The sequence below is a fragment of the Haemorhous mexicanus genome, chromosome 19, assembly GCF_027477595.1.
Source record: "Haemorhous mexicanus isolate bHaeMex1 chromosome 19, bHaeMex1.pri, whole genome shotgun sequence".
Classification (NCBI taxonomy): domain Eukaryota; kingdom Metazoa; phylum Chordata; class Aves; order Passeriformes; family Fringillidae; genus Haemorhous; species Haemorhous mexicanus.
The window spans coordinates 11,341,932-11,595,713 of NC_082359.1; the positions used below are offsets into that span (position 1 = coordinate 11,341,932).

The 253,782-nt window shown below is 44.9% G+C and overlaps 12 protein-coding genes and 2 long non-coding RNA genes across 25 annotated transcripts; 7 read left to right on the forward strand and 7 right to left on the reverse strand.

Annotated features, from left to right (window-relative positions):
* Positions 1–634: 634 nt before the first annotated feature.
* On the reverse strand, positions 635–4,375 carry LOC132336327 (uncharacterized). 2 transcript variants are annotated; one of them, XR_009488851.1, is made up of 4 exons: positions 4,081–4,375; positions 3,437–3,477; positions 3,264–3,340; positions 635–786 (listed from the first exon to the last, which is right to left on the reverse strand). It is a non-coding gene; the product is annotated as an uncharacterized LOC132336327 (long non-coding RNA). The 2 variants fall into 2 exon arrangements; XR_009488850.1 differs by lacking the exon at positions 635–786 and adding an exon at positions 2,435–2,518.
* Positions 4,376–4,397: 22 nt separating this feature from the next.
* ANAPC5 (anaphase promoting complex subunit 5) lies at positions 4,398–17,016 on the forward strand. Its single transcript, XM_059863724.1, has 17 exons — positions 4,398–4,647; positions 4,740–4,819; positions 5,524–5,633; positions 6,035–6,230; positions 7,227–7,293; positions 8,061–8,162; positions 8,929–9,119; positions 9,962–10,043; positions 10,712–10,801; positions 11,677–11,858; positions 12,328–12,463; positions 12,684–12,758; positions 13,551–13,672; positions 14,794–14,901; positions 15,404–15,551; positions 16,149–16,311; positions 16,659–17,016. Exons 1-17 carry the CDS (start codon positions 4,444–4,446, stop codon positions 16,871–16,873), a joined length of 2,271 nt encoding a protein of 756 aa, XP_059719707.1. The 5' UTR covers positions 4,398–4,443; the 3' UTR covers positions 16,874–17,016.
* A 1,234-nt stretch (positions 17,017–18,250) lies between these two features.
* On the forward strand, positions 18,251–36,256 carry CAMKK2 (calcium/calmodulin dependent protein kinase kinase 2). Of its 4 annotated transcripts, none has more exons than XM_059863576.1 (18): positions 18,255–18,422; positions 23,583–23,699; positions 24,125–24,596; positions 25,329–25,376; positions 25,788–25,841; positions 25,982–26,033; positions 26,122–26,255; positions 26,861–26,897; positions 27,669–27,690; positions 27,994–28,082; positions 28,315–28,514; positions 28,603–28,656; positions 29,112–29,185; positions 29,553–29,640; positions 29,887–29,982; positions 30,518–30,646; positions 32,532–32,632; positions 32,993–36,256. In XM_059863576.1, the coding sequence occupies exons 1-18, from the start codon at positions 18,397–18,399 to the stop codon at positions 33,063–33,065; spliced, it is 1,866 nt and encodes a 621-aa protein (XP_059719559.1). In that variant the 5' UTR covers positions 18,255–18,396; the 3' UTR covers positions 33,066–36,256. The 4 variants fall into 4 exon arrangements, 3 of the variants coding, with proteins under 3 accessions (XP_059719559.1, XP_059719560.1, XP_059719561.1); XM_059863578.1 differs by lacking the exon at positions 18,255–18,422 and adding an exon at positions 19,283–19,425; XM_059863577.1 differs by lacking the exon at positions 29,887–29,982.
* An 816-nt stretch (positions 36,257–37,072) lies between these two features.
* P2RX4 (purinergic receptor P2X 4) lies at positions 37,073–44,458 on the reverse strand. Of its 3 annotated transcripts, XM_059863581.1 has the most exons (13): positions 43,824–43,877; positions 43,661–43,731; positions 43,425–43,572; positions 41,924–41,995; positions 41,757–41,829; positions 41,189–41,285; positions 40,949–41,029; positions 40,721–40,862; positions 40,256–40,392; positions 38,811–38,904; positions 38,656–38,721; positions 38,470–38,565; positions 37,073–37,757 (listed from the first exon to the last, which is right to left on the reverse strand). In XM_059863581.1, exons 1-13 carry the CDS (start codon positions 43,860–43,862, stop codon positions 37,725–37,727), a joined length of 1,149 nt encoding a protein of 382 aa, XP_059719564.1. In that variant the 5' UTR covers positions 43,863–43,877; the 3' UTR covers positions 37,073–37,724. The 3 variants fall into 3 exon arrangements, with proteins under 3 accessions (XP_059719564.1, XP_059719563.1, XP_059719562.1); XM_059863580.1 differs by lacking the exons at positions 43,661–43,731; positions 43,824–43,877 and adding an exon at positions 44,128–44,455; XM_059863579.1 differs by lacking the exons at positions 37,073–37,757; positions 43,661–43,731; positions 43,824–43,877 and adding an exon at positions 44,128–44,458 and having other exon boundaries at positions 37,829–38,565.
* A 12,617-nt stretch (positions 44,459–57,075) lies between these two features.
* IFT81 (intraflagellar transport 81) lies at positions 57,076–94,449 on the forward strand. The gene is made up of 18 exons (XM_059863575.1): positions 57,076–57,509; positions 58,381–58,484; positions 59,854–60,034; positions 62,905–62,994; positions 64,051–64,116; positions 64,435–64,545; positions 65,799–65,883; positions 71,922–72,085; positions 74,338–74,433; positions 76,199–76,345; positions 83,534–83,683; positions 84,712–84,840; positions 85,965–86,054; positions 86,974–87,060; positions 88,376–88,447; positions 88,536–88,621; positions 92,139–92,184; positions 93,090–94,449. The coding sequence occupies exons 1-18, from the start codon at positions 57,366–57,368 to the stop codon at positions 93,270–93,272; spliced, it is 2,031 nt and encodes a 676-aa protein (XP_059719558.1). The 5' UTR covers positions 57,076–57,365; the 3' UTR covers positions 93,273–94,449.
* Positions 76,339–124,368, reverse strand: LOC132336263 (uncharacterized). Of its 3 annotated transcripts, none has more exons than XR_009488836.1 (8): positions 124,053–124,368; positions 119,043–119,173; positions 104,430–104,561; positions 95,837–96,040; positions 88,502–88,694; positions 84,618–84,778; positions 80,450–82,911; positions 76,339–79,039 (listed from the first exon to the last, which is right to left on the reverse strand). It is a non-coding gene; the product is annotated as an uncharacterized LOC132336263 (long non-coding RNA). The 3 variants fall into 3 exon arrangements; XR_009488834.1 differs by lacking the exons at positions 119,043–119,173; positions 124,053–124,368 and adding exons at positions 109,487–109,595; positions 111,344–111,551; XR_009488835.1 differs by lacking the exons at positions 119,043–119,173; positions 124,053–124,368 and adding exons at positions 109,487–109,595; positions 111,344–111,551 and having other exon boundaries at positions 88,502–88,712.
* Positions 124,369–124,959: 591 nt separating this feature from the next.
* Positions 124,960–168,567, forward strand: ATP2A2 (ATPase sarcoplasmic/endoplasmic reticulum Ca2+ transporting 2). Of its 2 annotated transcripts, XM_059863180.1 has the most exons (21): positions 124,960–125,340; positions 126,413–126,430; positions 126,522–126,604; positions 133,482–133,586; positions 136,926–137,064; positions 147,425–147,505; positions 148,926–149,011; positions 149,953–150,417; positions 152,732–152,820; positions 156,016–156,118; positions 156,633–156,764; positions 156,853–156,975; positions 157,195–157,413; positions 158,159–158,494; positions 158,719–158,939; positions 159,930–160,132; positions 160,301–160,386; positions 160,784–160,917; positions 161,903–162,020; positions 162,122–162,242; positions 167,463–168,567. In XM_059863180.1, the coding sequence occupies exons 1-21, from the start codon at positions 125,223–125,225 to the stop codon at positions 167,474–167,476; spliced, it is 2,994 nt and encodes a 997-aa protein (XP_059719163.1). In that variant the 5' UTR covers positions 124,960–125,222; the 3' UTR covers positions 167,477–168,567. The 2 variants fall into 2 exon arrangements, with proteins under 2 accessions (XP_059719163.1, XP_059719162.1); XM_059863179.1 differs by having other exon boundaries at positions 124,961–125,340; positions 162,122–168,567.
* Positions 168,568–173,357: 4,790 nt separating this feature from the next.
* On the reverse strand, positions 173,358–181,319 carry ANAPC7 (anaphase promoting complex subunit 7). Its single transcript, XM_059863181.1, has 11 exons — positions 181,115–181,319; positions 179,823–180,009; positions 179,224–179,343; positions 178,041–178,152; positions 177,668–177,821; positions 177,419–177,561; positions 177,074–177,191; positions 176,506–176,702; positions 175,626–175,850; positions 175,066–175,216; positions 173,358–174,204 (listed from the first exon to the last, which is right to left on the reverse strand). Exons 1-11 carry the CDS (start codon positions 181,213–181,215, stop codon positions 174,015–174,017), a joined length of 1,698 nt encoding a protein of 565 aa, XP_059719164.1. The 5' UTR covers positions 181,216–181,319; the 3' UTR covers positions 173,358–174,014.
* A 559-nt stretch (positions 181,320–181,878) lies between these two features.
* ARPC3 (actin related protein 2/3 complex subunit 3) lies at positions 181,879–187,292 on the reverse strand. The gene is given in 9 exon segments (XM_059863867.1): positions 181,879–182,392; positions 183,142–183,236; positions 183,551–183,677; positions 183,951–184,019; positions 184,285–184,361; positions 185,324–185,423; positions 186,430–186,646; positions 186,648–186,856; positions 187,281–187,292. Coding segments are annotated over 9 exon segments (969 nt in total). The 3' UTR covers positions 181,879–182,329.
* Positions 187,292–191,360, reverse strand: GPN3 (GPN-loop GTPase 3). The gene is made up of 8 exons (XM_059863747.1): positions 191,215–191,360; positions 191,031–191,139; positions 190,131–190,298; positions 189,585–189,709; positions 188,823–188,938; positions 188,422–188,518; positions 187,926–188,054; positions 187,292–187,534 (listed from the first exon to the last, which is right to left on the reverse strand). Exons 1-8 carry the CDS (start codon positions 191,335–191,337, stop codon positions 187,472–187,474), a joined length of 930 nt encoding a protein of 309 aa, XP_059719730.1. The 5' UTR covers positions 191,338–191,360; the 3' UTR covers positions 187,292–187,471.
* Positions 191,361–191,499: 139 nt separating this feature from the next.
* Positions 191,500–198,000, forward strand: DENR (density regulated re-initiation and release factor). The gene is made up of 8 exons (XM_059863748.1): positions 191,500–191,684; positions 192,624–192,738; positions 193,460–193,479; positions 193,595–193,679; positions 194,291–194,380; positions 196,358–196,474; positions 196,918–197,057; positions 197,708–198,000. Exons 2-8 carry the CDS (start codon positions 192,633–192,635, stop codon positions 197,750–197,752), a joined length of 603 nt encoding a protein of 200 aa, XP_059719731.1. The 5' UTR covers positions 191,500–191,684; positions 192,624–192,632; the 3' UTR covers positions 197,753–198,000.
* Positions 198,001–198,154: 154 nt separating this feature from the next.
* On the forward strand, positions 198,155–212,766 carry CCDC62 (coiled-coil domain containing 62). Of its 3 annotated transcripts, XM_059863745.1 has the most exons (12): positions 198,155–199,044; positions 199,269–199,411; positions 199,695–199,887; positions 200,464–200,630; positions 200,909–201,010; positions 201,339–201,510; positions 201,596–201,697; positions 202,676–202,764; positions 203,550–203,650; positions 208,018–208,186; positions 208,829–208,948; positions 212,629–212,766. In XM_059863745.1, the coding sequence occupies exons 2-12, from the start codon at positions 199,376–199,378 to the stop codon at positions 212,656–212,658; spliced, it is 1,281 nt and encodes a 426-aa protein (XP_059719728.1). In that variant the 5' UTR covers positions 198,155–199,044; positions 199,269–199,375; the 3' UTR covers positions 212,659–212,766. The 3 variants fall into 3 exon arrangements, with proteins under 3 accessions (XP_059719728.1, XP_059719726.1, XP_059719727.1); XM_059863743.1 differs by lacking the exons at positions 208,018–208,186; positions 208,829–208,948; positions 212,629–212,766 and adding an exon at positions 204,241–205,244; XM_059863744.1 differs by lacking the exons at positions 198,155–199,044; positions 208,018–208,186; positions 208,829–208,948; positions 212,629–212,766 and adding an exon at positions 204,241–205,244 and having other exon boundaries at positions 199,096–199,411.
* A 2,020-nt stretch (positions 212,767–214,786) lies between these two features.
* HIP1R (huntingtin interacting protein 1 related) lies at positions 214,787–232,828 on the forward strand. Its single transcript, XM_059863742.1, has 32 exons — positions 214,787–214,995; positions 219,783–219,846; positions 220,251–220,393; positions 220,697–220,753; positions 220,979–221,059; positions 221,148–221,224; positions 221,530–221,591; positions 222,641–222,781; positions 223,243–223,300; positions 223,387–223,462; positions 223,629–223,766; positions 223,841–223,899; positions 223,965–224,037; positions 224,366–224,549; positions 224,633–224,721; positions 225,328–225,444; positions 225,857–225,958; positions 226,207–226,401; positions 226,598–226,745; positions 227,030–227,116; positions 227,394–227,501; positions 227,808–227,944; positions 228,493–228,603; positions 228,721–228,779; positions 228,923–228,953; positions 229,072–229,134; positions 229,605–229,705; positions 230,351–230,456; positions 231,152–231,275; positions 231,407–231,468; positions 231,572–231,763; positions 231,857–232,828. Exons 1-32 carry the CDS (start codon positions 214,903–214,905, stop codon positions 231,860–231,862), a joined length of 3,144 nt encoding a protein of 1,047 aa, XP_059719725.1. The 5' UTR covers positions 214,787–214,902; the 3' UTR covers positions 231,863–232,828.
* Positions 232,829–236,942: 4,114 nt separating this feature from the next.
* VPS37B (VPS37B subunit of ESCRT-I) lies at positions 236,943–250,066 on the reverse strand. The gene is made up of 4 exons (XM_059863178.1): positions 249,910–250,066; positions 242,973–243,144; positions 242,293–242,375; positions 236,943–241,162 (listed from the first exon to the last, which is right to left on the reverse strand). Exons 1-4 carry the CDS (start codon positions 250,012–250,014, stop codon positions 240,662–240,664), a joined length of 861 nt encoding a protein of 286 aa, XP_059719161.1. The 5' UTR covers positions 250,015–250,066; the 3' UTR covers positions 236,943–240,661.
* Positions 250,067–253,782: the final 3,716 nt, after the last annotated feature.

Sequence of the window (253,782 nt, forward strand, 5' to 3'; positions counted from 1 at the left end):
TGTGGGAGCTGTGTGCAGGAGAGGAGACTGAGAGGGGATCTCATCAGTACATGCCAACACCTCCAAGGGGTGCCAGCGGGATGGTGCCAGGCTCTTTTTGGTGGTGCCCAGTGACAGGATGAAGAGGAATGGCCATAAATGAAAACACAAGAAGTTCCATCTCAGCATGAGGAAGAGCTGCTTTCCATGGAGGGTGGCAGAGCACTGGAGCTGCCCAGAGAGGCCGTGGATTCTCACTCTGTGGAGCCCTCCAGTGCCACCCCTGCCATGGCAGGGACACCTCCCACTGTCCCAGGCTGTCCCAAGCCCTGTCCTGCCCTTGGGCACCGCCAGGGATCCAGGGACAGCCACAGCTTCACTGGGTACCCTGTGCCTACTTTCTGAGTAAAGACTTTCCCCCTAACACCGAATCCAAATCCACCCTCTTTCAGTTTTATTCTACCAAACCCTTTGGCGAGAACCATTAAACTTGAGAAAAGATTTATTATTTAAAAATCCACTTCCAGCGAGCTCCTAGATGCCATTATTATTTTCTCTAGGCTGTGAGTGGGATATATATATATATATATATATATATATATATATATATATATATATATATATATATATATATATATATATAAAAAATCACAGAATGCAAGAACTGAAAGCTTTTAACCAGAAGATTACATTAAAGAAAACCCAGCAGTACAAACCTGACCAAGGCTTCAGGAAAGCTTTATGTAAGAGCACACAGGGCCAAGAACCAGGCAGGGCTTTGCCAAAAAGAGGAACAGACAAAAGTGGCTGAAAATAAACACAGAGCACAAATCAAATTTACCCCTACAAAGGGTTGGATGAAATCTGCTAATTTCTGCAGGAAGGATCTATTTTTGGAGAAAATGAGATACAAGAAGTGGGTAAAAAAGAGAAAAATATTGTTTGTAATTGCCATGTGAATGGCACAGTCCTGGCAGCTTCAGGAGTAAGAGCAGATAGTGCACAATGCCCAAATTCTGGATTTGCCCTGACACTCTATTTTAATTCAAAACCAGGTCACCTTTTTTCAGAAATGCTTATGCTCCTTGACAAGCTTTAGATATGCTCTGAACTTGTACACATGACTTAACAAAAAATGTCATTTCCCCCCCCAGTAATAGCTTGCCATTTTAGTCAAAGTGACAGAAAAAATAGAAAAGCCTTGTGAATACAACATTGGAGCTTGCAATGGCACATTCCTCACATTTCTCATGCAAGGGACTGCTTTAAGACACCTTAAAAATATCAGTACAGTTTGGTTTTTAAGAAGTTCTATGTCATTTAAACTCAGTCAACTCAGTGTCACTCTTGAAGCACCAAGTTATACACATATTTTTGTTAATGATATTACATTAAAACATGAGAAATCCCCATGCAGTCACTGTAATGGGGTAAAAGCTGTCCCAAACCAAGCAAAACCCAACATTTTCCCTTTTTCTCTGTTAAGGATTTGCTAACAAGAAATCCTCCCAAACACAGATGTTTTAGGAGTAACGTGGGCCTGACAGAGCTGAGATCTGGTGACAGTGCTGGCAGCTGCACTTGCCACTCCTGCCTTAATTTGGGCAGATCTGGATGAATCATGTCCTTAACATGTGATTGGAGATGACTTTTCCTGCATCAGTGTGCCCAGACTGTAACCACGCTGAGGGTTTGAAAGGAGCCTCTTGAACTGTGCCAGCTACTCCGTGGGCGAAAAGGAGCATTGCAAGAGGTTCTATTAATAAAAGCCTTGCCCTCGCTGAGCCTCCAGGACTGTGCCAAAGCAGCATTAAAAGATTTAAATCTATTACTGAGAGATGTCCCATTTCCTTCTGCCACCAAATAACAAGTGACAACGACTGGCTGCAGCTCTGTAATCCCCCAAGGTTTTACGCAGCACCAGAGCCAGAGGGAGGGAAGGGATTCTTCCCAGGAATATTAATTTGGTTTTAATTTAACAATTTGCAAAATTTAATTGTAAAGTTAAAAAAGCACAAATTTAATCGCTGGGCTTTATCTGGGGATTCCAGGTTGGATATTAATGGCTGTGGGAAGGATCAGGGAATCACAGAATTGGAATGGTTTGGGCTGGAAGGGACCCTAAAAATCATTTATGTCCAATCCCCTGCCACTGCCAGGGACAATTTCCCCTATCCCAGATTACTCCAAGCCCTGTCCAGCCTGGCCTTGGACACTTCCAGGTGCCACAGCTGCTCTGGGCACCGTGTGCCAGGGCCTCACCTCCCTCACAGGGAAGAATTTCTTACCAAAATCCCATCCAACCCTGCCCTCTGCCAGTGGAAGCCATTCCCAGTGTCCTGTCACTCCAGGCCCTCGTGAACAGTCTCTCTCCATCCTTCTTGTTGGCCCCTTCAGGCACTGGAAGGCCACAATGAGGTCACCCCAAAACTTCTCTTTTCCAGGCTGCACCACCCCAGTTCTCTCAGCCCTTCCTCATGGGATGCTCCATCCCCCAGATCATCCTGCTGCCCCCTTTGGCCTCACTGCTGGGCACAGCCTATTGCAGGGGAGATAAAAGATGACTTTTTCAACTGGGTTACCTAATCTTGGATTTAATACAATCAAAGCTCTCACTGCTGGGTTTCAGGCATGAGAGCTGATTTAAATATCCTTTACAAGTGCATTCTAAATGTTCTCTCTGCACCACGCACTGAAGAATTGTCAGCAGAGCTCGCACTCTGGCTCCAGAGTTGCACAGAAACATCAGAACCAGCTGTTTGTCATTTCCTCTTCCCTCCCAGCCCTTGCACAGCCCGGCCTTTATCTCGACCCCTCCCCTCCCTGCCCTGCCACGCCACCAGCTCCTGTTTCCGCCCAGGCCACCAGGCTTTATTTTCAGGAAATGTCAGCAAATTGACCTTTAAAACATAATAGCTGCTGTCACTGCCTGGGATCTGCCTTCAGACACAGCTCAATGAGTTCATTGAAGGCGAGGAAACGATCATTAATTACGCCAGCAGCAGCAGCAAGCTACAATGTTAAGTTTCTTAAATGCAAATGTATCCTAGAAAATTACCCCCCCACTTGATTTGCCTCCTCCTCCTCCTCTCACCACCCCCAGGCATGAATCAGGAGCAGCGCAATGGAAACCCCCAGGGACATGCAGATGTATAATAATATTGAGTTTTGTTTTGCTCTCACTTACAAAAATGAGAACTATTATAATAATTGGAGTATTTTCTTTGGGAATATGATGCCTTAATGAAGTACTTTAACGAGTTATTGAGAAAATAAAAACTTACACGTGGAAACACCTTTATGCCATCACAATTAACTTGCAGGAAATCCAGAGGGAAGTGAATTCACTCTGTGGTGGTCTCTGTAACATGGAAATGCTTGTGTCAGAGCACAGAGAAAATGTATTAGATAGGTGGATTCAACTAAATTTTACAGTATAAAAGATGAAACTTCTTACCCCTTGGGCTGCTTGACTTGTGGAAACCTCCACCTTGCAGCCTGTGCAGAATAAACAACATCTCCTTTTAAAAACAGACTCTATGTCTGTTTAGAGAGCTCCCAAAATCAGTAACCCCACCAAGCCACTGCCCCTGGCCACCTGTACCTCACCTGGTACAAGTGTGGCCAGCTCTGTTAGTCACAGAATCATTAAAATTAGAAAAGACTTCCAAGATCATCAAGTCCAACCTGTGACCAGTCACCAAACCCCATTGCAAAGAGCCACGTCTACTTGTTTTTTGGACACTTCCAGGCATGATGACTCCACCACTTCCCTGGTCAGCCCCTTCCAATGCTTCACCACTCTTTCAGTGAAGAGATTTGTCCTGATGTCAGCCCTGCCCTTGTCCTGGCCCAGCCTGTGGCCGTTCCCCCTCCTGTCCCTGTTCCCTGGAGCAGAGCCCGATCCCCCCGGCTGTCCCCTCCTGGCAGGAGTTGTGCAGAGCCAAAGGCCCCCCTGATCTTCCTTTTCTCCAGGCTCAGCCCCTTTCCAGCTCCCTCAGCCCCTCCTGGGGCTCCAGGCCCTTCCCCAGCTCCGTTCCCTGCCCTGGACCCGCTCCAGCCCCTCAGGTTCTTGCTCGGCATGAGGGGCCCAGAACTGACCCCAGGGTTTGCGGTGCCTCAGCAGTGTCAGCACAGAGAGAAAATGTCTGTTCCCTTATCTAGCAGATAACTCCTCCGGGCTGCAGCGGCCCAAGCCCAGACCATCCCCTCGCTGTCTGCAGCCGCGGCCTGGCTGCCCTGCAGGACAGCTCGGGGGAGTAGCCCCGCCACAGCGCGGACCCTTCTCTCCCCGGAACGTCTCTCTCGCGCCCGTCTCGTCGCGGCGGCCCGGCCGTGGCGGCGCACATCCCCTCCTCCGATTGGCTACGGCGCGGCGCGCGCGCCGGCGGCGGGGACGGCGATTGGCCGGCGGGGCGGGGGCGCGCGCGGTTTCCCGGGCGACGGGCGGACCCCGGCGCCGCCATGGCGAGCGTGCACGAGAGCCTGTACTTCAACCCGATGCTGACGAACGGCGTCGTGCACGCGAACGTGTTCGGCGTCCGCGACTGGGTCACCCCGCACAAGATGGCCCTGCTCGTGCTGCTCAGCGAGCTGGGCCGCGCCGGCGCGCAGCTCGGCCTGCTGGAGCGGCGCCGGCTCAACCGGCTGCTGCTGCCGCTGCTGCAGGTCGGGGCCCGGGCTGGGGCTCGGGTTGGGCCGGGGGGAAGGGCGGCCCCGTTGTGTCGCGGCCTGTCGCGACATGTCGCTGTCCTCCGCAGGGTCCGGATATGGCGCTGTCGCGGCTGCGCAAGGCCATCGAGGAGTGCTGCCCGCACCTGGCCGGCTCCGTCCACATCAGGTGCGGGGACCGTGCGGGCGGGGCGGGGGAGGAGCCGCCGAGGGATCCCCTGCGCTGTTCGTGTCCGCTCCAGAGCGGGAAAGTGCCCTGAAAGCTGCAAATGTCAGGCTCTAAAAGCCACGTTTGGGCCAAAACTCTACTTGGACGGGTTTCATACTTGTTCTAAAAGGCACCAACACCGAAGTCATCAGATTGAAAGTTTCTGTGGGACAGAAGATCTGTTGTCATATCAAATAACTCACTACACAGCAAACTCCCAATTCCAAAAATGTGAGCAGTACAAAAATTTTAAATTTTTGAAAACATTTTTACAATAGTAAAATTTTTAAACTTCCAAAATAAAAAGAAAGAAAAGAGTTCTTATTTGTTTTAAGAATAAACATCTCATCCAATTATTGTCTTAATGAAGACCTATTTAAAAAGAAATAAAGCCCAAACCTGATTATGATGATGATGATGATGATTATTATTATTATTAATATTATTATTATTAGGGTTACCACTATTTAATATGATCTTATTTATCTCAGTATGAAACCTCCTGGGGTCCAAGAAATTAGTTATCACTTGTTTGTGTTTACTCATTTATACAGGAAGCAGGGGAATATTTTATTTGATGTCTGTATTAATACCCTAAATCATGTCATTTTTCACTTGTTGTCTGTATTAATACCCTAAAAAAGACATTTTCTTCTCCTGTTTAGGCTAAAACTTATGGCAGAAGGAGAACTGAAAGACATGGAACAATTTTTTGATGACCTTTCAGATTCATTCTCAGGGACAGAGCCAGAAGTTCATAAAACAAGTGTAGTAGGTAAATAATTGTTATCCACAAGCTGGTTTTGTTGTGATATCTGTCATTGATGTCATTCCCTCAGGACACAGCTTTGTCTTTCTGGGGAGGTTTCAAATTGCAGAATGTCATTCCTCTTGCTCAGATGTTGCATTTTAACTGATAGTTTTGCACATTGTGAGGCTGTTACTGATTTTAACAATTTATCACTTATCTTTAGTGAGACTTGCAGGGTGATTTACACCCTGCAACGCTGAGTTGTATCATCGAGATGAGACTCAGTAATTTCTATTTAATTTCTCATTGGTTTCTGTTTCATGAGGAACTAAATGATGCCGTGGAAGCTGCTGGCCATGGTTTTGGTCTCCTGTCTGCAGCAGCATCTGCCAGCCCCTGCTCACTGCAGGCCTTTCCCTCTCCAGGTCTGTTCCTGCGCCACATGATCCTGGCATACAACAAACTTTCCTTCAGCCAGGTCTACAAACTTTACACAGCACTCCAGCAGTACTTCCAGAAGGATGAGAAAAAGGATGGAGCTGATGAGAATGAGATGGAGCTGACAAATCCAGAGGAGCTGGATGGGAAAATGGAGAAAGAAGAACTTGCTGGGCCTTTAAGGTGATAAATTCCTGTTAAAGCCTTTCCCACCTCTTAAGAAAATTAATCTTTGATTTGTTTAAAGTCTCCCACAGCCGGGCTGAGCTTTGTGGCCGCTCGTTTCCTTGGTGCCACCGTGTGGTGACATTTGTCAGTGGCTCGGGAAGGTGGCACTGCCCCATCCTCATCCTCCCTTGGGGAACCACAGCCCAAAGGCATCTGCTGCCCACAATTTCCCACTGCTGTGTGACTCCTCTGGTTGTCACATGCTAAGATTGTTGGAGAGGTCACTTCTGCTGCCAGCAAGGAAAAATTGCTCAATTAGGAGAAGTGAAGTTCAATGGTTTTGTTTTACTTTTCACCATTCTCCAAATAAATGAACTCGTGTCTGTTTACCTCAAAAAGGAGAAGCAAACACTGAGAAGTTTTCACCTGCTGAAGAAATGCTCCATTGTAAGAATAATCCTGAAAGAATTTGATGTGTCCATATATTTAAAATGTACTTTGCAAACTGGATTTGTATAAACTTGTGCAGGAATTGGTGAGTCAGACAGCAGCTTTTGGGGTCTGGCTGTGTGCTGGGCTTGCTGGCTTCCCACAGAGTAAATGTCTTGCAGAACAGCTGTTTCCAGCTGTGATGGACGTGGCCAAAGTGCCAATTAATCTCCTTGGGATTCTCTTCAGAAGACAGAAAAACCAGAGCAGAGTAATTTGAATATGTCAGCCCCAAATCTTCTCTCTGCTGTATTTCTTTAGGGGTTTTTAGGGTGTATTTAGGGTGATGTTGCTCTCAACTGTAGACTCTGCAGGTTGAAGCTAAACTGTGTGAAATCATTTGGATTGCTGACTTTGATGGAGTAGATTTGTTCTTTATTAAGTTTTCTCAGTGTTCTTTCATGCTTTGAGCTGTAATGTCTCACAAAACTTTATGAAGCCAAAGTGGGGGGGTGTCTGATGAAATGTGTTCCTGTGTTTCCTTTCCTTGCCCCTGTTTCTAACCTGAGTGTTTCTTACCAGGGAAGAAGAGATTGCCTGCAGTGGGCCTCTTTCCCAGAAACAAGCAGAGTATTTTCTTTCTCAGCAGGTAAGTTAATTCTCATTAAAGTGGAGGAAATGTTCCATAACATGAATTTCACCTTGAATTTTACCCACAGTGTCAGCTGAGATGTTTGCTCTGCTCTGGTAGAGGCTTGTTGATAATCTTGCTTGTTGTTGCTCAGTGTGAGCACTTGGGGCTCTGAGTGTTTTATCCAGACATGTCACCATATGCTGATATTTGGTTCTCAGAAGGTCCTTCTGCTCTGCTTGCCTCACATTTCTGTGAAATGTGCAGTTTTGTTGGTTATTCCAGCTGGTAAATAAAAAAGAGAACAGGAATTCACATGGACACAAATGTCAGTAATTCAATAGTCAGTAATGCTAATTTTAGTAGCTACATTTTTGTGATTTTTTAGATTAATTGAACTGCTTGCCAAAGCAAACTGGATTTATTAATTTGTTTTCCTGAGTTTTTTTTTTTTTTTTTTTTTTTTTTTTTTTTGTATGAGAAGATACATGCAATTCCAGTGAGCAATAGTTCTTCAGAGAGAAACTTAACCAGAATTCTTTAAATGCCTTTAAAAAGTCCTTTGAATAAGGTTTTATTTGACTTGGTCTCTGTGATCTCTGGAAATTGAACACTATAATGTAGTCTAGAACTGCCGCTGTCATAATAGACAGAGCTGCTACAAAATCTTCTTTAATGTCCTCTCCAAGCAGATAACAACCTGACAATCCTGCACCACAATTTATTTTTATAACCCTCCTTATGGAGTATCATTTCTTACTTGTACTGTTCAAATTTTATTCCAGGCTTCTTTGCTAAAGAATGATGAGACAAAGGCTCTTGCTCCAGCATCTTTACAAAAGGAATTGAACAACTTGTTAAAATTTAATCCAGACTTTGCTGAAGCAGTAAGTATTTTTTCTTCATCCAGAATGATTGTAAAAGGATTTCTTATCTCAAGGATAGGATTATTTGGAAGTAATTTATTCTCTATTGAAATATAAGTAGATGATAAAACTGTGAGCAAGTGGCATGTAAATGTTTAGTAATTCAGATTAAAACTCCTGAAGGTACAGGAACCTTAATTAAGCAAAGTACTTCCCTTTCATGCACAGATATAAACCTCTTAATTTTGGTGAGACTGAGTGCATTCTTGTTCAACTAAATCTAAAACTTATATCATTTGCCCACATTTTCCTAAGTAATTTCAGGCCTCATACTCCTGTAGTTTAAAAATCATTACTAAGTGCAATATCTTGTTAATTTTGCTGGTGGTTGTTCACTTTGCAATTTATACTGAAAGCCACAGACAGTTTGTGCTGAGGGGCCAGACCTGTGGTGTGAGCTCCTGCTTTGTCCCTCAACAGCTTCTTCTTGAGCAACTTCCAGAGTTCAACTCCTTCCTGCCTCGCTTTCTACCTCTTCCTCCCAGCAGCCCTGGGCTGAGCAGACAGGATTTTCCTTGCTGCTGTTTGGAAGGGCTGCCATTGTCCCTGGCTGGACTTCCCAACATGAAAGATTATCCTGCCCAGGTCTCAATGCCAAAGAGAAAATACATAATTTTAGCATCTCCTTTCTATCTACATGTTTTGGACAGAAACACCTAGTAATTATAAACAAAAACTCTGGTTTAGTGTCTGTACAACTAAAGCTGATTTTGTTCCCCTTTTCCAGCATTATTTAAGCTACTTAAACAGCCTCAGGGTGCAAGATGTCTTCAGTTCCACACACAGCCTCCTGCACTACTTCGACCGGCTGATCCTCACGGGGGCAGAGAGCAAAAGCAACGGGGACGAGGGCTACGGGCGGAGCCTGCGCTACGCCGCGCTCAACCTGGCGGCCCTGCACTGCCGCTTCGGCCACTAGTAGGGACCTCACTCACCCCGGGGCATCTCAGGGTGCTGACAGAGACCTCCCCTAACTAAGGAAAATCCCCTCAGGGGCTTTCTGTCACTTGACAGCAGCTGTGGTTGGGTTGGGATCCTCTTGCGATCTTGGTTTGTTTGGGTTCGGTTTTGTTTTGATGTTTCTTTGGTTTCCATAATCACTGGGCCATCTAAGAGTTGACATCTGTCTGTGTTCTGGGTATTTTAAGTATTCAATTACATTTCCATGACCTCAGGAGGGTCAGTGGGCATGAATGCCTATTTTCATCCATATTTTCAAGAAAGTGTGGTTGGTTTTCTGCAAGTCAACATAGACCTGATGATCTGGCAAAAGAATAATTAAACCAAAAAAGCCATCCAAGCTTTTAAAATTTAAAATGTCACATGGGTTGGGATTTATTTTGTTGATAAAGCTGGCCTACCCATCTTCATTTATGGTTTGCATTTATTGATTGCTGCCTGGAGGCATGATGTGAAAGGACTGGAGAGGGGAAGGACACTGTGAAGTTGAGAGTAACAATTTCTACACAGGCAGATTCTAAATGTTGCCCCTGTTCAAACAATAACTTAGCACCATGGCCTGTACAGGGTTTGAAAGCCCATGTAGGGGTTACAGCTGCATTTTGGTTTGCAGATGCTGTCAGACTTACTGTCCTGAAAACCAGAATGCACTGCTGATGCTAGGAGGAAAACACAGGCTGTTAAATCAGAGATCTGAGTGCATTATGCATAATTCAGATCAATATTCCTCTGGATCAGGATGCTGTATCTTAAGCACTGCAGGAATAGTAATTGTTCTCTCTCTGTCTGTCTGCTCATAGCCAGCAGGCTGAACTGGCACTTCAGGAAGCCATCAGGATTGCCCAGGAGTCCAACGACCACGTGTGCCTGCAGCACTGCCTGGTAAGAGCTCTGTTCAAATGGGCCTTGAGTCGTCCTGCTCAGGGAACTGCTGCAGAGCTCCTCTCACAGCAGCATCTCCCCCAGAGCATTTGGCTGCCCAGCAGTGGGGTGGCATCACTCCTGGCACACAGGGCAACAAACTGCAGGATCATGGGATGGTTTGTTGCAGCTCAGGGTTAGTATCTTAAGCAGGAATTGTTCCAGAGATCTCAGTAGTGAGCTCAAAGTTGAGTCTTAGATGATGTAAAAAGAAGAAGTATTTCAGAAGCTTCTTCCTTCCTTTCTGTTGAATTCTCAGAGCCACCTTTAGAGCGAGCAAAGTGGGAGGGAAGGACTTGGATTTCTCTCTGCTTTTTTTTCCTGTAATTAACATTATAATGAGTTGACATCAATGGTATCAAACCCTTGAGGTGCTGCATTCCACAGTTCCATGTATTTTTGTGCATCATTGAACCTACAGTATAGGCTGGTGCCACACCAGCATCCCAGCCTAGATGCACTTCTGATACGTTTTGCTGTGCAGCATTTAGTAGTAATTTCCTAAGAATCAATCCTCAAGTGGTTTGCATTTCCAGTGACTTTTTGTGCATTCTGTAACAGCAAGCCAAGTTAGAAGTGCTGCAGCCATCAGTTATTTGCAATGAGATTTTGATCTTTTTCCTTGCTAGAGTTGGTTGTACATCCTGGAGCAGAAGATATTTGATAGCTGTGTTCTGCTGGAGCACTCTGTGAACAAATCCTTACATTTTGGATTGCCAGTGAGTCCATTTCATCAATCCTTATTTTATTCTGGGACAAACCCATGTGGCGATGGGCGTGTGTGTGATCAGAGTTTGGGGTTTTGTGCCTTGTCTGTTCAAAATATGTGACTGGATTTAAACAAACATGTTTTATCACTCCAAAATCTAGCTGTTTCTATGACTTTTATCCTTCATATTAACAAGCCAGAGTTCAGTTGCTTTAATGCCAGAGCATTATTGCAAGGCTCACTGGTTTTCCTTCTAACTTGCTTGATTTTCAGGCAGAAAATTTCTCCGTGGCTCCTGGCCCAGGCACATTTTGTTACAATCTGGTGCTCAAGGGAGGTTCCTAGGCCTCCACCTTCCCTGAAGCCCAGTGCTGATGCCTCTGGCAGGGCTTTGAACACATGTTTACTTGTACAGCTCTGTGAAATCTTGCAGGGCAGCCCTCCCCTTTGGTAGATCTGTTGTCCGTTAATGTTTAGTTCCGTCTTCCCCAAATCTGCAATTCCTTTGTTAAGAGAATTTTTCTAAAATGGACTGAACTGCTGGAAGATAGGAGCAGACATGGCCTCTGTGGGGAAGGGAAGGAAAGCAAAGGCTCTGTTTTCACAGCAGTTCTGCAGAAATCCAGGTGCTGCTCCTGTCCTCCTCCAGAAGATTTCTGTGTGGGGGAGTGGAAATTACCTTTCACATCCAACAAAATGACATTCACATATGTGTGGGTGTGCATGAGTATTTAAAGAAATGCCTGGAGCAGTGTTCCTTTGTCTGTGCTGTCTTTTTGGGATTCTTTTTTAGTAGTTTAGAACTCTGCTCCAGTGTAATTTGCAACCCTGGGGTACTCTGTTGTCTTCCAACACTGGAGGTATGTTTTTTTTCCTTCTTCCCAGTATCTCGCTTCCTTGGGAATACAGTCCTTGGTTCAGCAAAGAGCTTTTGCAGGAAAGGCTGCCAACAAACTAATGGATGCCTTAAAAGATTCTGATCTGTTGCATTGGAAGCACAGCCTGTCAGAGCTCATAGACATCAGCATAGCACAGAAAACAGCCATTTGGAGATTATATGGCCGCAGGTATTTGCTTTGTTTGGAACTCCTGGATTAGCTGCTGCACTTGTTAGCACATAATGCATTTATATAGGTGTAACAAGTGACTGTGTCTCTCCAGTGCACTAAAATAAAGCAATCAGACTGTGATTCAGTACAGGCTGAGTGCAGTTATTTCCATTCTCTTGTGTTCCTTTAAAACTCATACTGAAGAAGAGATAGAGTTTCCATTTAGTAGTGGCAAATAGATCATAAATTGTTCCTCTGCCCCCACTTTCAGTGTCTCTGTGCTTTGGCTGTGTGCAGCTTTCAGTCTGTAGTACTTGCTGTGCCTGCACAGTGCAGAGTCTCTGGACAGCAGTCATTTTACAAGTTTTCCTTCTCCCCAGGACCCTGGCTTAACCAGAAAATGTAGACTATTGTCATAACAAGACCATAGATTAAAAGTGGTTGTTGTTTGCTGCTTGAAAACTAAAAGGTATTTCTCTTGCACAAGCACCATGGCACTTCAGCAAGCCCAGACCTTGCTGAGCATGAACAGTCTGGAGGCTGTGAACGTGGGCGTTCAGCAGAACAACACCGAGTCCTTCGCCGTGGTGTTGTGTCACCTGGCAGAGCTGCACGCCGAGCAGGTGAGCTCCAGGGCTGCCTGCACCAAGTGCCATTTGCTGAGAGGACCTGTGGGTGGTGCTGACAGAGGGTGCAAGACTTGACTTGTGGTTTTTTCTGCCCTTAACCCCCGCTCTGGGGGCAGAGACAATGCAGGGTGTTTGCTTGGCAAGTCCCTTCCCTGAGGGTTGTGCTGAAAGGGAGGGGAGCAGGGTGCATTAATCAGTGTCCTTCTGTTTCCAGGGGTACTTTGCAGCTGCTTCTGAAATACTGAAACACCTAAAGGAGAGATTCCCTCCCAACAGTCAGCATGCACAGGTAGAATACTTAGCATTCAGCCTGTAAGTTATGTAACTATTGTACAATAGGATCTGAATCCCACTGCTCCTGAGTTTTCCCCTGGATGCCTTGGGCTATACATTTTCTCATTTCCCTTGGCTTGTCCTCATGGGAAGCTGTGCTTTTTTACAAAAGCATGGAAAAGCTGCCTGTGTTGTTTTCAGACTGGTGGGACATTTCTCTCACCACAACCTCCTAAGATGAAGCTGTTCAAGTAGAAATTTCATTAAGAGAGGGATATACATCTGCTTCATGAGCACATAGAGCAGTTAAATGCTCTGCATTGATTTGAAGCTTCAAAGTTCTGTTTAATTAGTGCTGCTTATTTTGATATATTGCAATCCAGAAATAACTGAGATAATAGGCTAATAACCTGATTTTTGTGTGACTCTGGGAAACATTGCCACAGGAGTCTATAAGATAATATTTACATTGAAGTGTTCAAGATCCCATTAGATGTAGTGTGAGCTTTCTCTTTTCACTACAGAACAAGTCTGCTTGTCTGCAAGTCTCAAATCATTAGTAATGATTCAAATGAGCCTTTTCACATAAAATGCAGTCAAGTAGGTGAGCTTTGATATTGAAACATTAATCCAGACCTGAGCATTTCTGTTGAGGGCAGTAATTCAGTAAATCCAATAATTGGACAGTGGAGTTAGTGTGTCTAGAGAAAAAAACCCCTGGGGGAAAATAAAAAGTAAATTCTAATTTGGGATTAGAAAATGAGCAGGCACAACTTCTTAAACTTGTTTCTGGATGTTCTTTGTTTAGCTTTGGATGCTGTTTGATCAGAAAATACAGTTTGAGCGAGCCATGAACGATGGCAGATACCATGTAGCAGATTCTCTTGTTGCAGGAATTACAGCACTTAATAGCATTGAAGGTGTATACAGGTAAGAAATCGTGGGTCTTCATGCACGTGCAGGTGTGTTCCATGCAGATAACGAAAAATTTAGCAAAATGGCAGTCACATGTGCTTACATTTTTTTCCCTTTCCAGGACTAGTTAAGGTCATGTTATCTAACCTATAGGGCTATTCCCTTAGAGCATGTCCTGCAATAATAATTTGTAGTTGTTTCTCTGGGCATTTTAAGAACTGGAATAGCTGAAGTTGGTGTTATTCTAGGGCTGTGAATCTGTCGTGGTAAGGTCTTCAAAACCTGCTATACTCAAACCTGAGCACAAAGCAGATTTTTATGTCAAATAGCTGGGGAGGGAGCTCAGGCCTTGAGTGAATTCCTCTGTGGCCTGGTTTCTACATCTCCAAAATGGAACAATGTGATTTTTTTTTTCACTCACCTTAATGGGGTCTTGTTCCTAAATGAGAATGACATGTTAAAAATAGTTACAGTTAAAACTTGGTATTTGGTGAATATGAAAACCAACATAGTGTTCAAAGAATTTCTTGTCGATTTTCAAAGGCAAAACACCTAAAAGCAGCCAGTGCCAGTCAGCCAGAAGAGCAGTATTCAAGCTGTGGGACCTGATGCTTGTCCTTCTGGAATTGGACTGATCATGAAATCCCTGATCTTTAAATACTCTGCTCAGTGTCTGGTTCAGGGCATTTGTACCCATCCCCTGCTGCTGTGCTTTTGGTCCTGACTTCCCTGCTCTCCATTTTCCTGTTGCTCCATATCCTTGTTAGCTCAGGCCAATTTTAGCTGCTTTACCTCATACCTGTTTTTCTCACAGATAATTACTTATGCTGTCTAGCTTGCATGTCCTCCCCCTTCTGCTGCCTGTTTGGCCTTAGGTTTTGGCAATCCCTGGTTTCTATCTAAAGCTGTTTTATGAGTTTGATCCTTTCTGCCTGGGAGTTGTCCAGTTGGCACCAGGGAGATCTGTTTTTCCTCCTGTCTGTGTGTGCAGCATGTGTACACTTTGTCAGGGTGCCAGTCTGCAGTTATAAGAAACACAGGTCACAAAATAGAGACCTGTTTCACTGTGTTTGAAGAGCAGAATTCTATACAAAGTACAAAAATACAGTAGAGATGTTTTCTTTCTACCACGACAGAAAAGCCATTGTATTGAAAGCCCAAAATCAAATGTCGGAGGCACACAAACTTCTGCAGAAATTGTTGATCCACTGCCAGAAAATCAAGAACACCGAGATGGTGATTAGGTAAGAATGTTTCATTTTCAGAGTATTAAAGCCATTTTGCAGTGATTAGAATCAGCCATTTCAATTTGTCTGTGTTCAGACTTCACTTGTCTTCAGATTACCTGCTGTGATTCTGAGATTACAGAGTAATTTCAATTATTAATCGCAGTATGGAGGAATCCTCAAAATATTGTGCCATTTAAACCTAGTTATTTTTAAAATGTAAACTAAAAGGTGGTAAAGTTCCATGAAGGTTCATGGAAGAAGGAAACACTGCACCTAAAATAAATAGGAAATGTGTGTGTGTGTGGTTTTTCCTTGGTGTAAATCTGGAGAGAGCTATTTAATCTTTTGCATGCCTGTGGCATCTCCTCTTAAGGGTCTAATTTAAATGTATTGTATATGCAGCAGTGTAATCAGTAATAAAACCAATACCATTGTGGATGGAATAATTCCCTGGGAAACAAGGGGACATTTTTCATCCAGACTGAAGGTTTGTAACTGCTGCTCCCTGTTTGGCCAGGGTGCTGCTGTGCATAGCAGAGCTGTACTGGAGATCCTCGTGCCACACCATCGCGCTGCCGGTGCTGCTGCAGGCTCTGGCCCTCGCTCGGGAGTACAGCCTGCAGTACTTGGCCTCTGAAACCGTGCTCAACTTGGCTTTCTCCCAGGTAGGTCTGATTGTGTTTTCACAGGGCTGCAGGGCAACATTTATTCTGGGGATCTGGATGCTGTTTTTACTCCTGTGAGATTTAAGAACACAACCTTGCTGGAATTAAATTATTGATTGTGAAGAAGCAAACTCTGAATGTAAAAGCTTTCGAGGAAGTTAATAAAAGTTGAGTTTCATGTGTATCACTAAAATGTATAGTTATTGTATATAATTAAGCAGCATAAATTTCCCCTGTCTTAATGTCTTCAGGTTTTTTGGTTTTTTTTTTATGCTGGTATTTTAGCTTTCTAGCAGCATAGGTTGGCTTGTATATTAAAAATAATGCTGGTAATGAGTTCAGTTATATTCTTTATTCTGAGAGGTGTGGCTGTCAGCACTGACTGAGTGGAGAAGCCTTTCCCAATCATTTCAGGGAGCAGCTCATTTCTACTCACAAGTTTTGATTTAAAAGAAGATAGTGGGGAAAAAGTTGAAAAAAAATTGTGTGTGTTACATCATGTTATTAGAAACAGACGTGGCTTTTGTTGGTGTTCCCTGAAGAAGCTGCTCCTATCAGTGGATTCCAGTGTGAGACCAACAGGTATTTCTCTTTCAGCTGATCCTTGGCATTCCTGAACAAGCCCTGAATATCCTGCACATGGCAATAGAACCTGTCTTGGCCCACGGAGCTGTCCTGGACAAAGGCTGTGCCATGTTCTTGGTGGCCAAATGTCAGGTGGCTTCTGCAGCTTCCTACACTCCACAAAAGAAGATTGAAGGTAATGTGAAGAGTAATTCTCTCTGAAACTGCCCAGAAGTGCAAACCAGTGTCTGTACTGGAGTCCTGCTACACCAGAGTATGTTACCTGGTTATTATATACAAAATTCATTTGGAAATAGTTGTTGCACAGATGTTTATAATGAAACATTGTTTATCTGCATACTTTCACACACATATTTTGCAGCAAAGGCTGAATAATAGAAACTAGCTGAGAGACCACGTTGCTAAGACACAAATGGTTTTGAAAAGCTGAGGAATTTGGAATTGGCCTCCTTAGACTTGAGCTGCCTTGGAGTTGTTACTGTGATATTTTCTTAAATATGAACGTCTCCCTTTTTCCCACAGCTTTGGAATCTGCTATCTTGAATCTAAATGAAGCCAAGACTTACTTTGCCAAAGTGGACTGCAAAGAGCAGCTCAGAGACGTTCTCTACTTCCAAGCCCGGCTGTTCCACACCCTCGGCAGGACCCAGGAAAGGAACAAATGTGCCATGTTGTTCCGTCAGCTGCACCAGGAGCTGCCAGCACACGGTGTCCCTTTGATCAATGCCTTCAAGTGATGCATTTAAAGATGAGATTTGCTTGATTTCCTGTTTTGGTTTTGTTTGTTTGTTTTCTTTTTTTTACGAACATCTTTTTATTGTATTCACTCATCCGCGTTTCAGAATAACTGCCAATAAATCATGGTCTGCTCTTGAACAAATTTGTGTTTTGTAGCACAAATGTCGTTTTCCACCCATTTCACTTTTATTCTCTACTTGAAACTAAGAAATTAGCGGGGAAAAAAGAGAAAAGACCCTCTTGACTGTGTTATAAACACACTGAGGGGAGCAGTGCAGTCACGAAGTAGTGTTCTGTTCTTAGTAGTGACATTTCCCAAATCAATGCAGGCTTTATGAACACAGGGGTACAAAAAATAGTGGAAAATGTAGGCAAAGCTCCTTTGTGCTCTTTTTAAGTGGTATGGAAGGGGGAGTCTCATTTAAAAAGTGTCCTTGCTTTTAACCTGTCTGCAGTAGCTGTTTACGCGGCAGAAACAGATGGTGCTGGCAGAAAGGGAAAAATCAGGGTTCAGTCAGAAAGGTGTAACAGAGCTAAGTCCTGGCACTGTTGTTTCATGTGTCCTTGTGCAGAGGGGGGATGAGGAGGGTGAAGAGTGGGAAACAAACAGCCCCAGCTCAGCTGAAATGTTTTATTGTGTGTGTTCTCCCCTCAGCACTGTGTGTCATTTACCTGCTCTGCTTTTATGGGTGAATAGATGGGGATCACAACTGACTGAAGTAATCTGGAGGGGCCAAGAAATCTCCAAGAAATCTGGAGAGGAACTTTGGACAAGGGCCTGGAGGACACAGGGAATGGCTTCCCACTGGCAGAGGGCAGGGTTGGATGGGATAGTGGGGAGAAATTCTCCCCTGTGAGGGTGGGGAGGGAGGCCCTGGCACAGAGTGCAAAGAGCAGCTCTGTCTGTCTCAGCCCTGGAAGTGTCCAAGGCCAGGTTAGACAGGGCTCAGAGCAACCTGGGATAGTGGAAGGTGTCCCTACTCATCCATGGGTGGATTTTGAGATCCCTTCTATCCCAAACCATTCTATAACTGAGTATGTGATGTGCTGGCATTGACTGCCAGCAATGAGATCCTCATTTTGGAAGAAAATTTCATTTTGACTGTAGTGTGCAATTTGAGGGCAGACGGGATTGCACTCATGTGAGTGTAAACCTTTGGTGGGTGCCAGTCACCTGGTGACTGTAGAAAAGCTGAGCATCATTTAAAGCCCCGGAGCTACCCTGCTTGGAAACAGCAGACTTGACCGTGGCATTGCCACACCAGACCTAAACCTGGTTCTGCTGGAGCTGGGCCATGTAAGGAGGAAGAGAGAAGCACTAGGGTGTGGTTGAGACGAGGATAGTCCGGTGTTAGTTTACACATTCCATTAATTAGTGCTGCATCGGGGCTGTTGGCAGATCATCAGGGCCTTGATTTTAAAACGAGGTTTCCAACGGCAAAGGGGAACCCAGCTTTGTGGAAGGTTGGCTCATTCCCTCTCTGCTGTGTTTTAACCAACATCGAGGAGTTTAATCCTTGAAATGTTCGGAGCACCTACTGCGTTCCGGTAAGTGCATAAACCTGATTTTTAGAGTGGCTTTCAGGATTCTGGTCAGAAATACAGTGTTTATTGACAAAGCTGGCATGGAGGCCTGGCTCTGCTCTGGGGAGCTCCACAGTCTCAAAGTGGTGCCACTAAACGAGTCTTGAAGCAAAATGAGGAAGAGGGTTTGGCCAGCTGTGGCATTTGCATCTACGCACGGCTGAAGCTGTTGCTTCATGTAAAGAAAATCGGGGTGAGTTTGGTGCAGAAATGGTGCTGGATGTAAATAAAACCAAACCCCAAATACTGGACAGAGCAAGGGGTGTGTTTGCCGAGGGCTGGTGTCAGCTGGGGTGTTAAAGGCCGTGCCCGTGAGCTCTGTCTCAGCGCTACAGAGCTGCAACTTGAGTGGGAACTCTTTGGTGGTGGCCTCTGAGACACTTCCAAACAACTGTTTTCCAAACCCCTCCTTTAGGTGATGATTTGGGCAATCGCTCAGTGCGGGGGAACTGGCGCAGGTAACCCGGTTTGCCCCCAGCCGACCTGACGCTGGTAGCCCAGGGTTCGCACGGGGGCAGGGGGAGGAAGCGACGCCGGGGTACGCCGGGGTTTGGGTCTCTCCGAGGGGGACGCGGGCAGCCCGCAGCGGGGTCGGCGGCGGCGGGACCGGCCGGGGCTCCGCGCTGCATCCCGCCGGGAGGTGACGCGGGGCCAGCGGGGGAATAAAACACTGGGGGGAAATTTATAAATAAACAAAAGAACAAAACACACCGCAACAGCGGCTTACGGGGGCGGGCGGGCAGGATGCGGCTGCCCGGGGGGAAACCTGCCCTTCCCCGGGGCGGAGCGGGGCCTCCCTTTCTCCCTCCCTCCCTCCTTCCATCGCTCCCTCCCTCCTTCCCTCCCTCCTTCCCGCTGCCGCCGCCGGAGCGGAACCGAAAGCGAAGGCGGCGCCGGGCAGCGGCGCTCCGGCCCAGCGCGGCGGGGGCTGCGGGGGCTGCGGGGTCCAGGGGTCGCTCCCCGCCAGGTCGGTGCTGCGGGAACGGGCGGGGAGGCCGGGCGGGCCCGGCCGGGGGATGCGCCCGCGGTGGCGGAGACAAAGCCGCGCCCGGAGGGACCGGGCGGGCGGGGGCGGCCGAGCCGGGGATGGAGCGGGGATGGAGCCGGGGCTGGGGCCGCTCTGCGGGCGGCGAACGGCGTCGCCCCCGGACGGGGCTCTCCCGCGGGCGGCCTGTGCGGACACCCCCGCGGTGCGGGCTCGGTGCTGTCATTTCCCCATCCCGCGCCGTGGCCGCCGGGCCCCGCGGACATCCCGCTGCCGCCGGCCCCGACACGTGCCGCGGTACCGGCGGGCGGCGGCACCCCGGGCGCGGCGATGGGACCGGGTGGGCACACCGCGTGTCCCACCGACCCCACGGGGCTCCTGTCCAGGGGTTGAGGGCCGGGATCGGGGGTGCCGGGGAAAGACAGGCCACGGGGTTGGGGAAAGGAGGGGTTTTTAAGGTCAAGGGACAAGTGAGAGGGGATGGAGCTGGCGGAGCGACTGTGTACAGGGCACGGGTCTCATTAGAAGCCACAGGTTGGGTTGCTGCGAGTGACAGAGCGTGGTTAGGAGGTGGATGCAGCCCTGCAGCCACGTGCACGGCACAGAGCATCAGGAGCATGAAGGTAACAGTCGAGACCAAGAGCAAAAGTGAGATGACCACGGGAAGCTGGTGTGATGGAGCTGTGGGCTGACTGCAATGCTGCCGGGGCAGAAACCACCCCTGGGGACAGGACCAGGTTGTTCTCAGGGCCAGGGGAACCTGCTGGGGAGAGGATGTGTGGCAGCTGTGGGCACCAGAGCTACCTTCATGGCCCACAGCCACAGAGACAGCCCCTCCCCTGAGGCAGAGACAAACCCCAAAAGCCCATACCTGAGTGTGCTGTGAGGGGTGTCTGTTCCGGGGAGGTAATTTGGAGGAGCCTTTGCTTTCAACTCTGCCTTAATGTCTTTTAAGTGGTGTTCACAAAGTGGAGAGCTGCTCTAGTTTCCTCTCTCGTGGGCATTGTGGGCTGGAGCTGATGTTACCAGGAAAGCTGGGAATTGCTTGGCAGTGCTGGACAAGGTGATGGAGGTGCCTTGAGCTTATCCTGGTCCATGCTCAACACCATCTCTGGAGCTTAGGCTCTTTTGGGATGCTCATTATATATTGCTTCAGCAGTATTAGGCAGTATTTTTTTATAATTATAAAAAAACCTTGGTAAAGATGTTTTTGTGATTCCTATTGAAACTTGCTTCTGGGTGTTGTGACACTACAATGCTACCAGCCTGGCTTTGCTTTTTTTTTCCCCCCAATTCTTTCCACTCTGTGTTGGCTGGGTGAGGCAGTGCAGGAGGCTCTTCCGTTCACCCTGGATGATGAAAAACTTTGCTGCTTGGGCACAGGTACCTGTCCTAGATGGGGCATGGGCGCCTGTTTCCAGTATCTCATAAATTTGGGTGTCCTCTGACTTCTAGAAAAGCTGCTGGGAGATTTTTCTTCCATTAAAAGTCAGGTAGGGCATGCATATGGTCTTTGTATACTACAGTGACTAATATATTTCTGGCAAGGTCTGGGCTCACCCGTAGGAAGGGAAACTGTGATCGATGCCCCCGTTGCTGCAGATGACACCACTCTTGGCACGGGCACTTCCACCACTGACCGTGACCGGGGAAAGCAAAATAGCCACTGGACTGTGCCCAGGGAGACCAATAACTGCCCCAGGCTGGCCCTGCCTGGCTTATAACCAACCTCCAGCAGTAGCAGGGGAGGATGTCTGCAAGTAAAATCAGCCCTGGTTTTGGTGTTTTGAGTTCAGTTTTGTTATAAACGGCTGAAGTTGTGATTTGTGAGCTGACCTCCAAGGAAGGATGGATAGAGGAGTCACTGCTGAGCTGCCACCAAGTCTTACTCCCCGGGAAGGGTCTGATCCTGACACTGTGTCTGGCCTTGCCACAGTGACACAGATGTGGGGAAGGCGAGTGTGCAGCCCCTGCATCTGGGTAGAGAAGCAGCTCCGGGAAGGGAAGGGCAGGCAGATGCATCCCTATGCTCTGACTGAAATCCCTGCAGCCAGTGCTGGCTGCAAGGTGTCACCCTCTGCACTCACCTGGAATCAGTCAGCGTGTTCCCCTCCAAAGGTGGCCTCATCCAGCAGGGCCCAGGCAGGGCCCACACGCTCTCGGCAGAGCTGGGGCTGCCGAGGGGCTGTGAAAATCCCTCACCCTCACGGGGGCTGATTCCACTCCCATTCGCTTCCGCTCAAGCCACGTGGATGCAGAGGGAGAGCTGCTGCCAGGGTTTCACAGACCTCTTTTCATTTTAATATCCCTCTCCTTGCTGAATTAGATGCGAGACCGATTGCTTCGATAATCCTGCTGCAGCCGCTATGGGTTATATATGGATTGCAGCCAAAAGCTGTGCTGATAAATCATTCCTATACACCAGGCTGTTATATTTCCTGAGGATTTTGTGGGCATGTGCTGCTCCCTTTTACATAAGAATCTGCTGGAGTTCATAACAGAATGTGCTGCTTTTCCCCAGGCAAGGGCCCGGATGGACTGGTGAAGCCAAAGCCCCCAGGCTGTATTTTCTCTCTTTGGGATTACTGCCCTCGTTTCAGCTATTTTACTTTCTCTCTGGCTGGGAATACAGCTATTCTCCACCTCCTCCTCCTCATGTGCTTATTAAGGATAACAGGGCTGTGTTCAACAGTGTGACCCCACTTTTGGGTTTCTCTCAGGCGAGGCATCATCTCAGCAATTTCTTAAAACCCCCATCCTCTGATCCTTTGCACACATGCAGAGGGAAACCCCCTCTGATTTCCCACTTCAGATGATGTTACGATGGAGCTTGGATGACTTTTAGTTTATAGAGCCTGGGGAAGCCTGCTTGAATTAATCAGACTTGATATGTTTATCCTGGTCAAGCCAATTAACTCCCGCCAGCCAGGACAGCTCAGCTCTCAAGTGTGACTGAGGCTTCATAACTCAATTTTGCTCAAGTCTGGCAAAGTTTGTCAGGAACCCTTGGAAATCAGGATACAGGTGATGCTCTGGGGGCAGGATGGGATGTCCAGCCGTGCTGTGGCACTGCTGGGGATTGGTGTTGCTACCAGTGATGTTCCTGGGGTGGTTTCAACTGTTCCAACAGAGATGTTCCTGGGGTGGTTTCATCCCAAGGCTGCCCTGATGAGCTGCCTTTTTTGGTGCGGCCGCAGAGCACGGTGAGGGTAGAGGGCACAGCATTCCGGATCAGCTCCGGCTTCAGGGCAGCTATTTATATGTGCCCACTGGAGGGGTGCCCAAAGCAGGCAAATGGCCTCGAGATGCATCCCTGTAAATTCAGGATGAATGGGGGGGCTGCCTGTTTGTTTTAATCCATTTGGGAGTGCATTAAAACATGCTGCTGAGGGCTGCCAGCAGCACTGCGGGGGGAATTTGACTTGGCTGGTGGCTCCTGGCTCTCTCATCCAGCAAAGCCCCATCCAGGAGTGGATTCAGCCCCACAAATCTCAGTGTTTCTGGAATAGCTTGTCCTTGTTGCTGTTCGTTGGCTTATTTATAGCCTCCCCATCCCTGTGCTTCTCCGTGCCTCGGAGCAGCAAGCGGTGCTGCGTTGGCTTCAGCTCCAGGCCGATCCCACTTGGGCACAAAAGCTCTGGTTTATAGATCAGTGTTGAAAACAGCAATTAGGCCATTGTGAAGCCGAGGACGGGGGAGACGATTTGATTTCTGTACTTGACCCATAATTTCTGCTGGGCTGATTCAGAGTGGTTGTGCTGCGGGTGCAGCACGGAAACTTCAATGGAGATGAGTGGAGCTAATTTTAACCGGCCGCCTCGTCGAGGTGTGGGAACCAGGCAGAAAAATGCCTCAAACCCTGTTCCTGCTCCTGGGCTGGTTGTTTCAGGATATTTTTTTTCACTTCCTTCTGTGGCAACTTGTTAACCTAGAAATTAAAAACAGCACCAGTGTTGGGGTAGGGAAGAGCAATGGTTTACAGCCAACCAACCACTGAACAGCCTCAGGTGCTCTGGAGTGCCTGGCATGTGTGAATTAACATAATTTTCTCCTCTTTTTAAATTATCACTTAATTATTTGATTTTTAATTTTTTGTTGTTGTTGTTGTTGTTGCTAACAGTTTTCTCATTTATCTCAAGGTTTGGATACCTGAGTTTTGCACAAAAGGCCACAGGGCGAGGAACAGAAATCATCAGCAATGATGGGCTGTGGGAGGAAGCAGTGAGCCAGGGGGCTGGTCCTGCACCCCATGCTTGGTAAGTGGGTCTTTGTGCCCCTGAACTGCTTTGTCTGGGGCAACTTGGTAGAGATGTGCCCACTTTGAGCAGTAAGGTAGGGAACTCAGTGGTATTTATGCTGGTATAGTGAAATTCTTTATCCTGCCCCTTTAAAATAACCCCTTTGGAGTATTTCCATAGTGGAGACGATGAAGTTGTTATTCCCTGGAGGTGTTTAGATAAAAAGGGTGGAAGGAGCAGTGGTGGGAGCCCTGGGGTTGAGGCTGGCTCTGGCCTGGGGTCTGTCCCATGGCAGGGTGATTGTGCATCCTGGTGCAATCCTGCACTGCTGCCCTTGGCTTCACCATTCCCTATGGAATGAATAAATCAATCTGTAGCACAGTGACCAGCAGGAAATGCCGCTTTCCGGAGAATCTGGCTGACTCTCTATCCTGTGTTTGCAGGCACATCTCCCCACCACAGCATGGCCAGGATGAGGCCATCGGTCCCTCCACGCCACCACGTGTCCCCAGCAGCTCACCCACCCCACAGCCCCTCTGCAGCGCCGGAGGCTGCGGCCGCCGAGCCCCCGCGGCCCTGTGGGACCCCCCGGCGCTGAGCCCCGGCCACGGCAGCATGGCCTCGCTCATCGTGGTGACCGAGCACGAGGCCGCGGGGAGCGCGAGCGAGGAGGAGATGGACGTGCCCGGCACCGAGGGCTTTGGGGAGGGCCGGAAGCTGCACCTCTCCGGCCGCAAGCTGTCCCTGCAGGAGCGGCCGCAGCCTGCCCGCTCGCCCGGGCACGGTGACGGTGCCAAGGAACGCTTCATCTACCCCTCCCTCCCCTACTCCCCGGTGACGTCCCCGCACTCCTCCCCACGGCTGCCGCGGCGGCCGACAGTGGAGTCCAACCGTGTGTCCATCACAGGATTGCAGGTGAGGGGGATGAGAGTTACAAGTGAGGGGGATGAATGCTGCTCCTGCAGTTCTCCTGCCCCCATCTGCCTGGATTTTCCCACAGTGGCATTTCTTCTTGCTTGTTTTTTTGGGATAAACCTTCACGACACGTCTGCAGGTGTGTGGCAGGGGGCCCTGGGATATCCTGGGCCATGGGGACAGCCCTCAGGGAGGTGAGACCCCCAACTCACTGGTTTTCATACCTCTCGCTGATGCCGCAGCTCTCATGGCTGTGTTTGATGGACACCAGGAGTGTAGCACAATTTTCTTTCTTTACTCCTAAAAAATAAAAAATCCAGAGAAGTTCACTGAGATCTAAAGAAAAAACAGGCCTGCCTCCCCCCAGCCTGACAGAAAACAGGCAGCGAGTGGCTGCTTTGCCTAGAAGAAATAAAATTACTCGGCGCCAGGTCGCCAGCATTAAACCCCTCAGGGCTCTCCGTGTCCCTCCTTTCCACATGAGTGGACAGGACAGGATCCCTGCCCAGCCATTAATGTTTGCAATTAGCCCTCTATAAACACACCAATGTGTGGCTTGGTGGGTGGTTTTGTGGCTCATGAATCAAAGCTGCCCAGCCCCACGAGGGTGCTTGGGCAGAGCAGGATGGGGTGTGAGTTTGCAGAGAAAGTTTTGCCGGAGATGTAAAAGGAGAAGAGCAAATGTGAGCCGTTTTGTGGCTCACGCCAAACTTGCCCACTCTCTCCCCACAGGACTGTGTGCAGCTCAACCAATACAAGCTGAAGGATGAGATTGGGAAGGTGAATATTGGGTTTGGCGTGGGATGAGGGGTTTTGGGTTGGGAGGGTGTTGGGCTTGCTTTCACTTTCCAGTCATGGGAATGCTCCAGAAGAGGAGCAAGTCCAGCCCTCGCCACGGCAGCTCTTTGTTGCTCGCTGTTCTGTTCTGAGTGGTGCCAATTGAATTGTATATTTTTTAAATTATTACTAATTTTCCCCCTTCCCCCTCCCTCCCACACAACGGGGCATTTGAAGCTTTTCTTTGCTCTCAGTGTGATGTCAGCCTGTACACCCCCCTGCTCATCCCAGCATCGCCCACCAGCTCTGTGATCCCTGTGTGGTGGGTTTGTGGAGGAGCCCAGAGCCTGGTTTGGTGATGTGGGTTTTCTGGATTGTCCCTAACTTGTGCCCCATGGCTGTCCTCCTCTCCAGGGCTCCTATGGGGTGGTGAAGCTGGCCTACAACGAGGATGATAACACCTACTATGTGAGTAGCACACAGCCCTGGAGCCTGCAGCGGGGCAGGTGGGAGGGGGATGGATCCCTCTGCTGACTCCCTGCCCCATCCCACCAGCCACATTTTATCCTTGACTTGCCCCGAATTCCATATTTGTTCTCCTTTTGCAGGCAATGAAGGTTCTCTCAAAAAAGAAGTTGATGAGACAGGCGGGCTTCCCCCGTAAGTGGCAGAAAGCCTTCTGGCTTGGGGATGTTTTGGGGATCCTGGGGGATTGTTCCCAACTGGACACATCTTTGCCTTTCCTCAGGCCGCCCGCCGCCCCGCGGGGCCAAAGCTGCTTCCGAGGGCTGCCTGCAGCCCAGAGGGCCCATCGAGCAGGTCTACCAGGAGATTGCCATCCTGAAGAAGCTGGACCACCCCAACGTGGTGAAACTGGTGGAGGTGAGAGCTGGCCCCTTTCCAAAACTCATCCTTGAGCATGACGGAGCCTGAATGCTGCAGGGATGGGCTGGGTGAAGGGGAGTGACCCCAGAAGGGAGCAAGGGCAGGTCCTGCCTTTGGAAGAATTTTGTGTTTTCCTTAGTTAGGTTTTTTATTCTCACCTCCAAAAAGATTTTTTTCTTTCCTGCTCAGAAAGGGAAATGCAGAAAAATGTTTCTTCTGTGGAGGAAACAAGTGCTGATAGAGGTTTTGGGGAAGAACTGGTGTTTCTGTGAGTTCAACAGTGCAGCTGCCTTGCCTTCCACCCACTGCCTGTATGAAACAGTCCAAAAATCAAGAATTAAGGATATGCAGGCTGGAGTTTATTTGGCTCATGAGTCAGATGATGCTTCCTGTGTGTTTTAAATATTTGCTTCCTTGAAGTACAGCTACATCTCTGTCCTCTTTTTTCCCCTACTCTTGTGGGTAGAAGCTCAGAGATGAGCAGACCGTGCTGATGGTGCAGATGGTGAAGAACGGAGATGGCTGCTAAATAAAATATCACAATGCTTAATTTGCAAGGCTTTCTTGGCACTGTTTAATTGCCTTTTTTCTTCTTTTGGCAGGTCCTGGATGACCCCAGTGAGGATCACCTGTACATGGGTAACTGCCCACTGCCCTGGGGTGTCAGAGGGATGGGGCAAAAGGTTTCCACTGTGTTTTGGAGTAGCTCTGTGTGCAGGGCTGGGTCTCTCCTCCACTGTGGGTATAGCCTGATGTGCTGGAGGAGGAAATGAGATGCAGTCTGGGTTGTGAACAGAGATAAGAGTGCTTTATAGCACTTTATTGGCATTAATTCGACACCAGGGCATGCTTTGCCGTGAGAGGCACCAGCATTGATGTTCTCAGCTTTGAAGCTGGAATGATAGAAAGAAGTTCTATTTCTCTGGCTTTGGGAAAAGGCACAAGTTAATTATCCAAGGTGCAAATGAGCCACATCCCAACCTGCCTGGCAGACTGCAGTTGTTGCTTCAGGTAATACACAACTTTTGAAGAAGGCATTTTTTTTCTATCATTTATGTTCAGTCTGTACTAGTGGAGGAGCATGTGATGCCTTCATGACCAAGCACTGAGGTTTGCCCAGGGTGCGTGTTCAGCCTTTTTTGGTGGCAAATTGAGGGGTTTTGTGTGCCACGGAGGGCACTTCATGATGCTGAAGCTGCAACACTGAGAAGATAGTTGGCAGCATCCACTTAACTGAAAAGGGAGCAACCCAAATGCACATGCCTTGCATAAGACAGCATCTCCTTTTCAAAAATAACATATTATTTTTAGAATTTTTGTCATTAAAATAATTGCTTTTGTGCTGAGGCTGTGCTTGCAGGAGCCATACCCTGTAAACCATCTGTAATCACCTTCTCTTTTGTGTTGCAGTGTTTGAGCTGGTGAAGCAGGGGTGAGTACTGAATTCCAGATTTCCAAATTTAATCCTACTAACACTTGAACATCAGATGGGTTTGTGGGTGGCAGAGCTTGGCCACCCAAGGTGGGAATGGGGTGCAGAGGTGATGGGGAGGTTCATGGCTGGGGCTTGAGCTTTGAGTAGCATTTCCCCGGCCTGGTTACAGCTGAGTACACCCTGTGTACTGTGTGCCTGTGTTTGAGGTTGTGTGCTCTCACCAGCCAGTGACAAAGCCTTCAGGCCCTGTTTCAGCACATCCAGGTGGGGAATGAACTCCATTCTCTGTTGCCTTCACAGCCCTGTGATGGAAATCCCAACCTTGAAACCTCTCAGTGAGGACCAGGCTCGGTTCTACTTCCAGGATCTGATCAAGGGCATTGAATACTGTAAGTGTCTCTGCAAAAAAGATGAGATTTCTTATTTTGGGTTTTTTTCTGAACACCTGGAGCTGGCCTTTCTGCTGGTATACGGTGCCATTTCTGGTGGCTCATGCTGCACAGGGACTTTTAAAGCTGGGGCTGGTGGTGGTGTTAGCAGAAAGAGCCACATGGAGTCCTCGTGGCTCCTTTGCTGCAAACCAGTGCTGCTGCTGCACCACTCATTGTCCCTCTGCTGCAGTGCACTATCAGAAGATAATCCATCGGGATATTAAACCTTCCAACCTCCTCGTGGGGGAAGATGGGCACGTCAAGATCGCCGACTTCGGAGTGAGCAACGAGTTCAAGGGAGCTGATGCCCTCTTAACCAACACAGTGGGCACTCCTGCCTTCATGGCCCCAGAAACCCTCTCAGAAACCAGGAAAATCTTCTCTGGAAAGGTATTTAATAGCAATTTGAATGGTCTTGGGCTAACCTTGCACAAACAGAAATCTTGTTGTAGATTTAACTGCTTTCTTCACTCTGCAGGCTTTGGATGTCTGGGCCATGGGGATCACGCTGTACTGCTTTGTGTTTGGGCAGGTAATGAGATGGATTTTTCAGTGCTGTTGGTGTTTGGGGGGTTGGTTTGTGCCTCCCATGTTCCAGGAAAGCAGTGGGACTGGCACCTTGTGTCCCTGTTGAGCTGAGTGGAGATGAGGATGTGTGGATGGAAATGAGAAGCCTTTGTCTGTCCCTGGGATGGGTGCAACCAAAAGGGTTGGGCATCTCTTCTTCCCCAGTGGAAAAAATTCTGGGTTTGGGCAGATTTTTTAGGAAAGGAATTACTTTAGTAATTGGTAATTTTTGGTTAAATTTTTTTTTCATGGAGTTTAAAAGTAGACACTGATATAATTGGAAGTCTTTTGGAATTTACCTGTAACTGGATCTTTGCTTTCCTTCAAACCCTATGAGATTCTGATGTTCCTCTGGCTGCCCCATGGATGCCTCTTAACAGAAGTTGTTGCTTTCCTCATTGTTCTTTTTCTTTGTGGTAGTGCCCTTTTATGGATGAAAGGATCTTGAGTTTACACAATAAAATCAAGACCCAAACGTTGGAGTTCCCAGACCAGTAAGTACTCAAAACCAAAAACAACCCATCCATCCTTATTTTACAGCTCATTTGAGTTGTTTCTCAAGCACTGCCTGGGTAGGGCTGGCCCTGCTCTTCTGTGGTTTTGCAAAATTCAGGCTTTGAGTTGGTCTCTCCCTGCCCTGTAAATGTGGGATCACACTTCATATTGCCTCAAAAGGGAATATTTTGCTTTTTCTGGGGGTTTGGAGAGGAGGGGGTGTACAAGAACCCAGAGCTGCCTCCCTGTTGGGGCTGGAGTCCAGCCCCTCTGCCCAGAAGGCTCATAGTAGCTGGCACTGGGGTGGAGAACAGAGGCAGCACCCATCCCTTTCCCCATCTCATCTCTCCCTTCTTCCTTCCACAGGCCAGAAATTACGGACTTCTTGAAGGATTTGATTACACGGATGTTGGATAAAAATCCTGAATCTAGGATTTCAGTCCCAGAAATCAAGGTACTGACCCAGCTTCCTGGTGCTGGCTGTGCCTTCACTTCTCTTGGGTTCTCCTTGCTCTGCTTTTTTTGGGAGTCAGTTTGATTGCACCAGGCTAGGTCCTCCCCCTGTGCCCAGGGCCCCTGGGCAGGTAAGTCCCAGCTCCTTCCCTCGCTCCGGGACCTGCTCAGCTTTGGGACCTTTGGTGCCTATAGAAGTGGCAGGCAAAAGGAAATCCCCTGAGTACAGTATTTCCTCTGCTACCAGGAAAGTACTGTGCAACACCCTTTCGCAGGAGATTTCTGGTCCTTCGCCCCTGCGGGAGCCTGGAAGGGGCGAGAAGCTGAGAGAATGGAGACCAAGGTAGGGGGAAAGGATTGCGGGGGAATTGCGGAACCTTTTGCGCTCCTCCTGCAGCCGACCAAGTCACCAGGTGTGTGGGCCAGGAGATACAGGGGTTCTGCCTTCAGGCATGGATTAAACCAGCTCCAGGACAAGGGCTCAGTGGGTCTCCCCATCACTGCTGCTCGTATGTGTGGACTGGAACAAATCTCTCCTGCCTCCTGCTGCTGTCTCATCCATAAGATGAGAGTGAAGATAGGTCTGCTTCCCTAAAGCCCAGAGATGCCCAGTGCTGTAGGTCACTCAGGCTATGGCTTGGTTGTGTAGCTGGGGCCAGCGCTGGCTCTGGACGAGCCACGCCATGGCATTTTGTGCTCCAGGCTGTGCAGTGCCTGCTGGCACCCAGGTGAGCTGGCTCACCAGTGACATGGCACAGCCCTGCCCTGCTCCCTGCCATTTCAGGAGCTTGGACAAGGAGATGCGTTTGCCAGGCTTGTGTTGTTTGAGTTATGAAAAAAGGGAAATCGTTCCTGACAGGCTGTGTTATTCATTGAAGTTGCACCCTTGGGTCACCAAGAACGGAGCGGAGCTGCTGCCCACGGAGGATGAGAACTGCACCCTCGTCGAGGTGACGGAGGAGGAAGTGGAGAATTCAGTCAAGCACATCCCCAGCCTGGCCACCGTGGTGAGTACAAAGGAGCTGATGGTCTGTGGATGCACAGTGGAGTCCATGCTGCCTGCTGGGGTGGCCCTGAGCAGCTGCAGTTCACTGCTGAAGGGCAAAAGCACTGGGCAGGATTAGAGCAAAGACCTTCCCTCTCTTGGAAACAAGTGCTGCAAGACACTTGGGTGTCTCAGGGTCTCAGCAGCTCACTGGACATGGCCATACCCCACAGTGCAGGGGAATATTTTAGAGCAGTTTCAAAGGTAACTGTCAGTGGGTTGATGGTCTTCATGCTTGAGCTGGCTGCCTAAATATTACTGTATTCACTCAGGGCAAAAGAGCATCTGGTCCAGAACCTGCCTGTGGCTGGGAGCAGGTGTTTTGGCCAGGCACAAGGAGCTCCTGCCCTATTCTGCCTGTCCAGCCAGAGGGGCTGTGGGAGGTTCCTGGGATGGAGATTTTATCTGGGCCACGATGTGCATCAGCCCCCGCCTGGAGCTATTCTTGGTGACTTCATCTCATCTCTTTTCAAGCTCATATTTTTATTCTCTGCAACCCACTGTCGTGGTGAGAACCACATTGTAACCCTGTCCTATGTAGAAAGTTAAATCCTTTGTGATTTTGAACCAAATGATTTCTTTGGGTGCCGCCAGCCCTTGTGTTAAGAGAAACAGCGAGCGACCATTCACAGTTCCTGGCCTGGTGTTATCTGCCTGTAGGCACCCAGGGTGTGATTTTTTTGAAGAACAGGTTTCCCTTTGAAGCCCCTTTTCCATCTCCTAGCTGTGCCCACATCTGGCCTCATTTCTGGAGCTCTCTCCCTTTTGGATGCCCTGCAGAAATCTCAATGACCACAGCTGTGTGAACATGCAAATGTACCTCGTGCTGCTGAGGCTGAAAAAGCAGATGTTGTCTAAAGAGATCACCATTGATGAGGGGTTTACCCCCTTTTTCCTGTTCAGAGGGGAATTGATCAGTAGGCTTTATGTTCCCAGCCCTGTTGAAATCCAGGTGTGTTCAGCACAGCTCAAGGCAAGTCAGATTTTACTGCACCTCTTTGACTCTTAGATAACAAACTGCCTCCAGGCAAATGTGGTATTTTCAAATTTGCATTTGATCTTCAGAATTACCCTCTGGTGCCTGATCTTTGTGCAGCCAAGTGCAGGCGTTGACGCTCCAGTATGAGATTCACTCACGTGGCCTTGACTCTTAGAACACCCTTGCCTTCAGAGACAGAGCAGCTCTCTGTGTGCCCTAGTGAGCAGATAAACGAGGCACAGAGGGATGAGAAGCAACATCAAATGAAATCAGGGGCTCTCAGGGATGTTCCTGCTGAGGCAGGGTCCAGTGCTGCTCACCTTGATGTCTGCTCCCACCAACAAAACAAGCTGGGGGATGCCAGGGAAGAATCCTGACACATCTCTGTTCCCACCAGTCTCTGATTGGTAACTTTGTGTTTTGCAGCCAAAGCTGGACAAATGGCCAGCTTTCAGTTTGGTTTCAGATGAGCATTAAGGTAAAATTGTGCCAGTTCTTTCCCCTCTCCCTTTCCAGTGAATTATTTTGCCAGGTAATCATGGAGGACTGGAAATTTACAGGTACTGGATGCAGCAATCAGTAAAATCTACTTCTGGAAAGGAAAGAAACCTCCCAGACTTGTCTTTGCTCTCCTTTTCAGCCTCTTACACCTGGTGTGGCTCTCACCTGCAAGGGTTTCAGATGAGGATACAGCCCCTGTATTAAGCAGCTGGAAACTTGCAAAGATGCTTCTTTCTGATTTCTATTTATAGAGAACTTTGACTTGTTTTCACTAGTTTTTTTAAGTACTTGGGCATGCAAGTTGGATGTTCCTGTTGCTCTTGAATGAAGGGAAGGCACCCCAGTGAACTGCATTCTGGTTTTGCAGATCTTGGTTAAAACGATGATCCGGAAGCGATCCTTTGGGAACCCATTTGAGGGGAGCAAGAGGGAGGAGAGGTCATTGTCTTCCTCTGGGAACCTGCTGCCGTAAGTGTCATCACCTCACCTTGGCCCCAAAAGACATTTGCAGCTTTTTCTGATACTCTGGGGGAGAAATTAAATAGCTGGGTGTTGAAACTTTCATGGGGGCCGTGACTGCGACATTCACACCCCACCTGTCTGATCTGTAACTGCTTTATGAGATTTTTGTGACATGGAATATCCTGCTGTTCTGATGGGATTAAAAACATTTTTTATGGCACTTTCAGCCCGTTACATGGGGAGAGATGACACATGCTCATCATCCTAAAGTTCCCATGGCAGGGAAGGGGCAGAAACTGGTGTCTCATGGTCTCCTTTCCCTTTTTCTGAGTTGCACAGCAGCTGTTTTATTTCCTTTGAAAACAGGAAACAAGGCAGTGAAGATAACCTGAAATGCAACGACTTGCCCAACGTGGGAGAGGAGGAACTTCTTTCCTGAACATGGACTTTCCGGTTCTGCTGAGCAGCTCAATCCAGGGCACGTCACCAAGCGTGTGCTGGGGACGAGGTGACCAGAGCCCAGAGCAAACACAGCATGACATGGCGCTATCTCAGTACAATGCTGGATGTAGAGCTCACATAGCAGCATGTTATCACACCTTATCAGACATCTGATTATTTGCCGTAAACGTGGAGCATCTCCAAGCACTTGGACTGCTGACTTCTGGTGGGAGAGGCGCTGGCGGACAGTGGAGAGGTGAGCGGTGGTGGTGAGCAGCAAGAGGGCTTTGCAAAACAAAACCCACAGCAGCCAAAGGAAAATGCATTTGGAACTGCTTTTAGCTGGTTTTAATGCCAAATAATTTGCAGGGACTGATGCCAGCGTCCCAGGGGCATGATGCCCATGGCGTGGCCGTGGGCACGTGCAGAAGGGTGAAGCTTTTGCCAAGTGGCATACACAGCAGTAAAACCAACCACACGTGTGCACTTTGAGAGTTCACGACCTACCAGGAATGTTGTTGCATCTATTTCTTGTAGTTCTGGTTTGTTTTTAATTGACACCTTTTTAACTGCATGGGAACAAAGCAAAAACCCACCTGTTCAGCTTTTCAAAGAATGCCTACCTTTGTGAGCCAAGTTGTATGAAACAGCATCTTCAGGACGTTCAAAAAGTGAGGTTAATTACCTCCTCAGGTAATTAACACCTTCCCAGAGGCCTTGGTGTGACCAGGACTTGGTAAGTTAGGTATTCAGTGTATGAAAGGAAAAGGTATTTAAGGGCTTAAGTTCAGTTTGAACTATTTTTGCTGCAGACATATGAGTGAAAGGTGGTGTTTAGAATGTTTTAAACAACAGAAGAAGCACTAACAGTTTGTTTCTAAATATTTTACTTGATCTAGGTAGATATACTATAAAATATAAAATTCAGGGTAAAATCTTTCACTTCCATGTACATTACATGGTTTACTACAATTTAAAATAATACAACTTCTGCTGGTTTTTAAGTATAGACTTAGGGCTTGCTTAGAATTTAGGATCTTAATGATTAGCTAGTAATTTTCAAAGAAACATTTGTTTTCCAAACTCTTAATCTGGATTCTGGGGCCAATGCTATGTATTTTTTGCAAGTTTGTTACCAGTAATTTGTGAATGCCTGTGGATCAGAGGCTTGTTAGTAAATTAAGTGTATATCTAGTTAATGGATTGTTTCTTACTAAGAGCTCTTTCACCTTCAGTCAGATTACTCTGATTATTTGTGGTGCTTGTACAAAATAATAATCTGCCATGTGGTGGGAGAGACTCTGGCATCCAGACTCATTTTCCCAAATTCTCTGTGCTTGGATAAAGCTGGAGAATGAGGAGCCAGGGTTTGCCTGAGGAAAGGGGTCACGGTAAGTACAGTTGTTTTGTGGCTGGAGCATGAGACTAGGGGGGAAAAGGTCTGATTTTTTTCCTTTCTCAGTCTGATGTGGTTGTGTGACCTTGAATGAGGCATTTGATGTACCTGACAGAGAAGGAGGATTTGAGTCTCCCAAGGTTGTGAGGGGCTGATAAGGTGTAATTCTTTGCCCTCAGGAAGAAGGCACTAGGAGACTGCCAAGTGTCTTGATTAATGGTAAGGTCTCTGCCTGTTAACCCTGGCCATGGATGCCCTGCCTTTAGAAAGTGACCATTCCCTTGTCTTCCTTTATTTTATCCTGGACAGCACAAGTAGCAGCGTGCCAAGGTCCTTGGCCCCGCTGCAGTCAGACTTGGCCTGGTAATTCCTGGTTAAGACTGGCTTTTGTTAAAGCCAGGACAGCATTAGCAAGGGTGCAGATGCCTACCCAAACTGTCCCTTACACCTTTTGATCACCTGAAGCGATGTTCCCCCTAAATTGCAATTTATTATGGAAGCATTGTGCTGCTGGCCTCTTTCCAAAGCCAGTGAGGACAGTTGGTGGTTTAGGAGCAATACTATGGAGTTTGGAGCCATAAGACATGCACTGTTTTCCTCCCATTTTAGTCCGAGGCTATGCCAAAGCCCTGCAGCTTCAGCTATGGGAAAACCAAACAGGTAACTTGGGGGCCAGCACTATTACAGCTGCCTGCTCCCCCTACACAGGACTTTTCATTGTGGAAATGTGTGTGAGTGGGCAGCCTGGTTCTCTAACCCTGCAAATGGACTTATCTGCCAAAAAAGATGTAAAAAGCTAGGGGATCCAATTTTTTGTAGGTAGTGCATAGTAGTGTGTGTGGTGTGTTTGCTAGAGGTGTGTTGTAGAGATCTCTGTGCTGCCCATCCCTGGTTGTGATTTGTCAGGTGAGACAGTTTACATTGACCCAACAGGTCTGCCAGGTTTAACGCAGCTTCTCAATAGCTGTACCAGCTCCCAGTGCCCAGCCAGTCTCTGGGCCTCAGATACTCCCACTGATCAGTGTCTGACTGCCTGCGTGGGCTTGGTTCTAAAGGATGCTACACTCAGCACTTCCCCAAGGTGCTCTTCAAACCGAGTGTCCCTCAGTGCAGGCTCTGCTGGGGCTGCAGCCGAATGCACATTTCGGAAAGAAATGCAATGTGGATTTTTCTGGTTGGTCAGCTCTGTTGAAAGTGTAAAGCATGGCCTTGTGAGGGAGATCTCTCTAAATGCATGACCTGTTAGAGAAGCTGTACTGTGTATATAAACCTGCTCAGTTCCCCAGCTGCTGTTCCTTAGTAGTAATGCTGGCTTTCTCCTTATAGTGAAGTGAATATTTTGCTTGTGCCTTGGAACTGGGCGATAGCTTGATTTCCCCAACTCCCTTCCTTCCAAGCAAGCCCGGTGCTGACTGTGGGCTTATTGCTGGGTACTAAGCCTTTTTGGCTCTGAAAGCACACAGGAAAGTGCTAAGGGGAAACCAGGCCTCTTACCTGAGTAGTTTTCCATGGTGGTCCCCTCTTACCTATCAGGCAATTGATCTGTTTCTTTTCTAAGGTCCTGAACTATTCCTGATTTTTATACTGTTTGTTTAATGACCAAGGCTTGTGTTTCACTCCTACCCCTTTATTATGCATTTAACTTTATCAGGTGTATAAAGTTTAAATACTGTGTATTTACCACTTTTAAATTATATTACCTAAGAAGAAAGAATAAACTAACAAGTAAGTGTTTTTCCACACAGGTGTTCAAGCTTCACTGTACAAGTTGAAATAAATTACATGCAACCAAACCTAGAGTTAGTTGATCAAGTGGAACCATTATTCTGTTTGAGTGGTCTTTATCAAGCTGTGAGAGTTTGTTGGAAGAGGAATCTGAAAGCACTCTCCTGTGTTAGTGAAGTCTGGTGCTCTACCATTACTGGGGACCTTGGGCTAGGATGGGAGCACAGGAGCTCGAGCACTGTATAATCCAAACTGAGCATTCACATGCACAGACTGGAGTGCCCTTGGAAGGGCACTCTGAGCTCGGACACAACTTAGTGCTCAACAGCAGCAGGCACATGAGGAGTAAAACAAAATGGTAATGCTGTGGTTTATCCATTGTGCTGCTGGAGAAAGGCAGCCAGGATGCTGGGAATATGGAATAGATCCTAGGGCTCAGTAACACCAGAAAAGACTCAGAGAAAGGAAGACCTGGACTTGGTGAGTCAATGTGATTACTAGAGGTGCTCAAAGCCATGTGAATATAAAAGCCAACAAATCCACTTCAATCAAATTGTGTAAACTGCATTAAATGCAGCAGCCCAGACACAGGGTTGGTGTGGTGGTGAAAAGCACGGGAGGTGTGCCAGGGACTAAGAGATCTGTTCTTCCAAGCAGTTGGTACCAGCACTCAGATAAAGACCCAAAGATCTTGGCCTCTGACTTACAAGTCTTTTCCCTTGGAGGTGTCAGGAGAATCAAGGCAGAGCAGCTGTAGTTGCAGCAGCATTTCTGCTGAGAGAATGAAGAGGCAAAACCCACAGAGCCGTGGCTTTGATCGCCCTCAACAAGAGTTGGTATGTGGGGAGAAATGAACAATCAAAACCCAGCTTGCACAACTTCAAGAGGGTTGAAGGAAGGTAGTATTTTATTAAAGTAAATTTTAAAGTAATAGCATAAAAATTAGACTAAATAGAAGAAAAGTTCTGTAACCAGTAAGCCATTCATCACAGCACAATGGAGCCAGACTCTGCTTTATCTTGGCCTGTGGCCACTGGAGCTTGAAGACCCCAATGAAATAGTAGGTACCAGCTCAGCTAATGTTCACAATCCTTCAGGGAAAGAAAAGTGACAACAGCAAGGAGCTGCTGTCCCAAGGTTAGGCACCTCCTGGCAGTGGCCATGGTCAATCTAAGGAAAAACTGAGCCTATTGTCCTGTGCCCTCTGGTGTCAGTGAGCTCAGGGACAGAAGGACTGGCAAAATGATGATGTCAGAGCTGTCTCTGTCCCAGGCTCAGCCAGTGTAGAGGTCTGGCATAAAGTACAATTTTCCCTCTGTGTTTAGTGCAAATAACCTGGAAAGACAGCAGACAAAGAGCAGACCCAGTTCTTCTCCCTGGGACTGACTCCCAAGTAGTAAAGAGTAGTTAAGATTGTCCCTTTCTCAGTTTGGTTCCCCACTTCCTTCCAGCAAGGAGGGGGTGGTCTCATGGCAGGGTCAAGAAATGTTCCCAGCAGCAGTTTAGAGCAGCAATTGGTCCTGCAGCACCAGGAGCTCAGGAGTCTGTTCCGTATGTCTCACCAACTCCCTGCAAGAATCAGAGATTACAGTTCTCTGCCAGAAACTCTTCTTTTTTCCCCTTCCAATCACATAAAATCCTTTGCCCAGGCAAGCTACTCCCTTTTATTCAGACTTTTCCTTTTACTCTTCCAGTGGCACGAGGTGTTTTGATTGAGAAATCTGCCCTCTGCAGCTACATTGCCCACCAAGCACAGGGCTGTAGGGCTGAGCTCTGTCCTCAGCACCAGTCAAGCAACCAACAAAATCCTACTGACCAAACAGATCATTTGATCCCTGGAGGGAGCTGTAACTGTGGCTGTCAGCACACTGGTATCAGAAAATACCAACCCGCTGAATGATTTTTCTCACAACTGCAGGAACCCCGAAAGCCAAGAAGGAAGGATTTGATGGGAACAGGGCTGTTCCCTACAGCTCTTAGAAGGCAAAAGCTAATGACTGCAACCCAAAAAGGAGGTGCAGTAGGAGCATGACAAGTTCTTGAACATATATTTTCCTCTCCAAGACTGGTTACCCAGGAAACATGACAATATTTGTTTCTAGTGCTCTTCCCTGCAGCAGCTTTGAGGTAAAAATTAGCTTCTCTGAGGAAGACAAAGTTTCCTTAGAACTGTGGTTCCAAATCCCCATTTGATGTGAACTTTCTACATCCTGTTTCAGAATCTCTGTGGAGTCAGAGGAGGAAGCAATTCTGCCTTTACCCTGCCTTCACTGATGCTTACCAGTTCATAATCCTCCACATATTTGTACTTCTTCTCCCGATAGAAGTATCTCTTCTTCATGCAATACAGAACAACAATGTCACACAGCACTGTTGCCTAGTGGAGATTGAAAGAGTTTAAGACAGGGATCCTCAGAACGGAGGCACTAATCCAGAATTGAGTCCAGGTGCAGACAATGTCACTTACCACACCAAACAGCGCTAAGCCAGAGCCGATGTTAATCATGGTAGGAATTACATCAAATTTTCCTGCCTAGAAGACAGTTACAAGCCTGAGCATGCTTTTCAGCATCTCTGAAAGTTTTCAATTCATTACAAGACCTCCAGGAACTGTCATCCTACCTTTCCAAACACTATGATATCAAAGCGGATGCCATAAGCTTTGACAAGCGTCCGTGATTCAGTGCCATCACTATTCTTGTAGTATTTTGCAAACCTGCAGAAAAGATAGGTCAGAGCTTAACTGGAAATTTTGAGGTTGCTTATGTGATCATGCAACATCCAGGTGTGTTCCCCATCCCAAGAGGATGGGCTGAACATTGTTACTTTCAGACACAAACCCCGAGTGATGGAGATTTCATGCTGGCAAGCTCATTACAGGAGAAAAACCCAAAGCAGGTGAATTTAAGACAACAGTGAGCACTATAAAATGAGGAAACCTGCAAGGCATAGGAAGGGGAGAAAGTAGCTTTAGCAAGGGTGCATAAGGACTAACAGGAAGAAAGTCAGCTCCACGAGAGAGGCAGGCAGGGGCTGCAGGGGATCAGGCAGCCACGAGAGGGCAGGGCCGGGAGCGCCCGCGCGGCTCGGCCCGGCACACAAAGGCTGCTCCGTGTCCCGCACTGCGTGATAGCAGGCAAACGACAGGGAAAGGGATGAGAACAAATAAGTGAGATCAGACTTACTCCGCCACGTGGTTGACTAAGCCAGGAGGAAGCAGAGAAGAGTGTGGAAGAGAAAAGGAAGGAATGGTAAGGGGCTGTACTAGAGTCTGAAATCAGCAAGAGCGTTTCAGATCCTGCTGTGATATCCTCCAGACAGTCCAGACACACTGATACCTGCCGGCCTGGCACCTCCCAAACACAAATTTGTGCTCTGCACAGCTCCTCAGCAAATTCATCCACGTTCCACCCAAAGATCCTCTGTCCTAAGCGAGATTTTGTGATTCTAGAAATAACAGCCCTGAGCTGTGTTTCCTCACAAGCAGGAATCTTGCAAGGACCTTGGCAAGGTGGCTAATCTGTATTTAATATTATAGTGTGAGTTTGGATGCAACCAGCTGCCAGTTCTGTGCTGGTGTTTTACTGTAAGAGCTGGACTTAGCTGTACTGGCCAGAACGTGTATGTGGTGGTGTATGCCAGGATACTCGGGCTGCAGATATGGTCTTCAACTGACAGACACTTTTACAGGTGAGTTTTTTCCCCCAAGCAGAGTGAGGACATGCTTCAGTCTCCCAACCCCACCTCAGTCCCCTCAAATTCTGCCCTATCAGCACACCCTGAGACAGTCAGTTGTCCCATTGCCACCCCATTGATCTAACAGCCACCAAAAAGCTGATAGAGACATGTCTCAGGCACTCTGATGCAATCAGTGGAGCTTCACTGACCTCCCCCCTCTGCTGTGGTTTGCACACGGTGAGGATCCCATGTGCTCTGTCTTACAGCATCTAAAAAGCTCTCCAGGTTTTCTTCTGTTGCTCTCCAAGCACCATTGAAAGCCCCAAACTACCACAAGTGCCAGTGGCAGATGGAGCTGAGGCACCAGGTGCCCTCCACAGCCACATTACCTGAAGTTGTAGCCAGGTGAGACGGTGTGGGCAGAGTCCTTGTTGTCAAGGCGCCGGAAGGAATATTTTGGCACACAGTGGGAAGCGGCTCTGTCCAGGTTGCAGTCCCAGTTGATCTGCAGTGCCATGACTCCACCCTGCCAAGTGGAGGACAGGAGGTGATGGGCAGTCCAAAGTGCACAGCCAGCCCAGCACTAGGCTCTCTGCTGACCAGGACCTGATTTACTGGCTCTAACCCCAGGCTCAGTCCAACAATTTTCTGCTGCTACAGAACCTTGCACATAACCCCACCCAAAGCAAGGCCAATTATTTGTTAAGTAGAATTCACTCCAGTCCCACTGGCCAGAGCATTATCCATCCTGCAGCTCATCTGTGTTCTGTGGCTCATGCCATGTGGCAGAGACAATCCCCTATCACTCCTTTTCTAAAAACAGCTGAAGCTCAAGAGAAGGGTCTGCCAAATACCTCCACAGCCATTTCCTGGAAGTCCTGCCCTGCAGCTTCAACTATTTTCCCTAAACGAAAGATAGGGCAGAAGGGATCAGTCTGGGCATCATAGATGCAGTTCTTGAGGTAGGTGGAGTTGATAGTGGGGAGGATGTTTCGCCTACAGGAGAACAGAAAGAGAAGAGTTGTTGCATCCCCTTTACTGCCCAGGAGACCAGACAGTGTGATCACCCTCTCACTATTTACTTGCTGAAGTTGAACTTGCGGTACCAAATGTTGTTCTTCACCAGAAGGGTGAAGTTCTCAGCTTCTCGCAGGAATGCTGGCCTACAAAACAAAAGGGAAACATAAACAGGGCTCTGCAGAGTCCTTGGTGCTCATCTCTTCAGCTTTTCCCAAGAGCATGTCAGTGGGAGAAGCATCAGCTGTGTACCACGAGCCTGCTCTCAGGAGGGGCACTGTGGATTAGGAAGACAGAGCACTCACTTGGGTATGTGATAGTCATCCTCCACGGGACACCATGCAAAGACTTCACAGGTCTTAATGCTGTTGTTGTATGGAACACACTCCCCAGTCTGGATGCCTGGAAAGACGTGCATGGAGGTACTACTGAGCAAAACCAGGCAGTATTTGGCCTGTGACACTCCATATGGTGAAAGCCATTTTCCCAGAGGTGAAGTGCCACTACCAAAACCCACATTATCTTCCATTGCAAGTGTAATTTCAGAGAAAGAAGCATCAAGTGCTTTTCCTGAGTCAAATCTTCATTCATGTGAAATACTGCTTCAGGGACTGAAGGCCATGACAAAGCTTCACACTGCTTGCTAACTTAACCAAAGCCCACATCTACCCAACATCCACACAACACAGTCTAAGTTCATTTGGTCTAAGTCCACCAGAAGAAAAATCTGAGCTTCTGCTTCAGTTATCTTACATGTGAGAGAAAGAGAAGAAGGAGACTGAAGTGAAATGCTGCTTCCTTCACAGCAGGGAAGGCACAGCACAGAGGAACCACAAGCCAGACTGAAAGGAGCTTTTGCAGCAGGTTTCTTACCACTGCTGTGGGTGCTGACATATCCTGGAACACAGATGTTCTTCACCTCGCACTTTGTTTGATCATCTGGGAGCTGGAGAGGAACAATAGTTACATAAAACTCTGAGAACCCTCTCCCCCGCACTCCCACTCACACAAGGCAGGATTAAAGCAGATTCTGCACCTACCTCTGGGCAGCGGCCTTGGCTCTGGTTCAGTGTGAGGATCACATTGGTCATGACAAACACAGTATTCTCACCCTGAGCATGCAAAACAAGAAGGAAACTTAGGAGTGACAGTCTGCAAAGAGCATCCAAGGCACTGTACCAAATATCTCTGCTGACAGAGCCCAGGTGGCCCAGCAGAGGGGACTTGCCCTGGACACTGCTGGTGCAGCACTAAAGGAGCAAATTCCTACGTGTATCGCCTGGTGCTGCTGTGTTTAGCCACAGGAAGGACTGTGGGACTGGCAGCTCCTTCTGTCCTCCCACTCGGCCCCAAGTTCCTCATTCACATTATGAAAACAGAGCTCACACAGCTCCTCAGGGGAGTTGTAAGGCAGGTGCAGAAATAGACCTCCAGCTGCAAGTCCAAGCCAACTCCCACTCTTTCTTTTCGCAATCTATCAGTCAGGAATTTGCCCAGTCCTGTTCCTTCAGGGAACACTATTTTCATTACTTTACTTTCACTACTTTCAGATCTGTATGACTCCAGATCTGTCATCTGCTTCCGCTTCCCTGATACACAAATATGACCACTCAGCCAAAATCTGGCTAATCTGTCTTTTTTTCTGCACCACATGTCATGCAGACAGAGGGACCCACGAGCAGCAGCCTGGCTGTGCCTGCCCAGCCCAAAGGCCACCACATATGGCCCACACAGCACAGACTCCCACAGATACAGGCAATCAGTAACTACAGCAATGCTTCCTGTTCAGTTCTGCATCAGGTGACTTGCAGGCTGTTCCTGCGGCTTCTGCCAACAGCTTAACTTGGGGTTGTTTGCTTTAGAAAGCAGTAAGAAAGATGACAGGTCGTTATTGTTGCAGCTTCTTCCTGATGCCTGCAAAGTCCTCCTCTGGCAGGACCCGTGCTGTTCCAAGTCTTTGTGGGCACCATGAACAGTGGGATCAGTGAACCCTCAGAGAAGGAAAGGCTCAAGAAGAACTTAGAGCCCATGTGAGTGCCCAAAGGGGGCTTATAAAAAGGAGGGAAGGAGCTTTTTACACAGGCAGATAGTGATAGGGTAAAGGGGAACACTTTTTAAACTAAAAGAGATTTGGATTAGATTACCCTCTTCACTCTGAGGGTAGAGAGGCCCTGGCACAGGCTGCCCAGAGAAGCTGTGGCTACCCCTGGATCCCTGGAAGTGTTCAAGGCTAGGTTGGGCAGGGCTTGGAGTAATGTGGGATAGTGGCCCTGCCCACAGAAGAGTGGAACAAGATTATTTTGGTTGCTTTCAAACCTAAACCATTCTATGATTCTACACAAGCACACACACCAACACACTTTTCTTGGAACAAGTTGCCCCAGGGTAGGGGCTCAGAATGATCAGCAACAAAGCAAAGCTGCTTCATTCTCTCATATTATGGCCAGACTGGAGCCAAAGCTGCTCCAGCTCTCAGTGGACTTTTGCAAAGCAGTACCTGCTTGTTAGAAAACCTTCTTTCTGTGTGAAAGTGATTAATACCTGAGGAGGGATGACATAATCAGCTACATCCCAGATCCTGGCCCCCAAGGTGGATGTGTTTGTCAGTGTTACACCCTTGACCTTCATGGTTACAGAACTGACCACAGAGTCTGTTTCCTGGTAACCCTTTTCCCACAGAAAAACCCACCTGAAAGAGAAGGATTGCAAGAAACAATAAATAAACACTGTAAATAAGTTCAGGTTGGAATTTCTCCTTTTCCATATTACCATATTACCTGAAAGGGCCATTCCAGACAGTTTCACAGCTTTTCCTTAGAAGAGGGTCACAAGATTGGCAATCTCCTGTCTGATTTTTGGGGTGATATTTTTTATTTTCAGATTGATTTGCAGGGTCTAATTTGCTTTTATGCCCAGCCCTGCTGGGGGAACGACAATCACCTCCTGAGACGTCCCGCTCCTGAGGGGCCCTTGGGCCATTCGCTTAAAAGTTGGACCTGATCCTTGTGGGGACCTTTCCAACTCAGAAAATCTGTGATTCTGTCCACAATCCCAGTTAAGGTCGTTCGGTGACCTCCGGGCACCCCTCAGCCCGCGCTGCCCTCACAGGATGGGTCCCGCGGCGCCTGAGGGCCCCTGAGGGAGGGGCGGCTCCCGCCCTCAGCCCCGGGGGCTCCCGGCGCGGAGCCGCCCGCTGCCTCTCAGGACGGCCGGCCCGGACCCCCGCGCCCCTCCGCCCGCTCACCCGATCACATAGGCGAGGATGCCGAGCTGCACCGCGCGGTTGATGAGCCCCACTTTGCGGCTCCGGATCAGCACGATGCGCGGGGTGTCGTACTCGAAGAGGAAGCTGTGGAAAGCCCCGCACAGCGCCATGGCGGCGGCCGGGACGGGAAGGCGGCCGGGACAGAGGCGTCCCGGGCCGGGCCGCAGCCGCACAGCGCCCCGAGCCGCCCGCCGGGCGCTCCCGCAGCCCCGGGGCTCGGAGCAAACTGCCCGAGGCTGGGGAGGCAGAGGCACCGGCAGCCGCGGACTTTTCACGGCTGTTTTCACAGAATCACAGAACCCATTAGGTTGGAAAACACCTCTGAGATCATCGAGGCCAACCTGTGACGGAACACCACGTTGTCAAATAGACCAGAGCACCGAGCGCCACGCCAGTCCTAATTTAACACTTCCAGGCTCGGTGACTCCAACACCTCCCTGGGCAGCCCGCTGCAATATTTAATCACACTTTCTGGGAATAAAATCTTCCTAATTCTTCCTAATGTCCAACCTAAACCTACCCTGGCACAGCTTAAATCAGTGCAAGGACCAAGCAACTGCCGGCAAAAGAGAGCCGAGCATATTGAAGACTGTCCTCTTTCCATCCACAGTGACCAAATTCTTTATTTATCCTCTTGCAGAATTAATCTTTGCTATAAAAGCAAAGTTAATGTACCCTCTACCTTGTTCTGAGATACCCAACGCAGTCCTTATTGTAGAAACATCACTATAACCCTCAAAAGAGCAGGTAAAACATCAGGAAGAGATGAAGTGAACTGACAATGTAGCAGCGGGAATTTTAGGCACTACAAAACTATTAAGACCCTTTAGTTCAGCTATATATGAGTAAAATGCTTAATTTTTTACAAAACCAGCCAAAACAGAAAGGACCAAAAGAAATGGGGAAATGATAGGAATATGAGTGAATATTCAGTGTAAGTTTCAAAAGGAGAATTGATTCATATGCTAGAATAGAAATGCATAAATGCCCACAGCAGTGTTTTCCTACTCTAGATATATAAGTTGTTGCCATATGGATATTAACACAATTAATGCATTTTTCAATTGGAGATATAAATACAAGTGGCATAATCTGCCAGCAATATATCTTAAAATGTATGTGGGAAATGGAAATGGCAAACTGCTGGGTTAGCTCAGAAAGAACAAAGCTTCGTTGAAAGGAGTGCAGAACACACCTGTTACAATCCTTCTCACCTTGCTTCTACAAAAATAGAACATGTCTAAATAGAACATGTCTAAATAGAATAGAAAAGGTGCTGGAGCACAGATTAATTTACTCTGAATTTGCTGCTTCTTGGATGTACTCTGGCCTTACACATCACGGCGCAAAGCTACTCACACAAGTTCAGGGGGAGGAGGTACAGGAGGCAAGGACTGCTTGAAGCTAAGAGCAAACAGGAGGGCAAAGCCCCACATTTTAATTCCAATAAGTGTGAAAGAAATGCCTGAAAATATTACACAAAAATGGTAAAAGTACTTTTCATTGTAATTCCTTGGTTCAAGCTAAAAAGAGCAATTCAAAGAGAACCCACTGGGCTTTTCAGAAAATGCTTTGTGTCACTGGAATGGTCTAAAATGAGCATGTTTGATCTGGCTGGACCATGAGGCCATCAATGGTGAGTTATGAAACTCAGTGGCCTCTTTCTAGAGCCTCGCAATCCAGGGCTGCAGAAAGCTGACAAGGCTGGGGCAGAAAAATGCTCAGCACATTTTTTAGATGATATATCTTTAGGGCTTCCTCCCTTCAGGGTCACGCTTTGAGGTGACTTCTGGCTTTCTTCAGGGTGCAATCAGACAGCACCAGGTGCTGAAACCAATTCAGGTTGTGATGTGCTGCCCTTTTTTCCTTCAGCAAGAGCTGCTCATGGTGCTTCTGAGTTGGTTGGCATTTGCCACCACTTGGTCTAAGGGTTAGCCCCAGCTCATATTCTTCATTCTGATGGTGCTCACGGGACTCACCAGTACACATTAGCTCAGATTTTTCATTTTCATGGTTCTCATTGGACTGGCTGGTGCAGCAGCTTGCCAGCATCACAAAATTTCACAGGGTGGCTCTGCAACAATTCCCAACATAAATCAAAGAAAACAGCATTTGCTGCTTCATCCAACCACCGAGAGAATTTTCAGCAGGGATCCTCACCATTGGGTTCTGCACTTGACACAGCACAATAGGGATAATGATGATGGATCAGCAGGTCTGGAGGAGGATTGTTTTTGTGTGTTGCCATCACCCACCCCAGCGAAGCCAAATTGACACCTCACGAGTTGTTTCAACACCGACGCACTCCCGCGGGCATGTCCCCACCACAGCAAAGCAGCAATTTTTAGTTGACTCAAGAAAATACATCCTCTGGTCACAGAGTGCCCGGGCTCTGAGAGCTTTAAAACCATGTTATTCTAGACCAGCTCTGAACTCCTGAGCACACTTCAGCATTCTGGACATCAGCATCTTCCATTCTCCGATCAGTACGGAGTGGCAAGAACCATGGGAGCCTGATCCAACTTCCAGTTTCTTATTCTATCAAAACCCTGACTTGCCTGGTGCACAGCTCACATCAACTTATGGATCAATAGGCAATCATGGAGCATGGAGCAAAGAGAGCCTTTAAATGTGACAATGAAAAACTAGCAGTGCAGACAAAAATCATTGTATCAAACTGAAAGACCTACTACACCACACAATGACACCAATATCCAAGCTCTGATAACAACACCCATATGCCTTCTGTCTCAGACATGCTGGCAGGACTCAAAGTGCTGTATTGGTCTTTGACTCTGACTGGTATACTTGACTGATCTCTAAGCCCTGTTCACCTTCATTTAAATAAATAATTTGAATAGGCATTTGCTTAGCTGAAGGGTCAGTTCCAGGAGTGGCAGATACTCACAGATCCTCTGTCATTGCTATTCAAAATTTGTTGTACAGTTGGTTGCCTGTTCAAGTATCAAAAGAGGAAACTCTTAGAGAGGATATGTCTGGTGTAAAAGCCAGCAGCTCAGCCTTCTGCTTGCTACCATCTCCAGGTATTCCAAAGATAGAGACGCCTAAAGAAAAATTAATTTTCCTCCTTTCTTTTTGGGTTCAGTCCCTGCTGCTCTGCTTTGCCATCTTGATGCCAACAAACCAGTGCAGAGTGAGCTTTTAATTGATTCCACTCTCTACTGCACATCCTACTGCAAGCTAAGTTTGGGAGACTCTGAGTGGTTTAATCAGAGTTCCTGAGATCACACGAGCATTTGCTTCCCATTCACCAGTATATGATTTGTATTCTCTGAAGGCAGTGACTCACTCCATACACCACATTGTGACATGTTCTTCTATCTTCTTGCTTGCACAGACATGAAATGCCCTTTTCTCTGTGTTGAATCGTTCCAGAGATATTTTTATGGGCTAGCTTTTAGCCTGCAGGTCAGTCAGGTTTTATTTGAGAGTTTTCCTAACTCTTTCCAGGATCAGAGGTTTCTTCCAGCCCTCAGGGTAGAGGTTGTTTCCCATCTGCTCTTGGTGGTATAGAAAGAAGCCTCCTCTGTAGCAGCTTTGTGCTCAGAGCTGACCTGTTCAGAGCTGTCTTATCTCTGTCTAGAACCTGTGTTACATCTGCTCACTTTGTAAACATAAGAAATTTTTGTTTGTACCTTCCAGAAATATGTGCCCCTAACTGGGATCTGGGAATTAAGATGAATTCTTTACTCTTTGGATATTGCCACCAGCAAAATTTTACCTGTGTAAATAAAACCTTTTCACCTTATTTGAATCACACATCTGTTGTGCTATAGTGATTTTACCCTAATATAAACCAGTATAGCTGAATAAGCAATTCTGTTGACCAGTGCATGGGAGAAATAGTTATGCTGAGAGGCTGTGTTCCCAAGCTCTCCTTATTTCCCTTGGTTCCTGGAGGACTGAAAAGACTAAAAGAATACAGAAACTTTCCATTTGTCACTCAGGCAGATACAGTCCCAAATGCATAGACTTTTTGAGTAAATAATGCCAATTTACACCATTTTTTCAGAGCACTACTTTTTTCAGAGCAATTTTTACTAGAGCACTACTTACTCTCCAGAAGGTATTGAGGAATGTTTGCACTTACATGGTGTAATTAAATTTTGGGAAGTAAATGTTGTGCTTATTGGCACAGTGAAATCTTCAGAACTCCTCAGAACCGCAGGCCAAAAAAGAAACATCAAATTAACTAACTTCTTTTACTTAAATACATCAATTAATGTTATGCCACTATACTATTACCTGGGAAGCTGTCAGTGGGAGGAATATGTTGCTAAGAATAACAGGGAGTTAGGTGGCTCAGGAGAGCAAGAAAGATATGGGTGGTTTTCTTAGTTTTGGGTATCAATGTTCTCTCTTTATTGCACTTGTTTGTGTGGGCCAAGCCTAAACCAAGTCTCTAATTACAGCTGAAATATGAACAGGAGGCTTCTGATATAAATCTTGCTATAGAATAGTAGTGAGAATTTACACCATTTGACAGCTGCTGATCTCTGCCCCATGAACTGGCAGTTTCACTGCTGGTCCCCACAGCCACGTGGTCACTTACACCAGAGCTGCACAGCTACTAAAGGGCTAAGGATCAGGAGGATTTCAATTTCCATCAAGACAGCCATTCCAAGGGGGAAACCCAATCTTCCAAGCAGTCATCCTTGTAAAGAACAGTGCTCCTAAGCAGGAAATATTTTTCCTATCACTGCATTTTGAGCAATGCCTTGCACCAGAGATGTGGGATGACAAACAGCACATTAGCTGGATGATGTGTAGCTTCCATTATGGACTTCTCATGTCTTCTAAACCAAGTTAATGAATGAGATTTAATTACAAACCAAATCAACCTTTGTGGATGCTACCTGTGCAGGAAAGTCACTGAACAGTTTCACTGTATGACACTCAAGACATTAATTATGTGTGTTAATTTTGAAAGAACTAAAAATTATTGAACCTATAATGGGAAACTGTTGGTCATCATCCACTGGGGAGCATGTAGAACCTGATCCAAAGCTGTTCTGAAAAGGTGTTACAAAAACCAGTCCTTCAGCCAGCTAATCCAGCAACAGTGCCCTGCCTCAGGCAGAAATGAACAATCCAAAATGAAAGAACCTTCTTGCCAACGTCCAATTGTTCAGCTCCTGCCATAACTAACAGGAAGGAAAAGGAGGCCTCCTGTGTAGTTCATGAGATTTACCTTCCAAAGGAATTTGGTCCATGAAGACAATCAAGGGTGTAACCAAAGCCCCACATTGCTACCTCAGGATCTCAACCACACAGCAGAGCTTCCTGGGCTCTGACCTTGGTATTGTTCTGGTAGAAAATAAACCCTCAGATTTGCTTTTTAGTGATTCCTCCATTTTTTCTTCTCGCCAATGGAATTTGTGAAGGAACTTTATACATCAGAGGTTCAGACCAAACCTCTCATCCATTATTTTTGTTGCCTGTAGTGACCAACTCCTGGCATGTTAGAGGAAGGTTAGGGAACAAGGCAGAATGTGTCAACTGTGCAATGTAATTGAAAGCAAAACTCCCTCAGTACCATCCTAGCAGGAGCCTACAGAGGGTGACATTTCAAAATGACTGGCAGTCACTGAAACTTTATAACAAAGCCTTAGGATTTCATTAACTCAGGAAGCTCATGCATATCTTTCCCGGATACTGTATGAACAATTACAGCCTTCCTGTTGTTGGACAAAGCCTTTTTCAGACCATAACTCTGTCCACATGAGAAAGGAATGGAATTTGCTCTCAAGTGCTGCAAAACCTCAGCAGAAGGAGCTGTAGGAGGCATTGTGGGCACTAGGGGGGACCTTGCAGTGGAAAAACTGCTCTGTTTCTGCAGAAAACCCCAAATTAGGGAGAAGATGAGATATAAATGTAGAAACTTATATGTATCTTATATTTTATACATATGGGCTTGTAAATGAGCTAATGGGAGTGCTAATTGACCTAGTTTCTTATGCATATATTTCAAAGCTGGCTGAGAGGAACTAAAATTCATTACAATTCACTTCTTTAGAGTATCAATTCCATAATTTCAGTTGAAATAAAATAGTTTCTAATTTTTTTTTCATTCTTTGGCTGCTACAGACTGGAAATAGAACATTTTTATCTTGGATATTGTACAGTCATGGGGTTACAACAAAAGATGGCTACCAGGCCCTTCCATCCATCCTACTCTAGGTCACAGCAGCATTGTCCCATGGAGTCTTTCTCCTAGAGTTTTGTTATCTCACTGAGACTGACAGCATTGAGGTTTTCATGATCTGTGTAGGGAGGAGGAAGAGATTGCTCTTTGGTCTGAGGAGGATCCCCAAGCACCAGCCTGCAGCACAAAGCACAGAAAACCAATCTACCCCACAGGAAAGTGAAATGAACCTCAATGTGATAAATGAACCCACAGAGAACTTCCACATTTTCTTTGCAGAAGAAAACCCCACATTAGGAAACTTTTTTTTATTATTATTATTATTTCAGTCCCTGATTAAAGCTCTCTTACATGGATGCATTTTTCCTTGACATTTGAATTAATGAGCCAAATGTCTCCAGTGAATTCAAGATGAGCCTGCGACACCTAAAGCAGTTTCTATGGCAGCTGCATGGAGGCTGTGACTTCACTGCAGGATCATACAGCAGGGCAGCTGGGTAGAAGTCAATTACTTGGGAATTCTAATGAGTGTTAACAGTATGGCTGTGAAGGAAAGAGCTGATTTACATACATGAGGTCTATAGGTGCCTAAGCAGAGGGAGTACCTTAAAATTTCACGACGTTGTCAATGTATCTTTCTTTCAACACACACACACAAAAGTAGATATGTCTTTCACTCACTTAGGGAGGTTTTCCATGGATTCCACAGGGAACCCCTGACCTCACAGCTTTTTAACAGTTGCATTATAATTCACACATTGTCCTGTTCGAGTTCTTGTAAAGAAACAAGCTCTTACTCAAGGGTTTTTTGCCACTTAAAGACAGTTTCAACCTGTCCTCCTCAAATGTAAGATAGGGAGCTTGACATTTCAGATTGTTGCAGCTTTCTATAGGAGGAAGCTGCAGAAGGAACTACCCAAACCATGGTCCTGCCACACCTCATCAATCCTTATTTAGCCCTTTGCTTGGGTCAACAGTGCTTGGTATTGTTTGGGCTGAGGGTGAAGTAATTTCCTTCAAAATTTAATATGAAGTTTCATATCTGGGTCTGGTGATAGATTGAGAAATCAAGTGTTTCAGCTGGAAGTTTAGTTCAACAACATGAGCCAATTAAACAAGGATGTAAAAGTGGGCAGAAATCTGACTTCTGAATATTGAACTGACATTAACTGAAGACTTGCCAGCATTGGTACAGTGTATTCTGCTGTAACCCAGATCCTGTTGCTTTTGTGAGCCACTTCCTTCACACTGGTACTTACTGAGCTGTTAACATCATCCTCTCCTGTCAGAGTCTGTGAGAGGTGGCTAGGCAACTGTCTGGAAAAAACAGAAAAGACAAATAAGCCCATAAGAATAAAACATGTCAGCTTCTTTGTACCATTCTTGAACAAAAGGCACTCCAAGATGAATGTCAGATGGACATTTTCAAGTAGGTGAGAGAATTTTTGAATGAGACACATCAGCTGGATCAAACTCTGCCTTGGTTTCACTTTCACAGCTTTTGGCTTTGAATTGATGTACACAAGAAGAGAATTTCTATTTTCCCATTCTAAATAACACAGACAACATGAGGTTACATCCTGACCCTTCAGATGCCATTTGGGAAACAGCATTTATCTGCAACAGGCCTTGATGTCATCCAAAAACTTTCCCCCATGCTGTGTTGCTGTGCACCTACACTCCGACTTTTTCTGTCACAAATGGTAGTGTCCCGTCCATGTTGTTTTTCTTTAAAAGAGATTAAAAACCATAGACTTTAATTTTTCTGAGTGACTATTTTTGTGCCTCATGCTGATTGCTTCAAAAACCTTGGCCTAACATTTTTACTTTCTCATGAATTGAATGTGTTAAGGAGGAAGGACACCTCTGTTCCAAAGCTGACAGGAATGTCACCCAGCTCATCTAACTCATAAAAGCACTGTCAAGTTTGAAAAAACTATTGTATGTTCAGAAGATACTTTCTACATTACATAAAAGTGATATAAAAGGCTTGCTTTGAAAAACAAGCCACAAGCACTTGCATCAATTCAGGTTAACAACAGACTTTTCTGGGTGGAGATAAAATAGAATCTGAAGAACAAAAATACAAAGCAACTGATCAATGTTCCTTTATTTATATCCTCTATTTTGACAGCATTTCAGCCTTTTCCTCCTGGAGAACAGTGCTTTGGGATAACAATGTTGTTGGAAAGTGGCAGTGGGAACCCAGCTCTGAGCAGCAGAAGGTGGGCACAGAACCTTCATAAGGCCACTTGGATTTCCTGCAGACTTGATCCTTGGTGTGATTGGGATCAGTGTGCGCAATGTCCTGGCCTGCTGCCCTCCCAGGAGAATGAAACCAACTCCACCAACCTCAGCAGACTTTGTTCAGCAGACTTATCACTGAGAACAGCTCTTGCTTGGCAGCACTGAGCAAAATTTGCCCTTTAGAGGCAATCAAATATGGCACATTCCTTAAACATCTTGTTGTTCTTGGAATCTGCTGCAAGGGGTGACTGACCATTTCATCTGACCTTGAGCAGGAGGCTCTAAAGAGCAGGCTCTAGTCTCAGAAACACTGGTGTAAACCTCAGATCAATCAGTGGAGATATTTTGGATTTTTCAGACAAGAAACAAGACCAAACAGCATGGCAAGAAACAAAACTGTGAGCGTTTTCCAGAGAAAGCTGAGTTAACTCTGCCCAACCAACCCCTCCTCATTAAATAACATCCTATGCCACACTCCCACCTCGGAGGATCCACAGCCACATCCACCTTCCAAGGTGGTCTAACATCACATCAATGCTCTTGTTGCTGCTATGGCATCATCTCCCCTCAGTGCTACCAGACTTTGCCAGTCTGAAGTTATGCTGGGACAAGTGGGGCTAAATGGATGGAAGCCAGCATCAGGCCAGCCTCCTTCTGGGCCTGGCTCTCCACCCCCTGCACTTCACACCAGTGCAGAGAAGGTGTAACACTCTTCTGGGCTGGGCAGAACACACAGCACCCACCCCACAGGGCTAGCAATGCCAGGCAAGGCACAGGGCAATGGGGTGCTGGGGTCATCAATGGCCACAGAGATCTCCAACTTCTTATCTCATATTGCTTGGGACACCATTCCACCTGGTCTTAGACTGGTTTTACAACAAGTGCTGGGACCAAAAAGGAGTGATGAAGTCACTGCTCCTCTCAGCAGAGCCAGTTGGTGGCACATACCTTGGCTGTGCCTCTCCTGCTGCAGTCACACCAAGCTGCAGCTGCTCAGTGTGTTCTGAGCCAGCTGTGTGCATCTGGTCCAGGGGCAGGAGAGGGCTGAGGCTACCACGGACACTGTACACACAGGAGGTGGGCTGGAAACGTGCAGAGCTCTCAGGGTCCGACCTCCAAATCCCAGGCTCAGAGTCTGAAAGACACAAGTTTGCATAAGAATCCATTAGAGCAAGATTTAAATTACCAGGATCCTCTCTCATGCAACACAATACTCTCATAAAGGCACAAAATATACAAACCCTACAACACAGATCTAATGTTTTTCTTCCAATCCTTTAGTACTTTAAATCACTTACAACTGTAGACATGACAAAACATTCAGAACCAGACAGACTTCTTGGCTGTTGGTATTGTCCTAAATGCCTCAGCTCACAGGAACAGGCCACGTTCTGCACAAACAGGCCTAATTTTTAAAGACATCTGTGATCACTCCTTACGCTTTAGCTGACCACAGTACAGCTGCAAGTGGGAACCAGAAACAGGCTGGGGATGCATTTAGGTACTAGAATAGCCATAAGGAAATTAATTTTTAATATAACACAGTCAGACCTATGTGTACATACAGCACAATATTTTTAATAACAGAAACAAACAAAGAGGAGGGGTCAGATTGCTCGAGCACAGCAGAATTATTGTCTCTTCTTCCTAAAATCTCTTGTTTTCACACTAACATCTTCCATCTGGTTGGGATCTGACCTCAGCAGCCCGGCTGCACCCGTTCATGCTCTTGTCCGTGGTGTTCCCATATAAGGTGATCTCTCTTCGGGGAGCAGGATTCTCATTCGCTCAGGTTTCTTCCCACTCGGATTTGCTGCTCTCTGCGGTCGAGCTCTGTCACAACTTTGCTCGGCAGCATCTGCACAGCAGTGGCTGCAAAGGGAGGAGAAAGTCGGGGGGAGCAGTGAAGCTGTGCCTGCAGATCCAGAGAGCTCTGGGTTGTTTATTACCGTTCTCTTTCCTCCACAAGTCACCTCTGCAGGATGTCTTTGCAATAAGCAGCTTCCACAAGCCTTTCCCAAGCTAAATATTGATCCAGAGAACTGGATGGAACTGTAGAGCTGAACTCTTATAACAACTCTCATGTCAAACTTTCCTTCAAAATCTGTATCACTCTCCATGCAAACTAATTTGGGACTATGGAAATGCCCCTAGAATTATACAACAAATAAACTGGAACACTGGCCCTCGAGTCTGTAAGACTTGACTCAGACAGCACATCACCCAAACTGAGATAACTTAAGACAAGTTAAGCATAAACAAATCTCAGCTGCTTCCTGTAGTATTCACCCAAGGCTGCACTGAGAGTTTATATCTCTACCATATCTGTGAAGATTCTCTTCTGATAAAGAGGTCAAGGCACTGAGCTAAGCCTTGATTGTTTTCTTTCAGGCAGTAATTTTGAATATTCAGACACTACTGTAAATACCAAGCAGCAGGGGGGCAGCCAATGGGGCTGCATGCATGGAGAGCACAAACCTGGTGGAAGAAAGGATCATGATAACATAAAACTTTAAGGATGACACAGGATCTCTCTCACTTTCCCCAGGTTGGGAAGTCCCACAAAACTGGGCTCCAATGTGTGAGTTTGCTCCTGCCTCCAATCACTTGAGCTTTCAAACATGACAAGCTCAGCCAGTCCAGTTCTAACAAGGCCTGGTCATGGAGTCTCCTTTCCCAGAGCCAGAACAATCAGACTTCATGGGTTTCCATCTCACCATCTCTTTTTTTTCGTATCTTGGCATTATCTAAAGTTTCCATCCTTTCTCTTCTTTAACGTTACAGAGACATGAGAAGAGGGGGATGTTCCTCTCCTTCTGGGAAGGTGAGAGGACTGGAATAGTCTCAATAGAAAGCAAAATCTCAGAGCAGCAGCCTCCCAGTGCACCCAGCCCATATCCCTCTCCACCCTCACCACAACTGCCTTTCCCTCAGCGCTGAGGAAGAAAGGATGAGTATCCGTGTTTACAGAAACAGTGTTTCTCCAGGATTAAGTGATGGGGACCTCACAGACACCTCCACCAGAAATACCGTTCTGATCTGCTCTCTCTGTGTTCTACATGCTCAAAATACTCATCGGAGAAAACAGTAACTGATACCAGGAAAGCATGACAAAGGAAAGGAGATCTCTTCTGGGAACTTGTAGGTAAATACGATTCCTAAAGGTCAGTATATGGACTGAAAGCACAAAGGAAACATGATCTGGTTTTAAAGTTCAAATCCAGGAGTCAGGAGACTTGGATTACGTTCCTGGCTCTACCACAGCTCTCATGTCCAACCACAAGGCACCCGTCCATCCCTTCTGTCACTTCATTTAACCAGTTAAGAGCTCAGACACCAATCAGTGTCACTTCCCAGCCTTCCCGTGAAGACCAGAAAATTTTATGAAATTATTGTATGAAGCATTTTCTGTTTCTCAGAAGGAAAAGAGGAGCTAATCTAACTTAGTCGCAGTGCTTAGAATTGCAAAGTATTACATTTATGGTTGCTACTTACTGAGTCAAATTCTGCAGTGATTTACAACCTGTGCATTTCAATTGGCACCAATTTAACATGACTCACTGCATATTTTAATCCATCATCTGGGGACTCACATGGGATTCTAAGACTATCCAAGAACCTAATTGAAATAGCAGAGAGGCTCCAAAATCCAACTATTTCAGGCCTAAGCATGGCTTTTGAAGGATCTGCGAGAACAAACTTACAGACTGAGAGATTCCATGCGTGAGTTTGACGTTAATTTATAGTCTGGTTCGGATTGTTTGGTGTTTTTGAAGTTGCTGTCCTTGTTTCAGATTTATGCACTACGTATTTATTGCTGCTTTGAGGCACGCTGACAACTGATGTTCAGCCTCGAGGACATAAATTTGCCATTTTTCCCAGATGAAGCCTGGGCCCAGGACTGGCTGTTCCTGTTCCACACGGATCCTCTGCACACCTTTCCATTTCCAAGGAATTAAGTAACCATTCACCTGACACGTACATCAGCCACACTTGACATCCCTTTGTGCTGTCAAAGGCTGCCAGAAATCTTAATTGGGTAACTGCAGCAATGTGTTTGTACATCTCCTACACATGCGACAACAACCTCCCTCAGAAGGAGCCGCAGAGCCAAGTTTATCCTCCAGAGGCTGAATCTCGGACCTATTTCTGCCACTCCTCGCACTCGTTCCGTGAAGGAGCCCCACGAGAGACTTGCCCTGTGCCGTGTCCGCCCCAGCGCCCCTCAGCCGCAATTCCCGGGCTGCTCGCGGCGGGAAGGGGACGGGACGGGGCTGCGGGGCGCAGCGGGAAGGACTGACCGGGGCATGCTGTGGGGACACCGGGAGGGCTCCCAGCCGGCTGTGAGGGCAGCGATCCACGATCCGCCAGAGGGGCCCGGTGCCGCTCGCTGTCCCGGTTTCGGTGCCGGTGCCCTCACAGTTCGGCCGCGCCCCCTCACGGCCAGACCACGCCCCCTCACAGCTCGGCACCGCCCCGCCACCCTTGGTCACGCCCCTCCAAGCCAGACCACGCCCCCTCACATCGCGGCCCCGGCCCGGTCCGCGCCGCTCGCCGGTAACGCCGGAAGTGACGCCGCGCCCGTGTCCTGGCAACCGTCCCCGCGGTAACGGCGCGCGCGAGGCTCCGGTCGAGGCCTCCTCTCCGGACCCGGCCCGGACCCCGATCCCGCAGCCCTGCCAGGGCCCGGCCCGGGCCCCGATCCCGCAGCCCCCATCCCGGCTCCGAGGGGCGGCCGGACCCGGTCACCGCCCCCCCGGCATCTGCTGTGTGTTCTCTGCAGAGGCTTTCCCGAGACACAGTTATGGGTGACCAAATGCAGTTCATTGTTGAGAAGCTCAATCAGGAGCCCTTCAGGAAGAACTACAATTTGATCTCGTTTGACTCCCTGGAGCCGCTGCAGCTGCTGCAGCTGCTCAGTGATGTTCTGGGGGAGATTGACCCGAAGGTAAGGAGGGCGCTCAGGGTGCTCACACCTCCTGAGGTGGCCTGACACTGGAATTCGCTTTCATTTAAGCCTGGCTCAGTATAATCCTGCAGCGTGTTTGTCTCACCAAAAGAAGCTTGTATGAATCTTCCAGGAAATAAATGTGCCTGGCAAGAATCCTTCCTGCCTGTACGTCTGAGTGCTCTTGGCAAAGCAGCAAATGCTCCTTGGGGCAGGGCAGCAGCATCCCTGCTCCCCAGAGGCTGCTGACGATGTTTTTCCTGTGAAATTAAAGATCTTGGTTCATACTGACAATCGTGTTTAGTCAAAGTCAGGCTGTGTCCTGCACGCACCCAGGGCAAGAGCTGATCAAGAACTGAACCTCATGACTGTGCTGTTGCAATGGAAATTATATCCCAGTCCTTGAAGGCTGCCAAAAGTGTGTGTGAGATCAAAAGGGACCATTCACGCACCTGGGGAGTAGATCCCTGGGCCAGGATATCCAACTTCCAGGGTGGATTTGGTCAGTGTGACTGCACAGATGAGATCCCACGAGCAGGGAGAAGAGATTCCTGGAGTAAATTGACAGGAAAATCCATTAGAAGAGAATTGAAGTTTGGTGATTTAAGGGATGTTCTGTACAGTGCATCTCACTATTATCTGTTAAATTAATAAAGTCAATTCTTTCAGTGTTGCCAGATAACTAACATTACTTGGACAAACAAATTTATAAAAATAATAATAATATATTTGATGGTAGGAAATAATATAGTGTTATCCTAAAAATTAGTAATTAATTATTAAATTTATTGTTGTCTAATAGTAACAATACTTTTTACTATATGAATAATAATAAAGAATAATGACTTGTTTAATTTTAAAACCTGTTCAGCATGCTGTGGACATCAGAGAGGAGCTGCCAGAACAAACAGCTAAAAGAATGCTGAATCTGCTTGGAATCCTCAAATACAAACCTCCAGGGACTGTGTCAGACCTGTGAGTACCTTACTGCCTACAAATCACGTTCAAACATCTTCTTGGGGTTATATGATACTGACCTTTAGTTCAGGTGAGCACTGCTCCAATGTCCCCATGGATGTTGGGATCCCAGGTGTGGCTCCAGGTGGGCGCTGTTCCCGTGTCCCCGGGGATGTTTTGGGGTCCCAGGTGGGCGCTGTTCCCGTGTCCCTGGGGATGTTCTGGGCTCCCAGGTGGGCGCTGTTCCCGTGTCCCCGGGGATATTTTGGGGTCCCAGGTGGGCGCTGTTCCCGTGTCCCCGGGGATGTTTTGGGGTCCCAGGTGGGCGCTGTTCCCGTGTCCCCGGGGATGTTTTGGGGTCCCAGGTGAGCGCTGTTCCCGTGTCCCCGGGGATGTTTTGGGGTCCCAGGTGGGCGCTGTTCCCGTGTCCCCGGGGATGTTCTGGGGTCCCAGGTGGGCGCTGTTCCCGTGTCCCCGGGGATGTTCTGGGGTCCCAGGTGGGCGCTGTTCCCGTGTCCCCGGGGATGTTCTGGGGTCCCAGGTGGGCGCTGTTCCCGTGTCCCCGGGGATGTTCTGGGGTCCCAGGTGGGCGCTGTTCCCGTGTCCCCGGGGATGTTTTGGGGTCGCAGGTGTGGCTCCAGGTGGGCGCTGCCTGCAGTGGCGGTTCCGGCCGGCAGAGGGCGCCTCCCGGCCCTGCCCAGCCCCGGTTCCGGTCCCGGTCCCGTCTCACCTGTGCCAGGTGATCCCAAATCCCGCGCTCCCCCCGCTCTGCCGGCACCCCCAAGGCTGTCACAAGAAATGAGGAGCTGTCACTGCTGGGTTTATCCTTGTAGTGTGTTTCGGGGTTTTTGTCTGACTCAAGGTAGAAGAATCAGGAGCCTGAACTGCAGACTTCCAGCTCAGAATGGGTTGGGTCGGAAGGGACTTTAAAGATCACTTGTGTTCCAACCCCCTGCCATGGGCAAGGACACCTTTCACTATCCCAGGTTGCTCAGAGCTCCATCCAGCCTGGCCTTGAATACTTCCAGGGATGGGACAGCCACAGCTTCTCTGGGCACCCTGTGCCAGGGCCTCAGCACCCTCACAGGGAAGAATTGCTTCCTAATTCAAAGCCCTCTGTCACTGTGAGGCCATTCCCATTGTCCTGGTAAAAAGTTCCTCTCCATCTCTATTCCTTCAGGTTCTGGAATGTGCAAATTCCTCAGCCTTCTCTTTTCCAGGCTAATCAAACCCAAGCCTCATCATGAGCATTTTCTCTTCTAACAGCCTTACGAAAATCATTAGGCAAGTGGAGAAGGAATGTCAAAACATTGCAGATTTTTTGTTCCAAGCCAGCATTCTTTTGTTTGAGATTTATTGGCATTTTCTCCTGGTTGGTTCCATACAGGAGTGCTTTTCGCCAAGGGCTGGTTACTGGAAGCAAAGCTGTAATTCATCCTGTCTTGCATTGGCTTCTTCAGAGGACCAATGAACTCAGGACCAGAGCTTACTTGGCACGTTTCTTGGTGAAGCTGGAGGTGCCAGCAGAGTTCCTACAGGATGATACTGTGGCTGACTTCAACAAACAGGTACCATTCCTCATGAATGCCAACGTTTCACCTTAATTAAAGTGCCAGTGGGAGGAGGGAAAAATGAATCAGGGAGTTCATGCTGGCATACATGTCCAAGTGAGTTATGTTAAAAGCTTGTTGGAATCAAGGATAAGCAAAGATTCATAATAAAAAGTTTATGTCTTGACCACTTTACTTCCAATAACCCTGAAATTATGTATTAATAAATAGCATTGAATTAAAAGGCCTTAAGCCCATTAAGCACCGGGTGCCAAATAATGTTCAGAGCCATTTTGGCTTAGGTAGACTTTAAGTTCTTAATTTTTGAGCAGGTTTGAGGGTTTTTTCCTATGAAATATCACCTGGATATTTTTAACTTTATAAAATTACCACTTCAGACAAGTCCAGAAAATGTTATGACCAAAAGTCGATGTCTCCTAATTGTCCATTGATTGTACTTTTAGTCAGGATAGTCCTGTGATGGTATTTGATGCCTAATATTTGTATGAGCCTTACTCCACTTTTTGCTTTAACCAGTTATTTTTTTGTGAATAAAGAGAAGATTTCTTTTTCTCTGTGCTGACATTCCTACTTATTATGTTCCCACTTCTTTTGTGAGCATTAAATGTTGATTTTAGATAGTCAGACTGGGTGGGTTTGAAATGTAAAGCTTGAAGTGAACCAAAGTTTTGGGTTTATTATCTGAGGTACATATTTACTTATTTTTTTCCCGTTTTCTGTGCCTTTTGTTCTGCTAAACCACAGTGGGTTTGAGTGTTTGTTAGAGGTAACTTGATCTGTTAACTCTGCACCAGCAAAGCTGAACAGTCTGACTTAGACTTGACTAAGCCTTTTATTTTTTTGTTACCTCTAACAATATTGGATTTATACCTTGAAATAACTCAGCAGAAGTAGCAGGGAGAGAAAGGAATGCAGATTGTATGTTTTGTTCAGAATGTCACAGTCTTAATGTGTATAAATATCCACCTCCATCATTTCCATTACGTAAGATGTGTTCCTTTTTGGGATTACAGTAATAGAACCATCTCATTAAGCTAATACTCTGCTGATTATTTCAAAACAGAAGCTGGGGTAATAGAATGCCTTACTGCACTATAACATGACAATGCAAATATTTAGATACTAATGAATTAAACAATTAGACTGAATTATTTAGATACAGCCATGCAATGGTGTCTTTTAAGGGAAATTTCAAAAATGAGAGTTCAGACACCTTTTAACACAGTTAAGTTTTGTGGGTGTGTAGAATCAAGCTAAAATGAACTTCTGTAAATTACTTATAGAAGATATTCAGCAAACCTGCCACCTTCCCAGCTGTGTTGTGATTTAGACATTGGATTGCCTGCAATATATAATTTAAGAAATAAGCAACTTCAGCATTAATCTTGTTGTTCAGGCTTCAGTGATTTGCTCCCAGGTGCCAGAGATCTCTTTCCATGTAGGAACCTGGGTGGTTTTTTGGTCATTTGAGTGTGTCCCTTATTTCAGGTGCATGTGGAGCACCCAAAGGGAAAAGTGAGAACCTTATTTTTGTTGTGATCCGTCAAACTCTGCCCTGCCTTGTTTGAATCCTGTCATTGGCCTTGAAATTTCATGTTCCAGTGGGGAAAAAGTCTTATGGAACTCCTCTTTTGACAGAGGTAGAGACACACAAAGGAAAACTCTTGGACACCAGCAGTGGGAATGCAGTTGCTCAGAGACCACCTGCTCATTTTCATTCTTGTTAAAGGATTTCCAGAGTGCATAAGGGGCATCATGGAAGCCAGTTGGGTTTTACTCCTGCATTTTGTGACTTGTTCCTCCTCATCCAGCCTGTGCATTCCTTGCCACACCATTATTTGCCACTTAATCCAGCTCTTTGTGATTTTATCTTCTCCTTAGCCATTTTATTGCTATTTTTTTGAATTCCTTCCAGCTCGTCAGTGTGTGCTTGCTACTGAAACAACCAGAACTGAGCAGAGTGCTCTGGATGCTGCTTCCCCAGGGTTTTATAGAACGGAGGTGCTGCTTCACTGCTCAGGGCTCTGATGCCTTTGTTTGAACTGGCCTTTGCTGTTGCCATTTGGTATTCACCTTTCATATCAACTGCTCTTTCCAGGAAGTAAAAAATGACTTGATACTCTCCTTTTAGATTTTCCCATCTCATTGAAGGCTGTTTCTGTGGAGATAATCTTTCCTTCTACCACAGCTCGCGTTTCTCCGAGTTGAATCTAAATTTATTTCCTCTCCATATTTCTAAACTCTTGCTGTCCCCTGTTATTTCTCTACCCACACAGACTTTCACACTGCCTCTCAGTTTAAGATTCCTGGTGGGCAAAGTACTGGTGTGGAAGTAGCACACTGTCTCCTTGTCTCTGAGTGCTGAGCTGCATCTATCAATCTCTGGGATGTTGTGAGGGTTATGCAACGTGGCACAGCCATTTCTCACGTGTTCACTCAGCTCTGCTCTTGGGCCTCTCTGCAAGCTCAAGCCCCATTGCTTCCTTCAGAAGAGCTGTTAAAGCAAACACTTCCTTTTGGGGGGGATTTATATATGTGGGACACATAGATGTATAGTAAGAGAGTGTAATTTATTAATTTGTCCCTCTTGGGTGACATCTTCCTGTTTTGCAAATACACTGTGTACTACAAAAGGTGAAAATACTGAGGAAATTGTGAAGTTCTGATTGTCTCTTCAAATGGAAGATAATGCACTGTGATTTATTTCTGCTTTATAAGTTGACAGGCTTTTGCAATGAGAAAATGCTTTTTTATCTTGTTTTCACCATATTCCTATGTCTACATTTGCTGTTTTAGTAGTAAAACTGTTGATCTGAAAATCCTTAGACACAGAGCTCATTCTGCACAATTTCCATTTCATTTCACAGTATGAAGAACTCATGGAAGCATTTAAAAACCTACATAAGGAGCATGAGCAGCTCAAAATATCTGGTTTATCAACTGCAGAAATAAGAAGGGTAAACAAACTCCACAATTTTTTTCTTTAGTTGGTGTTTTGCATGTCAGTTCCATGTTTGTTGGCTTTGTGGACAGTGTGAAAGCTGTAGAGGCCAGAGCTGGTGGGCACTGCAGCTGCCTCTTGAGCTGCTCTCTGTTGGCAAACACAAAGTCCTTGCTCATGTTTAGAGCTGAGATTTCTGGAGCAGATTGGGGAACGAGGCTGCCAAGACTCTGTGCAGCATGATTTCCAAATATTGGAACTCCATTTCCTCTGAATGCAGACTGATACAAAGCCCTTTGCTTTCCTGATAGCAGCTAATAATTCCAGAGGGTGTTGAATGAATTATGAACTTAAATCAACAGAAATTATGAACCCACGTGGCTCAAGTGTTAAGTAGAGATATTTGCTCTGCTTCAGCAAAATAATTAAGCTTGTATAAACTTTCCAGTGGACACACAGAGAAGCCAAGCCAATGTTGAGATAAGGTCTACATTTGGAGAATTCATTTTCCTTTCTCTCATAACTATCAATCTGCAGAGTCCTGCTGTTGTAAAATAGGACTAAAGGAGAATAATAATAATAATCAGATACATGTTTCAGCACTAGAAAATTTTTCTTTTAAGACAGTTTTAATGCAAAAAGTGGCAGCAGACATCTCTCATAAGCAACTTCATGCAAATTGATCTGTCAGGAAGTGGGTAATGCTGATGACATTAAGAACATATGTCAGACTGCATCAGATGTTGAATTCATACTGATTCGTTCCTTGGTGGTTTCTGTTTGTTTGTTTTTATTTTAGAGAAATCCACCTGCTTTTATTTTAAATGTTCACTGTAATACTCAAGGATGCAGATGAAGAATGTTAGCATAAAGAGAGTGGGAACTGTGGGGGAAGTAAGAGAAGAGAGATTGGAATCCTGGATGTTTGATCATAGATCAATAAAATTACAGCCGCCTCCGTGTATTCAGGGAAGAATTCTGATTTTCATATTAATTTGAAGAGAACTTAGTCCAGTCCAATATACATGGGGAATAAATTAATATTTCTTTATCTGTTTTTCCTGCTTTTTAGGACATCAGTGCAATGGAAGAGGAGAAAGATCAACTGGCCAAAAGAGTAGAGCGTCTTAAGAAGAGGGTAATAAGAGAAGTTACACTCCTACATTTCAGTGTCATAATCCTTGGCCTGCAACTCCCGTGTTGGAATGCAAACAAGGATTAAGATAAACACACTGTATGTCTAGGAAGGAATCAAGTAACTAATTGACCTACAGGGAATCTCCCCAGGCGTTGATCCAGAGCTTTTAAGAATCTCGAGTCCAGTACTTTGCTGTCATTTCTGAGTAGTAACGTGTATGGAAGGGAAGTGCTAAGTGGGCTTGTGAGACATATGATCTCTTTAATGTATTTCTCAGCTATCTGACAGCAACATGCACTATTTATCCACTTGCTGTAGGTGGAGACAGTACAAAATCATCAACGGATGCTTGAAATAGCAAGACAGCTTCGCTTAGAGAAAGAGAGAGAAGAATCTCTGGCTCAACAGAAACAAGAACAGAAAAGTCAGGTACTGGCATAACAACACACCTGTTAAAGAGTTGTTGATGTTTGTTTGGGAATTGTGCATTTTAAAAATACATCAGGAACAGCAGTAGATGGGAGAGTTTCTCCCAACCCCAGAAAATTAAATTCCATTTTCAAGATCTCTGTACATTTTAAGGGAAGAGGCTTGACCCTGCAAGTTTTGAACACCACACTGAAGGTACTTGGCTGCCTCAGCTCCCACTGACATCATCCTTTAGCATTCCCAGGAAATGTTCCATGACTTACTGCTGGAGCACCCAAAGGGAACTCTTCACATTTATGGTAGTGAGCAAATGTTTCCTTGGTTTGATTTCTATCTCTGCGATCTGCAGAGAAGGTTCTGAAGGTTCCAGGGGCTGAGCAACACAGCAAGTACCTTGTATTTTTCCTGGGTGGGGGCAGTTTGTATTCAGGAGCAACCTTGGGATTTAGACCCCTGCATTTGGGAAAAATGATGTCCTGAGAAGCCCTGGGAGCAGTTGACATCCAAGTGTAAGGGTGGGTTTTATTCTGTCCAGTGTTGTCAAAACAAGACACTTCAATAGAATCCAGTGCCATTTCGTTACACTGTCTCACCAAATTCTGTAGCCTGAATTTCAACAGTATTAAAATGGGAAAAGCTCTCAGATTTCTGATATTGCAGCCTTTGTCTGGATGTGGGATCAGTGGGAATCAGTGGCCTCTCAAGCTGTTGGGTCTTTGCTGGAGCCTGAGTAAGATCATGACTAAAATGAATGTGATGTCCAGTTAATTCCAGTTCTTACTACACGTCTCTCTAAGTCACAGAAATGTAAATCAGCTGGTGCTTGTTTGGCAGGAAGCTTTCCAGACTGCTCTTGGGATGGACAGTGGATTGCTGTGAGAACTCAGCTGCACTGCAGGATAAGGAGAGTTATCTGCTGCAATCCTGATTCCTGCTGCCTTTTGTTGTTGTTGTAATGCTCAAGCCACTCATATTTTTGGTTGAAAATTGTTGGATGAATTTCTGCCATCAGAGAAAATATCACTTGGGAGAACAAGAACACTCTTCTCAATTAACAGGAGGGAATATCAAGTAAACCCAGGCCAAGTGTTGAAAATTTGGTCTGGCACATTTCCCTTGTAAAACAGAAAATCACCAGGCATTCAAGCTGCCATGTTTTGTGTTTGGGGCTCTTTTGGGGCTCTGTGGGTTGAGTTGTTTGCACGTGGATTTCCAAGCAATGACCCTGTGTGTGTCCAATTGTCTCTCCAAAGTTGTTCCACACGGAGCAGAGGCTGCAGAGAGCCCAGGTCCAGCTGAAGGAGATGCAGCACATGGTGGCAGATTCCAAACCAGAAAGTGAGTAGGGCTTTTCCTCTTGCATTCTAGGTTAGTGTGGTGCAAAACATGCCATAGAATGGTGTATAAATGACTTCCAAAATGATAGAATCTGACTACTTCTCAATTTAAATTTAGTCAACCAAGTCATTGTCCTGCTCTTTCAAGAACATTTACTATTTCAGTTGCATCACACAACTGCTTTGGCAGCTCTTCTGAGTTAAAGGATTTTTCTCAGTCACCACCTCGTAGCAATGTTATTACTTTATAATTTTACTTTGATTTTTTTAATGATTCTCATCTGCCACTGAACCACAAGTGGAACTAAAGGAGTATCTGAACCATCTCACAGGGACTTGCAGTGGATTTTATAACTGTTCCTTTTTTGCAGTAGCTATCAGAGAGTTTCTACAGCAAAGCTGTGTCAACAATTCTATTTCAGTTCCTGGGTTTTTTTAAGGGCAATGGAAACTCGATGGGTTCAGTTCACAGAAGCAAAGGTAACATAATAAAAAGCCAGTAAATATGTCATTTAATCCTTGAGATGAAAATAAAGTTAACATATTTAATTTCCTTATCTCAAGTCCTGCTTGCAGGGGAAAAAACAAAAAGTATTTAGATGTTCCCAATCAAAGCTTGGAGTCATTACTTAAGAAAACTTGTGTTGAAATTTTGCCCAAACAAAGACCTCAGGACTCAGCTTTGTAATTGCTTTCCCCAGTAACAAAGGCACTGCCTGTAGCAGCAATTGCAGAATGCCAACTGTGGGGTTTTTTTAATAATTGAAATTAGGTGGCCACAGTGCACTGAATGGATTCCATTTATTTTAAAAGCTTTGTTGGTCTACAAGGCAGCACAACTGATTTCATTTTGAAGATTCCCTTTGGCTGCAGTTTGGTACCTCAGCTGCCTGCTGGTATCAGCCCTGTCTGCTGACAGTGCAACAGCTGGATTTTCACTGGAAGTCAGATCCTTCCCTTTAGAGGGAACTTCCTGCATTTTTAATGCTTCAGGTGTCTTTACTTCCTAAACAAGATAAAATGTTCAGAATTGTTGCTAATGAGCAGAAGCAACAATTCTGAAGCTTTGTTATTTGTCTTAGGGATTTGATTACTTCACTTTATAATTAATTTTATATTTAAAGAAATGTAAAGGAACTCTGTAAGGAAATGCAACTAACACATATTCATGAGTGCTATTGAGCTGTGCCAGGAGAATTTGCCTTGTGGTTGGTGGGATTTTAACTCTTAGAAACATCATCTTTAGAAGACTTTGTATTGTATCATTAATTGTTATGAGCTGCTACAAAACAGCTGGAAGTGCTGCTGCTGGTTCACAGAACACTCCTGCCCTGCTTATTCATTTCAGTCCTTCCCTGTTTATTAACTGCAGCCTTTCTCCCTGAAGTTTAATAACTTCAGTACTACTCAGGATATTGTTTAAAGAAGGATTTGCTGCTGGTAGCACTAAGTAACATCAGTTTTCATATTCTGGGGGGGTTTTTTGTGGTGTTTGTTGGGTTGAATATGAGCAGTATTTCTGTTAACACTGAGCTCTGGTCTGAATAACCACAACCCAGCTCACATTTACTCTGCAAGATTGACATAATTTTGCTCTGCTGCACAAACAGAAATTGATAACATGAAGAAACAAAGCAAATCACTGCATTCTTGGTCCCTGTCCATTTTACAGGACATTTCTGGTTACTTTATTGGCAGATATAGGAAGAAGTGAATGAGTAGCTTGAAAATATTGATTAAAAGAATGTGTTAAGATGATCTGTTGGTGAACAGTAAAATGTGTAATTTATAAAGTTAATCAAGTTAATATGTAGAAATAGATTTAGAACACTGAGAACTTCAAAGATACTTGTCAAAGAGGAATTGCTTTGTACAGATGTCTACTTTATTTCATTCTTGATGAAAACCAGAAATTTAGGAACCTATTACTTAAATATTCCATTTGGTATAAAAAATTAATATTTTTCTCTTCCACACAATGATCTTTTCCTAAAATTCCAAGTTTAAATGATCTCCTCCAATACTGCAGACATTACAATTAAAGTTGTAGAAGTATTTGGTAAAGGAGACTGGCTTAGGTGGAACTTTATTTCATCTTCAAATGATTTTATTTATTATAAAGTCACTGCCAATCAATGCAAGGTCATGGTAAAGCACTTTTAAGATAATTTGATATCTGTGATGAGAATACAAGTCTGGTTGGTGAGATTGATGGTGTTGCTGTAGTTGATTTTTTTAAGGCCATTAACTCTTCTACCCCATTTTGAACAAACAAGGCAGCAAAAATTCAATGTGGTCTCTGTTAAAAGGATTAAAAGGAGTTTAGTGGAAGGTTTAGAGAAATTGAATGGATGTTTGGCTTTTTTTTTTGTTTGGTATTTACACCAGATTCCTGAAAGAAATGATCACTGGTGGAATAAAAAGAAGGAAATGGCTGAATAATGAGGAGACCCTTGATTCCAAGTGACCACAGTGACTTGGGAAGCCAAGCTTGTGCCAACAGTATTTATTTTAAGGACTAACCAAATTCCAGGCTATTCCTCCAGGAATAATGTATATGCAATGTATTTCTGGCATGTGGGGCTCTTTGCTAAGAAGTGTCTGAGAAGAATTTGTGGGTCAGGAATGGGAGAGCTGGAGCTCCCACTGCCATGGATGAGGTCCCTTCCCTGCTTTCGTTTCTGGGAGAAAATGCCACAGGAGAGTTTCTTTGGCTCTGGCTCTGGCACATCCAGCCCTGCAGCCCCAGGCCAATTCGACAGTCAAGAAGAGCACTGAAAGGTCAGAGAGGTTTCAAAGAGCTCTAATAATAATTATAAACATGAAAAGTAGAACTTAGAATCACAAATTCAGGAAGAGTTTGGTTTTTCAAGGAAATATGGAAGGGGTGATTGATCTGCCAGTGTTTGCATGTCCCAGGCCCCTGTTCAAGAGAGGGAAAGTGGAAGTGGTGTTCTTGGAACCTGTGGAGGAAATCATTTCAGCCCTGTAATTGTGGCTGCAGAAAGGGAAGGGAAGGATTTGATGCTGGAAGTTTGTTCTAGACTTTGTCATGGCCTTCCCATGTGATAATAAACCAAGTGTTGGCAGAGAGTCTATGAAATGGTGTCTCTCTCTCTCTCTCTTTTTCCCACCTTTTAAAAACTGAATTCCTGTTGCAAATGTTCTGGTCCAGGATGCCCAGTTGGCAGCCTGTAGTGGGATTCTGAGCACAAAGTTAATCAAGATTTAGCTCCATTTACAGAATTGTGCAGAGAAAATTGCCTCTCTTCTACATGACTGAGCAAGCACGAATAAACTCTTTCTCCCATCCCTCTCTTTATAATAATAATAATAAAAAAATTTGAATGGAAAACATGAGGAGTGCTCTGAATAGCTCTCCACATGTAAATATGTGGTTGGCAGAAGTTTGCTAAAATAACCTGAGGGCACAGAGCCAGATTTCTGTGCTGCTTACGTGTGTAGATTTTGTAACCATAAGTCAATGTTGAAACATTAAAAACAGAATTTATATGTGTAATGGAAAGATCTGAAGTATGCTGGCCTTTTTTCCTCTCTAGCCTGGGAATTTCAAAAGAATGCTTTTCACTGAAAAAAACCCCAAACCTGGAGCTGTCCTGTGTTTTGGTTTTTAAGGTTCTGTTAAGCAGCAAAAGTAGCTCTTAGGTAGTTTTTTTGCTCCATGTGTTGAGTTGTACAGGAGGAAAAATATATCCAGTGCATTCAGGAAAGAAATGATATTACTCATGAGGGATGTTGACATCATGTCTTTCCCCATCAAGAAATCAAGTTTTAACTGGCTTTGTTGCTCCATGAGGACTCAGCACAACACAGAACCACTCAGGAGGCAGCAGGACTTGGTAGCAGCTCCGAGGTTATTTGAGAAATAAATCAGATTGTGATCAAGGTTATAGCCCATGAACTCAAAAGGTCTCTGCTCTTATCAAAGCTCTTGGGGTTCTTTGCTAAGTTTCTTGTCATATCTACAACAAATGATTTAAGCATGTACCTTTTTATCAGAAAACTGGAGCAGCACAAGAAGTGAAGTGTTGGGTATATATGCAGGTTTCTTTGCTGCTAAAAGCCTCAAGAAATTGATTTAATTAAAATATTAATATTTCATATCAGAATAATGTAATTGATTGCACATTGATTTCCACACCACAGATCTTGGTGATAAATATCAGACTGGGAGGGGTGCTCCAGTCAGTTCTGAGGTGATAATTCAGCTCACAGGCTATGTGGGAAGCAGCTTTGCTGCTTTTGCAGAGGTGGGAGATTTCTAGTGAGACATTAAGATGTGGTTCCTCCTGCCCAGCTCTGTCATGGGCTGAGGAAGATTGGAATTGAGTTCTTCTGGAGGAAAGGAGTGGGAAATCTCTCCCAGTGAGTCCCAGTGTGTTTCCCAGGGTGCAGCTGCAGTGCCAAGTGCACGATGGCAGAGGAGCTCCACTCTCCCGCTCCAGAACCAGTCTGGGGGCTCTTTGTTTTGATAAATGGCCCCTCCACGAAGGGGAAAAGGTCCTGTGGATGTGTTGCTTTCCATAAACACAGAAATCAACAAACTGGGAAAGAGGAACTCCCACTCATTTTTAGTTTGTGTTGACTTTGTTGGCAGTGCTGCTTTCCCCAGGGCCTGTTTTTTCTCCCAGTTCTTGAGGTTTTCTCAAGAGCTGATGGCTTATTTCCCTTCTGGCAGCTCTCCTGTCAGAGTGGGCTGGGAGCAGGGCTCAGGAGGATCTCTCAGGACACTGATTTAGAGGTAAATAGCAGCAGAAAAACAGGGGCCCCTTTTCCTGGGCTCTTTCACTTTGTTCTGACCTTTCCCTTTGGCAGTCAGGCCTCTTAGCCTGAGAACCAAAAGTTGTTCTCATCTCCATCCTTTCCCATCTCTGTCTCAGCAGCATCAGCTGCACTTTTGTATCTCTGTGCTCAACTTCTCTCTGCTTGTGCAGTAAATGAAAGAGATGGAGATTGTGAACTTCTTGTTTTCCTTGGCATTTCATCCTAATTCCATCTTCTCCCTAATAAGGACAGAACTAAAATCCCAACCATAACAAGTTGTTTGAAAACCAAAAAGGACTCTGGATCACCTGGATCATGAAAAATACTCTGAAATACCCATTCCCACTCTCATCTGACATGCAGCTACTGAATCTTGTGGTCCTTGGCACAGTTGTGTCTGAGGAATTATTCACTAACTGCCTGTTGTCAGTGGAGACTGTGCAGTGTCATTTAAATAGATGTTTCCTTTTATTCTCTTGCATTTTTCTATCTGTGAATTGTTCTTATCTTGAGTTTATTTATAAATGATCTTTTAAGAAGCCTGAATTACTCTGCCTAGAAAGAGCCAAGTCCTCCTAAGCCTGGTAAGGTGTAGGTGCATCAGGCTGGTGTCCAGCAAAGCTTATACATGGGGTTGCTTTTTTCTGTTGGATTGTTATTTTCTGCATTCTCAGTCTATAAACTGTCCTGAGATTAAATGTTTGTTCTTTCAAGAAGAAATCTTTACAGGGAGGCAATCTTTGTTCCAGCAATGTAAAGGACTCTTAAAGTAGGAATACATTAAACTTTGCTCATTTTAAGGCCTTTTTAAATGTCAGACAAAAAAAAAGTTTTATTTTAAGCATGAATCTCCAAGGATATAATAAATCTATCAATGAGCTAGGCAAATTAAGATTTTTCTACAGATAAAGGTTCAATGGCTGTTTATATCAGCAGTGTGTGTTGAATTCTGTATCTGACTCAGCTGGAGTTTCCTGTGAGGTGGGGTTTACTTGTTATTAATGAGAAGAATCTCTCAAGGAGCTGATAGTTACATGTTCAAGATAGAGGTGCATAATAAATCCTCTTATATTGTTTAAGATCCAGATTAAAAATTTAAATCAAGTAACTCCCCCTTTCTCTGAGCACTGAGGACTCAAATGTTCTGCTGTTATTGTAATCAGCTGCTAAATACTTTAATGTGTTGGGGAAATCAAACTTAATTATCTGCTACATTGCTTTTATAGACACTCACTGATTTAATTTGTTTTTAAGGTTTAATGAAGAAACTAGAAGAGGAGACAAATTTCAATTCCTACCTGGTAAATGAAAAAATACCCAGAGAGATGGAAAGTAAAAAGACTTCAGTGTATTTCTTACAAAAGTTGGTTGCAGAGCCAGCCATGACTCAAGCTGATCTCACTGCCCTGGAAAGTGAGGTGAGGGCCCAAGGTCACCCTGCATTTGTGTTCTGTAGCATGCTCTGAGCTGCCTGGACTCTGAAATGTTCTTATCCCTGCTTCATATCCCAGAGAAAAGGTTTCATTCCCAAAGCAGCCTCCCCTCAGTTGTAAAACCAGAGGTGCCTCAATCCCTAATTGCAAACTCTCTGATAAGGTGTTTTTAAATACCCACAAAAGAGACAGGAATAAACCAACCCCAAACCAAACCCCAAACCCAAACATATCCTCAGGTGCTATTGAGGAAATTGTGGTAATTCAGCACTACAGGGCTGATTTTTCTTCTCTTCAGATTTCACTTGTTTGAAACTCTCCCTGCCATCGAGGGGGTTTATCCCAGCACATCCAGAGCTTCTGGAGGGAACAGCATTCCCTAAGGGATGTGTCCTCACAAGATGATGCCATAATCCCTGTGCAATGGCTCAGAACTCCTCAGTGTTAGGAAGAGCCCTGCATAGTTTGGTTTTGTTTTTAAGAACAAAGAAAATTTAGGCATCAAATACTTGATTTACCTTTCCAGGCTTTTTCATAAGTTAAAAGCAAATAGTCTTAGAAAAACCCTTATTTGTCAGATATATCCAGAACCTGCAGAGGGGTTGCCACACACCCACTTTATGTGTAATATAAAGTACATTTATATATTAACTCAATGAAGTTTTCCTATTTGCATAATCCTAAATAAAAGATTAAATGGAAAATACAATGTCCTAGAAGAATTTAGAGGAATGCTAATTATTAGTATTTCTATTGATGATAATGATGAAGATTTACACCACTGTTAGAGGGAAGAAGAGCAGTTTCTTACCAGCTGGTGTTTAAAACCCCTGGGATTTCCAACACAGGCTTTGCCATGAAATGGAGATAATGAGGAAACAGAGTATCCATCTTAAGGGATGACAGCATTAATAAATGGCAGATTAGGACTGAAATAATAAACCAGCTCTCTGATTCAGCCTCTGCTTTCCTAGATTAGTTCCTCTAATCAAAACAATATTTGTGGCTGCAGTTATGTCTTTCAGGCATGCTTGAAACCCTGTTTTTTTCACATTTCTTTTCCAAGAGTGTTGTTGGGTTTATTGTAATACTTTAAAAAGCTTCAAGTTTTTCCCTCTTTCTCCATGATGTAACCTTTGATTTGTTATATTTTGGAAGTATCTTCTTCTTGAAAGATAATAAAAACATGTCATACACTTGGCTGTAGTCACAGCATGGCCTTAGGCAGCTTTTTTTTTTTTTTTTCTTAAGTAGGCTTTTTATTATCTCAGTGCCTTAAAAAGGAGCTGAAGTGCACCAAGCATGTTTCCACCGTGCATTATAAATCCCAGGAATTTATTCACAGAAGGGAATTCTTATGCCATTTTCAAATTCAAGCCTGTTCTACCACTAATGGAATGGAATTCACAGGAGAGTTTGGTTTATTTCCTCCAGGTGTTGGAGTATTTTTAGTCTTATTGAGCAATTTATTTGAGATTCTCAGGTTTCCAAGCACATGGATGTTGCTCCCAGAACTTCCAGGGTGATGCCCAGCACTGTCCCTGTGTTCTGGTCTGACTCCCTGGGATTGCAGCACATCTTCACACTGCTCCCTGAGCAGCAGCAGAGAATTAAAGGAAGGTTGCTGTGGCTGTATTCCATGGCTGGTGGGAGTCCCAATGCCCTGGGAAGGCTGGAATCTGCACTCTGGTGTGGCTGAGAGCTCCAGAAACTTTGGCTGGGGTGAAGATCAGCAGTTTGTGACTCAGGACAACCAAGTGCATCTTGTGACAGGAGAAAGAAGCACCACAGACCTGGAATATGATGGTCTATGGCTCTACAAAGTGTTGATGAAATCTTTATCACTTAACCTTTATTTGCTTCCCTTTGAACTTCTGTTAAATGGTTGAATGAAAGGGAATTTTAGTTCCTGTCAATACAATTACATTTTTCACTCAGTATATGGCAATTTCTTTTTTCTGTACCAACTCACTGCATTTTCTCTCCACATGCACCAGTTTACTTCATTTTCAGGGCCAACATCATGGTTCTGCCTTATCATAAAGGCACAGAACTGGAATCCAAAAACAGCCTCTTCCTGGCCAACACTTAATGACTCACAGAGCTTTTTGGGTCTGTTTCTCTCTTTTCAAAAAAGGAGCTGGCTGGATTGTAAATCTGGGTTGCAAAGCATTTAATTCTTGGAGAAGACAAAGACACCAAGCTCTGTTTCCTTAGTTTTCCACTGTGTCTTGCAGATAGAGGAAGTCACTGCACAAATGAATCAGCTGATTGAGAAAAGGATCATCACCTATGAGCCAACTGATAGTAAATTCTCCATGTATCGCCAGCAGGTAAGGAGGAACAAAATGTGTTTTAAGCAGAAGCAAGAGGAAAAAATCAGTCTCTGATTGGTTTCCATGCTGATTTTTTCCTTTAGTTTATCTAGCATCATCAGTAGAAATACATAATAATGGAGGTCAGAAGGAAAGCAAAGAGCTGGTGAACATATGTAGGGCTGAGTCAAAGATTGCTTTTAGTCATGTCAGTAAATCTTCTGACTGCTGTCCTTGCAGCACAGCAGTTCTGGAAGGGGCATTTTGGAGGAGCTACTTTGGTAAAGTTCCAGCTGTGGATGGATTCTTACAAGGCAGCTTGGGACAGCCTGCTGCAGCTCTGTCCCTTCCTTAGGTCTGACCAAATGCCATTTTTCTCCTTTGCATCTCTTAAGAAGGAATTCTTTGATTCCTCATCCTGAGGCTGTAAAATAATCTTGCTATAGAATAGGCTGTCTGCTCCAGTCTTAGTAAATTCTCAAGTTATAAAAAGGATTGATGGACTCAGAGATTTTTCAGAGCTTACACAGGAACCTGAGTGATTCCTTCTCCAGGCTACCTGCACCACTGCTAATTTTATGGAGGATCTTCAGTGTTATGCTTATGGCCATGGCTTGAAAACTCAAAAGGTTTAAGTAAAATGTACCAGTGGGAGGGAAAAAATGTGGGTAAGATATGTACTGCAGTTCAGTCACAAATGCAAAGTGAAACTCTCTTTTATTTTGGAAGAGATGCTCTTCCTGAGAGAGAATCCTGCTCTGGAATGTGCTGGACCAAGGAGGGTCCAACTCAGGAGCTGAGATTGCTGCTGGGAGCTCAGAGTCTGGGGAGCTTTTTGCTTTCTTCTGCCAGGGTCTGGCTTCTGTTTCACAAAATAATCAGCTCTGCTGTCCCCTGGTTTGTTACCACAGACACCTCGTGCAGCAGAGAGCTGAGCTCCCACCCCAGCACAATTCTGTTGGAGATTTATTTAGGGAGAAAGCTGGTCCTCACAGCTGAGTGTGAGAAAACTGCTGTGTTTTGGCTTCATTTTTTTGGAAGTTTTCCCTTTCACATGAAGAAACCAGCCATGCCTCAAATTCCTGTACCTGCCTCTAAATGAATGTGTTGTGTTATTTTAAAATATTTTTCAACAGGATACGGAAAAATGTTTTTTTTAAAAATTCTTGAACCAATGTATACTTATGTTGCCAAATCTGTTCTGGTCAAAACTCAGGTACTATTAAATATTCAGTCTTGTATAAAATATTATTTTTAAGTGTTTTATCTTCTAGACTAAGAAAAAAAATCTGTAATCTACACTATTTCTGTACTTTATTGCTTTATTCATCATCTTTTAGCTATTTGCCAAGATTTAGTGGCTCAGTTCTGCTTTAGTGTAACATATTTCTGTAGGTTGGAGTAGGTTGGAGTTATAAAAATCTGTATTATGACATTTGTGAAATCTTGGATAACTTTCCAGTTAAGCCATGTTGGTGTATCTTACATATGCACCAAGAGGGACTAAGCAGAAGAAATGGAGCAGCTAAAATGCCTGTCTTTTTCCTCAATGAAAATGAAAAAATGAGGTGAAGAAATGTAAATCTAAAATGTAAAATACATCAGCTTGAGTCTGGGCAAAAAGGCTGTGCTGGAAACCTCATCCATTCTGGAGAAAGTTGAGATGCTGCAGCCAACTTCAATGAGGTTGTGGTTTAACCTGCTGTATGTAATTTATACATTTTATCTGAAAATCATTTTTCTCCTGATTAAACAAGGCAATTTTACGTTAATGATCTTGCAGGCTTCTATCATTTCCCGGAAAAAAGAAGCCAAGGCAGAAGAGCTTCAGGCTGCCAAGGAGGAGATGTCCAGCCTGGAGAAGCAGGTGGAGCAGAAGAACAGTCAGGCCCATGAGCTGGGAGGCTCTGAAGTCCTGACTGAGGATGAGGTAGGGATTTGTAGCTATTTTCAAATGATTAATTTCTCTTACTCACATTGCCTAATCCATTGCAAGGTGTGCAAGGACACAGTGTTGGGCTGGATTAATATTCCAAATAATGGCAATATTATCACAGTGGTGTGATGGTGAATAACTAACCAGAAAGGTCAGTAGGGTTAGAAATAATATAAAAAAGTCTGTATGATTATAAAGCATAATACCAGTGATTATCAGAGATGCAATTAGTCCTGTGGTATTTATTACCCACAAAAGTTTTTACTTAAAACCCAAATTTCTCAGACCCTCCTGAGGTTCAGCTGTGACACCACTTTGGCTGGCACAGACAGTGTGGCCCAGGCACAGTGAGATTGGCAGCTGTACTTCTCAAAGCAGCTTTTTCTGCTTCAGAAGTTTGCAAAGAATAAGGGATTAGCAGTTTGGTACTGGCTTGCCAGCAAAACAAATTGACTTTTTTTCAGCCAGTAATTTTTTCCCAGTTAGGAAGAATCCTGCTAAGGGAACTTACAGGTAGAGTCACTAAACTAAAGAGAATTTTATCTGCATCATTCTCTGAGTTAATATCATTCTCCCATGTCTTTGCACTGCCATCATTTAGCCAGAAGCACACACTCTTTGCTTGCCTGTTCTCTGTTTTTGTGCTTTATTACATACTACTAAATACAGGGAACTCCCTTTTTAGAAGGAACTCCCTTCCTAATCCCATAGGACGTGGCTGCTCCACAAAATCAGCTACTTTTAAAGGAGTCTGAAAGTGTGGATGAGGAGTTCAGGTGGGAGGAATGGCACAGAGATGTGGAAATTGGTTTGAAGATGAAGATATTGGTTTCTCTTCCCAGCATACACTGTTCCCTTTCCTTTGGTAGCAATAATTGGGAACCCACTGCATTGCATTTTTCTCCCCTCCAAGGTTTTCAGCTCCAGTGGGCACATTGCTGGAGTCTTTGACAAGTTTTTAAGCAAAAATTAAAGCAGAAAGCTGACAATTTGTGTTTTGTGACATGTGATGGAAAGAAGTGTTTAATTAATCAACAAGAATGTATTACCAAGACAGCAGCATATGTTTTACATTATCTGCACAGGCACTGTAAGGTAAGAAATAATTGTGCTTATTCTTCAGGAGACAAGAAACTGATCCATAGAAATTTGAGGAGAACTGGGTAGGAAGGAAACCTCACAACATTGTGAAAGGCTTAGTAATGAAAAACTCAAGTTAACTGTCTGACACAAGGAAGTGGCTCGAGACAGAAAAAGGACAAGATCTGTTTTGGACATAGCCTGCATTCCTTTTGTTCAAATATGTTCTGCTTTTGACTTTTAAAATATTTTCAAGTCTTCATTTTGCAGAGACAAGGATAAAGGAGCAATTTGGAAAAAAAACACTGGCTTAAAATCAGAAGTGTTTGTCTTTTCATAAGAGGCATTTCCTGATTTTTAAAATATTTTCTGCAAGGAAATGTGTACTGGCAAGGAAGTCAATATATAAATCCATGTCCTGTTCATGTTTATTACTTCCTTAGGTGAAGTGCAGTGGTACTCACAGGCATCAGTGCAAAGCAGTAAAAAGGGTGTTTCGTGTGCCTAAAGACTAGGAAAAGGTTTGAATTCTTGATGGTTTTTGGTCACTTCTGTTTCAAAGGTCATGGTTTCCTCATCTGGAAAGTGGAGACAGTGATGTTTAATTCTTTGTAAATGTCTGCTGCCAGAATTGCTGCCCAGGGCCTTGGTGCTGTAGATTCTGCATCTCCTCCAAGTCCATGGCAGATGCACGGAGCCAGTCCTGCCTCAGAGGGGGTGTGAGGAGCCAGGGCTGAGATGAGCCAGGGCTGGCAGGAAAGAGGTGATGAAGCAAAAGTGGCATGAGCAGGTTCTTCCTCCCCAGTGAAAATCTGGGTTTCTCACTCCCAGCCAAACTCCTGCTGCAGGTTTGTTTCTGGTATGTTCTGCTTCAGGATTTGTATTTTCTGGTTCAGTGCTCCAGCTTTGAGGCAAGAGCAGAGGAAATGTTGATTAATGTGGTGGTGAGTCAGTGCTGCAGTTCATGGGGACAGGAGGAGTTTGTCCATTCAACCTTCACTTCACACTCTGACAGCCAAGAGCTTCCTTGCACTTTCCTCTTCCAGTGACATGTTTGACATTTAGTTCCTCCATTTTTAAAAAGGCAGAAAGAGGGAGTTTTAACAAATAGCATTGCTGTCTTAAATTTAAATGGATTTTTTAATCCTATCAAAGTGTTATAGTTAAATGAAAGCATTATTTTTCTCCTATACCCAGCATTTCTGATCTTTGCTTTGTCTCACTTTGCTCTGTTCTGTTACATCCCATGGCACTCTCAAGACTTGGCAGTGGAGGAATCAGCACCTTCCTAGCTCGTGCTCCCAAAGCAGCATTTGGATCTCCAGCTGAGGTGCTATTAGCCTTTCCTTCACCAAAAGGTCAGGCCTGGCTTAGATTTTTAGGTGCTGGTGTTTTCCTTCTTCCACAGTCATGAAAAGCATTCCACTGGCTGTGAGAGGTTGTACACCTGGATAGAACTCAGCAGAAACAGCAGGAATTCACTTACATCAAACACAAAAAAGTAGGAATAAATTGTCTTTGTGGATGATGAAGTCTTTTTAAGTACTTCAATCAAAGTGCAGTGAGCAGGGGGCACAGTTGGCAGCTCCTCACTGCAGCTGTCAGATCCTGAAAATTAGGGAATCACATGTTGACACTTGGAATGCTGGATGGTTCAATTACAAGTGATCCTAGGTAAAGCTGGGCTATTTTTAGCCCTTTACACAACCCATTGTACTTTCCAGAGTTCAGCACAGGGCCCCAAGAATGCTGAGTTCCCCAAGGATTCAGAGTTGTCTCAGAGCTGTGCTGAGCTGCAGGAGTGGGAATTAGACTGGTTTTGAGAACAGGACATGGGAGCTCCTCTCTCTTGGTTCACAGCTGTGTGAGGTTTGCACGTGCATTTACTTAAGGAGTTTGATCTTTTTTCCATACAAATGCTCATCCATGCCTACTTGCCCCTGGGAAAACAAGACTAATGTTTCTATTTGCAAATAGAGAAAGCAGCCTCAGACCAAAGATCTTGCCACTTTTCTTCAAGAGCTGTTGATCCACCTGAATCTACCAGATGTTTTTGCTGTGGAAGTTCCCTGTCACCTGAACCAAACACGTGCAGAGATTTCAGGGAAATCTCCCAGAGCTGAGCACTCCCTCAGCACCCCCTGCCATGGATAAATCCTGGATCTCACTGACCCGTGAATCTTCCTGAGCACTGAAAATGGGTTTTCATTATAAATATTTAGATTGATTCAATGTATTAGCAATGGCTGCTTTAATACTTCTTGCCTGACCAGAAGCAAGCATTCCTGGAAAATGCTAAGGAAGAGTTTTCCTGGCTGAGCTGTGCCAGGAGCAGCCTGTAGGATACTTTCATTTTATTAGACTGAGCTTCTACTGCTCTTATCTTTTAGAAGCTCATCTTTGTATGTCTGAGTTATTAACTCTGTCCAACACTGGCTGTACTAGCTTGAATTTAGGGCCTCTTAGTAAAAAAAAATGGAAAACCTGTCATGTTCAGGAACTTTTCCTAACTGAATTTTAATACTTTGGACAGTCTGTATCCCATTAATTAGTCTAGTTAGAAATTAAAACATCTGTTCCTCACTTATTAATGAAAATAGATATAGTCAGCTAAGATTTTCTGCTGCATGAATCCAGAAATACTATTTTAAAAGACTTGACTCCAAAGTGAGCGATTTACCTGGGATTTGTTCTTTGGAGAAAACAAGCTTTATCCATTTTCTCCTTTAATGATAATCTTGGAATAAGAACCTTGTGAAAACTTCTCCTGGGGCAAATGTGAGGTTAAAGGAGATGAGGTGAGGAGCTTGTAGTGAAAAGCCAAGGCTGCAAAGGGGAGCTGGGCTCTGGTCCTGACCTCAGAGGGCACCAGGCTGATGTCCTTTCCTGCAGGGGGATAACCTGTCAGGCTCTGGATGCCCCTGGAGAAGCCATTTCTACATCCCTGACTGGATTTTTCTTTAGAATTTTTATGGTAATTCCTTCACTAAGTGTGGAGAGACTGAATCTGGTACCAACCTCTTCCAGATTCCAATAAATGGAGAAGCATAAAGGAGGTGTATTGCTGGACTCTTCGAGTAAAAATGGAGCATAATCCAGGAAATCTGCCCAGGGATGGTGCATGCCTGTGTTAATATGAGAAATCAAAGTCCTGTTTTCATTCACTGTGTTCCATAATCTGCATTCCAGGCTTGTTATGTTACAGTCACCCATAAAAATAGCCAAGTGAAAAGGCAGAATCTTTGCTTGCTTTCCCTTGGATGGTTTTTGTGTCTCCAGGGGCTCTGACTGGGCTGACACAGGCTCCAGGCTGGTTTGCTTCCACTGCTCCCTTAGTGCCAGCACTTGGTTCTCATCCAGTCATTTCATCTCAGAAGCTGAAATAACTGCTTGTGTTCAATTGCCTGAGAAAGAAAAGCTACTGGTGGCCATGGCCTTGACTGGAACATCACTGCATGGGCAGATCCCTGGGAATTCCAGGATGAGCCTGCTGAGTTTGGACACAGGGAGCAGCTGCCTTGGTCTGTGGGAAAATGCTGCTGCTCAGGAGTGGATTCCTTTGGTTACTTCACTTGAAAGTGATGTGGCCAATGAATGTTATTTCTCTGTGAACTATTCCATTTATTGAAAAGATCTTTCACCACAGTAAAATGCAGTGTTTGGTGGCATTGATTTTTCGTGTACACAAGAGGTGTATAAAGCCTCAGAAGCAGTGCTCACACAGATGAAAACATTGGTATTTTATATGTTTTTTTAATTTTTGGAAACCTATGGAATGACTCTCAGCTTTAGGCTGAATAAGCCTAATTTTGCTGTAAGATCCCTACAAGCTGTTGATTTAAGTGGAGTCAAATCTAAGAGCTCCAGCTCAGAACTTGGCCCTGGATCTAAAGGAGCCTTCAGTCAGTGAGATTTTGATGAGCTAATCTGTGCTGCCCTTGGAGTAAATTAGGTCCTTTGAACATTTTGCCAAATTATTGGTTGATTTTCTACACAGATGATCACTTTCCTACTGTTGTTTATATCTGTTTTACCTTGTTTGCTGCAATAAAAGCTGTGTGAAAGGTGAAGTTTGCTTTAAAAATCCAGAGGTTGTGCTGACATGCACCTCCTGAAAGGAACAGATTTCAGTTGTCACTGTGAGCAACTTGTAGTTCATTTGGGATGAAATTTGTATTATATAGTTCTAAGTTAATCAACTAATAATAGAACAGTGGTGGAATTGGTTCGTTAATCAACAAGATCCTTTGACTTCCATTGTAAAATACATTATGCTTTGAATATTGAATATGCAAATACCCTACCTCCCACTCGAGCTATTTTCAAGACCTTTAAAGTGAAGAGAATTACAGTTTGCTTTTCATCCTGGGATGCACTGACAGAAGATCATTCAGATTTGATAGCTCTGTGTGGTCACATATTAAGTTTAATCCTTTACCTCATTCTTTATTATATTCCACTGGTCAAATGAAATGTCCCAAGGATCAAGACAGATGGCTGTGCTTTCCCTTTTTTCCTCAGCTGGTTGGAGAGATTGTATTTATACTTTTGTAATCCCTTGGAAATCACAGAAATCTTGGTATTGTCTAAGCAATTAAAGGAAAAAAAAAAAAGTCTTTTGTATTAACAAAGAGGATGTGATTGAATTTGCTAAGAAAAGGAATGAATTTGGTGCTACTGTATTAAATGTGCCAGTAATGTAGCAGAGAGTGTGACAGGGGCTCAGGTGACCTTGTGTATCCTTGTCCTGGGTAGTAGCAGGATGTAGGATGCTATCCCAAAGCCTCTCAGAGGCCAATCTGCATAGAGCACATTGAGTAATTTGTGGGTTTGTTCTTTCACCAAAAACGTTTATAGCTTTTGGCTTTAAAAATAGTTCTGGAGCGTAGCAAGAGAGAGGCAGCTTTGGCCTAGATATTGCACAGGATGGCAGATGAACAGGGTTGATTTCATTGTGGGCAGTTTGCCCAGGACACTTTTTATAGAACATACAGTTACTCTGGGGGTTCTTAGCCTTTGGTCACATTGGGGGTTTGGGTTTATTCTGTAGAAGGGGGAGGGATAATTTCACAAAAAGAAAAATTAATGTAAATTTTGAAATTTAAGTTATTTTATGTTTGAATTTCAAACCTGTATCAGTGGGAGTGGGATTAATTTTCCTCCTGGGGCTGCCTGGTCTGTGCTCCCTGCACACACTGAACACCTCCTCATCCAGGAGCATTCTGAAGCCTGTTCTTACATCATTTACTCTTATAAATTTTATTTGCTTTGCATCTCTGGATCTGAATGCATTTTTTGAGCTGTGATTGGCATTTACCTTGTAGCTCTCATGTAAAATCCAACAACAAGAGCTGAGACTGCAGAACAGATGGAAAACATTAAAGCACAGAAAAAGCTTACCTGTTTGTTGCAGCCCCTGGTGCTTGTGTTCCCAGTTGAACACACACAGGTCCAGGTGTGAATTAGCTAAGGCTGTTGGACTGTAAGGATTTTTATTATTTTACTCAATTTTTAGTAAAAATATAAATTCTCCATTGTTTTAGATTTTGAGTGAAATAGATACTGCATTTCTCTGTTTCTGTGTTTTTATTTTCCTGGGTTTGAAAACTTAGCCAGCAATATCATCCAGGACTGCAGGAGTCAAGGAAAGAGAACAACAAGTTTTAACTACTGAGAACATTTAAAAAAAAAAAAATCTTTTCCCATGTCCTCTTTCCTTCCAATTTGGCTGCTGGCTATTACCATGTTTTGGTCTGCAGGGCTGGGGCTCTGTTACAAGTGCAAATTACTGTTGCATTAAGTTTTTATTATCCATGACTCCCATAACGTTTAGCAAGGAGTATTTACTTTTCCAGCTGTCAAATGGTGGTGAGCAGAAGGGAGTGATCTCAGGCCTGCAAATGAGTGAGCTGGGACAGAAAGCAGAGGAGCTGCTTTCCTTGATCTCCCTCAGTGACCGAACGCAGAGCTGAAAATAAATAGACCCTGGGCATCCTGAATTCCAGCCCTCTGTTCCAACCAGTGCATTTTGGATGTGCAGAACACGGAGCATTATTACATTTTATACTGTGCTGAGGCCCTGTTGCTGCTCTCTCCCCCCAGTTCAAGCAGTATGTGAGCAAGCTCCGGAGCAAGAACACGCTTTACAAGAAGAAGCGGCAGGAGGTGGCAGAAATCACGGCCGAGTTCGGGATCCTGCAGAGGACCGAGGAGCTCCTGCGGCAGCGCCACGAGGCCACTCAGCAGCAGCTGGTACCCTCAGCTGGGGCTGCTCGCCTCAGCTGGGGCTGCTCCCCTCAGCTGGGGCTGCTCCCCTCAGCTAGGGCTGCTCCCCACCCTCCCTGCCCTGGGAGCAGCCTGAGCATCCCAGGATGCTGCTGGGATTATTCCATTGTGTGTCACCTTGTGCTGCTCCCCCAGCCTGCTGGGTATCGAGTGTCACCCCCAACTCCTGCTGCCCTCACTGAAGGAGCCTTTGGGGTAGAAAAGGTGGTTTTGGCTGTTAACTCTGAGGCTGCTGTACTTTGTGTCCATCAGGACTGGTCTGCAGCTTCTTTTTAGACTGAGGGGCCTGACCCTGCTTTTTAAAGTGGATGGTAAATCTGTACAAATGCTGCTTAGGGCAAGGCTGGATGCTTAAAGTACTTTTTGGTATCCATAGATGTAGTGAGGGCTTAGAGAATGACCAGCAGCAAATAGCATCCAAGTTACTGCTGTAAAATATATAGGAATAGTATTTAAAGAAAGAGCAGGCAAGAAGGAAACATTCTAACCCCACAATATTTAGAAGAAAATGTGTTTAAATTTAGGACTGGATGAATCTCCCCTAAGCCAGAAGGATTTCTGCTCTGGATAACTGTAAAGCACCCCAAATTCAGGAACACTCTGTGGTATTTTCTTTCAATCCCTGTATTCTTATTACCAAAATACTTTACAAAATAATTTGCTGTATCTTCTGATCAAGCAGACAGATTTTATACATTGAACTTCTTCAGAGCCTGACTTCCAGCCCACTTTGCTCTGTGGAAACTCTCTGTTCACTTCACTGAGCATTGGATAACCAAATATTGTATTTACAGAGGGGTTTTTTTGTCCTGCTGTTCATGCATAAAATCTACTTTTCTGGAAGCTAGATTAATATATTATAATAATTTGATTAATAGAATTAATTAATTACAGTACTTACCTTTTCACTTCTTCACAATATTTGGCTCCACAAAGGAATTTGCTGTTTCTTGGTTAATGGACTCACATCCAGCATTTACTGTTTGTGTCTGCAGCAAGCAATTGAGGAGAAGAAAGGAATCTCTGGATACAGCTACACCCAGGAGGAGCTGGAAAGAGTCTCTGCAGTGAAGAGTGAAATAGATGAAGTGAAAGGCCAGACATTAGATAACATGTCTGAAATGGTGATTTTTGTCTTAAACTATTGCATTTCCTCAGTTTGAGTATCTGGTTCCTCAGCATATAAAACTCAATTTAATGTTTTTGGGTTTATAGTTTTCCTTTAATCTGTGTTTATATATATATATATATATATATATATATATATATATATATATATATTTCTAACAAATACATCTGCAAAGATAATCTTGACAAAGTTTAATAAAATGTGCATTTATTTTCTTTAAAATCCTGCAAATAAATCTTTCTTTTCTGCCCTCCAGAAACTTTAGGGATATCAAATCTTCTTGTCTTTGATTTTTTTACTTTTTTTTTGTAATTTCAGAAGTGGTTTCATATTTGTTCTTATTTGACACATTATTTGAAAGAGACGAATGGTTTGAATCTGTAATGGAGGCTTTTTCTAAAATGTTTGTAAATCACTGGATTTAAGCATTTGTTGAAAAGATACTTACTATGCTTAAAGGGCTAAATAACTTGTCTTTTTCTTTATATCCTGATTTTCAATTGCCCTTAGAACTGTCATGTTTTAATTTACCTGCCCACATAGCCACAGAAGCAAGAAATAACTTGAATTTCTAATATAAGAGAGCAAAAAGCAAAATAGCAACTTTTTAACTCATTAGGGCACTTCTAAAATACAATGGTGTAACTAAAATAGAATTGCTCTCAAACAGAAAGGTGGGTGCAGTTTGAATTTTCAGTCTAAATATATCAAAGTGACTCAGTTTTAGCATTTTCAAGCTTGATTTAACTTATGCAAGTGTATTTGTTTTCTTAAGGATTTCCTCCTTTCTCTGAGCCCCCTCTGTGCATCCCTTTCATCTCCTCTGCTCCTTCAGCTCTTTGGTGTCTGCCACAAGGGCAGTGCCCTGGACTTCTTTGGGATGTCCTCAGTTGGAACAATGGGAGCAGAATTTGCCTCATTTTTGGGAATGACCCCACTGCCAGATGGGCTTTTCCCCTTTCTTAATTAGGCCTGAACTTCACTTGGATAATTAAGGCTTCATCACACATTTTTTCTCTCTGGATTTTGGTTTACTTCCCTTTCTTTTCACATTCCTAATTGCATAAATGCACAATTAGGGTTATAGAGTTAATGAATATTATTTTGTCCCTTTCTCAGGTGAAGAAACTGAATGCCATGGTGGCAGAGAAGAAGGCAAGCCTTGCTCCTGTCATCAAAGAGCTGAGGCAGCTGCGTCAGAACTGCCAGGTTTGTAGAAACACTCCTCTCTTTCCGTGTAAATAAATCCAATTTCCAGATCTCTGAAGGGCTCTACAAGGACATGATCAACTCTGAGGGAAAGCTGGAAATAGCAGAATGTGTCAACAGCGTTTGCAGCAAGCAACGTGCTAAAGGTTGGGATTTGTAAAAGCTGACAGTGCAGGCACAGAATTCAGTCCTTTATAGCAATTTAAAAAATTACTACATCAGGGAAAAATGTGAAAAGTCATAGTTCAAACCCAAAGCAAAGCTAGTTTCAGATTAGTTGCAAAGCTATTTCTGTATTTCAGCGCTGGTGATCCCAGCTAACACTGTTTTTCTGAGTGGATTGCAGATAACTTCTCATCCAATGTTGGCTGCATTGATCTAATTCCTGCTTTAGTCTGTGGCTTTGACAAATTTGTCCATTTGTTCTCCACATTTTATAGAGAGCTGGGGAAAAAAAGTCTTTTGGGTGTCCAGCTGCCATAAGTTGGCTTATTACCATGGAACTAAATAAACTGATGCATTTATCTATCAGTGAAATTTCCAAAAATCCTACTTCTAATGGTTCCATTCAAAGTGTCAGCAGATGAAATCCAACAAAGAGGCTGATTGTGTACAAGTGGAAATCTGGCTTTTCATAGGGAACACTTATAGTGATCCTTTCTTAATGTCTATTTTTATAATTATTTGTTCTTTCTTCTTGCAAACACAGCCTTGTTTCCCTGGCAGGGAACAGAGGGAATTTCCTTCTCTCTGATCCCCAGAATGGGCAGGGGGGGTTGGCGGCTTCCCCGTGTAACCACAGCCATGTGCCAGCGAGGGTCACACTCCAGGAGCTGGGCCTGGTGTGTGAGGGGCCTGAGTGTCACATGCCAGCCAAAGGAAGATTTCACTGATGTGCCCTTTTGCCCTTTTCACCCAGGAATTAACTCAGGAATGTGATGAGAAGAAGATCCAGTATGACAGTTGTGCAGCCGGGCTGGAGACCAATCGCTCGGCGCTGGAGCAGGTGAGGTGGGGCTGGCTCCTGCACGGGACTGATGCTGGCCTGAGTGCTCCCCTGCCTCCCTCAGCAGGAGGAAAGTACAAATCAGTGAGTCACTGTGAGCCCAGGCCATGCTTGGAGCTGCTCTGGGGGGTGGCTGCAGTCACACAGGTCCTGAGCAGCAGCACATGGGCTCAGGGTGCTTCATGCAGCTCTGATCAGCAGGGATGTGAGTCTGCCAGAAATGCTGCTGCCCTGGACAGTGTCTGTTAGGGAGGAGTTTGACCATAAAATAAAGATTAATTGATCAAGACAAATCTTTATATGTCGTTAGCAGTTTCACTGCATTAGCAACAACTTCAGTGGATAATTAATGACTGAAACTGGTGGTGAGGAGACTTCATTAAGTGGGACTGTCTTGTATTCTTGCTTTGTCTCACTCCATCACTCTTATGAATTTTGACTGGGCTTGGTTTCTCAAGGCCTCACCCTCAGAAGAATATACTGCAAGGTAAACAGGGAGTTGAAAGTGTGGGTGGATATACAGACAGTTATTTTCCTGCTCTAAAAGTTCTTTCGTACCAGGTGGACCTGGTATGAAATGGACCTTCCAAATGAACTATTTTACAACAGCAATCAAGGCTTTTCTTCTTGGCAAACAACTCCAAGTCATTTTCTACCATGTGGTGACAATCACATCCACTGACTGACCTGGACATGAGTTGAACTGTAGAATTCAGTTTTCCAGCTGATGGTCTGGAAATCACACAGTGACAGAGCTCTGGAATTGCAAATGTTGTGCAGCCTGGAATGTGTACAGGAATTCCATTGGGATCATGAGGTTTTTTGGGAATGGGAGACGTAGAGATGGGAGCAACCCACTCTGTCCAGACTCCTCCATATAATTATTGATTGGTGATTAACACACTATTGGCATGTCTGTAGCTTCTATCATGCACTTTGCAGATGTGTTCCAGGAAATGCTTGTTCACAGCTCTGCCTGGCACTTCAGATGTGCTGAGGAACAGGAGTCTTGGCAGCACTGCTGAAGTGTCTTGTTACAAGTCAAGCATTAATAAAAACCTGTTAACAGCCATTTTGCATCTCTGACTGTGACTGAAACTGCAAATCTAAAAACACTCAGTTGTCCGTCACTCTAAAAGAGACTTGTGAGAAGCCCAAATTTTATAAACATTTGAGAAATTATCAATTCAGGATTATTACTTTTGTTCTTCTTATTATTAATATTATAAACTCTCATGGTTTATATGGCAACACAGGGCATCTCCTGGGAGCTGGCAGTCACCATGTGCTTTGGAATCTTTCTCTTTTCCCACAGGAAGTGAAAGGGCTTCTTGAGGAGTGTGCCCAGGAAGAGAGTAACTACCGTTACATTAACTGCATGAAAAGGGTGAGAGCACAAACTGTTCACTGTGAAATGACATGGCAATTACCATATACACACCCATATATGTATTGGATGGTGTGTTTCTTCACAGAGCCTGGAGATCCAGCTGCAGCGTGCCAAGGAGGAGATGAAGGCCTACGTGTCCCCAGACCCGCAGGAGCGGCGCAGGGCGGTTCGGTGAGCGGGGCAGGGCTCTCTCCCCTTGGCAGGATTCTCTCCCCTTGGCAGGATTCTCTCCCCTCAGGGTGACCTGAAGGAGATTCACAAACTGAGGCTGAAGTCAGGAATTTTCTCATTGGCATTTGGGCTGGAGGAGTTCACCTGATAAATTTAGAAAACTATAATAATCTAAAAATAAGCATCTCGGATTCCAGCCTATACTGCTGTGAACGCACAAGTTCTGTCAGACATACCAGGAGATGTGCCCCTCCCACTGGAGATTCTCAGCCCAGGACAGGCTTTAACTGGCAGCCCCACACCCTGAGGATGGTTCTGCACCACCCCATGAACCTCCATCTTTACCCTCAGTTTCACTGACTCCAGTAAAAAGCCACTTCCTTCATCCCATGACTCTTTTCAGGACCCCTCGCCTTTGACTGGCAGTAAGAGAAACAGGAAATACTATAAATTGAGCTGCTGATTATTTTTGGTGTAGTTTTCTATTTTAAATAGAAATTTTTCCTGCCAAAGATGGAAATGTTTTCTGAGAATAAGATATTTCGGATTCATTATCTGTGCTAAGAAGTCTAAATGTTACCATGTCATAGAGATGTTTTACACTTAACTAAGTGTAACTAAACTAAATATTTTTGTGAAAGTATCCTGTTGAAAATTTTGTGTATGTTCAATCTTCTAATACAACGTAAAAGCTGAAACAAAATTCAGGCAACAGTCAACAAACTGTTTCAAAATTAAGCATCAGGAAAATCCAAAACATTTATCATTTCCAGTTGGTAAAAGTTTCAAAATAGCCAGGGCTTATTCTTCATAATTAGCTTTTCAAAGTTTCAGAATATTGCATGTAACAGAAATTCTGTTTTCCAGAAAAGTAAATCTTAGATCCTTGTTATCAACAAAATAATCCAGTTGGTGTCAGTAGTTTTACAAGGTGGTCTTTGCTTTCCCACCACAGTATTTCCCAGTCATGAAAACATTTATCAAAACAGTTTTAAAATTCATGTTTACTCAGTTTTATGGCCATTGATAGGGAAATGTGTCAGACAGTGAGAAAAGTCCAGGGATTCTCTCAGGAGAATCCATCAGACCCTTTCCTGAAGCCCCTTGCACTGGTACCAGTGGAGCTGCATCTCCATGGTCTAGAAGAGGAGGCAGAGATCTCCAGGAAGGGAATGACCAGAGTAAGAGACCTTCTGCAAGGATGTGAGGCATGGGAGTGCTCAAACACTGGGTAGTAAAGAGTGTAGCAAAGTAAGAGTAAGCAAAGAATCCAAACTTCAAACGTTGGGAAGGGACAAGAGAAGGATGAGGAGAGAAAAAGTGATGGAGGCTGAGAGGGCTCTTGCTCCATCTCACAAAATAATGAAAGGCTGTAAGAAATAAACATTTATCTAATGAAGGAAAGATGAATCAGCACAATTAAGCAGAAGGCTGAACAGATAAAACCTTAATGATGATGTGAATATTCATGAGGATGAGGACCTGAGGCAGCAGGGTCAGACAGTGGGGAGTGGGAGCTCAGGTTGGTTCCCTCCAACTCAAATCCTTGGGAATTGAACATCCAGGATGTGGGGATTCACACGGAGCAGCCATCAGAGCCCAGTGCTGGGGTAGAGCACGAGCCCAGGCATGCAATCCCAGGTATGGGGAGGGAATGTGAGCAGGCTCTTACCCCTCTGTGCTGTCCCCGTTTCACTTCCCCACTGTGGAAATGATCCTCCCACAGGGACCAGCCAGTCCTGACCTTGCTAAGAGGTCACAGAGCTGTCTCATTTCAATGAGTTACAGCAAGGTTCAGTAGAGAGATCTTAGCAAAATATAAAATGAGACAATGAGATTTTTCTCTAGACATCCCTTTAGAACCTGAATGTATTTTTCAGCAAGTGCTGGAATGTAAACGGAGTAAAAATGAACCATAAATAGAATTGCACTTTCCTAACAACGTATTGAACAAAAAATGTCTTAATTCAGACCCTCTTTATTGAATATAAACTCTCTGTTCCGTGGAGTCACTTGTCAGGAATGTGAAAAGTTAATTTTCTTTTCTAAAAATAAAAAGTTGTGGAGTTTTAACAAAGTTATTAAGTTACATTCTTTCCAGTCATCATTATAAATAGTAAAGAAAAACTTACTAGGAAAGACATAAAATTTTCTGATGATTACTTTGAAAACTCTACTTAAAAAAAAAAAAAAAAAAAAAAAAAAAAAAAAAAGAGGGTGTTCTGGAGGCCAAATGTGTGAGAACATGTGCTGTGTGCCAGGGCAAAGAAGCAGCTTCAGCCAGGATTGCTGGGATCAGTGGGACAGCACAGCACCTGGAGCAGCCTCAGCACAGCTCTGATCTGTTCTGGCTGAAATTGTCCAAGAGCAAGAGATCCTAAAGTGATCCAGCTCCGTTCCTGTGGAGGCAGGACCAGCTGCCCCAGGCCCGAGTGCTCCAGTCAAAGTCCTGCAGTACTTGGGAGAAAGGGAAGGAATAAGGGAACACAGAGCTTTGGGTCCACACAGCTGCTCTCACACTCCAGGAAACCCTCAGCTTCTGGCATCGTGAAGGGGGACATTTCTTTCTGGAAATGATGATTTCTCTACTCAGAGGTCATCTACCCTGAGCACTTTAGAAAACTGTTTAAATGAGCTGGGTTATTTGGAATTCCATGAGCTGATTCTCACACCAGAAAAATATAATAATTACACACAAAATAGAATTGATTTTTTTTTTCCAAATGGCTCAGTGCACAGGGTTTTTTTTCTATTGTCACATTTCAGAAAAGCTAAAGATAAGTCCCTGTGCTGTCTGTGGACGGTGCTGTTGTGGTTTGCATATTTTACTGTCAGGGGTCATGTGTCAGCTCTGGGTATGGCAGAGAGATGAGGCCACCTGGTACACACAGAGGTGGCCAGCCAGGGCTTTCCATGCTACAAGGCAGCATTAACACTTCTCAGCCTGTACTCAGGCCCAAAATGTGAGGGCTGTTTTCTGGGAGAGGAACGTGCAGCATTGCCACTGCACTCAGTGGCCTTCTCAGGCCTGGGCTGAAATGCCATTTCCCCTCATTCCTGGACTTTTCCCCTCATTCCTGGACTTTCCCCCTCATCCCAATGCTGCATTCACAGCAGTTAAGGGCTGTGGGTCTGGAAATTCTGACACCTGTACGAGTGAGGCTGTGGCTCCCCTTGGGATGTCACCAGGATAAATTAATTACAAAAAGGATCAGGATCTCATCTGCATGGCCTCACTGTTGCCCTCAGGCTGGAAGGAACAGTGATCATGCCTGCTTCAAAAATGTTAGAGACCTTAGCCAGTATCACTTTTCCCAGCTGCACAGCTGAGACAAGGGGATCTGATCCTTCATATCAAGGATTCATTTTGTCCAATGACAAAAAGGTTTCTTTGTGTTTCCTCTTCTGTCTCATTTATGAACCTCCCAATACTTCCATCATTTTCCATGTTTGCATCTTTATTCTGCCCTGTTATATAGAGCCAAATCATGATAAAATCATTTTATGTTTCCTTTAGAGAACAGTATACACGAATAATCCTTGAACAAGAAAACCTTGGGAAGGTAAGGATGAGGCTTTTACCTTGTACAGCCATTGTACAGTTTGTATTTTTGTGGGGCTGTGGTCAGTCTTTTATAAAAAGCATTGTGCAGCCTACAAAGAAAATTCCATCACTGCTGGCATTGGTAATTAATACCCTGGAAAAGGATCCTGCTCCCTCCTCAGGGCTTGATTTCCTGCAGGGAATAGCATGAGCTGCTGTAAGGGATAGGCTAACAGCTCAATGTGACAGCACATTCCCTGAAAACCATTTGGATAAGACCCTGAACAGGGGCATAACGAACTGTGCCAGCTCAGATTTTCTGCTGTATATAAAGCAACCTGTTGAAGACAATAAATTCTGAGCCTGTCACCCTTATCACTGCTGCTAAAGGCCAGGGGATCAGCAGTGTCAGACAAAAGCAGTTGTCCAGTTTTAATCTTGTCTGAAGCTCAGATCAGCAGGGACGAGGCTGGGCTTAGCAAGTCACACCAAACAGCTTTTATTAATTTCCTTTTCTTACTCAGTCTGAGTGATTTTTACAGGTCTGGGCTGCCTCTCTTAATAATCAGGAGGAGGTTTAATTGTAAAACATTGATTTCGTGTTAGAGTATCTTGGTATGAATCCATTGCAGGTTGTACCTTGTTACTGCAAGGGCTCTGCATGGAAATGATGTCAGATTTTTAGCATAAGTTCTCAAATAGATAAGACTAGACAGTTAAAAACCATGGAAATAGTTGTCAATCCATACAAAGATCTAAGTCCCAGGTGTTAATGCCTTTAGCACTTGCAGGGAGTGTTATCAGTGTGAACTAAACGATATTTCCATAGCATATAAAAATCTCTGTCACTCCAAGCTGCTTATGTGAGCAACTTTTGTGGTGTAGAGCTGTTGCAGAAACCTGGTATTTTTGTATTTTTAACAGAAACTACGAGAGAAACAGAAAGTTGTCCGGGAAAGTCACGGGCCGAATATGAAGCAAATGAAAATGTGGCAGGACTTTGAGAAATTAATGGAATGTAAGAGAGAATGTTTTCTGAAACAACAAAATCAAGCAGCCATTGGTCAGATCATTCAGGAAGGAGGTAAAGATAGGCTTGTATTATGAATTCTTCCTCCTGATACCTACATGAAGTAAGAGGACTCTTGTTAAATACTGTTGCTTTCATCAATTCTACAATTTTTGTACATGGTTTGGTTTTGGTGCATAAACAGAGAGAGCAAAGAACCCCTCTGGAAGCTTTTGCTCCAGTGTCTCAGTGCCCATGTGCCATGGCTAGAAGCTGTTGGGAGGGCTGCACTGGGGTGAACCTGCTCGTAAATCCGTGTTTTAGGAGGCCAGGAATGGCATCTGCAGGGAGATCAAAGGGAAACAAATCCTCTGCAGGGTCACAGAAAACTCACGTAATTGCTCTGCCTCTCATTCTCTATTGATAAGGTTACATTTTTGCAAGGCCTGAGAGTCTTGATGTTGTATAATTGTGGCCCTCCTGGCTTGGCCCTGTTGTCCCCATTGTCCTTACCCACCCAGTGTGGCAGCAGGAGCTCTTGGCCTGGCCCCAGCACTCCTGGCCATTCTTTCCTTGCACGGTTGAGCTCAGCTGATTGCCTGGAGAACAATCACTTGGATTCTGAGCTTTTTCCATTATCTTTTGCTGTTGTTGTTTTTAACAGAAGTTTTTTCCTTGCACATTTACCCCCTTTATATTTTCTGAGAGTGAAAATGTAAAGGGAGCTCAGCTGAAGCTTTCCCCAGGGAAGAGTTTTGAGCTGTTTTGTCTGCACAGTGCAATTCCAAAGGGATTACACACACAGAGAGGGTCAGCCCAGGGCTTGGGGTTATCCATGGATGCAGATATGGCCCAGGGGTTCTTGCATCTGGCCTGGAGTGCAGCCCTGAGCAGCTGTCCCTGCTCTCAGAGGTGGGATGGAGGTGAGGACTGAGAGTGTCCCTCACACGCCACCATTCCAGATCAGCAGCTCCTGGCCCCCATCACAGATCAGCAGCACAGAGATAATTCTGTGGGACCACAACTCCTGCTGTTCTCCTATGGCTTACTGGATTTCTAGATAGGTTGGTGGGGTTTTTTATAGTTTTTCCTGCCTGAAGTAGTGTCTTTTTTCAGGATATGAAAAAAGTAATTTTGCTTTCTTTGATACCTAACTATGAGATCTTTTTCTGGTTTCTATATCCAGAGAGTATGGTAATTATATATAGAGTTCTTGGTTTGCCTTTGCATTAAATATATTTGTTAACAGGACTAAAATAAAAGCTGGCAAAACTACATTTTGACTGTATGGTATTCTTCTTTTTCACATTTTTTAGGTGAAAGAAGGAAATTGTTGGTGGCTGGGCCACAGGAAAAATGGGTTATTTAATTACATTTATTTGAGAAGCTTCCAAAGGGATCGCAGTGAGGAGTGGGTCTCAGATCTGCAGATCTCAGGACATCCTCATGCCAGCCCTCCCACACTGCCAAATAGCTGGAGATAGTTTTTCCCAACAGCTGCACCCTGACCCCACTGTCCCAGGCCAGGGAGAGCAGGGTGCTCCTGGCACAGGTGGAAGGAAGGCACAGGCACAGGTGGAGCTGTGCCACCACCCCCTGCCTCCAGGAGCTGATTGCTGCAGGATGCAGTGAGGCAGGGAAGGAATCTCTGGCAGGGAGAAGCTCAGGAAAAGCCAGGCTGTGTGGGGTGGGCACAGCCATCTCCAGAGACACCTGGGTGCTTTGTGCCATCATTCCCACACAGCACCTGCCCAGGGTGCAGAGCTGCAGGAGCCATGGCAAAGCCATTCCTGGACTTCCAACGGAGGCGTTCGCTGAAGGCTTGACAGCAACAGGAAAATAGCAGAGACAAGGAGATGTGAGACACGCTGAAAACGTGGGATAATCACCAAAAATGGACATTTGGGTTACTTAGGAATCAGCCTGTGGTTCAGAGTCACTAGACAGGGCAGGGAGAAAGGGGATTTCATAGACTGGAAGTCAAAACTTTTAACCAAACCTTAGAAATCTTATTTGACTGGACCCTTTAACAAAGATGTATGACAGGGATTAGCCTGCTGCCCAGGAAAAAGCAATGCCTTGGAAATTCACAGCAGTGATGTGGAGTAAGACTGAGTACAATCATTTTCTGATTTTCTGTTCAGTTACCCTAAAAATAGTTCATCTTTCTTCCTTATAAAAACAGTTTATTGCTAGTTACTCAAAGATGACGTGATTGTTGTACTGATCTGATTAGTGCTCTGTCATTTGGGCTGCACCAGGAAAGGGCACACATTATACACTGCAGCAGCAGCAGCAAAATGACTTTCTGAGATGAAGCAAAAAGTCATAATAACTGTTATCAAAGGAAAATTGGAAAAACTGAAACACTATTTTTAGCTTTTTATCCAAGTGGACATTTAATGAATGCAGCTTTAATGGATTCTGTTCACTGGCTTTTCCACCTAGTTCAGGATGTGGTAGGAACAGTCAAAAATCTTGGAATTTCACAGTTTTCCTATCTTGCAACAGAAAGCTAACTTAGCAGTTTTTTACTTTGTTAGTATTAATAGCCTGACTGGTTAATAAGATTAAACATTCTAAATGGAAAAATACTTGCATTTCTATTGGGAAGGTCCAAATAAATCAAAAATTTAGGTAAATTTGGGGCAGTAGCACTTACCAAATTTGTCCCAGCTGGAACACCAATCTGAGCAGTCACACGAGCAGCAGCTCACTTTCTTTCCAAAGGCTTCTCCTTATCCCTATCCAGAACTGGAGGAGGAGGCATCCCAGCTATAAAGCTACTGTAATATTCTGCAGATTTGGGGGATTTAGTGATGTTGATTTCAGCTGTCCTTGGAGCTACAGCAAGATCCACATGGACCTGAGAGATGAAATAGTTCCAGACATCAGAAACAGGCATGAGAAAGCAGCACATCCACTGTTTTGTGGGAGCAGCCATTCACCATCTGGGTATCAGATAATTTGGTTTATATTAGAGGTACCATCTTACTTCCATTTGAACTATAATAACTAAAATGGATGTTCTAAAACTTCCTTTGCTACCCAAATCTAGGATTGCTTATTTTCCTCTCTTTACTCTCATGGAGATTACTACTGAGGATGTCACATGCATATAGGTGCCCACAGCCATGAAGGTTTTTTTGTTGAAATATTCCAGTTTGCAGAGGTTCCTAGACAAGACTTCCCTGCAGTGTGATGCTGCTCTCAGTTGCAGAGCAGGCTGCAGCAGAGGTGGCAGCAGTGCCTGGAGATGCCCATGGCTGATGGAATCAATATGGGATCTTGCTCAGGAGCTGGAGGTGCAGCTCAGAGCTGCACCTTGGTTCACTGTTCTGTGTCTGGCCCAGAGGCAGCTGGTGCTCACTCCCTGGTGACTGTCCCCAGAGAGCCACGCATGCAGAGCCCATGCATCCCTCTCTGGCAGTGCTTGGCCAGCCTGGAGCCAGCTCCCCCAGGGAGGCAGATGGTGACTGACTGAAGACAGGGGACTGGAGCTCTGTCACCTGAAGTGTCCCCTTGGGGTAAGGCTGTGACACAGTGTGGGACACTCCTCCATCACCCCGGCTGGGACAAGGGCAGCTCTGGGTTCTCTCCGGCCCTGTTTGCTCAGAGTTCATTTAAAAGGCAAATCCCAGTGCCCGGGGTTATCACTCCCGGCAGGAGGTTCCTGCCCAGGGAATGCCGTTAACCCTTCAGCTGCCTCGCTCCAGTGCGCTGTAACGGGACTGACATCCCACGGCCGTGCCAGCGTTCCAGTAAGGAAGTGTTACACGAATCAACAACTTTATCACAAGGTCCCACCTGTCTGGCAACACCCCCATGGGGAGTTGTTTTCTAACAATCAGAATCTGACCTATTTCCAGCTCGTTTAAAGAGTTCTTTAAATTCTCTCTGTATTACAAGCGGGCTCTCCAAACTCCCGAGGCAATCCGTGTTATTCCAAGGGCACTGGGTGAAAAGGGCATTTTTCACACTGATTCCCTGATTCCAGGTGGTGTCATCCTGGGTGAGCAGCTCTGGGGACATGGAGAAGGAACAAACATGTCCCAAATAATCAGCAGGAACTGGGAGACAAACCTGACTTTCACAAGCCCTGACTTCAGTGGGAGTTTTGCCAAAACAAGGTCTGCTGGATTTAGCTCTGTTCTTCATCCTGACAGAACAAGCAGGAATTAAAGGGCCCATCATCAGATTTATAGCACACTGAAAATAAAAAAAACAGTAATTATCTAAAATAACGCCTTTCAGCCAACACAAATCAATGTTCCATTGGACATGTTCTAATTTATAACAAAAATTAAATGTTTGTGGAAGATTTTCTCAGCACAAACAATCGAAATAACAAGTCTTGAGCAAAGTGGTTTGATTTTTTTGTAGACATTTATGAGAGGCTGTTGCACAAATCCAGTGCTGAAATATTGAGTGTTTATCATTTGATGAAAACTGTATTCTTTACCTTGTATTTAAAGGCATTGTTTATATTTATTATTTTAAAGTGTATTTTTGCCTTTAGTTTTGCCATTCCATTCTGCATAGTAATGAAAAAACTCCATTTTTGCTAATTAGGATACACATCCAGCATTTGTGGAAAGCCAGGAGCTGGAGTTTTTTTCCTGCAAATGGATCTACTCAAGCCAATGTCTATTTTCCTGCTTCAGTTCAGTCCCTTAATACACAGTAAGATGTCATTTTTAACCTTCTAAGTTTTATTGCAATTGCTCAAGTTCTAAACCCACTCATTTATACAATAAGCACTTAATTAAATCTACTCTTGAAATAGGCTAAAGCCCAAACCTGCACTTTTTGCTAATACCAGGAAAAGTGCAGTTGACAGGAATATGGGAAATGGGATCTTACCAGCTATCAAAGAGAGATTCCTTTCTCTCTCCCTACTCATTTTTCCTGGAATGGAATAGGAAATATGCTTTGCTCTTTGGGAGCAACAACAACAACAACCATAAAGATTTACATCACATACAAATAATGATCAAGTAAGGGAAGTATTGAAGGAAAATTTCTTTATACATTTTGCAACTGGTTCATACTGAAAAAACCCCTAAAAACCATTAATATTCTCTGCAGTTAAAATTTGGGGGGTGGGGGGGAAATGTTTGGATTTTTGAAACTGGATTATTCTTTATTAAACAGCAGTTGAAACTCTAAGGTTATAAAGAATTAATAATTCAGCAGTTTACTTGGTTTACACTACCACAGCATTTTCTGGTGAGTAAACCAGGGTTTAGGCATTTCTTTGCAGTTATTATAGAAGTTTTAGAGCCATTAGTGAAGAATTACCAAGAGCAAAAAGGGCTGATTAATTTCTTTGGGATTCTAAAAATGGAAACATTTTAAATTAAAATCACATTAAAATTGTACATTTTGCTTATCAACTGCTATTTAAATGATGCAGTGCCCTAAAGCAGCTTTCTGTGGACTGTAGCATTAAAACCTTGGAGATTTTATAAAGTATTTATAAAACACTGTCCCCATCTCCCTCGTTGTGTGCTTGGAGCCTGCCGTGTTTTTATAGCGCGTTAAAAAGCAAACAGAACTCTCAGAGCACTCAAAGTCACCCACAGACAACCTGTTCCACAAATACTTTACACTGATCTTACATCTTCTGGCCCAAAGGGTTTCTCTCCTTGGTTTTCCCTTCCTGTGGGCTCAGGGAGCAGTGAGGGAGGCAGTTCATGTTCCTGGGGCAGTGAGGGGAATTTGGGCAGTGCCAGGAACTGGGCAGTGCCAGCATCATCCTGACATTAAATCTCCTCCAGCAAACGTCTCCCACAGCTCTGACCAGGCTCTAACAGCGAGGGGCAGCGTGCCTCGCTCACAGTGGGCTCTTGCTGTGCTGTTACTGCTCCTTTTGTGCTTTTTATTTACTATGCTGCACTTCAATATTTCTATGGGAAATGCACCACTTTTAACTCTCACACCATGAAGGTTCTTTTCTGCTTCTTGGTTAAACTGAAGGGTGATCATAAAACACAAGGAGAGGGAAAGAGGGAACTCATCTACTGGAAAAAGCACTATAAATATTTTCCCGGGGTCATGGACACCACCTTGTATCACTTCACCCTGTGTTGTGGAAAGAATTAGACAACCCTTGCATGAAATATCTAAAAGGTGTTTACAATTCAATCCCAAATTAACGTGGCTTTTTCTTTAAAGAAAACATCCCCTAATTCTTAATTCTGTAATCAAATTTATTTTCAGCCTTTGAGGGGATTCACTTGCCGGTGACTTGGCAGTGTCAGACAAATGTTTGACTTTTATTCTGACACTTGTTGAAGAATTTGATTGAAACTATATATGTCTAGATAACACCCAACAAAGTGCCCCTCTTGCGTTTGTTTCGAGATATTTTTGGAAACAACAGAGGCGACCTTGGACAGAGCTGCTTTTCCAATTTAGGAATTCATTTGATCTAAGAGAGTAAAATTATACTCTTTAATCCTTTCGTGTACCCACAAACCAGACAGTTTAATTTTATGCTACTACAGAATTGTTTTTTCTGTACCTTCTTGGCAGTGTTGATCTGTTTAGGATAAGAATTAGTTTGGGTAATCAACAGCTACTTTCAAATGTACACATAAATAGTTTCTGATGTATCACATGCCCCTTAAAAATATTGTGTAATCCAGAATCTCAGCAGCTCTTTATGTAACACCTTTGCTCCTCTAGAACCAGTGCCAATAAAAGGTGTTTGCCTTTGTCTTTGCTTAGAAAAATGGGATTTCAAGGCAGAGCTCACAGAGACTTGATGTAAAATCTAAATGGGGAGTGGAAGGGGCTGACACTTGTCCCCTCCAGCACAAAGGCTGTTTGTCAGGCTCCCAGTGGAAAAGCCAAGGTCTGGAGCCAGGTCCTCTCTCCCCCAATTGTTCTCTCCTGACTTGGGTTGCCAGCTGTGCAATTGTCTCTGCAAGGTTTTATTGCATCTAATCACTTAGGATGTGTTAAATAGTTTGCACTTAATTTTCTATACAATCAATATATTTTAATTCATTTGTATTGCTCTGCTACAGACCTCCTGCACTCAGGGACAAAATGGGATTAGTTTGTGGCAATGATAATGCAGTTTCCCTGCTGGAAACAAAAGGAGAACTGACAGAGTAAATGTTCTTGTCATTTATCCTGTACAAGATTTGCTCCCTTCAATATTAATGTTGTCCAGTGTTACCTAATGATCAAATCCAAGGAATAACACAGAAACTAAATCTGCACATGCCAGTGGGATTTATCTGGGATAAGTGGCATATGCTTGGGAGTATATTGTTTATATTAATTTGATCACACTCCGTGTCAGTGCACACTTTTATAGCTCTGTTACACTCTGACTCTGACTGATGGCTCAAGTTCTAACTCCAGAATATCCAGTTCCCTGATTTTATGGCATTGTCATGTAAAGTATTTGTGGACAGCTTAAGAGAAGCGACTCTGATCCTGTGAATCCATGTGACTACATTGGCACACCCACAAATCAGGTTAAAATGAACTATTTGGTACAGCAGCTCCATCACAGAATCTCAAAATAATTGACAAACAAGTCATAGTGAATTCTGTTGGCCATGTAGCCAGATCAATAAGTTGCTGCATTAATGTTTTTTTCTGGATGAACAAACCCCACTCTGGAACTGAACAGAAGCAAAGTAGGAATCCAGTCCCTGTCTCTGGGCTGTGGTCTCAGGGCATGCCCAGGATTCCCAACCTGATGTCCCTGTGAACCCTCCTGAGGCTGATCCTGAATATTGTTATTCAGGCCCCCAAGCCCCCATCCAGCCCGAGGTTTGGGCTGCTGGAACACAAAGGAATTTGTGTTCTCAAACGTCACCGAATTTCCCAGCGCACGAGTCAGTGTCCTCACTTGGAGTATCCTCAGCTGACCCTGCCACTGCCTGAAAAGCAATTCAGGAGAGAAATCTCTGGACATTTGAGATGTGAGAATTCATTGAAAAGTGTAATGGAAAGGTCAGAACAGATAAAAACTAAACAAACATGATACAGACAGAGATAAAGGCAATTCCTGAAGGAGCTTTTAATTATATTGCAAAGAGGAATTTCAAACATAAAAAGCATCACAACTCCTTCATGGAGCTAATGGAGTCAACAAAATGAAATGTGAGATTTTTCTCCTACCCTGAGATTTTTTTGGAATGCCAGAGAGATAAGATCAGGAGAAGCCCTGTGTGCAAGTGTGCACACAAGGTTGGGTCTCACTTAGAAATCAGAATACAACCTGGAATTTGTGGGCTCATTCTTTGTACATTTCAGTTGTTAACAAGTGTCTACTTTGTCCTGTAGCTGAAATATTGATTATATAACCTGACACTGAAATAACTGGGAATTCTATTTTTTCTTAGAGGAAATGAAGCTATTTTTAGTATTGTATTATATTATTGGAATATTGTTCAATGTTGTCTTCAAAAATTGCAAAGATGAATAAATGTGAAAGAGCTGCCAGAGAAAAACTGGCTGGCTTGGAGCATGGTAAGGGATGGGAGAGTGTGGGTTTCTGGTTTATTGCCCCAGGCAGCTCTGGACAAAGCTGCTGCTTCTGCTTGTCTGTCTCCTCCTCAGTGTGCTGGAATTGGCTGGATTAGCCCTCAAATAGAAGAGCAGCAGATTTATCTCTAAGCACTAAATCTTGCTTTTACATATGAGAACAACTCCAGGGTGACCTCAGTTAATGAATAACCCAGTCAATGGTGAAGGCTCCTATTTAGTCTGATAAATTTGGCCTTAAAAACTTTTGTTGATACAAGCATACACAACAGGGGAATAAAAACATTTTCCGCCATGAGAAATTCAGTGTCGAGAGAAAGAAAGATAATTAAATAGTCCTATAATTTCATTTTTAAAAAGTTATGTTTAAAAAACCCCCACAACTTTAGAATACAAAGTCAAAATTTTCATGAGAAAATTTAGACTTTTGGGAAGTCTAAATTTTCTCATGAAAAGCCCAGGTTCTTTAGTCAATACAAAAAATTAAAACCAAATCAAAATGCTTTGATGGAGAAGTTCTCCTTACACCATGTACAGCCTGTTACCGAGTAGTTCATTTGGAATCAGATGAACTCCTCATCACAGGCTCAGCAATGTTTCCAGTATTATATCCCACAAGGAGAGACATGAATACTGGAGTTTCATAATAAAGGAAATTTCTTTGATACAACAGCTGCATCAGAGCCAATTTCACCTGCAAACAAACAGTGCTAATGCAATTTATCTTTATTTGAAACAATCCATATGGGTACATCCAGTTTTTATAAAAGGGCATTCAACAGAGAGGTTTGTAATGTTGTGGCTTCCCTGGTGCATAAATATTGAATCCCCAAACACAACATTAGCTAATTAAGTTGGGGGTGATTATTGGCTGGAGGAAAAGAACACATTAAGTGAGCATGGGTTAGGCCTGCCCTCTCACTGCACACACTGTGGTTGCTCCCTGAATGCAAGGAGGATGTGGGTTTCCAGGAGATTAACCCCAGCAATAATTTGCACCTGGAATCTAAAAGGAAGCCAAAATAAAAATTGGATGGAGCTTCTTAAGTTGCAGGGTGCTGCATAGAAGTGTGGAACTTCAGCCAAAGCTTGCTCAAAACAAGAATCCCTCCAGTAAAATGGTGGTGAGAACTCTGCTTTCAGCTGAAGTTGTTCCTTGGCACACACCAACACATTCCATGAACAGTCAGGAGGAAAACCCAAGAGAAGAGGTGGGATTGTCCTGCTCTGTGGCACAACAGAGCCTAACCAGCTGGAATTATGGTGACAATATTTTTTTCAGAGGTGCTGGCACAACTCTGTGGGACTGGGACTGCACAGTCAGGCTTATCACAATCTCTTGGTGAAAGACGATTATTAACTCAGTTGTTCAGTTTATGGCCACAAAACAACTGAGAGCACAACTGAAGGGGTGGAGAGCTGCAGGTGAGGAGCTGGGGGAAAGGAACATGAAGAACAAGGGCTGGAGCTTCTTAAACTATCCTCTCACTCAAAAAAACCCCCAATTTCTGCAGAGCTGCACCTCTGGCTGCAGTCCCTGTTGTCCTCAATGTGCTTCAGGGACAGTATGAAGACAAATTAGAAAAATAACAACTGTTTTATTAAAAAGCTCCCAAGCCAAGGTGAAATTTTCCCTTCATCAAAACCTGCTCCCCTAATGGATGTTGAGTGATCACAAAGTTAAACAGCAGAAAACAAGACAGAGTTTTATCACTTAAGAAATGCCTACCAGGCAATCAGTGCTGGGAAGGCAGGAAATTAATACTCATAACTTCTGGTTACTCTGGCAGCAGGGTCGTGCTCCTCTCCTTCGTGTGAGTCTCAGAAAATGAAATACCAAGATACAGAATGATCACCTGGGCTTTTGATTTTCCAGGGAATGCTTTTCCCTGCATCACCTCATTGTCCTCCCCTCTGAGAACGTATGCATCTGTTAAAGTGGAACATATAGTTCTGGAAATGTGTCGCCTACACGATGGATAAATCAGACTGAGCCTCTTTCCTGATGTAATGTCTTGGACAGATCCCTCCTGAGCTCCTCCACAGGAATTTGGAACAAACAAAGGGAAATCAGACTGCCCTAATTAGTGCACCCCATCATTTACACTGACTTCATGACTTTTATTTAATGCCACAATAACTCCCAGACACACTGAACATGTTCTGTGTATTGATCGGTAATATGAGGTAAAATACAAGAACGGGGAGATTTTAAAAATGCTTATGCAAGAAACTGTGGAAAACATCAAAATACTGCAATCCAGTTGTGGGCTATTATGTAATTCAAGTAGACAATATTTTTCAATCTCTTAAGCAATGAAAATTTAAAATATGCAATAAACTCTACATTGCCATGTGTCTTGTTTATGGTCAGTTTAAGGATTGCAGACTGTGTCAGTCTGGTTTGGGCTTTGCCTTTGCCAAAGTGAGAGAGAAGTTGTAAAGGAAACATTCCTAACAGTATTTTTCTGAGTAAATGCTTTCATCCTGAGCTTTATTAAAAACACACATAACTAATGCAAATGTAATAATAACACACCTCATTGCCAGCAGTTTCTGCAATATCATTAAGATATGCATAAAAACGCCATATAAAATCAAGATGTCTGCTTACAGGAATGGTTAGACTCTCCTTAAGATCAACAGGATGACAATTTCTAGGGGAATAATTCCCTCCTGCTCTCAGTATAACCCCTGTGCACGGGATGAACTAACCTCTTTTGAGTCAATCAAGTCACACCTACCTGGGATAAAAGAGTGCGACCCAAATAATCCATAATTAGATCCTCAGCTGCCAGCACTATCAATCTCCTGGGGCCTGGGGTGGCCTGAGCTGCCCTCGTTCTCCAGCTGCATTTCAGGGAACAGGATTCATTCTTGAAAGAAAACATAAATTTTTCAGGCACGTGGAATACTAAAATAATGTTGTTGGACATTCATTGTCTTGAAGTATCTTAATTTGTTGCCATTAGCATATAATCAGGAACCAGGTGATGACCTTGCCAAGCAGAACAGCAATTATGATATTGCTCATGCAATTGGGGGCTGCTTGATGCCTTTTAATGCACCTTGAAGGGAAATTCAGATGCTGTTCAAACAGATTTAAGATCTTCATATTGGGTTCAATCTGCCAAAATCACTACCCAAAAGTTCAGCTGCACACGCCCTGTACACAAATTCATTTTTAGAAAGCCAAAAAACTGGATCAATACTGAAAGTATAAAATAATTTATTTCCTTATTATTCTCATATATTGGGTGTTTAATATCTCTCACCTTTCAAAAACATGATATTATTGGGATGATTCAAATTGATGCTCTCAGTTTCTAGCACTACTTTTTCAGTGGTCCTTATATAAATGTAGTGGTTACATGTGGCTTTGAAATTCCACAATGATATCACTTAAAACAAAAATAAATATTTCCATTTTAGCAGCTTATGATGTAATTAATTGAAAAATGTTGCATGCAAAGATTTTAATTTTATATAGAATCCCTTATTCACAGCACAGCCCTTATGACACTTAAATCTGTTTGAAAAAGAAAATCTTATTGGTATCAGGTACAAATAAAACTCATTTCTTTCCAAAACCATCTGGATTAAATCCTTTCAAGCACTAACACACTGAGGCACACAGAATCCTTCCAAAGGATCAGAAGGCCCTCACACAAACTGCAGGGATTTTTTCCTCATTTCTATGGCATATGTTGTATCAGAAAATCACAGTTAAAAGAAATTTCATGCTCAAAATGGAAATCTTTTCTCACATGTACCGCAGCCAGAAATTCCTGTGATGGCAGAATTAAATTTGGCGTTGTTCTCAAATGGTAAGGAAGCTACAATATGGAACAATTACCTTTTTTTTTATTCCTAACTACAGAAATTGTTACTTTCTCTGAACATTTATAATCATCTTAAAGACTCATCAGTAGCTGTCAAAGAAGTCCATTGTCTCTGCCCAGAATTTCTTTTGAATTTTTTAGAGGAATTTGCATATGTGCTGATCTAGAAGAAATAATTAATCCCTTTTTTATGTAAAATGCAGTGAGTGCAGCAGATGGGAAGTGATATTCACTTACAAACACATGTAAGCAGCATCTTAACCTCAGCTGAGATTGTTTTTGCCACAACACAGAAAGGTGGACTGCTACCAGGGGGCCACAACAAGCACATAAATTAAATTCCAGACTGGTCAGACTGGAGAGAGAACAATTTTGATGATTTCAGTGTCTATCTTCTGCCAATATTTTTATTTTCTTTCTCTAAAAATACCCCTAGAGGAAAAAATCTCACTGCATGTAACTTCTTTCTGTTGAGTCATTTGGTTTGTTTATGAATCTATGTAGGTGCAGTTTTCCAAAACGCCTCCTGCATGCAGAATAACTCCCCTCTGAACAGACTCTCTACCTGAGCATCAGGGAAACAAATAAACCTGTAGCTGAGGACATTTCAAGGACAAGGAAAATTACTGTTGAGAGGAGAATTATCTGATTTGCTTCATGTTTATTTTTACTTATCTCCAGCAATCTGCTCTCCAACAGAAGATGCTTATTTGCAGAGGAGAAAACTGTCTCCTTCTTGGACTGATGCCCAACTGGAGCAATGGTGCCACTAAGGACAAGAAGTACACTTTGAGCATGGATTAACTCGTGTAACAGTGACCAGTGTTAGAGAAACAATGGTTTGGCATATATGTCAACTAGTTGAGGATAAATGCTTCATTTTTTCCCATCACAGTTCTTCCCCACTAGGCTAAGTCTGCCCTCCACCCTGGAGGTGCATATTCCCAAGTAAAATATTCTACATGTAAAATTTTAGAATTAATTATTCCCAAAGAACTCATGTAGGGAAGCTCTAGGGTACAGCTCTGTTAATTTATTTTACACATGCTTGCTGCCAAGTTAGGGGGTTTTACAATTTCACAAGAAGTCTTTCTTTGAGGAACTTCTTAGAAAAACTTGTTCAGTCCTGGTGTCCTGTGACAAAGGAACAATTCCAGGTTACCAGCTGAAGTAAACCTGACTGCAGCAGCCTGGTGGGTGCACAGGTTAAGAAGCAGAGAAGACCTGTGAAATTTTTTGCTGCAACTGAATCACTAAGAAAAGTGAAAAAGGGAAAAAAAATAAGGCTCAGCCTTTCCATCTGCTTAAGGCTCAACCCTTATTTTTAGTTTATTTCTCATGCAGTGACTTTGTCTTGCAAACTCTTTCATGCAAGGCATTAACTAAGGCTGAGTTACTGGTGTGCCAGTGATGGTATCCAGTAGTTACTGAATATAAACCTGGGTGTTTGTGTGCTCTGAGTCTTTGCCTCAGTAATATCTTTAAATATAATAGTCTCTGCCTGTTGGCTTGTTTTCTCATAGGGAGGGTGACAGAACATTTTGTGTTCTCTTATCTTCAATAGCAATGAAACAGGAGGAGCTCCACAATGCGAAACCAAATCTACTGCTATTAATACAACATCCCAGCCACAGAGAAGAGATTTGTTTATTTACCAAAGCTAGAGATGCCTCTCTCTGACCTTTCTTGTGCTTGTGTGCTTTAGCTGGGAATAGATTCCTCAGAACTGGGTGCTCTTTTAAAAATATACAGTAAAAAACATACATACAACACCCCCGAAACAGAGCTCAGGCTGCAGCCCAAATTGCATGGAGTGACACACAGCTTTGGGGAGTTAGAACAAGCCTAACTAGGGCACAGTCCATATTCAGTTTTGATTCCTCTGCTAGAGCTCAGAGATCAGTCAGCTCTCCAAAGCCCACTTGCCTTCCTCGCTGCCACTCAGCGACACTTTCTGACTATAACCATACATGGGCCCATTTCTGTCTGAGGCCCAGCAGCTCCCTGCAGCCCAAGAAACCTGCCAGGATGGATCTTCTCCTTCTCTGCATAATTAAAAAGTGCTTCACACTGGAAGGTATTTGGTTTAAAAAGCCCCAAACAAACAGAGATTCTTTTCCTGGAATTCGCCCTGCTTTACCTGGGCTTTAAACCAGTGAGAACCATCACATACACAAACCAAACATTTTTTGACTGTCTTTTTCACAGTTGGTTGTGTTTAGTGACTGCCTGGACAACTTAAAATAGTATCTGGAAGAGTTAAATCTTGCATTAGCATTAGGGATTCAACCTGGTTTAACCCCACAGACTCGGGATTTTTTTTGTTAAGCTGGTGCATCTCTGGTATAGCAAGAGCTATAGCTGGAGTTCTCCACAGCTCCCTTTGGTGATCCTTGCTGGACAGCCTTGCACTGAAGTTCCTCAGCTTTCTGCTCCTCAGAGCAGCAGCCCTGCACCACAGCTGGCAAAAAGGAGTGTGGGTTGGCTCCTCAGCCCCTGAGCTCCCCAACTCATTTGCACATTAATTTAACTTACCCCTAATTTTGGTAACTGCTCCATGACTGGTATTTTCGTCTAAGCAGACTAATAATGACTTACAGAAGCAGATCTGGGAGTAGGAACAGGAAACAAGGGAAGGAACTGGCCCTGTGTGTCCTGATTCTACAGTAATAACCATTACACCATTTATAAAAGGGAAACAACAGTTATGCCATGTCCTCCACCAAGAGTTATGACAGAAAGCAGCACCCAGGCCCTTGGTTTGACAATGTCAATCACCTGTAGAATTAGAAATAGGAGGCAAGAGTCCAAAACATGGACTGTCTTTTCTCGATAACCACTGGCCAAAATGATCTATAAATAAAACCTTCAAATATTATTCTCAACCATACATCAGTCTAGAAGGCCAAAAACCTGTCTTTCATTACTCCAGAAACTACTTCACACTTCTGAAGGAACTGGTTTAGGAGTGATGCATCCCCTCATGCTCTGACCAACTTCACACTTCATTTTTTATTCAAATCTAAGTAACAGGCTTTGGGGACCTTGTCTGTATTCCTTCCTACTCAAGTCTGTTCCATCTGCCTGATCCCCTCAGTGACTTTATTATACTTCTTTTGTGTCACCACAACTCCTGCTGCCTCCCAGTCAAGCTTCCCACACCGATCCGCACTCCCTGCTTTTGCATCTTCACTGTCTGCATCTGCAAGCACATGAACAAGGGCTTGTTTGTGTGCACCAACTTTACTATGACCACTTTCACAATTCAGGTTCAGGCAGAGAACTCTGCACACAGAGCAAAGCTCTTCTTCATGGAAAAAATGTCAAAAAGCAGGAATTAGGGGAAAGTTCTGTGAGGAACTTGTGGAAAGGGGTCCCTCACCCTGCCTGATTCACAGCTGGGGCTTCTCCCTGGCAGCTGAGACTGGTGATGTGAGAGGTTAGGCAAGAGTGGGAGCAGATTCCTGTGGGGCTTCACCAGCCAAATTCCTATCTAGCAAAAGGTTGCTACAGCAACTCTGAGCCTCCTGAGATACAGAAATTATTGTAATGGTGCTGAAATGCCTCCCCACTGCTCTGAGACAGGATAAGGATAATCCTTCCCTTTGATACAGAATGGTTGCCCACTGCCACAGTTCAGCTCTGTACAAGCACCAGCTTTCCTGAACTTGCCAGGAGCTCAAGGCTACTTTTCCCTTTCCCTCATTTACATGCAAACACAGAAATAATAAACCTAAACATCAGACAACAAGAACTACAGTTCCAACACCTTTTTTTTTCCCATGGAGACCGTAAGAGAAAAACCAAATCATGTGGCAGAAGTTAATATACTGCTGAGTGGGCTGAACAGAATTTAGCAACCTGTACAAAGCCAAAATATGTATTTTCCAGAGTAGAGTTTGTGGTTTTCAAAAAACACAGATAGAAAAAAGCATAAATAAAGCAAAGCAGGACCATACCCCTCAGAGCTTCTCAATGACTCAATGTCAGCAGGTTTTTGGCTGCCCCCAGCCTGTGCTTGTTTTCCTCTGGCATCTGTCCCGCTCACAGGTCGTTCAGTCCACTGGACTATGTAATAAATACCAGACAGAGATGATGCTTTAGACAGAACAGGAACACTTGTGACTGAAACAGGTCCTGAATCTAGAATGGGGTGGCCTGAGGACAATGGGGACGTAGAAACAGCAAGTGGTTATGCTGTAAGTGGAAAAAATTTCACAGAACTTCTCCCATTTCCCTCCTTTTCACTTTTCAGCAACCCAGTTTGGTCTAGGAGCCAAAAATGAAAGCAGCAGAATCACTGATCTGAAGTAGTACCTGTGCTTACCTGAAATAACTGGATGACATTTTAAATTATTTCTTTAAAAACAGGAGTCATAACTTTTGTATAGACGCCCAGCTTTAACCTGAGCATTACATTTTGGCCACAACAAAAAAGACTAAATTTCTCTTTAAAAAAGAGTGATTTATACTGGGTATGAATCCAGTCAAATCCATGCAGTTACCTCCTGGCTGAATTTGGCCAAACATGCCTAAGAACCCCTTGGGATGGTTCAATTCCAAGCATTGCACTAATCCAATCTCCTGCAGGTGCTGAATGCTGTGATATTTGGTGTCAGCACACGGCATCTGAGACTTTTTGACACAAGCTTGGTGCCATTAATAGAGTATTTCATTGCTTTTTCACTTCTCACCAGGTCTGTGAGCTTTTGGATTAGCACTGAAAAGCTTCAGAACAAACCCTTCTTTCAGTGTCACAAAATATCTTGCTTAAGTCAGAGAAAATTTTTCTTTTTTATTTCTCTCAGTTTAGTGTCTACTGTGAAGATAATTTTCAGAGATTAAGAAAAGCATATAATGTTTAAAACAAAACATTTGTTAACTTAGGATTTCTTGGATATTTCTGCTTTCTTATTTATACTACGTCCTGGACCTTGTGAAATCACTGTTTAACTTTCAGTATTATTTATGGAAGCAAGCCTGTTGCTGTTTCCAGATCTCACAGAGAACTTTCAGTTTGCAGTTTCAGTACCAGGTGTATAGTCCTGGTTTAAATTAATCAAGTAAAAAAGCAATATAAAATAGATATTTAACCCTCTCCCACCCTGGCTGAGTCTTCATAGGTAGGTTGTTTTTCTACCTCTAAGCTCTCTCATTGGAGTCAGGCTCCTGAGTCCTCAACCCTCCTCTTCTGTGACAATTTGGAATTTGGGAATGCACAGCCTTTTCAGGGCAGCAGAGGTAAGCACTAGTTTTGGGGCTTTTCTGTATTGCACAGAGAGAGATTTGAAATATTGCCCCCTTGGTTATACACATAAAATACTAAAGCATGGAAAGAGATGCGAGGAAATGAACAAATCTTATGAGACTTTGCATGCTGTCACTATTGATCAAAACTCTTCAATCCACAGCAGAAAGAGGCAGACAAGGCATAATGATTCAGTGCACTGGATGTGTGATAAATCATTATCAACTTCTGTGCTGTCATTGTGACTACTCTGACTTAACAGCACAAGGGGAAAAAATCAGCTTCAAGTGGGACCCTCCTGAGCACATGGCCCTGGATTTGCAGGCTGTAGCTCTATGTGCTGTCCCTCACGGCTGCAGAAAACTGAGTGCAAAGAGATTTAAAATGTGAGCAAATCAGAAATCAACATTCTGCATTCATTTGCTTGGGCAGAAGTGACCGTGCACACAGGAAATTCACGGGGCTGCTCCAAGGAGGCTGGAAATGGTTGCACAATAATGACTATAATGAAAATTATGACAGCAATAATAAGTAACTAATTTAAAACTCTGCTGAGGTGCTGCCTCACCTTGCAGTTCTCTTGCTGACACCTGTAGCTTTGTGTCACATGGCAAAAGACACATGGGACCATTGCTCAGGCTCCAGCACCACACCAGCATTGGGGAAATCCACTCAGGAGGCTCCTGGGATCACACACAGAGATTGCAGTCTGATGCTGGTACAAGGATGGAATATGTTGTTTTCCAAATCTGCTGTTTTCTTTTAAACCTGGGGAAATGCATCCCTAAGTCTTTATTTAAAAGAGAAAATATTAGGACTTCAAAATCAAGCACGCAGTGAAATTAGAAAATTTCAGTGTTAGAAAAAGAAGCCAGGAATCTTGTAATTAAAGATATGCATGGAAAGGCAACCTTTATTCTGGCATTTTCTAACTTCAGTGTACTTGCAAATTATGCATATTTTGGCAAAGATTTTGTATCTGTAAAATGTAGATATTATATATAGAACTGAATTAATCTCTGATATATTTTTGCCTCATAAATACAGTTTCCTGTTTCCATGCTAGAATCTACAGCATTAACATATTCACATGCCAGTTGCTGGATTTCTTCTTGATAATCCAAAGGCTAATACTGGATGTGCTCAGCCTCTCCAAATTTCAGCCTTATCTAGAATTTTTTCTGAGTCAGCCAGATAAATTATCTCAATGTCCTGTTAAAGTGACTTCTCTTGTCCAGGGGCTCTGGAGAGCTCCAATTTTTTTTTCCACATCTGACACACAATTATGAGTTCAAATGCTAAGACTGATGAACAGAATTTTTCTTCTATTTCACTGATTTAATTTTTGAGACTGTGTAATGTTGTACCAAGAATTTATAAATAAAAGTAGTTTTAAAAACACTATGTTAGCAAGAGCGTGGCAAATTTATTTCAGTGTGCAACAAGACACATAAAGAAAAAGCAACACAATGAATCTGAAAATAATCTTCCTGTAGAATTGAAAAAGTGGAAGAAAGGCTGGAGAAGGAGAGACACACTAATTCACCTTCTTGCAAATCATGTAACAATGTGACATATTCATTTGTACTTGAACAGAGTATTTCATTCTCCAGGAAAAAAAAATCTGTAATTTTTTTCTCATAAATTAAATAAATGAGCTAACAAATTATAAAAGAAAAAAATAACATATTTAACTTCTATTCCACTCAAACATTGAATTATACACATGGTTCATTTTCATTCATGTCCTCTTTCTGTAATATAAATGTTCTGCCAAAGCAGCAAAACTGCTCTTTGCTGCTGCCTTCAAGTGGAAGTTTCTCTGTGTATTATGCAAACATTTCAGTCCCATTTATTCAGTGAAAAGTGAGGCACTCAGAGCCAGGCACTGAGGCCTCTGTTGGACCCACGAGCCGAGCACAGAGCCTTCAGTACTGCACCTGCACACCCATCCTGTGGCCCTCCTCCCTCTTGCTGCCTGGGAACACTTTCAGGCACAAGAAGCACCAAGCACCCTCTGACAGGCTCAGAGATCTGGGGTGCCCACTGGAACCACCCCAGATGCCAAGACCACAAACCACGTTGGGATCAGGAAATCCTGACTGCCTCCAGGGAGGGGTTAATGAAGGATAAGTGTGTACATTTGCTGTTTGGTGCTCAAATAGCACTTCCTTGTGACAGTATGCATTACTTAATCTGCAAAGGTCAATGGATTGCTCTTTAGTTCCTTCCAAATGCCTGTGCAATGAACTTTGTCATTTTTCATACACATTTCTCAGCAAAGAACTGGTGGTACAGGTTTGAGGCTTAAAATGCCTCTTCAGCAGCAAACAGCTCTCACTGCACTGTATTTCCACACTCTCCACACAGCTTCAGAACTGTCAGAGTCACTAAGAAGAGACTCTCCTGTAGCCTCATTCTCAGTTTGCACAGAACCTTGCACAAGCTAAACATGAAGAAGTACAATTATTAATTTCCTTTTAATCCTCTTGTAATATAAATGATCAGCCAAAGTATTGAATGTGCAACACAAGTGCAAAGAGATGTAGGAAAACTGAGATAATGTTATCAACCTGCAGTGTGGCCGTGGTTAACAGCAGCTTGGAGGAGCAACTTACTCTGCACTGGATCACTTTAAAAAAGAGGTGGAAATATTGCAGGTCAACAGCTTGTCCAAACTGCAGAGAATGGTATGAATGAGCACAGCCCTAATCCTGGGAGCTAAAGCACACAGCTGCCTCTCCCCTTTCCCCATGTGGTGCTCCACTGGAAGCAGGCATGCTGCTGTGGACACCCAGACCCCAGGTTTGGGATATATTCTGACCCAGTGTGGATGGTTGGAATAGCACTGGAAATCTCCATGCAGCACCAGGACAGCAGGGTTTAACTTAGCAGGTAGTGGAATGCACAAGCACAGCACAGAGACAAGACTGGGGAATTAAGCTGCTGGCAAGTAGCAGCTGAAAGCTGATTGAACACAACAGATTGGGCTTTCAGAGTGGACAGATAGGCAGCAGCTATTTAAATGGAGTATTAACAGTTTTGCTCTTAATTATTTCCAAACCTTCCAGCTAATGCAAACTCAGCATGGCATGTATTTTGGCCTCAATTAATTGTTTGTTGTTTCTGTGTGAATCTAGCTAAAAGAAGGCTGAGTGGTTTGTTGAGAATGTCTGCCTCTTTAAAATCATTCTCTTAAGTGCTTGGCTTACTTCTGCAAGCAGCTGTCATGTAAGTAACTGAATCTATGCCTCACAAAAATGGCCACTTTCTCCATTTCAAGTGGAATTTCTTTCTGAAATGACACTGCCCTGCAAGCCAACAAATGGCTCACCAGTGGCAGGTGGAAGGCCATGAAACTCCAGAGCTAAATGTGGAAACTCTACGCCTTCAGAAAAGGGAGATTCCTGTCTTGCCTATCTTGCATCTTACTTTTTAGTCTGGGAGGAGCTGACATTGAGGCATTTCTATGTCTGGAACAGCTTTTTCTAGAATTTTCTGGAAGTATTTATTAGGAAATTTTCCCTCAGATTCTTGCATAGTTAGTCATGTGAAAGCCACAACAGCTGGTTTACACATCAAAAAATAAACAATTACTAATAAAAATGTCAAACCTCTCCTAAACATCTCTGGAATAAGAAAATGATCTTCCTAAATATGTTTGAACAGACTTCTTTAAAGCAGCTATTTCCAAAAGAGGTCTCTTTTCATATCTGTACTTTCTATCCATCCTCCTAAATACACATTTTGTATAAAGTACCTGAGATCTCTCATCAATACTAATCCAATATGGATCCAGACACACAATAGCACTTGTGACAGATGGGACAGAATGTCCTACATGACATTTATTCAGCTTGTGAGAGGACAGACATATAAAGCTTATGGCAGCATAAAGTAAAAAAGGTTCACGGAGCCAACACATGGTCCAGCGTACGGAGTGTGACTGACACAAAGCCAACCCATCCCAAAATCTGACACATATTATCACTGTCACGGTGAATTTATAGCCTGAGATTTTTAAAATCTCTTCCTCAAAAAAAAAAAAAAAAAAAAAAAACAACCCAAAACCCCCTTCAATTTCTGCTTTTTATCTCATTGCCCTTAGAAGGAGAACGTCCTCTCATGGAATTGATGTGAGAATGAGTTTAACTGAGCCTCTTTCCCAATCAGAGTAATTGAATTGATGCTTCTTTGAGCCAAAACAGTAAAAAAAAATAAACTACTGGTACTGCTTTGGTGTATAATGGCCTTCAGGCCTCTGGTTTGGATGATTCAGAAGAAATCAAGATGTACAGAAAGAGTAACAAAACCCAGTCTTGTGTCAGCCAGGATCAAACAAAAGGATCAATTGGCAAGTCATGGTTTCCAATGGCAACCACAGTTTTTCAAGCAAAAATTGTTAATGGATAGGAGATTAAAAAAAAATTGGACATCACATTTAGTAGGAGTTGAGATGAGCTGCATGCATCCCATGCCACATGGAAAGACATCTCTTTCTCATCAGCCAAATGTCTGTACAGAAAGAAACATAAAAGCAACAGAAGCTGTTCATGGCTGCAGCACATCACAGCCAGCATAAAATGGCTATAAAATGCCCCCAGTTCCAGTATTTTGAGGCCTTAACAGGTATCACAAAACCACTCAAAAATGTTCTCAACATATCAGAATACTGAATGCTCCAGTTTTCTTATAGAAGATGAGCATCCCTAGGCTTTGAAAGAATACCTGCCAGATTCCCACAGCTTGGTGATTGGACATTTTTTTTTCAAAGTGGTGCTTGCCTTTAAAAGTCAGTTTAATCAGAGGAGATCTCCCAGTTTTGCAGAGCACCATGGAATTCTGCACAGCAAATATGAATTAGTAAATCCACTTATCCCTCCCCACAGTTGTCATAAACAGGTGCTGTGTGAACACAGGCCAGAAACAATTCATGTCTTCACCATTCTCAATGAGATTTTCATTTGTCTTTCTTCTTAGCTTTTTTCTGTGACATTTGAAATGAGCAGACTCTTGTACCTGCAGAGTAATCAAGATCCACACTTGGGAATGGTACATGAACTCTACACACTGCCCCGAGGCTCAAGCCTGAAGGAATTCCAAGTGTGCAGAGATGAAATATGCAAAGACAGGAATAGGAGGTGGTTTAAGCCAGCAGGCAGCCAAACACCACACAGCCCCTCAGTCACACCTATCTACAGGAGACACTGGCAGGAAAATTAAATTAACTCTGTCCCAGGTAACCCCAGGACAGAGCAGCACAGTGACATTGTTTGCTGTGAGAAGGAAAGTGCATTTTTGGACTGGGGAGGCAGAGGGGCAGGAAAATGATGTGATTTGGAACAACAAATGCCTCTCCCTCCCTTTGCATGGGTACAAAGAGCTCCACAAGTGTTGTTCCAGTTCAGTGCTGCCACAACTCCCCATGTGAAGGCAGCAGCAGCCAGGAGTGGAGTAGCAAGAATGCTGGTTGTGTTCTTTCAGTGCTGCAGAATTTCTGGCTGCCACACCTAAATTATTCCTGGAGTACCTGGTGCTCCTCCTCCCCCTCCTGCATGGCTGACTGAAGCTACAACGTGGCCCTAATTTTGCAGCAAGTCTCAACAAGAACAGTAAACAGTGTGCAGCATTCCTGGCACCCGGAGCAGACAGGAGCAGAAATTGTCTTTTAGCAGTTACCATCCACAAGAGACAGAATGTGTTTTCCAGTTAGGAATTCTGGATAAAAGCTATGAACCCCAGATGGACAATTTGTACTGCACCTTCCATTTCAGCTATAGATTCTTGAATTTGCAGTCAGATATGGCAGGACAATGTCTGATAATGCTTTTGCTTTCTCTTTCAATGCAAGCTTCTTTTCACTACTCCGTTGAAGGCAACATTATACAAATGTGTCCAAAAAGCACAGTGTGGTACTGCACGTTCTTCATATTTCCAGCAAGAAAATTAGATTATTTAAATTTTCATTTTATTTAATCATCCTCTGATATATTGGTCACTACAAATTTATATGCATTTATTTATCACTATATAGTAACTGAATTTTTTTACTAAATGCCATTAGTAGGGCAGAAACACAAAGTGCTTACCCACACAAACCAGCGTTAGAATTAGAACTGTATTTCTTAAAATTTTAATCCTTTGTTGGTTAAGAAAAAAGTCAGAATCTTCATCTACTATGCACTTGGATTCTAAACATTATCTTGCCCAGTTCAAAGATCCTGTATTATGTCTCCAGCTGGCTTTGTCTTAGAGCTGTACAGCTGGAGCACAGAAGGGTTCTGAAATGTCCCAACTGAATTTCAAATGAATATCAGAAATAGGCAAGGATATACATGATACATGCAGAATATGTGTCTAGGGAAATCACAGAAGATCTAGTTTCCACTAGTTGGTTATACATAAATTATTTAGGCAGTAAGCCTGTTGATTAGCTGGAGGCAAAGATAGCTATTTTAGGTGTACTTATGGTCAGGATTAACTCATGAAACTTGGATGGCATCTCCCATAAAATGGCTAAAATCGTTTCAGCAACCTCCTGCCAAAATTAGACAGTCTCTTTTTTATCACTTTTATATTTTTTAAAATTATTTTTTACTTTTCCTTAACAAATAGGACACGATTTTTGAAAATCATGTGACAAATGTCTTACAAAAGCACACTAGAAACTATTTAGGGTGACAGGAGAAGAAAGAGGACTGGGAGCCAGGAGACCATTTCTATTTCTAGTTCTGCCATAGACTGTGTGACTGTGACTTTGAACCTCAGCTCCCGTTTTTGTGAAATGGGGATGACAATCCTGTTCTCTCAGGGATATTTTATAACATAATTTTCATTTCTTTAAGGTTTATGAAATGCTCGAGACCCTTGATTAGAAGCTGCAAAGGCAAATAATTTATCAAGTAACAGTAAACACAGTATCAGCACTATTATTATTGCTAATAATAATAATGTTTGTTAATGTTATTAATATCAAATTATAAGCTCACTAGCATTGTTCTGACAAAAAGCCCAACCTGCACAGAGCAGGAAAATCACTGTAGCTCACTTCTAGGAACAAGAATGCTGCCAGCAGAGTTTCAATATGGGACTAGAAAAGAATTCTTTAAGTTCTCCATCTGAGCAATTGTAGGTGGTAAAAATGAATATATTTTCAATAATGCTTTGTGACATGGGAGTAGAAGCAGCTTTAAGAGCTTAACAGTATTTTTAAAATATGACTCAGGGGAGGTTTTCTTTTTCTAACAGAACTGGGGGGAAAAAAAACCACGCAGGAGTTAAACAATCTTTTAGAAACCCAAAACCTTGAAATAGAACAAGAATTGTAGGTCAGGATAATTTGAGTTCACATGCAACATCATTGACATATAATAAATCTATGCATAAAAAAGCAGAAAAAAGCAGATGTCTTCTATTGGAAGCATTGAGTTCTGACAGATAAACTGTAAGAATTTCTGTTCTGTGAGTGACCAAAACCTACCAGAGGTAATTTGGGAGCTTAAACCCCTTCGAAAACCTGTCATTTCTGTGAAATACCCAGACAGATTGTATTAAGTGGTAGAAATGAGGTGAGGAAATGGAAGCATAGGAGATCAATATAACATTTATTCCACTAAAGAAAAACATGTTCAGGTTTGGTTAGAGTTACATTAATAGAGGATGAAGGCAGTCCAGCAGGTTTTTTTCCTCCTGAATAGCCCATGTTAGGAAGCATTTGTGAAAACCTTAGAAAGGTAGGGAAAGGTGACAGACTGTAATTGTACCCACTAACCTTACCACAAAAATATTGCCTTTTAAAAAACAAAACCCATGTGGATTGTGGGTTACACAGATTTCTGAGGGTTCAGACTGGAAGACTTTAACTGGTAAACCAAAGAGAGCATTTGGTTTCAATCCCTCTTTTTGTCTTATTTCATGACAGAGAGAAAAAAAAAATCACCTCAAAATAATTTTATATTAAACAGAATTTTGGAAATTCTATTTAATATACCCCATAACCAATAGAGGAGCTGGTTTAATGGCATACAAGAATTTTATCAGTGTCTGAAAACTGAAGTGTGCTACTTCACTGTATTACTAATAACTACCTATGAGTTTGGAGGAAATCCTCCACCAGAAACACAGAAACTTCAGCTTGTCTCATACCACAAAGTGTCAGAAGTCTAAGAAAAGTGGAGTCATGTGCCATGAGTCTCAAACAATGCCTGAAAATGGAGTCAGCTCCATGAGTAAGAAAAGCTGTTCAGTGTTACATCATTGCTACTCACCTACATGGAGTGCACCTACATGTCTTCCTTTCAATCTTGAAAAGTCAGAGTGTGACTTCTCCCTGTGATTCAGCAAATACTTGGAATGGCAGAAGCCATGGTGGAACTGTCCATGGCACCGTGCAAGAACTCTGGAAAAAGGGAAATATTAATTGTTGTACAAACACCTTGATTAATGCCTCTGAAAGGGTCAAGAGATTAAAAAATGGAAGAAGTTTTAAAACCAAGTAATTCAGATTCACTTAAACCAGAGTCTTACTGCACCCAGCCTGAGTAACTGCTTTGCTCAGGAATTGGTGGCCCATGACCACCAGTAAAGGAATTCAACTTTCTATTGCACTATTGAGTGCACTCTCAGTTTGAAGTTCTGCAGGTACTACCCAACATGGTCACAGCCATGACACCCTCACCTTGTTACAGACAGAAACCACGGGGCAGTTCTGTAACACCCTACAAACAACAATCCACCATTTTCTAAATGCTCTGCTTGGCCATGCAGCCCCCTAGAAGCTCCCAGCCTCATCCACAGAGAGCAATACTGAGATCCAGGAGACTACAAGGAATATTTACAAAAGATAAAAAATGGCAGCAAGCTACCAAATTAATCAGAATTAGACCATAATTATATGGAAAAATCAGGTCAGGATGAGATAAGAATTCAAATCATGTGGGCACCAACCAGTGCTTTATTTCTAAAGTTGCTGTGCATTTTTTAAAATAACAGTCCAGCTGATTTCTTTTCCAGGGAACTGACTCACCATCAAAATAAGGAGAAATTATTTTTTCAGATATGTATGATGGACGTTGGTTCTGATAAAATGTTTCTCCCTCCCATACACCTAAATCTCCTACTGACACCAGTATGGGATGCACAGATTTTTCCAAGCAGGGAAATGGAGATTTTTTTTTGTGGCAAATCCTCGAATGGAGTCTTCGGAGAGGAACCAAATGACTCTGAATAAGATATAGAAATAAAATAAGATATCTAGCAAGCCAAAGTGTGATCTCTCATAGTTACTGTCACCGAGACCAGACTCTGTCTCGCTGCCTCTTTACACTTCCAAGGCAGCAAGGAGCTGCTTTGTGCAGGAGCAGAGATCCAGTTCTAGAAATCTCCCAGCAGCAACACCACCTTTGTGTTCACAGTCTCTCAGTCTCTGTGGAAGTCAAATTCTACCTGCTGCTGATACAGGAGCACACACTGTCTAGGACTAAAAATTATTCAGAATAAACTCAGATTATCTTAATTATCAACATTCAAACTCATATTTTATCACTTATTCCTCTGCTGGGTTTGTATAGCTGTTTCATCTCAATATTTTTTGCATTTTGCTGTTTAAGCTATAAGCTTCTTAAAGGGGGAGAGAGGTAAAAAAAACCCCCTTGACATAATACCATGAATTCAAAGAGCAAGCTGACTGGAAAAAATAGTTACTATATTTAAACTGCATTATCCTATAACAGAACTGCAGATTTAAAACCTTTCCACTTTGATACAGCACTTTTGCAGCATTTTAATATGCCTTAGTAGATTTCAATTGGCTGAAACATTTTAATAACTGTAATTTCAGAGGAATAAAATAGTACTGTGGGAGGAAGAAACAATGCCCCCATTTGTCACTCATGAAGACTTGGGTTTGAAATCAGCCAGGGTGATGAAGGCAGTGAGTTTGGTGGTCTCAACATAAGCCCCATTAGGCAATTAGCCAGTCTGCAAAAATCATGACATAATTTGGCACAATTAAGCAGAATATTCTCACTTGGTCTACGTTCTCTGAAAGAGATCCTATTGCGGGTCAGCATTCATGTGTTTTGGCTCAACAACTGGCATTTTATGTTGTGCTCTTCCATGCTGATTTAGCTCCACTCAAAACTATTAATCTTGTTTGAAAATTGAGCTACAAAACGTATGTGTTTGTGTACAGCAAAAGACAATTCACATTATGACCAGTAACTCTGCTGTGAATCTGCTTTGCAGCAGTAGGGATGACTTAATGTTATTGCAATTTGAAGGAAAGCATCCTGCAGTCCTCTCTCAGGCCAAATTCCCATTTACTTCAATTAGTAAGCATTACAGGAACTGTTTTAATGCTGCTGCCTGATGTGTTGGCTGCTTCTTCTTAATATATTACAGAGAAAAAAGATAGTAGGCCAAATGTACAAATATACACTTCCATTACGTGCATGGAATCTCAGCAAGGCCAAAACTGCCCCATTTTGTTGTGGTTCTTTCCCAGGTACCACTCTAAGGGGTTCCACTCTAATGACAAACTGCAACTTTGCAGCAGCAAAATGAATTGATTTCCTTCCTTAAAAATGTAGAATGCAAATCTCTCTGCACCTGCTGGAAGCCTGGAAGCTTTCATGAGCTTGTTTGCTTCAGGTGCTGTCATATTGATTTGGGTCAAAATAGCCATCTTTAGCTAAGCATGTCCTTTAGATAACCATCCTCTTTAAGAGACAAGACAAATGTCATGGAAAGCTTTATGAATCCTTGCAGAGCGATGGGAAACAACACTGATTTCAACTCACAATTCTAAATTTGTATGATCTCAAGTGATGCCAAATTTAGCAGGTACTGCTTCTGCTGCAGTGTCTACACGGGTATTTGTAGCTCCTTCTGCACTGTGCTGTCTAGACCATGAATTGTATCTGCAAATGTTTCTCAAATGTGTGGCTGTCAGAGGATTTGGAAGGCATCACCTGCAAAGGAACTCTCAGCAGTGGTCCTGCACTTCTAGGGAAGGACAGGGAAAGGACTGTGAAGGAAATGCAGAGGTTATTCTGCCCTGGAAGATAAAGAACTGTAGAACAGCATTTAATTCAGTAATTCTTCTCTCAAAATTCACTGAGCCATAACAGAACACGTGACAGAAATAAACACAGGCAGAGGACTGTGCTTCCAGGTTCTTTCCAGATTTTATCTAGGGTGGAAAAAAGGGGGAAGAATCAAGTTCTCTGTACTGAATGGATGAGAGAGAAACAACGAATGGGAGCTGTCAAACTGCAGCTGAACTAGTGAACCCCAGAGAATGCCAAGAGTTCTCCAGGATTTGCTAGAATTCAGACTCTGCCTTCCTAGCACCATTTCCTTCTGTTAACAAGTTAGATAGAAAGAACACAGTAACTACTTTATTCTACCCTCTGCCAAGATCTAATTGCATGTGCCATGCCTCTGGTATGCTTAAAATAATTTTCCATAAGGCCTTTAGGAAACAGGCACAAAAAGGAAACCAAGAATGACATAGGAAATACAACACAGAAATACAAATAATATGAAATGTGACCTGGGTTTGTTTCTAGTGTCATTTTGTTTTGAGAATAGTTACAGATGCCTAATTGTAATACTTTATAATAGTGAGAAAATGAAAGGCAGGACTTTCAAGTCCATTACATGTGCACTTGTATATGAAGGCTAGAAAATATATATGTGTGTAAAAATAATGCTTGGTAAATGTATTTTTACCAAAAAACTTATATACAATCCACGTTTTATTAATGTGGTAGAAGGTAAGAAACTAGTCATAGTGATATATTGAGCTGTTAGTGAAATACATTAATTCAAGTAGCTGGCATTATTCCATATGGAATTATTGTGGAAATCGTGTATTTTTAATGTTGCATATGCATACGTACATGTTTTGGAATGGTGGCATCACAGGTCCATGCCATATCAAGAAAATTACTAAAAATGGTTTAAAAATTACAGTAAATTGTATAGATTTTATGCACCTGTCATGTTGACATTCTTCACCCCTGTAACAGGCTAAGTCTATTTAGGTGCAGTGTGATGTAAGAAAAGCAACAGAACTGTACTGATGCAACATTTGATTTGGCCATTCTGATTAATCCTGCTGATAAGCAAGATGAAATTAATATGGGCATGGCATGGAATAAGTGCCTTACCTGAACTAGGTCATCAGATCTAGCTCAGGAATTTTCATTCAGAACTGCCCTGTGAAGTGTAGGCTGTCAAGTTATCCTTCCTTGGACCTTGGCCATTCACAGAGGAGACTTTTCGAGCAGTTCAACTTTTGTTAGAAAGGATATAGGGCCAGACATACCCTAGAACACCAGAACTTTACATGGGTTGTCCCCTCTCCATCCCTTTTCTAGCACAGAGGTAAGACTGAGATATTTCATTCCAGATCAGACATGCAGTTTCTTATAGCGTGGTGCTGTGGGTGGTTTGTAAGTGGTGGAAATGCAGATTGTAGGTAGGATCTGCATTTATGTAAGCTGGCACACATGTAGGGATCAGCTCTGGTATTTGCACAGGCATATGTACACAGGAACATCGCTTGGAACCAAGTTTTCAAGGTGTTTATGCTGATCTGCTCGCTGTGTTGTGCGTGTGTGTTGCAGGTGTATTAATGTCAGTTGGCGCTGATTTCTCTTTGGTTTGTGTTACTGAAGTTCCCATAAATTACCGGGTGGGACTGGGGGGATCAGTCAGTTTTCTGTGCTCTCTACCGGTTCCTGTGCCTGTGCCAGAGCCGAGACACGGTGCTGAGGAAAGCGGTACGGTACCTCACCCCACACCGGCGCTGAAATCACAGCGTGCAAGTTCATTCCCCCTCACGTTATCGCCGGGGCTGAGTGTGCTGTCAGCGGGATGTGTGCGACGGCAGCTGGGGACACGGCTCAGTGCCAGCGCAGGGCACGACCTCTGGGGAGTGACCCTCGCCACAGCACCGAGGCACACGGCCCTCACCTCTGCACACTCGTGATGCATGAGGCTCCTGTCGCGACAGAGGCCGGTGCAGCCCCACAGAATCAGTCTTTAGGGTGGAAGGGACCCCTGAGATCACCCAGTCCAACCTTCTGCCAAGGTAGGGTGACACAGGAACGCGGCCAGGTGGGCTTGAAATGTCTCCAGAGAGGGAGAATCCACGGCCTTCCCCTCACACTTTGACCGGATGATGCTCCTGTCGCGACAGAGCGCGCCAGCCTCACAGTCACCCTTAGACCGGATGATGTTCCTGAGGCGGGGGCCAACCCCACACTCACCCCTGGACTGAATGAGGCTCCTATCACGACAGGGTGAGGGCAGCGCTCACAGGACGGCTAGCGCTCCTGTCGCGACACGCCGGTGCAGCTCCGCGCCACCCCGCGCGCCAAGACCCCAAAGGCGGGCGGCTCCCCTCAGGCGGGCAGCTCCCCTCAGGCCGCCCCGCTCCCCCTCACCGCGGGCTGAGGCCGGGACAGGGGCGGTTCTCGCCGGGATAGCACCGGCGAGAAAGCGGCCACCGCACCTGCGGGGCTGTCCCCGTGCGCAGCGGAAGCGGCTCCACCGCGGCGTGAGGCGCAGCCGCCGCCGGGCCCCGGGCGGAGGCACGGGCGACAACGGGACCGCGCTGCGCAGGGGCCGCGCCGCAGACGTCGCCTCCGCCCCACGGGCGGGGCCGCCAGCATGCCCGCCCCGCGCCCCGGCCCCGCCAATGAGCGGCGTCCACATGCCGCGGCGGCGAGAGGGCGCCGGGCGGCCCCCGAGTTACATTAGAGCCGCCGCCGCCGCTGTGCGACCGGAGCGAGCGGAGGCAGCGGCGGGCGCGGGGGAGCCCGAGCCGTGACGGCGACAGCGGCCTGGGCCGGCCGGGGGGGATCGAGCTGCTAGTGAAGGAAGAAAGGGGGGCGATCCTCACCTTTCGCGAGCAGCGGGGCAACTGCGGTTTTTTCTCCCCCGCGCCGTTATCGCCTTCCGTTACCGGGGGCGGCTCGGAGTCGCTGAGGCGAGCGGAGAGGCCGCTCGGCCAGCTGGACGCGGCCCATCCCTGCAGGGACCCGCTGCGGCCCCGAGGCGACCGCGGCTCCGGGGGCCCGCGCACTCCCCGCCCCAAGTCCCTCGTCCCCGCCGGAGAGGCGGCTCGGCTCCCTCGGAGGCGTGAGGGGTGGGAGGGGGGTGGGGGCTTTATTTTTTTTAATTTTTTTTTTTTTTTAAGGGCGGCTTTCCCTATTTTTTTTTTTTAATTTTTAATTTTTTTCCTGCCCCTCCCGGCCTCCTCCGCGAAGAGAGAGGTGTGCTCGGGCTCCTCTGCTGCGGGAGAGGTCTATGGTGATAGCACGGGGGTGGTGAGGGCTGAGGAGGGGTCTCGCCGCCGCCCCCGCCGCCGCTGAGGAGGAGGAGAGGGAGGAGGAAGAGGCGAGGCACGGCACCATTTGCTGCTCCCTGCCCCAGCCATGGAGAACGCGCACACAAAGACTGTGGAGGAAGTTTTGGCTTATTTCGGCGTCAACGAGAGCACCGGGCTCAGCCTCGAGCAAGTGAAGAAGCTGAAGGAGAAATGGGGCTCCAACGGTAGGTGAGGCGGCCCCGCCGCGGGGATGCTGCCGCCGGCGCTCGCCCTCTTCCCCCTCTGCTCCCTTCCCCAGCCCTCTCGCCTCTCCCTCATCCTTGCCGTGGCCCTGTGCGAGGCCTAACGCGTGTGCACTGGCAAAGCCGGCATCTCTTCCAGGACCCGGAATAGGAGCGAGGGAGAGAAGATGGCTGACTTGAACTCCACCTCGTGGGTTTCTTTCAATCCCGAGCTCGCAGGGCTGCTCTGGGGAGGAGGGTGTCACCTCCGTTCCCTTTCACCGTAACGGTGGGAAACCTTCTTCCATTCTGAAATGAAGCGCTTTGGGGTTTAGGATTTACCTTTTTTTTTTTTTTTTCCCCTGTCTTGACCTTCATTTTCCCCAGCTTTTCAGCGCCTTTCAGCCCCTTACTTTGTATTCTTCTCTCCAGTCGGGACATGAAATTCTGTCGATTTTTTTTAATCCTCACTGCTTGGGTGTCCTAGTCCCTTCTGAGCTCGCTTTCCGTTGTGTAAAAATGAAAATCTATGAGAAGATTACACGGTGGAGGTGGTTTTTTTAGCTTTAACACTGCTTTTATACCTCTTGGGTTACTAAATCTAGTTGCAGGAACATAAAGGGGAGAGCAGAAATAAGGACATAACCTTAAAATGGAGGAAAGAATCTGAAATATTTTTAACCAAGTTTTATGGTTTGTATTTTTTTAGAAGTGAATGTGGAGGAAAAGCTTTGTCAGAAAGCATTTGAAAAGCGTTTTGAGCCTTTGACCCTTTGTTGCTGCACACAGCAGAAGTCCCACATCTGGCTGGAGTGATGACTTGGCTGAATTATAACCCTTGGCACATTCCCGCGCACCTTTACGTGTCTTAAAATGCAAAACTCTCAAGCCCATTCACATACTCTGGTGAAAAGAGCAGCCTTAGTGGGGCTTCCAGTGTGTCTGTCAAATCCAACCCAGCTGAGTGTGCAGTCCAGGAAAAATATCTGGTGTGGATGTCTGATAATGCTCTAATGTGTTTCTTCGATGATTTCTTTTCTTTCACATGCTTCCTGGAAAAATCTTCCACTGACAGAGCTGCCGGCTGAGGAAGGTGAGCATGGTTATGAAATCTTCTGCTAATTCTTGTTGATAATTCATTTTTGTAAATGTGCATGACTCAATGGCTTTGTCACATATTGCAGGAAAAACCTTACTCGAGCTTGTGATTGAACAATTTGAAGACTTACTAGTTAGAATTTTGTTGCTGGCCGCTTGCATATCTTTTGTAAGTATGATTTTTTATTTTTTTATTTCCTAGGGTTCTGTATGACAGAGTGACATATTCCAATGTATATGACCTGTACATACTGAAATTATTCTTTCTTGCTGGAAAGATGAATGATTGCTGTCTCTTAAATTAGTTCCTTGTGACAAGGTTTCTGCGTGCTAGCCAACAAAAATTTTGGGGAGTCTTTCATTGCATGAGTCATAAGTACATAACTACACCAGGCAGGTATTTTAAAAAGTGCTTCTCATTCAACCCAGTTTGCTTATTTGAGGTGGGATTTCCCAATGCTGCTGTTGGCTTTGAAAGCTAACCTTGAGTAAGTAAGCGTTTAACTGGACATTCTTCCTGCCTTCGGGTTAATCTTTATCGAGCTCGATGTATAATCATTGGAAGACATTTTTGGATGCAATGCAGACTGTAAATAGAATCTGCATGGCGAATATTCCAGTTGCCTTCCCTTCCTGATAATAGCAAGGTGACAGTTGTTGCTTTTGACAGTGACAAGAATGTTGACGGCTGTGATGGCACCATTGTTGACCAAATTTGGTAACTGACCTTTGGATAGTCAAGTCATTAGATGGACATCTTGCTTTGCATACAGGACTAAAAGAACAAGAACTCTTAACTTTTTTTTTTTCCTAAAAAAAGCATAATTAGGCAATCTTCGTACATTATGTGTAAATGGTATGTGCTTGCTGAAATACTGGAAAATGGAGTGAAGACTCAGAGGAGGAAGGTGAAGGCTGTATTTCTTGGGGAGCTGGACAACAGAAACAAAAGCTTGCAGAATATTAAATCGTTTAGGTAGGGAGTAAAAGTTTACAGTAGACTTTGCCCTGGAGTTGTAATTAACTGCTTGAAAAAAAATAAATGCTGCAGCTCTTGGGGGGAGTGGAAATTGTGGTGACTCTTTAGCTAAGGGCAAGCTAATTAGGATGGGCAGAGGAGAATGTGCTCTGGAGCTGTTGTGTGCTGGGGGAAGGGTTGCCCTGGTGCTGCAGTTTGTGCTGTGCTGGGGATCTGCTTTCCCCACACCAACACCTTCCAGAGGGCTCTGGCTTTGGGTCTGTAATTCACCAGTACCAGCTGAGCAGTGCCTGGTGACATCAGTCCTGACCATGGAGACAGATGTGCTTCACTCACTCCTCTGTTTCCTGGAGAGGAAATCAGGCTGGCTATTGAAAATTGAATAAACAGTCATTCAAAAGCCTTTTTTTTTTTTTTTTCCCCTCCTCTTTCCCCTTTTCCTCACAGAGGGTGAGAAGGGGATGTCTTTTTGTTCCTGAAAAGTCAGGAGTGTTTCTGCCATCTCATGAGACAAATGACAGCACAGAAGTTTGTTAGCCTTCCATGCCAAAGTAAATTAGTTGTTTTTATTATAAACAAGTAAGTGAAAAATCAGATTTCCCAAACTAAAGCTTTGATTACAGAGTCTGAGGAAGTATGAGACCAGACTGACAGAGGTCATAGAACATACACTGCTGAGTCCTCTTGGAAAACTTGATTAGTAGCTGAATTCAGTTGCTTTTTTCAGTATGGTTAATTTTCCTATCTAATTAAGAGGAGACTGTAGTCTAATAGAGTGTGGGATAGATCTGGGTTCTCTGCTTCTGTTCAGCTGATATGGTACATGACCTTGGGCTACTGCTCTGCCTTTTCTGCCTTCTATTTTGGATTTAGAGGCACACTAAATTGATGTTAGAAGTAAAGATTTTTCTCTGGTGAAAAATAAAAACCCCTCTAGATACATTATAATTTTGGTACTTTAAAAGTACTTTTTCTTCCCCTTTGTGTTTGGTTCCAGTGTTTTCTTTGCTCTGAAGGCAATCATCTTGTCTGTTTTTCTTAGGTTTTAGCACTTTTTCATGATGAAAACATAATACAGACTTTTGTAGCAGCTGTAAAGCACCCTTGGATATGTTGATACAAGGATTGCATTACTGCAAAAATAGGATGTAATTACATCACCTAAGTTCTGGTGTTCTTGACCAGCTGTTCATTGTCAGTTAAAAAAAATTAGGATTGAGGTATGAGAGAGGATCTTGAAGTGTATGGATAACTCTTTTTTTTTTTTGTGTTGAAGGAGTTTTTATGGTGGTTGTATTGCAATCATAAATCATATTAGTTTATTGCTGTTAGAACTGCACAGTAACACACATCTGTAACACTGAGACCCGCACTGGGTTTTGTGCAGAAACATCCCTTCTTAGGCAGAGCATAAACTTGTGTTCAGAGTGCCTTCTGTGCCCTCTGCTCCCACACTGCCTGTCAGGTACGTGTCAGTAAAATAACTCAGAGCAGCAGCTCAGTCTGTGCCAGCCAGGCTGATTGCCGGGGTCAGATGCCGCGTGTTTGTGGGCTGTGGATCCTGTGTCCTACATTCCAGGTCAGAACTGCTCTTAGGGATGTGCCTAGTTAGTGAAAGCCTTAAGTATGGCTTTGGAGGAGAAACAGTATGAATAATATCTGATGGTGAGTAAATGGATCTGTGAATAGACTTGTCTCAGTCTTCTGTTGGATCTGTGAAGCCTCTGCAGAAATAAACCTGTGGAGTGTATTCATGGCTTTTCATTCTTGATACTGGTGTAGCATGTGCTCAGATCTGCAGTGTTTACTGAAAAGAACAGCTTGCTTTGCTGTATAAATGATTTTGACAGGTTGCAAAATGTTAACTGCAGCTGATGTAGAATAATTCCTTGGTGAAGTGTGGCTGCTTTAAGCAGTGGTGTGTGCTGAACTCTGCAGTCTTAGCTCTGCATCACACAGTGGATTTGCTCTTACAAGGTGCAGTGTAGGCTATAAACTCTACCAAACCTTGAAGTATTTGTACAGCATCCTGAGAGCATTCCCTCCCCTCAATTATTCCTTTGATTCCTAAGCTGACTTAGAAGTGAATGTCCTGAGAATGTTTTCTAATAGTGGATATCTGTGTTTAGATTAAAACAATGCACTGTGCTTTAGCCCAGAGAGAATAATAGCCTGTAAATTAGCATGAGTAAAACCTAGCTTGTGTTAAAAGGTGAGCAAAGGTCCTCTTGGAAAAGTAGGATGTGTCAGTAGCAGTGTTGCAGGCTTTGCCCTGAAATCACCCAAAAGCTACCTGTTAAGGTCAGCAGCAGTGAGTGTATGGCACAAGATAAGGGTTGCTGTGGAACGTGACACTGACATGTTTTTAGCTAAACTTAGATTGCTCATTAGCATGAGGGTAGGGGGTGATAAAAATGTGAGAAGTCATTGTGATTCTATTTTATGTTGGAAAAATTAAACTGTGGGTGACAGGTATCTTTTTTCCTCCTCTTATTGTTGTAATAATATATTTATTTTCAGAAATACAGCATAACATTGATGGGTGCTTACAGTCTGTGAACTCAGTAAAATTCATAATTTTGTGCTTATACACGTGGCCAAGATGTGTTGATTTGTGTTTGAGATTTTTTTTTTCCCCCTGACCTCCTTGCATAGCAGACAAAAATTTCTACTGAAATAATGGAACTAAAATTGGGAGGTTTTTCTTTCATGTTACCTAGTGTCCAGTATAACTGACATGGATGGAACAGGACCACTGAAATAGTTTGCATCTGCTTATTTTTATGCTAATTTGTATTAAAAGGAGAAATCACTGAAAGAGGGGTTTCTGAGCAGTAGTTGATACTCTGTCCAAAATATATTAAAACTAAAATCACATTATCCTGTGAGAAGAAAACTCTTAAAAGCAGTCCACACATTTTCTGTGACCTGCTTTAATTAATCTGGGACTTCTTTTTATCGGGATGAGATCTTACCTCTCCCAGCTTGCTTCTAAGTTTCCCTTGTCGGAATGAAAACCAAACAAAAATCCCTGTTTGGTTGCTGACGACAAAGTATTTGCTTTTCCTCTGTTAGTGGTGAGCTGGTACAGCCTGCTGGGCAACACAATTCTGTCTCCACACTCCCCTTCTCCAATTCAATTGTTGTTACTTAATGGTACATAGTCATCTGAGGTAACTTGCCTCCATGACTTCCCTGACAATAGAGATCCTTCACTTGTAGAAATGGAAAAAGCTGCGAGGGCACTTGTGCTGTTTCAGCTGCTTCCATCAGCGCTCACCTCATCGCTGGCTGACTTTGGCATTGTACCTCTGTCTCCTTATTGCAAATAACCAAGTGCTGTTTGCCTGTCATTGTGTATCTTTTGCCTCAGAGTCCTGCAGGTCCACCCCATTAGGCTTTGTTTAAAATAGGCTCTGCAAGCCATAGCTCTGGCAGCCCTAAAGCAGGATATGCTGAATGAAAGTTGTCCTTTAAGCTACTTGTGTTGACTGTTGGTATGGGGCTTTCATGTCTTGCTGTTATTTCCCTTATATTTTTAGGCTTGCATTTCCCTTGGGCAATTACCTTATTCTTTTCTTATTCTTCCTACTCTTTCCTAAATACATGGTGATTTTACCTATTGACAGTAGTGCCTGACCAGAGCATTGGAGATCAGTGACCTGGAAATGAAGCTGTTCTCCATGTGAGTTTTAAGTGATTAGGGCTGAAACATGGTGGAGCCCTTCTGAGTAGAAATTGAGGGAAAAAAAATGAGATCTCTCACTGTAAGCCTCTCCAGGGTCTTAAAAGTGTGCTAGTGGAAACTTCCTGACAAGGACTCAGTGACTTGGACAAGAATTGTCTAGTCTTTACCAGGCCTTGGCATATGGTCTGTTTTTACTAAAAATGTAAAGTTAAATATTTGTTATTGCATGTGCTACTTCCTCTTTATTTTCATTGCCTTTGTTTTGTTTTTTTACTTCAGGCTGTAATCAAATAATAAACCTGATTTGTTACAGAATGTGTTTTATGTCACAAATATCCTAAGTGAAGTGTTAGCTGTAGTCTGCTATAGCAAAATCAAGAACTTGCAATGTATTGGATTATTTTATGTCTTATGTTTACTAAACTGTTCTAGAACTAGAGCTTGGATAGTTCCAGTCATAGTAATTGTGTAGAAATTTCTGGAGAGAGAAATGTGTATTGCTGGCTTCCAGGGTTAACTAGTTACTTCACTTTAGTCTTGTCACAGGTTGATAATTTCACCAGAAAACCAGCAGTGATGATTTAAACCTTCAGGCTCTATACTCTCAGGATCTCTAATTTGAGTTCATCTACTCTTTTTGAAATAATGACTTATTGAAAGAAAAGATCCCTTGAAAACTTAATTTTGGCTCTCCTTGACATACTTGGATCCTGCTGTCCTTGTAGCTCCTTTCCTTACCTCTGGAAGTTGTGGCCTTTCTCCATGTTATTTTACAGCACACGTCTTAAATCGGAAAAGATTCTGGTTTAACGTCGTGTAAGGCAGATGTTTTATTCCAGTTAACTTTGTAGGTGCCTGCTCAGATAAGCACATCACAACATAATTGAATTTATTTGCTTTTGTTTGGAAGCAAAGTGGGCTCTACAGAATTCCATTAAAGAAAGGGAGGGAAGAAACAGATTCTGCTGGCAGCGTGTGACCTTGTGTACACTGAGAGATCTGGAAATGCCCCATTGGCCTCTCCTGTAGCTCCAGCAGCTCTGGTGCAGAGGGGAGGCTGCCCATGGCACAGGGATGTGTGTGGGGTGAGCAGGGACAGCAGGGCCTGTCCCACTGCCCCCCCAGGGCAAATGGCAGGAGCTGTTCCAGGGATTGGAGAGCACCGAGGTGTGGCGAGATCCCAACTAAATCTGTTCTGCAGGGGGATTACACAGCCCCTCAGAGTGTTGTGTTACCAGTTGGAATGTTGCAGTTGTATTTATCACAACCTGGATCTTACAAGTTTATCCCTTTGTAATAAAAATTTCTTGTTGCCTTGGATTTGCTTGACAGTCTGTTTTCTGCTTGAGGCTTTCATGCTGCTGCTCCTTCCTTTTGACATCCTGGAGTGTCTCACAATTGAGCAATAGCTCGGAGCAGCATGTTGGTGGAATCATGGGCTTGCTTTAGTAACAGTTTGCTCGCTGCAGTCTTCTAGTGATTCAGAGTGCTGTTGCCTGACTACCAGCCCTAATTATCTCAACACGTTGTTCCTATTTACTGTCACTTTTCAGGCTTCCTGTTGCTCAACATGTTGATGAAAAGGCTCTTCCTCTCTGGTCATGTTAACTTGACTTTTCATCAGTGACTCCAGCACTCTGCAGAGGCTCTGACACATTCAAGTCAAATCAATGATAGATACCTAACACTGGAGTGCACTTTTAAAACAAATGAATTAAAATAAAATCTATGTGGAGCCATTTATGCAAGTCCTCAAGTTTGATTTACCTTTTAAAATCCAAATTTTGAGTTTTATCAGTTACTTGGTTTACAATCCAGCTTCAGCTATGACTATGCCATTCACTTAGATGCTTCAAGATGTCACTATTTGTGTTTAAATGAGTAGATGATTGGTTTTTGTATCTACTCACTGAAAACTTGTAAAACTGTTTCCATTTGTGTGGCTAAGTTACTGGTACAGGGCAATTAACTTGCTTAAAATTCAGATTCTGGCAAGGTTTTACTGTTTTAAGTAGTCAAACTAATCTGACTGTCCTGTTTTATACAGTAATTAAATAATATTTTTTCATTGTCATAACTGTTGTCACAACTTCTCCTTTCACTTCTGAAGCAACAGTAGCAATTGTTTCCCAGATAAATAGCTTACTCCTATAAAAGAATAGTGGCCTCTAAAATGAACTTTGTACTGCTTTAGTAAAGATTCTTTTTCTCCTTTTCCATTGGTTTTGCCAACTCATTCATGAATTACAAAGCTACAAACTTGGTAGATTCAGGGGTTTCCAAAACTGCTGAAGTCTGAGCAGTTGAAACTTAGCAGGCATAAAGTTTGCAAGGTGTCTGTGTAAATCAGGAATTGAAATCACTCTGTTTCTCTTGCAGGTCCTGGCCTGGTTTGAAGAAGGTGAAGAAACAATCACAGCATTTGTAGAGCCTTTTGTAATCTTACTTATATTAGTGGCCAATGCAATTGTGGGAGTGTGGCAGGTATGCAGAGACTTTTACAAATCACAGATGTTTTGGGGTTTTATGGTTTAAGAGGAAACACTCTACCCTGTAGTGTTGGGTGTTCCTACAAAGCAAGTAGGATGTGTTGCTAACTTGGGATTCCTGAGAGTCAGCAAACCATAAAGCTTCTCAACAGAAAGTGTTGACTTAAAGGTAAAATGAAAGCTTCAGAAGTGTTGCCAGAAAGGCAAAATGCCCATCAGTGTGTTTGGCCACACGCTGCTGAACCCATGAACGAGACAGGCCAGAATAAAGCCCTGAATTCAGGCAATAAATCAGGCCTTGCAAAGCTAGGAACAATTGGAGTGGTTTGCTTCCTGACTAAGGAACAAAGGATGGAACACTTGTAATCTTGTTTCTTTTCTGTTTCCTCTTGAGACAGCTGTTGTGTTTTAGTAAATTATTAATACAGTATTAATTCTCCCTGTTCAATCACTGGGTGTACATCCAAAGACTGCATGTCTGTCAAAAGGCACAAGTTTCTGATGAAAACATCTAAATACCATGAAACTTGCTGCACTGTCAGCTGTGACATTAATTTGATGCCTTTTTATAAATCATATAGACAGTAGTATCATAACATAAAATCACACTTTGTGAGATGCCAAAACAAAAAATGTTCATTTCACTTCACTTTGCTAATTTGATCACTTTAGGCAGTGGATGTTTTGTTAGAGAGTTTTTTTTCTGCAGATAAAAAATGTTCTAGGATTTTTATGGTAAGTTCTTTGTAAGATTGGTTGGTTTTGTTGGGTTTTTTCCTAAGTGAGGGTGCTAGCATGACATAATTACTTGCTCTCTTAGTGCATGAGGCTTCATGCTTTAAAAAATATCAAACTGGCCAAAAATCAAGAGAGCGAGTCATGTTAGTAGGTTACAACAGATTAGAGAGGACCCTGCCTGCTTTAAGAAGTGGCCTTGAGTGGCATTGCTGCCCATTCCTGTGCTCTGCTTTGTGCTATCCCAAGTGAGCTGGCTGAAGAGTGTTCCTCAAAATTCAGTTTTTAGCAGTACCCAGCTTGCTGCCCATCCTGCTGGGGAGAGATAAAGTTGGTCAAGGGGTGACAGCACTGCCCCTTAAATGACATTTTATATTCAAGTCTTCATAAATAAATTGTGCAAGAGTTAAACATTAACTTGAAACTCGTGACTTGCAGTTCTGCAGGTACTAATTTTAAGCATGAAATGGAAGCTAATGTCTGTATAGTTTGAGGATTTTTCCTGTTGTAGGAAATAATCAGGGTTTTTTTTTTTCTGATGTCATAGTATGCAAAGGATATCTCTATGTATATTTCTACATGCATGGAAATTCATTGTGAAAGAGTTGCTGCCCAGATGAAGTGACTCATTCCCTTGTTCTAATGGGCATGGAAAATCAGCCACAGTACACAGTCTCCACCCATGAATGTATCTGTTCCTACAGGTACCAGATGTGGGCACTGAGTCACAGCTCTGCTGCCCTCAGCCTTTCCTCTCACGTGCACCTTTCCCCAGGAGCACCTGCACTGCTCCAGGGCCTGCAGGGTAGTCTGGCTACCATAACTCCAGGCAAACTGCAGCAAAAAGACCCAGTCTAGCACTATGAGCTGGCTGCATGAGCTGAATCGTGGAATTGTTGAGGGTGGAAAAGATCTTTGAGATCATCAAGTCACACTTATTAACCCAGCACTGCCAAGGCCGTCACGAAACCATGTCCCTGAGGGCCACATGTACATTTTAGATACCTGCAGGCAAGGTGATTCATCCACTTTCCTGAGCAGCCTGTTTGGATGCTTGACAACCATTTCTGTGAAGAAATTGCTGCTGATACCCATTCTAAATTTCTTCTGGTGCAACTTGGATGTTTATTCTTGTTCTGTTCCTTTTCTAGAGAGTGACAAGGTCCCCTCTGAGCCTCCTTTTCTCCAGGCTGAGCCCCACTCCCAGCTCCTTCAGGTGCTCCTGGTGCTTCAGACCCTTGCCCAGCTCTGTTTCCTTCCTTGGTCATGCTCCAGCCCCCCCATGTCCTTCTTGTCAAGAGGGGCCCAAAACTGCCCCCAAAACTGGAGATGCCTCAGCAGTGCCCATCCCTTGTGCTCTGATCTCAGTGGCTGCACTATTTCTGCTCCAAGCCATGTGCCATTGGCCTTCTTGGCCACCTGGCCAAAATTCATGTTGAATTTTTATTTCTCTGTTTTGAAGAAAAAGTTCTGTTGAAGTAACCTTCCTTTTGTGGGACTTGAAGGTTTTGCCTCACAGTGGCTCATAATTCACAGAAGAGCAGTGTTGGTGTTGTAGTGCTGAGGAGCAGAATTAATTCACCTGGTGGAATATGGGGCTGGTATTACTTGCAGTTTTATGGCTCTGTGCTGGTATCTGCCCTGCCAGACCCTGAGCTGTGCCATGTAAATGTTAGTTCCTTTAGGTAGTTTTGGTAACAGTCATTTTCAGCTGCACTGTTACAAGGAACTAGTGAGTTCCTCAGCTTTTGAATTTTTGATGGTTTTGTTTCTGCTTTGACATGCAAGGAGGAATTTTTTATTCTCTGAAAAGGCTGATGTATATTTGAAGGGCAGATGTTCTAAAAACTCTGTGCACTCTACCATTATCTATAATTATCAGGGCTAAATGACGTTTGTTCTTGTCAATAGGCAGGGAAATGGAAAATAAGTTCTTTCTCCAAGAGCTGGAGAAGGAGCACTGATAAGCTGCTGGTTTCTGCAGTTGTTCTTTATCCAGGTGGCATCACAATACTGATACCAATCTCTGCCAGAGCTCAGTGAGAGGGCTGCAGCTGAGATAGGAAAGCTGATCTGTTGATGGAAATCAAAAGGTTTTCCTGCGTGGGGATTCATCTGAGTTTGTAAATTGTTTGGAGTTCTGGGGAAGTTTCTAGTGTATACTTTAATTTCACTTCAGCATGACTTGATTTGCTGAAATAAAGTTGATAATAAGTTGGCTTCATCATAACTTGATCCTTGATTTGTGTTACTAAATTAAACTCTCAGCTGAGTGTAAGCTCCTCCAGCCAAGGTACAACCAACACCTACATCCACAAATCTCAGTTCTGATTAGTGCTTTTCTTAATGTCAAAAAGCATCCATATGTGACATGGAACAACAATTTCTGTGTTCTAAAGGCCCACAAACACTGAATTACACTCTAATGATTCCCAGTCAGCAACCTCATAAGGGGAGGGGACACAAAATGTTCTGTATGAAGAAATATAGCTGAGCTGAGTTGGCAGCATTCATATGATAATGCTTTTGGAAAATCGGATATGACAGGCTTATGTTCCTTGAGGGCTTTCAAAAATTACACATTTTTGCTGTCTTTTAGGAAAGAAATGCTGAAAATGCTATTGAAGCTCTTAAAGAATATGAACCAGAGATGGGCAAAGTGTATAGACAGGACCGAAAAAGTGTCCAGAGGATTAAAGCAAGAGACATTGTCCCAGGTGACATCGTGGAAGTGGCAGGTAAGACCCACTTATGTGGTGCATGCAGGCATTAGCATATTAATGTGAAATTGTTGTGGGGCTTTGTTTTAATGATTTGAGGTCCTGCAGGGAGTTTTCAAACACTCCAAAGTATATGCTTCACTTAAGAACAGTCTTAATCCTGTTCATCTGTAATTATATTAAATGTGCATGTGTACAGAGGGGATTGTTTTTCAAATTGCCACTTAGCTTAATTGGTAGGTCAGAAAGTAAAGCATCTTAATTGGAGTTGTGGTTTTAACACTTGTCACAAATTTAAAATTTTGTTTTCTAGTGTTCGGTTTCAGAGTGTCCTAAAGCTTCTTTTCTATCACAAAATAGGTTTTGTTCCTGGTGTTAAAATGTCTGCAGTTTCCTTAGGTTTGGGAGTGCAGAGATTTTTTTTTGGTCATAGTCTTTTATTTCATCTGAATGTGTTTCTCCAGCTCTTAGCCTTGTAGTAGCAGTGCCTTTGAACTTCTCTTCACAAATGTCTTCTGTCCTCTCAGCAAGAGTGACTGGCACGTGACTTCACTGTTTTCTCATCTTTCACAATTCTTTATTGCTCCTTCTGACAATTTGCTTATAGATCTCAAATACATGAGCTATGCAGAGTAGAGCTCCCTATTTCTCTTGGGGAAGCTTTTGAAGTGCCAGTCTTAAAAGCCTGGACTTTTGCCTAGAGCTTTGTAATACCTTAGTTTTGCTCTAAAAGCTGTGTCTTTGTCTGGAAGGAGTGCAAAAATAGATGGGTTATATACTTCTAGCTAAAATTCCATCATTTTGGTGATAATGCCATAGTAATAAATTTTCCTCTGAATTGGGCTTGACTGTTCCTTCCCAGATAAAACTAGGTGGCTCTTGCTGAGTGTCAGGAGTGTTGCATGTTCAGATTTTGTAGGTCATTATCCACTGTTAACTGAGTGATTTTTCCTTTGGGAACGATGCAGGGTGTACATCAAACTTACTTTGCACTCGTGTCACTTTGATTTTAGAGGTGGTGTGGCTGTCTCAAGAGGAGATAAATATATACCCTTAAACTTGACTATCCTCCTGTTTTAATTATCAGGCAAAGAGAGTGTGCACTCAGAATGAAGTTGCTGCTGGCTGCCTGCCCAGCTTTCATTCCTTGAGAAACTTTAACGTTGGCTGAGCCCTGTCTCAAGCCCCTGCTTTGTGCACAGGGTGATTCAGCTACAGCTCCAAATCCAAAGTGGTGATAGTGAAGTTGAGGGTGCAGTGTGATGCCTTGTCAGTGACTGTGCTGTGCCTCACTGCTCCTGCTCTCCAGGGCCAGGGCTGCGTGCTCTGCAAGGGGGGCTGTTTCTGCTGTGCCTGGTGTGTCCTTTTGAGGCAAACAGAACTGTATCAATTACAGACTCTGCAGTGGATGGCTGGGCCAAATCCTTATCCTGTTTTTAAATGTCAGCAATGGAATGGTGGTTTTGGAAGGAGTTTTCATCATGGGAATACACTCGGGTTGTGTTTTTTGGTACTTTAAAGCAGAGTTGGTAGAACTGGGAGTTGATGACTGTGTGTTTTGCACTGGTTTGGGGTATCACTGAGGAGAAATGCTATATTTTGATGCTGTGGCATGTATACAGAGCATAGAACACTTTCTCCTTGATTCATTGCTGTTTCAGAAGAGGTACAGATTGTGTATTCATCTTCAATTTTAGCTTTACCTTTATTCTGTATGAGAACACCTGGGGGATGTGTGGGCTTTTACTTACCTGCTGTATATTGTCAGCACCAATAAAATCAATTACTCTGTTTAAAAGGCCTGTGTCTGAGGGAGAAAAACGAACTGGGAATAACCAGCGTGCCTGGAACACCAGGCTGCCTTTAACCAGCATAGTGTCTTCTTTACCATAGGGTTGCTATTGCAATATTGAAATCTGCTTGTAGAACAATGACTGATAGCCCAGCATATGTACAATTATTTTTTTTTTAAAGGTAAGACAAGCTTAAGCCAGTATGCTCATGTAGAAACCCAAAAAATATCCAAGTTTTATGACTGCCCTTTGAGATAGGTGGTCTGGCTTGTTGATGGATTGTAGAAGCTTTTCTGGGTAAAATACTCACTTAAATTAGTGGATCAAACAATACATTTAAATTACCTTCACTTGAAGCTGCAGTTAATTATAAGTCATGTGGATGGTTAATAGAGAAATCAGTGCTTCAGTATAACACAACTTCTGACACTGAAACAATAAATTCTTGTAGCTAGACAATGATGAGTTTTAATTGCAAGGAAACTGAGAAAAGCCACAGAGCAAACAAAGAAGAGCCACTAAATGCATCGTGTCCCAGTGTTGGTGTCAAGACCTGGAGGTGAGAGAGACTCTGTGCATGCCTGTGCCTCAAGTGCAGGAGGACTGTGATGGCCTTTGACATGTGGTTTGCACAAAGATGGCCATGTAGGGAAGTGACAGAGCCCTTCATGCTGGGATACATATCTGGCTCTGGAATTCCTGGCCAAGTGCCAACGACATTTGTGTGTCCAGGCAAATCTCTTTCAACCCTGTGGCATAAACAGCCAGGTGATTGGCTTCTCCCCTGTGCTGATAACTAATAGTGAGCAAATTCCTACAAGTCATCCCTTGCAAAATAGTTGTATTTCATGCTGTAGCAGCTTTGCTAATTTGAAATAGCTGTGTGTGGGTCTGACACAGAACTCAATTGCTGGAATTGTTAGGTTGCTATTGATACATGCAAATATTAATTTCTTAAATGCATGTTGTGAGAAGGACTTTCCTCCTTGTCCACTTCAGCAGAGATGGTGGAAAAGGTACTGTACAATGAACAGGAGCTCTTAGGGATGTTGGGGTGACAGATTTGGGAAGTGTGCCCTGAATCTGCTTGCAGACCTGTGGTGAGGATGGTTCTCGGAGCTGCAGTGTGTGATGGTTACTAAGCTACAGAGTCTTTCTTAGAATTGATGAAGTGACAGACATCCAGATGCTGTCCTCACATGGCTTTTCAGTTTGCCTGCCTTTAAATGGATTATCCTGTTGTTGCAGAACTGGAGTTAATTGCAGGGTACACTCTAAATCTGTAACCAGAGGCTATCTGAATAGATTAGATACACTTTGATTTAGTTAAGTTTTTTGTTTGCTGGGTTAAAGTGACATTTTAAAGAGAAATTTGGAATAGAATGGTCCTACTTCTTACAAGTTTTATATGGAGTTAGCCTGAATAATTGGGATAAACTGGTTGTAAATCATGTGTTCTTTTAATAGAAGCACATTTGGGAGCAGAAATGACCTTTGTTCACTTCCACTATATTTGCCTGTCTAAATTTTCTGGAGCAGATACAGTGTATCTGAGTTTCTGTAATTTAATAAATGAAAGTTCAATAGTTGCAGTCAGTGAATGACCAAAGCGCAGCCACAGTAGTTCCTCTTTTCCCTGAATTTCTGAAGGATGGTTCTTGTCATCTCTTACTGTATCTGTAAGTACTCAACATGTTCAAAATATACACACAATTGCCAGAAGCTGTTGCTTATTAAATTAGTGTATATTCCAGAAAACTTAGTTTTATACCTGGCACAGAGTAGGCAAGAACTACTTTGAGGCTTTTCATTCCAACTGCAGAGCACTTCAAGACTCTTGGGTGCCTTATAATAAAAAAAAAGATTAATTTTGGGATGAAGAAGGTCAGGAAGGAAGAATCTTGATGTGAATTATGTCACTCCCATGTGGTTGTGAAGAGCTCCAGGTTCTCCCTGGTGGTACAGCTGAAACGTGAATGTTGCAGGTCTTATTCCAAAACATCTGGGTCCTTGTGCCTGTGTTACTTTTCTAACAACCAGGATTGATTTTCAGATTCAGTGCTAGAGATGCAGGTTTACTTTTTCTGGGAAAGTATTGAGATTGGAAAAGATAAGGAAAGGAAAAGGATTGAGGAAGGCTTAAGCCCAGAACAGAGACCTGCTGGAGGCTGTCCTAAAGCAAACTGCTGAGAGCTTCTCTTGGTGGGGAAAAAGAATTACTGTTGTGGATGTTTCCTTACCAGGTGCAAACTGTTGGGGCTGGGTTTTAAAGCATTTATTTTGCTCTTTTTCCTGAAGTACTGCTTTTGAACCAGAAAAGAGAGGAAAATAAGATCAGTGGTTAATAAATACATGTACAAGAAGTGCATAAATCCGTGAGCTTCAGTGAACATTTTGGCCAGCACATCAGAGGCAGCTTGGGGATAACCAGACACAGTCCAAACTCCATTCCATACTTCACTGGAGTTATGTGAGGTTCAGCTCAGGGCACGGCCTAAACTTGTGTCACTTTTAACACACATTGGAAATATTGCAAAACACATTTCCAATTTTTACCCCAGTTCTTGTAGCATTTTCCTTCAAAGTTACCAAACTGTTTGGTAAAAATAGCAAAATAATTCTGGTTTAGTTGCTTGAAAATTGAGAACATGCCTGATACTCTGTACTCTGACAGAGCTGATACTGAGTGGGTTTTTTTATAAGGACAAATAGTAATGAACAAAAGCTTGGACATCAAGATAATGTTCAGTTACTACTGTATTACCCTGGCAAAGGAAGCTCTTTTTTTTGTGGGTTGTTTTTGTTTGTTTGTTGTTTTATTTTGTTTTTTTAAGTCTAAAGTAAACTTGCACTTGAAACTTTGCTGCACTTCCAGAATTCTGACTTTTGGTTCTGTTACCCAAATGCAGCATTACTGGGAAACAGGACTGGAGTTTGGTGTGCAGAGATTGTTGTTCTCTACCTGACCTGGCTTAAGTTGAAGCTTAACTTACCAGTCTGTTCTCTCTGCTGTTAGATATTTTTGTAGGCTGATCACAAGAGTTTTCCATCTAGTAGGCAGTGGTATAAATAGATCCACTAATTAAAAGCTAAAACTAGACAAATGTGGTTGAGAAATGAGTGCAGACTTAGAAGCAGGGTCCCTGTCCATCAGCACGTCTTATCTAATGTTCTGGTGCCCTCTTCAGAGAGAATGACAAGTCTGTTTTTAGAGAATGAAAAGAAACAAGTTTAAGAAAAATTTGAGTCCTTTGTACTGTTTACCACAGTATCTCCATTTTTCTCAGCCCTCAGTTTTGACCTGGAAATACTTTACTCCCAGAAAGCAAAGGTTTTTCTGTCCTTTTGGCTTTTCTTTATAAGAAAACAATAGATATGTGTTGTTTAAATTTATCTTAACCTCTGCCTTGAACAGTTCCTGGGTTAGGATGCTCACACCTTGCATACACTGCACAGTAAGCCCTGGGGATATTTTCTGTCTGCTCAGAATGCAGAAAGTGGATGATAGGGGCTGTTTCATGCACGTTGTCTAATGCAAAGGATGAATTCAAATGTATTGTTCTGTCACCTTGTTAGTGAAGGCAAGTGCTGTTTTACTGCTATGGTTACAACTCTTGGACCTTTGCTGGTGTAATCTGTCTCGATGGAAAATAAATTTTACCTTCCTGGTTTGGAGTGGAAACTCAAACTTAAAATTTGATTCATAATCTCTCTTCTAATTTTGACACTTTGACATTCTTGGCCTTGTATGAAAGTGTAGCTGGACTCAATTATGTTCCTGTTTTGAATAGCTTCTGATTTTTGGTACCATTTTATTGTGCCCTATTCAGGAAGTGTTAAATACTTAAAAGCTGTTACTATGGAAGAAAAATTGTGTTTCTGATGGTCTAAGGAAATCAAGCTCAATGGGAAGATGAGATTGTCTGTGTACAGGGGGGGAAGAGCAGCTAAGCTGAGCTTGTGTTAAGGAAGTTTAATACAAAAACCAGTTCTGCTGGAGCAGCTCTACCTCTAAATAAAAGCAAAATCCTCAGAAAATCCTCAGCTCTGTTGATTGAAGTGTGTAGGGTCCCTTATCTGTTATTTTAAATGTATTCATTTCCTTTCTTAAAATTTGGTGGGTTTTGGCAGTTCATTTGGGGATGCTTTTACACAGTTTCAGGAACTGTTTGTGTTCAAAAACTGTTCAACTATGGAATGATTGAAGCTGTACTGATAATCTTTATTACAATAAAGTCCAGTTCCAACCCCCAACGTGCTGATAGCAGATCCAGGGTGACGCTGGCTTTGGTTAATGATAAACATAAATAAAGTGTGAGGTACATGTTATATATGAGCAGCTCCTGATATCTGCAGGAAGAATTCCTTTCATTTGCTGTGATCACAAAGAGGGACTTGCTGCAAACAGATCACTTTCTTAGCTAAGAAGAGGAATTGTTCTTGTAACACATTAACATAAAAAAGAAGCAAAACTTTTTATAAAGTCCCTGCCTGTAAACCTGAGCAGGTCTCCAGGGGTGTGTGAGGGTCAGAGTTAACAGAGCTGATATTGGTGTTCAAAGTACACATTTCAAGTGACAGTTTTGCTCTGAGGACTGTTCTATAGCATAGTGGCTTTTGGGGTACAGTTAATGTTGCTTCCTGAGCCCACTGCCACCAGCAGTTTTGATCAGAAAATCTGGAATATGGATCTCAATAGACTGTATTGAGGGATGGTCTAATAATTTGAGACCTGAAAGATGAGTATGGTCCTCTTGTAGTCTGGGGTTCTTTGTTGGTACCCAGAAGTAACTAAAAATACAAGGGACTGAAATCCACTCAGCTTTAATAGTTATTTTCCCCCCACCTTCATTGTTCATGGAATGTGTCCCATCACTTCTGCCCATCTTCCTGGGCTGCTTAAAGCACAGTCTGCCATAGCCTGCAAAATTGATATTGTATTTTAGCTGTAGAGGTTTCCCAGGGAGTGTCTCAAGCCATTGTCTGACAGAATTCTGAAATGAAATATTTAATTTTATTGCTATGCTGGAAACTGGTAAAGTATTGAAAGGGATATCAGTGCTCAAATGAAACACCCAGGTAATGAGTTATCATTTCACTGTAGGACTTGGTCAGTGCCAAGGATAAAATTGGGACTCAGGTTGCTTAATAATACATTCTGTACTTGAAGTCAATTTGGGACAAGTCTGTGGAGAAGCAGGGTTGGACTGTGTAAAAATCAAATATCTGTCAGTGATTGTTCATATGGGGGGAACTTGACCCATAGCACTGCCACAGCCCTGGGAGCAGGAAGGTAAGGGCTCTGAACCTGAGGAGAGAGGCTGCAGTGGTGGGTGCAATCAGTGGGAATTTTGGATGGAGCATTGCTGGTTGGGTGGCTGAAGAACCCAGTATTTGAAAGTACGAAATTTTCCCTGTTTACAGTGAAAAAGCAACTGACATAAATTTTAAATTTATGTTGCAACAAAATACTGCTCCATTTTTTCTGCCAAGGAGTAGAAATTGTAAATTGTCTGTTTCAGTAGACTCATGCACAGTTAAATAAAATGGATATTTATCTTTTTTAACCCCCTGTCACAACCAGGTTGTTTTTAAACAGACTCATTTATTGTGTGCTAAGGCTCAGTATTAAAATTCTAAAATTCTGTGCATGAATTAAGGGATTCTGTGGGTAAAGCTGTAATGGTTCAAACCAAACCCTTCTCCCTCCTCCAGACAGCAGCCAGTGCTGTACCTGGTGGGGCTGTTTTAATCAGTAATTTTGTATTTGCCTACATTATGTTTCAGAGCGTGTACCTGGGCAATTTTGAAAGCAGCTTATTTTATTTCTTCAGAGCTGTTGTGGAAATCAAGGGACTATTTAGGATTAAAAACATGGGTTGAAATAATGGATGAAAATATTTCTGCAACTGACTTTTTATTTTAGATGTCAGACTATGGAATTATATCATTTACTGTAGCAGCTCTGTGCTGAGCAATACAAATACAATAATCACTTCCTCATTTCTTTCAAGACTTGGGTATTACTTCCATTGGTTCTGTGGATTGAATTATATGAATTTTGGAAAGCCTTCCAAAAAACAATAACATTTTTCCCCTTTTTTAAAGTATGTGTTAAAAAAGCCTTCTCTTTGTAGATGAGATCTGTGGTACACTGCTCACTGAAAATTTCCTGTGGTTCCTCTGTCACAGGATGGCTTCCTATTTATATTCCATTTCAGTTGTGCTCTTGAAAGTATATTCAAAACTAGAAATGCCTTAGTCTCATAGTTGTTATTTTGCAAAGAGCTGTTTAAAATGTCTCTGTAATTGACCCTGACATACAGCTTTCCTGCCTATTGGAAATGCCTTGAATATTTTACTACAGCCTTCCCAGTCAGAGAGGATGAGTGAATCATGTGTCTTATCTTAAATTGTTGAGATAAATTTATAAAGCTGCACTGCCATAATAAATTTACCACTTCAGTTCTGGAGATTCAGGCAATTGATAACAGCAGTAGTAGTTTTCATGGAAATACTGATGTTGAATAACAACAGTGTGTTAGAGGGGTCTCTCCAAGTATTTTAAGTCTTGTGAATATTGAGTTTGAACAACTTGGAGCAGTTCAAAAGGAGGTTAGAAAATCACTTGTGAACTTTACCATATGTTCTGTCCAATTGCTTGAAAGTTTTAAGATTGTTTTTTTAACAGCTTCTTTCTTGTATTCTGCATCTCCAGCAGTGCTGCCAGCTGTGGTGGCTGTGGGCTGCCTGCAGTTCTGCAGTGCTCTGAGGATGTTTGTGCAGGTTGCCAGACCTCCGAGCACATTGCTCTGAGGGCTTGGCCTGGCCAGCCCTATCTACAAAGCAGCTGCTACTGTGTCTGCAAATAACCCTGCTCAGGACACCAGGAGAGCAATTGAATAGTTTTGCCTTTTTTGGCCTAGGTCACCATTTGTCTAAGGCTATTTTCTCTTGCTGCTCAAGGGCGTTGTGGCTTAAATTAGTATTCACATGGTATAGTGATACATTTGTGGCTGGATTTTTGTCCCTTCATATACACACACTCACAAAAACACACATCTCACTCTACAGACAAAACTCTACAAACTTTTGCTGGTTTTAGTGGTTGGAGTTACTCTGAATTTACAGGAAGTCACATGGGGCAAGTTTTCCTAACGTTTGAAGCAGCACTTTGTTCTCCTCTTCAGGGTTGTGTTCCACAGTTTTGCACTCCAGGGTGTGAGGGATTGGATGAGCTAAGGCTGTGACACCACTGTAGAGCTTTCCATGATATTATTTCTTAATGTGCATTATTGCTGCTGATTGCATAAGCAGTTCCTGCAGGAATTGCAGCTTATTTTAATTTCACTGCAGGGACACAGATTCCACCTACTGAAAAGATCAGCTGTCTTTAGTTAGTTATTCACCCTTCTTTATTTCCTTGCATTATTTTATAATAATATAGCTGACACTTGAATGCTTGCAGTGTTAAATTACATTAGGAGTGTTCAATCATGTGTTAATTAGCAATATTGACATGCAGAATGTAGAACCCCTCCATGTGAATCAGAAATGTGCCTCATTAATATGCTTTAGCAAGTTAATTTGCATGAAGCCATTTATTTGCAGTAGGCACAAAATGGTAGAGCTTTAGTTTTTTTCTTAAAAATAAGGAAAAGCTGAGTAAGAGGAAGTAGGAAGGGAGAAGATAATGTTGAGATGTTAGGGATGCTGGAGCTCAACTGACAACTAGATTTATCACTGCCATTTTTAGGAGTGTGGTGTTAACTTTTATCATCTGCTGCCTTGGTGTCTCAAGTACTTGTTAGTGGATGTTTTGTTGTTTGTGGGTTGTTTATTTTTTTTCCCTTCAGTATTCTCTTTTGCAAAGTAGAAATGTGCATGACAAGATAAACACAACAGAGATCTGTGAAAATTGTAACTGGGATATGGATTGTGGTTATTTAATAGAGCAGCATTACTGGAAAATAAAGCTACTGTGTGATCTGAGGTTAACTTCCAACTCTGAAACATCTGGCAGCATTCAAAGTGTAACATTACAAGAGCATATTTGCAGAAGCACGTTATTCTCACAATTAGTGCCAAAGAAAAGGAAAATACAACTTCTTTTAGTTTTCTAAATAAATAGATGTGGATAATGTGATTTTTGGAGAGCAGAGGACTCACTTTGGGCATAGAGGAAACAACTAAAAGATTCTGCAGGACCAATTGTTCTGAAAAGGGAACTTGGTTCACCTTAGCTGCGGTTCTTGATTGTTTATATGTCTTTTGAAATTGATATCTTGCTCTTGAGAATGTTTTCCCTTTTCTTTCAAGTGGCTATATGGTCAGAAAAACAATCCAGTGATTTACAGCTTCTTTCTTGGAGGTTAGGTAGGGGCAAGCCTAAATTGCAAAGGTGTATTGGATACTCAGAAAACGAGAGTAGTGCAAGTCACAAAAGCAGCAATAAGCTGCTGGTGATCTCAGTCACCTGTGCAGTTACTGGAAATTCATTTTTCTGGCTGGTGGAGGGAAGGGACATTTGGTTAGTCATCTCTCAAACAGCAAAATTCTGACTTTGTCTTGTCATTTCTTTGTAGTTGGAGACAAGGTTCCTGCTGATATAAGAATTACTTCTATCAAATCTACAACTCTAAGGGTAGACCAGTCAATTCTCACAGGTACAGTTTCTGTGACTTTTATGTAATTATGTGCATAATTGAAAGTGCCTTTTCACCATTTATTTGCAATGATCCATTAGAAACAAGCCTGCAGCTATTGAAGTTCTCTGCATTCAAATGCAGTAAATTTCTCATCTGGTAACTTCTAGAGTGACTGAATGTGTTGCTTCATCATTGGCTTTGTTTTCCCTTTAGTGGGATGAACATTCTTACTGAGTCTTGTAATGCTTTTTTGGCCTTCCCCTTTCCTCAGCAGACACAAGCAATTTGTGGAAAATTAGAATTAAAAAAAAAAAAAAAAAGGGATTTCTCATCTAGTTCACGGAGTCTTCTAGGTTTGAACATCTTGTCACCACTCTGATCTGAAAGTATGTAAATCTTACTAAATGTCTTCTGCAACAGCAGAGAACAATTTTTGCAATGCTGGCAGCTTTTAAGCTGCTGCCACTAAAGACTCAGTGCACTCAAGCCTTATTTGCTCAAATTCTGTGCACACACATTTGTGTGTTTTCTGGTACCAGCCCTCAAATGCAGGAACTATTTTTAGAGTCCTTTTCAGATTTGTTGAAAACAAAACAAAGTAGCAGCACTTCTGAATATAGGAAAGAAGCTGGGAATCAACCAAGCATGCTACAACAGTTTTCTTTCAGCTGGAACATGGAGATCTGTCTGCCTGTTTTGGTAGCATAAATTATTGTTAACTAGCTCTGAATTTTAAAACAGTAACGTATTCATAGGAAGCCTGTTTTTCATCCTTGAATCTGTCTTGAAACAGGCTCCAGAGTTTCTCACCACAGATCCTGAATAGCACAAGGCTGATCAAGCTTTTCTTATGTTTAGCATAGGAAAGTGGATGCACTCCATGCCTGTAAAGCTGCTGGAATGAGTAGAAATAGCCCATCAGAATTCTGTAAAAAGGGACTGTTCCTTGCCTTGATTTAAGGAACAGAATTCTTGTTTTAAAGGAAGCCTTTGCTGTTTGCAGCCAAGTTGATGCTTAAGTCTCCTGTTGGATAAAACAGGACTGAGGTCTGAGATGCTGCTCAACAAAATCCTTTTAAAGGGAGGAAGCTTTGGCTCTCTGAGCTTACACAAAGTACTGTAACTCAGTGCTGAAGCTGAGAGCACCACCTTGTGAAATCTGGCGTAGCAGTGAACATCTGCTTTTAAAGGAAAGGAACCTTTCTGTACCTGTGTGACATGCTTGTAGAAACTGGTACAGAATTTTTGCTAAAAGCCAGACATTCAGCTTTCTTGGCCAACTGAAATGTTTCCTGTTTCACTTAAGCAATTAAATTAAGATCATTTGAAGAAAGAATTTTGACATCCTAAAAATTTCAGTGCTGAAGATTATAACTTTTTGATTCCCTCAGGACTCCAGTTAGAAAATCTCTTCTTAAGACTATCATCTTTATTTTAGGTGAATCTGTGTCTGTTATTAAGCACACGGACCCTGTGCCTGATCCTCGTGCTGTGAACCAGGACAAGAAGAACATGCTCTTTTCTGTAAGTAATTTACTTTGAGGTTTTCAAAACGTTTATAAAATAACACTGAAGCTGATAAAAAATGTGCAGAACTTTAGGTCTTCCCCCCAAAACTGCATGACTTTGCTGTGTTCTCTGTACATATCTCTGTGTGTCTCCATACACATTGAACTAAATTAACTTTTAATAAAAGCTGTCCTCGGGGGAAGATGCTGGATGAAACCAGTCTATATGAGGAAAATTATTTTTGTCCTTCACAAGGAAGTCTTGGAGGGTGGAGCATACAGACTTTTAGTCTTTCTGCAGTAGTTTTCTAATGTAATAGTTCTTCAGTGTGATAAGAGCCCACACAAACTGTGGTGTTGTGTAGCTAAAGTTGAGAACTGACTTTCTGTATAGGAATGAAATAGTTTGTTCAATTTATTTGAAGGAAAGATTAAATGCCTTTCAGATAAGAGAAACTTTTTGCTGGTAGGCAGCTTAATTTTACTGTTCCTTTCCATGTTAAATACAGGGAGCCCCAGAGAACACATCTATTACTCATAGCAAATAACATTAAATCTGACAAAATAGAGCCCTAATTAAAAAAAAGAGAGGTAAAATGCATTCAATATTCCAGTTGAAACATATCCTGCTTGCTCAGCAGCTGGGTTTGCCTGTGGTGCTTGTGAGAGATCAATACTGACTCGTTTTGAGCCTGTTCTGGGAGCAGAAATTCCACCCTGGAGTGTTCCCTTAGAGACACAGGCAGTGTCATCCTCTTCCTCTTTACCCTTTTCCATACCCTGGCTGAAGCACAGTCTGAACTTGAATGTGGTGGTTTGGTTCGAGGGGGTTTTTGCGGTGTTTTTTTGTTTTGTTTTAGGTTTTTTTTGTTAAATTAAAACCAAACAAAAGAAACTCACCCACAGAACCTGTTTGTACATTGACTCCAAGTTTTCCCTGCTCTTCCTTTACCTCAGGGTACAAACATTGCTGCCGGGAAGGCCATGGGGGTGGTAATTGCAACAGGGGTAAACACTGAAATCGGGAAAATCCGCGACGAGATGGTGGCGACCGAGCAGGAGAGAACCCCCCTGCAGCAGAAGCTGGACGAGTTCGGGGAGCAGCTGTCCAAGGTCATCTCCCTGATCTGCATCGCCGTGTGGATCATCAACATCGGCCACTTCAACGACCCCGTGCACGGCGGCTCCTGGATCCGCGGCGCCATCTACTACTTCAAAATCGCCGTGGCCCTGGCCGTGGCCGCCATCCCCGAGGGCCTGCCCGCCGTCATCACCACCTGCCTGGCGCTGGGCACGCGCAGGATGGCCAAGAAGAACGCCATCGTCAGGAGCCTCCCCTCCGTGGAGACCCTGGGCTGCACCTCGGTGATCTGCTCCGACAAGACGGGGACTCTGACCACCAACCAGATGTCTGTGTGCAGGGTACGTCCCACGGCTGCTCCTGTTCTCCTCAGCCACTCCCAGCGCTGCTCAGATTCTCCTGATCGCAGCTCTTTAGGTTCTCATGTCACCAAAATCCTGCTCTCTTTTCCTGAGATAAGCCTCCACTTTGAATTCAGTTTTCCACTGTGTAGTTTTGAAGGCTTTTGTCTCTTTCCTTATTTAGTCATGGCCAAAAATAGCTGTACCCACACTCATGGAGGAGAAAGTTGTTTGTAAGCAGCTTTCCATTGACTTGCCTGTGAGCCTTTCAGGTTCCTGGGAATTCTTTGGTGTGATTTATGCCTTTTTTTAGAAAGTTACACTGTAGAACAGGCTGTGTGTCAGTGTCAAACACTTGCCTCTTCAATTGAGAAAGACAACAATAGTGGAGAAACTTACTGTGAGAAAAGGAGATTTACTGCAGTAACTTTGGTAGTCAAAGGTGTTTTCACTCCTGGGTGGTTCCACCTTTATTTGGTTATCTTACCTTCAGTGGCTTTGCTGGTCTGCTGGGGATCACTGCAGTGTTTTCAGTGTGCAACACTGACTAATCTGGCAGCTTGAGGTGCAGTTGACCCTGTCACCAGCACTGCCAGGGTCATCTTCAATGTTGCTGTATTTTTAGGTAAGCATGAGTTCTGTGCCTCTCCTCCCTTCCCCCCAGTAGTCTGGCTCATGTTGGCTAATTTGGGACTTTCATTGCTGGGCACTTAACATAATGCATGTTCAGTTGCCAGTTTGCCCTTCTGTGTAGGGATTTAATGGAGAAAACTCTGAATTCTTCTCTGTAATAACTTTAGATGTTCAGTGGCACAGCAACTCCAGCATGCAGTGTCCAGAGGCTCATTACGTTGGGTTAGAATTCCAAACGTGTGCGTGTTGGGCTCTGCACACCAGTGGTGAAAGTTTGTAAGCCCTGAGCACTTTGTTCTCATGTGATTGATGGCTTTTTCTTCCTAATTGGTGGTTGACTTGTTCTACTTCCTTAAGTATCGTAGTATTTATACCTAAGAGACACAAAGCAGCTGCTCATCAGTATTCCAGAGGAGGTTACTTGCAGTAGAGTTGCATAACTGCCCTAGTCTTTGCAGGGATTTTTTCATCCTGCAGATGCCAAAAACAGGAGGCTTCCCTGGTTAACTCATCATTTAAGTTGTGTTTATTTAAAAGCTCAAAATGCTCTGCTCCTTATTTAGAGGGCTAAATGTTTTAGATCTTGTCTAGCACAACTTGGTTCCTTGTTAACCTCTGAGGGCTGCAAAAGAACATGAATTGAAGTTTGCAAAAATGTTTCAAAATTCTAATACCTGTAACAATGAGTTTATTTTATCGGGCTGTGTTTTGTGAGGATGCTTGTCTAAAACAGAGGGCACACAGTGAGGGGAGAGGGGGACATTGCTAAAATGTGATGTGACAAAATGGCCTGTGCTAACCAGTGGATCAGAAGTTCCATTAGGATACACCGTTAATTAGTGAGAAATTATCTTCTCCAGTGCTACTCCAACAAGTCATGAGAGTAAGACAGCTTCAGGCACTGTGGTTTTTATCTCCATCCTCTCAGATGTGATTCTGCCTGCAGCTCTCCTAGAAAGGAATGACTGAGTTGCAGATCTCTTAGAGGTACAACTGCATCCTCCAGATTGGTGTCTGAATTTGAAAATATCATTTCACCAGTGCTAGAAGAGCACTGGAGTTGGCTGATTGGTTTAAACTCCCAGTGTCCCATGTGGTAAAGTGACTTGTAACTGGAAACCAGGACAGGAAAGGTTTTCATTTAAGGCTGGTATTAAGAGAAACTGGCCATAGTCTGGCTCTTGCTGAAACCTCACCTCTTAGATCTCAGCTTCTCCTATTTGTAGATGCTTTTATTTTGATTTTGGGAGAAATTGTCAGTGTCCAAGCTGACAGTGTCCAGTGAACTGTGTTTGACTATTCCAAAGCAGAGCATTAATTCATGATTTGTGTTACATGAGAATTAATTTACAGGTGGGAAGCTTAGGAAGAGCTTGGTTCTAGTGAGGATTGTCAGGTGGTGTGTGAATGGTTTTCCCAGCTGAAGTGGACACAGTTCTGTGGTTTTCAGCTCTGTTTTCCAAAAAGCTCTATAGGCAGAAGGGCTGTTCCTTGTACTTTGTGCTTCAGTTTATGGAGCTGTTCAAACATATGTGGGATACAAGTGCACAGAATCAGGTCTTGTCTGGTTTGTTTATTCAGACTGAACTTGCCTCTTGTACCTGCTTGCCTAAGGCCTGTTTAAATCTCTTGCTTTAATTATTGTTCAAAGGTAGTAACACTTCTAACTCTCTAATTTCAGATGTTTATCCTGGACAGAGTAGAAGGAGACAGCTGCTCTCTGAATGAGTTTACTGTAACTGGTTCAACATATGCTCCCATGGGAGAAGTGTAAGTGTCCTGTTCAAGTTAATCATTTGTCTGTTCATGTACCCACTGTTACTTTAGTCTAGAAAAGGGATGGATGCAATATTCAATAGTGATTGATAGTCAGTGAAAGGTCAGCCAGTGAGAGTGCACACTGAAGGGCTGGGGAGGAAATAATAAACAGGAAAACAAAGATAAATTGTAGAAAAGTAAACCTTCATAAAACATAAAGTCTCCAGTATTGCAGTGTTCCCTTGATAATCTAAAAATTAGTAAGGGGTAGAGAGGATTTACTTTGTTGAAATCTTCCTGGACTGAGATGAGCTATCTCAGTGCTTTTAAGTGAGGTTTACTTTTCTTATTTAAAAACTGGGTAAATCTGAAGAGGTGAGCATTTGCTAATCTGTGAGCTCAGTGTTTCCAATTTCTCTGCCTCAGAGAATGGGGAAGTTGTTTTTTCTGAGGCATCTTCTGAATGTGTTGGAGTTACCTCTTAAATTGACTGTAAATTCCTGTCCCTGGCCCTCAGTAGTTTATTGGTGCATCTGTTGGTGTGTGTTTGTCCCAGCCTTTGCTATTTGAGCTGCTGTTAAACCCAGTCCTTTAGGAAAGGAATGAGGTTTGGTTTACTTTATCAGCTGCAAGTCTCTCCTAGTGAGGTAAGTGGCTCATCCTGGAATCATCCTGGAAACTTCAGGAATTTTTAGGACTCTGCTTCTTGAAAAAAAGCCTCTTTTTACTGAGTTGCTGCAGCTCCTTTTACTTGATCAGTCCTCCATGTGTTCTTTAACCTTATCAATTCAGTTTTACTTGCAGAGTAGGACTCTGCTGTGGATGATGTAGAATTTAATTTCAGTTATTGTAAACATCTCAGCCTTGTGCAGTTTCACTTGTGTGCCTCTGACTCCTGCAGTCTTGCCCATCTCAATAATGATTATCTCTGTTTAATTTCCATAGCAGTTAAGACCCTGGTGTTCCCAGCAGCTGGAAATCTTAATTCCCCAGTTCTCTTTTTTCTTTCAAAGCTAATTGCTGTCAAAAGCTTATGCTTTTATTTCAGGAGGCAGCATTTGCTTAGACAAGGTGACTCCAGACCTTGCAAAACTCCCAGCTATTGCACTTTAGCTGGGCTCAGAAGAGCTCCAGATAAACAAAATAATAAAATAGAGTGTGGTGACAGATGTGGGGGATAATGAGACAGACAGCAATGTTTGTTAATGTGCTGTTTTCACTTGCTGAAGTTGAGGGAATGTGAACAAGCGTGTTAAACTCACTTCATTTGGGGACACAAAGGATTCTGAGAGGGAAATTGCCTGAGAAAGGCTCTTACTGGAGCACAGGGAAACTCAGCTCTGCTCCAACCCTGAGGGCTGCTTTATTTCTGCATTTATGGACAGCTTTTAAAGCAGTGGCTTTGGAGGGATTTGAAGTAAGGTGACTGACTTCACCTTGGATTGCAAACTGTCACTGAAAATGGAGTCTGGGGGGGGATAAGAAGCAGTTAATCCATTGCACTGCCCCAGAGCAGGACCTGCTCCAGATATGAACCATTTCTGACAGCTCTTCCTTGGTGCTTCAGACACTGTTGGCTTCCACAGCCTGTTCCATTTCATAACCATTAAGTGTTCTTGCACAAAATCAGTAATTCTTCACTTACTGTTAAAATACAGCATACCTAACTTTCCCCTATTCATTCAGAATATAAAATCACAAATACTTCTTACTAAAAACCTCCCAGATTTCATACTGATTAGTTTTCCAGGGATATTGGGAGATTGTCAAAGTTTGGAGTAGTTTTGCCATGTCTCAGCACACTCAGTCTTACTGCAAACTGAGAGCACAAACCCAAAAATAATTAAGAACTGCAGCAAAAGCTGGCAGATTGCATCTGACCTTCAGATGAGTTCATCTTGAAAAACCTGAAGCTGTAAGGAAAAAAATTCCTTTATCCAGAACTGATCCCAGCACCTTAGGCTCTGCATTTGTTCTTCAGAAACTGTTGATAAGGAACACAAAAACAGGGGCTGTAAAAAGCACACTCTGGTGTAACAAGTTAGGAATATTCCAATAATCTGGTGTTCTTTGAGTTCAGAACAGGTGAAAACAGGAAGTTTTGGGTGGGATGGATGAGGTGACAGCCTGAGAGCTGGACTTTAAAGCCACAGGCTATAGGATTATATGCCAGATGAACCATTAAAAACATACTTGTTTCCTTAAGATTCTTTTTGTTCTGGTGCTGTGTTACACAATGCTGGAATTTGTTTGCAGTACCACAAGTGAACAAAAACTTACATAATGGGACATGTCTAGTCTGTGTTGTGAATTCTTAGAGTAGTGATCCACATCTTTCCACCATCAGACCTTTTTCCCACTCCTTCAGAGCTTTAATAAAAGATGTTCTCTATTAGCTCTGGCATGGTAATTTTGCTAGGGGAAGATAACAGTATTGAGCACTGTCTTCATTCTCTTGTGCTTGCTGTAGAAGTCTGGGAATGTTCCAGAAAATGAATCAATTCACTGTTTCCAAGTGTGAAAGCAGAGAAGTTGCTTCTTTCTTGTGATGTCAAAACGGTGCTTTACTTCAGGAAAATGTACCTTCCCTCTCTCTGAAGCCTTGAGATATTGGTTATTAAGTGTGTTTCGCTACTAGAAAAGAGATTTTTTTTTTTTTCTCATGGAGTTAGTCTTGTGAAATGACCTCACTTTTCATGGCTTTAGGAGGCTCATATATAATACAAATCAATTGTTAGGAAATTAAAGAAGAAAATCTGCTTTAATGCCTGCCCAGCGCATGCACTTCATGCATTGCAGTAAAGCTGCAGAATGTGCAGCAGGAAGGAAGCTGAACTCCTCAGGTATCCTGCAATATCCCTCTCCTGCTTGGAGCTCCCTTCCCAGCCCTGCACAAGGTCAAACAGGGCCTTCCTGTGCTCATCACTGAGCCCTTCTCCAGGCTGCTGTGACACTGGCACTGCAGCAGGTGAAGTTTTGTCACTCAGGGAGTGATGTCATCAGTGATCTTCTCATTCCATTCATGATTCTGATCCAAACTTCAGAACTCCTCTTTATCAATCCTGCTCTTCCCAACAACTGCTGTAGTTCCAGGTCCATAAATAATGAGCATTGTACTAAATGGAAATGCAGTAAAGAGGATGAAGAAAATGAGATGCTAATGCTGAATAACTAACTTCAGTCTCTCCCTTTTCTTCCTCTGGAAAGGCATAAAGATGACAAACTCATTAAATGTAGCCAGTATGATGGTCTTGTGGAACTTGCAACAATCTGTGCACTCTGCAATGATTCCTCTTTGGATTACAATGAAGTAAGTTCATATCCTGGAACAGAGGAGAGTGTGGGAATGAGGATAAGTGTTCTCATCTGTCTGTGTAATACCTTTCAGTGCTAAATCCCCTTCTAGTCAGGGGGGGAGAGTATTTAGGCCCTCTCAAGTATTAATTCTGAGAATTACTTGTTTGTTGAACAGTGAGAACTAAATCCAGTAGCAAGTGTAATCTGTAATTTGGAGATCTCCTGATGCTGCTTTCTGCTTTGCCTTGCTGCCTTATGGTTGCTACGAAGCCTCAAAATGTCTTAAATGCTTAATGATAAAATACTGACATCTCTCTCTGCTGCTCTTGAGAGTAAAGGCCTCAAATTCCTACAAATCAAACTCCTCAAAGCTGCTTTTTTAAAATAGCTTTACTCGTTTCATGAGCCACATGAAATCTTGTAAAGCTTTTTTTTTCCCCCCGTTGTGACACTTGAGCTTTTGTCTCTGGTAGGTTCCAGGTGAGGTTTAAACTCCTGTGCTTTTGTTTGCTTTGTGTTAACTCAAGGCTAAGGGAGTTTATGAAAAGGTTGGTGAAGCCACGGAGACGGCGCTTACGTGTCTGGTTGAGAAGATGAACGTGTTTGACACAGACCTGAAGGGACTCTCCAGAATCGAACGCGCAAACGCCTGCAACTCGGTGAGCCCTCCTTCGCTGCCACTGCCTGGGCACACAGCTCTGTACTGTGCATCACCTAAATGCAGCTGATGCTTTTTGTTTTAAAAAGGTGATAAAACAACTGATGAAGAAAGAATTCACTCTGGAATTCTCCAGAGACAGGAAGTCCATGTCTGTCTATTGTACTCCGAACAAACCGAGCCGCACGTCCATGAGCAAAATGTTTGTTAAGGTCAGTCCCTGACTGGAGAGAGAGGTGATGGAATGGCTGCAAAGGATTTTAAAAACGAAAAATTACAGTGTAACTGTAATTTAAAAATTACCTTAACTTAAAAATGACAGTGCAACTAACTGCAGCTTGGAGTGGGAGGATGGACTTGGTAATTTAAGCAAAAGTTGTAATGGAAAGGGATTTATTAAGCTAAATTACTTCTTTTTTTTGCCTTTGCAGGGTGCTCCTGAAGGTGTGATTGACAGATGTACACATGTCCGTGTTGGAAATGCTAAAATACCTTTGACCTCAGGAATTAAGCAGAAAATAATGTCTGTCATTAGAGAATGGGGGACTGGCAGAGACACGTTGCGTTGCTTGGCTCTGGCAACCCATGACAATCCTCCCAAAAAAGAGGAAATGAATCTGGAGGACTCCTCAAATTTCATTAACTATGAGGTAAGATCAGTAGCACTTTTTCCTCTGCCAAAGTGGAGAATGGTGGCTTCTTCTGTTTGATTATTCCTCGAGGAAGGCACATCTGAGAATTTTCTTTCTGGGTATTTTTGATGTCAGACACAAGTTCCCCACTTGTAGGGAGGGAATGCTCAGTCTAAGAAGAGACTTCGTGTTTTAGAAGAAATTGTTGACAGCAGGTTGCTTTTTTTGGCTAAAAGCACAAGAAGAAATCAGTTAAACAGTCCAAAAATTGCATTGTGGTTTCAGCTTTCATGGTTTTTCAGTTTGGCATTGCTCAACTACAAGACCTTTTTGGGAATTTGTGATGGAACATACCTCTCTGAGAGTCAGGTTCACTTCCCTGCCTCTGTGCTGTCAGCTGCAAGGGCTCAGTCCATGATTATCATCTTGGCTGCTCTGTAATTTTCCAATGAAATCTGTATCTGGTATTTAGGAGAAAAGTAATAACAGTTGCATGAGTTTTTGGCTTGTGTTCTCTCTGCTCCTGGCACTGATGATAAAAATGAAAGACCCAATGCTTGCAGGTTGAACTTGCAAGGCTGGCAAGTAGAACATGTTTTAACTTCAAATTCATGCATTTGAAGCAAAATTTGCTAAGGCAGGACAAGGAGTGATCCCAAATGTCAGGACACAGGTGTAACATGCAGGGAAAACAATTCTTTCTCTGCTGCCAGAGGAGAAATCTGCAGGATCTTGCACTAAAACTCGCTGGATCTTGTTTCAGACCAACCTGACATTTGTGGGCTGCGTGGGAATGCTGGATCCCCCGAGGATTGAGGTGGCTTCCTCCATAAAGCTGTGCAGACAGGCTGGCATCAGGGTTATTATGATCACTGGGGACAACAAGGGCACGGCTGTGGCCATTTGCCGCCGCATCGGGATCTTCGTGGAGGACGAGGACGTGTCCACCAAAGCCTTCACGGGCAGGGAGTTTGATGAGCTGTCCCTGGCTGCCCAGAGGGATGCCTGTCACCATGCCCGCTGCTTTGCCCGGGTGGAGCCTTCCCACAAATCCAAAATCGTGGAGTTCCTTCAGTCTTTTGATGAGATCACGGCCATGGTATGTGATGGTTCCTTGGTTTGAAAGGCAAATGATGTTTAAACCCTAATTAGGCCTTCTCTGAGTAATTCCCCATTCTGGAAAACACTTGCTTCCATGTTTCCCTGCATTTAGTGAGTTTTAAGGATCCAAAACCACACCCAGTGTAAAATTCCTTTCTGGATCTGTATGTTAGTGCCCACCTTATTTACTGATTCATTTCCAACCCTGAATTCTCATTTTAGACTGGTGATGGTGTCAATGATGCCCCTGCACTGAAGAAAGCAGAAATTGGAATTGCCATGGGTTCTGGTACTGCAGTGGCCAAAACTGCTTCTGAAATGGTTTTAGCAGATGACAATTTCTCCACAATTGTGGCTGCTGTGGAAGAAGGACGTGCAATTTATAACAACATGAAACAGTTCATCCGATACCTGATCTCCTCCAATGTTGGGGAAGTTGTTTGGTAGGTTTAAATTGATTTTTTTCTTTGAGCTAGAGTAGTGATGATGGAGTCTTCCAGTATTTCTCACTAAAACCAGAGGAGGAGGAGGCTCTCCAGGTAATGGATCTCTGTGGAAGTTGCATGTTTCTGGCCTGTCTTTAGTGAAGAATTGTAGCTTGCCACAAAAGTTGTACAGTTGTATTTAGAATATTCTAGCTCAGCAGGTAATGCTTTCCAGTTATTTCTATGATTGGAATTATTCTCTAAAGAAGGAAAACCAAAACCTTAATCAAACAGTACGAGATGTGGAATTTCAGATAACTTAGTCCCAGGCATAGCTTAGATGTTTGTTTAACCTCAGGTTCCATGAACATGGCTTGTGTTCCTCTGGGAGGAGCAGTGGTGACCCAGCACCACAGAATGCATTGCTGGTGTCAAAATGTAAATATGGATCTCCTCACAGTCCTTCCATCAAAGCAGACCTTTCCCAGAGTGGGATAAAACACAGCAGTTGTGTTGCCTTGTTTCTTGTCAGCTTTAAGGCTGCCCTTCATGTGGCTCTTGCTGCAGCCCCTATTTCTGTTTTATTTATTCACACAGGCTTGGAGCCATGAAAGTTACAGGCTCAATAAACTTCTGCAGGGAATAGCAATAATCTAGGGAAATGAAGGTTAGTTATTTGAGCCAAAATGTGTCTTTTTAAAAGTGGTTTGCAAGCCTTTACCCATGTGTATGTAGATATTTAGCTGTAGAGACAAGTAGAGTGGAGAAAAAACAACCCTAAAGTCAAAAGTCTTCAATTTTTGAAGTTATCAGAAGAAGGCAATGCTTCAAAGCTTACATGCCAGTGGTTAGTCTTTGCTCTTGGATATGTGTTTAGTTTTCTGATTGTGAATATTCAGCTTGTGATCCTCAGTGGGTAAGAGAGAACAGAAGTGCTGCTGCAGGTTTAGGCTTAAACGTTCCTGACATGCACAAGAATAAGCTTGTAACTGGTGGGTTTCTTTGTAGTATCTTCTTGACTGCTGCCCTGGGTTTTCCTGAGGCTCTGATCCCTGTTCAGCTGCTGTGGGTAAACCTTGTGACTGATGGTCTGCCTGCCACTGCCCTGGGCTTTAACCCTCCTGACCTCGACATCATGAATAAGCCCCCGCGCAACCCCAAAGAGCCCCTCATCAGTGGGTGGCTCTTCTTCCGTTACCTGGCTATTGGATGTGAGTACTGATGGCTTTTTTTTCCTTCAATAAACTAAGACATGAATTACAAGGTTTTTTTTTTCAGTATTGGAAGTCTTGAGGCCTTGAGAAGTTTAAGTGTGACGAGTGAGGTCTTGTCTTGCATACAGTTCAGAGTGCTGAGAAAAGCTCTTTGTTTCCTTGCAGGTTATGTTGGTGCTGCCACAGTGGGTGCTGCTGCTTGGTGGTTTATTGCTGCTGATGGTGGTCCAAAAGTTTCCTTTTACCAGCTGGTATTTGCTCAGTTTAATATCTTTGGGGGGAGAGGGGAGGTTGCTGCTGCTTTCATACTTGAAATGACTGTCCAAACCCGGTAGGTTATGGGAATTTATATAATTAAACATTTTCAGACTTACCCTGTAAAACTTGATCATGATTAATTAGTCTTGATAGGAAAGCTCAGAGGTGGGATACCTGAGCTTTTAACAATTTGAAGGACAAATTGTTGTCTTGCAAGTAAAAGCCTAAAGAGGATTTTTCTAAAACAAGCAAAAGTTTGTAAGCACTGGTTTTAGGAGTCAGAGTAGAAACTTCCCTTTCTATAATACTCCCTGCTTTTTTCCTGGTTGCCTGTTTTACATTTTAAAAGTTAACAAGCTGTGGAAGTGAGTTGTGTCTGTTCTATTCTAGAGCCATTTTCTGCAGTGCAAGGAGGACAATCCAGACTTCTATGGGGTGGACTGTGTGGTGTTTGAGTCCCCGTACCCCATGACAATGGCTCTCTCTGTGCTTGTCACCATAGAGATGTGCAATGCTCTCAACAGGTTCGTATGTCCCCACAGGAAAGCCAAGCCCCTGCATAGCTTATCCAAAATCCTGCTTTTTGTGCAATTTGATCCTTGGTGAACAGCTCAGCTAATGAAGAGTGAGTCACATTTCCCTTCTGAGTTCTGGTAGTGCAAACAAACTGACTCTTAGATAACATTTGAGATCTCTTATCATAAGGTGTATTTTTAAGTCTGCCAATTCATTCTGGTATTTTACTAAGCACAAGCAACTGAAATATTTTCCATTATTTTTAATCTAAGCTTAATCAATCAGATTATCCCTACTATGTTTGTATAAAGTGATATCAAGGAGAACTAAAATAAGAATGCTGAAGATATGGAAAATAGTTTTTCCTGCCCTAAGGGAGTGTGGGTTTAGCCAATTAATATTAGATTATAAATGGAAACCACTAAATAGCACAATGTCAAGGGTATTTTTCTTCAAATAGCTTAGAGGTCAGTTAATTTAAAAACAAATAAACTTGAAATACAAGTGCACTGGGGTAGTCCTACATAAAGATACTGCTCCACATCTGCTGCTCTGGATCTCAGCCCCTTCTCCAGCACAGCCTAAATGCAGATGGAATCAAGAGCCAGCATTAAGAAGGTGAAAGTGTTTGACCCCATGTCAGTCTTTCAGTGAACTCCAGCAGAAGTGGGTGCACCTGGGGCCCTGGTAGACTCAGCTCTCTTAGGCTGCCATGTCCACACCTCCCTTTCCCTCCCATGGAGAAGACTTTGGGGTCATAGTGAGAAGAATAGACTAGGTCAGGACAGAACACTCGAGACTTTGAAGAACAGACCTGAGGCTGATGGTGGCTGCTGTGCTAAGCTGACTTTCAGGCCAGTTGAAGCTGCAGCATCCAAACTGTGTCCTGAGCCGTTTCCTGCCTGGGGTCCCCGTGCTGTGCCAGGCTGCTTTGTGGTTCTCAGAGCTTCCTGTTGGTGTCAGAGTCACACATGAGCTGTGTTTCTGTTGCAGCCTGTCAGAAAACCAGTCCCTGATGAGGATGCCCCCGTGGGAGAACATCTGGCTGGTGGGGGCCATTTGCTTGTCCATGTCCCTCCACTTCCTTATCCTTTATGTGGAACCACTGCCTGTAAGTGCCCATGCCTTACCCCCACCCCTCAACTTCTAGACAGAGCAAAACCTTGGCTGGGGCTGGAGGGGGAGCTTGGTAACCCCTGGCTTTTCTTTCAGATTATCTTCCAGATCACACCTCTGAACGTGACGCAGTGGCTGATGGTATTGAAAATCTCCCTCCCTGTCATTCTGCTGGATGAGACACTTAAATATGTGGCCCGTAACTACCTGGAACCTGGTAAAGATGATAGTGTGCGGCCTGCCACCAAACCCTGTGCTCTGTCAGCATGCACCGAAGGAGTTTCCTGGCCGTTTGTGTTCATTACTATGCCCCTGGTTATCTGGCTTTACAGCACAGACACTAACTTTAGTGATATGTTCTGGTCTTGACTGACATGGTGACGAGTTTTACATTCAAAGGAGAAAAAAAAAAAGTTTAACTTAATTTTTTTATTGTTTAGAGCAACTGTCTATTTCTGCTGAATTTTCACATGAACATATTTGCCGGTGATGGAGGTTTCATAATCTAGATTTTGGTTTTTTGCTTTTTCTGACTTCAGTGGGGGCAATATATTCCTCTTTTATACACAGTTAAAGTGTCCATTGACATGTACAGAGAACTAACACTATTTTATGCAAATATTTTTTTGTAGATGAAAAGCATGTACAGTGTTCTGTTCAATAGTCTATTCATCATGTAAAAAAAAGTAAATTTTTTTTGAGCCAGCGGACACTATCAAACTAAATTGGCAGCAGATTTTAGGGAATGAATGTGTGTTGTCTAAAACTAAAAAAGCATGTAACTGTTTGTCTTCTGCATGATCATCCAAACTTAATTTGTCATAAAGTCAGGTTTTGTTCACAAGCAGAACTTTCTGCACTGGGTAGAGAGTCCTGCTCCCTGGGTCAGGATTTCTTCTCGGTCCCCTCTTCCCTCACTCTCGGTTCTTGACTGTCCTTGTTTACACCACTTTCTGTATGAGGTATGCCTGATCTCGCTCGTGCAGAAAATGCCATTCCAGGTGCAGCCTGCTGGGGTTCTTCCATACTCTCCACACACATAGGGTTGTTTTTTTTTAAGGATTATTTATTTGTCTATTGTATTTTATTGTAACAGACCTTACTTTGCCAGTGTTGCCCATTATGCAGGGATAGGGAGGGCTACTTCTGTCTCCTTAAATCTAAAGCCTTTTTAACACACACAATCTGTTTCAATTCAAAAAAGGGTTTAAGTTGGGATTTAATACCTTTTTTACACATGTCAGAGCTTTTATTTTTCTTTCTTTTTTTTTCCCCCCTTTAAGATCAAAATTTGCAATGAGACCTGAAAAAATAACTTGCACTGCATAGCTAGAAATTGGATTTCCTACACTTAGGGCACTAATGCTCAGTTGTATACATGGAGTTACTCTGCTGGCCTGTTGTTAGCCTGACTTGAAGTAACAAGCTCGTGTGTGTTTTTTGTAAAATCTGTAAATAGCACATGACCAAATTGAACATATTGTATAGAACTATTTTTATTTTAATGTGGCACTAACCACCTTCATTATTACGGTAAATGTTAAAGCATGTTTTCAAATTCAGTCCTGTATCAACAATGTGTAAGTCATTAACAGTCCTAACTGTGGTGTTTTTCTCCAATGCCTTCCAACTTTCATCGACTAAAGTGAGTATTTTTCTCCCATTTCACCCTGCCAGTGGTGACTTGCTGTAAAATAGCATATGCTGTATACATGTTGAAGAATAAATAGTAATTTCCTTCATTCCCATGCTGTGTTTTGTCAAACTCTGCTGTGCTACATTATTATCACCACTTTAGACTCTCGTTTTGTGGTCTGAAGCTCAAATTACTGATTCCAAAGGCAAAGCACTTGCTTTTGGTTTAGTGTATTTTAGGGTCTTGTTTTATAGCACCTGGGAGCCTTAGTGCCCCAAGGTCTTACAGCTTTTGGTCTTAAGTTTGAGATAAAATCAGACAAATCTGTAACTTAAGATCCTGACAGCTGTTACCATGAATGTTTAGTGTCCAAAACTCTCTGGTACTCGTGGTCAGGTGCTGGTTTACTCCAAAGCTTTTCCCTGCTCTGAATCAGGGGCTGTCCCTCAGAGCTGAGCACCCTTCCCTGGTCCCTGCAGTGCTCGAAGGGCAGGTGCTGCTCCTGGCAAAACCAGCTCATTATTTGTTATTTGCCATCTGAGAAGGCAAAAGAACAGTCTCAGCTTAACAGGGCAGTCTTTGAAACCTGCCCTGGGGTCACTGTGTCTGTAGAGCAGCAGGTGCTGTTATCTTGTGCTGGCTCAGTCTGCTTTAGAAACCAAATTCAATCAGCTTTGTGATCCCTCTTGGAGGGGAAGGATAGTTCCAGGCTATGTTGTCTTGCTGCCAGCTGGAATCCAGCGAGCACACATAATTCTCTAGGTTTAAGCTCTCAAGTGGAGAGGTGCTCCCTCAGAACACAGAGGCTCTATCAGAAATTCCACTGCATTGTGATACTTTGTTCATAGAGACTTTGACTTGAGTTGATGCTGGAGTGGCTTAGAGGAGCTGGCCTGATGATGTAGCAGGTGTGTTGCCAAACTGTGAGCATTCAAATGCCCTTTTTTGGTGTGGAAGAGCCAAACTAAGGTTTTGCATTCCACAAAACCACTGGCCTTAACTGGCCTTTAGCTGTATCAATAACAAATCAGCAGCATGAGACCTGTCCCTGCTCCTTGAAACAAAAAATAATAGTTCCTGTGATGTGGGATTCCTTGAGATCAAAGTGTGTACCAATGTGTTATTTGCTGGAAACAAATCAGCAGTTTAGTTCTGTGTGCTCCCACTGCTATTGACAGACATTTCCAGGGCAGGAGTGCCACTGAATCCTTGAACACAGGTTCTGTTGAGCCTCAGAGCACCATGTGGTGGCCTTTTTAAAGCCACGTGTGTGGCTGCCACCATGAATAATTCTGCTTCTTGTACAATCCTGTTCCTGTCTTTTATCCCAAATAATTCTGCCATACACCCCCTTTTTGCCTCTCTTAAGAAGCTGAAGGGGAAAATGACTGTCAGTAAGTAGAATTCAGAATATTCAGAATTCAGCACCTTCTCTGTTGGATCTGTCAGTGTTGAAGATGAATCTTGCTGCTTGTCATGGATTTCCATAGAGATCTGAGAGCTCATTTGTGCCACTGTCTCAGAGGCATCTGGGGTAGGGCCTTGTGTTCTTTGGACTTTGCCTTCAAATCTGGATGAGTGGTGGGCAAATGGAGATGTTGGGATCCATCCCTGCAGGCTCCTGAGCTTACAGGACAGTCAGGTTTTACAATGTGCTCCTACAGAGCCCAAGCAATCTTCATCTGTCCTGGTTTTCCTCTGTTTCTCCCAGTCTTGTCCAAGTTTCCCTGCAGAAATGGAGCCATAGGGTTCCCCAGGATCAGCAGCTCAGGTTGGATGGCAGCTGTGCTGTGCTTTCAGCATTCTGTTCTCCAAGTGCTGTAAATCCCACCCCTGGCTGGTTGGGATTGGCCAAATGTTCAGACCTACCTGAGCTTCCCCCTGGGCAGTGAAGCATCCTGCCCTGGAATCACATCCTTGTGGTCCTGGAGCTGGAGTGCTGGGTCTGGGCTTCAGCCCTGGAGCTGAGCAGGCTGGGGGAGGCTGCAGCAGGAGCTGAAGAAGCTGAGGGCTTTTCTGTCATAGAAAGTACAGAACTGCAGTGCAAAGTTTGTAATTTCTGCAGGAAATGTCTGAACTAAAGTGTTTATCCTTAGCTGTATAGATCCTGTCATCTTTCAGCCTCAGTCTTTTCAGCTGGAGAAACCAGGAAGGGAGGACTTTGCAGGACAGACTCGTTTGTTTGGTCCCAAGTGTTTCCTCTCCAACCTCCCCAGTGCTGAGGTTGAGGAAGGTAACTCCTGTTGAGCCAGGTTAGCCCACAGACAGCAGTCCTTGTTCAAGCAGGACTAACTCAGAATTCCCCAGGCTTGATCTCCCACTCCATTCTTAAAAAATAACTTCATTTTTTTTTGTTTCTCTTTGCTCCCATCTCACCGAGCTTTTTCATCTCTGCTGTTTTCTGGATTCCTTGGTGCCCTCACACATCACTGCTTATTCTCTGCTGTGAGAGGGGTGTGTAAGACCAGGATCAATCGTGTGATTGATGCTGCCTTATGCTGGGAACACCAGGAAGGATATTGGCTTGTGCTGGGAACCCACTGGGGTTTGGAATGAGAGCAGCTCCTCCTGAATCCTGTGTTCTGTAGCAAGGAGGATGCTCAGGCAGCTGCAGTCATGCATTGAATTTTTAGCCAGGAGCTTTTGTCTTTGCAGTGCCTTGGGCTCTCTCTGCTTTCACGTGTGAGCAATCCAAAGTGCTGAGCTACACAACGAGCTGCTCCTTCTTGCTGGCATCTGAGCAATAAAAATAGTTCATACTTGGTTTCCCAAAACGTTACTGCAAATAAATGAGGCTGTACAAAATGTACAAAAGAGGCTGCAGAAAACCATTTCTACTGGTCTGTCAAAGTGCTCCGAGGCGTGTGTTGGTAGAGAGGCTGCTGGGGAGGTTCCTGGTACGAAACTGAGTTTTTAATCTGCTGATAGAATGCAGTACAGCAGTGCCAGCCCGACACAGCTCGAGCCCAGAGCTGATGGTACACAGCCCACGGGGGCTGAGTGTGCTGAGATGAAGGGAGGTAAAACCAATGGAGTCGTCTGTCTCTTGCACCTGTCTTGTTTACTTTTTTGCACTTCTAACCATTAACTGTTTCCCTAATCTCTGCTAATTACATCCTTAATTGCATTAATATGCATTTTCAAATCTTAGCAGGAGAGCCCAAATTTTAGTGTTGAAGCAGTGTTTGGAAGAGCTTCCCTGGAGCTGTAGGGACTCAGAGCAGTCTCTCCAGACACAAGGCTGACCTTATGCTGTGGTAGGGGTGAAGTACAGCAGGAGCTTTAGGACCTTGTACTCTACCCTTTGCCTACACATTAATCTGTGTAGTTTAATGACTTCTTCAAGGCTTTCCTACTGCTTCCCAGAACAAGCTGCCTGGCTTGGAAAAGGGACATTGTTAGGTCACTTTGGGGCCAAGCCTGCCCTAATGCCTCGACTGAAAAAACAAGTGCGTAGTACGGAACTTGAAAGTAAAAATTCCAAAGCAGTGAGAATTGTCTGTTGCCACTGGTCAGGCAGAGAAAGGCAAAAGCTAATTAAATGTGTCTTAATTGTTTTTCACTGCAGTCTCGAGTAGGAAGTGCTGGCTCTGCTGATAATCAAGGGAGCTGAGCCTTAATCCAGAGGATTCTGAGATTCAAGAACAAAGTAACCTGAGAGTGTCCCTTCAACGACAGAGCAGCCAGTTACCAAACTTAACATTCTTTCTTCTGTCACTGTTGATCTTAGTCTTGCTTGTATAATGATACTTAGCATTCATCCTTTCATTAACTGATGCCTTTTCTTTCTTTCCTTTTCAGCAATACTGGAGTAATCGCTTCCTAAACAATTTTGCAGAAATGTAAGGTTGTTTTGTTGCGTGCATGTGTTTTTAGCAACACATCTACCAAAACTTCTGCATGTATCGTGTAAAGATTCTTTGCTTTCCCTTAAAAACAAAACTCATTGTGTTCTCTGTGGAAGAAATGTGTGGTACCATTAGGACTTCATGATACAGATGTACAAACGTGCAATATAGCTTACCAAGTCGGAACTCTCTCCAGAGAAGTTGGGTTTCTGTGCTGCATGGAGAAGAGTTTGGTTATCCTTGAACAAGAATTGCGGAGCTGTCAGCCGATTTCCATATTCCTGTATGTAAAATGTCAGTTTCTACAATGTACAATATCAGATAATGCATGCCTTGGGGTGTAGACGGATCTCTCTCTGTATTGTATCATCTAAACATCCTACTCCAACAGCTTCTGTACAATGCTCTCCTATTTATAAATCCATGGAAACGATTACAGATGAATGTTAAACCGTAAGCCTCCACTTCATAACGTTGGATTTTTTTATCATCTGTGCAAATCAACCTCTTTTGCACTGTAATGTAACTTATTTAAATCTAAGGCAGTAAGACAGATGTTGGTGCAATACAAAATATCGTGATGCATTTATCTAAAAAGCAACAACGACGTAGCCAGTTCCCACAGCTGCATGTGTGACCTTTAGAAGTTGTAAATAAGATCAATTGTCTATTGACATGCTGACAGTAAAGGAGCATCACACCTAGTTTCATTTGTATCAGGTAAATAAATTTATTCTACAATACGTGCTCGGCGTGTTATTTGATGCACTTTGTTTCCTGCAGGTCCCTGCGTGGGCTCTGCAGCGCGCTCTTATTTTAATGCCAGGATGACACCTTTAGCACCAACACCATTGCAATCTTTCCTCCTAGAACTATGCAGATGCAGCTGCTCCTCGGCAGTATTGACCTCCTCGCTGGCGTGATTTCCTCTGTCCAGGGGCTTGTGTGTGTGTTTAAGGGACACTGTCAAGTACTTTGATCACTCAGTTTTTTTAAAATGCTCCATTGTTTGTAAAATCCCTCTGAGAAACGTAAAATAAACAATTCTTTCCCAACTACATCTTTTTTTTTTTTTTTTTGTCCTTTTCTATTTTCCAAATTGCCCCAGCCTAAAGTAGCTCCTGGTCTCTTCCCTTTCTGTAGACAAAAGGAAGATGAGCCAAACGTGTTTGCTACACCACGAGCATCCTGCTGGGAGTGCTTGGCTGTTTGGGCTACTCCCTTCCCCAGACCAGGGGCTGCTCTGCCACGAGCTCACAAGGCTGCTGCTGGGCAAGGCTAAAGCACTCTCAGGGTAAGAGCTGGAATTTCCAAGTCTCCTGTAATGCTCTGCTCCAAAGCTCAAACACCAGATTTTGTTTGGAATAAGAGACAACTTAGGAATGTGTTTTACATTAAATGTAATGCCTCTTAGCCTCCAGCCCCTGATAGCAGCACCCTGCTGGCAAACAGCGTTATCCAAATGAGGTGACACGTCTGAGACCCTTCAAACGCAGCAGTGTGAGGTTTAAAAATACAGGGGTCGAATTCCGTGGTCCAGCAGCTCTATAGGATGGTGCAGGGTGAGCTAACGCATCGGGCTGAGCTGCTGGCAGCTGCTTCCTACTATGGTAGTGCTGTGCCGGGCAGGCTGAGCTCTGCTGCTCGCCCCGGGGCTGTCAGAGCCTCCCTTATCTCCCCCGCGGCTCTTCCCGCAGCCGGAATTAGAGCCGGGCCCTGGCACACACGGCCAGCGCTGTCAGCACGGCCCCTCCCCTGCAGGGCGGCCCCAGCGCCCCCCAGGGACACCTGAGCCCGGGGCAGGTGGGGGAAGAGCCCCACGAGCATCTCTGGAGTTTCACAGCCTCAGCCTGCCTGGGAAAAGGAGGTTTCTCAGAGCCTGCTCCAGCCCGGCTGCTCTCCTCGCCCTTTTTTCTGCGTGTGGAACTTGGCCCCAGCCCTGGTGCCAAAAGGAAAGCTCAGCCCTGATGGGAAGTCGTTATTCAGCACCGAGCTGCATTCCTCTGCTGGTGAGCAGCTCCTGAGCCAACTCACACCAACTCACACCTTAAACATTGCTTTAAATGATGATCTGCAAGTTGAAGCAGAATGAGTCCCCCAGCTGGAGTTCAGCCATGTGAGGAGAACGTGATGCTCAGTGGGTTGCCAAGGTGCTCAGTGCAAGAATATGTGGTAAGAGATGCTGAAATAAACAGCTTCATCTTCCCCCTCCTCCTCCTCCTCCTCCCTGCAAACCCCCAGCTCTAAAGCACCACATGGATGAGCCCACTGACAGCACAGAGCAAAGAAACCACTCCCCATAGCTCAAGTTATGAGGCATTATGGACATATTACATTAAACTCTAAATACAGAGGGCAGGCAATATCCCTATTTTTACCTCGAGGTGAATTTGAGTATGATTAGAGCCCACATCCACCCCCAGGAGAGTGGGTGAGAAATGAGAGAAGCTCTGAGCACCTGAAGAGGTTTTCTAAAAGATCTCATCCCAACAGTTTACCCACATGGAGGTGCAGAGAAGACTTTGGGCATCAATTTATCAGGCTCCAGGATTTACCTCATACCCCAAACCATCACCCTATTTGCCACTCTGCTGTTTTGATGGGATGATAGGTGAGGAAAAGGAATCTGATCTCCAAACTCACAAAGTCCTTGGCCCCTCTGGAAGCTCTTGGAAAGAGAGAGGCTTGTACAGAGTAAACATCTACTGGGGACCCACTCCCACACCCCAGACTTTGCAAAGGCCAGGGTCAAGCCAGTAAATGAAAAGAGAGATTATTCTTTCTATGTTGTTCCATCAAGTGATAGGGACTGGCCAAAGGGCTTTCCTTAATACATAAATTGTTACACTAAAGTTGCCCAGGTGAACATTTTATTTTTTCCCTCTTTGCACCAAAAAAACTGTATTTTATTATCAATTTCCTCCCCAAACACCTAGTCTTATATACATCCTTGCCTCCTCCTGGCCAGCTTCCAAAGGACATTTTAACCAAGACTATTTAGCTTGAGACCATAGGTTTATACTGAGTTTAAGCCCTCCTAAGGTCACTAAATTTAAGACAGATCTGGGTTTTTAAAATATATTTGGTTGTGGTATGTTTGTGTAACTTGAAATAATAATGGCAGACACAGCCTTTGAGATTTCCTTACCACTGAGGTCTAAATGAGGGAATAAGGTTTGCTGAGTCAGAAATCCTGCTTCTGCCCTGCATGGATCAGTTTCCACATCACTGAGCTCCTGAAAAGCAAGAAAGGAAGAATCACCACACAAAGAGGCTTAATGAGGAAGACAGTTACTGAAAGGGGGGGAAAAAAGTCCTAGTTAATCAAGAATTTCTCTGTAATCAGCAGCAGCAGCAAAAGAAGCACCTCAGTTCAACAGAGAACACTGATACTGGCCAGCAGTCCTCAGTCCCTCCTTTATTTCTGCTTCACAATTCCTGAATTCCCATGATCTAGAAATCTTCAGAATTAGAAACACTGCCAGTATTGCAGGTGATATCAGCCCATGAGAGGAGTAAATGCATTATTTAGGCAATTTCTAACCACAGCAGGAATGTGTGCTGCTTTCAGACCCTGGCAAATTCAGCCTTTTAGCCTTAGCCAAGTCTGTGTACAGTTTGAAGAAATTCTGTCCCTTTCCCATCACTTCCTGTCAAAGCAGGAAAGAGTTAAAAGTTAGTGATGGAATATGTGGTTTAAATTCAAGGATTTCAGGCAAACAGGGGCACTCTGCCCTTACCCAGCACCTCAGACACACCTACACTTCACAGTACAACTGGATGGCAACAGATTTCTTGCCTCATGTCCAAACTGTTCCACTTCCATCACTGATCTAACACAGCCTGAACTTCAGTTCTTGGCTTTGTGATCTTTTCTTCTTGGGTGCAGAGCATGTGACTGAGGCAGGGAATGAGGTCAGCTGCTTATTAAGGGCTAATTGTTATATTCCCTGAACTAAATGCCTGTAACTGCATTGGAGAGTACCAGACCCCTGCAGAACCAGAGATCACATTCTAAAATTAAAGCAGTAATGAAGGCTCATTAATAGGCAAGCAGAATCCCTCTAGAATTCTGAAGTGAGGGCCAAATATATCTCTCTATACAATCTCAACATGTATGGCACCTCAGAGTTCCACAGCCACAGTGCAACTCTTAGCAAAGATCACACTCAGCCCAACACATCAGGTACTCACCAGGCCTCACCTGCAGACTCACAACTTCCCATTTCCAGTAAGGAACCAAGTTCTCAGAAAACCAAAGCTGTGAGGGTACAAATCCCTTTTGACAGCCATCTCTAGGTGTTCTGAGCTGTGCCTGGACTTGTTTGCTCAAGCTGCACCCAAGGACTCAGCTTGAAGCAGTTTTAGTTTCCTGCCTGTTCTAAAAGCAGAGATGATCAGATTATCTACACACTGCAGAATGGTTTCAACAGAACTGTGGCTCTCCTGTTTGCTCTTCTATGTAAATACTTCAGAGAAATGTGCAAAGCCAGTGGACTCCACCTGAAATGAATGACCTATTCAAAGGAACCATTAGAAAGAAATGGCTGAAAAATACAGCACATACCTCATATACTCCTCATCAATTAAATGTACCCTGTCTTTAGTTTAGTAACACAAACAACTCAGTTTTCATTCTCAGCAGAGGTCTGGAATACAACTAGAAAGCAAATGCAGCTACCCAGCTTTCAGCTGGTGAATGCTGAGTGTGAGGAGAAATCAAAGCTTTTTTATATAAAAATAGATGCTTTGAATATCTTGCACGTTTTCTCTGTTAGGAGCCACGTGATGAGCTGAAATCCATTCACTGCATCCCACAGCAACAGCAAAGAGATGAACAGGACAAGGCCTCTCATCTGCCAGGAAGTCATTAATGAAATATTTGCTCTCCCTGAGATGTGACACGTTTGGTGAATCTGCTCACTGCAAGAGCAGGAGCAGCTCATGCCAACCCAACTGCCACGACAGCTTTGCTTTGCTGCTCTTCCCCTACCACCTTCAGGGAACCATCACTCACTCTGGTATTTTGGAAACTCTAAAGCCCACAGAATTCCAGAGAGAACAGACAAGCAGCTGTTTTCTTTTCTTAAATGGATGAACTATTGGACTCCTGCTCTGTAAGCCATGACACACCAGAACATTTCCAAAACAGACAATAATCTGCCTCTTTTGTTGTGCATTTTTGATACAACATCACAGAGGGATATTTTACCCTTATCTGCCTTTCAGGGAGAAGCTTCTTTTCCATGTCATGTGTTTGTAACAAACAGACATTTTTCCTCCAACTGATACTCAAAATTAATTTTTTAGCTGTCTAAAAAGTCTGTGTGCTCCAGCACACCTGTGGTAACAAAATAAATACAAAAGGAATTAAACTCTTGATATAAAGATCATAAAACCACATTTTGTTAAAGACTAAGGAAATCAGAACTGTAAGAAAAATAAGTAATTCCTCTTCCCACACATCAAGCCCACAGAACTGAAACAGTTTCTAGATTACCCAAAGCAGTTCACCCTTGAAATGCTGAGGCTGGAAATTTGTACATGAAGCAAATTGTTTCAAAAGGTGAGGGAAAAAGACATGAATTTGAAATTATCTGACAAAGCCAGGAAGTATATAAACATGGAAAAAGCAGGACAATATGTGTATTTGCAAAATTTAACATTTCTCCAGCAGTGCAAGGGAAGAGGGATTAATTCTTTTTATAGCATTTTAAATGTCAGTGCTGTACACAGAATGTAAAGTGCTTTGAGTCACTGCTGCAAAACCTTCCAGGAACATACTGAAATAAAACTAAACTGCATTTTAAAATAAATGCTCATGTACAGACTTAAAGTGACTGCAGGGTTTAGTAAGGGTTGAAGAAATGACTTTAATTCTCCACCACTGGCTCAATCCTGTACACAGAGAAATCAGCTATAAAAAGTGTCCAGCAAGTCCAAGTTGCCTATTGTCCCAAATTTGTCCTGGACAGCACAGGTAATGCCCTAGAAAAAGACAAATTAATTCAACAAACACAGCAGAAGAAAAGTGCTGCTTTCAGCCACACTCAAGCAGCTCCCCCAGACTCCACTGGGAGCAGCTCCCCCAGACTCAAATGGCTGCACACAAAGGAGCAAGGACTTTCCCACAAAGGAGTACAAACCACTGTATTTACAATTTGCCCAAGCACTCAGCCCTGGACAGAACTCAGACATTGTCTTCATCACAAACAAAAGGCTCATTACACACCTCAGATTCTGATGGTTTTGGTTTTAGCAGGAATTTTTCAAAATGAAAGTTGCAAATAACCTTGGATGCAGTTAGTCCCTTACACTTAATAAATAAGAAGCATCAAAAATCTCCACAATATTGAGATGCACAGAACTATTAATTGGTTTCAGAGTCTATTAAAACAAAAAAAGAAGTCCTTTGTTACTGAAAAAAAAAATCATAATTTCTGTTCTTCTAAGAAGAGTGGCCCTAGTGGTGTGTTCAAGTGCCAAAACAAGGAGCAGGAGGCTTTTACTGCATCCCAAACCACTGTTCTTGATCTGCCCACTGAGCTGCTTCACTGTCACTGCCTTCCAAGTCCCCCTCTTCTCCACTTCCCTCCATGTCATCCACATCTTCTTCCTGGGTGGCATCTGTTGGACTTTCCTCTTTTTCCATTTTCTGCAATCCTTCCAGCGACTTCTGATCATTGGGATCCAAACTGAAGAAAGGAAGAAAAAGAAAGCATTGCCTTGAAACTTTTTTCTCTTTGTGGCCTCAGTGTAAAGAGTAACAATAAATTCTCATCCTGTTGTCTGCACTTCCTGTTTAACATCATCAGGAAGCTTATTTTAGATGATGATGCAACTTCCCCTTGAGCTGCTGTAACACTGAGTCTTAAATCTCTTTATAAAACAGTTCTGATCCCCAAGAATGCATTTATCTAAACATCCCACTCTTCCAGAAAACTTAGTCACCTCTCCCAGCAATACTAATTATAAAGTAACATGAAAGCAGTAAAAATTTAAATGACTCTGACTAAATATAATCTAAGCAGGCGAAAACCAGCTGACCCATTTAAGCTATGCAAGTTTGCAGGGGACATAAAGTGCTGGGTTTAAGGCAAATTGAAGATGTTGCAATCAAAATATGGGAATATTTTAAAAAGTAACACCCTAAAATAGCATTTAGATTATGTTGAGTCATACTATTTAAATTTACAGAACAGCTCATTTTTATATACACCTGCTAGTGTAAAGGAATGGATCCTAAGGTCTGACTATAAAATAATTAATAACTATAAAAAATTCCATGCCTTAATCCTTTTGTTAGTCAAGGAACCACAAGCCTAGTGACATATTTAGCATTAATACAGTCCCTCCATTTTGCACTTCTCAGTTTGAAATCTTAAGACCAACCAATTCATGAACAGGGTGTCATTTGTGTGGTTTTGTTTGTTTTAAGGGAGAATGATACGAAGCCACCTCTGATTCTCATCCTCATCAATCAGCAGCTCATCTTTTTACTCAGAGAAACTGATTAGTGGTTCTTATAAAGCCCCTGCTGCCAGGCTGTGCCTTACCTCAGGGCTATGCTGTACTGGTCCATGGCCTCCTGGTACTCGTTGACAGCCACCAGGAAGTCCCCCAGGATGCGGTGCAGGACACAATCACTCTGGTTGGCCAGGGCATTCCTCAGCAAGGCAATCCCATCTTCATACTTCTGCTCTCTGCCTGTTCACAGGCAAAACTACTGCTTTAATCAACAGCTGAGACAAATCTATAAAAAGTCACAGTGCTCACAGTCTTCCCAACACAAGGCTATTTGTCCCTCTAGAGCTGTCAGTAGAGCAGGGCTCTACTTCTTGCAAGATTAACTCTACACAATGACTTTTTGTTGCACTAGCTGTTACATTCACAATTACATCTACTTTGAAGTCAAAACATTTTGTTTGCAGCTGATTTAAGTGTAATGTCAGCTGCTGGATGTGATTAATTCCTGTGATTTTTCCTTCAGGACAGAACTGATAAACCCTGGACTGTATCATCACTGTCACATCTTCACATGGATGTGGCTCCAGAACACCCTTCCATGTACAAGGGTACCTTTAAACAAACCAACACGGGGGAAAAAGGAACTTACTGAGAAGTTCTGCTTTCTTTACCACAGCTTTAATGTAGTCAGGTCTTTGTGTGAGAGCTTTGTCCAGCAATGTTTTTGCCTTCTCCTGTGTGACTGGGTCCTCCAGGCAGACTGTGGCCAGCAGGGTGAGGGTCTGTGCATTTGCCCCCAGGGTTTTGTACACGTTGTTTGCCATCACCATGGCTTCACGGATGCTGTTGGATGCCAGGTAACACTCGATGAGACCTGGTGGTGTGAGATGGAAACACTTCAGGGTTTGAGTCAGCACCACAGGCACTCAGCCCTCCACTTTTATTTGCACTTAGTAGCACTCAGGTGCTGAACAGCTGACACTCCAATAAGCAAATACAAATTGCAATTGAGAAAGTGAATCTGTGCTTGTCAACATACTCATTCTACAGATAACTGACTTGATGTTTATTAATGGTCAGCCTCTGAAAAAAACCTCCAGCCCTAAGTACACCTCGTCTAATGTTTCTGTCCAATTCCAATACTGAGAGAATTAATACTTCACCTGGACTCTTCAGTACTTGAAGCTGCTGTTGAGATCAGCCAGATTTAAATATTTAAACAAATACGACAAAACAAAGCTCCCAGCAGAGCTAACCATCAGCTAACATCATCATCCCAAAGTGAGCTCCTCAAAACACCCAAGTTTGTTTACCTCCACATTGAACAACACAAAAACCAAGAAAACCCCTTTCTGAACATCATTCTTACATACCCACACGCTCTCTCACACCCCCCCCCGATCCCACCGTGGGTTTTGGGGTAACAATTATTTACAGGAGGAAAGAACTGCTGTCCACTCCCTTGCCTCACCATCAGCAGGGCACCAGCCCTCCCAGAGAGCAGCTGGCAGCAGCTGCCCAGGGCTCACCCTCGTAGCAGTCCAGGCGGCAGGGGGCCAGCCTGATGGCCTCCCTGAAGTGGATGATGGCCTCCTGCACGCGGCCCATGTTGCGCAGGGCAGCTCCCTTCAGCAGCAGGGCCTGGACACTGTTGCTGTTCAGCTGGATGGCTTTGGCTCCCAAGTATAAGGCACGGGAGTAGCGTTTGCTGTAGAAACTGTGACACCTACAGAAAAAGGAGAGGGATTGTAAACTTGTGCTGCCTGCAGTGCCTGTGCACAGTCACGAGGATTGAACTTCTTGTATTCGAAGTTAAGAAAAAAACTTCTTCAGAAATTAAAAAAACCTTAAAATAGATATTAAACCTGTTACTATTTAATATATTGTTGGCATTGCATGGATGTGTAACTCTAAATTTAACGTACTGAAAAAAAACACAATAGATATTTACAGAGAGCTAATATAAGTTACCCAAGAGCAGAACAGACAGGACAGAAAAGCACCTTCTGAACAAAACAAGCTGGACCCACTGTGTCAGCTGCAACCCACCACATTCAGCAAATGGAGAGCTGAGGTGAGAAAGGAAAGAAAACTCACCCAGACACCACCCAGGGCTCTGCATGTTGGTCAGAAATGTTGAAGAGCCGGCAGCCCAAGTTCTCCACATCCTCCAGCCGACCCTCACGTGCCAATAAATAACCATAAACATCCATTCCTAAAGAGACACGTTGGAGGATCAATCCTCAGGAAACAGAAAGTTCATTCACAAGGAAAAAAAGCCACAAAAACCACAAACACCCACTTTAAACTGTGCAACTACCTAGAAGGGATCAAGACATGCAGCTTCTGAATGTCAATTCTGAACTGAAAGCTAGGGAAACAATGAACAATATTCCACTGCATGTTATTCCTCAGGTCAACCTTCTCTCAGGATTTACTCACCTTTTATAAGGTAAGGATCCAGCATTTGTGCCTGTTCAAATTTTAGGATAGAGTTTTTATTATCTCCAGCTCTGAAGTACAGGTCTGCTAAGCTCCCCAGCAAGTCCACATTATCCCTCAGCAATGACTTCTTCTCCAAAGAGCTTAAAGGGAAAATAAATGCCTGTTATTTATAAATGACATTTTGAATATCATTAGAGACAAGAATTTATATATGATTTGACTGCACCACGCTCTTCCACCTCTTACCAAATGGTGTTTATTGCTCTGGTGTTGTCTCCAGTATGCACAAAGGCATAAGCCTTGATCCACACCGAGAGCCAATCCAAGTTGGGAATGCTCTGGATGATGTTGATGGTCATGGAGGCCACTTCTGCTCCCTTCACAGACAGCGAGAGCAAGCCTGTTTAGAGGGGTTCAGACATCAGTCTCAGCCACCCAAAAATGCTTCTGACACAAACTGTCTGAGGAGCAGAAACTCCATCCCCTGACAAGCACAAGCAGCTGATTACGGGGCTTGCTACAATTTCTATAATGTGGGTATGACATGCAAAAGCTAGACAGCTACAGAAATGTAATTAAAATTTTAACAGGGCTGAACACTGAGAGTGCAGACACCCACCTAGGATGGCATCCAGGGCCAAGGGACACTGCCTCAGCACCTCTTTGTAGCTCGTCACCGAGGAGCGCTCCTGGCCTGCCTTCTTGTAGAGGTTTGCCAGCATCATATTGATCTGCAGGCAACAGAAATGTGGGGACAGCTGAGTGTGAGGAGGAGAAAGAACCACTAAGAAAGGTCACAACTCTGTCTTCAAGCCTGCCTGCCTCTGTTCTGGGCAGAAGACAACACAACCTGCATTTCTGAGAACACTCCAAGGTACCACATGAAAACTGAGGCTTCCTTCTGAGCACAGAAATAAAATCTACCTTCTTTTGTACATGCACAGTGCACCTTGAAATCTGGGTTTGCAGCAAAGAAGTCAAAAGACGGGCAAGTACACAATGCCAAGAAGGATCTGTACATCCCTTAATCACTCCCTTCTGTGTCCATGGAAGTGTTTGACTTAGCTTAGCAAGTCTGAGAGAGTTTCCATTCAGCTTCTGAATGGAGCCATGATTGACCAAAGAACAGAAATTATCTGAGCTCCTCACAACACAAGTAGCTGCTTTCTGCTCCAGCACTTCCATTTACTGGCCTATATAGGCAAAAAGTTTGCTTTTCTCAATCTTTTCTTCCTTTTCTGCTCTGCAAGTTGGTCAGAACACTCTGACATTAACTGGAGTTTAAGCCTGTACACTTTCAGGACAATTTAACATGAAACACAGCTGACTGATCTGATGTGTTAATCTTTTAAGCCCTTCTGAGTAGCAGAGCCAACGAGCAAAGACTCCACAGATTTGGCACTGCAGACCACAAAGGGATCTAAATATTTAACATTATCTAAACTGTTGTTGAAAAGGATTAAAAGATTTTAAAAGATGGAGCACTAGCAAACCTTCTACTTGCCAAAGTCTCCAGCCTCTCAAGGATTTGTCACTGCTCCAACTATACAAGAAGTTAGTAAAGATGCACAAAACATTTAACTCCTCTCATTTTTTTTCTTTAAATTCTTTCTTACAGAGGAAATACAAAATTGGTATGATTTTAAAGAAAAGGGTCCAAACCACCTAATTTAAAATTTGGAAATGTTACCAAACAATATCTAACTAATGAAAAAGACATAGTGCCATTAAACCTACATAATATGTTCTGCCCTAGAGATACACTGACCATGAGGCTGTGACAAAAACCTGCTAGAATTCACCTTTGGAGTTCTCTGCCTGGAAGGAATCCCATCAAGAATAGCAATGGCATCTTTATCTTGCTTCAGCATTGTGTAACATTCAGCCATTTTGTATTTCACTTCAATTTCTGATGGTAAACACTGAAACAAAAAAGAAAGATTTAAATACAATGCTGGTTTAATCAGGTATGAAAATTTTAATAAGGTTTCCTCATAAATATTTATACTGTGTTGAAAAATATCTGGTGCATGTAAGTTAACAATGCAGCTCCCTGCTTGTTCACATTGTTCCTGTCTTCAAATTGAAAGTGTGATGTACACATACAGAAAAATTTCATGCTGGAGACCATTTTAAGTTTTGCACTAGAAAACACCACAGATATGATCAAACTAATTAGCCTTAAAGGTCAGGTTTATTTGACATGACAAAGGCACAATCTAAGGTGGTTAAAAGACATGTAAAGGTGATGCCCAGGGATGTGGTGAGTGATGCACTTGGCAGGGATTCACCCTCAAGGATCTTTTCCAGCCTCAGTGACTCTGTGAATATTGAGTCAGCAACATTACCTGGAAGGGGGAACGTGATCACTTGATGCAGCACATTATCAGTTCTTAAATACCTGGCTTTGGGGTGTTGATGCAGCATTCCCAGTAGAAGGCCTGACTTTGGAGGTTTTACTTAAGGCTTTTTTCTGCTGTAAGGCCATGGTGTACTTGCTGACAGCATTCCTGTACTCCTTGTCATGGAAGAGGGAGTCTGCATGGTAGACAAGGAGCTGGTACTTCTGAGAGGGAGAGAACAGCTCCCTGGAAGAAAAGCAGACAGAAAGGCTGAGATCAGATGGCTGGAAAAGAATCAAAACCTTACAGAAACAAAGCATTTGTAGCTTTGGTTTGTCTGGCTTCAACTTGCAACTGCTGCAGCCCCTTCATTGCACAGGAAGGAGCACTGAGTAACAGCAGTGACTCCTCACACAGGGCTTATCTCACCAATTTCTTTTATCTGTAAACAAACAAATCCAGCAGCCACTGCTGACACCTGATCGGCAACAGCAGCTCAATGTTTGGCTGCTTGGCCACTGCCCCCATCCCTTCTGTAACAAGCCACAGGCTGTAAACATCCATTGCACTGCATCAACTTTCTCCTGGGATTCATTCACCTTTTATTAGGTAAGGATCCAGCATTTTGCCTGTTCAAATTTCACAAGAGTTTTGTTTGGCCTCAAGTTTAAAAGGCAACCCAGCTCCTTGTACAGCTGTTCTGGTCCAAATCCCTGTTCCTACATTATAAAAACCCCCTCTATAAACCCCAAATATATGTGTAGACCAAATGACCCAACTGTGGCCTTCCAGGACCTGAAGGGAGCGAACAAAAAGCATGCAGAGAGACAATTTACAAGGGCCTGGAGTGCCAGGACAAGGGGGAATGGCTTCACACTGACAGAGGGCAGCTTTAGATTGGATATTAGGAAAAATTCTTCCTTGTAAGGGTGGTGAACCCTGGCACAGGTTGCCCAGAGAAGCTGTGACTGCCCGATCCCTGGAAGTGTCCAAAGTCAGGCTGGACAGGGCTTGGAGCAGCCTGGGATAGTGGAAAGTGTCCCTGCTTGAGGCAGGAGGGGTGAAACAAAACCTTCAAGGTTCCTTCCTTGGTGATTCTATGATTCTCTGCCAGGACACCCATGTCGTAGGGGGCACCCCAAAGGGCCGCTGATGCCGATACCCGAACAGAGGCGGGCTCCACCCCCGGGAGGGGCAGGGCAGAGGACAGGGACAGGGACAGCTCAGGGGAAGGAGCCGGGACAGGACAGGGACAGGGACAGGGACAGGGACAGGGACAGGGAGAGCCCAGGAGCGGCCCCGCTCCCTCACGGCCCGCGCCCCGCGCGCCCCCTGCCGGCGGGGCACTCACGGGTTGTTGCCGCTCATGGTGAGGAGCAGCCCGCTGAGCAGCCGCACGTTCGAGTGCAGCCCGGCGGCCGCCATCTCGCGCACGTGCTCCACCACACTCATGCTGCCGCCGGCGGGGCGGATGGGAAGGAAGCGAGAGAGACCCCGAGCGAGGCACCGGGAACGGAGCTGCTGCCGCCGCCACTCCAAAATGGCGCCACCCAGGGGTCCTCGCGAGCCGCCGCCTGCAGGCGTCCAAGGCGCTGCCTGCGCGGCCCGGCAGGCGCGCGGAGGGCAGCCCGCGCCGAGGACCCCTCGCGGAGGCGGGAACGGCGTGAGGGGAGAGCGGGGTCTGGGCACGGCTCTGAGGGGATCCTCTCCTCTGTGGGTGCTGTCGTGCGAGACACACACTCCCTAGGCCTCCACAGCTCTCGAGTTCGCCCCTTGTCCTTCTACGAATACGCTGATGGTTGCTGCAGCTAAATGTGATGGAGGTCTCTGAGATAATGATGCTCCTGCCTATAAAAATTGGTAACGGAGGAGAAAGACTGTTCAAAACCTACATTTCTTCTGGGAAACGGCTCACATTTTTTCCCATAATCCAATCTAGAGCTGCCCTCTGTCAGTTTGAAGCCATTCCCTCTTGTCCTGGCACTCCAGGCTCTTGGTGGCTCCCCTGAAGTCCTGAAAGGCCACAATTGGGTCACCCCAAAGCCTTTCACCAAAAAGAAAAAACCTCTTTGATTTCTTTGAAGGCTGTCCATAAGACACACAGTAGTTACCACGTTAATTACAAGCAAATTTTATTGAAAACAAGGTAAAAATCACTGCACTGGACAACACAGCGAGAGAGGTCTGTTTTCCCTGGACACACGACACCCAGACTCCAGCCAGCAGAGCAATGACACAGCTCCCCTGCCCCACAGCCAAGCCCATTTCTTCTCTTAAATACAAGCCCTGTTTTAAATGCTGTAGCCACGATTACAAAGCAGCTTGCATTTGAAACAGCACGTCAGAAATCACATATTAAGCACCAGCTTAATAATATTTGCTTACACAACTTATCTTTTTGCTCTCCCTCTATCACTCATTGACAGGTTTGGTTTTTTCTTTTTTTTTTTTTTTTTTTTTAATTCATAAGCACTTAATTCTTTCTTGGTACAAAATGTATCCAAAACAAAGGCAAAAGACTCAAACATCTTGTTGTGGAAATGCTTAAAGTTGCTGCCACTTTGCTTCACTGCCCAGGGCCTGAGAGACTCTTGTTCATGAACTGCCTCTTCACAAAGCAGATCCACCACTGCAGAAGGAAGTACAGAGTCAGAAAATCAGAAGTGGTTTCCACTGACTTTGAAGTATTCAGTCTCTGACACACAACAAATATTAAGGTTCCAGTTTTACACATAGTTTTCCACACTTTAATTGAGGTGAACAAGACAACAGGAATGGACACAATGAGTTCATATTACAGGACTTTGAATTAAAATGGGAAATTCTACTTTCTCTTCTTTTACTTTTGTTATATTTTATTCCAATACAATCATAAATGAGGGATGCATCAGGAAGCAATGCCTTTGAACGTAAATTAGCCGAAGTGATTTCGACATTAAATGCAGTCACATTTGCACATGAAACATGAACACTCAGGAGGTGACTCATTGATTGATTTGCGATATTTTCAATCTGGACATGAGACAAAACAATCGACTTCAAAGCAGCTCTCAAAGCAGAGCTGCCTGGGAAGAGAAACACACCTCTAGTGCTTGTGAGCTCCATTTGCAACCCCAGCCACGAGCAGATGTGCAGTGCTTTGAAGAGCTGAACCAGACCCCTCTCATTACTGCCCTGCTTTTGAACACAACCCAAACTGGCACTCGCTGTCCTATCACATCAGATTAAATTTACTGATAACTTGCAGCTGCAATTTCACTGTAAATTCAGACAGCCTTGGCTGAAGTTACCCTCACCCCACCTCGCTTCTCTCCACACGAGGCTGAGCAAACACCCCCCAGCCTCTCACTGACTGTGCTGATGCCACTGAACTCTCACCTTGCTTGGCTTGTCGCTCTGAGGATCAAACACTTTGTCACAAAGGCGAAGGCCGGTTTCTTGCCTCAGCTGCTGCAGGTAGGCCCTCATCACCTCTGAAAGCAGCACAGCAAAACCAGGGTGAACTGGGCAGCACCAACCCAAACTGGATTTAACAGGGACACATCAGACATCCCTGCTTAAAGCAGAGAGGGCGTTTCACATCTGCAGGCTGCAGCTGGCTTAGCTGATTAGCTCAATTTATCTATGGAACCAGGGGAATCCTCAAGGTCAGAAAATCCAGCTTGTGCTGCCTTCAGATAACCGACTGCAGATTTAGAAAATTTAGGTTTAAAGTAATTTTTCCAACTGTGGTCACAAAAGTGAAGTTAATAAAGTGTGACCCTCAGAGACCCTGGGTCAGCCTTACCTTCCTCCTGCTTGTTGGCAGGTTTGGCGTAAATGGCGTTCAGTGGAAAGCCAGGCTCCCCTGGGATTGGGAAGTTAGTGATTCCGAGTGTGTACATTTCCTTCTCTCCCTGGCCTTTGGAGTTACACTGGAAGAACCAGGCAAACAATGGGTTAGCAGTTATGGACAAAAACTGACCGAGCATTAGACCCAAATATTTTACAAATCTGGAACAGGAAAACTCATCAAGAAGAGCAACACAGAACATCCACAGCCTTGGAATATTTGAGGCTCTGGCAGCTAGGACTGGGGTGAACAGGATTATTTCTTCCCCTGGAAGGAGAATATCAGGAAATCCTTTCCTTGGAACAACCCTCAGAACAGACTGTTTCCCACCTGCACAGGAATTCAGTTTTCTTACCTTTTGCAGCTTTTTCAGGCACTCAGAAATGTAGAGGGTGACATAGATCAGTGTTCTGTCAGCCTCATTCTGCAAAACAAGAGCAGGAACTCTTAGATTACAGGACTTTGTGGAACTGATAAAGTCTGAAACACTAATGAATTCAAGCCATTTTGGGCTACAGTTTCCCCATGAGAGAGAGAGATTTGCAATTCATGACATTTACTCAACTTTAAAGATTAAGTGGAAGGGGAGTTTTTGTGATCTTCTAGAATTACTTCCTTGAAAATAAATTTATATTCACAGTACCAACCCTCCAAAGAACTAGAATATGCTCAGTATCTCAAAAAATTACCTTAATTTCATAATTTTTGAAGAAAACATTAGCTTTGAAGTAGTAGATGGCTTCATCTATAATATCTGTGTCCTTAGCTATTAAAAAGAAGATACAGAGTTAAGCAGTGCACTGTTACACTACATTTGTCATAACTTTTACTCACTGAAGTGTACAAACAAGGATTACTGCAAAAGCAAAACTCCCGTATATTACAAAAAGCAGAAGTCAGCACCACGTAACAGAAAACTTCTGAAACACCATGAGTTCAGACTGTAATACTTAAACTTCCTACTCCCCTCTCCTTCCCCTCTGATATGTCACTTCAGAAGCAGCAGCAATTCAGCAGTTCCCCACTTTTCTACCACTTTTGAGTAATTCATCAGAGTTTTAACATGATAAAAGGAAAGAAAAAAAGTTTTTGGAGAAAGCACAATCACTCTGATTCCATTATCCTCTTCAAATAAAGAAGGGGAGCAAAACACAGTCACAGTCAGTGACAATCTGACTTTTGCTGCTATCCAAGACTGCTTAAATCCAGAAACACTCCCTTCCCATTTCCCTTTTCAAACTGAACCCCACATTTCTGGGGAACAGCACGCCTGGGAGGTTCAGGTGTTGAAGGGGAATCTGTTCTGGCTGCCTGAGGGCCCTGTTGGGGTACCTGGAACTTCAGTTTTTGGAGACCCACACCCCAAGTGCTGCTGTCCCACAGAGCAGCCCAGAGTGCGAGCTCTCTGTAGCTAAACCTCCACTTCCTCTGACACAGAGGCTTCACACCAGCACAGCCTCCTCAAAACCCTGCTCAGGAGCACAGGGGGAAGCACCAGAACAGCAACCAGAGGCTTGGGTTACTGAAACCACTAACTCAACATGGGGCACAATTATCTGTGCATAATTATTTTCTATGATTTGCATAGCTGAAGTAGTTGAAAACTTTCCTCCTCTCTAAACTGCAAAGCTTTCCATTTCCCACTGGTGACTCTTGCTGGGTCTGGCATAGAGCAGCCCCTGAGATGATGAGCTACATCCAGTAATTCAGAGATGATTATAAACTTACTTTCTCGAGGTGCTGGGCCCTTGAACTGGCTTCTGATGGGTAACAGTGCCATGTTCCCAATTAGCTTGGTGTCTGAGTCCATTAAAGTGGAGTGGTAAGCCTAGAGACAGGGAGAGCTGGTTATTGATCCTACTGAAAATAGACATTTCCACATCCAATCACGTGTCTTCATCAAGCAGAGTCACAGCCTAGTTCATTATGATGCTCCCAGCATTTTTTCCTTGCAGAAACAATTGCTATTTTCTATAAGTCCAGATCTTGGTGCCATTCTGCTGAAGACCAGGAAAGCACCTGGAGATTGGATAAAATCTGTATTGTTGGTCCGCAGGCATAGTTCATCCCCAGGCTGCCTGACCCTATCCTGGCAGCATCAAGGGGTAACAGCCCTGTTCACCTGCCTGAATTTTGGGGCATTGCACTGAAGGTTAGTTGGTCATTAAAAAATATGTAATTTATTTACACGTCTGGCTATTAGTAGTAGATAATTATTGAAATAGCCAAGCTTAATGCAGTAAAAAAAAACCAACAAAACTGATTTAAGTGAAAAACAAACCAGCTTTCTATATACAACAAATTCTTCCTGGAAAACCGATTTTAAACAACTAATGAGTTCAGTTTTAGGCACTTTCCAAGGTGCTGTGCCAGGCCACTGGGAATCCCTCATCTCACAACCCACCTTTTGTGCGGGGCAGAGGAGGATGTGACTGGGAGGGGCTGGGTGTAAAAAGCAGTTTATTTCTCTGAGGGGAAGGTGGTGTGAACAAAGCCAGAGCAAAGCCCTGCTGTGACCGCCCTCTCCCCCGCTGCTGCCGGGGCTCGCACCCTCCCGGCTGCGGGTGGATCCCGGGCAGGGGGAGGAGAAAGAGGAAGGCGCTGGCCTTGCAGCAGCCTCCCATGAAGAGCCATTCCCCGCTCCCAGCAGCGCTCCCCGCAGCTGCAGCCCCTCTTTCCCCCCGCAGTGCCCGCGGCCAGACCCCGCAGCGAGCAGAGCCCCTTCCCCGGCCCGGGATCGCCCCCGCCGCCCCCGGCCCGGCCCCGCCGCCCGCGCCCTCCTGCCCGCGCTGCCGCCGCCGGGGCCGCGCAGCGCCGGCCGCGGAGCCGCTCACCGGCATCTCGAAGGGCAGGAGGCGGCTCGGCGGGGCCGGGCGGGAGGGGAACGGGGCGAACCGGGCAGGAAAGCGGACACAGAGCTTCCTCCTCCGCCTACGCTGCAGGAAATGAGGCAGCGGCAGAGGCGGTGCGAGGAGGGGAAGCGGGAGCCGCGCACCGCCCCGGAGGCAGCGCACCGGGAAGGGATCGCGGGAGGCAGCGCTGTGCCCGGCACTGCCCGTACGGGAAACGGCCACGGAGAGGCACTGCTCTACCGGGGCACTGCCGGTAGCGGGAGGGGGCCCGGGAGGCAGCGCTCCTGTCGGGGAAGGGGTGCCGGGATGCTTCGCTCGCAGCTGGTTTCTCTGCCGTGCGTTTCCTGCACAGCCCAGCCGGCTGCGCGGGGCACTTCGTGTAAGGAAGCACAGGAGGGGTCCAGAGGTGCTGTGTTCAGAGGGATACAGTATTTTAAGGTGCACATTCCAATTGCTGTCAAACCATTACGTTTCCTGACACCCAGCGTTGCTGAAATTGTCCCCTGGTATCTGACTCCCAGTATGACTCAGAGAGACAAGGGGGAGGTTTGGAAGGTGAGTCACAGTAACTCAACTGCAGAGCTGGGGTTTATCCTTTCAACACGCCCCAAGCATGGCTCATCCCAAGGCAGTCTGGAGGTGAATTAAACCATGGTAGTTTCCCCAACTTTAGAATGGTTTAATTCAGCCAGATCGAGACCTGCCACATACAGATTTTTCTGAGCCCTTTTCCTCTAGATATGCAGGATTTGCTGGTCTGTTGAACCTCTTGCCCAGTTCTGGCTCTGCTTTTCTACATGTACTAACACTGGCCTATGTATTTCATAACTCACACACGCAAGCATAGTAAAAAAAAATTGTTTATTAAAGTAGCTACAAGGTCTTGTAACTCACTCTCCATTATAAATATTAGTTATTTTACAGATAAAACATCAAGTGTGTTTGTGTAGGGATTGGGTTTTTTTATTTAATTTTTATTTTTTACTAAAAACAACGTATTTTCCTCTCAGTTTGAACATGTTTCTTACTCATCCACATGATCTTGAAAGTATTCATCCACAAGAGCAGATTTATCTTCTTCACATTCCTGTAAAAAAAAAACCCAGAAAAATATAAACCTTCCTGGGATGAACACAGGAATCATTAGGAGACTTTGAACAGTCTTGCAGGACAAAAATCTGAGCGATCTCAGTGGTCCTTGCTGGCATTTGAAGGTTAAAACTCTGTTAATTTTGAAAATCAAAGCAATACTTTTAAACAACCATTTGATCAATCTACATATACAAGATGATATTAAAGAATTTCATTTTTATAACTAAATGAAGATGATACAAACATTGTCACTGAAAGACTAAACATGGCTTATTTTGAACCGTACTAAGACAATAATTTATTAGCAAGGCAAAGAACGTATTTATATTACAACTTCTATTATGGATACTTTCTAATTTTTCATCTTCTCACCAACAGTCCCTTACCTTTGGTTCTTTAAATTCCAGATCTTCTCCGTACTGAATGGTGAAGTCGATGTGCTGCAGGACGATGTTGATGCTTTCCTCATCTGAGCGATCCAAAGGCAGGAATCGAACCATGCCATAGTCATCAATCTGCACAAGGATTCAAGGGATGTTGGCAGGGAAATGCACAAAGTTCATTCTCAATCACAGCACTCAAAGCCACTTCCTTAAAACACTGTTTCCTGGACTTCTAAAATACCATTTAGTCACACTGCAAACCAATGGCAATTCCCTACTCAGAACACCTGGCTACCAATCCTAAGTTCTACACAGCAGCAAATTCCCAATATTGCCAACAGAAAAGAATTCAAAGAAAATGTATTGGCTATAATCCAGATATCATGTGTATCATATCAGTAGTATCAAGAATCTCATGCTAATCTGAAGAACTAAAAAACTGAGTTAATAGAGGCAAAAAGTGAATTTTAGGGTGCCAGCTCAAAAGCAATGTACCTACCAATCCACATATAGATTTGGTCAGTTTTTTAAACCGTTTGCTTCTCAATATATTTGTAGAATCTTCAATCATAGAATACATGTCTGGATCCAAGTACCTGGAAAAATAAAGTCATCATCAACACTGATGTTAAGTCTGTCATTCAGAATGACACAAAAGATCCAAGATAATTATTTACAGAAAAATCCAGAGATCAGTACAAACATGGAGCTATTCTTTTGACTCTGACTAAACTAAGCATCCTACCCAGATGTTTAAACACTATTGTTTGAAATAAACAAAATCCATCTTCTCCCATTCCAAAAGAGTATGTTTTAATTGTGGGAAACATTAGACTCAACTTTCAGTGAACTTCGCCTCAGTATACTGTACTCTAGAGTAAATAATTTTTTGGAACTTACTTTTCTATTTCCTTCTTGGCTTTCTTGCTCAGCAAATCCATTTTGGTCATGACGTTAATCTGTGGAATCTCCAAAGATATCATTGCACTGAGAGCTGCCAGGATTCCAGAAATAAACTTGAAGAGGATGAAAAATGATGTATTAAAGTACAGACAAACACAACACAAACACACAGGACACTCAACCAAAGGCCAAATCTGGTAATGAATATATGGAACATGGACACAAAGCCATATGAGGAATCATTCTCTCTGTTGCAAAAAGGAGGTGCTGAGTACCCCCTCAATTTTTGGAGACTCAAATATGGATCTGCCACTGAAAAGGGCATTAAGAAAACCCAAACCCTTCTTGGGACAGTTACTGCTAAATGGGGAAGGTGGCCTGCTAGTTCTTGGGATCTGACAAATCCCTCATGGAATCACAGAAGAATTTAGGTTGGAAGGTACTTCTGGAGGTTACCTGGCTCCTACAACTGCTCAAACAGAAGCACTTCCAGGTCAGACCAGGCTGCTCTGGGGTTTGCCCAGTCAAGTTTTGACTGTGTGAATGCCTGCCCCAGTGTGACCACTCTCACAGTGCTGGCTGTCTTTCCACCCATCTGGGACTGTCCTTGCTGCAGGCTGTGCCTGAGGCAGCTGATGACAGCAACCACATCTCCCTGGACCTGGCAATTTTTCCTCTGGGCAAACCCAGCTCCCTGAATGGCTCAGACTTGTTGTTCTTTATAAAAATGAACTTTATCAACAGATTTCAAATGGATACCTTGAAAGATTCCACCATGAACTGAGAATCCACCAGGAAAACTCCACAGACACGGAACTCCCACTGCTGCAGCTGCTCCACCAACTGCTTCATCACTGGCAGGTGTGTGTAGAGCTCAATCTGACCTGGGGCACACTCAGGATATTAACAGGTTGGAATGTGAAACAAGCAGGACCAGTCCACAGTTATATGTAGACAGGGGAACTGCACTTAAATAAAAACTGGTAAGGAAAGCACCCTCTTTTCAGGCAGCTCTGACTGTGTTTGGGTGAAGTGAAAAAGAAATAAAAGGGGTTTTTTCCTCCTTTGGTCTCCAGTTAGTGTTAGTTTGCAGTTGCCACAGCTGATGATGCTACCAAACATCCGTGCAGTCACCCAGATCAGCCCAGGACCAAGTTCACTCCTGAGACACCTGAAAGTGACTCTGACAACTATTAATAGCTCAACAAAATGGGAATTATCACAACAGTCTACAACCAAATGTTCCAACTTGCAAATTTTCTAATGCTTATGAAGAGCGATACCAAAACATTGGCGTGTACTTACCTGGGCAATCAAACAAAACATAGTCATCCTCCACATGCCCGAGGCTCTCCTCCAGCCAGCTGAAGTTATTGGCAAAGTATTCCATGCAAAACACCAAGCCACCATTGGGGCCAAACCTCAAGGACTCATCTTCCATGACATCGTCCACTTCTATCAGCTCCCGAATGTCTGTGACAGCACAAGGCACCAAAGGCAGGGAGTGAGCTACTCAGGGAGGGAATGGGCTCTGCAGGCAGCTTGGCAGCTGAGAAAACCAACAGGACTTCACAGCAGTGCTGGGTGCAGGGGGATCTTCCTGGCACAGCCAGCAGCCAAACACAACAGGTTATGTTCATGAAACTTACACAAATGCTTTAATCCCCCAAATAAATATAAGCTAAATACTTCCTGGGACTTATTTGGGGGGTTCTTTTGAGGGTTCCTGCTAATTGTCTGGGAAACATCTCATCCCCCAGATTTTCCTCTTATGGTCCTGGATCTTCTAATGAATCTCTTCTGAAAGTATCTCAGCTGTGTGGCCAGATGAAGATGCACTTTTCTTATCATCTTTGTTCAGACCTAAACACTGTTGTTGTTCTCTAAGCTGAGGCATCTGCTGGAACATCTCAATCACTGGTGTAGGTAAATACAGGGATTGAGCAGGAGCTGGCACAGGGCAACAGCCCCTGATGCAGGGCGTTATCCCTGGAACAAGAGTGTGTTAATCTCTGACATCTCTGAGCACTGTTTGCTACCACACTAGAGTTATTCACCGATTTAAGGATCACACCCTATTTCCTTGAAATGATTTTCCCACATCTTCCCCCACTGCTGCACGGGCACCGTTTTAGAGGAACAGAACCGGTCCGGTGGCACGGCCAGGGGCGCTGGAGCCCAGCCGTGCCCGGGGCCGCCGCTCACCTGCCATGACGGGGTAGCTGAAGAGCTCGGCCGCCGGGTCCAGGTTCACCACCTGCACGGCGCGGCCCAGCGCCTCGCAGTGCTGCACCATGGTGGAGCAGTACGTGCTCTGCAAGGCACACGCAGCCGTCAGGAGCCGTCAGAGGGCTCCCGTCACCCCCGTTCCCTGCCGTTCCCCGCTCACCTTCCCGCTGCCCGCCGGGCCCATCACCAGCTGCGCGTACCGGGGCATGGCTGCGGCGGCCCGGCGGGGAATGGCCGCTGCGGCGCGCCGTAGCTCGGCCGAACCCGTGACGGCCCAGCGCATGGCCCTGCCCGCCGCGGTACGGCGAGCCGGCGGGGTCAGACCGTGCACGCCCCTCTCGCGAGACGGCGGCGCTGGGGCGGGCGCACGTGCGCGCGCGGTGAGGGACCGGGACCCGCCGCGGCCCGAGGGGCCTCCGGTAACACCGACACCGCCCCCGGGCCCCCCCGCCCCGCTCCGCTCAGCCCCCGCCTGGCGGCTCCCGCACGCGCCCGCTCCCTTTCCTCCGGAGCCGCGGCGCCGCCGCTCCTCGCAGGGATCCCCCCGGTGCGTGTACCGAGCATCCTCCCGGCGCTCTCCGTACCTTCAGCCCCGGCACCACCCCGCCCTGCGAGCCCGCCCCTCCTCAGGTACCCGAACCGCATCCCCCCGGCTCCCCCCATCCCCTCAGCTCCACCATCCCCTCAATTCTGCCCTCACGGATCCCCCCCCGCTCCCCCATCCCACCGTGTCCCTGATCCCACCGTGTCCGCTGTCCCAGCACCCTTCCCCCGACCCGCCCTCACTTCTGCCCCCGGACCACCGAGACCCCCGCCCCTCTGTGGGGTCCCGGGAGCAGCCAGCATCCTCCCGGTCCGTGCCGTCTGCCGCCTGTCCCTGTCCCCTGCCCTGAGCCCGCCGCCTCGGGAATTCTCCCTCAGCGTTCCTCGCTGCTCAGCGCGGCTCCTACACATCCCAAGCTGCCTCACACATGTCCCTGTTTGTTCCCACCGTCCTGGGGGATTTCCTGTGTGTTCCAAACTCTTTCCTTGTTGAGTCTTGCCTTCTAAGTGCCTTGCTTGGAAATGTGTGTGTAAACCATTATTAAGCCCATTAGTGACTTGAGTTTGCTTTCCTTTTTTATGCTGTTTTTTTCCCCAGTGTTCTTGGATCAGATTGTGGCTCTTAAGGCAGTGATTTAAATGACCCCTTTCCTTTGCTAGTATGCAAGAGGTTCCTGCCCCCAGTGCCCCCACTGTTCGTGTGCCACTGATTTAACGTGATACTTCACTGAGTTGTCCTTAACCCAGTGTGTTCTCTAATTCCATGTGGGTTTCTGAAAGATTTTTCTTCATTTTGTGGTGCTTTGGCTCCTTTCCCCTTACATGCCAGAACTCCAATACCACTTGGTGCCCTTTGTAGCAGTTCTCCCCATGTTTTCATTATTTTTGACTCCCATTTTCCTTTCCCTGATCTCTCCCTCTCTTTTGACACTTGCCCCTATTTCCTCTGGAATTCTTGAGCTGGGGGGGCTGTGACTGACTCAAACCCAGACCCTGGGTGCTGATTGTGTCCCCTGTGCCCCACAGGCCTGTGACATGGCCACGGATGTGGCTGAACCTGTGCTCCCTGAGTGCAGAGGGGACAGCAGGAGCGGAGCCAGGTCCGACGCCGATTACCCCCTGCGGGTGCTCTACTGCGGAGGCAAGTGCTGGGACATCCCTGGCTGGGACAGGAGTGGGAGCACACAGGACAGCAGTGGGAGCACACATCTCTTCCTGCAGGAAGAGGCCATCAGCACAGAAAAGCTCTGAGCATTAGTATGATGGCAAGAAGTGGAATACATTAAACTGCTGTACTGTGTTTGGAAGTGTTCTTTACTCATTCCGTTTGTAGTTGTGTGGGTGGGATTTAAAGGGAAGTAAATTGCATTGACAGGTGTGTTTTTAGATAGGAGTGTCATTTTGCTTCAGGCTGGAATACAGTAGGAAACAGCCCTGCACAGTTGGTTTGGCTGTCCCCTCTTTGTGACATTGGCAGCTCTTGGAGAAGGGAAGGCTGACCAAACCACCTGGTGCTTTGTTCAGTGTCTCTTTTGCCTTAGGTAGAAATGGTGTTTTGTTCTGTAGCTTTTCCCAACCTTGGGCTTCTCCTCCCCTTCCCTCAGTGACTGGCAGCTCTTGCTGTGATGGTTTTACCCTAATGCAGAGCGTGTGAGCACAGGTCTAATGAGAGAGGAATTAAAATGTGGAGTGGCAACAATAAAGAAATGTTTTTGAGTCAGTGTGTGGTTAAAACCAGAAGTTATGTAAGAACCCATCCCTGGCTTTGAAACACCATTTGGAATTTAATTACTAAGGCTGTAAGTAAAAAGTAAAAAATTCCTTTTGTAATCTGTTCTTTTTTTCCCCCCTTCTTTCTCCAGTCTGTTCGTTGCCAACAGAGGTGAGTTAAATTTTGTTGTCCAAATTTCCTTCTGTCCTATTATGCCCTATTTTGGTTTATTTGTGATGTATTTTGTCATTCTTCCACTAACAACATTCATATGGCTTTTCTCTAGTACTGTGAATACATGCCTGATGTGACTAAATGCAGACAATGGTTAGAAAAGAATTTTCCAGATGAGTTTGCAAAACTTACAGTAGGTAAGAGTCTTTTCTATTTTCTAACTGATCTGTGTCCTTGGACATATTTGGGAATTGAGCTTGTCCAGTTCTGATCTCTTTCCTTTTCCTGCTGTATGCTGTGAAAGTTAATGCTTTGGATGCTCTGAAATGGGTTCTATAATGTCAGAAAACACTAAATAATAAATTTGTAGTTTCATTAGTAATATTTGAGCTTTCTTAAGGTTCCTGCCATAAACATCCATGCACTTGTTTCCCATCAGAGTTAATTTATTGGATTTTCTGTCTTTCCAGTTTACAGTGGATGGTTGGAGGAAAGGTCATTAATAATGAGGAACTTACTTGTTTGCATTTGGAATTTCAATATTAACATTGTCATTAATTTCTGTCTCTCTGTGCAAGAGCCTTTATTGAAATTGTCTCTGTAGCTTGGAGCTGAGGCTTTTTTGGAGTCTAATTTGAGCAAATACTGTAATGAAGATGTAACATGCATCAGTCAAAAGGCTGCTGCACTTCAGCATAGTTTACTGATTTAGCAAAAGATCACTTTACTTTCTGTTCCTGTAAGGCTGTGGGTGTTTGATCACTAATTTTGTTTTTTTTTCCCCTCACTCCTTTCTGCTGCATTTTAGAAAATTCACCTAAACAGGAAGCTGGGGTTGGAGAAGGCCAAGGAAATGTAGGAGCAGGAGAAGAAGAGGAGAAGAAGAAGCAAAAGAGAGGCAAGGTCTAAATAGTTGATTGTGGTACTGATTTCAAAGCAGTTTGGGACATCCCTTTCTCACCTGCTGGTCTGGAGCAGGGCACAAATTCTTTGCATTTTGGTGGCTCCCTCTGGAATATTGGGAATATCTTCCTCCTGTAGTCTGTGCCAATGGAAATGTTGGACAGGAGGGACAGGCAGGGAAAGGTGACCTGCATCCTGTGCCCCACTGTTCCTGTCACCACTGTCACACTCAGGGAACAACCCCTCCCAAGCTGGAATCAGCTGGCATTTCTCCCAGAATGCTGAGCCCTGTTGAGCAGCACTTTATGGGCTGCTTGCAGAGTGGAACAAAGGCTGCTTCCCTGTGGTAATGCCTCATGACTCTGCCCTGCCTTTGTTCCTTCCACCTCTCTGTATTCACGGAACAGGATTTGGTTTTGTGCTTTAAGATCTGTTACCTGTGTCTCCTCCCAGCAGTACTAATGAAAAACATTCTCAAAACCCAGCTTTGGAAGATACAAAGTTATGTGGAACAATTTAAACACACCTTTATCTTCCATCATTGGAGCTCTTTCTGCTGAATTAATTAACATGCTTTCCACCATAAATCAGAGTCCTGGAGCTGTTAAAATGTATTTGCCTGTGCAGTGTCAGTTGTGTGTAATGCTCCAGAAATTACAGTTAATACCTAGGAAGTTTCATATTTTATGCCACATATATTTTTGTTTTATTTTTGGTATCTTGGTAACCAGTTTAATTTACCTTCTCAGCAGGCAATGTCTGGTGACAACAGTAATTCGTGTTCTGTAACTTGGATGCTTTTCCCAGAGATTTCAGGACATTTTATTTCAACATTAATTTGTTGTGAAGGTTGGGTATGATTAGTTTTCAGTCTGGTGTTTAAAATATTTGGTGATGTTTGTCCAAGAATCTAAAGTTCCATGAAAACTTACAGTATGGTGTTAAGTAGGATGGTGTAAGAGTGACCATAAGAGTGTGAGGGAAAACAAGCACAAATTTCATAAGATACTCCAGAAACTCACTGAAGAAAATTTAAGGCAGTAATTTACTGTCTTAAAATTATCAGACACCAGTTTATAATAAAACAGAATTGAAGGTGCTGCGTGTTAGAAACAGAAACAGTCTCAGGGGTTGGTTTTCTTGTCATAAATTCTTTAGGTTTTCATGTTGAGAAGGCTCAGAAACATGAAACTTTGGTTACCCTGGAATAACATGGTGACTCTACACGAAGTTAGCTGAGATCTTAATCTAGCTTGAAGAATCCTAATGAGTGGAATGTCTCTTTTGCATGCTTTACTCTGACTCAGAAATGCCAGAAATGGGGAGTGTTCTCCCAGGCTGGCCTAGGAACAGGCAGGGGAGAGGTGCTGGGTGTTCCATGGAGTGGGATTGGGGTGCTGGGGCTGGCTGCTCTCAGAGCTGTGGGGTTGGCTGCTGGCTCACATTTCTGTGTCTGGCTCACTGTGGGGTCGTGCCCAGGTGTCCAGAACTTGATCTGCTGTTTAACCCAGCAGCCTGGGGAATGCAAGACCTTGTGGCCTCAGGAAGTGGGCATGAGCAGTTTGCTTTGCCTCAGACACAAACTGTGAGGATGTTAAAATAGTTGTGGAAAATATCAAAGCAAAATTTATTTCTAGAATTATCCAAACACAGTGATTGGTAAAGAGTGGGGAAAAGCCCTTTTTTTGCTGATTGTAGTGGGGGTCTGCTGGGCAACCTGTGCTTGAATGCACATTTCACATGTGTATCTATATTGTTATTTCTCATAATACTGGACTTAGATGATGTGGGATCTTTCTTAAATAATAGTAAATCTCAGAAAAGGTGAAAAATACATTTTTGTTTACCAGCAGTGTTGAGGAGTTAACAGTTTCTTTGTTTATAGGGGCAAAATCTGACCTTGTATGCTTTTTTCTTTGATGAACCATGACATAATTGAATTAATCATGTAACCTTATGCTCTGTTTTAAAGGTGGAAGAGGTCAGATAAAACAGAAGAAGAAGACTGTACCACAGAAAGTTACGATAGCTAAAATTCCCAGAGCAAAGAAAAAATATGTCACAAGAGTGTGTGGCCTTGCCACATTTGGTGAGTTTGGGTTCTCCTGGTATTGGATATGCCTGCCTTTAACCTCATGATATTTCTTCTGGTTGTATTCCACTGGGGAATCTGCTTCCAGCTGTGAGATGGAAGTCCCAAAGTGCTTTTAGCAGTTCCAAGGCATGTCAAAGGTACACTGACTTCTCACAGGGATAAATTATTGCCATGATTTTTCAAAGAGGGTTGCAGACTCACCTCAACAGAACGTGTAGAGGACATTCAGCAATTTCTACCTTGAAGCATTTGTAGATCAGTAGAGTCAGATGTTTTGGGTATAAACAACAGACTTGGCTTTCAGTGGAACTCTAGCAAAGCTTCAACTGTGAAGTGCCACTACTTTTTCAAGTTAAAACAAGATTTTGGCTTTAATCTTGAGAAAATATTTTTTATGACAACAGCTGTACTTAAATTGTTCATTTTCCCCTGGGCAGAAATTGATCTTAAGGAAGCACAAAGGTTTTTTGCTCAGAAATTTTCCTGCGGTGCCTCAGTAACAGGAGAAGATGAAATCATCATTCAGGGGGACTTCACAGATGACATCATTGATGTAATCCAGGAGAAGTGGCCTGAGGTAATAAACCTTTCTTTCTCTCAGGAAGACATACACTTTTCCACATTAGCCTGTGTTTTACCAATGATTTTGGAAAAGGGATTCATCTTTGGCAGCACAGATTGGTGTACAAAAATAAAAGAGCAGTTGTTGCATTCCCACCCTAGAGTGAGGGAGGCATGTCAGAATAAGTGCAGCTGTCAAATATCTGTGCCTTCTTTGTGACCATTTCTTAACAGTGAGTCTCTAAGTATTCTTACATTGCCATCCTGTTTTTCAACACCTCATAAAATATTGCAAAATTAAAACAAACAAAAAACCCCAAGCCCCACACATTTATGCTTCAGAAGAGATCAGCCAGTGTGGGTTGGACTGAAATTTAAGGCTGAGAACTGTAATTACAAGGGCTTTCTCTGACTATCCCTTGTCCTGGCATTTCCCAAGTGGAATTCTTTATGGTTTAACTCCACAGGTCTCTCTTTATTCCCAGCCCTGCAGGCTCAGCTGTGTCCTGTGAGCACGTGTCACTCACCCAGGATTTACAGCAGGGAATCTGGAATGGGGCTGTTCACTTCTCCCACACTTCTCTACATTTACAGGGTGTACATTGAAGGAGGCATGTAAAAAGAAAATACTTAATTTGCTTTTGTGTTGTGGCTTTTTCTCCCTAGGTGGATGATGACAGCATTGAAGATCTTGGAGAAGTCAAGAAGTGATAGTGGAGAACTACCTTTATTTAATTATATGGTTATAAATATAGCAAAAGTGAGGCTTCTAAATCCATTTGCTCTGCAGTGAAACTGTGGAGAACCCATGTCCTTGGCATTCTCACTGTTCTGTATAGGCTGCTTGGTTTTCTTTTTTGTTTTTGGGGTTTTTTTGTGATACTTGCCAAAGTTAAATCGGGGTTCTACCATGCTTAAGCATGAAGTAGATTTAAATAAAATTACTGTTCCTCACTGAAGAGCTTCTGAGGTTTTTTACATCTACTTTCTTCTACCTGTCTTATGGGAAAATAAGAATTTAAGGCATTAAAAGTTTGTTTTTCATCTGCTGTCCTTTCTGCTGAGCTTAACATGAGGCACATGGCTGATGTTGACACTTTTACCTCTCATTTACCTGGAGACAGTTTTAGAAATCAGAATGGAACAAACACACTAAAGGTTGGTGAGCAATGAAAGAAAGTGAATCCTGAAGTGGTCGTTCTACATCCCTGCCAACTGAATTATTTTATTAAGTGGAAACACTGAGAAATATGTGAATATGACTTAGAAATTTATCCCATTTTCATAATTCCAAAGATCTCCTAACCCTGCTGGGCTTCTAGGTGAGGCAATTGTAATGGCTTTACGGCTTTAACCTGCTGCTCATTCAAGAATGGTAGTAATGAACACAAGTTAATAGTGAGCACTATTCCACAGGCCATGTTAGCAGGTGGGGTGGGGTGCCAGCTCTGCTGTCTGTACTCCCACAAACAGCCTCCAGCATCGATTTGGTGCTTTTTGTTTCACTATTCCATTTAATAACAATAAATGCTCCCTGGTGGCAGGGTCCTGGAAGTGACGTGCTCCTGTCACTGCAGAGCCTCGGTGTGCTGAAAGTCAAGGGGATGATGTGTCGCTCTGTTCTGTCCCTGTAAGGTTGCTTTTTTCAGTGATTTCTATTTATAAACCATGGGTGTGTCTGGAGAGAGAACTCCATCCCTGTCGTTGGAAATAGTGTCTTAAAAGAGCTGCCTGCATCTCTGCAGTCCTCCCATTTAACGCTGGACAGAGAAGTTGCCTCCAACCCTTAACATTCCGGCCTGATTTTTACTCATGCCCGTATTAACAACGTTATTAATTATCACATTTTTCTAGCTGCTCGAGCTCCGGGGTGAGGAGGCGGCCGCGAGATTCGAACCCGCGGCTAAAGGACTCGAACCGGCAGCCCCAGGACTCGAACCCGTGGCCCCTTCGCTGTGGGGGGCGGAGCTTCTTCCAACGGCGGGCGGGGCCGGGCGGTGCCGGTGGGTCGGGGGCGGCCGGGGGTAACCGGGGCTACACGGGGGGTAATGAGCGAGGCCGGAGGGCAGGGGAAGCCCATGAGTTTAGGAAGGGCCGTCCCAGCCGGGTGGGACAGCGGAGGAGGCCTGCCGGGAACGGGGGTCGCTCCCCGGGGGTGGCACCTCAGGGCCCCCCCTCAGGCCTGCGCCCCGGCCCGTCCGCTCCAAGGCCCCTTGTGCTCCCTCAGGGCCGTGACGCGGGTGTGCGGCGGGGGAGCCTCCATGCTCAACGTGACATCCTTGAAGCGTTCCCGGTTCCACGAATGCCCGGCAGAGCTCTGGCCCCCAGTCCCCTATGAGTTCATCACTACAGCGTTCTGCTTCGCCCCAGGTAAAAGATGAAAGTGCCGTTAACAATCGGCTCTATTTTCGGTAGGAGGGTACTCATTGTGCCACTGCCGGGTTGAGTCATGGACCACAGGTGGTACCCCCTTGTTCTGCAAAGGGCTTCAGTCAAGGGCCACAGGTGGTACCACGAGCTTAAGGAACTTCTTGGAATGGTCTCTATTTATAATATAAACATAGCTCAACTAAAAATAAACCTCTAGAGTTTATTATGAGAGAATTTGTCACTTCCTTGTGTTGAAATGCATTCCGTGTCTCACCTTTTGTAGGCATTTAGCCCCGATCACAAGAACAGCATCATTAGGAGGCAGAGACAGGAGCTCAAGCTTTTAATTGCAGAACTGAAAGATCGTGACAAGGAGCTCAATGACATGGTGGAAGTGCACGAGAGACACATTCAGGCCTGGGAAGATGATCGCCAAAAAATACTGACTTTAGCAGAACGATGCAGCTTATTAACTAGTAAGTGTTGTGATGTAAAGAATGACATCTTGGTCTGTTATGTATGTTTAGGTGCTTCATCCCCTCAATAGCAGTTTTGCATCATATAAGGAACCATTTCCTACCCTTCAGCCTTGAATTTTATTGTTTCTCTGAGATCTAAACTTCCACACTGGTGCTGAAGTGATCTGATCTTGAAGGGGCTGTGATGATCAGACTCTTTCTTGTCTGAATGTGTGAATTGCTTCTGTGAATTCTTTAAAAAGTAATCTGATTAAATAAATGTGGGGGAAGAGAAAAATGTGCAGCATGCTGGTGAGTTACAGAGCCCTGTGCCCTGAGGTTCTGAACAAACACAAACCACCCAGCAAAACACCTGGTGGCTCTGAACAGTCTCAGTACAGAGCTTACCATGCAGTTCCTGTTCATCTGACCTGGATAGCCAGGGAATCCTCCTTCAGAGTGTTCAACATAAGCATCCAGGTCTGAATTGTGTGATTTTAAAACACTGGGTGAAATGATTTCTGAGATTGAAGAAATTGCATGACAGCCTCTGAGCTCTTTTCTCACGCATAACTTTGTCTCCTTCCTTTTCAGGTGAGCTGAACGAGAGAAATGCAGTTATAAAATCACTGACCAAAAAGTTAAAGTTATTAGAATCCCAGCATAATGACAGTAAGATAACACTTGAAAGCACACAACAGAAGTTTAAAGAGCTCACTCAAAAAGTAACAGATTCATCTGTTCACTGCCAGGCTCTGGAGGTAGGGGTTGAATAATGGTCTGGTTTTGTAGTTCATGCATTTACAGGATGCCTGTGATGAACTGTAACATTCCAAAACTGAGACATACAGGGTATTAAGACCCTTGATCACAAGCAAGTTGGGGAACAATTTTTACTCCAGTCCTCTTTTCTCCAGTTTGCTCGGGATCCCACATTGCCACTCACGATGTTTCAGTAACGTTGTGGATGCATTTACTGGGAAAAAATAATAACTTTGAATCACTGAAGTAATGGCTGACACTTATTTCTATTCATTAGGAGAAAAATCAGAGTCTCCACTGCTCAGTTTTGGAACTGTCTGCTAAAACAGGCCAGCTGCAAGCCAGGGAACAGGAGCTTCTCTCTATGCTTCAGATGAAGGTAACATCTGTAACATCTGTCAGCTCACGGACACTAAATGAGGTCAAGCTGCAGTGCAGCTGTTGCTGACTGTGCCACAAGGCTTCTGTCCCTGGTGATCTCACTCATGGTTAATTCTTAGGCTTGTTTGAGAAGGGAAAAATGGTCAGCAATAAACTGGTTTGCTTTCATAAACAAGCTTGTTTCTAAGATTTAATTTGGTGGGTTTTTTCCTCAAAGTCTCAGAAGGAAATCTGTGGATCACTTTACTGCAGAAGGATGTACTGTTGTTTTGTCCAAACCCATCCACAATATTAAAAATAAGATTTCATTGTGTTTCCTATTTCAGGACAAGGCCTTAATTGAAACAACTGATCAGATTACTGAGGTTACATCTAAATTTAAAACCCTGGAGAATGCCCTGCGTACAGCGAAGTTGGATGAATTCACTCGCAACAGGGAACACCAGGACCTCAAGGTGACATTCAACGATGTCATGAGTCAAGTAAATAAGATGAAAGGTAAATGTTTCTGCTGGGCACCTAATTTAGTGTAGGCTAGCACGATTTCTTTTCACTCTGGGAAATGCTGCATTTTGTTTTGCAGATATCCTCTCTGAAAAGATGAAAGAGAGCAGCAAGAACCAGGAAGAAATCAGTCACCTGAAACAAGAAAATGGCTGTTTGAGGAGTGAGCTGATACTGGCAGGTGAGGGTGGGCAGTTGGCCTTTCATGCCTTGGCTTTCAACAGCTCAGAGACTTCTGGGCAGCAGTTCACTGATATTTGTGAAGGAGGCAGCTTGTTACCTGCCTTCCTTGCAGTTTAATAAAAGTATATCCCTTGTGTGCCATTCTTCTGTGGAAGCAATATCTGGGGCTTCTGCAGGGACACTTTATAAAATCTTGTGAAAGCACAAAGTTCACCAAGGTGATTACACAGAGAGGAGTGAGTGGCTCAGGGGACTCTCTCCTGAAAATGTTGAGACTTTCTCTTCTCTGTTGTTTTCTTTAGGTGATGGCTTTGGTTTAGGCTGGTTTAACATGCAGGCCTTGGTAAACTGCATCTTGCTCTCCATAATACCTTTGGTTTTGGGTGGAAGAACATCTGGTGCTGCAGTGGATAGGAAAGGTCACTGCAATATTCTTGGGGATAACCACAGAGACCTTGAAAGATAAGGTGGCCAAAGGTGTCCTCTGCTGTCAGATAATTTCCTTGCCTGTCATTTTTAGTCTGCTGTTTGACCTTTGTCAGACATTGATGCCATGTCTCATTATTTTAAAACCAGTGAAATTGGGAATTGTTTTGCTGCACTTCTCTCTACGTGCATGAATTAAAATTAATTAGCTGAGTTTCCTTTATGCTTTCCTCTTTTTTTTTCCCTTTTTCCCTTTCCCTTTTCCTTTCTGAAAATGTTAAATAAATCAGTCAGTGACACACAGTATTGCTGCTAGTAAAATGAAGCCAGGTGCTGAGGAAAAGTCCAAGTAAAATACTTGATTTTTTGTTTTCTTGTGGGTTTTGTGCTCTCTTTATCTGGAAGAGAAACAGGTCCCATCAATCTTAAGAAAATGCTTTTGTTTTGTTTCTGTGCCATCTCCTACTGCTACAGACGCGGTATTAGCAATGCACTTGCTTTGTGTCTGTTCACCTGAAGTAATAAAAATAATGATTATCTTTTGAAACAGTGGAAGAAGCCCAGAGAAAGGATCAACTTTTTCAGTTTGCCAAGTCGAAGCAAGTGCGGATTGAAAGAGAATTGTCCAGTTTGCGACAGGTACAGCCCTGGTTGTGTTCCTGCTCCGAGGTCACAGGAGCATTTTCAGGAACATCAGACCCATGTGGAACAGTGTAAAAAAGTTAGATCTAGATAGTATTAATTAAGGAACAAAAATCTGTTTGTGCCTTGCTGTAGAATGTTGATTTATTTCATTTGGGGTTAAGCTGAAAAGCCCACGGTGCTTCCAGGCTTGGGAAGTCGCGTGAAGGGCAGCAGGATTGGGATCACACACCTGTCCAAGGTGAACTCAGCAGAGTAAGGGACACAGTGTCCTGGCAGGCCTGTTTTTCACAACCTAAACACTGTGTGTTCTCCTTCTCTCAGCTGAGGTTCTCAAAGCATGTTCCATTTTTTAATTGCAAATAATTGATGGGTAGTTACCTTCTCCACTAGCTTCACAAAAAACCCCTGCAGTCTAAGCTAAATCCCGTGATCATCATCCATGTCCTGTAATTCTGTAGCTGTGAACAACATAATAACAACATGCATTAAGTATCAGGTAACAGTAATGATATTTTATTTATTGTTCAGTGTGGTTCCTTCTTAGAAGAATATTCTAATCTTCTAATAGAAATCCTGTTTATTGCTGCAAAACATTATTTTCCTAAATATATGCAAAGATGGTCTCTTAGATTTGGAAGTCTTTGTCAATAATTTGACTACAGGCATTGGTTTATAAAAACATTTTGAGGATGTTTTTGGAAGACAAGCACTGTGGTACTACCTGATGATGATGTTCCTGCACCCAGACATTCACCAGTGCCCCTCACTGTCTCTGACAGGTCTGTGTAAAACAGCAACGGGACTTGCACTTCCTCCATGTCAACTTTGATAGCTCGCAGGAATCCAGGCAAAACCATGAAAATGCATCAAGTGGAAAGAGGTAAAGACATTTTAAAATGCTTTTTTTTTCTTAAATAGTTTGTCCTCAAAGAAAGACTTCACTGTTCAGCCCCAGCTAACAGAGGTGTGTGCTGGGTCAGGATGGCTTTGCTGGACTCGACCACAAACATCCAGTGAAGCTGTCAAGTACCTTGTGTTTTATTTGGTCAGGAGAGACCATGACCATCAGTCACAGAGCAAGTGTTGTAGCAGGCCAGACAGCTCATGATTTTTTTTAGAAAGTGAATTAGTCTGGTGGTAGGGGTGTTAACCTGGCTCCCTACTACTTTTACTTAAAAAGCAAAGTTTATTTTAGGAAGTAAACTTAGAGAATTGGTCCACACCCTGGAAGTTCAGACAGAATCACCATACTGTGATTAAAACATGAGGGAACTCTCAGACTGGTTTTGAAAAGTAACAGCCAAATCTGGGCAGATTTTCCGTGGGGTTTTGGCAGGATACAGCTGTCTGGTGGTGTGTGAGCTGCTGCAGAACTGTAGCAGAGCCTGTGTTCTGTAGAGCTTTAGGAGTGCACTTGGGGATGCTCTTTACCTGCAGTGTTTCTGACTTGTTTTTGTCGTGCCGTTGTAGCTCAGGGGCCACATTCTCTGCCTCTGAAAGCCCCAGCAAGACAGACAAGGGTAGGACTGAGGGCAGCCACAGGATGTGCGAGGAGTGTGGAACTGCACCAGTTCCAGCAAGTAGGGTAAAACCCACCCCTGAGATGTGTGAAGTAGATAATAGACAGTTACTGAATGCTTCAGACTTGGAGGAAACTGCTTCAGCGTTGTTAAACGCGTGTCAAAAAGCTGTGAAAGGCTTGGCCGTGCCTGTGGAAGAAGGAGAAAAGCAGGATGTTACATCAAGCTTTGATGAGCTAGACAGTGAAAAATCTCATGAGGTAAACAACACAAGTCCATTGAGAAACAGGGAAATTGGAGAGAATGAAGTGAAAAGCAGAGACCAAAAAACCTTTGAGGTGTCTTTGCCTTCATATGATCGTTGGCTTAAAATCAAATCTCATGTAGATTTGCAAAGCACTTTAATCCAGAGCAGCACCACGTCTGACAAAACTGATAATGGAAACAAAACCTGGGAAGAGAGATCTGACACTGAGTCTGGCCAAAAAAGCAGAGAGACTCCTACCACTTGCAAGTCTGACTCTGATTCCAGTATTTATAACTTCATTGTAATTAAAGACAAACAGTGGAAGCCACTCTCAGATCTGGAATGGCTGGAGATTTTCAAGCCCAAAAAGAGAGATGGAAATACACACCGTGGAAGAGATTACAGCTGTTTGGAGACTGCACAAGAGATGAAATGTACCTGCTCAAAAAGGTTATGAGTTTGTTGCCTTTAAGAAATAAGCATAAGCTAGAATATATAGAAACTTAGGTATATAAGCTCTCAGTATTAGCTCAAGCTATGTTTAGGATAACTGCTGTTTTAAATTTAGCTTTTCAACCTGAAAAGTAACAAATTTAAAATAAAAATAGCTCTTAAAGTATCATGATTCTATTTTTATGCATTTATTTTTTTCTCCTCTCTTATCCCCAAGAGCTGTGTGGGCAGGAGAAGCTGCAATACCATATAACTTTTAGGCAAATAAACTAATTGAGAAAATCTTAAGATTTTTTGAAATCCCAGTTGTTGCTCATAACTCTAATGGGTAAAATATGTTTTGACCAGAGCTGGACTTGTACAGTGATGTTTCTGTGAGGCAGGAAACAGATGCAGGTTTTGTGTGATGCTTTAGTGACTGTGTTACTTCTGTTGAGAAATCACATCTTGGCTGGGCAAGAATGTAGGACACAGCTCTGAGCACAGGCTGCTGCCTCTGTCAGGGCAAGAAATGAGATGGCAAGATGTAAAGGACAGCAATCTGTCCACTCTCCAGCTCGTGGGACTCTGTCCTTCTGTTTGTGCTGTGGGAGGAGAAGGACATGTGGTTGGGGACAAGCAGGATGAGGTTTCTAATGCTGAGAAGTGTCAGAAGAAGACCCAGGTGCCTCAGTGATGTTGGAATGTCTCCGAGATAAAAAACCTGCTCTGCATTTACAGAAGTGGCTTTGTGCCTGCATAAGCAAAGGCATTCAGAGCTGGGACTTGCTGTGGATTTGTTCTGTTGGTTCCTCTATTTCTGTTTCAAAAATTGATTTACCCAGCTCTATTTTAGAAGGATTTCTGAAGTTTCACAGCGATTTCATAGCTGCTTTTTAGCCAGAGGAGAGGAGCCTTCCAGCTGGTGGTTTGACAAGCACAGTAAATGAACAGCTGTTTAAACCTGCTCACAGTGTTTGCCAGCAAGCCTGCCCAGCATCCAAACAGATTAATGTTATGGAATGGAAAGATCTGATGTATGGATGCTTTCATTCTGTGTGGCTTTTGAAACAGAAATATTGTAGGAATTGTTGCTGCAGTGAGACAGACCTGTTCAGAAACAAGGTGAATGGGCAGCCACTGAAAAAGAATGCTGGCCTGGCACATTCCCATGTGCCTTAGCTGAGCTTCACTCTCCATGTGGGCTCTCTCTAGTTTCCACTGCCTATAAATCATTGGAAAGACTCCACTCCCCTTCTGTCTACCCTGACCTTCCTTATCAGCTCCCCCAGCAGCACCAATGACACACTGCCATCCCTCCAAATCCCTTTTGAGGCTGCATCATGAAAGCTGTTTTCACTTCTTGTCTTGCCCTATTTGTCTTGTCCTTGAGTGAATTTTAAGGGGAAAGGAACAAATTCAACCTGGGCAGTGCAGCTAGAAGATATCCTCCAGTTAGAGGGGAACTGTGCCACCCATTTGGGATTTGCTGCTGAGCTCTCCAGTTTTCTTGATGCCCACATTTGGTCCTGGGGCCCTGCTAATTGGAGATGGATTGACTCAGTGCAAATCCCTGACTGTCTGCTCTCCAGCCTCTGCTGACTCGGATTTGGCAGGCAATAAATCCTCACCCCTACATGGGAGGAAGGCAGGAGCATTGCTTCTGTGAAGGGATTAATGGCACAGACCAGCACAACATTCCTCCTGGGACTTGGATCTGGATCCTCCAGTTTTCCATTGCTGCTTTCAGAGTGCTGATGATGTAGTTTGTGTTTAGGGAAGGGTGCTGGCACCTCCCTGTCATCCCAGCAAATATTTTTGCCATGAGTTCCTGAGTTCTGGAACAGGCAACAAGGAGGCTGTTAACAGTCAAATGCCTTCCCCAATGGCAGAGGGGATTGTGAAATCCCAGAGTGCAGGAGTCATTTCTGTGTGCTCTGACTTGGTGACTTCATTTATGTTGGGCCAACATTTCCTGCCTTTGGATTTTTATCTCAATTCTCATTTTACAGATGGAGCAACAGCAGGTACTTGTTGAGTCTGCCTGGGCTGGACTAAGCCACTCATTCCAGAGCCATTTCCCTGCCTCAAAATCAAACCTGTGTCCCCTTCCTTTCCAGCCTGTGTGTTTTCCAGGACAGGCCCTGCTCATCTCATCTCCTCACATCTCTGTTCCAGGCTGCTTGTTCTCTCACATCTCCACAGAACCCTTCCTTGTCAGAAACACAGACATGAGCTTTTCTCTCTTAAAAGAGAGCCTGTTTTATCCCAGTGTTTTATGGGAGAAGTGAAATGGGACACAGCAGACACTCATGAGCTGACAGCTCTCACGAGGGCTTTTTCCTAGATTGAATGTCAGTTAAAAATGCACCTATTTTTAACAGTCTTGTCAGGTATGGAATGCATTGTGACACCAAAATAAGTATCTAAAGAGTATCTACTGAAATGTCATCAAAGAGAATATTTGCTTTAAAATACACATCTTTTTTCATTGTTTGCCAGTCCAGGCAGGGCTAGCACTCTGCTTCTGTTGTGTTCAGAAGTTGATTAATGTGGTTTGCTCCTACATTTAAAAATAAATAAATCCAAGCCTCTTTGGGAAAGCTCTCCTGTGATCTCTGAAGTGAGATGATCATGGTAAAACTGTGAAATTCCCTTGAAAGGTACACCTACAAATATTAATTTGCCTGATGGTTGATTAGAACCAAAAGGGTTTGGGTGTGAGAGGGGAGTGAGTAGCAGAGTATTGGGAAGAACAGAGTTTCGCCTTTTGTGTGCTCTTTGCAAGGTTAAATACACACTCAAACACATGGTCATGGAGCTGGTTGAGACTGGTTGAAAGTCAAGCCTCATCCTCAGAGGGTGAGAGTGATCTGGGGAAGCTGTTAAACATGGGCATGCTCTGAGGAGCAGGGTAATCTCCCAAGCTTCTTGGTTTCCTTGGCTCAGGGCCCACAGTTATTTATGTTGTGCCATGATTTCCCCTTGAAAGTTTAAAAAGGATGGTGATGCTGTTTCTGCCAATGTCTTGATTTTTTTTTTTAACAGTGAAGAAAACGTGGATCTGAATTCCCTCCACTTGGCTTCCCCTCTCTTGGCATCCACTGAGAAGAGCAACAAGAGTCAAAGTTCTGGGAAGTTCTCTGATGAAGATTCTCCTCTGGACATCAATGACCTGGCAGTGACTAAACCAACAAAGAGATACTGCATGAACACAGTCAGTATCTTATTGCACAATGTCCTTCACTGATTTTGAGGGGAATTATGGGGAATTATGACTGATGGTAGGAATGCAAATGTCTCCAGGCATGGAAGAACTGGGGACTCAAATGATGAGACAGCAGGCTTATGGCAAAGGTGATAACATTTTTATTTTTTTTTAAATAGCTCCTTGTTGCCTCAATATGTCTTGGACAGCATAGGTATAAATGAGTTTTTAAAAAATGAATAAGGTTTTGGAATGAAAAGCTTGAGGAAAATGGATGCTGGCTAATTGGTAATTCCACTAAATATCTGGGTACACGTGGATGCAGTTATCAGAAGCTATTGGACATGGTTTCTTTCCTGTTCTGCTTGGTTTTCCCTGTTTCTCGTGTCTTTATTCTCCCCTTTATCCCTGAAATACCTCTCTTGTGAGTGCTCCATATACCTGCATGTGGAAATCTGTTTGAAATGGCACTAGGAGAGAGCTCTGTGTTTATCAGAAACACCAGCAATTAGCCACACTCTGTTACTTTGCAGTATTTTGAACAGAAACATTTCAAAATCAAAATGCTGATTCTTGGTGCATTATAATTCTTTGAAATCCTCAAAAAAAAAGATCCTTCCCTAACTTTGGCTCCCTCTCTGTGTCCTGCAGGACACCAGTTCCCTGTTCTGGAAGCTGGAGCGCTCGTTGGCCCAGTCCCGACAGATGCTGACTGATCTGGAGCTCAGCCTTCTCCACACAAGCATTCCCAACACCAGCAACAAGAATAAGGTACAGATTGCTCTCCCAGGATGAGGTTGAGCTCTCAGGGATGCTGATTGGGAACATCCTTTCCCTTATGCTTGGCTTGCACTGTATTAGCAAAGCATGAGGAGGATATTGGTTATGAAGAGACAATTCCTGCATGCCTTAGTGCTTGAAATTTTACAGGATTCTGTTTGGCTGCTCAAGGTCATGACAGGATTTGACTCCTGCATGTGTCTGAACAGATGGAAGGCAGAAGTCATTTTGGGGCAAGCTGTAGGAGGTCTAGAAAAAAATGAACACTGCTTCTTTCTGACTTGAAGCAAATTAGGTGATTTCTCAGGCTCAGCACACACTCACTGCTCTGCTGTCCCAGAGACTCACAGTCAGAACTGGTTTATTATAATATTCATGGAAAGGAGGGCAGTATAGGGAATATATAGGATACTTTGGGTGTGAATTTAAACCAGAAGCTCTGCTTAAATAAAGGCAGAGTTCTTGTGGGTTGGTAGTTTTAGCTCCTTCATTGCAGGGTCAGAGAATATATTCAGTGGTCAAAGAAAAGAACCTGTATGTAGCTGTCGTAGCAGTTTATTTTATGAGCACAAGTGCTGATAAAGTTCCTGTTGAGTATTTGGGCAGCAGAAGTAATCAGAGAAAGGGTCACTTGTTTGGTGGGTAAATATCCATAAGAATTTCTACCTTGTTTGACAAGGACATTGTACCTTTTGTCCCTAGCAATGAGCACACTTGTGCTGGTGTATATCCCAAAGGGAGGATTTAGGCTCCTGGTTTCAGAGCAGTGCTGAACCCTCATCTTCATCCTCACACGTTTCACCTCCCTCTGAAAAGTTGCACTCCTTTTAGCCTTAGATGAACCTGGCCAGAACAACATTGCTGTAAGGAGCAGACAAAGCCATTTTTATAACATTCAGAACCATAAACCCTTCGCTGTGCTGGGCCTGACTGTAAAGGTTGTGTGCCAGCGTTTGCATCAACTGAAAGGATATTTTGTTCAGAAGTTCCTCTGCAGGATTTCATTCAGTGGCAAAGACAGCAGCAGTTTAGTCTTTTGCAAAGACTCCTGAGTAGGAGGATTCCTGAAAAGCTCCCTGCACACAGTGCTTGCTTGTGGCTCTTGCCCAGCCCCATCAGCTGTCTGGCTCCTGCTCACTGCTTGGCACGTCACAGCTCAGCTCCTCTGTCTGCCCATGACTCTGCTTTAGGATCTGATGCTGCATTTTTGAGCTTGGAAATTGGCTTCTCCTTCAGCTTTAGTGGATAGAAAATGAAGCAAACTCGTGTGTAGTGGCGGGAGCAGATCCTGAGCCACATCTGTGGAACTTTGATCTCCTTTCAGAGCAGTTCTGGGCAAAAACTCGTCAAGCGTGTTTGAGTTAATCTATGCAGGCCAGCTAACCCGTGCTTCAAACCAGGCTTACCTGGGGCTGTTTTAAACTGAGCTTTAGAACGGAATAAATATGAGATACAGCCTTTGGAATTTAATCAGGGGGAAGTGGTACATGTTGGATTCTGTGCCCTGCTGGGGTGGGGAGGAGAAGGGGGAATTAAGAACTGTACCCCTGCTGCTCACCAGCTTGAACCTGGCAGCTCTGAAATTTTATTCTCTGAGTCCTTTGATTTCCATGTAGTGTTTTTACATTACAATAGAAACAACAGAACTCTTCACAGAAGCCAGTTACCTGCTGCAGAAGAAAGAGATGCTAAGCTTCCTTTTTTTCTCTGTGATGTTCCCTGAGCATGAAAGTGTTTTCAGCTTGATCTTTTTTTGTTTGCTTCCCTCTTTATAAATGCATCTGCAATATTAATACCCTTTATGGATTTTTGAGATGGCCCTGGCACAGGATTCTAAGTGCATTTCCAATAAAACTCTTGTGAGTACTGTAACAGCAAACAGATATTAAGTCAGGTAGTTCCTTTAGTCAAATAATTAAACTTTTCTGAAGCGTGTTCCTCATCCTTGGGGCAGTCAGATCTCACAGCCTCATTCCCCAGTACCTGCATTTTCCTTATGGTGGTTAAAACCCTTCTGTGTGTTACAGATAACAGGATCAAGGATGTGAACATTGTTGAATGAGAGATTGGGAAGTTTTTTCCAGTGCCAAGGCCAAGGGCTGTTTTAGGATACTGTTCCTGGGCTCAGAGCCCCAAAAGTAGAATGTATTGAATAGAGCTGTTTCAGAATATCCAAAGCAGCCTTGCCCACAGCAGATTGTTTTTTTTTCATTTTGAATCAGGAAATTTCTCACTCTCTGATTATTTGTTCTCCTATTCTCCTATTGTGGATTGGATGCTTGCAGTAGGCACCACCTTGTCTGGTTCTGAGGACAAAAGAGTAACCAGATATGGTTAAAATCCTGAACACCACATGAAACTGAATAAGAACCAGCAACAATGAGGAGAGAAACTGAAAAAAAAAAAAAAGAAATCTCCCAGTGCTGACAAGCACTGTGCCTGCAGAGAGAGGCTGCCCCACAGCCAGCTGGGCTGTGCCACTGTGTGACTCCAGTTGTGGATCAGCCTCCATCCCATGGGGAGCTGGTGCTCAGTTCTCTCTGAGCTATTCCAGCTGCAGTCCCTGAGCTGGTTGTGCCCTGGGGAGTCAGGCTGGTTTGGTGTTCTGCTGGTTCTGCATTAAGCCTGGAGACACTGAGACTGCTCTGAGAGCTGTGGGGTCTGAGGAGAGCAGCTGATGGGGCACTGGGGGAGATGGGTGCTGAGTAGCTGGAATGCCAACCCTTCCTGTGCACAGAGAGAGCTCTTCTTTTCCTGAAAAGAGCCCTGAGGTAAAAGCAGCCAGAGGTTTTATAGGCTGAAGCCAGCACTGTGACTTGCATCCTGAAACCACTGATGTTACAAAGCTTCAGGAGCAAATCCCCAAAAGTGCTGAGCCCTGTGCTGAGGCAGCAGAGTGGGGAGAGCACCCTGAGCCTACAGAAATAATCCCATTTGCCTCAAGTGGGAAAGAGCTGGTGGAACAAACACACCACAATCCACTGTAGATCCATGACAAGCATGAGTGGCTCTCCAAGTCACTGGCTAATGCATAGTTCTCATTTTCTTTCTGTGTTAAAAGGCACTGAATCACTGTGATCAGTTAGATCTGAAGCAGAGCAGGTCCAGAAATAACCAAACATTTGTGCAGTTTCATATACAGAAGTGATTGAATTGATTTTGGTTGTGTTTGTTTGGTTTTAAATTGCTTTGAAACTCATTTGAGGGCAGGTGCACTGACAAACATTGGGGCAATTTCCTCCCTAGCTGCCAATGATTTAGCCATTCTCATCAGTCAGTTGTTTTGCCTCTGGAGAGAGGTTGGGTGGGGGGGAGTTGAAGAACTCAGGAGGAAAGCAGTGAGGAAAAGGCTATTTTCAGTTTTGGACACAGCACCATGTGCCAGTGCTCATAAATGGTGACTCAGTGGCTGGCCTGGGGCACAAAGATCACTCCTTTCCTGAAGGCCAACTGGAAAGGTTTTATTTCCCAACATCCCACTGGTGGCCCCAAGACTGTTGCCTTTCTGTGAAGTACTTTGTTTACCTTTTCCTCTTTATATTTTACTCCATGTTCTTACTCTGTTTGCAGTGTGAAAATTTGTGTAGTAAATTCACAAAAGTGTGGTCGCTTCTGATATTTCAGAGGAAATGTTCCTGCTTTTTAATAAAAATCTTTTCCATTTTCTGCAGAGGAAGAAGTTGGTTCCAACACAGAGTTAATTCTGAGGACTGAAGATCATTCACCCAGCAGCTACAATGGAAAGTTACCTCATTTTTTTTTCCCGTGGTCCTCCTGAGTGTTTGAAAGACTCACAAGTGGCAAGAAGATCTGACTCTGCAGGAATGTATTTTATCTTGAAATAAAACACAGAATAACGCCAAGATTAACAAAGCTATTTTTATAGCTGAGAGCTCAGGTTAAACACTAGCTTGTTTTTTAAGAGTCTGAAGTGTGTAATTGTTACAACATAGGAACTATTTTTCTTTTTCTTTTTTTTACGGTAGCTCAGAAATATTTATAGAGTATGACACAGCCAAGCATTCTCCTTTTTTTTTTTTTTAAATATCACATTGTTTTTGTTCTGGATTTCTTGCCTTGTAGAGAGAGATGAATAATGTTTATAGGAAGTTCCCAATTAGTGTTGTAAGCAGGAACTGCCTCCGATGTTGCTGAAATGGGAGAGCGATCACCCACAAGATGGGCAGAACAACTTTCCACACTCAGGAGCTGGTTCTTCCAAAAAAAGCTTATGGGATCAGGTGTGTATGGCCTCTGCACTGTAGAGGTAGCCATGATGTGACATTTTTTAGCATTTAAACTGGATTTATGTTTGCTGATTGGGCAAGATGTGCTGTTATCACAACTTGAACTTACTTTTTAACAAAGAGATCAAATAAGCTGATAAAGGTGATACTTTGCTGTGTCTCTCTTGCCACTGAACACATTTAGCACTTGATTTCTGACATTTCTCAGCACAGACACAAGTGGGCTGCCCAGTCCTGTGTAGGTTGGGAGCACTTTGGGACCAGTGTCCCTCCCACAGCCCTGTGCCAGCATTTTTCCTGCTCGGGGAGAGCCAAGGGTGGGAGTTTCTGTGGATTGCCCTTGTTAACTCTTTCATTTAATTTTCTGCTTTCTTTTTAATGACTCCAGTGACAGCCTTTCCTGCAAGTATTACTGGCCTCAGAATTAGGTGGCCAGTTCTGATGAGAGCTGCTGTTCTCCAGACTCTTTCCCTGCCTGCTCACCAGCATTACCCAGAGGGAAGCTCAGCTGCTCCAGCTCTTTCCAGGTTTCCTCAGGCCTTTACAGTGCACTTATTTCTGTGCCTGCACAGAGCCTTCTCAGCTCCATCCTCACAATCTCCTACTCTGGGTATGACAAGATTTCCCCCTAAAAAGCCAATGATGACAATGCCATGATGCTCACCCTGAAGCTATCCAGCAGCTACACAGAGAAACTGGTACAACTTCCAAGCAGCAGCTGCATTTAAATGGTTTTGAGGTTATTGGATGAATTCACTGAGTTTAAACCCCTAGAGAGTTTAAAATGATGACTTTAAAATCAATACAGAAAACTGAGCTCAAGTGATGCATCAAGGATCTGCAGAGCCTTAGGATTTTGTGTCGGGGCTGCCCTGGATTTGTGGAATGGGAAGAAAGGAAATAACTGGGTTAATTTATTCAGCACTAAGTGACTTAAAACCCAGCTGCATTATTGACCACACTCAGATGCTCGAATGGAAACGCTTCAAACTCTGTGCCTTAATTCTGGAAGCAGCTCAAATACTCCAGGGAGCCCTTTGCTATTGTATCCTTGGTTTGAATTATTATTTAAAGACAACAAAGCTTCTGTTCAGCCACGGCCTTTCCGCAGGGTGGATACGAGCTCCGGTCATTGACTTTGCTAACGGGAATTGGTGTTGGAGCCCCGGGGCTCAGAACAAGCTGTGTGCAAGTGCAGTGGGAGAGGGGTGAAGATGGGCGCTGAGATGGGACGGTCGTGCTGGGGATGACCGCCGTTCCTGGTGTTTCCTGAGCTGGGAATCACCTCGGTGCCTGGTGTCCCGCCGGGGGCGCTAAGGGACGCGTCCCCCCCGCTCCGTGTTCTCTCTCCGTGTCCCCTCCCCGTGTCCCCGTCCCCCCCGTTCTGTGTTCCCTCTCCGTGTCCGTGTCCCCCCCTCTCCGTGTCCCCTCTCCGTGTCCGTGTCCCCCCCTCTCCGTGTCCCCTCTCCGTGTCCGTGTCCCCCCGGCGCTGCGCGGTCCTACCTGCCCGCGGGGGGAGCGGCGCTGCAGTTCCGGGTGCGGCCGCCAGGGGCGCGGTAGCGCGCGGCGCAGTGCGCGGCCGGGAGGGGCGGGGGGCGGGCGGCGCCGGTGGCTCCTGCCGGAGCCCCGAGCGCCGATACCGGAGCGCGGATACCGGAGCGCGGGTACCGGAGCGGGGAGTTCCCAGCGCGGCCCACCATGAACAGCATCAAGAGCGTGCCGGCGCGGGTGCTGAGCCGCCGCAGCGGGCACAGCCTGGAGGCGGAGCGGGAGCAGTTCGACAAGAGCCAGGCAAGGACGGCGGGAGGGGGCGGCGGGGCCGCGGGACCGGCCGCGGTTACGGTCCCGTTTTTAGTCCTGGTCCTGTTACCGGCTCGGGGACGGGACGGGCCGGCCCTTTCCGCGGGGCATCGCCTCGGGGCACGCTGGGCTTCTCGGGCGATGGGATGAGGCGGGATGGGGGGCGCGGGTCCCCGCCGGGCTCCGGGGAAGCCCCGGTGGGGCAGCACGGCCGCCGTCCCTCTGCCCGTCCCCGTGTCCGCCCGTCCGTCCCCGGTGCCGGCGCCGCGCGCTCCCCCGCCCCCACCTGCGCCGCCGCTTCCTCCCGGCGCGGCCGCGGGACGGTCCCGCGTGGGCACCCGCCCGTCCCGCCGCCCCCGCGCCCGTCCCGGCGGCCGCGGCCCCGCCGTGCGCCGCCGCCCCCGCGGGCAGCCGGGCCCCGCGCCGGCCGTGCGCCTCCCCGCACCTCCCGGGCCTTATCCCAGGTAAACACGGCCGGCAGCACACGGGGAAAGTTTTACGGTGCTGGCGGGAGGGTGGCCGAGCCCCGGGCTCCGCGGCGGCCCCGGGAATGGGCATCTCCGCATCCCTGCCGAGCCCCGGCCCCATCGACACCGGGAAATGTTTCGCACCGGGGCTGGATTCACCCCTGCCCCGCGGCTCCGGGTCACCCGCGGGTCACCCTGCGGGGATCGGGGTGTTTGGACCCACGGAGGGCGGCAGAGTGGAAACAAAGCCCAAAGGCGTTTGTGCCCCATCTTGTCGGGCTTGGCCGGCGTGTCCGTACTCCTGTGGCCCCGGCGGGGTGGGCAGTGGTTGGGCGCTGATGGGGCTGGCGTGTGGCTGGTGGGAAATGAAGTTCTCAAACAGCGTGGGCAGGGATGTGTAGAGGGATGGACAGAGTGACAGGCTCGCTGCTGCCCCAGCAAAAATAACAGTGCCCTCCCGCATGCCTCCTCTGACCCTTCTGCTTTTGCAGGCTGTGCATTCATCGCCGGTGTTTTCCCCTTTGCCCCTTTGCTTTGCGGTTCCTTCCTCAGCCCCTGGGCTGGTTTGGCCCCGGAGAGCGCCAGCGAAGGCAGGTGGGAATTTCAAGCCTCGCAGGGTCACGGTGCTGGGTAGGAAACGGAGCTTGCTGGGTTTGGGGAGCAGCACGGGAAAACCGGCAATTCCGGTTCCCTCTGGACGCGTCTCCTTCAGTCGTCCCGCTGGGCAGCGCTGATAAACGATCGCGGCCGCAGCGCTGCCCCGTGCGCCGGGGGCTGCCCGCGCCCTCCTGCCCCTGCCCTTCCAGGGCATCGTGGGCATTTCACTGCCACTTGTGCTCTGGAAATCCTCGCAGTCACAGGGATGCTGTGAGCGGAGACATGGACAGGGCAAAGAGGTGGTTGCTCTCTGGCTCACTGGCTAATGGTCACATTCACTGCCCAGAGCTGACCTTTTGTCCAGCAACTGCTAAAAACTGTCCTAAAGGAGCTTTATTCTGGTGTGGTTTCCTGTAGTGGTGCTTCAGTGGGAGCAGAACTGTTCAGTGTCAGAACATGGGTATTGATCTGCCTTTTACCTCTAATTATAGCAGCTGCCCAGCCGGCTGCCAGTCGCCTCTGTGTCACAGGGGTGCTGCTGGCACATCCCCTCCTCATCTCTGTGTCACAGGGGTGCTGCTGGCACATCCCCTCTGCTGCCTGAGGATTCTGTACCAGAATCCAGAGCCCCATCACCTTTTCCCCTGTGAGGGCTCAGGTGATGTCTGTGGTTACAGACAGGAATTACTGACCCAGCTGTGATCCCAGGTCCTTGTGGGTGACATGAAGGTCACCTGCTTTCCCTGGAAATGCTTTTCCATGTCTTGTGTCAGGGTGATGTAGATGTCTCCCTCGGAGAAGCCGAACGTGGGAAGTAGGAAATCACCATCCCACAGCAGGTGCTTGCTCGGCAGCCTGGCAGGAGGAAAAACTTGTCCTTTTCTGCTGCCAGTTTTTGCTTTTCTTAAACAAAAAGGTTTAAAATCCAATGAGCTCTGGAACCTGCAGGATTGCGTTGTGTGTGACTGCCAAGTGGTGTTTTCCTGGTGTAATTTGGGAAGGAGCAGCGTTAGGAAGGGAACTCTGGAGTTCATAGCTCAGCTGTTCTGACAGCTCTTGTGCTGCCTGGCCAGGGGAGGTTTCCAGCTCCCAAATAATCTCTCCTGCTGTGGCATCATGCTGGGACCCGGCATCCACCTGCTCCAGGGAGCCGTGGGCAGGAGGATCAGCCCTAATTAAAAGCAGCCAGGAATGAAAGGGTGGATGTTAAACTGTGCTCCTTCATTTGGGTGCTTTGATCCCGGCTTTAGTCACCGCCCTGGAACGTGCAGGCTGTAAGCAAAGCACTGGGGCTGCTGCCCTGTGGGATCCCACAGCCCAGGGCCAGGCAGGTTTTGGGGTTGGCTCCTCACCCTGGTGCCTGGCAGTGATAGGGAGCAGCCCACAGGTTGCATCAAAGTTTTGGCCAGGCTGGTTGTGCACCTGCAGTGGCAGCCAGGACCTGCCCATCTCCGGACGTGCCAGTGGTGTCCCAAGAGGTTGGGTCAAGGGTGAATCTCCCCATTTTGGAGCCATCCTCCACAGCCTGACTTTGCCAGACAGCCAGCAGGAGCATCCTGCCAGCACACATGTGCCAAGCTGCAGCATTGCCCCGTGCTCTTCCCTGGTGCCACCATCCCATTTTCCTGGATCTCCTGGCCAGGTTGGTGCTTGGAGGTAGTGAAAGCACACCTGGGGTGACAACCCTGAGGGACTGGCACTGGTTTGGTGACAGTGTGGTTCATTTGGGACCATGCTGGACCCAGTGTCTCGTGGTGGTGCTGAGGGTGGGCTGGGGCTGCTCCTGCATGGAGTCCTTGTGCTGGACATGAAATGGCTCAGTGAAACCTCTGCACTGAACCCCCAAGGATGAAACCAACCCCTCCAGCAGCTCCTGGGCTGAATTTTGGCTGGTCAGGCTGCCAGTGAGACTAAGGGCAATAATTGCAATAAAACCACCACTGCCAGTGGGAATTACAGCTCTGTTTTGGGACAGACCAGCAGGGTCCCAGCTCACTCAGCAGCTGAGGTCCTGTCCCTGGTAATGGGGGACAACATTTCCTTTCCTGGGGCTCTGCATGTGTCACACTTTGACCCTTCTGGCTGTGCTTCCTCCAGGTTCCATGGATGGGTTGGGATGAGTGTGATGGGCTGGGTCAGGCCTGTCTTAGGGCAGGCAGAAAAACTCCCAGTTTGGGAGATGTGTCTGCCCTGCTCCCTCTGTGCAAAACACCTCAGGAAAGATGCAGGAAGGATTTCCAAATCCTTCCTTGCCTGGTCCAGGATAAGCCATCCTTTCTGTCAGTATCCCGTGGGAGGTGCTGGCATCCCTGAGGACCTGTGGCACATGTCTCTGGCCAAGCTGCCATCGAGGGCACAGCCTGTGCCAGCTCCAGGCTTTTGGGTGGCTGTGAAGGCACTTTGGGAGAGGCAGCTGTGTTGCAAGTGCCTGTTCCTGGGCACTCCAGGCTCGTTAACCTTTGGGGATAAGAGGATTACAGCAAGTCACCAGCTTAACTCCACTGCTGCTTTACGGCCCCACATGGCGGGGTAACCCCGGGACTCTCCTTGTGCACAAAGGCAAAGGCAGCCCCAGCAGCTGGGCTCAGCCTTTTGGGACAGGTTCACTCTTTAGGATGATGCAGAGTTTTGCTGCTGTCATGGTCAGTTCCTGAGTATCTGTTCTGGACTCTTTTGGGGTGGGTTTGGTGCATGGACACCTTTGACATTGTCCCTTTGGTGTCGGGTTCCTCCTGCATAAGTCAGGAGCACTCGATAACTCGGGGTCAGGTTCCTCCTCCTACAGAAAAGCACCTCATGTCAGAGGTGTCTCTGGACAAGAAGCCACGTGGAAGCAGGTGCTTTCCTGGACAGGTAAATAGGATTTTTATAAGGCTTTAGGGCTGTGGAGCTGCAGGGAGGGACCGAGTTCCTCTTCCGGCAGCGGGGTGTCTTCCTGCCTTCCCAGCTGGGACCTTTTTCCTCTGCTGGTGATAGAGGGCTCATGGACACAGGCACAGCCCAAGCACTCCTGTGAGGGTGAAGCAGCTCAGTGGAGTCTGAGGAGGAGGAAGATCCTCATCAAACACAGCAACTTGGATTTGCAGCCTATTTGCAACACATGGGGGATGCAACTGATGCAACCAACCCCACTCTGGGGTAATCTTTTGGAATAAATTCCTAATTTAAAGTCTGCTGTGATCAAACACATCAAAATATAGATAATCCTCTTCTGATAATCACATTGCTCTGGATTTTTGCTCCATCAAGATGGACATTGAAGCTGCCACTCCCTCCTTGCTTGGGGGCTGCTTTTCCCCACGTGCTGTTTGTACGCAGCAACATCCTCAGCAGAACCCAAACCACTCCCCCGTGGTTCAAAGGCTCCTTGTGATTACACAAACAACCCTGGAATTTGGCATCTCACTATTGTGCTTTAATATTCCTCAGGCATGCTGAGTTCAGGCTGCAAAAATGCAAAAATTGGTTTCCTGGGACAGGGACAGCCGGGAGCACCAGCAGCAGTGGTCAGATCCTGCTGGAGATGGGGGCTCTAATGGATGCTTTGTTATGGATAAAAAGGCCTATTCTGATGTGTTACAAATGACTTTGAGGTGACAAATGTGTTCTAAAATTCAGGGTATTCCTCAAGAGCACCAGCACAGCACTTTGGGGTGTTTGGGTAGCCACGGGGGTCTCACCATGTCTGACAGCCTCTCTCCCCTCCTCTTGCAGGCCATCAGCATCAGCAAAGCCATAAACACACAGGAAGCACCAGTGAAGGAGAAGCATGCCCGCCGTATCCTTTCCCTTGGCTCCCAGGACAGCACAGAGGAGTTTGGGCTCTGGGGGTGTCACCCCCTGATGCTGGAGAAGATTTGGGAGACAAAGACCCGTGCAGAGCTCGGCTGGGGGCTGGCATCACAAAGGTTCATCCATCAGTGAAAAGGCAAATGAGCAGTGCAATAAAATTGCATTTCTTTGGCAGTAAAATGCAGAGGGCCCCAGTGTGCCCTCGGCAGGGGGAGGTGTGCCCAAAAATGACAACTGGGGGTCTTATCTGGGGGTTTTATTTGGGGGTGCAGCATTGTGCCAGTGATCCCTGTGCTCATGGGGCACCCAGTGTCCCGTTTTCAAAGCTGAACGGTCCCCAGTCCAGCCTGTCCCCTGTGTGTGTCCAGTTGGCCTTGACTGCCCTGGAAGGGATCATCCTGGGGACCCACCACGAGAAGGGAGCCTTCACCTTCTGGTCCTACGCCATCGGGCTGCCCCTGCCCAGCAGTGCCATCCTCAGCTGGAAGTTCTGCCACGTCCTGCACAAGGTCCTGCGCGATGGCCACCCCAACGTGAGTGTCCCCTCTGCCACCTCCCTCCTGCTCCTCTCCCAGGGGGAAATTTCTGGTTCTTGCCAACATCCCTCTGCACAGGGAGTGGGATCCCTTCCCTACCCCAGCCACCTTCCCCTGGCACTCTGTTCTCTCACATCTTTGAAACTTCCCCGTGCAAATCCCCAACCTTTGGGTGCTGAGGGAAGGCTGGAACTTCTCCCAGAGCTGGAGTGGTGTAAGGGGCTGGATCCCTCCTCTTCCCCAGCATCAGAGCAGACAGCCAGCCCCACTGTGCCACATCCTTCCCTTTTGTGTCCCCAGGTTCTCCAGGACTGCCAGAGATACCGCAGCAACATCCGAGAGACGGGGGACCTGTGGGTGAGTGGGGCAGAGTGCAGGTTTGTGCCTCCTGGGGGGTTTGGAGATGGTTACTGAGGAACATGGTGGGCACAGAGAGGGTGAAGCACTGCCTGAAACAGCCTGCTGTCTCTTTGGGTGATGGTTGTGTGCATGGTGGAGCCACAGGTCACTGGCTCATGTGGGATCTGCTGGGTGTGGTTACCTCACTCTGGATTCCCCCTGTCTCTCCTCGTGTCTCTGCAGGGCCATTTGCACGACAGGTACGGGCAGCTGGTGAGCATCTACACACGGCTCCTGCTCACCAAGATCTCCTTCCACGTCAAGGTGAGGCCTCTGCCACCTCCACAGCCCTGGAACGAGGGGATGTGCCATGCCAGCAGCAACTGATGGCTTTTTCCTTCCTTTTGCAAAGCATCCCGAGTTCCCCCCGGGCCTCGAAGTGTCGGATGAGGTGCTGGAAAAGACTGCAGGGACAGATGTGAACAACATGTGAGTGTCCTGGTGGGGCCCAGGGCCAAGGATGTGGTCACCAGCTCCATGACCCCCAGCTGGCAGTGTCCTGCTGACAAAACCACCCCAGGATAGGGCAGTCACCAGGATTTTGTGAATTGTTTGGATGGTGCCCGGTCCCTCCTGCACCCACAGAGCACTGTGGGCAGTAAATGCAGGGAGAAAAAGTCCCAAACTCTTGTCAGTCAGAGCCCTTGCCATCATGGGGACTCTGAATGAACAGGAGCAGCTGGAGCAAAGATGTCTCTGCTGTCAGGTGATGGAGTTTTGGTTTGTTTTGGCAGCTTCCAGCTGACGGTAGAGCTGTTTGACTACCTGGACTGTGAGCTGAAGCTGTCGGAGTCAGGTGAGGAGGCGGCAGGGGCAGGTCCCTCCCGCTTGCCCCGGGGCTCTTGAGCAATAGTTTCGCTCTTTGGTCGGGAATGGAGTTCCGGGAGGTCGAGGTTGGAGGCTCAGGTCCCTCCTCCTCCTCCTCCTGCTGAGATTTCTGAGATGGTTTCTCAGCTGGATTCTCCTGTTGAAGCTCTGTAGAGGCAGTTGTAGGAAAATATTTAGAGCATGTGGCTGCTTTGAACCCACCTGAGCAAGGCAGAGTGTTGTTTTCAGTGCAGAGCTGCTCTGAAATACATTTTTATTTCTTTTTTGTACAACCACATTAATCATATCCATTACACAAATTCCTTCTGTCCCTCTGAAGCAGAGGATGGGGCTGTACTTCTTTTTAAAGACTCATTTCCCCTCATTGAAATGCCTCTGGGGAGGGCTATAGGCCCCTGCTCATGTCTCTCACCTCCTCAGGAATTTTTAGATGGCTTAGAGAGGTGGCAGATTCTTCCTCTGGTCAGGAACACGGAGCTGCCCTGGAAAACGGCACAGCGGGAGAGACCCAGCTCCCAACAGCCTCCTGCTTCTCCTCCTGACCCAGTTATACAGAGAATTTATATTCATAAATACTTTAAAGCTGAGCAGGGAAGAAGCCAGGGTGGATATGCTGTCTGGATCCCTGCCAAGGGAAGGGATCTGTTTCCGAGCAGGGGCAGGCGAGGCTGCGGTGCCGCCGGGCTCGTCCCCTGCCCTGGCATCCTCTCCCAGATCCTTGCATGATTAAACAGAATGGAGCCAAACCTCTCACTTCTCCCAGCTGTGTCATGCAGCAGCAGCTTTAGGGCAGCGTCCTGGGGTTAAATCCCTCCTTTTGGGGCTGAGGTACCACGGCAGAGCCGAGCACCCCTTCCCTGTGCCAGCGTGGTCCCTCTGGGTGTTTTTGCTGCTCGGAGCAGGGTTGTTCTCAGCTCAGGAGCAGCCCTGGCGTTTCCCCTGCCCCACATCCGCCGTGGTTAATGATCAAGCGGCGCGGCCGGGCGCGGGCGGCTCTGCAAACACGGCTCCCCTCAGTTTTCAGGCAGCTCAACACCTCCATGGCCGTGTCGCAGATGTCGGCGGTGCAGTGCCGCCTGGCCCCCCTCATCCAGGTCATCCAGGACTGCAGCCACCTCTACCACTACTCGGTCAAGTTGATGTTCAAGCTGCACTCCTGTGAGTCCCGGGGGTGTGCTCTGTGCTGGTGTTTTCCCAGGGTGGGCTTCTGGGTCTGGGGATGACACTGGTGTAGATTGAGGCATCCATTGCCATGTCCCTGTATCCCAGCTGGGCTCTAGGGGCCTGCTCCATCCCACACAGACATTCCAGATAAAGGAATTAGAAGGACTTGTTCTTGTTTAACTCAAACCCACGTCCCCTGTCCTGCCAGCTCCATGCATGGGCAGCACAGTGCCAGGAGCCTTGTGTGGATATTTTGGAGTTCCCACACCCACATCTCCCTGTGCCACATGCCTGATCCCTGTGCCAGGGGATGGGAACACCTCACTCCCATCCCGACCCCTCACATCCCTCTCCCTCCTGGCTTTTACCCTGCTGGCTTTTGCAGAGGAGGGGTCTGGGTGCATGTGGACACACGTGCAGCCCCGGATCAGTCACAGCTGTCCCTCCTCACCCAGGTCTGCCAGCTGACACCCTGCAGGGCCACCGGGACCGCTTCCACGAGCAGTTCCGCAGGTAACCACGGCCCGGGTGGGGCAGTGGGGTCCCCTCCCTCCTTCCAAGCCCCCTCTCATTTCCCTTTGTCTTTCCCTCCTCTTCAGCCTTAAAAACTTCTTTAAGAAGGCATCTGACATGCTGTATTTCAAGCGGCTCATCCAGATCCCGCGGCTGCCAGAGGTAGGGCAGGATTTGGTGTGGTGCTCTGGAGAGCTTGTGGGTGTCTGGGGACACTGCCTCTGGCCCTGTCAGCAGCACAGGGCTGGCTCCCTCCTTTCCCTTGGCACTCTGCCTGCTGCAGTTCCTGAACCCCCTGCGAGGCTGCAACAACTTCTTGTCCCTACAGAGCCCCCCAAACTTCCTGCGGGCGTCGGCGCTGGCCGAGCACGTGAAGCCGGTCGTCGTCATCCCTGAGGAGGCCCCCGAGGATGAGGAGCCAGAGAACCTCATTGAGATCAGCACAACTTCCACCACAGAGCCACAGGTGGGGGCCTGGGGCTGGGATGGGAGGCAGGCTCCTGTGTCCTGGCTCAGTTCAGCACCTTCTGTCCTTCCCAGATCACCTCGGATCTGTTTGAGCAAACCTTCGGGCCGCCCAACGGCGTTTGGGATGACAGGTATGGAGGGGCCAGCAGGGGCCAGGGGCTGCTGCCACATGGGACCAACCTGCCCTTGTCCACAGGGATGCACAGATTGAGAGCCTGAAGAAGGAGGTGGAGACGCTCCGTGCAGAGATGGAGAAAATTAAACTGGAGGTAAAGCCTGGCCAGGGAGCAGCTGGGGTGGGGTTTGGTGCCATGCTCTGGAAATCTGAAGGGATGCAGCAGGGGTGGGGTCCTGGCATCCAGGGTTGTGTTTTGGGGCCTCTCCCTGTGCCAGGATGTGATTCCTGAAGGGGTGGGGGCATGTGAGACCTGTCCCTTGCTGTCCTGATGTTATCAACAGGGACAGAGCGACTGCAGGGGTACAGGGCAGAGCTTTCCTGTGCATCCCACACCTGCTTTGCCCAAATTACAGAGGGGCACCTGGCTGGGGGTGTTGGGGCGGGCAGGGCCGTGCCCCAGTGCCCCATGACCCCTGCAGGCACAGCGCTACATCACCCAGCTGAAGGCACAGGTGAACAGCCTGGAGGGAGAGGTGGAGGAGCAGCGCAAGCAGAAGCAGAAGGCGCTGGTGGACAACGAGCAGCTGCGGGATGAGCTGGAGAGGCTGCAGAGGGCCAAGCAGGACAGTGACAGGTCACAGCGCCTCTGCGCCGAGGCCGAGAGTAGGTGCCCTGGGGTGTCCTGGGGTGCCCTGGGCCTGTGGGCTGCCTTTGCTGTGGTCACTGAGGGGCTCTCACCCCTGCAGAGAAAGCCAATGCCACCGAGATCCGCTACACCAAGCTGAAGGAGAAGCACAGCGAGCTCATCAACACCCACGCCGAGCTCCTGAGGAAGGTGAGGCTGCTGCTGCCTCTGCAGGCAGGGACTGACACTGAGGGCAGTGTCCCTGAGTTAAATCCTTCCCTTTTGGGGCTGGGTATCCAGGGCAGAGCTGAGCACCCTTTCCCTCTTCCATCATGGTCCCTTTGGGTGTTTTTGTTGTTGTTTTTTGGGGTGTTTTGCTGTTGTTTGGTCTGTTTCTGCTGGTTTTTGTGGCCATTGTAGCTGGTGGGATATCACTTGTACCAGCAGTTGTGGCATGCTTGGCTCCAGTTCTGGAAAGAGGCTCTCAAGGGATGTGCTGGTGATGGGGATCCTCTGTCTCAGTTGTGCCACTCACATATTTAATTGTTTGCTTTGGGTGTTTTGGTCTTGCTTTTGTCCCTTGGTCCCTCTGCCACCACTGGTGTGACTTGTGCCTGCCCAGTCCCCCTGTATTGGTCCCATCACCCTCTGAGCACCAAACAGGGGGCACCCCTTGAATCCATGTCCACTGGCATTTTGGATGCTGTGAGAAGGGCATTTTGGATTTATTCTCTGAGCTAGAATTTGGTTGGAATGAGTGTGGGGATGGTGAGGGTCCCCCTTGGAACACCAGGTGAGCCCCATGTCCCCCCACAGAACGCTGACACTGCCAAGCAGCTGACGGTGACACAGCAGAGCCAGGAGGAGGTGGCACGTGTCAAGGAGCAGCTGGCATTTCAGGTGGAGCAGGTCAAGCGAGAGGCTGAGATGAAGGTGAGCTCTGGATCAGCACTGAGCCCTCCCCAGCCTTGGAAATGCAGTTTGGGAGCAAGGGAAAGGGGAGGTTTTTGCTGTTGGACCCTGATTCCAGGAAGAGTTGCCCTGGCTCCTCAGGAAGGTGTTAATATGTGACTCATTCCCTCTTGTCCAAATCAGCCTTTTCTACCCCCAAGAAAATGCCACAATGCAAATTGGTGGGTTTGAGTGCTTTCCTTCTCTGGGGGTCAAGATGGGGGCTGCTCCCAAAATTCTGGCATGGGAAAAGGAGCCCTTCCAGGAGACACCCCCTGCCCACGACCCCAAACCCCCTCCCTGCAAAGCATGGCTGGGTTCATTCCCTGCATCCTGGCTGGTGCTGGTGCCAAGTGGGGCAGGGGCTGAGCCTGGGCACGGTGTGTGGGCACAGCTGGAGGACCAGAGCGTGCAGATGGAGCAGCTGAGGCAGGAGCTGGACGCCCGTCGGGACGAGCTGGAGCAGGCGCAGCGCTCACTCAGCCACGCCAAGCAGGTACAGGGCTGGGGGGCAGCACGAGCCCAGGTCCCCATCAGACCCTGTCACAGGGAGCTGGACCTGCCACCACTGCTGAGCCTGAGCTTCAGCAGCAGCCCAAGGAGCTGTCACGGGGCTGAGTGTGGGCCCAGCCCATCAGTGTCACAAGCTGGGCATGTCCTGAGCTCCCCCCAGTTCTGTTGGGCTGCCAGCAGTGACAGGGCAGTGACAGGGCAGTGACAGGGTGTCCTGGCCCCCCATGGCAGGCAGGTGTGGAGCTCAGTGCCCAGCTGGATGCTCTGCATGCTGAGAAGGAGGTGCTGAGGCGGTCGGTGAGCGAGAAGGAGTGTGAGCTGCTGTCCACACGGGGCCTTGTGCAGGAGAAGGAGCTGCAGCTGAGCCAGGAGGCAGACAAGGCCACGAGGGAGATCCGAGAGCTCCAGGGCAGGCTCCTGGAGAAGGTACAGAGCTCTGTGAAGGGCCCACTGCCCTACTCACCGGGGTGAGATGTTTGGGGGTGCCAGCTGATGCAGCCAGTGGGATATCACTTGCACCAGCAGTCATGGGATGGTTGGGTCTGATCCTGGAAAGGAGCTCTCGAGGGATAGGCTGCTGATGGGAGTGCTCTGCCACTCACCTGTTCCTCCTGTTTCACAGAGCAACCAGGAGCAGAGCCTGCAGCAGAAACTGCTGGATGAGCAGTTTGGAATCCTACAGGAGACAGTGAGAGAAGCCCAGGCCATCCTCAGTGATGCCATGGCCAAGCTGGATGACCCCCTGCACCTCCGCTGCACCAGCTCCCCAGGTATGTCCTGCTAATGCAGGGGACTCAAACACACTGTGCCTTCTCCCTCCTGGACAGATAATATTGCATCTCAGCTCTCCCATGGCTTTTTTTCCATCATGCCTGAGGGGGTTGGGGTCAGACTTCCCAGGGGGAATTTCTAGCTCTCATGTTCAGCACTATTTTGCTCAGATTTTAGTGCTGTTCCCCAGGGATACACTTCCACTCAGTGGTGCCCTGTGGAGTCTGCACTGGTGCAGACACCCACCAGGCTGTGCTAAGGAAATGAAATGGAATTCCTGCAGATTACCTGCTGAGCCGGGCGCAGGCGGCGCTGGAGTCCACGGATGCCCTGGAGAAGGGGCACGCGCAGTACGTGGCCTCCATGGCAGGTACCTGGGGCTGGGGACTGGCATTGCTCCCAGCTTGCTCGTGTTCCCTTGCACCCAGCAGCCCCCAGCAGCTCTGGGGCCACGGGCAAGCAGCAGTGCCCTGGTGACAGAGGGACACGGGCGGGGCTGGGAGGTTCCCGTGTGCTCCTTCAAGCTGGTGGGGTCAATCCCAACATCTCTGAGTCTTGCACTGATCCTTGAGTGCCTTCAGGGATGAGCTTCAGCCCCCAGCACCTGGCAGGGCTGGCAGCTCCTGAGCCTGTGCTGTCTGTGGCAGATGCTGCGGGGCTGGTGGGGGCTCTGGCCCTCTTTGCACACCTGACAGGTGACACCATCGTCAACGGCAGCGCCACGGCCCACCTGGCCCCCACGGACCACGCTGACCGTGAGTGCAGGGCTGCAGGGGGTGTTGGGGGGATTATTTTTCATGGGCCTTTTCTTTAGGGAGGCCATGCCAAAGCCCCCTCTGCCAGGGGCAGATTTTACCAAGGACAGCACATTCCCCATGCTCCCCCTGCCGACATTCCCTGCCCTCTAGTGCCCCTTCCTGGGCCTGGAAATTGATTTATAATCTCCTGGAAGACATTTGCAGGATGCTGCTGGTGCTCAGCTGTGGATGAGGGGAGGAGGAAGATGAGGGTGGGCAGGGCTGGGATGAAGGGAGCCCTTTCCCAGGCTGTGCTCTCGGCAGGGCTGACGGAGACGTGCCGGGAGTGCGGGCAGCGCAGCCTGGACTACCTGGAGCAGCTGAAGGACAGGCAGAGGCTGGGCAGTGCCCAGCTGGAGCACGTGCAGGGGGCACTGCGAGGGGTCCTGCAGCTGGCCCAGGTAGGAGATGGAGCCCAGCACAGCCACCTTCCCACCTGGGGCTGGCAGGGTGGGTCCCAGGGAACACTTTGGGGTGGTTTGTCCCCCATACCCACAAGTTCTGGTGCTTTCCTTGAGCCATCTCAGCTTCCAAGCATTGAGACCCTTCCTGGTGGTGCACAGAGCTGGTCAGCCTCAGATCAGCTGAAGTCTTTCAGCCCATTAACCCCTGTGGAAGGAAACTTCCCATCTTTCAGATATTGCTCCTGGTGAAGCCCCTATTATATTTTCTTTTACACCACTTATAGCTCTCCAGGCCCCTCTGGAGCAGAATCTGCTTCTGTGATGGAGTATTTGGGGAATTTCTTACCTCTGAGGTCCCATGTTTGCTGCAAGCTGGTGGCACATGTACCTTCACTCTGCAGGCTGCAGAATGCTGCTCCTGCAGCTTTAATTATTTGGTGGGGGCGGGAAGGAATTGGATATCTTGGTTTGTAGTTATTCCTTCTAAATATTCCCTTCTGTTTCTCTGCCTTAAACCTCCTCATGCCTGCTGCCTCCCCTGGCAGGAGCTGAGACCCAAGAGCCTGGACATCAAGCAGGAGGAGCTGGGGGACATGGTTGAGAAGGAGATGGCCTCCACCTCAGAGGCCATTGAGGATGCTGTCAGGAGGATAGAGGTGAGACAGAGCTGCAGGATGGGCCATTCTGGGGCCTTGTGGGGGCAGTGTCCATCACCCCTCCATCTTTCTCATCCCAACATGGCATCCAACCCTTCCTCTTGTGTTTCCCGACAGGAGATGATGAGCCAGGCCAGGAATGAGAGCTCTGGGGTTAAGTTGGAAGTGAATGAGCGGTGAGTTTTGAGGAGGGGCAGGTGACAGGTCTGTGCTGGGGTGTGCTCTGCTCCAAACAGGCTGGCTGGTCTTGGGAAAAGCCCCATTTTCTGAGACCAAAGCTTCCCTGGATGCTGAACACTTTTCCCTTGCTTCCCTGCAGGATTCTGAACTCCTGCACGGATCTAATGAAGGTCAGTGCTGCACAAACCCATCTGGGGTGTACAAAACTGCAACCTCCCACCAGCAGCAGCATCAGTCCTCCTCTATGAGACCCCCTCAAACCCCAAAACCTGTTTTCCTTCCTTCCAGGCTATCAGACTTCTTGTAACAACATCTACAAACCTACAGAAGGAGATAGTGGAAAGTGGCCGGGTAAGTCCTCCTGTACACTCATCTCTTTGTGCTGATGAAATATGAAATACAGAAGAATTTCCCCCAAATTTCAGAAGCACTCTGGATTTCATGGTTTTCCATGTTAGCAGCACTCTGGCAGTCCCAGTTGCTGGAGACAGGCTGCTCAGCCCTGTGCTCTCTTGCACAAATCACTGTCACCCTTGCAAAGCCTTATCCATCTAAAGATCATGGCTCAAATTTGTGTGTTTTAAACCAACCCCAGCTCAAATTTGTAGGCTTGGGACTCTGATGTTGTTTTTTTGATAATTATTTAAGCAGGTCAGTAAAAGCAGCATGAAGAGCACAGGAATGCTGTCACTCCCTTGATTTATGGCTTTATACATGAATTTACACATTATTACACTTTATATGGGTATTTAATGCAGGTTTCTATGTTGCTGTCTATTAGACAGAAGTTAATCCAGGCCATAATATTCTCATAACAACAGGGGGCAGCAACAACTCAGGAGTTCTACGCCAAGAACTCGCGCTGGACCGAAGGGCTGATCTCTGCCTCCAAGGCCGTGGGCTGGGGAGCCACACAGCTCGTGTAGGTACCCCCAGGCTGGGAGCTTCCCCTGGGACACAGCTCCAAGGGCTGCACCAGGGCTGGCTCGTGATTCCCTGTCACCTCCAAAATTCCAAAATTCCCACTGCTGAATTGCTGATTCCTTGTGGAGCCTCATTGCTGGCTCCTTGTGGAGATCTTTGTTTTTCTGGACCCTCAGTTTGGTTCTTTGCTAATTCCTCGTGGAGCATCGTGGCCTGGGTTGGGCCACACGGTCACCCAGCTAGGGATGGCAGTTCCTCCCTGTCTGCAAAATGTGAAACAAACCCCCCTGTCCCAGTTGCTGCTCAGCTGTTTGTGGATGGGGTGGTTGGAAATTGCCCTGTGCCAGTGCAGGAAATGTGGGGGGGTTGAGCTTGAAAAATCTCATCCATTATGAAAACAAAATCCTGCCTTGTTCCAAATCACCTTGATCATGGCTTTGAATAATTGCTTTGTGTATGAGCTTTAATACCAGCTGGACTCCGAGATCTTAGAGATCTTTTCCAACTGTAACAATTCCATGATTCTGTAATTACAAAGCTGCTGGATCCAGCTGCTGATTTCTGAGGGTATTAGCAGGAGATGAATAATCTGCACTTGCTCTGTTGTGTCTGTGACACAATCTCCCTTTGACCCCCACTGCAGGGAGTCTGCAGACAGGGTTGTCCTGCACACAGGGAAGTACGAGGAGCTGATCGTCTGCTCCCACGAAATCGCTGCCAGCACAGCCCAGCTGGTGGCTGCCTCCAAGGTGGGTGTCCCAGCAGGATCCTCTGGGTGTCTCCTCCTCCTGTCCCACGGTGTTCCCTTCCTCTCTGCCAATCCTGCAGTCTCCCAGAACAGGGAGAAGGGAAGCTCTTGCTGTTTTCCAGTCTGGGATTTGAATCCGTGTGTGAATGTTCCCACACCCGAGGCTTGCCTTGGAAACAAAGATGTGTAAAACCTCCCGTCTTCCTCCTGTCAAGCTGGTTATGTAAAGAAAATGTTAATAGCTAACAAGAAATCCAGAGAAGCAGCTGCAGGAGCTGGAGTTGAGGATGGTGGACTTTGGTCCTTGCCACCTTTCCTGTTGGTGTGGGTGGAAGTGAGGGGTGGAGTTTTCAGTGATGCAGGTGAGGGGGGAGGGAGATCCATAGGGATTTTTACACCAGATGGGTTTAAAATTGAGAGCACGGTTAAAAAAACAAAAGCTGTGTCTTCACTGAGTGCTTGGCTCAGGTGGGAGCAGAGCTGGTTTGGTGCCCTGGGGCTGAAGGGCTTTGCAGGGATCACCTTGTCTGGCCGTGATGGGATCACTGAGGATAAAACTTCCCATCTGTCCATCCATCCATTCTTTCCACTCCCTGGTTTTCATGTCCAAAAGCTCTTTGCCTCTGCCTGGGGCTCCCTGGAGCTCCTTGGGGGGGTTGTGGTGGGCACCCACAGCCATTCCTGTGCTCGTTGCAGGTGAAGGCTGAGAAGAGCAGCAGGAACCTGGCCAGGCTCCAGGAGTGCTCACGCAACGTCAACGAGATGGCAGCAAACGTGGTGGCTTCCACCAAGTCGGGGCAAGAGCAGATAGAGGAGAAAGGTGAGGTTTCTTACAAGGAAAAGGTAGAAAACCCCACCCCAAATCCCTTTCTGGCCTGGGGAACGCCCCGAGGTGTCTGTCTCTCTGCATGTGAGGGCTGCACTCAGTGGGGGCCCCGCTGTCCCCCACAGACACCATGGACTTCTCGGGCATGTCCCTCATCAAGCTGAAGAAGGAGGAGATGGAAACGCAGGTACGGCCCTGAGGTGGATTCAGCGCGGCCATGGGCGGGCCCGGCCCCGCTGTGGGGGTCCCTGCGCCCCCAGCACGGCTCCCAGGGTGGTTTTTGGGCACAGGTGAAGGTGCTGGAGCTGGAGAAGCGGCTGGAGGGCGAGCGGGTCCGGCTGGGCGAGCTGAGGAAGCAGCACTACGTCCTGGCCGGGGGCTGCGAGGACGCGCCGGAGGACGGGGAGGCCAGGCCGGCGCCGGCGCCGCGGCGAGGGATCCTGAAGAAACCCCCCATTGCCCAGAAACCCGGCCTGGGCGAGGTGGGGCCGGGCTGGGGGGCACGGGCTGGGCAGGGGGGGAGCTCCTGGCACGAGCTCTGACCGCCTCGGCCTCTGTGCCCTTCTCCTTTGCAGCCGTAGCAGTCCCCGGGCCCACACTCCGCGGTGCCTTCGCGCTGCTGTGCCTTCACCGCCCGGCCTGGAGACCATCCCACACTGGATGTCTGCTAGAGGAATAGATTCTATTTTTTGTTTTCCTTTTTTCTGAACTCTGCGCTCCCCAGGCACCGCTGAGTGCCCTCTTCCTCCTTTTCCCTTCCTCCTTCTCCATTTCCTCTTCCTCCTTCTCCTTTTCCTCTTCCTTCTCCTTTTCCTCCTCCTCCTTCTCCTTTTCCTCTTCCTTCTCCTTTTCCTCCTCCTCCTTCTCCTTTTCCTCTTCCTTCTCCTTTTCCTCCTCCTCCTTCTCTTCCTCCTCCTCTTTTTCCTCCTCCTCCTCCTTCCAACCGGCTCTCCCTGTTTAATTTAATTTGGGGTTTGTTTGGGTTAATTTTTTTTTTTTTTTTAAGGACTTTATCAGCACTAGAAGTTTTCAGTAAATGTAGCTCTACTGTACTGCTCAGACCCTTTCCAAGAACTGTGAACTGGTTTTACAGTAGGAAACTGGTGGGCTTTTCTTGCAACCATTTTTTTAAATTCCCCTTTTTCCAGCCTGAGGAATATTTGACTTCGTTTTGGCGTGGGATCAGCCCTCAGCAGGAAGGGAAACATTTGCCTTCCCCAGCACGTGGAGCAGGGCTTTTGTTAGGGAAAGCAGTTACTGACAAACACTGGCAATAAGGATTCAAATGTTTTTATTTTTTTTTCCTTTTCTATTTTTTATTACTACAGCAATGTCAAGGGATCAGTTGCATTATGTTTTATATTTAAGATAATTAGCAGAATTAAATCTAACTGTGGCCTATGGGAGCCAGGGACTAGAGAAGTCTGCAGCAATAAGGAATTGCTGATGTGGAGAGATGAGGGGGCAGAATCAAAATCCTGTCAGCTGTGTCTTCCCTTGGAGCAACTACCAGGATGTAGATTATTAAAGGAGCAATATTTAAAATACTTTTGTGTTGCTTTGTTGTTGGGGATGGGGTTGATGACAGGGCCAGGGCCATGACAGGGTTGGTTGCAGGAAACTGGGCCTGAGCTGTGGGGAAGAGACAGGCAGTAAATTAGCTTAATGTGCATAAATATATCTGTATATACACATGAATATATATAGAGAGAGTCTTCTCTATGTATCTGTAGCCGTATGTATCTATGGTTCTGCATTTGCCTATATATATATTTCTCCACACATATATATACATAGATATATGCATTTTTGCATATTTTATGTACCTTTACTGTTATGCACTATATATAAAATGTAATATATAAGAGATTAATTATATTTTATATATATAAATATATTATTATAGATAGATGATAGGTAATCTAGATGATTTGTAATATATATTTATTAGTACATAATATTTACATGTTGCATATATATTGTTATATATCTATTAGATAAAATATAGGTGTATATATATATATATATTTTTATATATATATATATATATATATATATATATATATATATATATATATATATATATATATACACACACACATAATAGGCAGCTATATATGATACATAATATCATATAGGTGATAAGAGTGAAGCATTTAGAGCTCAGTATGACAAGGTGACCACAGCTGCCTTGTGTTTAGGTGGTGACTTGTGAGGGTCCTTGTCATGTTCAGTCAACATTTACATCCCATCCCTTGTTAACCCTCAGGCCCAATTACAATCAAACTTCCTAAAAGCCACAGTAAAACCCAAGGCTTTCATCTCTGTGACTGCCAAGAGGCTGTAAAGCAGCTAACAAGAATTACAAGTGGCTGTATCTCAGGTAAACACATTTATAAGGTATTCCATTATTTATTTTAGTTACCCACAGTCTCGTGATGGCCGCAGCTTCCTGAGGTTGCACGTCCCCAGACTGCCTGGGCAGGTTTCTGGGTTTCTGGGCAGTTGTGTGGCCAAAGTGCAGCGCCCAGAAGGGCTCTGGTGCTCCCCTGGGGTGCTGGCAGCTGCTCTGATCCTGCAGGTGCTGCTGAGGTCAGCCCAGCCCCGAGGTTTGTTCCCTGCTCAGCCCTGGGAGAGGCTTACACAGCCCTCGGTGGCTGCTGTCACATCAAGTGACAATGACACAGCAGTGACAGGGGCCAGCTCCCTGCTGAGTTTCGTTTCTCTCAAGGAAGTGCTTTCTGCAGTAGCTCAAGGTTTATTTATAGACAGTGATAAAGTTATATTTGCTGGGAGACTGACGTCACCCAGCCACTCACACCATCCCATTCCAGCCCGGAAATATTGATTAACCAAGAATGCAAACTTTTAAACTCTCACTACCCGAAGTCCAGCCACAGTCCTACTTAAAGGATTTGTTTTATTTAAAGAATCAAAAATAAAATGTGGCTTTGAGATTGATGCTGTGGCTAAATGGAACTTGTTTACCTCCACTGCTGTCACACTGTGATTTACTTAAAACCATCCAGGCCAGATAATCAAAAGTCTCAAAAAGTAGCAGCACAAATAAAAATAAGCTCTATAAACCACTTGAAATGTAATCTAAGTTAATTTTTGTACAAAAATTATTCTTACTGTCCCAGTCTAATTTTTTTTCTTCAGTCCTATACTTTTCTGGAAAGCATTTGCTATTTGTAGCTGACAAAAATATCAGAACAACAAACTGTGTGTCTGCAGAGGTTTATTTTGAGGTTCCATCAAGACATCCTGTTGTGCAGGATCCAATTAGCTAATGACTTTTAAATACCATTATTGTGGCTGTGGAGAGAGGAAGATGTTTCACTCCATGTGCTCCTCCTGAGAACAAATTTTACTCGGTACCCGTAAGAGAAGCAGTGGAAAATAACCAAGTTGTGAAATAATCCATCTTCTGCTCCATTCCACCGAGGTGAGTAAAGTAGTTTATTTTTTCTCGAAGCAGCTTTCAAGCAGGCTGTTATCACAGCCCTCCTCTGGCTCCCTCAGTAGCCAAACCTCCCATGGCCACAGATTAGTTTGAACACCAGCACACGAAGCAGCTGCAGCTCAGCAACAGCAGCAGAGAGAGCAAAGCTGGGAAAACACAAGTGTCAGATCACTGGGGGCAAACAGTGCATTGAAATGAAGCACACAAATAGAAAACAGGCTGGTGCAGGCTCTAGGAAGTCAGGTAAAGAAACCAAACCACAAAACTTCTGCAAAAGTGTGTTTTTAAGAGCCCTTGAAGCCACAAAAAGCAGCCTTTTGCAAGAAAAGTTATTTTTCTGCTGTGCCCAACCAGGCATGAATTAGATGAGTTTGGGCAGCAGAGTATTTAGGGATGGTATTTCCTGACTGACCTGCTCAGAAAAATCACTGGGGTAACCCAGAAGCACCAGCTAATCAAATCATTTAACAACTGCTTCATGGGTATGCAGGTTTAAATAAAAACAAAAAAATACAAAGCTGGTCTGGATTCCCCTCATACCTTGTGAGACAACACACCCCAGGGCAAAAGGCATTTCCAGCATTTTCTGCTCAGCCAGGTGGGCTCATTCCAGTGCTGAGAACTGGAGCCACTTTGTCACCTCCCATCCTCTGTGATGTCCCTCCAGGACTAACAAACCCCTCAGAAATTAGCCCATCCCCAGCAGTGGTCGCTAGAATAATGTGCAGTAGCAAGGTGTGGGATTATGTGGCGAGAAGGAAACATTTTTAGCTTTGAAGGAAAAAATAATTCCTACTCCTCACCTACAGGAGTGCAGAAAAAGCACCTTTGAGTGGTTTGAAAATAATAAGCAGTGTTTAAAAAATAGCTTTTAGCTTACAGCAGGATCCAGGGTGTGCACTGGCACATCTCCCAGCCTCAGCAGCCGGGATTTGTCCTGCAGGTAGGGGGAAAAATGGAGAGTGAGAGCACAGGCTGCCCAGGGACAGCCTCCTTCAGGGACAAGGTGTCCTGGGGCCTCAGCAGGGCACCTCTAAAACTGCAGTCGAGACCCAAAATCTCTCAAGAACCCTCAAGCAACACACCCAGTTCCAGGTGACCAATCTCAGGTGAAGAGGCAAAGCTGTAAAAGCCTGGCAGGAGGGATGATTAATGTACAACTCGAGGGGACTCAAATTACAGGAGCAAGGGCAAGGGAAGGACCTGCAGAGCCTCCAAAGCCACCTCCAGGGAAGGGACAAGCCAAGGCCACAGGGACACTGCAGTGTCCCCAACACGACACCTTTTATTGTGGCATTTTGCTTTTTCCAACACCCAAGTGCCACCTGGCAAGGCCTGACCCTAGCAGGTGACAGCTCCTTTGCACTGGGAACAATCCCAGTCACAACAACCTCTGGGGACACCAACCCCAGGGCTGGAAGGGGCACAGCTGGAGTCCCACAGCTCTTCAAGCCACAAAACAGCAAATTCTTAGAAGAGCTGAGCTGAAGAGCTGCAGCTTTTACATAACACCTTCCCCTGCCCTCGCCCACCTGCACTGAGTCAGCACAGCAGCTTTTCCTCATCTGCACTCTCCCTTTTCTGCAGGTTCTCCAATCTCTGCAGCCACCACAAAGGGAAGGGATCAAAAAACAATTAAAAAAGGGAATTTCTTCCCTGATCCGTTATTCTGATTTCTGTTTTGCATCACTACTAAAGTGACAGATATCACAGAAAATTACATCAGGTCTTTTCTGCCCTCTGACTCATATTCCTAAATAACTCTGGTTGACTCATTTCTCCCAACTTGGCTGATATCTAAGATTTTCCTCTCTAAAAAAAGAAAAGCTTTCTCCCTTCAGCCTTTCCAGGTGATTCTGAACATTCCCACTAGCTAATTGCAGGAAATTAGAAGAAAAATCAAAGGGGTTTTACCTGACAGACAGCCCACCTACCTCACTGCCCTGACTACAACACGTGAAATCTACTGTGAGCAAACCCATCCTGTATCAGCTCCACACAAAATGGACTCGTTATATTCAGTCACTAAAAACACAGCCAACAGCTTTACCATGAATAATTAAAGCATTTTGCAATTTTATGTTCTACATCTACCTAAAACTGTGTTTATGTTGCTACAGAAAAAACCCCCTGAGGGTCAAAAATCATGAATATAACTGCACCACGACTGAAGGGAGCCACGAGGGGACAGGACACCAAGAGATATGCTATTTTATTTAAAATCAGAACACAGTAGGTAACAGAAAGACTTATTATGCAAACAACTCCACTGTATGTTCACAACTTGCTCAGCATATAAAACTGCCCCTTGTTGAGACAGTCCAGGGTCACACAGAGGAACTGTTCAGGCACAGGATGACTCTGCCCCCTCTGAACTCCACGTCCACCACGCAGCTCCAAGGCAGGGTACAAGAATTGCTGGTCTGAGCTCTGCATCTACGTCGTGATTCCAGTTTGAGAGGGCAGAGAAGTCCCAGGAGAGGTGGAGGCTGAGGCTGTGGAGGTTGGGGCAGTACTGGGGACGGTGACCTCGACCAGCCAGTGCCCAGGTGCCTCCTGGCACCCCAGGGCAGCTCCTGTTCCCTGCAGTGGTACCGAGGCGACCTGTCTGGATCAGCTGTGCTGGAACAAACGACTCCACCTTCTCTGGGAGGCAGCCCTGAGTGCAGTGAGAGCCCCCAGGAGTCAGAACTGCTCACTGCAGGCCCAGGTCCAAGTCCCAACTCCCAGAACTGCACACGAGAGACTGGCACAAACAATGCTGCCCAAAGAGAGCATTTCCAATGCTACCAACACTCGAAAGCCGTGTCACACGTTGTATTTAAAGGATTTTTCTCCACTCCAATTGCTTTGGGGAAGTATACACTATTTGTAGCAGACATCAAAAATCCTTTTTTAATACACATATATATATATATATATATATAATTTTTTTTGGCAAGCATCGTGAGCCACCCCCTCTCAAGTCTCAGCTTGCCTATGGCATTTTAATCTCACTATCTTATAAACAGTGCAAATTAGTACAATTCTAAACATCCTAGCCAGAGCAGAATTAATTTATTAGCTAAACAGAACAGGAGAAGCTGTTGAAGGGCAACAGGTTGAAAGCACTGACACAGCTCTTGCCAGGCTAGTGTTTCGTCAAGTTTGTTGCTGAAAGGATTGAACAGCTTTCCACAGTCATTCTTCTTCTTTACCCTTAAACATCACCAGCAGTCAAGTAAATATTTACAGTTTGTGTGCACACACACACACAAAATTAATGGCAAAACGTTTTCCATGAGCAGCTGGACTTCAGTTATGAGCTTGCAATAACTGAAACATCACATTAGTTACATCAGCTATGTTCAAACTTACCCATCAGTGAAGGCAACTATAAGCTTACAAATAGCAGATACAGCTGTTTTTTCTGAAGTATGAGGGTCAGTTTTTGTCAAAGTCAGTGCTCTCCAAGAGCCCTTAAATTAGAGTTAAGCAATGGCCATTCAAATGATAAAAATGCTAATATCCTAGAATTACAATCACAAGTAGTGATCCTAAGGCACATCAGCCACATGCATATGCAATAATGCATTGTTTTGCTTCCAGACAAAAAAATTGCATTAGCTTTGTCTGTATTTAGTGTGCACAAGAGGTTGTTTTTAGATAAAGTATCCCTGAAAGGTCATTGTTATCACAAAAGTTACCAAAAGACAGAAGATTTAACAAGTAGTAAAAATATTTCTGGACTACTAATACCAATAAAGTCTGATACATAAAATGCAGTGCAAATTCACCATACACTTATCTATCACCCCCACCACTTCTGAGGACTTCCAACCCCCAGAAAAAAAGTTGGCACCGGATAAGTGTAAAATATACCTGGTTGTTTTTATGAAATCTCAGTAAAACTGAATTGGGAGTGTTTTAGAGTTTTTGTGTAGCAGGCTCAAAGTATGAATTTCTGCACTCAGACACCACCCTGGTAGCCCCCACCCACTGTAATTCTTTCTAGGACACAAACCATTTCTACAGCAGACTCATGTTTAGCATCCAGATACAACAGCTGCCACCCAAATACCAGCACTAACAGCACAGCAAAGTTACTTTGAAACGAGTCATTATTAACCATGCTTATACAAAGCTTCAGTGAGAAAATAAGACCAAGAAAAGATATCACACTAATAAAAAAAAAAACAAAACAAAACAACCACATCCTGTACCATCACTAGATTACAGAAAAAACACACTTTGCAAACAAATCCAATGCACATTGCTTCACAAAATCCCCCATCTATAAAAGCTTGCCAGACTTACACTGGGGAATTGGTTCAGATGCCAGTAACACTGACCAACCTTCTGCCTTTGTCTGCAGAAGGCAAACAAGCCAAATGACCATATCCATATTTTCAGAATTGAGAGCTTCCTGTTAAGAGCTTAATTTCAGATTAGTATTTGCTAACCACCACACTCCAGAGGAAATGATTAAGGGACAATCCAGGTCTTAGATAAAGAAAAAAAAAAGATATTCTATTCTGACTGATGTTTGTAGTACAAACTTCCAAACAATGCAGTGCATTGCAGCACAATGATACCAAAATAACTGAAATAACCAGGGGCTTGGACAGATTCTGGACTGATTGATAACAAATTCACAGACACATTCTGTGCAAACAACAGGGGTTAAAATCTGCCTCCCCCAGCGCTGGATTAAAATACCAGCATGTGTCTGTACCTTAGGCTTCAAGAGTCACATCGAGAGTGAAATCTGAGCTGCCCTAAAAAGCCTCTCCCACCCTGTGGCAGAAGTTAAGAACAGATTCTGCAAGATGCAAACAGCCACCATGGACTTGAAAAGGCTTTTCTTTTTTGCCTACTCGCAGAGAAACATGAACTGCAAATTCCAGATAGATACACATGCCCCAAACTGCAAAACTAAACAAAATGGGAAAGTTAAAAGCAGTTCTGCCAAGGGAGAGACAGAGTTGAGGGATAAAATGAAATTGTGGAAATTCAAGTGGGCAATTACATGTGAAAATCCAGTATTTGATTAAGAAAATACCCTGCCTAGATTCCTGGAATCACATGGTAGCAAAAGATAAGCACCTGTGTAAAAAAAATCATTTCTGTATCCAAGGTGTGGAAAAGGAGAGAAAAACCAACTGTTAGAAAGAGTCTTAATAGGCAAGGAAATAAAACTGCCCGGTAAAGTGTCTATAAAACCCTAAACTGGCTCTACAAACAGTTTAGTTTCATTTCAAGAAACCAGGACTTTGAGGGTATCAAGCTATTTAGGAGTGGGAGTAGTGCCTACTTTGATTACACACTGTCTAAGGTAACAACTGAAATGCAGAAATGAAACTCTTGTCCTTTTCCCTGTCTAAAAGCCCCCAAGGTGTTCTGACAGGAGTTTCAGCTCAGTGAGCTCTGAAAACAACGTGCACCTGGGCCTGGATGCAAAAGGATGCTGAGGGGGTGCTGTGCACACCCCCTGCCCAGCAGTCAGATATGGTTGTTACCATCCCAACATTGTCAAAGAATTCCTTAGAGGGACAACCAGCTCCCCATTTGCCACACAAACATCCAGCTGCCAGGGGAATACATCAGAGCACAGGAGGATGCTGATCTACCATCACTGAGGAATTCAGAGCGTGACTCTGTTTGTAACTTCAGCAAATCCACTGCCAGCACCTTCCCAATCTGATGGACTTACAGAATTTAGACCTCATCACCTTCCCAGGAAAACCTTGTCACCACTGACCTTTGCAAACAAACATCATCACATTTAGCAAAGCAATTGCAAACCTCTGTGCCACAGCTCGGCCTTTGTGCTCCATTGTGCAAAGAACAGAGGCTGCCCATTGCCTACAGCAAGTCTCTGATGGGGGAAAAGGAAATAGAAGCACCAATACAAACGTCAGGCGCACCCAAATATTTACTGGAGGATAAAGCCAGGATGTGGTGGAAGGCGAGCTGGTCTCTGGGGAAGAGGTGGAGGATAGGGTGGCACAAACTGAGCTGGGCATCCCGCCTGGGGCATCTGGCTCGAGGGCTGAGCTGCTCCCGGCCGCGGCGGGAGAGGCGGGTACGGAGCACCGGGGTAAGGAAGAGCTGGTCCTGAGCCCGTGGCGGCCGTGAAGGGAGTGGGGAAGCGTCCAGCCGGGCCCGAGGGGGGCGGAGGGGGCGGGATCCGCCGCGGCACCACCGAGGGAGGAGGGTTCGCATCCTTGTAGGGATCGGCAGGGGCTGCTGCGGGCTCGGCTGCCCTCGGCTGTGCCGGAGGCTGAACCTGAGGAAGTCTCTGTCCCTTCAGCACCATTTCCTGCAGCTTCTCGATCTTCACCCGGCGCAGGTGAGCCAGCTTCCTCTTGCTCTGGTACTCGTCGATGAAGGAATCCAGTGGTATTTCACCATCAAGGAACCTTTCTGCCATGTTCTGTCAAATACAGAACATTCTCTTAGGAAACAGCCTACTGCAACAGAATCGAAATGGCTCACATCCCAAAAATAGCAGCATTTTGCCTGTGATTTTCCAGCTGGCATATGGAAGATGACTGGCATACTGAAGAATTCTGAGCAGAACTTTGAGTTACTTATTACTCAGAAGCACTGAGAGTGAAATATCACTTTTGCATAAATTTATACTGAAGTAACAGCAATAAAAACATCTGAATCCTGCTCTGAGTGTTCCCCTGATCACCAGAGATGGGAACAAACCCAGTCCAGCAGCTTCCCAGACTGCCAGCTAAGCTGAAGTACAGCTCAGCTCAGCTCTGCCTGAATGCCAACAGAAACACTGGGAACTCTGTGAGACTCAGCACAGAGATTATTGCTAAGTCAGGCTTAAGACTCACCCTTCCTTGTGGCTTTGGGTAAATGATGTTTAATAATTGAGAGCTGAGCAAACATAAAATCACAAAATTCACCTTGTCCTGGAATGTCTTTTTTACCATCACAACTCAAGGCCAATAAACACATTTTTTTTCTCCTGATTAATTACAGAAAATGCCTGCATGCAAATCAGCAAACAAAACCAAACACTCCCATTATTCTAAAGTCACACCACCCTTCAAGCACTTGTGTGTCAGCAAGTGGTGACCACTGGCACCTGCACAGACACACTGAGATCACAATGGAATATTTCACCAGAAACACTGGAGGAAAAGCAGCACAGGCACAGGTTTTTTTATTAGGCCACTAACTGACATTTATTATGAAGTAATACATGTACCAGGCAAACCCCACTGAAAAAAGATTCCACATTTTTAAACTCTACAAGTCTGAAGGCAAAGCCAAGGAACTAAGGGGGTTTGCCTATCTTTTCTAAAAAGGAGCACTTTCCTCTCTTGAACTTCAAAGATGTTAAGAGTAAAAAATTACTCAGATAAAAAAGAAATAAAACTGCTGGAATCAAATAGCTGTTTTCTGAAGCTCAGAGCAGAGGAAAGACCATATTCTTAAAACTACTCCTTAATCTGTCACATGCTCAGCTCAGCACTGCAGCCATGGACACTGGAAGGTTCTGGCAATGGGTGGAAGTGGCAGAATTGGGGATTCTGTCATTACCTCTGTGTCTTCCTCAATCTTGGCCCCCTCAGTCTGCAGCAGTGCCAGCAGGGTCTCCAGGGAAGCATTACTGGATTGTCTGTCTGCAAAGGCACAGGAAGGACAGAAAATGACAGCAGGCTCTAAGTGACTTGGAACAACACAAGAGCCTCCAAGGCACATCTGCACAACCAGCAGACTCTGCAGCTCTACACAGGGTGATTCACAGCCAGAAATACATTAACAAGTTCAGGAATATTGTCAGAGTGCTAAGAGCTGAAATTTAATTCCAATTATATATTTATAATATTGAAAGCACTTCAGCAAGTGCAGTATCGGATGCACAATAAAATTCAGCATGAAAGTTAAATGTAATATTCCATTTGATTTATAAATAGTCACTAAAAATTCCAAGTGTTTTGCTCTTTAGCAAAGTAACTGAAGTTGATAATTCAGAGAAGAGTAGGTCAGGAACAGGTAGGTAACAGAAAGAATCCACAGTATCTGTTGCTAGGTGTGACAGTCACTTAATAAATCATCAGAAGTGTGATCTATTTCAGCACTACACAAGAATGACATTTCACTTTGTACCCTAATTCACACAGCTAAAAATGAGACACCAAAAACCAAACAACAAACAGGCAACAGATTTACATTCACTTAAAAAACAGCAAATCATAATTGTCAACAGCCACTGTTACCTAGTTTTGTTTTCTTTATCTGGTATGCTTCAAAAAGAACTTGCAGCTCTTGATATTTCTCAGTTAAATTTGATTTTAGAGACTCCAACTTTGGCTGGTACAGGAGATTTCCCTCTGCCAGACTGCGGTTGCTGGCAAGAGTCATGTCCTTGCTGTGCTGAACATTTTGGGCCTGGATATAAATTAAAAACAACAACAACAAAAAAAAAAGTGTGTGAAATGACAGTGAAATTACTAAGCAAGACAAAATGAGACTTTGAAAACTTATAAATAAACAACAGAAGTATGTAAGAATTAGTGCTGTGGCATTGGGCCTGCAACTGATGAACAGATGATGAAAATTGACAGATAAAGCAACAGTTCTTGAAAAAAATCTGAATTCCAGCAGTGAGATACAACGGGTGCAGAAGAATATCATCCCTTATCTTGTTAATGTGTAAAAAATAAGGATTGCATCGTGACTGTTCCTTCTCCAGAATATTCTTCCCCAACTGTGTTCCACCAATCCTGGATTAATGCCAAAACCTTCATTTTTTTCAGTTTAATCCTTCTGCTTAACAGTTCCTAGCCTAAAGAAAAAATGACAATTCTCACACACCCAAGATTCAGCCAGATTCCAGTTTGCTCACACTCACACGTGCACATGGAGTTTATCAAGAGAGCCTTCAGGAGCTCTGGGAGAGCTGAGTGTTTGGAGAAGTCTGCCCTGGGTGTCACATTAGATTCATTGAAATATTCAGACATCAAAAGGGGAAAAATAAAACAACCAGCCAAGGGATTTGATTTCAGATTCTCAGGCTGAATCAACAAGTGGAATAGTCCTCCCAGGGCACAACAGACTAAGTCTATTGAGCTGCCTTCAAAACCAAGAGAAGTTTGGCCCATTTTTGTGACCTCCTCCATCCATGTGTCCCCTCTAGTCCAGGTAATCCCTGTTCAGCTGCAGCTGCTCCCATTTACAGCCCTGCAAACAGCAGCACAGACCTTGCTGCTGCCACACTTCTGGGTGGACACAGAGCCACACCCCACAAAGAGGAGAAGAGGAAACCCAAATGAGCTGTTTAATAGCCCCAGAGAAGGTCATCATCAAAATTCAGGTGTTTTTCCAAGCACAGCAGCTGTCTTTGAGAACAATTACTTCCTTTTGCAATATTTATATGCTACTTTAATTTCCTAAATTCTAAACTTGCTTGGTGTTACTTAAACACTTCTGTCCCCAGATATTGCTCTTCAAAAACCAAAGCTTCACTCTCACCCTGTTCTTGCCAAATCACTTAAAAACCCAGCAACAACCACCAAGGATAATGCAGAGTCCTAAATCCTACATCAATCCCAACTCCACTCCAAACTGTGACATTCAGAAATTACACTTTCAATATTGTTTTGTCTCCTCAAGCCTAAAGAAGCATCCAGCACTGTGCTTATGTTCAATGTGGATTTTCTCAAAGAATAAAAAGAAAGTTCTCTTCGTACCTTTGAATCTAATGCAAAATAATTTAAATTAAACTGGTTTCCATTTGTTTATTCTCATAGAATCTGATCCAGTTAGGAATGCTGCTTTGAAAATTACACAGGACTTGGTGACTAAACTTTCTCCATATTAGAACATTTCTGAAAAGGACATAATTTTTCTAACAGAAGTTGATAAAAAACAGTAATTGACACTTAATGATGAATTAAAATGTCACTCTGAAGTCTTCACTTCCAGCACTGGTCTGTGTCAAATTTCTTTTAACAATGTACACTTGGAGAGATGAGAAACTTGAATCTCACCCAAAAGCATGAGAAGAACCAGTTCCTCAGATTCAAAGCAAACTTAGGAATGATGTTTAATGAAACTTAAGGAGGAGCTGGTGAAGACCCATCCACTCATTTCAGGACATTGAAATATTTCATGTCACTGAAAGAATTTTGAAGTCTGTGAGTTCTATTTCACAAACTGAACAGATACAATCCCAGAGCAATGCAACTTGAATAGAGTCATGATCTATAAACCAGAATAATCTGTCACTGCTGTTAAGGTCTGTGTAAAAACCTTACAGCAACTGTTCCTTAATTCAAGGAATCAGAAAGCAAGCACTGTAAAGTCTGACTAAAGAGTGCTGCAGAAAAGCTTTCTAAAAATGAGTAATTTAAAACTACAAAAAAAAAAAAAAAAAAAAAACAGATGCAAAATCATCCAAGGGTGGAAGGCACAGTCCAGCATGAGCAGTCTATTAAGATTATCAGTGCAGCACAGAGCATGCTTTCAGCATCCCTTCACAGCTCTCCACAAGCCCAAGACAAAGGCTGGGGAAGGAATAAATCCAACAAAAGGTATTTTGTTGTCACATGTGACAAAAATGTGCATTAGCAGGGAACTGCTCCTGTGCTGGTTGTTCACCTGCCCACTGCAAGTGTGAGGAAAAAAGTTATTTAGAGATAAAAGTCAGGAGCATGGGAGTCCAGCAGAATTCCTAACAAGACTCTTGAGGTCATGAGCACTTCAACAGGCAGGAAACATTAATCTGAAACCAGATGAAAATACCAGTCAGAATCATGAGACACAGTGAGACAGGACAATATTAAGGAGAATATGACTTTTTTTTTTTTTTTTTAACTGCTAAGCTCTCACTATGAATTCTGAATGGGACAAATGGGGCAACCATACTGAGCTGCTTATAAGGGGATTTTCATGGTACAAGGATTGCTCACTCCTGAGCAGAGCACTCAACACCAAACTGTGCTGCTAGCAAATGAAGCCATGGACACCCAAAGGTTATTAAAAACAAAAGTCATGGTTTATGCAGCACTGCAAAACTTCAGCTGCTTAAAAATGAATTTCTTTAATGGACATAATTTGAATAATTTTACTCAAGGATTTATTTAATGAGCATTTCCAAGAGCAGGCAACTGCAACTGCTTTGGGAATTTAGAGTCTACTACTTTTATGAACTGCAGCTTTGTTTCATCCCACTTTTAAAATAGGGAGAAAAAAAAAAAGCTGGATAAAATTAAACCAGAACTAGTACTAGCTTAGCAACATTCATACTATAAATGTTGATCCCTTACTCCAAAATAATGGTTTGCAGCAAGAGTTATTTGTGTAGAACGTCTCTGAGAAGCGTCACCCTGGTTCATCCAAAAGCACATTCCCAGAGGAGCTGCCTCCTGAGAAACTGAGCAATCCTGACTACCCACAAAGTCCATCAAGAGCTGCTATAATTATAAGCTTGCTCTGGCCAGCACCACAGCGAGGAGGCTCTTGGTACCTTCGAGAAAAAGTCTCTTAAGGAGCTATAAATAAAAAGCAGCTTTGTGTGGCACCGTTTTAATTGCTTGATACACAGGACACATCCCTGGTAGTTTCAGATTTCTCCAGCCTCTGTCATTCCCACATTCTCTTTCACTTACACATACTTGCAAAAGAAGAAGAAAATATGCAGTCACACTGTGGATGTATAAAGATGCACATTTGGAGTGTCAAATTAACCCCTGAAACAGGAGCTGACAGGTGCAGAGTAGGAGAAGAGACTTCTTTTACAGAAGATTCAGGAATGCTTTTCATCAAGGGCTGGTGAATAATAATACACCCCCTAACAACATCTGTTCTGTAATAAATATTAAAACATACTGCAAAGTAATTAGATTGGCTAAATTTAGCTCTTCTGATTACTTGAAAATGACAAACTAAAGCTTAGAAGGTAAGCTGCAGTTCCTAGACATTTCTTGCAGAGGCAAGACACTCAGCACTGCAATTTGCACTCATCAGACACAGACAGATTACTCATTTGATGCTCAGCTAGAAAAGAAAAATCTGTAGTTGTCACCAAGTCTAATTCCTAACTTTGCAACTAAATTTCATGTTTGGCCAACAAGAACATGACCACTTGCACAATGTGGTTTTAGGACAGGAGGAGGAATCCAAGAAATCTGGGCATGAATGCACACAGTTTAACTTGGACTTTCTGCCCTGCACAATCTGTTCAATCAGCTTTTGAGAAAAGGACTATGCTCAAAAAATTCCTTTTGTGCTTGCCAGTGTACTCTGAAATGCTGGAATGAGAAGAAGGCAATACATTTCTGACTTCTTGATTTCACATAATTAAGGTATTGAAAAGCAAACAATTTTTGGCCATGGAACCTTAGCAGTCAGTAACACAATACTGCACTGCTTCAGAAGTGATGCTCCAGGAGATTAAAAAGAAAATTCACTTTCACAGGGAAATTCATCAAATCATCACCAGTGTCAGGTCACAATTCTCTCATCTGTGCTTTTTAGGGTTATCTCACTGAGACTGACTTCTATAAACAAATTACTTTTATGACCCTGCCAGGGCTGGGGGTTTGGAACTAAATGATCTTTCAGGTCCCTTCCATCCCAATCCTGTGATTGTCTATTTAATGAAGATGGATGCTCTACATGCACTGCAGGGATCAACCTGAGAGATGACAAAAAAAGCCCTCCTCAGTTTTAGAAGGCTGGGAGTACCAGACAAGCAGCTTCCTTCCTTTTTCTGGCAGACAAGAGTTCGTTGTTCAAGGCTTGCAAACCCAACGTCAGACAGGAAAAGCAGCAGCTCAGCTCTGATGCCACAGTGTCACACACCTGGGGACACAGTGCAGGACATTCTGCCAGCACATCACCTCGTGCACACAGGCACACACCCCCACAAATCCTGCTGAAATGCCACACAGGATACATTCCCTCTAAGGCTGGAAGTGCCTATTTTTAGCTGTCAGCAAGAAAGCCAAGTGATTTTTCCAAATCCTCCTCCTCTGTGAACAAAACATTGAGGTTTGAGCTGGGTTTCCCTTGCAACAAGGAGAACAAAGGGTTTTTTTCAATTGTGGAATAATCAGCTTTAACCAACTTTGCCACTGAAAATACAAGTGGCCTCAGAGAAGTGACTCGGGAATCGTGATTTAATTGGAATCTCACAGTAAAATCAGGAATTTAAGGACTTTGGAAAAAGCCCACAACCTGGATACGTATGGACTGGCAGCCAAGCAGCAGTGAGGTCACCATGGTGCCTCCTTAGTGCTCAGGATTTCCCTCTCTCCCTCTTCCTGCCACACACTTCCCAGTGAAAACTCAGGTCTCAGCAGCACATGCAATAAACAATTCAGTGAAGGCAAAAAACAGGAGGAGGAAGGAATATTCAAGCATGGCCAATTCCTTCCAAGATGGGTAAACACATTTCTAGTTGAACAGACTCCAGTAAAAGCCTCCACATCCAATAAAAGAGGATTACAGCAGACAGCAGCACAGCCCTGTTTCCACACAGCCTGAGCACCTCCAAACCTGGCCACACTTTCCAAACACCACAAAATATTCCCTCAGGCCCGCAGAACTTCACTCTACAATTTAAAAGCCTTAAGAGGCCAACGAAAGAGGAAAACCTGAGGGTCAATATGGGCTGGTTGTGTAGAGAGGAAGGATTTTTTTCTACTGAGGTCATGAGATTTTCTGTCACTTCTGACCTACAGTATTAAGTTCACACTGACAAATAAATTATAATAAAGAGCCCATGTCCCTTGTCAGGGGTCACTCTGGAACCAGCAGCACTGCACCCGTTCACATCTTCACCAAGTTAAGCCCATTATAACCTGCTGAGTTTCCTTAAATAGGTTTTATTCAGCAGGGTGCTCCTGTCCCCAGCAAACCAGGAGCTCTCTGCATGTTCTACTTTCCACAGCACTGCCTGTTTCTTCTAAGTTCTCAAAATATAGGCTTGCACAAAAAGTTATTGTGGCTGCCCCACTCTCAGAAATCTATTGGCACAAAGTTCAAAATCCAAATTGTTGCATAATACAGCAAATAAATTCCCCAGGACACCTCATCAACTCAGCCCCAGCCTTCAGTGGGCCTCTCCATGTGAAATACTTTGATAATGTGGCTAGAGGTGATCCAGAACAATTTCCTCAGAAGGACCAAAAGGGCCAGAATCTTAGTTTGAGAGAACACAATTATAATTGATTTTACTTAATAAACTTAAGCTTCTTTCTCAAGAACTTGTTGCCACTGTTTTTCTTCTCCTGAGGCTTTTGTCCTCTAATTTAAGAAAACAAAACAAAACAAAACAAACCAATAAATACAGGACCCAGAGAAGCAGAGTACATTTTTTTCTTTTAAAGTTTTCATACATATAGTTTCATCTTATTTGCTCTTGTCTGACTAAGAGTAAGATTCTTTCAGGGACATCTGTGGCCAAATAAACCCAGAATAGTCTCATATCTGAACTGAAACACCCTGTGTCCACTGGCACACAGAAAAACCAGTTAAAGACAACGACAGCCAGAGGAAGAAAACAGGCTCCTATTTTGTTTTAAGAATCACAGATCCAAAAGCACGACTTAGAGCCTGATGCACTGACAAAGACACTTCAAATAGGCAAAACAAGCAGCAGAAACGCCTGACAGCCCTGGCTGCGCCCGGCATACCAACCGAGGCACACAGAAATCTCTTTCACATTGTTTTGAATTCACCCTGGCAAAATCCTTCACCGCGGCCAAGGCACAAAACAAGGGCTGTGCGAACGGAAAAGCTGATCCCACCTCCGGGCCGTCACTGGCTCCTAATTCAGTGGATGAATTCATTTAATTTCGCGTTTTCAGCCCGCCGAGCCCTCACCCCTCGCACGGCACCCAGCGGGCACCGATCCCCCGCCGCGGGCCGGCGAACAAAAGGCCGGGAGGGCCGGGGCCGGGAGAACGAGGGCCGGGGGCGGCAGCGAAGGGGGAGCAAGGAAAGGACCGGCAGCGCTTCCCGCAGCCCCGGGGGCTCCTCACGCACCGGCAGCTCCACGGCGGGGCCGAGACCGCCCGGCGGCTCCGGGGAGCGGGGAGTCATGAGCCCCCCAACACCGAGCGGCACCGGGGGCGGCGGGGACCCGGCGGGCTGAGGGGGGCGGCCCGAGGAGGGGCCGCGGCCGGGGAGTATGAGGCAGCCCCTCACCTCTTCCATCTCGCGGGCCATGTCCTGGAGCTGCTCCTCGTCGTCCAGCAGCGCGCTGAGCTCCTGCAGGCTCAGCGCCTCCAGGCGCCGCGCGTCCAGCGCCATCCCGGCCCCGCTGCCGTTCCCGCCCCGGCCCCGGACCGGAAGTGCCGCCGCGGTCTCGCCCCGGCCCGGCGGGCACCGCCCTCAGCGCCCCCTGCCGGGGGGGCGTGTCGGGGCGTACCACGGGGGCTGCGCGGCGGGAGGGGGGCGCTGCTGGACGGAACCAAAGGGGTCTGGGGAGGGGTGGCGCGGTGGCTGAGCGGGCCCGGGTTGAGGGGAGCCGCTGTGAGGGGTCCGTGGGGGGAGCTCCTGTGAGGGGGTGAAGCCCCTCCATGGGCACAGCGCCGGGCAGAGCCCCGCACAGAGCGAGCTTTGTGTGCTGCGCTCACGTGAGGCGCTCGGAGTCCCGAGGGATCGGTCACTGAGGTTGGAAAAGACCTCTGAGATCATCGAGTCCAGCTTGTGATCGATCACCATCTTCTCCACCAAACCGCAGCCGTAGAGTGCCACGTCCAGTCCTTCCTTACACACCTCCAGGAATGGGGACTCCTGGGCAGCCCTTTCCGATGTTTTATCACCCTTTCAGTTAACAAATTCCTCTTGCTGTCCACACAGAGCCTCCCCTGGCCCAGCCTGGGGCCGTTCCCCCTCCTGTCCCTGTTCCCTGGGAGCACAGCCCGACCCCCCGGCTGTCCCCTCCTGGCAGGAGTTGTAGAGAGCCAAAAGGCCCCCTGAGCCTCCTTTTCTCCAGGCTGAGCCCCTTTCCAGCTCCCTCAGCCTCTCCTGGGGCTCCAGCCCCCTCCTCAGCTCCATTCCCTGCCCTGGACACGCTCCTCAATTAATCCATGGAGGCCCCAGAAGCGGGCTCAGGACTCCAGGTGTGTCCCCAGGATGTGGCTGTGGGACACTCAGAGGTCGGGCAGGTCCCTGGGATGGCTGGGGCTGTCCCCCGTGTCCTGCAGGACAGAGATGGGCTCTCACAGAGCCTTCCCAGCCCCACCAGCACACAGCTCCTGCCTGGTGTGCCATAGACACTCGTGGCCTCCTTTGTTTAAAACTTCCCAACTGTAAATTCAGAAGGAAAATCAGTTAGATTTAACTCACATTTCCTTATCCAGGTTGGGACTTGGCTGGAGTAAATCTCAAAAGGGTGATTGCATTATTGTTCTCGAGCCTAGGCTGAATACTTATTTAGGTTAAAAATAGCTAAAAATCATATCTGGCCAAGCTTTGGTGCTAGGCCATTTAATCCATCTTAAACCCTTTCTTCTTCAACAGTGAAGGTCAATAAATAATCTGTCAAAGATCTGTTTCATGGTAAATTTAAATACTTTTGAAATGCAATGTAGTAAAAACTGCGTCAATTAAACCACCATATATTTTGCTCTTCTGATTTTTATCAGTCATGTCACCAGCACTGGGGTAGGCAGTGTGTGGTAACCCTTAGGAGCAGCAGCTCCCCAATTACTGCTGCTGTTAGCAGAGCTGATAAAGACAATTATGCCTGGAAACAATTAATTGTGTTAAAAGAGCCTAAGTTATATGCATCACTTGGCATGCAGCACCTTCCTGGCCTGCTTTTGTCCCTACGTGGGTGTGGGTGTGTGTATTATTTCCGTGTGTGTAACTCTGGAGAGAGAGCCAAAAGGAGCCAGGAGCCAAGGGAACAGGGGAGGGAATGGCCACGTGGTCCTTGTCCTTTGGAGTTGATATTTTTGATCTATCAGGGAAGGATAGAAAAAAATAAATCCATATAGTGACCTAATACAATTCTGATGCAATGAAGTTGCAGTCACACTCAGGAAGTGACCCAGCAGTTCCTGGCAGGACACTGTGATGACGTGACAGCTTTATGCTTGTTCTTTTGTCCTATAACCAAAGTCAGCTCTCCACACCTCCCACCTTCCCAAAGGCCCTCTTTGTCATTATTATCCACAGGGAACAAGGACCAGCAAGGTGACCCTGCTAGAGGAAGCCTTCCAGCCCTTTTGGCAGCCTGGTGCAGATCCGAGGGTGCGCTCAGAGGGAGGCGAGGGCGCGATGTTTGCGCAGCAGGAAGCTGAGCCGAGGGTGGGGAGAAGGTGTTCAGTGATACAGGAATGTCCCAGCATCACAGCTCTCACCAGCCCAGCACACCTGCCTGCTGCAGGTATGTGCTCTGTGCCAGGTGAGTCAGCAGCCGTGCCCTGGGCACTGGCAGGGCTTTGCCCAGTCACTACAGCCCTGCCTTGCTCTTTAAAACCAGCAGATAGTCGCCCTGCCAACACCATTCCTGTATTTGCACATGCCCATCAAACAGGGTTACAGCCACGGGTTAAACCTGCTGTAAATCTGCTCATGCAAACACACGTATACATATACACACATGCAAACAGAGGAATTAGCTGAGGGATTAGGAGAAGCCCTTTCTTCCCAAGAACATTGCTAATTTGAACTTCATACCATAACTAAAATAAATGGTTTGGGGGTAGTGTGGTTCAGAAGAGTCTGACTCAGCTTCATGTTGTAAATCTAGTTTTACCACTGCCTCGCTGTGTGATCCTGAGTGGAGTTCTCAGATTCCCTCAAACATGGTGCCTTTTGCTGAAAAAAGGGGATCATAAGAACTGTTCACTCACAGGTGAGAACATAACTCACTTGTGCTCAAGTACAACGTACATTGAAAATGCTGCTTCTCCCTGGGTGGGTAATTTGGGTTCTGGTGATGGTGGAGAGGAGTCTGCATTAAACATCTGGGTTGTTTTGGAGTACTTTGGTGAGCACCTGCATGTAATTGAGCTCTCCAGTTGTCCAGAAAAGCAGCTGAGGCTAAGACACAAGATAGAAGTCAGCTGCTTTTGTGTAATTATATTTTCTGTTTGGACAGGTAGGAGGGTGCCTTCCCATTCTGCAGTCTTCATGGAAGATAAAGGTTTTGTGACAGCACATCACTGGGACAGGATATGAAGGATTGCAGATAAACCAGGATTTTGGGCTACAGGGTTTATCAAATATTGCAGTGCTGCAGGCTGGGATTTATCATCTCCCCAGGCTTGGTTCCTATTTGCCTCTGCTGAAATCCTTTTGAAGGGTGACAGCATTCGAGTACATTAGAAGGCAAAGTACAGAAGTCAGGATTTCTTATTACAGGAGAAATGGAATAAAAAAATTGTGAAGATTACAGGGGAAACCATGTCATGGTGAATAAGAAGTCAAGCTCCAATCTTGGGGAAAACTGGCATCCAGACTAGTTTAAATAAGATGTTAGATATTTTTTTTCTATTTAAACTTGATCTTGAATTTCCTCCTGGTACCTCATATCCTTTTACGGTCAGTAGCACTGCCCTCATGCATATTTATTAGATTTAGACATATTTTGCAAGTCACCTTCACATCTTATTTTCTTTTCCTGGACAAACTGGTTGGTTATGTACACATTGAATTTGCAAATCTCATCTCTGGTGTACATTAACCCCTATTAAGCTGGTTGCTCAATGAACAGATAAGTTTTGGGGCTTATTTGCAATTTAACTTCCTTCTGTATATTAAGCACAGCCCATACTTCTGTTTAGTTTCTATAACCAAGATTCCTTCACACATGGAAATGACCTGCATATCCAGCATCCTGGCAGAGAAACAGCCCTTCTGTTTGAGAGCTCAGTGCCCCTGCTGTCTGAGAGAGAGCAGGAATTAGGTGTTTGTAAGGTGCTCCTTCCTTTCAGGGAGCTGCAGGTGTCAGAAGAGCAGCAGGTCTATTTACCTGCACTTATTTTCTCTGCCTTAAGCTCACAGTGAAGCTGGAAGAGAAGAGGCAGATTTTATTTTTCCTCCCCAGACTAAACCACATCTCTG

Bases quoted from the DNA above. Each gene is read 5' to 3' on its own strand.
- ANAPC5 (XM_059863724.1), top strand. From the start codon at position 4,444: ATGGCGAGCGTGCACGAGAGCCTGTACTTCAACCCGATGCTGACGAAC. The intron at 4,820-5,523 runs GTGCGGGGACCG...TCTCCTGTTTAG, and splicing joins GCCGGCTCCGTCCACATCAG to GCTAAAACTTATGGCAGAAG. The intron at 16,312-16,658 runs GTAATGTGAAGA...TTTTTCCCACAG, and splicing joins TCCACAAAAGAAGATTGAAG to CTTTGGAATCTGCTATCTTG.
- CAMKK2 (XM_059863576.1), top strand. From the start codon at position 18,397: ATGTTCGGAGCACCTACTGCGTTCCG. The intron at 26,898-27,668 runs GTAACTGCCCAC...TTTGTGTTGCAG, and splicing joins TGAGGATCACCTGTACATGG to TGTTTGAGCTGGTGAAGCAG. The intron at 30,647-32,531 runs GTGAGTACAAAG...CTGGTTTTGCAG, and splicing joins TCCCCAGCCTGGCCACCGTG to ATCTTGGTTAAAACGATGAT.
- P2RX4 (XM_059863579.1), bottom strand. From the start codon at position 44,258: ATGGCGCTGTGCGGGGCTTTCCACAGCTTCCTCTTCGAGTACGACACC. The intron at 41,830-41,923 runs GTAGGTGCAGAA...GTTCCTCTCCAG, and splicing joins GCCAAGGCCGCTGCCCAGAG to CTCCCAGATGATCAAACAAA. The intron at 41,030-41,188 runs GTGAGTGCTCTG...TTTGTTTTGTAG, and splicing joins GATGACTATCACATACCCAA to GCCAGCATTCCTGCGAGAAG.
- IFT81 (XM_059863575.1), top strand. From the start codon at position 57,366: ATGGGTGACCAAATGCAGTTCATTGTTGAGAAGCTCAATCAGGAGCCC. The intron at 65,884-71,921 runs GTGAGTAGGGCT...TTTGTTTTTAAG, and splicing joins GGCAGATTCCAAACCAGAAA to GTTTAATGAAGAAACTAGAA. The intron at 88,622-92,138 runs GTGAGCGGGGCA...TGTTTCCTTTAG, and splicing joins GAGCGGCGCAGGGCGGTTCG to AGAACAGTATACACGAATAA.
- ATP2A2 (XM_059863179.1), top strand. From the start codon at position 125,223: ATGGAGAACGCGCACACAAAGACTGTGGAGGAAGTTTTGGCTTATTTC. The intron at 126,605-133,481 runs GTAAGTATGATT...TTTCTCTTGCAG, and splicing joins TGGCCGCTTGCATATCTTTT to GTCCTGGCCTGGTTTGAAGA. The intron at 156,765-156,852 runs GTGAGCCCTCCT...TGTTTTAAAAAG, and splicing joins GCGCAAACGCCTGCAACTCG to GTGATAAAACAACTGATGAA.
- ANAPC7 (XM_059863181.1), bottom strand. From the start codon at position 181,215: ATGAGTGTGGTGGAGCACGTGCGCGAGATGGCGGCCGCCGGGCTGCAC. The intron at 178,153-179,223 runs GTGAATTCTAGC...TGTTGCCTGCAG, and splicing joins CCAGGCAGAGAACTCCAAAG to ATCAATATGATGCTGGCAAA. The intron at 177,822-178,040 runs GTGGGTGTCTGC...CCCTCTAAACAG, and splicing joins GGCCCTGGATGCCATCCTAG to GCTTGCTCTCGCTGTCTGTG.
- GPN3 (XM_059863747.1), bottom strand. From the start codon at position 191,337: ATGCGCTGGGCCGTCACGGGTTCGGCCGAGCTACGGCGCGCCGCAGCG. The intron at 189,710-190,130 runs GTAAGTACACGC...AGTGTGCCCCAG, and splicing joins TGTTTTGTTTGATTGCCCAG to GTCAGATTGAGCTCTACACA. The intron at 188,055-188,421 runs GTAGGTACATTG...ATCCTTGTGCAG, and splicing joins CCAAATCTATATGTGGATTG to ATTGATGACTATGGCATGGT.
- DENR (XM_059863748.1), top strand. From the start codon at position 192,633: ATGGCCACGGATGTGGCTGAACCTGTGCTCCCTGAGTGCAGAGGGGAC. The intron at 193,480-193,594 runs GTGAGTTAAATT...GCTTTTCTCTAG, and splicing joins TCTGTTCGTTGCCAACAGAG to TACTGTGAATACATGCCTGA. The intron at 196,475-196,917 runs GTGAGTTTGGGT...TCCCCTGGGCAG, and splicing joins GTGTGGCCTTGCCACATTTG to AAATTGATCTTAAGGAAGCA.
- CCDC62 (XM_059863743.1), top strand. From the start codon at position 199,376: ATGAGTTCATCACTACAGCGTTCTGCTTCGCCCCAG. The intron at 201,011-201,338 runs GTAACATCTGTA...TTCCTATTTCAG, and splicing joins TCTCTATGCTTCAGATGAAG to GACAAGGCCTTAATTGAAAC. The intron at 202,765-203,549 runs GTACAGCCCTGG...TGTCTCTGACAG, and splicing joins AATTGTCCAGTTTGCGACAG to GTCTGTGTAAAACAGCAACG.
- HIP1R (XM_059863742.1), top strand. From the start codon at position 214,903: ATGAACAGCATCAAGAGCGTGCCGGCGCGGGTGCTGAGCCGCCGCAGC. The intron at 220,394-220,696 runs GTGAGTGTCCCC...TTGTGTCCCCAG, and splicing joins TGCGCGATGGCCACCCCAAC to GTTCTCCAGGACTGCCAGAG. The intron at 231,276-231,406 runs GTGAGGTTTCTT...TGTCCCCCACAG, and splicing joins AGAGCAGATAGAGGAGAAAG to ACACCATGGACTTCTCGGGC.
- VPS37B (XM_059863178.1), bottom strand. From the start codon at position 250,014: ATGGCGCTGGACGCGCGGCGCCTGGAGGCGCTGAGCCTGCAGGAGCTC. The intron at 242,376-242,972 runs GTAACAGTGGCT...GTGCCTTTGCAG, and splicing joins GATAAAGAAAACAAAACTAG to ACAGACAATCCAGTAATGCT. The intron at 241,163-242,292 runs GTAATGACAGAA...TGTATTTGACAG, and splicing joins AGATTGAGGAAGACACAGAG to AACATGGCAGAAAGGTTCCT.